General features: G+C 42.3%; 3 protein-coding genes across 3 annotated transcripts; all 3 read left to right on the top strand.

The window, feature by feature from the left end:
- The first annotated feature begins 11,169 nt into the window (after nucleotides 1-11,169).
- Nucleotides 11,170-23,816, top strand: Gabrp (gamma-aminobutyric acid type A receptor subunit pi). The gene is made up of 9 exons (XM_090320740.1): nucleotides 11,170-11,395; nucleotides 11,737-11,855; nucleotides 12,599-12,666; nucleotides 13,290-13,507; nucleotides 14,585-14,667; nucleotides 19,258-19,395; nucleotides 20,454-20,606; nucleotides 21,171-21,358; nucleotides 23,009-23,816. The coding sequence occupies exons 1-9, from the start codon at nucleotides 11,343-11,345 to the stop codon at nucleotides 23,309-23,311; spliced, it is 1,323 nt and encodes a 440-aa protein (XP_090176866.1). The 5' UTR covers nucleotides 11,170-11,342; the 3' UTR covers nucleotides 23,312-23,816.
- Nucleotides 23,817-45,392: 21,576 nt separating this feature from the next.
- Nucleotides 45,393-236,531, top strand: Ranbp17 (RAN binding protein 17). Its single transcript, XM_090321205.1, has 28 exons — nucleotides 45,393-45,461; nucleotides 51,087-51,233; nucleotides 53,498-53,588; nucleotides 55,951-56,117; nucleotides 60,388-60,453; nucleotides 62,769-62,873; nucleotides 65,403-65,568; nucleotides 67,908-67,981; nucleotides 70,344-70,463; nucleotides 73,793-73,939; nucleotides 74,509-74,681; nucleotides 76,126-76,319; nucleotides 81,673-81,778; nucleotides 85,087-85,222; nucleotides 153,809-153,882; nucleotides 155,886-155,966; nucleotides 166,536-166,599; nucleotides 166,690-166,798; nucleotides 176,197-176,300; nucleotides 181,804-181,892; nucleotides 188,799-188,906; nucleotides 191,683-191,765; nucleotides 201,043-201,257; nucleotides 203,573-203,711; nucleotides 213,597-213,763; nucleotides 233,778-233,876; nucleotides 235,300-235,427; nucleotides 236,304-236,531. The coding sequence occupies exons 1-28, from the start codon at nucleotides 45,444-45,446 to the stop codon at nucleotides 236,398-236,400; spliced, it is 3,267 nt and encodes a 1,088-aa protein (XP_090177331.1). The 5' UTR covers nucleotides 45,393-45,443; the 3' UTR covers nucleotides 236,401-236,531.
- Nucleotides 236,532-242,352: 5,821 nt separating this feature from the next.
- On the top strand, nucleotides 242,353-244,600 carry Tlx3 (T cell leukemia homeobox 3). Its single transcript, XM_090320810.1, has 3 exons — nucleotides 242,353-243,035; nucleotides 243,504-243,747; nucleotides 244,074-244,600. Exons 1-3 carry the CDS (start codon nucleotides 242,474-242,476, stop codon nucleotides 244,282-244,284), a joined length of 1,017 nt encoding a protein of 338 aa, XP_090176936.1. The 5' UTR covers nucleotides 242,353-242,473; the 3' UTR covers nucleotides 244,285-244,600.
- The last annotated feature ends 11,751 nt before the right edge of the window (nucleotides 244,601-256,351 follow it).

Raw genomic sequence — 256,351 nt, 5'->3', positions numbered from 1 at the left:
CACCAGAGATTGAGAGGGCTGCAGGGCTAGAAAACTGGGAGAAATGTGGCCCAGCAGGCCAGACCTGCCTCCTGCAGAGCTGCTGCTGAGGCGGGCGAGGAGTGGGTGAGGAAAGCTGGAGGCTGACAGGGCAATGGTCACCACCAAACCACAGTGAATAAAGAAAATGGGGCATATGTACACAACAGAGTATCATTCCATGAAGACGAACATGAGGAGGAGGAGGGGGAGGGGGAGGGGGAGGAGGAGGAGGAGGAGGGAGAAAAAAATTGTCACTAGTAGGAACAATGGCCAGAACTGGAGACGTCTGGTAAAGTAAAGCCAGACCCTGAAAGGCCAACAGAGACCTGAAGAGAAATGGGGAAACAAGGCAAAGAGGCTGGTGGAGCCGGAGAGGATCCATGTACACTGAGCCCTGTCTGAAACCCACCGCCTCATAAAACCATGTACTGTAAACCTGAAAACTGTTTGAAAACCACTGCTGGCATCGCCTGGGGTGGCTGAGAGGCCTGTGTTGACCTCCAAGCCTCTTCTCAAGAGGCGGCAGCGGCCACATGCTTCCCGGGCTCGGCTCCACGCAGGCCGGCACTGCCCTCCCTGACCCGGCTCTGGGCTGGGTCCAGACAGCGGGTTTCCTGGAGCCTCTGGAGTCAGAGGCGCCCGGGCTACAACCCACACCCTCAGGGAGGCGACTCCACCTCCCCACGCTTCTCAAGTAGAACATGGTAGCAGAGACGGGCCCTCTCCTTACCAGGTGCCCCAGCCTTCTGAACACGCGGGGAGGGGCGTGTGAAGTCTGAAGTTCACAGCCGCTCTGTGAGCCTGCTCTCCTGGAGAGACGAGGCAGCTGGCTGCCATTGGCTACAGAGCCTTCCCAGGACCAGGACCAGGACCCGTCCACCCTGACGTCCACCCACCTGAACCCCAGATAGAGCTGGCGCCAGGGAGCCCTGGGGCCAGCATTCCTGCCGTGCTGAGCAGCATCGGGGATGAATGGGGACGAGCAGAGAGACCCACTGTGGGAAGACCGAGGGACTGCAGACAGAAACATTCTCCCACACCCACAGACCGCTGAAAGGCACCTTTATCTCCCCTCCAGCACTGCGTGCGTGCACATGCGAGCACGCGCGCACGCGTGTGCCTGTGTGTGTGTGTGTGTGTGTGTGTGTGTGAGAGAGAGAGAGAGGGAGAGAGAGAGCTGTCCCTCCCTCCACGAGCTGCACCACAAGGATAATGGCAGATGTGCATTAAAGGACCGCACATCCCCCTGCCTTCAAACCCAGTCACATGCAGCCTTCCTGGGCCTCAGTTTCCTCTTTTGTAAGGTGGGCTGGCCAACAAGAGCACCTGTCAGGGAGTCACTTCACGACACCCACAGAAGAGGGCCTGGCCCACAGCAAAGGCTTGGTCCTGAGTACTAGAGGGGTGGAGATCACGACAGCAGTGATCATCACAGGAGGACGAGACCCCAGGCCACCATGACGGCAGTGACGTCATCACAGGAGGACAAGCTCCCCGGCCACCACGACGGCAGTGACGTCATCACCAGAGGATGAGATCCAGACCACCACGACGCCAGTGGCGTCATCACAGGAGGACGAGATCCAGGCCATCACGACATCAGTGACATCATCACAGAAGGATGAGACCCCAGGTCACCACTATGGTAGTGATGTCATCACAGGAGGACGAGACCCCAGGCTACCACGATGGCAGAGACGTCATCACAGGAGGATGAGATCCAGGCCACCACGAGGGCAGTGACGTCATCACAGGAGGACGAGATCCAGGCCATCACAACAGTAGTGATGTCATCACAGGAGGACGAGCTCCCAGGCCACCACGATGGCAGTGACGTCATCACAGGAGGACGAGACCCCAGGCAACCACAACAGAGGTGATATCATCACAGGAGGACAAGACCCCAGGCTACCACGATGGCAGAGACGTCATCACAGGAGGATGAGATCCAGGCCACCACGATGGCAGTGACGTCATCACAGGAGGACGAGATCCAGGCCATCACGACAGTAGTGATGTCATCACAGGAGGACGAGCTCCCAGGCCATCCCTATGGCAGTGACGTCATCATAGGAGGACAAGATCCCAGGCCATCACGACGGTAGTGATGTCATCACAGAAGGACGAGACCCCAGGCCACCACGATGGCAGTGACGTCATCACAGGAGGACGAGATCCAGGCCACCACGATGGCCACCACGACGGCCGTGACGTCGTCACAAGAGGACGAGCTCCCAGGCCATCCCTATGGCAGTGACGTCATCACAGGAGGACGAGATCCAGGCCATCACGACAGTAGTGATGTCATCACAGGAGGACGAGCTCCCAGGCCATCCCTATGGCAGTGACGTCATCACAGGAGGACGAGATCCAGGCCATCACGACAGTAGTGATGTCATCACAGGAGGACGAGATCCAGGCCACCACGATGGCCGTGATGTCATCACAGGAGGACGAGATCCAGGCCACCACGATGGCCACCACGACGGCCGTGACGTCGTCACAGGAGGACGCGGGGACCCTGGCATTCACTGCAGTTCCTGGCCCCCTCCTGGCCCCGTGTGCTGATGCCTCTGGTGGCATCTCCCGCCGCGCAGTCTGCATGGAGCACCCCTGCAGCTCTGTCCCGTGCCTCGGCCCAGCGCTCCTGCAGGTCCAGGCCCACTGCCCTGTGTGCCCGGGCCTCCAGGTGGAGCTGGACATGACCCTGCTGGTGACCTGCATGGAGAGAGGGAGGGCCAGGCGAGCATGGGGCAGGGGGAGGGGAGGGGCCATCCTGGAACAGGAAGCTGTTCCTAGGCGGTCTAGACACAGGCAGGCTTCCTCTTCCTCTGGTAAGTAGGATTTCTTCATGGAAAACCAGCAATAGCTCTTCCTGACTTTGCTGTGGTCCTCGGTGGCGACTGTGACACCCAGACCCCAGGTCACCAGGAGTTCAGCAGCGTGGCCAGAGGGCTTCCAGGCCCATCAGGGACATCCACGTGCAGACCACGCTCGCTCAGGACGGCGCCCCTGCTTCACTGCAGCCCCTCAGTGGACGACCCAGCAGCATGGTGGCAAAGGCCCAAGGGCTTGTTACAAAGGCCCAGGGCCGACCCATGACTCACCCGCCCTGCCAGGACCCCAAACACCCAAAGGCAGTGGCCTCCTCTGAGAACTAGAGATCCTAGCTATTCACAAAACCAGAGCCAGAGGATCACGGTTCAAAGCCAGGAGATGCCACCTCCAATTAACCAGCAAAATGCTAGACTGCAAGCGTGGCTCAAGTGGTAAAACACCAGCTGTGAACAAGCAAGCTAAGTAAGAACCCAAGGCCCTGAGTTCAAATTTTCTGTTCAAGCAAGAAAATGAACAGAACAAGAACAGAAAAGAAGAGGCAGAATCAGCAGAGGTGGTGGCAGAAACAAGTTGGGGGGAGGAGAGAGAAGCTTCCACCTCATGGCTGTCTTCTCTACCCCCCTGCTAGGGGAGTCACCATGACTGAGTCTGAGGCTTTTCCAAGAGCACTGTGGGTCTCTGTGGCCCTCTCGGATATCTACACACAATTCCTGCCCGTCATTTTATTTAAATTGTGTTCTGTTAGGTGGGGGGGGGGGCTTAGCTGTGTTCTAAATGACAAGGAGTGGGGGCGCCCTTGTCGCTGGGATGAACAGTTTATTCCCTGGCTCATGAGTAAATTACTGTTTATAGAGCAGACACAGGCTCTGGCCTCAAGCAGGTGTTTTCCAGAGTTTAATTACATATTAACCATAATAGTTACAAACAGGGAGAGAAACTGGAAGAGGAAAGTGTTTAATGGTGGGCCCAAGGTGGAGCCCAGGGGCCGGGCGCTCCCCAGGAATCCCACCTGCCTCCCACTCAAGAGCAGAGAGATTCCGATGGCACGCAATCATCGGAGATGGCACTGCGTGCATTTGATTTCCACAATGTTAAGAAATGCAGACACCCTGCCTCCTCGGACACAGATGTATTCTACCCATTGTTTAACAAGTTGCTATAGCCCAGCACAAACAAGTGCGAGCTCAGGCTCTGGCCAGAGGCAGGTCCCTTTCCTTAGACCAGGGACACATTGTCACAGGAATGACAGGACACCCAGTTAAACTTAAATTTCAGACAAGCATCAGACCATGCCATACTGGAACATGACTGAGAAACAATCGATGATGTATCTGAACGTCCCATCAACAACACGAGAGAGCTCTTGATGCCTTCATTAGCCAGGCTGGCCGCTCCGCAGCGTGAGGTGAGAGAGGAAAGGGAGAGTTGGTCCTCTATGAGCCTCTCCTGGCCCACAGCACGCAGCGCCGGCCTTGTGGTGGGTAGGGTAGATGGTGCAGGGGGAAGAGAAGGCAACCCCCTGTTCTGCAGCCTTCTGGTCCTGGAGGGGAGAGAGAGGGAGGGAAGGAGGGGGGGACAGAGAAAGAGAGAGAGAGAGAGAGAGAGGGCGCACCTTGGCAGCTGCTCCTCCCCTCGGCCTCCGTGAAGAAGGTCTGCGGATGAGCCTACTAGCATGGCCTCCTTTGGAGAACGCCAAGTTGGGGTCTGACCTCTCTCCTCCACCTCCCATGCCTGGCATCTTTGTGGGACGTGAAAACTGAGACGGTACGAGTCGGGAGGGGGTGACTCAGGATGTGTTCTCTCTCTCAATTTGGCAGCTTCAGAGCTGGTGTCCAGTTGCAATGGAGACAAAAAAGGAAAAAGATTTGATTACTCTAGTTTGTTTTCTACACCTGACCAGGGGCACAGCTGGACAGGAAAGCCGATACCTGAACCAAACTGGCCCAGGTTTGTACACAATACAGTGTTCAACAACCAGTGCTGGGAACTCAGGGCTTCTGGAATCTCAGCCAACTCCACAGCATGTCTTCCCCGCCCTCCACCCCCCCCCCCCCCCCAGTTCTGAGGCCTCTGGGCTGCAAGTCTGGGCTAGCATCCTGGGAAAAGCAAACAAGCCTAGAGCTCACCTAGTTCAGCATGTCTTCCTTAACCTAGGCCAGGGGAGTGGGGGGATGGCAGGGCCCCTCCTTCCTCAGACTCAAGAGCCCACCCAGACCGCTTGCTGGAGTGCTGGCCACCTGCTCAGATTTTAGGGTTCTATTCAGGCACCCCTCTTATGTGAACATCCCTGGCCTCTGCTCTCACCCACACAGTTTTTGGGCCCCAGTGTGGGCCCTGAGGCCCTCATGGCTGCCCCCGGCTCCCCGCTTCCCTGAGGCTGGCCTGGGCATGGCTTGGGTTAAAGGTGATCTCCTGAGCTCCAGCTGGCCCCAGGTATAGGGATGTGTGGGTATTCTCCAGGAGCCCGTGCTAGACAGAACAGATGATGCAGAGCCATGATCACAGCTGCCAACAATGGCTGGAAGGGTACCTGTTGGTGTGGAGGAGGGCTACACAGTTAATATTAAAAATCAGATGGGCCAAAATGATAGAACACCTGCTTAGCAAGCGAAAGACCCCGAAGTCAAACCTCAGCATTCCCCCAAAAGAAAAGGAAGAAAGAAATTCAAAGTAGGTGGGGCCAGGGGTTGAGTGCCTGCCAAGGGGAGGAGAGGGGAGAGAGCAAGGGAAACAAATAGAATGCTGCTGTTACCAGGTGTGCATGCACTTGCAGAGCTATGTACAAGGTGCCATTCTTGGCTCTGGGGACTTGTGAGGACCCTGTGGGGTCAGGGGTCTGACTTTGTGTTACAGGGTCACAGATCCACGTGACAAGACCCCCTGTCCTCAGCCCTCTGCCCAGTCTTGGAGGTCAGCAGGCCAGTGGTGGCTGAATTCAGTGAGCCCAGCGACTGGATGTCATAATGCACCTGACTCTCAACCTTCGGCCTGGGATCTGGCCGGCTCTGGTCCCACTGCCGAGGGCCTGTGTAGCTGCCCAGCTGTGCAATGATAAACAAGGCCTCGTGGAGTCCTGGGCTGGCACCCCGCAGGCCCACCTGTGCACACTGCAGCCACTGCCGTGCCCTGCCTGCCTGGTGGTCAGACACTGACTCACGCTCCCCTTTGTTTTTCCGGGACCCATTCCAGAAGGGCGTGTGGCCACGTAGAGGAGGAGGTGAGCAACCTGTGGGCCCTAAGTCAGCATAACTGAACATCCTGAAATACCAGTGACCTCTCTCATCCTGAGACCGGAGGTCACTGCTGGGACCAGGCAGCCTGGGGGCGCGGAGGTGCCAGGACTTCCTGAGTGTGGAGGGGCTGCTGGGGCCTGCGAATGCCGTTCCGTTCCGGGAAGTCCTCCGCTGATCTGGCTGGATTGACGCCATCGGAGCTGGAATGTAGCACTTCTAACGCACCTGTTCTATCAACTTCTGATCTGGTTTCCCAGGTGAGGACTTGCAGAGTTGAGTAAGTGTTATCAGTCTAGGAACAGATCCACTGATGCTGTCCCAGGAAATAAGATCAGAGTAAGCCTGGAAGATCAGATATGAGATGAGGAAGGAGACGTGCAGTGGGATAAACGGAAGATAGAGCTATCAAGGCCGTACTATGTATAAACGCCTATCTCTAAATGCCCACGAAGTAACACCTCCGTAGATGTAAATAGGAGGATTCGAGGTGGGTTCCCAAAGTGCCAACAGATGAAAATATGACCAGGGAGCAAGAACTGAGCACCCGTGCAGGCCAGGGACCCAATGTGGAAGCCATGGGCTGTGTCATGAGGCTCTGAATTCTGCAGAGACACGAGGAAGGGGTCCTCACTCCCGAGTCAAGTGAGCTGGGCTGCCAGAGGGATCAAACACCTGGAAAAGTTCTGCTGCCAGCGGCCCTGCTCCTGGTCTCTGCCCAGAAAACACCCCATCCGCCCTGGCTCTGAGCACCCTTTGTTTGGTGGGAGAACATCAACCCCATTCTGGCCGCCTGCAGTTCCCAGGTGAAAGCCAGGCCTCTCGGGGCTCACGGAGGGCATTCTCTGCCAGAGTCCACTCCCTGCCCGCCAGCACAGCCTGCTGCGTCAGACCCAGCTCTAAGGAAACCCAGAGACCCAGAGACGCTGATGTGGGGCCAAGCCACCATGTTCACAGCAGCTGTGTGAGCTCCCCCTGCCTGTCTCCTGCCTCCCACTCCCCAGTTCCAGCCAGGCTGGTGGGGTGGGGAGGGGGGGTTCTGTGCAGGAGATTCCAGGCATTGGGCCACAGCCTGAGCCCCCCATGTCCCTCTGTCTCAGGCCCTCCCTGGCCCTGTGCTCTCAGGGTGCTGGCCAAGCCTCCAGGGAGTTCCGCCCATGAGACTGGAGCCAAGAGTGAGTTTCGGGGCCACTGGCTATGAGGGAGACTGGGGAAATGATCACAATTCCTCTGTCAGGAGGCTCCCAGGCCATGATGGAAGACAGCCCTAGCCTCTGGGGTGCACCTAGAGGGTTGGTGGGGAGTCCTCCCTGGAGGGGGGGCAGGGAGGAGCAGCCACGCTGAAGAAGTTGGGCTACCCCTTCCTGGGTTGCTCTGCTGAGCCTCTCGACTCCATTCTCGCGGACTCTGAGTCTCGTTCTGAAACTTGCCAAGCTGTTAAACATGGTGCCCTCTTTCTGCCAAGCCTGAGGATACCCAGCCAGGATCAGTGCTAAGAAGTGAGCAAACTCTTGATTTCTGGCTGGGATGCCAAAGACCACAGGGGTGACGTGGCTTTTCCCCTGTCCTGGGTGCCAGCTGGAGTGGACCCTCCAAGATCACAACCTAGTATAGAGGGCAGGCTTTCCCTCCACTGGACCTCTGGAGCTGGGGCTCCCCCGTCACTGGACCCTAGGGGCTCTTCGATCTCAGGAGTATTTCCTAGCTGGGACCCTGAGCCAGGACCCTGTGTGGATGGACAACTCCTAGGCGGAGGCCCTGAGACATGAACTTAGAATGGGGAGACCACGGGATCCCAGGGCCAGGACCTGTCAGGGCCCCGCCCAGGGAGGAGCTGCCGGGCACCACCCACCTGCCCCACTGCAGCTGTTCAGCTCACGGCCTTCCCGCCTTCAGAGTGGCTGTGTGCACCCTCCAGGAGGTCAGGGCTGAGAGGAGGAGAAGCCAGAGGACCAAGAGGAGAAGGGGCTGCCTGGAAGTCCTGCTTGGACACTTCCAGCTCCTGTTCTAACCCAGCTCCAGCTGCTCCTGGTAAGAGATCTCCTCGCTGGCCCCTTGTGGGCCCATAGGGAGGGAGGAAAGGAGACCAGCATACAAGGCCTGCCCAGAGCAAGGAGGAAGGAAAGGGAGCCTTTCCCCTACGTTGGGTTTTTAAAGTGGGGAAAAAGTAAGGCTCCGGGAGATGTAATGCCACCTCAGAGTAAGAAACAACCCAAACAGAGTCTCCTCCAACCACAGCCTCAGACCAGAGCATCCTGGCACCCCTCACCTCTGTCCTGGCATCCTGCCACCACCCCACCTGTCCCGTCAGCGGGGAGGCCCACAGCTCCACTACCATGCCTTTCTTCAGCCTAATTCAGCCCCCACCCCACCTGCCCACGAGTGACTGCCTGCAAGGAATCAGCAGGGTGGGGAGGAGGCCAGGGTGTGGCTTCACAAAGCCAGCACGGTGACTGGGGGACTGGAGCGTGAGGGTAGGCCTGTACCTGCTGCAGCGCCTCTGTGCTTCAGAGACAGGGATGGAAGAGCAGGGCCCTAAGGGCAGGGACACCAGTGCCCGGGGCTGCCCGGCAGGTCTGTCCTCACTCCGGGAGGTGGCACTGGAGCTCACGGCTCCCTTTTCGGGAAGGGAACTCCCCATGGGGGAGACAGAGGCAGGAGGAGGAGGAGGAAGGGGGTAACGAACGCTTAGACAGTGTTTCTATCCCCACTGTCGGACGGGGACACTGAAGCTGCATTTAGACAGTTTAGGCTCGGGTGTCTAAGAGCAGAATCGGATCCTCATCTGCAAGTAGAGCTGCACTTCTGTGGCCTTGTGCCCAGCAGAGGCCAGAACACCAGGCAGCAGTGGTGACTAACCCCTGGTAGCTCAGGGTCTGCACTGGTGCCATCTGCAGTGACTGCGTCCCAGGAAAGGCCTGGGTTCCGACCAGGGTGGCACAGAGGAAAATCTCTAGTGACTGGCTTCTCAGCCCGTGGGCCATTAGCCCTGGCCTTGCTCATTACCGGATGCACCGTGAACAGCATCCCATCCTAGAACCTGGCTCGGGACTGGGAGTCACCCCCTCCACTGTGAGGAGCCAGGGCCTGTGTGCCTCTCCCTGGGACCAGGGGCAGAATCGGGGGTCATCCCCACTGGTTTAAGGACCCAGGACCCTCTCTCTGGGTGCAGGGCAAGGAGCAGGGACTTGCTGAACAGAGATCAAACCGTGGCCACTGAACTGCATGGTGACCTGGACCAAACCCCCCACCCCCAGATTTGTGCTTCCTCCCCTGGACCACAGCCCCCTGAGAAGGGGGTGTAATTACACACTGACGCCGCACCCAAACCCGTGCCTGGCACCTGGTTCCCAGCAGGCGTTCAGAAGACCTCGAAGCAGAGCAAGCAGAGAAGAGCCGGCAGGCTTCGGGGTCAGAGGCACCTCAGGAGAGGCTCAGGAGCCACAGCCCAGCGTCTCTCCACACAGAGGCCACAGGGCCAGCCTGTCCCGACGGCTCCCTGGCTGACGAACCAGGAGCAGCGTCCTGCTGAAGTAAGAGAACATCCACGTGCAGCCAGGGAGAGGTTGAAGAGCAAGGAGGGGGAGGGTGGAGGGGTGGGAGGGGAGGGCAGCTGAGGACAGGCTTCCCGCTCTTCATCCAAGCTCTCGAGGGCCCACCGTTCTTCATCTAGACGTCCAGCGCAGTGAGCCCTCTTCCAGACGAGAGCCTCTGCGGCCTCCCGCAGGGCCTGGCCCTTCCTCCCCAGGTAGAGCTGGTTATGCACTTGCTTGCTGGCCAGGGCTCCAGGCCTCCAGGGCCGGGAGTTTAACGGGGCCTATGACTCAAACTTGCCTCCCACCCTCTCTAGGCAGGGCCTGGGCTGAGGAAGGGCTCAGTCAACCACTCAGTGCAGGGATGGGGGTGCAGGAACCTCTTAAACTTGGTGCTGGGAGAAGGAGAAGGAGGCAGGGGGAGGCAGAAGGAACAAAGGAAGAAACACTTGAAAGAACTGCAAGAGTGTATTCATGTCTACAGCTGTCCATTACTGATTTGGTTACAGCAAGTCTTTGGAAAGTATGTAGCAGTCATACTAGGACAGGTGCTATGTAGATGTTGGTACCAGAAGGCAGGGGATGGCTAGCTTGCAGGCATTGGGAAGCATGAGGTCAGTCTGTGTGAGGGGATAGGGAAAGGTGTTGCTGATTCTGGAAGAACAGGTTGCGGGGTGACTGAGAGGATGTGGTGAGCTTTCAAGTTGGCCTCTGACCCTGGGGCAGTCTTCAGAGCAGTTCTACCCTTTGAGAGTTTTCTCCCTTACAAAACGAGAATGATTCTAACTACTTTAGAGGTACTTATCACAGCAAAGACGCACAAAATACTCAACCAAAGACACAGCCTGTCACCCTAATTTTGCTTTTTAACTTTCTCTTTATGTAGAAATACACGTTCATTTGTGGATAAAACAATAGGTACTCCTGAGGTCTGAGACTAGAGAAAAGAAATGAGGGAGAAAGTCCATCACCAGAGCTCACATGTAGAACCCTAAACTGAAATCAAAGACAGCCCAGGCAGGAAAGCACATGAGAGTCCTTCTCCAAAATAACCAGCAGAAATCCATAACTCAGGATGGAGATGTGGTAGCTCAAGTGTAGTGCATAGCCTTTAGCGGAAAAGCTAAGTGACAGTGCCTGGCCCTGAATTAAACACAGCACAAAAAATAAAAGAAGGAAGGATGGAAGAAAAAGGGGGAGGGAGAGGGAGAGGGAGAGGGAGAGAGAGAGAGAGAGAGAGAGAGAGAGAGAGAGAGAGAGAGAGAGAGAGAGAGAGAGAGAGAGGAGAAAAAGGAAAGGAAGGAGGGAAAGAAGGAAGGAAAAATGAAAGGAGGGAAGAAGGAGGATAGGAAGGAAGGACGGAAGGAAAGGGGAGGGGAGAGGAGAGGAAGGAGAGGAGGAAAGGGGGAGGGAGGAAGAGAAGGGGGAGGGAGCAAGCTGGCTTGCTGAGTAGAGCAGGAGTTAGGGTATCAGGACAGCCTCAGGACTCCCTGAGAATGCAGAGCAGGGCAGCCTGCTACGTTTACTCCTGGATCTGATGAGCCACTGTCTAATCGAGATGGATTGTCATCGGTCCTGGAGGCCGGCAGGGCCCGGGGCCCGGGTGCAGTGCTCCCTTGCTGTGGCTATGCCCCACAGAGGATCTGGACTGGGCAGGGGCGCCCAGACTGCCCCCTCGCCAGCCCCCTGTCTCCACAGGTGATTGCTTCCTCCCCGCAACATGAGCTACAGACTCCTCTTGGCCTTCATGTGCCTCCGTCTCCTCTCTCAAAGGTGAGCTCTGCTACCCCACAGGGGTCTGACAGCACATAACAAGGCCAGTCTAGTCCTTTCCTTCCCTATAACACCAGAATAATAACACGGTTTTTTTGCTATTAATTCTACTGAAAAAACATATGTGTCCAAAGTGGAGCCCCTAGGGATTTTGACATGACGCTTGGAGGTTTGTCATGCATTTTGGTAAAGAGCAAACGGGTAATGAGAAGGAGAGGCCAACTCTCAAGCTGAACTGTAGCAGATTTCTCCTTGGAAAGTCAAGGCGGGGTCCTGGGCACACAGTTCAAATCATCCACACTTGAGCAAGCACGGGTGACAAAACCCATTTTCCTTTCTAGGACGTGTGTCCGGGGGAGCCAGTTCAGCATGGAGCTCAGCAGGCGTGACAAGCTCTCCCTGCCCGGCTTTGAGAACCTCACAGCAGGGTACAACAAGTTCCTCAGGCCCAATTTTGGTGGTAGGTTATCTTGCAACCAGGACATTAATTTAAAAAGGAGAGGAGTAGGGAGCACACTGTCTCCAAGGGCCTGAGCTGCTTGGTGATTGGTGGTGGTGAGGCGGGGAGTCGGTTTCTGATATGCGGACTAATTTAAAGATTGGGAATGATGGATGGGGACCTGGGTCAGTGGGTTTTCATGCTGGAGAAAGCTTTGCTGCCCACTTCCAGGGTAAATGTGCCCTCTCCCCCACCACAGACAAGGGAAGAGTCCCTGGCAACCTGGCCCGTGAGTTAGCGCTGTGTAGCCGGGTAGAAAAATGTGTGGGGCTCAATCTCCAATTAGCCAGCAAAATGTCAGAGTGGAATGTGGTTCAACAGCAGAATACCACTGAGCAAGCACACCAAGACAGCCAGCCAGACAGACAGACAAAGAGGGAGAGAGAAAGACCCTGAATTGAAGCCCCCAATTAGCACACACATGCACACAAGATAACGGTTGGTGCTTATTCTTCATACAAAAAGGAGGTACATGATATACCAGCTTGTTCCCGAGAAGAGGAAGATAAATGAACTTTTTACATTTTTCAGTTCTGTGAGATCTAAATCTTTCTAATAAGTGATTTCTGTCCTGCTTCGTGCTTTTGCTTTCCGCTGCAGTGATGGCTGTGTGCCCACGGTAGAGCAGGGGAAAGGGCGGCTGCGGGGAGAAATGCCCTTGTCTGTGTTGCTCTGTTAGTCTTCATTTGCTTCTTCTCTCCTAGGAGCCCCGGTTCAGATAGCACTGACTCTAGACATTGCAAGCATCTCTAGCATTTCAGAGAGCAACATGGTAAGTGTTCTTCCCCTATGTGAACCAAGGCTCCCTTTCCTGTGCTCAATGGGAAAACACTTCCAAGTCACTCAAACCAGGAAGGAAGATTCCCAGCCTCCTCTGTCTGGACTGACTGAGTCCAGGCCCGCGAAGAATCTCACAGACATGTTTTCTGATGATCAGAAAACAGATTCAGAGGCCAGGAGGAAAGAATCCAGAAAACCAAGTGGGTACATTAGTGAGGGAGAAAACCTAGGTCCCACAGAGTCCTACAGAGCCAGGACAAGCTGAGGAGAGCTGTCAGCCAGAGAAGGAGACAGCTGAGGAGAGCTGTCACTCAATCCAGTGAATTCCCTAAGAGAGCACACACGTGAAAGGCCATGCTAAGGCAGTTGCCAGAAGGGCCCACTGCGCGTGGCAGTGAATCCGGGCCTCACCGTCCAGAATCCTTCAGGGAGGCCTCTCTGTTGTCTGTTCCTGCGAGCCATGCCAGTCAAGGGCCGGCTCCCGCTGGCACTGGGAGTTATTTGGGATAAGTGCCCATGACACAGCCACTCTGTTGATCTAAGAAGGGGGAGGAGCAAAGGTGACGCCTTCCCTCCCTCCCTCTGCCCATACTCCCATCCCTGGCTTTTCCTCAGGACTACACAGCCACCATCTACCTCCGCCAGCGCTGGACAGACCCGCGGCTCGTATTTGAAGGCAACAAGAGCTTCACGCTGGATGCCCGCCTCGTGGAGTTCCTCTGGGTGCCCGACACGTACATCGTGGAGTCCAAGAAGTCCTTCCTGCATGAGGTCACTGTGGGAAACAGGCTCGTCCGCCTCTTCTCCAACGGCACAGTCCTGTATGCGCTCAGGTGAGTGGTCACCTGTGTGCTCAGTCCTCTATGAGCTCAGGTGAGTAGCTACCGGAGTCCTTAGTCTTATACATGTTGGAAACTTGAGTCCAACGTGAATACGACCAGTGTTTACTCCCAAGGACAAGCCAGAGCTACCAGGCATCAGAGCATGTTCTAGGCTTTCCTCGGCAGCTCTCAGACCTCCCCAGAGCAGCCCACATCTCGGCTTCTTTCAAGAAACCTCACAGGCCTCTCCCTGGGCCCAGATCCACTCAATGCTCATGTTCTCTTTCTCCATGATCCCACAGCACATAAGTGCAGATACACACATGTTTATAAATGTGCGTGTGCGTGCGTGTGTGCACGTGTACATGCATGTGTACGTGTGCAGCTGCCTGCATTACAGCATGTGGTACAGTCCGTGGGAGATTATGAAGGACTGGAACGGCTGGCAGCGAGGCTCTGGAGTCAGGAGGCTCTGGAGTCGTCAGGAGGCTCTGGAGTCAGGAGGCTCTGGAGTCGTCAGGAGGCTCTGGAGTCAGGAGGCTCTGGAGTCGTCAGGAGGCTCTGGAGTCAGGAGGCTCTGGAGTCAGGAGGCTCTGGAGTCAGGAGGTTCTGGAGTCGTCAGGAGGCTCTGGAGTCATCAGGAGGCTCTGGAGTCAGGAGGCTCTGGAGTCAGGAGGTTCTGGAGTCAGGAGGCTCTGGAGTCAGGAGGCTCTGGAGTCGTCAGGAGGCTCTGGAGTCATCAGGAGGCTCTGGAGTCAGAAGGCTCTGGAGTCAGGAGGTTCTGGAGTCAGGAGGCTCTGGAGTCAGGAGGCTCTGGAGTCAGGAGGTTCTGGAGTCAGGAGGCTCTGCAGTCAGGAGGCTCTGGAGTCGTCAGGAGGCTCTGGAGTCAGGAGGTTCTGGAGTCAGGAGGCTCTGGAGTCGTCAGGAGGCTCTGGAGTCAGGAGGTTCTGGAGTCAGGAGGCTCTGGAGTCAGGAGGCTCTGGAGTCAGGGGCTCTGGAGTCAGGGGCTCTGGTGCTGGTCCCTTCTTTGTCCTTAGCAGATCGGTGACCTTAGGCCACTTAGCTGATGCTCAGTCTTTCTTTTCTTAGAATCACAACAACCGTTGCCTGTAACATGGACCTGTCCAAATACCCCATGGACACACAGACGTGCAAGCTGCAGCTGGAGAGCTGTGAGTACACACCCATGGCCCAGGCGGGCTCGGATCCGTGTCCTCATGTGATTTACCTGTAGCCTGAGCTGGCTCAGACCTGGGTGCTCACCTGATTTAGTTAGAGCACGCACAAGGGGACCCGGAAGGAAGCGGGGTCGCTGGGCTCAGGTGCTCGGGCAAGGGAGGTGACGCTGGGCTCAGGTGACGTGCCCTCCATACCTCGCAGCTCTTCTCTTCTGTTGGTGACTTGTGATGCGTTCAGCCCTTGGTACTTCCAGGCAGATCTGGGTTCTTCTTGAAGAAAAGTTTGTGAACAGTGCGTACTTGGGGAGGGATGATTGAGTGTTAGCGCCTTGTGGACAATCCAGTTGCAGGCATTAGAGCTCTCATGTACTCACTGCTCGCCACCCAGAGCTATGCTTTGAATTCTATAAAGCCTCAAAGCTTGTGCTATTACCATTATTTTCTAGTGCAACAATCATTGTGGTGGCTAGAAAGCCCTGATGCGCCCTGTGAGGCTGTAGAGAGGCTGGGGTGAAGGAGGGACCCCAGGTTGGAAATGCAGAATGAGGAAGTCTGGTTTGCCTTGTTCTGTGGTCCCTGCCCAGACAGCTTTAGCCTATCTACAAGAATAGCAGAAGTTCTCCTCCTGGCAACCATGGCTGCACCCACGTGCCAGGTCTGCTAACCCACTCACAGTTAGGGACGCGGCAGCTGGACAGATGCAGGGGCTGAAGCCAGGTTTGAGGGCCCTCAACCCTGCCAGAGGCACCTGGGGACTTGGCTCCAGCATCTCCTGTGCCATCAGAGCTCTGCTCTTTCCCTGACTGTGCCATGAAGTGGTTTTAAATGGCGATGTGGGGATCGTGGAAAGCTGATCGTATCTCCCTGGCAGTTTCTCTGGTGTCTGCTTCGTATCATTATCTTCCCTGAATGGGACTCACCCTGCGGCCCACACGTGTTAGAGGGAACCTCTGGTCTCCCATTCCTGTGCTGGCTCCTTTCCTTTCTGTCACTCAGGGCCACAGGCCGGCGTCTTTCCTTTGTGGAGCTCTGAGGACCATTTCTTGACTCACTCTTGTATTTCAGTTCTGCATATCTTCTCTGGGAAATCCCAGAGTCTGAGTGACTGAATGGGTCCCAGCTGAGCCCCCCTTCATCTAGCAGACAACTGAGCGACTCTGCACTGGGCACTGTGTGGCAGACAAACATGACGAGCCAGCCTTCGAGAACTCTGGTGCAGGGTGCAGACCAGGAAGGGGATGGGCAGGAAGCAAGGGCACCAGGTCCAGAGGGGAGCTGTCACCTGACATCAGAGGAGGCGGGGACTGACTGGGGACAAAGAACAGGACACAGGAATCTGTGAAGTACAAGGGCAAGAAAGAACTTAGCAAAGGTTAGAGCGGGCTGCTGGGAGCAAGGGGGCCGCCCAGGGGTGGGGCTTTCCCTACTGTGTGCCAGGCCCTGCTGCGGGTCAGGTCCTCACACACACCTAAGAAATTCCCTGAGCTAAGAGGCTCGTGGCGCGTGTCTGTAAATGTAGTTATTAGCAGGCTGAGATTGGGAAGACCATGGTTCAGGGCCAATCCAGATTTAAAAAAATCGGTGAGACTCTTTCTCCATCAGCAGCTGGGCACCGTGGTATGCCCTGTCACCACAACTGTGTTAGAAAAAAATTAGGACTGTCACATCTCGTGGTCTAGCCGTGTGCCTGAGGAGGAAATCTGGCCCTATCTGAAAAAATAACCAGCGCTTAAAATGACTGAAGGTGTGGGTCAAGCGGCAGAGAACCTATCCAGCAAGCCGAGGCCCTGGGTTCAAACCCTACTGCCACCCACACATCAACCCATCGGTTTATGTAAAGTGTACACCAGTCATGCCAGTAAGTGGGCACCTACACTGCCATGTGGGGGCTTGCTAATGCTGAGAAACCTTGGTAGGTGTCAAATGAGCTCTCGGACACTACTGGACAACCTGCGCCACGTCTTCATCAGTGGCTCTGAAGGATTCAGCAAGCTGGGGCACCGATGTCAGGACAGTGGCTCACAGACGCAGTGTGCCGAGACTCTCGTACAGTCCAGCTCCAGGGACCACACACGCCCTGAACTCGAGGACAGGCAGCGTCAGGCAAGCACGGCCACTGGGGGAGGAAGCCATTTTTCAAAAGTAGACATTTAATTAAAGACTCAGACAGATTAATTATCTTATTGATTAAATGCATGCAAAACCTTCTTGAAGCAATGCAGGCGTTCAGTGGCAGAATAAAACTTCAGGTTATCAAAGACAGGGCCGTGTGGAGGCTGCTTGGAAGGAGCGATTGCCTGCCCTGTGTTGTGCTGCGCTCACTCCAAATTCCAGGAGCAAGATTCTCCCCACCACCGCTTGCACCATCCCGGTTCCTGGCCAGCGGAGGGAGCCCCCAGTGAGGATCCACAGCAGCTGTTGGAAACCCCACGAAGGGATTTTCCCACATGCCCATCTTAGAGGAGATGATCACTGTCTGAAAGCCCTCCAGATGCCCCACATCACAGAGCAGAGAGAACCCTGCAGACGCCGGCTTCCCCAAGCTGGTGCCCGGCTCTGCTGGGTTGACCCCCAGTAACCTGGGAATAACGAAATCGGTGGGTGTGCGTTTCAGAGCCCAGGCCTCCCCTTCACCCTCCAGCCTTTGTTTCTCAAGGAAGCAGGGAAAGTCTTGTTTTGTGACATGTTTTTGGAGGTATAATCCACATTCCAGAAGACCTGTCCATCTGAGCTACAGGACTCAAAGGTTTTGGTGACCTTTCACTAACCCTCTGCCATATTGCATGTGCGAGCCTCTCACCAGTTTGCAATCTCCTCCCCTTCCAGCCAGCAGTTCCCAGACGCCATGGGCCTACTTCCTGTTCTGTGAAGTAGTCTTTCCTACAAATGGAATCCAGGCACTCTGTGGTCTTTTGCACCTGGCCTTTTCTGCTTCGCAAAGTGTTTGTAGCTTCCCACGTGTTGTGGTGTGTCTTCAGGACTCTGTGTGGTATGCCTCTGTACGTGTCACACACACCTCCATGTGTGTGTATGTGTAACACGGGTTTGCACGGATGTATGTGCATGCAATACAGACACACATGTACAAATGTAACAGTATTTGATCACCAACTGATGAACGTTTGCTTTATTGCCACATTTTGGCTAGTATGCATAGCGCTGCTGTGAACGTTTCACTGTGCTTGTCCTGGGGTCGCAACTCCAGGCCTGAGCTTTTCCACCCAAAGATCCACAGCTCCACTTCCATTTTGTTGCTGGTTGACTGGAGGTAAGAGTCTCATGGATTTTCCTGCCGAGGTTGGCTTCAAGCTGCAATAGTGATACCTCAGCTCTTGAGTAGCTGGGTTTACAGGTGTGACTCACTGGAGTCTGGCTGTGACTGGGGATATTTGTGTCCCAGTCTTTGTGTGAATAGGATTTTCTTTCTCCTGGCAGACAGGAGTAGAATTCTGGTGGCATGGTAAATTTAGTTTAGGAAGCTGTTGAAATGCTGTTTCATCCCCCGTCCTTGACGTTTCTGTGCGTCTGCATCTTCAGTGTGTGCTGGCGTTTTCATCCCAGCTGTTCTGATGAGGGTGAGATAGCATTTTATTGTGGCTTTGATTTGCATTTTCCTAATGATTGATGATGGGATGCCATTTTCCTATGCTTATTAGCTATTCACAGGTCTCCTCAAAGGATATTTTGAGGATTAATTGAGATGGTAATGCAGAAAGGCACTCAGACAGTAATTGCTCGCTAAATGATAGAGGCTGCACCTATTATCATGGTCACCCTGGCTGAATCAGAGTTTCCTGAGGTGCAGCTTTGGCTTTGTTTCTTGCCTTGCATCCTGAGAAAGCTTTGTCACTCCTCAGAATCTGAGGTTTCCTGTAGAAAGAGGGCAACACAAGCAACGCAGTTCCTCACTTCTGAGGTACACTATCTATTGAATCACACACACACACACACACACACACACACACACACACACACAGGCCATCAAGTCTGTCTCGAGTTTCAGAGTTGTAAACATCTGTCTTACATGGAAGAAATAGACATGCCTAGTATTGTGGGAATCTTACAGAGATAAGGGGCAAAAACGATGCGAATGTCTCCTGAAAGGTTGTTGTGATGCCCAGGGCCCGCCACTGAGAGGCAGCCAGGGCGGACGTGCTGGCCGACGTGCTGAATGTGGCTGGCTGACGCTCTGGGGTTGGGTTTTGCGTGTACACCGAGGTACAACATGACAGACCCTGCCTGACTTCCTACAAACAGCACCGTGCCTAGACCGCCCAGCCCGACGGGCCACTGTGTGTGCCCAGGGTACGGCTGTCGTAAGCTCTGTGTGAGGAGCGAGGAAGGCCGCCTCCGAGGCCGCTCACTGCCAGGCGTAGACATAGAGCCAGGCCTCAGAGACGGCAAATGCCCCACACAGGGACTTCATCCGCCTCGAGGAATCTTGCCGAGTTTTGCAGGGCAATGACCTTGAGCGCCCTTGAACTCAGCCATCAGGACGGCACACACGGAGTCTCCCCGCTGCCTCGTTCCAGGCCCTCTCCCTGGGCACCCACACCCTGACCAGCACTCTGTCTCGTTTGCCAGGGGGCTACGATGGAAGCGATGTGGAGTTCTCCTGGCTGAGGGGCAACGACTCCGTGCGTGGCCTGGAAAACCTGCGGCTGGCGCAGTACACCGTGCAGCGCTACTTCACCTCCGTCGCCATTTCCCAGCAGGAGACAGGTGACGCACTCACGTGGGCCCCGCCCACAGGGACCAGGAGCACTGGGATCCGGGCAGCCCTGGGTGGGGCAAGAACCGAAATGGCCCCCAACTTACCTCCAGCTTGACACCTCCTTGTGGCATCCGTGGTGCACACGAGACACTGGCTCTTGGTGCTGGTGGAAAGGACAACCAGGCACAGGACCACAGCCCTGGTACCTCAGCCCTGGTAGAGAGGAGGATTTCCTATCCACCAGTGCGGGCGTCTCATGGTTGGGGGCATTGCAGACAGACATTTTTTAAAGGGCTGGCAAACCCATCCGCAGCTGGCATTTTCTTCTCACGTCTTAGAACACTCAAGGTCACCCGTATTTTCACCCTACAAAATCACCATGTATTTTACCCAAGACTACACGGTATTAAGTATGAAACCAGGGGCCATTCCACAGCCACATAAACATTCAAAGCTAGTCTATGCCTCGAGAAAAGAGAAGAAAATAAAGTAGATGTTTCTCATTTTCTTCTTTTCCAAAATTCAATTTGTGTTACTTTTAGAATGGATGGTTGAATATACTCCATTTAAAAAGAAACAAGTTTTCAGTTGAGGCTTATGTTTTCACAGCTTACCAGTCTGGATTCTTAATGTGAATTCATACAGAAAAATGCTTTAGATTTCAGAATTATTTAATTATAGGTATCCCATCCCATCTTAGATATAAAAGTAGGCCACTATTTAACCAAATCTTGATTCTGAGAGTGTGTTTAAGATTAACTTTCAAAATCAAGGGGGTAGAACGAAAGATCTGGATTTCTAGCATGGGCTACAGGCCTTACTTGTCACACCACAACCCCTGGCATCTCCTGCCTCCGCCAAGAAGCAAAATAGCAAATGGTCTCGAGGGTCCCGTCAGACTCGGGAAGCACACATTCTTAGTTGATCTACGGTGTACCTTTCCGTTAGTGTCCTTTGACAACAGTCCCACTGTGCATTCCCCTCTGTCACCCCGACAGGCATCGCCGTGATGCTCAGCCATGGCCTGTGTGAGTAGCGGTGACTCTGTGTCTCCTTTCCCCGTCAGGTAATTACACGCGGCTGGTCTTGCAGTTTGAACTGCGGAGAAATGTTCTGTATTTCATCCTGGAAACCTACGTCCCGTCCACCTTCCTGGTGGTGCTCTCCTGGGTGTCCTTCTGGATCTCGCTGGACTCCGTTCCTGCCAGAACCTGCATTGGTAAGCGCCTGGGTGGGCAATGGTTTTACTGAGGCGGGGGTGGTTGGTCAGGCAGTAGTGAGGTTTGAACTCAGAGCCTGCACTTGCTAGACTGGTTCTCTATCACCTGAGCCATACCTCCAAGCCCTCCAACAGGCTTTTTTGGTTTGTTTGTTTCCATTTCCTGGAGCTCATCTTGATCAATATTATTTTCTGTAATCAGAGGCGATGTTTAAGAACTGGTTAACCAGTTACTCTCCCCACACCCCCATCCCCGCCCCCAGCCACGTCTGGCTTTTTGTGTATGTGGTTCTGAGGAATGGAACCCGGGGCTCCATGCATGCTAGGCAAGCACTCGACCACTGAGCCGCATGCCCAGCCCGAGGGGAAATGTTTGCAAAGCCACATTGCTTCTGTCTGTGCAGCTTAGACAGACCCCCCCCAACCCCCCCCACCGCTGCAGCCTCCAGAATGGGGCAGCTCCAGTCCCAGTCCTGACGCCACCCTGACCCCTGGGTGGAGCCAGGCAGCAGCTGGCGAGGGCCTTGGGGGGCCAGCAGGGACGTTTCCCGCCCGTGTCTCCAGGGGTGACCACCGTGCTGTCGATGACCACGCTGATGATCGGCTCCCGCACGTCTCTGCCCAGCACCAACTGCTTCATCAAGGCCATCGATGTGTACCTGGGCATCTGCTTCAGCTTCGTGTTCGGGGCCCTGCTGGAATACGCCGTGGCGCACTACAGCTCCTTACAGCAGATGGCAGCCAAAGACAGTGTAAGGGTCTGCTTGTGGGCCCTCCGTCTTCCAGGGCTGTACAGCGTGAGGGGGCCCAGCTCCACCCCGCCGCGCTCCCCTCCTTCCAGTGAGCCTCGCCCTGGAGCTGGTGGCAGCTGTTTGTAAAGGGTTCTCAGCAGAGTGTCAGTGGCTCCCACCTGCCCTCTGAGCGACTCAGGGGGCTGAGGTCTGAGGATTGCAGTCCAAAGTCGGCCAGGAAGAAAAGTCTCCAAATTAACCAGAAAGAAGCCGGAAGCTTCTTTCCGGGGCTCTGGCTCAAGTGGTAGAGCCTTGAAGGACAGTGCCCAGGACCTGAGTTCAAGCCGCAGTTCAAAATGAAGGAAGGCAGCGAGGAGGTTTCTCTTCACCAATGAGATACCAACACATTTAATTTCTTTGGCAGAAAATAACTTTTCCATATGCAATGTAAAATTTTAACTGTGAGAACCAGCATCTATAGAAAACTCCAATATCAAACCCAACATGATCAGTTGTTTGCAAATTTCAGACTACTTAATTAATATTTAATTCTTTTGGCACATTCGTCTGTGCCTAACTAGTAATTTACAAAAGACTGAAAGAAATTAAATCATAAAAGTTTTCTTGATTAGCACATTTTATCCCCTGCTAATCAAGAGAATCACAAGGAAGCAGTCCTTTTATTCAACAGTGAAAGGCCATGTCGATGATGATGATGATGATGACAGATGATAAATAGTCATCACTTATTGAGTGCTTTCATGTGCCAGACACAGTAATAAGCCTCTACTCCTCCCCAGCAAATCCAGGTTTACTAGGTTAGGGAAAGGGGCTGGAGAATGCTTGAGAGTTGGAATTGAAGACAGCAGAATTCCTTTACTCTAGTGAGGTGTGTGGTGACAGAGTCCCTGTAGAATGCCTGCTATAGTCTAACCATCAGCCAATATCTATCTCTTAGCCCATCCAACAACCCAAGCAAATGAGTACCATTATTATCCTTATTTCACATGCAAAGAGATGAGTTAACTCATCCAAGAACCTATGTCTAAAGAGAAAATAGATGGGCCAAAAATATCCAACCACACTCTTTCCTCAATTTGGCGTGTTGGAGAATGGACACGCCCTGGAGCCACAGTAGAGAGCATCACTATTCCTGTGTGTGTGGGAAAGACCTCAAGACACTACTGTCTGTGTGAGGTCTCACACCCACCTTTCTCCCCAAAACGGAGCGAAGTGTCACCAGTGTCACCGAGGCCTTTGCTAGCTTCTTCCATGTCATCTTCCCATCACTCTATGAAGTGGGTACAAACACCTAGATGCAGGCATGGAAACCAAGTTTTAAAGGGATTGAGGCATCTAGAGACTTGCCATCGTGAGCGATCTGGTCAGCTGCCGTCACAGGCTGAACGTTTGGCACTGTACTCATTGCTCTGCCGCATGCCTGGGTGGGCAGTGGCTGTCCTGCTCATGATACGTGAGTTACAGACAAGCACCTACAAACCAGAGAGCAGGCATCCATGCCCAGCTTGCCAGCCCGCGTCTCAGGCCCTCAAAGCCATTCTCCGTCCGTCACCAGGGTTGGGTGGGTAGGGTTCTCCACGTTTCCTTTTCTCCACGTTCCCTTGCTTGTTTTGCCTCCCTTGGAAGCTAACTGCACTGTCTGTGATGCAGGGGGCAGGGAAGGAGGTGGAGGAAGTCAACATCACCAGCATCATTAACAGCTCCATCTCCAGCTTCAAGCGGAAAATCAGCTTCGCCAGCACAGAGATTCCCGGCGACAATGTTGACTACAGCGACCTGACCATGAAAGCCAGTGACAAGTTCAAGATCATCTTCCGGGAGAAAATCGGCCGGCTTGCCGATTGCCTCACAATCCAAAACCCCAGCAATGTCGATCGATATTCCAAACTGCTGTTTCCTTTGCTTTTTATGCTAGCCAATGTCTTTTACTGGGCGTACTACATGTATTTTTGAGATGATGGTCAACTCTTCCCATGCTGCAGGAGGTGTGCAGAATGAGACGATGAGGTAAAGGCCACTCTAGGCCAAATGAGCAGCTAGCTCAGTCCAGTGTCCTCAAAACGACGCACACAGCACTCGGCACTGCTCGTCTTGGCCCTCCATGTGAGCCTAGCATTGCAAGGTCTTGGAACAGAACCCCCTCTCACCGCGGAAGGCCATTCCTGGAAAGCCAGGATTACTGTCCAGGGCTCTTTACCAGTGGCTCCCGAGACTGCATTTACTATCTGAGAAGTCTGGGAAGGAACCATTACAAATGCCGAGTGCCCCTTCGGTGCCAGGGGTCGTCCCCAAATCAATCACCCACGACATTCACTAAATCTCTGCCCTGCTTATGAAATACATGGTTGCCTATTTAGGGACTAATATTTTATAGTATTTGTTTTTAATTAAAATGAAATGTGACTCAAGTCAATTTATTTGCACTCACTGCTCTAACACAATGCCAAAATGAGGTTGAGTTTGTTTTTTCTTTCGTGCCTGTCCTGGGGTGAGAACTCAAGGCCTGGGCCTGTCCCTGAGCTTCTTTTGCTCGAGGATAGTGCTCTACTACTGGAGCCACAGCTCCACTTAGAGCTTTGCTTGTTTGAACGGTGGTTTATTGTAAGAGTCTCTTTGCCCGGGCTGGCTTTGAACCGTGATCCTCAGAGGTGTCAACCTCTTGAGTAGCTAGGGTTACAGGTGTGAGCCACCAGAATGAGGATCACTACCATGGAATGGTCCCTAAATTCCAACAAATCTTGTCACTGAAAAATTAAAGATAGTGGATCAATAATCTAAGACCAAACCCGTGCTCCTCAGGCGTAGTGTGTCTGCCCACACCCGAGGTCCTCTGGAGCTTTGCTCTTGCTATTTTGCTGTGACAGGCAGCACATCAGTGCTCGCCAGAGCAAATGCAGGCAGGGCTCCCGCTTACTCTCAAGTCTCGCGTGGACTGTGTGGCAAAAGGAGCCTTCGTCCCTGTGCTCCTGTGAGCACCAGAGAGGGGGGAAGCCGCAGAAGATCACAAGCAGAAATGGGGTTGTCATGCAGCAGGGAAGAACCCCTTACAGAATGAATGCGCTTTCAGCGCCTGGTGAGCGCCCTGGAGTTGGGGAGTTTGCCATCCTGGACTGAGAGCTGCCCTTGGGTGTGCCAGCTGTTCTTTTCAGGTGCTGGCCCTGAATGAACGTTCGTCTATGCATAATATATCTACTCCCACAAGTCCCATGCTGCTTCAACCAGGCTGCGTTTTTACAGCTGACCCTCAACATACAAAGAGCAGGACTGTCGTCATTTATGTGTCACACAAGGATAAAAAAAGAAAAAATGGACATGTGTGCCATCTGTCTTTTAGCTGTGTGCATATATAACTGCGTGTCATTTTCAACAGGCTTCATTTATTTATTCATTATTTGTTTAGTTGGTCATGGGTCTGGATGCTGTCCCTGAGCTCTTCAGCTCAAGGCTACCGCCCTACCCCTTGAGCCACAGCACCACTTCCCATTTTCTGGTGGTCGATTGGAGTCTCACGGTCTTCAGTGCCCAGGCTGGCTCTGAACCACGATCCTCAGATCACAGCTTCCTGTGTAGCTCGGATTATAGGTGTGAGCCGCTGCGCCTGGCTTTCTTTCTTTTTTTTTTCCAGAGAACTTTAGGTGTAGATCAGGTCTCAGTGTATTTGAGTCGAAAGCACATGTTCAGCATTGGCCCACACTTCAGAGGAGTATGCCAGCGTGGAGCAGGAAGAACGAGAGAGGACTGGAATCGCAGGGAACACCGCCAACATGGGAGGGCTTTTACACCTTGAAGTGCAAGGCTACGTAGGAAAGAGCATCAAAAGCGGCTTAGATGAGGGGTATGCTGTTCCACCATTCTCCCCAGCGCTGAGCTGAATACAAATAAACGGGCATACATGAGCTCAAGAGAAAGTCTAATTGTTTAGAAGGAATAGAATGCGCAAGCAAATAGTGAAATAGACAGGTTTTCCATCTGGAAATTTCCCATGGGAATACACCATTTTGATGTTGCCAGTCACCTGCTAAAAGCAGATGGCTCTATCCTGTCAGACGCCTGTGGGCGATTGTGTGTGCAGGACGACACCTCCAGCTGAAGAAAATTGAAGTGTCATGCAAAGCGCTGCTCACAGAATATCCCTCATGGCTCAGGAGATTAAGCTTCGAATTATGATTTATTTAGGGTACTAAAAGTGGAGTCATGTGGTTCCCAGATTTCAGTGCTGTACTGCTACCAGCCTTGACCTTCCACTCTCATTACCTGAAATTGTGTCTTTCCTGAAACAAAAGAAAGTCCATTTGGAAAAAGATAATACAACATAGGAAGTGAGTGAATAGCCACGGGTTCATCCAACGTCTCCACGACCTTGGAGGACTGCACCGGTGTCTCCACGACCTTGGAGGACTGCACCGGTGTCTCCACGACCTTGGAGGACGTGCACCGGTGTCTCCACGACCTTGGAGGACTGCACCGGTGTCTCCACGACCTTGGAGGACGTGCACCGGTGTCTCCACGACCTTGGAGGACTGCACCAGTGTCTCCACGACCTTGGAGGACTGCACCGGTGTCTCCACGACCTTGGAGGACGTGCACCGGTGTCTCCATGACCTTGGAGGACATACACTGGTGTCTCTATGATCAAAGAGTTGAGAGGCATTGGTCAAGTGGTAGAGTAGCTAGTAGGAGGCCCTGAGTTCAGACCTCTGTATTCACACACACACCCTCCATAAACAGAACTTTGTTCCTCCTCACTTAAACCTTCATTTTCACTTGGAAGTTTCATTTCCACACAGAATGTTCTTTCCACCCTCTACAGACACATGGCTAATGTACTTTGAAGCTGCAAAGGTTGCCTCCACCTCTTTTCTAGACAACTGTGTAAAAGGAAGAGAAGGTAGTTGGTGTGTAACAGGGATGGCGTGTGTTGTCCAAGCTCCAGATGCTTTTGGTGGGAAGCCAGATGAGAAGGCAGAAACCAAATGCCTTGGTGGAAAAGAAACAGCATCATGAAAACTTTATCTTTGGAGGGAGAGGATAAATACAGTGCGTCGGCCACATGGAAGGAAGGAGTCCAACTGGCTGTGATTATTGAGCATGACTAATGAATAGAGAAGACAGAAAGCGAACGTTCCCTCTGTCTCACTGAATCTTCCGCATGAGTGCCGGGAAAGAACAGTCAAATGTGTGTTGCTGACTTGACTGCAAGACAACAAGAAGGCACGAGATGACAAACGAGGGTTTCAAGATCAAGGCCAGCGTTTGTGCGGGACACCACGTCTTAAGGCCTACGAATAAACTAAAAAGCCATCCTAGGTTAGCAGGAAGTTAGGCTCACCTGCAACCAGAGTTGGGCCTCTGCAGTGGGCAGCAGAGCTCCTGGACAGCTCTTGAAGCCAAGTCTCACAGGGAATAAATACTCTGTGAGGGAGGAGGAGGGAGAAACGGGAGCTCTTTGGAGCCACACCTAAGATGAATAAATACTCTCACGTGAGACTCCTTTTTCATCCCATCTCCATAGATTCTTCCACACTGGCCCTTCTCTCTGTAGGTCAAGTTGGATCACACTGCGCCTTTTATCTTGTGGAATAAGACTCTGCTCAATCTCCAAACCATAGAAGTCTCAAAGCCAGCTGCTCAGGCTGAAGAGTTTCATAGACATATTTAACAAACAAAGCATGTGGATATATCCACATAAAATACAAAAATGTGGCATGACGGATGAATAAACAGTTGGTCTCGATGAGAAATTTCTTTTTAGAGGAAGATCTGTCCCCAATGGATTTCACTTTTCAATAAGGCGTTATTGAACCAATTCTCCAAAATATATCTCAAAGAATCAAAAAGCCCTCATTCATAAATCAAACCGTGTCTATGGAGCAAAACAAAGGAAACGGGAGGGATGACAAAGGAAAGTGATAACCACAAATATCACCAATAAAAGTTAGACTCCCGTGCTGTGGCATTTAGAGCCACAAACCTTAGAATGCAATAATAAAGTAAAATTTCAGAATGTAAAGAAGTCCCGGGAGAAATTACCCATTTAGAAGAGTATGAGATGTACCTTTTCCGGGCTGTGCATTGCTTACACCCTAACAGAACATTCTAACCCACTTCACAGTGCGACTGAGAGGCAAATGCACAGCATGGGAAATAGAAATTTGTTTTTTTATCTACTCCTGTAGTAATTTAATATAATTTATCAGTTTTTTCCCCACAAAGCATACAGTTGCATACCCATTCACATTCATCCCAAAAGACTAATCCAGCTTAATTTAGTGGAGGAACCCAGAGATGGGAGTCAAGAGACCTGGACTCTGCCATTAACTTAATCTCTATTTGCCTAGGCTTCCTAATATATCAAGTAGAACAAAACTATTCACCCTTCTTAGCTCATAGGTCTGTGAGATTGTAAAAAGAGATTAAATGAGGTCATAAATACGAAAATATTTTGGAAATGTAATGGTAATTCCTACAAATGGGTGCTAATTAATTAGATACATAATTATGCGTGCACCTCAGAAAACTGGAATGAGAGGTAGCTGAGACCTCATGAGGTGCAACCAGCTGAGGAGCCAGGATGCTCCTGATATCAGGTGCTGCACACAGCCAGGACCAGAGGCCCTTCCAGCCCTCTGCCTCCGTCCCATGACCGCTCCAAGTGAGTACCCAGGTGACAGTGTGGCCCCGCCCAGCCTGGATAGAAGCAGCCTGCAGGATGACAGCTCCCCTGTGTGACCAGACCACCCCCTGACACACACTGGTACCGGCAGTCTCCGTGGCCTGGGCCTCTGGGGCCCCCACAGCCCCCAGGCCTCCACAGCCTTTCAGTCTGCCAGCGCTGGTCAACCTCAGAACTCGACCCAGAAGCATCTATAGATTTTATTTATTTTTTTTTTTTTGCCAGTCCTAGGCTTGAGCTCAGCGCCTGAGCACTGTTCTTGGACTTTCTCAAGGCTAGAGCTCTACCACTTCAGCCTCAGCACCACTTCTGGCTTTTTTCTATGTATGTGGTACCGAGGAATCGAACCCGGGTCTTCATGCATGCTAGACAAGCACTTTAACCACTAGGCCAAACTCCCGGCCCCTATAGATTTTATTTTTATTTATTATTTATTATGACTACCAAATCAGATACATCTATCACTCTTCCTCTAAAAGGGCCCTTTTATCCCTTCTTTTTTCCCCTTTTTCCTTTCTAATTTTTGGTAGGACTTTGCTATGTAGCCCAGACTTGCATCACTCCACACGACATCCCAAGTGCCAGATTACAGACATGTAATCCCCAAAGGATTTTTGAAGCCATTAATTTTTTTTTTAGTCTAAAGGATCCAGATTTTTCACCTTTCCAACTGAAATTCCCTGCATAGGCAGGCATGAAGACTGGCATCCAGCCCACTTCAGGCTTTGTCCTGGTTGGCTGCTCCAAGAACACAGCTCAAGTGAGATGATGCTTTCCTTTGGAAAAGGTAGAGGACAGAGGCACAGGACCACTGTCCGCCCTGCACAGGAGATGACCCTACATCGCATTTATGTGTATACAATGCCTTCCATGGTCACGCACCGTTTGCATTTTTTAAAGGTAAATCGTGTGTTCAGACAAACAGTGGTAAAGGTATTTCAGATTATTTTCTGTGTGCTTACTCTACCAACCTAGAGAGTATATAAAGGACAAGCAAGTTCTGTCTTCATCAGAGAAGCTCACAGAGCTTCAACCACACCGGCTCTCGTGTGCTGATTGTTCAAAATTTTATAATGTTTCCTGAGCAGAACACAGGCATAAAATAGCTTGGATGCAGTTTTCTGGAGAGAATACTAAGAGAAATCACCACCACGCAGACATTTTCTCATTTGCAGCTTCCCTGATACTTAATTTTATTTTTACTAGTCGTGGGGCTTGAACTCAGGGCCTGGGCGCTGTCCCTGAGCCTCTTTGTGCTCAAGGCTAGTGCTCTACCACTTGAGTCACAGCGCCACTTCTGGCTGTTTCTAAGTAGTTTATTGGAGATGAATCTTATGAATTCATTGCTTGCCACTGCTGGCTTCAAACCATGATCCTCAGATCTCAGCCTCCTGAGTATCTAGGATATCAGACATGAGTCACTGACACCCAGATTCCCTCATATTTTAGTTGGACTGGATGATTTGCATTATAAAAAAGGAGGTACCCACAGTGCACCAATGCCAGACAACAGCTCAATTTATTAAGTGCCAACCATATGCCAGGTGTCTCTTGCCTTCGGCATAACTCCATAGGGCAGTGATTTGTGCCCGTGAGGAAGCAGGGACTTGTGGATGTTAAGTGGCTGGCTGCAGGCTGCAGACTGCAGGCTGTACAGGTTACAATAGGGAAGTGGCAGAGTTGGGCATGGAAAATAGGTCTGTTTGGGCTCAGGATCCTTGCTTTGTCTACTACACTACCCACGTCACTGTTTCAAGTAGCTGGAAGTTTCTAGAATCTGAGGTAAACAATTCTAGGAAGAAAATTAAAGCAAGTAATAAGGAGACCATGCCTCCTTCTCCTTCCTACCTTAGAAATGTCACTGAACTACCCAGACACACACAAGTTGATGAGAAGAAGCAGGCCAGCTCTGAGGGGAGGCTTGCAGTGCCAGCTTTCCCTGAGCCTGCTGGGGTTTGAACCCTGGGTCTCTTTTTGCCACGCCATGCCACGATTTAACACAACAGTGCTGGGAGTGCGTAACCTTGACACAGCTCCCCACACATGGTTTCATGCTCAGTAAAGTTTATCTCTTTCTATTGGAACTGGATGGGAGGTTGCAATATAAAAATCAAAGGCAGATGCTTGGTCAAAGTAAATAAATAAATAAATAAATACCCAGAACTCACAGTTTCTAGTTTAACTGGGTTTTGTTGGGTCCTAATGGCTCTCCACCTCTTGATTTAAGAGAGCCTTAAAAACAAAGAGTGACTGTGTGATTGTCAAGGGCTGGGTTTCCATTTCCAAAACCAGATGCTCTTTTTTTTTAAAGCTCAGCAAACACTAAAATCTAGTCTGACAGCCCAAAATACAACCCGTTAGCTTTCTCCTGGCACTTTAAGTAGTAAATTATTGCTGCTAAGAATGCAAAGAGTTTCTGGAATTCCTAATTAATATGTCAGTCCCTAAACCACATATCCCCCATAATGAAGTTTTAACCCTCATTTACACCATTCCCAAACTCTTATTAAAACAAAAGTGTGCCAAATAGGATTACTAAAAGAAAATAGTCAGGGAGTGTGTAGAGACAGAAGATCGCCTTCCCGTGCGCCTCCTGCTTGAGCAAATGCTCCCTTAGAAACCAGTCTTCTTGCTCATGGCTGGATCCAAGAGGATCAGCCTTCGGAGAGCACACTGCCCCCACACACAAGCCACAGCACCCTTCCACACAGCCACCTGGGGACACAGGAAGGATGGAGCCATTTGGGCAGGGAGGTGGCAGAGGGAAATGAGGCGTCTGGGTGTTCATCACACCCTGTCAACTTTGAGATTTAAAGTTAAAACCTGCCCGGGCATCACACCCGTACTCCTAGCAATTGAGTCTGAGAACTGGAGAATCACAATGCCAGCCAGCACAGGCATATACACAAGACCCCATTCCTGCTCAACCAGAGCCAGGGCTGGTGGTCTGTGCCGGCCAGCCGGCTACGGTGGGAATCATAAAATAGGAGGACCATGCTCCAGGTACAAGTCTGGGCAGGAAGAAACCACCAACACGGCTCAGGTCCGCAATCCTACTTTACTTGGAAACAGAGGTTGGTGGATTGCTGTTTGAGGCCACTGCAGGATAAAACCTCACCAGACGCCATCTCAACCAGTAGTTGAATTTGCTGCTCCTCACCTATGACCTCCAGCAACATGGGATGCAGAAGAAGGAAGGAGGGAAAAGAGGAAGGAGGGAGGGGGAAGAGGGAGTAAAGAGGAGAAGGAAGAAAGGAGGAGGGAGGGAGGAAGGAAAGGAGGGAGGGAGGAAGGAAAGGAGGGAGGGAGGAAGGAAGGAAGGAGGGAGGGAGGAAGGAAGGAAGGAAGGAAGGAAGGAAGGAAGGAAGGAAGGAAGGAAGGAAAGGAGGGAGGGAGGAAGGAAGGAAGGAGGGAGGGAGGGAGGAAGGAAGGAAGGAAGGAAGGAAGGAAGGAAGGAAGGAAGGAAGGAAGGAAGGAAAGAAGGCAGGCAGGCAGGCAGGCCTTATCTCCGAATACGTCATAGTCAGAAGCTGCTGGGACTTTACTGTGGGTTTTGGGAGAGGGAGAGGGTTGGGAACGACAGGTGTACTTCCTCTTACTGCCCCTCAAGAGTGAAGCACAGCCCTGTTCAACATTCTAACTTGTCGTTTTTAAGAGGAAAACCTTCAGCCCTCTGCCAAGCTGTCTGCCACACGTGAACCCTTCTCCCTAGTTTCTCTCCGTTTCCGCTCATGCTCTCTCCCGAGCCACGTGCCCCGTGGTGCAGGTGCCTGGGTGTCATCTTCCTCTTCCTCTTGTCTTGAGGAGAGGGGCAGGGCCTCAGGGTAGCTCTGCTCACCTCAGCACCATTCCGGGTCTCTGATGCATCTGCCCACCTTCTCAGATCCAGCACAAGGTCTTCCAGTACACTGGGAAGATGGGAAACCCCGAGGAGGCCATCGTGGCCTCAGTGCTCTGTCAGCAGACGGCTGTCCCTCACACAACCTGGGCCATCCCACAGCAGCCAAGCACGGAATTCATTAGCTCTCTCGGACCTAGGGTACCTAGGTCCTTGCTGGAGGTCAAGGAAGGTATTGGCTTCTGCGGGAGTCAGAAAGAGACCTTTTTCCCTTCTTAATTACCTTGTTGTGTGATGGAAGTGAGAAGGTGAAAGGAGAGTATGAAAAGTTGCTCTTCTTTTTCTAAAATCTGCCTGACCTGCTGAAAGCCCATGTATCTTAGGGACAGGCAACTTCCTAATGAGACTTTTTATAATAAAGCTTTCATTGCTTTGAAAAAATATTAACTTTTTTAGTTCTTCCGGGTAGATCAGACAGACCCTGCAGTTACGGTCACAATATCCTCAAGATTTAGCTTCGGAGTAATAATGGGTAAGAGCCTTCGCATTGCCACAGGCCAGAACTGTATTATTTGAAATGAAACCTCTCATAAATATCCAACTATGAAGTCACTATCTATCAGCTTCTGTTATATAAACAGGACAGGACTCAATCTCCAAGGAGCCAGCATCGGGTCTGACTCAAGGAATGGTTCAGTGTCCAGCACTGAGGGATTGGACGAGTGCTGGCTCTTCTGTCGATTCTGGGAAGCCGCGTTTGGCCCAAGTCCACATAAAGTGGCCTGATAGGGCCTGCCTCCTCCCCACAGTGCCCACTGACCCAGAGCTTAGACGTCCGTCCACTTTGAGAGCTTACGTGGGGTCCATGTATGATGTGATTAATTCTTTAGAAAGAATTGCCCACCGCTGCCGCTGCCACCACCTTTTCTGTGCCCTGTGACAGAGTCAAGCCTCCGGTGACCAGGGCCACGGCCTGTCCTTGCCTGCGGAGCCTTCTCGTGACCCTGTGGGGATCAGGGAAGCACTCTGTGAGGAACCCACCGGCACAGCGTACCACCAACAGTGGTCATTCCTGATTATCTTTCTACAGCTCCTGCTCCGAGGCCTCGAATGCAACACTCAGTGCAACGTGTGTGTGTGTGTGTGTGTGTGTGTGTGTGTGTGTGTGTGTGTGTGTGAATCCCCATTCCTTTTCTCAGACAGAAAGTTTTCTAGAAGGGAAGTGTCATGAGTCTGATTTCACAGCATCAGTCCTTACCTGGGACGGCAGTGCTGCAAGATTCCCAAAGGACTGCTCTTCCTATCCATGGAGAATCAGTAAGAAGTTAACGAGCTAGAACAGTCATGACAACAGCTACGGGAATGAAAGCTCTCTCAGCCCATCCAGTGTTCTCTGCTCACAGCTGACAGTAGGTAGCTGAAACTGCAGAAAGGAAGGCAAGGACAAGGAGGGACTGTTACAGAGGAACTTAGGAGAGCCACGGGGACCTGACTCAACTTCTCTGCATAGAAGGAGGCTTTATAGTAATCGCCATGCTTCCGTGATGTGCCAGGGAGTGTTGACATAGCTTGTCTTGCATTATTATTAAGTAATCATGTAAGAATTCTAAGCGCTAAGGGCTGTTATCAACTTCATTTTAAAGTGAGCGATGAGATTCAGGGAGGACAAATCACATGCTGCCTTCTCAGTGGCTGATGGAGGAGACAACAAACCATCCGGCTTCCAGACCGGACAAGACATGTTCATGGGCAAGCCAGGAAGAAATCCCACCAACACCTTCATCTCGGACGTCCACTCTCCCAGCCTTGGGAGGAGTTAATCTCTGTCATTCAAACCTCCCCAGCTCTGGTTGAGGAAATCCTAGCTGACTAGTTGGCTGCCACATCCGGCATCCTCGATTAGCCTTGGTGACACCTCACTGCGTGGACCCAAATCAAATAGCCTCATTGTTTTAATCTTGGTGTCTCCAATGTGGATCTCAGGGCCTGGCACTTGGTAAACTCCCAGTGTTTGTAGATGAACAGAGGAAGGAATGGGCCATGTACTCTGCTGGGTGCAGGGGATCTTTCCAGGGAACATCGCTCGTGAAACCAAAGAGCAGGTTGAAACAGTAGAGCTGCCCCAGGACAGGGTCGCTCGTTTTCCAGGGCAAGAGAGGGGAGTTGGCACCACAAGTCCCTCTGAAGCCATTGTAATGTGAAAGAAGCGGCAGCCCCCTTCACATAGATCTGTCGTACCTCCCAGATCTTTCAAACACATTTAATTCTGCACATGGAAAATAATGGCATCATTATTTAATGCGAATTGCAGTAACAGCAATAGATTGCCACAGGTCCCCTGCAGAGGATGTGCCCAGCACATCGCCTTTGCCCACACATGCGTCCAAGGTACCAGGCGTGGGGCCCATCAGAAAAAGTGTGTGGGTAACAGTGGCTATTATTATAACAGCAAAAGGGGGAAAACAAAGAAAGCCCCGGGGTTTAGGGCAATTTCACTTAAGACTAATGCATAACTTCATTTCAGTCTTGTGCAATAATCCAAAGAAATATCTGATGCACCACTGAAAGACTGCTGCCGTCCTGGGCAGACACTCATCGGTTATTATTAAGTATTGCACGGTTCAGGTCAAGATATAATATGTCTGGGAAAAACCATGGCACCTCCTTTTAATCTTGTGTAGAAAACAATTAAAGTATATAAAGCACATTATTAAAATATGTAAAATTTATAATTTAATTATAAGATTGCATAGCTTTATGATCTAATAGTTCTGCTGTATTTTGCATATTAGTGAACAATTGCTTTCTTAAAGCACACAGTAGAATCATTTACTTGATGCTGGAGAATAAGTTAATTATGGATTCCCTGTATATGACTAATGGATTTAATAATCACTTTACTGTAGAATTAACTTATACTTCCCTGTGCTTATAGCACTAATGATGATATTCATAAAAGTTATATTTCTTAAAAAAATGTAAGATTGGCACAAAAAGAGAAACCAATGTACAAGTTGGTTTTGGAGCGAGCGGTTTCAAGGAGGAGTGTGGAGCTTTCAGGTCCTCTCCTCACCCCGTCATAAATCACACACCCCTCGCCAGCCCACCCCGCCACCACCCTGCCTCCATTGGCTTTATTAAGGGAATTTATTTTCTTTAAGGGAAGACGAAATGCTTGCCAGATGCATTTAGGGAAGCTCCTGGTTTTTTTCTAACCTCCGTGGGGAGTTACAATGAGGGTTCTTCCCTCATGTGTCCTCAGTGCTCCCCAGACAACCACGATTTCTGCTGGCAGGCATGTGCTGTGTTCTCTAGTCACATGCTCGTGCTAGGATCCCCACTCACATGCATGTGCTGTGATCTCCACTAACATGCCTTTGTTATGATCTCCTCTCACACGCCTGTGCTATGATCTCCACTCACACGCCTGTGCTATGATCTCCACTCACACGCCTGTGCTATGATCTCCTCTCACACGCCTGTGCTATGATCTCCACTCACACGCCTGTGTTATGATCTCCACTCACACGCCTCTGCTATGATCTCCACTCACACGCCTGTGTTATGATCTCCTCTCACACGCCTGTGCTATGATCTCCTCTCACACACCTGTGCTATGATCTCCACTCACACGCCTGTGCTATGATCTCCTCTCACACGCCTGTGCTATGATTTCCTCTCACATGCCTGTGCTATGATCTCCACTGACATGCATGTGCTATGATCTCCTCTCACATGCCTTTGTTATGATCTCCACTCACATGCCTGTGTATGATCTTCACTCACATGCCTGTGTTATGATCTCCACTGACATGCATGTGCTATGATCTCACATGCCTATGTTATGATCTCCACTCACGTGCCTGTGTTATGATCTCCACTCACATGCCTGTGCTATGATCTCCACTGACATGCATGTGCTATGATCTCCTCTCACATGTCTGTGCTATGATCTCCACTCACACGCCTGTGCTATGATCTCCACTGACATGCATGTGTTATGATCTCCTCTCACATGCCTATGTTATGATCTCCACTCACGTGCCTGTGCTATGATCTCCACTCACATGCCTGTGCTATGATCTCCACTGACATGCATGTGTTATGATCTCCTCTCACATGCCTTTGTTATGATCTCCACTCACACTCCTGTGTTATGATCTCCACTATCTCCACTCACACGCCTGTGCTATGATCTCCACTCACACGCCTCTGCTATGATCTCCACTCACACACCTGTGTTATGATCTCCACTCACACGCCTGTGCTATGATCTCCACTCACATGCATGTGCTATGATCTCCACTGACATGCATGTGCTATGATCTCCACTCACACGCCTGTGCTATGATCTCCACTAGACACAAGTGGCATGTTATTATGGTGCCCTTGCTTCCCTGAAGAGGCCTATGTTTTGATATGTGGCACAGAGCCATTCACAAAGCACTCATACATGCTGGTTGAATCTGTATGTTCTTTCTGTGTATATGTGCTTGTGCACATGCCTGCATCGGTACCAGGCTTGAATTCAGGGCCTTGTACTCTCACTCAGCTTTTTTGCTCACAGCTGGCAATATGGCACTGCCAGCATTTTGCTGGTTAATTGGAAATAAGAGTCTCATGGAGTTTCCTACCCTCTCTGGCATTGAACTTTGAAGTTATGGTCAAGGGCACACAGTGTGCACACATTTCACCCGGGGAGTTGGGGTCAAAGGCTCATGTTGACTCAGGTGAGCCCCCCAACAAGCTCCCAAGTAAAGTCTGACACTGGGCCTCAGTCATCCTTTAAGTGGCTAGGATCCAAATTTGGGTGGATCCTTATTTAACTAACTCCTCTCTGTTTTTACCCAGCAAAATCATACCGTACTTGCATAACTTCATAATGCAGGAAACAAATGGTTAAACTCAGCAATCTCTACTTCTATAAAATAATTGTATTCTTTTTCTCTTGAAATACGGAAACTTGTTACATTTCATTTGTCTCTGCTTCTACATTTCAATGGTTTCATGATCATTTCTTTTCCACAGGCAGAAAACAAACTAAATGCACCGGACCATCACTGCTCCTCTGACGTTCCAGTATCTTTTGCTTTTCAAATCTTAAATAATACCTAAAATGTCTTGGATTTATGCACTCCATTATGCCTTACAAAGAACTTGCATGCACTTATTTCATAAAAATGAGTCATGTCTGGGGAAAGAGAGAATGATAGAATGAAAAAAGTAGATGGACTTAGAAACAAGATTCACTGGAGCACAAATCCTGGCTCTGCTAAGAATTCAATCTTGGGCAAATTATTTAGCCTCTTGGCTTGCATTTTCTTATTTGTCGAATTAGGGGTATAAACAGCTGTATCATGAGCCAGCTATTTGGGTTAAAATTGGGGTTTCAAGGTTTCAGAGGAATGTGAGCCCCAGGACAGGAGTTCCAAGGAGGCTGTGTGATGTCTCCCTCACGTCTTGTGTGTCCCTCTGATGCCATGTCATTGTCAGAGCTGCTCTTCAGGGGAGAATAGACACCAAATACTGGCTCCTTCTTTCCTGACTCCAAGTCCTTGGGATTCCTCCATAAAACCTGATGCTCTGGTAAAGTAGGCAGAGGTGTTAGACATCTACATTTCAAGTGATCAAATAAGACACGATGACAAATCTAAGAAAAATGACAGAGCTCTTAGATGAAAACAAAATCAATTCCCTCCCCGCCCCCCCCATTTCTTGAGCCTCTCTCTTCCTCCTGTTGTCTTCTCTCATCTATCATACTCAGACAGAAATCCATATGTCTAGTTTAAAGCACTGTTTCTCTGGCAGCAGCCAGGCCACTTAGCAAGAGTCTGAAGCAAGCCAATATAATGTTCTTCTCAGAGTAATTTCGGCCAAAGGTCATTGTGCCAGAGTAAGTTAATTATTCCATGAGGACTTACTTTTACTGTAATTATTGATCACCAGAAACTAATGAAAAAAAGAAGCTGCCATTTATTAAATGATTTTTTAAATCTCCCCTAGATGCATTTACATACACAACACATTTTGTCTTCACCACAATTCTACAATATGTTTCCTAGTTTTAAGGAAAAACTTGATGATCAAGTTGTTGGTGAAGTTACCCAAGGTTACCAAAGGCAGCGCCTGGATTCAAGCCACAGTTGATCACCTGTCACTTCCAGTTTAAAATGGAGCCTTAACCAAGTACAAACCCAGATCTTACCTCCCGGGCGGATCAGCATCCCCCAGTTTCTTGCTGGGTAGGTAAACCTGGCTGTTAGCATTCTGGGGGTCTGGAGGAAAATGGGTTTGAAGTCTGGCTATTCAGTATGCTGATGACTTTGATGTGACTCCTGCTACTAAAGCTTATGGCTTGGCACAACTAAGTCAGTCTTGCAGATATTAAACTTTGCTTTTGTCTTCCTCTTCCTCCCCTCTTCTCCCCATCCTCCTCCTCCTCTTCCTCTTTTCCCACCCTCTTCCTCTTCTTCCTCTTCTTCTCCTCCTCTTCTTTCTTTCTTTCTTTCTTTCTTTCTTTCTTTCTTTCTTTCTTTCTTTCTTTCTTTCTTCTTCTTCTTCTTCTTCTTCTTCTTCTTCTTCTTCTCCTCTCCCCCTCCCTCCCTCCCTCTCTCTCCCCCTCCCTCCCTCCCCCTCCCTCCCTCCCCTCCCTCCCTCCCTCTCTCTCTCTCTCTCTCTCTCTCTCTCTCTCTCTCTCTCTCTCTCTCTCTCTCTCTCTGTTCATGCCCATTTCCAGCTCCCTGACATTGGCCAAGTTCCTCCATTTTTAGTGAAATGCTCTCCTCTTCTCTTTGAGTTGTTTGCACTTTTTAAAATCCCTTCTCTCTCATTGAGTGGATGGTGAGGAGGGAATGGGAGCACATGTGAGGAAACTTGTGCCTTGTCTACTGAGAGTTCTTATATGTTATCATTGCTTAGCTGTTTCCTTAGCATCACCGAGTGTTAAATGATGACCTCGAACCTCACATGATCCTCCTGTGAATCCCGAGGGCCCAGGCTGGCCATAGGCACGCTCCAAAACATGGGGGTGGGCCATTTGTTGTACATGTTAGACTTATGGGAAGGGAGGAAAGGCGGGGGAAGGGAAGGAGGGATGGGAGGAAGCGGGGAGGCAAGGAAGAAGGAAACTCATTCCCTAAAAGAATTTTTAATCACACATGTAATAAACTTCCTACTTTGCATACTTTTTCTTCATTAATACTTCTTAGGCTTCACTATTAGGCAATATAAAACATTTCTACTTTCATACAATAACTGCCTCGGGATTTGGCTCTCCAAACCTCCCAGGAAGCAAAAATTACAATTCTACTGTCAAGAGTCTGCTTTAAACCCAAAAGCTGTCCTTATAAAAACTGCATCCCAGAAGAGCATTTGTGCATTTAAAACATCCTATTTATCTTCTCTAGAGTTGGAATCTGATGTCGATGTTGGCTTGAAAATACTGTGGTAGATTTGAAAATGCTTTGGAGGGCAAAGGAAGCAGGGCTGGGTGTTCCCTGCCTCGGGGGAACACAGCCCTGCCCCTCTGAGCCCCGGCTGCTCTCAGCACGGGGACGAGTTCACCTGTATCCCACTTTCATCATGAGCCCCAGCCGGGGTGGCCATGGCAAGTGTAATTTACAACTGTAGGCCTGGGTTTGTAAATTCCCTGTCTGGGATTGTTTGGGATCTATGTGGCGCCAACAGCTTTTAGCGAATTTCCTAGGACAATTCAATACTCAAAACAAGACACAGGAATTCAAGAATTGTTATTCCCCTGGTCAGTACAGGTGTGCGGGCCACGGTCCTGGAAGCTCAAACGGGAAAGCGGCAGCCATGAGCAAAACACCGTGCAAGAATGGAAGGCCTTGAGGTTAAGCCCCAGTGATAGAAAAAAAATGAACATGATACATAAATCAATTAGATGAATTTTTTACTTCTATGTAATAGTCAAAAACTTGCATCCTTTAAAAGAACTATATGCATATTGATTGTACACCTATATTACTCCATCAGTACACGAGATCTTTATCTTGAAAAACATAAAGTTTTCATAAGATCAAATTTTTCTTGATAGGACGAAGAAGCTAATACAGACATAGACTTCTATACTCTAAGAACAAGGAAGGAAACTAAAGCCATTGCCACAGCAACTCCCACAGAACTTTACAACCCTCTATTAATAGGATTCATTATTCAAAAAGGAGTCACTCCAGTTTCTGATAGACTTTTAAAAATGTCCTAGTACATGTTCTGTGAAGTTCTAAACTGTTTACTAAACACTTCAAAATATAGTGCTGGAGGCAAGTGTTAATGAATATAATATAAAAATACATGTCTCTGTGCATGAATCGTTTGGGGGTTGAGTGTGTATCTCAGGTATAAGTCAGTACTAATCACAAAATACTCCAAAAAGACAGGGAGAGGAAAAAAAAACCCTTTATTCTATTAGGAATTTTTAGCACCACAGGGGACATGAAGTTTGTTGTTTATGAGCTTCTTGATGTAAGTTGTACTCCCTAATATTGACAAGCAACTATTTAACACCACACTAAGCGTTGTTCTTGCTGTTGTTTTCCTGACCCAGTTTGTGCTGGTTTGGGGGTCTGAACTCAGAGCCTGGGTGCTGTCCTTTAGCTTTTCTGCTCAAGGATGGCACTTTGCTAGTTGAGGCAAAGCTCTACATCTGGCTTTTTGGTGTTTAATTGGAGGTAAGGGTCTCATGGATTTTCCTGTCTGGGCTGAGATCTGAAGATCTCCAGTAGCTACAATGGGAGGCCTGATGTCTGGCTTTTTAATCCTAAACGAGTGCCCTTAGCCAGGACACTCACAACATGACTTGAGTGTAAACTTTGAGCACTTCTGCTTCTCTAGGGCAAAAAGAAAGATTACTGTAATAGTAAATTGACTGATGGCCCACTGTGTTTTCCTTAGATTACTAATAATGAAAAAATACTTAATATCAAGAAGTAGAAGCTACGTAATATAAAATTTATAAAAGCTACCTATCTTTATAGAAGAATCATATCAGCCATGAAATAATTATACAACATCAGCTTGTTTTAATTGCTGTGTGGATTACAAGAAATAGTTTAAGAGGGCAATACGATTCACCTAGTTTGATTACATAAGGCTTATTGTTTAAACTACAGGCCATAACAAAACCAAGTCAATTTTCAAACTATTACATCATTCAAGATAATACTGAGCTATATGATAATGATATTGCCTTATTTTTCAGAAAAATTTTAGCACATCTAATTAAACATTAATTAAATATGTTCATATGCATACATTTTGAAATTTATCCTCTAAATGGATAAAAATGTGTTCCAAGACAACTGGTAAATGTCTAGGGTACTTTTATGTGCGTTTAAAAAGTAAAAACACAACACTAAAATAGAATTTTCTGTGTTTTTAGTTATATCTTGTTCCAAATGAAGCATCTGTTTTAGATTTAGTTCCATTATTGAAATGAAATTATGAAACTAGTTATAATACAAAGACCAAATGGTATAATTGGAAAATACTTTCTTTGTAGATGGACAAATCTTGTTTAAAATCTAGTCTCTGCTACTTAAGATACAATTGACCTGCGGCAAGGTACTTAACTTCTCCGAGTCCCTATATATTGGAAAATACCTACCTTGCCAGCTAGTGCCTTGAGTAAGAGTTGTACAAAGCTTAATGCATGAGAACTCAAAGCACATTTTTCTTTCTTCAGCACAGAGAAGATGTAAACCTAAAATAGTGACTGTATTTATTCCATGTATTATATATTATAAAGAATATCTTTTTACTTTTTTAATATAGTCCTTCGCTTGTTAACAGACTTTTTGCCTGTTTTGTTTTGTGCTGGTCCTGGGGTTGGAACGCTGACCGGGTGCCATCTATTTTAATCAAGACTAGTAGAAACACAACTCTGCTTCTGGCTTTTCAGTGGTTAATTGGAGATAAGTGTTTCACAGGCTTTCTTGCCCAGGCTCGTTTCAAACCATAATCTTCAATATCTCAACCTCTTGAGTAGCTGGGAGGTGTGAGGCGTGGATACTCAGCTTTGTTTAGCTGTTTTGCTTAAGGCTAGAGCTCTATCACTTGAGTCACCTCCACTTGTGTGTGTGTGTGTGTGTGTGCTGTACTGGGGCTTGAACTCTGGGCCTCAAGCTTGCTCACATGACACTTTACCACTGAGCCACATACTGCCATTCCAGCAGTATGCCATTCCATTTCAATGATTAGTGAAGATAAGATTCTCTCAGATTTGTCAGCCTAGGCAGACTTTGAATCTCAAGTCTCAGATCTCAACTTCCTGAGTAGCTACAATTATAGGTATGAGCCCCTGGTTCTGCCATGGCAATAGCTTTAATGACATAATTCACATGCTACGCAACTGACCTGTTTCTCAGTGACTTCAAGTATATTCATAGGGCTGTGCATGCATCACCACACATTGATTTTTTAGCATATTTTTATTATTCCCCAAAGAAACTTCCTCTCATTAACCCTCACTCTGTTGGCCTCCTGCCCTGCCCAGCGCTAGACAACCACTAGTGTGCATTCTGTCTCTTCAGGCCCTCATCTTCGGAACTATGAGGGTTTGGAATGGTATGAGCACCTCCCCACAAGTTCATGTAGCCCAAGTCTGATTCCAGCATGAGGGCCCTGAGAGCTGGCACAGCCTGGAAGCAGCGGGACACTGGAAAGCATGGCTATCGCTGGCACGTTGACCTCAGAATGAACAAATGCATGCGGGACTCGATGCATTCCTGTGACAGTAAGCAGCAATAGAAAGATGGAGGCTGGCTTCTCTCCACCCACAGGCTTTCTTCCTGGCAATGTGACTTTCCCATCCTGATGCCATCTGCCATGCTTGACTGAGAAAAGGGGACTCCATCAGAAGCTGAATCAATGGAGCCAGCCAACGTCGGGCTTTCAGCCTACAGGACAGTGAGCTAATACACATCTTCTCTTTATAAAGTGTGCAGCATGGGTACTGTCATAGCAGTGGAAAACAGATACATGCATGTTTCATATAGAATTGTGCAACATGTGAGTTTTTGTGACTAAACAGAGCACACATTGATCCCAATTGTCTTTTTTTCCAGAAAGACAGTAGAATGGTTTATTAGGAAAGTTGAATGGTACTTCGAAGGTGAGACAGGAACAGTACACCTGGAGGGATGAGAACTGCAGTTCGGATAGACTGACCTCAGAGGGGCTGTCAGGGGTTGATTTTTATTAAGTACAGTGGATGGCATGGAATCAAGGTGCCTCTCTGGAACTATGTCCCAAGTGGTTTGGTCATGTGCAGTGTGCCAGGTGTAGGAAGAGGTGCCATTATTAATGCATAACAATATGACTTTACTATTAATTGCCGGTAGGCAGAAATTGTAATATCAACGGAAGGAAAGTATACATCACTTTAGCTTTCTGTCTATATGCTATGTTCATGATTGTGAAACAATTTGTAACCATATTGCCAGTGGAGAAAAATTTTGGTATTGTTTCTCTGGTTTTGAACGGGATCATTAAATGATGTTCCACCTCTGATCACATAAAATATTGACATGAACTCCAGGTAATGGAAACAAGAGGTTTTCCCCTCTGTTATTGCTTTCGTTTTTGTAAAAAAAAAAAAAAGCCTAACATAAGGTGTTTGATATGTCTTGAAAACATGTGACATGTGACAGTCTATTTCATGTTTTCATGACAGACTAGAACTTCAGGTTCTCCTACAATACTTACAATGTAAAACCTGTCATACTTAGTAGCACATTCATTCTAACTGTAAGAGACAGTAGGACACCAGGTGTTGTCTCTGTTTTCACTCAAGGCTAGTACCTTAGTACTTTGAGCCCCAGCACCACTTCTGGTTTTCTGATTGTTAATTGGAGATGAGAGTCTCATGGACTTTTCAGAGTGGGCTGGCTTTGAACTACCATCCTCAGATCACAGCCTCCTGAGTAGCTAGGATTACAGGGATGAGCCAAAGAGCCCAGCTCAATATAGTTATCTATGTAACTATGTTATGTTATATATCATTGTATACAATATGTCCATTGCACAGATGACTAAAGGCATAGAAAAATTTACCAATTTCACTATATTTATCAGCTAGTAAACATGGTGACTGGCAATTGAACCTATCAAAATCATTTGACCTCAGAGTATGTTTTCAGACTCATTTTATTGTTTAAAATTCATTGAATTACAGACGTATCATCACCTTGATCTTAGAAATGACAAATCAGACCCAGAGACATTAGACAAATTTCCTAAGTTCTCAAAACTACAAGTTATTTAGAATTCCTGAAAAGAGAACTACGAAGATCAAAGATTTTTTTTCTTTTTGAAGGCTAGTTGCTATAAAGAAAGATAATTCTATAATTCCTAGGGGCTCTAATGTCCTTTCTTTAATTTTGTGATAGAAATGAATTCTTTGACATCCGTGCTAATTCTAATAGCTGCCGTGACATAATTCCATCTTAAATTTTATTAACTGACAAAAGACGAGTTAAATGCATACTTTGCTGATAGACAGTCACAGAGGGACAGCCATCACTCCAATTCACAGTGAACGCGCAGAGGAGTAGGCACTCCGCCACTTCTACGCCTGTATTGGTGACAGAGGCCTGGGAGGAGTCAGGAATTTTGAGACAGAGGCGTGAAAATGGCAGGATGGGCGTGATCAATGTTTTCTTAAGGATTAGGATGAAGATTCCTGGGCTATGAAGAGTGAAGGTGAAAACGGCCTGGTCGTAATATATCATACAGTGTCAACTGAGTTAGTCTCCCTGAAGTCGAGGCCCCGCCCCCTCCTCCCTGAGCCCCGCCCCTCCCCGGGCCCCGCCCCCGCTCTCCTCCCCGGGTCCCCCCCTCCCCGAGCCGGGCGGCCGTGCGGTCACCGGGTCTGCGGACGCGCCGCTGGGGTTTCGCCCACCCAGAGCGGAGAGGGCAGAGCGCGAGCGGCGTGGGGGAACACCCGGGCCTCCGGCCCGAGGCCTCGCGGGGCTGTCGGCGCGGCTTCGCCGACGGTTGGGCCGCACTCGGAGCTTCCGAGCGCCCGGCGGCGGCAGCGGTTGGAAGGAAAGGGGTTGAGAAGCAGTTGGGAGTCGCCGCGTCCCGAGGTCATGCCCCTGCCCGGCGCGCCGCGCAGGCCACGCCCCTCGCTCTCGCCCCGCCTCTCGCCCTCACCCCGCCCTCGTTCCGCACCAAGAACACGCCCCCGACGTGTCGCCCCGCCCCTCGTCCTCACCCCGCCCTCGTCCCGCACCCAGACCACGCCCCCGCCGCGTCGCCCCGCCCCTTGTCCTCGCCCGCCCTCGTCCCTCACCCAGACCACGCCCCGCCGCGTCGCCCCGCCCTCGTCCCGCACCAGACCACGCCCCGCCGCGTCGCCCCGCCCCTCGTCCTCGCCCGCCCCCGAGCGCGCTGGGAACACCGCTGCCCCGCGGGGCGCCTGAGGGGAGCGCGCTGCGCGGGCGGCGGACTGCGCGGGACCCGGCGGGAGGCCGGGGCTTCCGCCTCCCTCCCCGCCTCCCTCCCCGCCTCCCCGCGAGCGCCTCAGCGGCCGGCCGGCGCCGCCTCCCGGAAAGATGGCGCTGCACTTCCAGGTCAGTGCGCTCGGCGCCGCGGGGTCCGCTCTGTCGACCCCGGAGCCGGCGGGGTGCCGCGGCCCAGAGACGCAGGCCCTGGGGGGCGGCGCAGGCCGCGGGGCCGTGAGCCAGAACCCCATCCCTGGCGTCCACCCTCGGTGTCTCACGCCCGGGCCCCGCCGCGACCCCCGGCCCCGCCGCGACCCCCGGCTCCGGAGCCCCAGCCCCGGCCCCGCCGCGACCCCCGGCCCCGCTGCGACCCCATCCCCGGAGCCCCAACCCCGGCCCCGCCGCGACCCCCGGCCCCGGAGCCCCAACCCCGGCCCCACCGCGACCCCCGGTCCCGCCGCGACCCCATCCCCGGAGCCCCAACCCCGGCCCCGCCGCGACCCCATCCCCGGAGCCCCAACCCCGGCCCCTCCGCGACCCTAGGTCCCGCCGCGACCCCCGGCCCCGCCGCGACCCCATCCCCGGAGCCCCAACCCCGGCCCCTCCGCGACCCCATCCCCGGAGCCCCAACCCCGGCCCCGCCGCGACCCCCGGCCCCGGAGCCCCAACCCCGGCCCCTCCGCGACCCCAGGCCCCGCCGCGACCCCATCCCCGGAGCCCCAACCCCGGCCCCTCCGCGACCCCAGGCCCCGCCGCGACCCCATCCCCGGAGCCCCAACCCCGGCCCCTCCGCGACCCCAGGCCCCGCCGCGACCCCATCCCCGGAGCCCCAACCCCGGCCCCGCCGCGACCCCCGGCCCCGGAGCCCCAACCCCAGAGCCCCAGCCCCACCGCGACCCCCGGCCCCGCCGCGACCTCACCCCCGGAGCCCCATCTCTAGCCTGCCGCGACCCCATCCCCAGGGCCCCATCCCCGCCCCACCGCGACCCCGTCCCCGGAGCCCCATCCCTAGGGCCCCATCCCCGCCCCACCGCGACCCCGTCCCCGGAGCCCCATCCCCAGGGCCCCATCCCCGGCCCACCGCGACCCCATCCCCGGAGCCCCATCCCCAGGGCCCCATCCCCGCCCCACCGCGACCCCCGTCCCCGGAGCCCCAACCCCAGGGCCCCATCCCCGGCCCGTCGTGCGGCGCCGGCGGGAGAGGGCCCGGCTTTCTCCCCCTGCCCCGGCCTCTCGTGGCGGCCGCGCCGTGCCCGGCTGTGCGGCTCGGGACGGTGCTCGGTCTGGGCCGAGGCTGCCGGGCTGCTGGGGTGAGGGGTGGCGGGCAGGCGCGCCGGCCGGGGGCCAGGCTCCCTTCCCAGTCCACTGAGCTCCGAGCCCGGGCCGGGTCGTGGGGAGGGATGGGACGCCCTCCCGCCGTCCCGCCGAGCCGTGCCGTCCGCCGAGGGCCCCGGGGAGGCGGGGAGGCACAGCTGCTCCTTGTTCGGCTGGAGATGCCTGGAGCGCCGCGCGTCGCATTCAAGCTGCCTCCAAGCAGACTTGTGCCCTCGGGAGACCTAGCTAGCGTCCAGTGGGCCTGGGAGGGTGGTCGGGGCGGAAGAACGGCGTGAGGCCAGGGGGAAGGTCATGGAGGAAGGTGGGGCATTAGGAGAGGCCGGGGATGCTGGGGAAGGCCGTGGAGGAGGTGGGGAGAAGCGGATGTGGGGACTGGGCTCCACATTCCCCTCCTCACTCCAAGGTGCTAGAGGCTCTTTTCTTTCCAGCCAGCCCTTCGTCTCAGGTAATTAACAGCTCCATGATGTTGTAGACTAGCTAATAGGGTCACACCTCTTGACTTAAACATTTTAAGGGTTTCCGGGTCAAAATACCGTGTTTATGACCACTTTAGGCAATATGTCCTCTGGGAAGTTTTCACAAGGATCTCGCAGGGAGGATAGAAGGTTTGTAAGTAGGTAATCAGAAATTCCTAGTGTGCCTATAAATTGTAAAAAATATGGAAGTACTTTTGGAAATCATCCCAAGTCTGAGAAGCTTTCTTTACAGTTCGGTACAGTGTTGGAAAAATTACATGCTGATGCCTAGACGATTACATTGGCTTCCCAGGCATATTCTTTACTGTGCCACAAATACCTTCTACGTGTGGTATGAAAATCTGGTTGCCAGTGGCCCATGCCTGTAATCACAGCTACCCAGGAGGCAGAGATTGTAGTTTGAAGCTGGGGAAAACTAGTCCTGGATTCTGATGTGTCCAGATAAGGAGGGAGAGCAGAAGATCTGGGACTAAAGGTGCATCTTAGCTCTAGTGACAGAGCTCAGTCTTGGAGTGAAAAAGTCAAGCAAGAGCAAGAGGCTTGAAGTTTCAAGGTCCAGTCCTGGCACAAACTAAACTAAAATAAGATTTTTAAAAAGTAGGGTATGGCCAAACGAAGGTAGTTTGGGTGTCTATGGGAAAAAACAAAAAACCTCGAAGCTTGTCAGTTTGAATTCATTTTGGCATTGGCTTCACATTGTTTGCCAGTTTACTATACGAGCATTAGAAGTAGTGATAACCAGTACCTAGCACTTTAAGTGTTACATTGCTTTTTGGAGAGCTGAGCCCTAGCCCTAAGAGAATAGGTGTGTACACTTCATTTCTGCAGAGTGTGCATATAACTTTTTTTTGGGGGGGGACACAGTGAGTCTTAGAACAATTGTAACTTGGTGAAGGTGGCAGAACTAGTGTAGGCCTAGTAACTCCTAAATTCCTTGTTTTTTTTCCACTGTGTATATTCCACTGCCACTACTGAACTGGGTGGTTAATTAAAAGTTATGCCACCTGAATAAGGAGTGGAGGAGCGGAGGGAAGGAGAACTAACAAGCTGTGGACACTGGGAGAGAGTCAAGAGTCAACTTCTTGATGAAAATTAAGAGAGAATAAATAATTTAGTGGACTCATTTGAGTATTTTTGTTCTCAGGATGGTTCCAGAAAGACACTTTTTAAAAATTCTCAGTTGGGCTTCCAGATTTGATGGAGATTGGATGGAGAACTATTATTTGTTTATAGGTTATATCCCAGAGGTTGGGGATAAATGGAAGACTTCTCCCTGGGTGAAGTCAAATTCAGTCCTCAACAGGGAAGACTAGGGAGAAGCAAAAGGAGAAGATAGCATGAAGCTTGAAAATTTGCATCCTGGTCTAGACCTCTGGAACTGTTGAGACCAGATACTTGAAGTCAAAATCTATGGGAAATATATTCTTCCTTTTTTGATATTTGAGGCTGTTTGAGCTTCTCTCTGGAGTGCATTTGTGAATAGTATAAAGGTGAAGAATAGTTTTGGTTAAAAGTAGCTAAGATTAGGACTTCATCGACAGGTAGATGACTACTGAGGGTGAAGGGTAACAAAATACCAGATGGAGGATACAATGGGTGCTGGATACTTATAGACTTAGAATTGAATTTTATAGATTTAATGACTTATAATCCATTATAAAGTTGGATTTTATAGACTTTAACAACTTATATATATATGGTCTGTCAACTTCTGTTTTTTCATCTGTAAAATGAGCATATTGGAAATATGTGGATTTCAGGTGTCTTTAGTGTGAAAAATAATACTTTAGTAATGCTAAAGCACTTAAGCATTATTTGATTGATAGTAGAAAAGTTCCAGTCATCTAGGAATAAGCCTTTAGGGAGCTCAGGAAATGGTAGTAAGGAAGAAAGAGCAGCCAGTTTGGGGAAATGAGTTACTTCAAAAATGAAGGTAGTGTCTTATTAATGGCAATCAAGCTTAATTCCAGAAGGCAGAAAGATATAGAGAAGTAATTGAAAAGAGTTTTCAATTTAATTGAATTGGGAATTTTGTGGTTTATATGTTTTTATTATTAGGGATTATTTATTTTCTTGAAATGAAAGTCTTCATTTTTTATTTTAGCTTTATTGAAGTCTAATTGACACACAATAAAGTGTGTATACTTGAACTGCAGTTGAATATATACATTTGTAAAGTTGTCACTGAAATAAAATCTTGGAAATACACATAATCTCTCAGCTTTACCTGTAAGCCTGAGCCTGTGAGCCTGAGTCTGTCACCCTTCCTGGTTGCTTCCCTGTCCTTTATTCTCTCATTCTGCTGTGTTCCATGCAGCCAGGAAACAAACCCATGTCAGCTTCCTGTTACTAAAGAGCCACACAACATAGCTCTTTTTTAAAATTTGGCATCGAGTCCATGTTCGCCTGTTGATAGATACACATTTGGCAGCTGTATGTATACACACTACATAGTGCATACACAGTATGTATACAGAGTATATAATTGGTGGCTAAATTTATGACAAATTGAGGTCAAGAATTAAGTCCAGACTAATCTAGAAGATGTCAGACACAGGAAGAATTACATTATTGTGTACCAGGGTATGATAATCAAGTACTATCACTTTATATTTGATAGCTACTTCACAACAAAGGGATGTACAGTTGTTCTTGTTATGCTTACTAGTTATAAAGGTTTCTTATGTTGGTATTCACCTTGCAGAAACGTCAATAGCAAACTTTGTAAATAAATTGACATCAGGTTCAGAGGGATTGTTATATTAATCATGTTCTCACATATCAACGTATAAAACTGATGTTAATTTATTAGTATTCGTGTAGAGTCTCCAGAAAATCATATGCTAATCAGAAGTTTGATTGAATGGTTAATAATGTCTGGCTAATGCTTTTCCATCAGAATAAGGTCTGCTTCTCTAAGGTAGTTTTCTATAGTCCGCATATGTTTGTTACCATTATGGTGAAAGAAAACTTGATTTCCCTTTTACAATCTTTTGTGAGACTTCAGACCTTTAAACCTTGTACTGCAGCCTTTCCTGCCTGGGCAGGCTTTGAACCAAGATCCTCAGATCTCAGCCTCCCAAATAGCTAAGATTACAGGCATGAGCCACCGGCACCTAGTGTGTCATTCACTTTTTAAGAATAGAAGTTTGTTAAATTGATTTAATGACACTCAGAACAAAAGAGGGGTTGGAGGCATGACTCAGTTGGCAGAACATCAGCCAATGAGTAAAAGTATCAGGTACTGAGTTCTTTACCAAAAAGAAAAAGAAAAAAAAAACACAAGAAGACTATTGTGCAAATTAAACTGTATTTAAGTCAATATAAATAGGGTTATCTGCCATTTGGGTCGTTCCCCCTTAGTTCTAGCCTCACCTGGCACCTCTTCCTTGCTGTTTAATAGCCACAATGACTTTTTAAAATGACTTTTTAATTAATTATAAGTGATATTTATTACTGTTTTATGATACTGGAGGTTGAATATGGATGGGGCCTTGTGCTTACTAGGTACGCTTTCTACCACTGAACCACAATGATTTTTTTTAATGCCTTGAAATGACTAAATTTCATTTTACTGAAGGACTCTGGTTCATATTATTTTCCTTCCTTAGACTACCTTCTCATCTTTTCATGTGATTTACCCTTTTATGTTTGAACTACCCTTCCAGGTTTGAACATTTCAGTGTAAATATTGCTTTAGGTGTACCTCCTTAATTTCCTTGGATTAGGCAAGTTTCCCCCTTTATAGTCTCTTGAGAGTTCCATTAGATTACTATCAGTTTATAAGTAATTGGGAGAGTAGGCTATGTTTACTTCAGTGCCATATTCCTTAGTATTTAGCTGCAGTTCACTACGTATTGAATGAATGTATACAGGCACTCTTATTTTCCGTAGGTAATATATTTCATTCCAGTAAAATGTTTTTTTTTTTTTCCTTCTTAAGAGTTTGGCTGAATTGGAAGCATTGTGCACTCATCTCTACATAGGGTCTGATCTTACACAAAGAATAGAGGCTGAGAAAGCACTCTTAGAACTCATTGACAGCCCAGAATGTCTCAGCAAGTGTCAACTATTATTAGAACAAGGAACAGTAAGTATGTGATTATAGTGTTTAACCATGAAAGATAAGTGTTAATGAACTTTGTGTGTTAAGACTCAGTGATATTGGTAGTTTTTGCCAAGGGTCTAATGTATGTCTATAATAAAATGGTGAAATTAAAAATATAATATTCAAATATATTTTTACAATACATGTCTATTAATGAATAAAAGTTCTTTTAAGGATTAGTTGGAGTTCAGAGTGGTATTCTCTGCCACATCAGCATTGATTGCAGATGCTAATATGTTCATGCTGATCTGTAATGAAATTTTACATATTTCATCTTCGAAAATACCTTTTCAGATACATAGGTAGTGCCAAATACTAATATCAGTCCATAAGCATGTTTTTAATTAAGCACATTTATCAGTTAGAAAGCATTTGTAGAATTCTATTAAACCTTCTCTTGATACTTGCCTTTGAGCATGTCGTTACATGGCAGATTAATCATTTCCAATTGTAGATTAGGTAAAAGCTCCTTAGTTGCATAGCTAAATGGATTTTGAAATATGGAAGTTTCCTTTAAGGTTGTATCAAGGTTTGTCAGTCTGCTGGAGATGTAGTTTGGAAATTTGAAAATGTATCTGGGAATAGAGATCTTGTAATTCCTCATTTTAGCCTTAAACAGTATGGGGAATGTATAAAGCAGGTTAGCATTCTTTGTTACCAAACAGTGTTAAAAATAACTGTTGAAATGACTGCTTTGTTGCTGGTCTTTGCAGCTGCCCTATGTGTAAGTACTACGCTGTTTGCCTTTCATGAGTTTTAGGTTGAGTTCATCAAAAGAGACATTACCATATTTGCGTCCAAAGGTATTTTTACATTGAACAACAGTGGCTTGGTCTTCTTATCCAGGAACATTTTATTCTCAGCCTTCAACTTAGTTACAATATAGCTTTACATAATATGCTATTAAAGCTTTATATGATAAGCTATTAAATTGTCTAGTGGAGCAAATCAGAGTATTTAGCTGGGCGCTGGTGGCAGGAAGCTGAGATCTTGAAGATTTGTTTGGAACTAGCCTGGGCACAAAAGTCAGTATGACTTATCTACAATTGACTACCCCAAAAAAGCCAGAAATGGAGCTGTGGCTCAACTGCTAGAATGCTAGCTTTGAGCACAAAAGCTCAGGAACAGTGCCCAGGCCCTGAGTTCAAGCCCCAGGATTGGTGGACGGACACACACACACACACACACACACACACACGCACACACACAATATCAATTTTCTCTGAGTTGAAAAAAGTACTGGGTTGATACTGTCAATACATATTGTATTTTAGGATACCTATAGTGCCTTTTCAAAAGCAGCATATTATTTTGCCATTAACTAAATAGAGTGTTTAAAAAGTTGGATAGTTGAAGCCCACTTTTATCTTTCCTTGTTTTGACATGGTAGATGTAAGATTGAAAGGTACATGTCATGTCTTGTTGAAGTTCAGGATTCCTGGAGCAATAGACATTGGTGAGGGCTACCTGTGATCTGTCCTAATGAGGTAGTTCTGCCACATGTCCACGTGGCCATAAATAGTCTGTAAATGCATGAGGATATTATGTTTTAATAAACTTTGTGGATTTCATATATTTTTAGCATGCCACAAACTTGTTTTCAACTGTATAAAAAGCATTTTTAGTTCATAGAGTATGCAAAAAGCAAGCTTGATTGGATTCACAGATTTATTTATTTATTTATTTATTTTTTTGCCAAGGCCTGATCTAAAGAAAAAGAAAAGGGCTATCTTGGCAAGGAATTCTGGAGTGAGGGGTGACTGATAAGTAACTGAACTGTGTTTTGAAGGTGGTTGGTCCCACAATTTACAGAAAATTGGTGTCAGGAGAAGGTACAGTAAGGTTGTAGTCTAAAGGATCACAGAAGTCAGAATGGGAAGTCATATGCAAGGAGCAGAAGCTCAATCTCCACAACCTAATGAAGAGTAAAACCAAATCAATATGCTGACATAATGGCAGGCCAGATCATACAGACTGTATAGGTCATGGTAATAGTATTTTATTCCAACTAGGTTATAGTTGTTTATTTATCCTGATTACTTGCTGTTGTTGAGGTGAATACCTATGCCTGCTTAGACTAGTGACAATTAAGAGGGAGTATGTGTTCACATGTGGTCGTTGTGCATGTCTTTGTATATGCGTCTCAGGTAAACCACATATCTGCCAGTTTGGAAAGTTAGGAAAAGTCCTGATCGTAATACTTTACTATTCCTTTTTTTCTCAGTGGTAATCATTGTTTTTTACAGACATCCTATGCTCAGCTCCTTGCAGCAACATGTCTTTCAAAACTTGTAAGCCGAATCAGCCCTTTACCTATTGAACAGAGGATAGATATCAGTAAGTGATTTACTATACTCTGTAGCAAATAGCACTTTAAAAAATCAGCTTTTCCTTTTATATATACTGTACTCTTAGCAAGTTTATGAATTATTCCAATCTGCCTTTTTTGTTGTTACATTTTTTTATTTTTTTGCTTTAAACTCTATTGCATATTATTTTAAATTAAGTGCATTGCAAGGTAATTGATTCTGACACTTGAACTCAGGGTTTGGGTGTTGTTCTTCAGCTTTTTTTGCTCATGACTAACATTCTACTACTTGAGCTACAGGTCCATTTTCAGCTCTTTGAGTAGTTTATTGGAGAGAGTCTCAGCCCCAGCTGGCTCTGAGCAGTAATCTTCAAATCTCTGCCTCCTGGTAGCTAGGATTACAGGCATGAACCACCAATGCATGGCTGGTTTATGTCTTTTTGTTTGTCTCTGTTTCTTTTTAGTGGATCAAAATTCTGCATACTTATTATGTCTTTCTGAGCCTGACTTACTAAGTCAGATGATCACCAGACCCATTCATTTTCCTGTAGATGACCCAATTTCATTTTTCTTCCTGGCTGAATAAACACATCATTGTATATGTATACTAAATTTTCTTTATGCGTCTGTCTGGTGGTATGCACCTGTGTTGATTCCTAGCTTGACTATTGTGCCTAGTGTTGTAGTAAACATAGCATGTAGGTATCTCTGTTGTGTTCTGACTTATATTCTTTAAGGTATATGCCTGTCTGTCCATCTGTCTGTCTATCTACTACCTACCTATCTACCTATCTATGTATCTATATATTTTTTTGTTCTAGTACTTGGGCTTGAACTCAGGGCATTGATGGTTTTCTACCATTTGAGCCACAGCTCTACTTCCATTATTTTACTATTGAAATCTGTTCTATTTTACTATAATAGAATCAGACAGTAGTTCTAGTATTTTAAGGAACCTCCAGACTGACTTCCATAGTGGCAGCACTAATCCACAAATTGACGAAGTCTGTTCTTGTTAAGAGTTAAAAAATGATTTTCCTGAATGTGTTGATATATGTGATTTTTAGGCTTTACTATATTGATGATTTTAAATAGAATTCCATACTTAGTATAAATTCTACTATCATGGTGCTTATTTACTTAAAAAATGCAATTTGCAGTTGTATTGAAGGTTCTGTATTCATGAGAGGTAGTAGTCTATAATTTTCTTGTGATGTTTTTGGTCTGGGTATTAAGATAATGTTTGGAAACGGAGATATAGTTCAGTAATACAGTGCTTGCATAGACCAGCATAGTACTGGCAAGAGGCCTTGGGTTTGATTCCTCAGTTCTACTAAGTTACCTAAGTGAGACTGAAGTAGTTTATAAAGAAGTGGTGTAATTTATTACAACCCATCTGGGCCTAGTACTTTGTGTTTTGGAATATTGTTTACTATTGATCAATATTCCTTATTCAGGAATTCAAATTGTCTGTTTGACTCATTCCATTTTTAAAATGGAAAAAAACTTGAAATAGGAATACAGATGTTCTCTAACTTAACATAGATTTGAATTCGATTTTTTTTGTTTCGTTTTGTTTTTGCTTTACTCTGAGGACAAAGCAGTAAACATCCAGTGGAAAATTCACATCATAATTTGAATTTGGGTGTCTTCTTGAGCTGCTGATGTGTGCTATAATCAGTCTTTTAATGGTGCTGGAGGGAGTAAGATGCAGTTACGAATTACCCAGGGATCTGAAGGTGTTTACATAGCATTGTTTTACATAGCATTGTTTGCTGCCTGTGATATTCCTTAGACTGGGTTTTCAACCTAGGTTATTGTTAACTTAGAATACATTTATTGGAAAATACCTCATAAATTAAGGGGTAGCTAGACTTGAAACTTTAAAAAATGAATAACATTTTGGGAAAAGAGTAGAAATGATGAGCTTCCCTTATTAGTTTTTCTTTTGTGTTTATTCCCTTTGCCTTTCTCTGTGTGTTGGCCTTGCACTGGTGAGGCAGGTGCTCTACCATGGAATTACATGCCCAGCCCAAGCGACTCTTCACTGGGGTTGCATGAGTTGTCACGAAGTGATGGAAGGATTCGTCTGATGTAGGATGGCTGTGGCTGAGTGCACATGGGGTGACATGAGATTTGGGTAGATGTTTGAGGCTTGGTTCATTCGGCCTTCTTGCAGCTTTCTGCATTTACCTATCAGTTATGTAGGAACAATGACATTTATATTATACTCAGATTATCCTGGGATTTAACAAAATGCCGTGGAATAGATTTACCTTAAAACAAGTTTCATAGAACTCATTGTCAGCAAGCATGTCTCCTCTTTTTCTTCACTTGATTTTCATACTATGTTTCCAAAAGTCCAATGATCACCAAATATTTTCTTTATAGGAAACTACATTTTGAATTATGTGGCATCACAACCTAAGCTGGCTCCCTTTGTCATCCAAGCTCTTATTCAAGTTATTGCTAAAATTACTAAGTTGGGGTGGTTTGAGATTCAGAAAGACCAGTTTGTCTTCAGAGAAATTATCGCTGATGTGAAGAAATTTCTTCAGGTAAGAAGGCATTATTACATTAGTAGAGCCATCAGTACTTGCTCAGTTTTGGTTTGTTTTTTTTTTTCATATATTTATTATTGTAATTAATAGAAGGGTTACATGATATTTGCCAAATAGAAGGTGCATTAATTCACATTCATTGATACCCTTTCACATGTCTTGGTCCCCATTGCCCTCCCCCCCACCCCTCATCTTGTTTTCCCCCCTTCCCTATCCAATTTCAAATAACCAAATACAAATATATCCGATATATCAGGTAACAAAGTGAGATACTGTAACAATATGATATAACCAAGGGACAGCAAAAGAGATGAGAGATAACCTAGTACCTTAAGAACAACAATCATTCATTATATGGCTTATGTTTTTATATCCTAGAGATCCTTTCATTTAGCGTCCTACTATATGGCCTTTTGTATCAAGGTTTTGCTCTATTGCAAATCTCTGCTAGGAGAGCCCAAGGTTTCTACTGATTATGGCAAATGAGGGAAACCATTGAGCCTATGTTCCTTTGAGTCTGGCTTACTTCACTTAATATGATTTTCTCTAAGTCTTTCCATTTCCTAACAAATGGGGCAATGTCATTCTTTCTGACAGCAGCATAGAATTCCATTGTATACAAATACCACATCTTGTTGATCCACTCATCAACTGAGGGACATCTAGGTTGGTTCCATATCTTTGCTATGGTAAATAGTGCTGCAATGAACATTGTTGGGCTAGTGGATTTAGTATGTCCTTGTTTCTGGATGGTTAGGTAAATGCCAAGTAGTGGAATTGCTGGGTCATAGGGAAGCTCTAATGTTTAGCCTTTTGAGGATCTGCCATACTGCTTTCCATAGTGGTTGGACGAGTTTGCACTCCCACCAACAGTGTAGTAGTGATCCCTCCTGGCCACATCCCCTCCAGCATCTGTTGTTATTCGTTTTCCTGATCCTGGCCATTCTAACTGGAGTGAGGTGGAATCTTAGAGTTGTTTTGATTTGCATTTCTTTTATGACCAGAGATGTTGAGCATTTCTTCATGTGTCTATAGGCCATTCTTATTTCTTCTTCAGAGAAGACTCTCTTTAAGTCTTTGGCCCATTTTTTAATGGGATGATTGTTACTTTGGAGATTAGTTTTGGAGTGATTCAATTTTTTGAGTTGTTGATATATTTTAGATATGAGGCCTTTGTCGGTTGTTTGGTTGGTGAAGGTCTTCTCCCGCTCTGTTGGCTTCCTAATTAATTTACTAGCTATGTCCTTTGCCATACAAAAGCTCTGCAGTTTAATGCAGTCCCACTTATCCAGCCTTTCTCTGATTTGTTGTGTTTCTTGATTTTTATTGGGAAAGTGTCGACCTGTGCCAAGGAGGCCTAGTGTATCTCCTATTCCTTCCTGTAAAGTTTTCAGTGTGTCGGCTTTTACCTCGAGGTCTTTGATCCATTTGGAGTTAATTTTGGTTTTGAATACTGTGTATCATAGTTGCCAGGAGTATAGTAATCATCATTCACTTGGTCACTGGATCCTTTATTGTTTATTATCAATAAGTAAAAAAATCATGCTGTTCATAACTGTCACACCATTTCTAACATCAGAAGAAAAAAATTCTTTATAATGTATTGTGTAAATACAAACCATATGAGTGAATTTTATGTATTATCTGATTTAATTCTCAGTATAGCCCTGTGAAGTGATATTCATTTGGTAAGTGAGGACACTGAGTCATAAATAATTTATACAAGGACACAAAATGACGAACTAAAGCCTAATGTTAGCACTTGACAAATCTTCTATTTCTTTAATCGACTACACAATTTTCTCAAGAATCTTTTCCATCTCACTTACTGAAGTCATAGTATATACACATTTAATATTTAGAGTATTTAACTCAGGTACTTGAACTACAAAAAAGAAGGAAATAAAGAATCCCCCCTAATCCACTAAATGTGCCATCCATTTTACTTGCTGTTCTACATGGCGATCCTGTAGCTAGTCGTAAATGTGTTCTAGTTTCTTGTGTATCTCTTTCTTAGGATGATTCAGATATTTAAAGATACATGGTTTTTTCCATAGTAACACAATCCTTAATTGCAAGAAAATTATTTTAGCTGATGTACAGTTAAAGAATCAATAATCACTCCATGCCAGTGGCTGACACCTGTAATCCTAGCAAACTTAAGAGACTGAGATCTAAGGATCATATTGTTACAGTATCTTACCTTGTTATCTGATATATTGTATATATGTATTATTTGAAATAGGATTGGGAAGGGGGGAAAACAAAATGAGGGGAGGGTGTGGGGGAGGGAACTGGGGACAAAAGCATGAGAAGGGGTAGCAATGTTTGTTAAGTAATACACCTTCTATCTGGTGAATATAATGTAACTCTTCTATTAATTACAATAAAAATATATTAAAGACAAATTATCTTGAATGTTTTTAATTACAGTAGAGTTGTACATAAGTTTATTTGCACATTAGCAGCCTAATTGTTTTAAAGTTTGTTAAACCGTCAGTGGTCTGCACCATTTAGATGTCCTCCTTGTTTGTTATTGCAGTCCTGTTGATTACATACTGAATATACATTCATAAGCCTTCTGTATACATTCATGCCCAGGAGATTGTCATCCAGTGAGTGCTATTCAGGGCACTGTTCTGCAGGAGGATAAAAGAGTTTATTTTAGAGTATAGATGGCACAAGACTTGCTATGAAAAAAAATGCCAACTTAACCCCAGAGTATTTAGTGTCTTAGCTGTGTTATATTTTAGGACAAACCTTTATTTTACTTTGTACCAGTATCAAACCATCTTTATATCAAACCATCTTTATACTGCAATTGAGTTTTTAGACTGACATGAGACATGGACCAGCAGTTTGTCAGGGAGCTACACTATGAAAAATTTGTTGACTAAATGCACATGCAGGATTGATGCTCCAGTGAATCAAGAGCTCAGCCAGGATACCTATAGGGGTACCTATACAGGTCCTGAAAGGCTGGGAAGAATTAAAATGCAAAAATCTGGGTTGCTTACTCTGTTTACTTAACTCAAGTTTAATTATACCTAAAGAGCAGTGTTACTGAACTTGGGATGACTAACTATAACATGAAGACTTGGAAAGGATATCATCCATGTTCATGATTTTCTATGTTTGTACTGCATGTTACACTTTAGCACTTGCAGTGTGATTTACTATAGGACAATTTGTTTATGATGTGCATAGAAAAGCTCAACTTCGATGTAGAGAAAGATTTAAGATGAAATTGAAAACTGATTATATGTACTGTGGAGACTTAAGAAACTATATACCAGCTTGACAATTATATAATCACCCCACTATACTGTGTACTTTTGATGTCTTCATTCTAAGCACAACATGAATCTATACACATATATTGTTTAAGAAGACTGAAAAAAATGCAGCAGCTTATGTCTGTAATCCTATCTACTCAGTAGGCTGAGATCTGAATATCACAGTTCAGAGCTATCCCAGGCAGTTAAGTCGGTGAGATTATGATCTTCAGTTAACCACCAAAATTTAGAAGGAGACTATGCTCTTTAATTAACCACTAAAATCTAGAACTGGGGCTGTGGCTCAAGTGGTAGAGTGCTATCCTTGAGCAAAAAAGCTCTGGGACAGAGCCCAACCTTCCAAGTTCAAGGCTGGGATTGGACTGACAAAATCCAAAAGCAAACAACTGAAGTAATATTGCCTGATATATTCAAGTCACTCAAGCTGAATGATTTATTTGTTGGAGGTAGCTATTGTGGTAGGCTTCAGACAGATATAAAGAACTAAGAACAATTGTTTTCCCATTTTTATTTATGGTCCTTTCAACTAATAAACTCTACTAATAAACTCTTTTTTTTTTGCCAGTCCTGGGTCTGAACTCAGGGCCTGGGCACTGCCCTTGGGCTTTCTTAAGGCTAGAGCTCTACCACTTGAGTCACAGCACTATTTCTGGCTTTTTGCTATGTATGTGGTACCGAGGAATGAACTTGGGTCTTCCACCACTAGGCTAAACTCCCGGCCCATAAACTCATATTTTGAAGCTTAGTTTATTATACATCTTTGGTGCTGTAAACATTATTTTCCTCTGTGAGTCTATAAATTTTTTGTTCAAAAACTGAGCTTGAAGTTATTTTATTTGTAGAACTCATAGAGATTTTAAAAAAATGTCTTAAGAGATCTACTACTAGGTGTATGTTTTTTTAATATTTTTTTAAAGTTGGAGCCAGTCACGTACCTCCACGTTGGCTGAACGCATGTGTTTTCTCACCAGGGTACTGTGGAGCACTGCATCACAGGAGTGATAATCCTCTCCGAGCTGACTCAGGAAATGAACCTGGTACGCTTTTCCATCCACTGGGTCGTGAAGTTGCTTAGTTGGTGATGCTTCTTTGCTGCTTATGTACAATTAGATGCATTTCTGTGTGGCGTCAGGCTGTGTTCTACTCAGGTCTCTTGTGTGTGTGTCTTGTTAGTGGGATAAGTAGAGGGATGCTTCCATTGTTACCAAAAATATCAGCAGCAGTAGAATGTACTCTACAAAGAGCAGGGATTTTTGACATGACTCTTGGTGTATGGACATTTGGATCAATAACCTTTTGTCCTCGTGTATATGGTTATAACCAATCATAAGAAATAAATCATATGCAAAAGAGAAAAAAACTTTTATCACTTACAAATAAAAGGCAAGCAGCTTTATGGATATTCAGAAGGAATCATCAAAAACAGGCCTGAGGAGTAGGTATATGCTCATACCAACAAAGTTGATTCCAAGTCAAAATTAATTGGAAGAGACAAAGAAGGTTAACTCATACTAATAAAGAGAACTGTCCCTATCAAGAACACATAATAATCTTAGCATCTATACACCAAATGCCAGGGCATCCAACTTCTTTTAACAGTTTTAGAGTTAAAACATACCTAGACCCCATCACAAGGGGTCCTGTACTTACTTACATACATAGTACCTCCACACCCCCTCCCCCAGATGATGACAACTTTTAAACTCTGTGATTCACTTTATTATTATAAGACAATTCCACATAATCCCATCTTCTATTTTAGTCCACTTGACAAGCTGGCTGAGAGCATAAAGGTAGGTACAGGTGACAGTGTGTGTAGCTACTAGACTAGAAAAGTACTGTCTGTACAGCAGCAGGGGTTTTCTATCTTCAAATAGTATGCAAAGGAGTTTTTTTTCCTATTTTCAAATAGTATTCAAAGTAACATCCATTTATGTGTACAGCACATCTTGAGTTAGTGTCACCCTTTCCAAATAGCACTCTACCACTGAGATATATTCATAAAAGTAGTATAGTTTCAAACATACATTATTTTATATGACTCAATCTGTAGGCTTGTAAATTTCTAAAAATAATTTGCTAAGCTGGGCACAGTAGCTCCAGCTTAAAATCCTTGGAGGATGAAGATTTAGGGGTCATGATTTGAAGCCACTGTGGCACAAAGAAGTTGCAGAGATATCCATTTCAACTCATGGCTGGGTGCAGTGGTACATTCCTGTTAATCCAACCACTGGGAACACAATGGCTGGATGTCGTGGTGCATGTCCATCATGCCAGTGCCAAGGACAAACACAAGGAGGAGAATTGCTGCCCAGGTTAGCTTGGATATAAAGTGAAATTGTATCCCAAAAAATAACAAGACAAGTGACCAGTGGCTCACTCCTGTTATCCTAGTTGTTCAGACGGTTGAAATCGAAGGATCACGTCTTAAGTCAGCCAGGCAGAAAAGCCTGTGAAATGCATCTTCAGTTAACCACTAAAAAGCCAGAAATGGAGTTGAGGCACAATCGATAGTGTCAGCCCTTGAGAAAAAACAACAAAAACAAAACACTCAAGAATAGTGTACAGGCCTCGGTTCTAGCTCCAGCAATCGCATGGAAAAATAAAAACAACCAAGACCAAAAGAGACTAGAGGCATGGTTCAAGTGCCTGCCCACCAAGCGTTCAAAGTCCTGAATTCAATCCCTGACATTGCCAAAAGTAGAAAAATAGTTTTTAATTATAAATAGCTTTTAGTTAATGATACCAATGATCAGAAGAATGATACTATTGAATCTTTGTAACATCTGCTTTTGTTTTTTTTCCCAAATACCAGTGCACATGGCATTTTTAGAATGTTAAAAGACATAAACCAATGACATACATGGTAGACATTTAAAAAAAAAACACTTTCAGATGGAAGAATTTTTTTTGTGACTAGCTCAGCTCTCTGATTCAAGAATGCTAGAATTTAAAGAATGTTTTGCATATTTCTCATTTTACAGCTGGCATCTGAGGAATAGGAAAGTTATTACTTGTGTAATGTGAATTGGGGTGACTGTTTCCGGAGCTGATACTGTTACTTTATGATCTGTCTATCTCATACTGTCTATGAGAGTGTAATCAACTCTGCCTTTTAATTTTTGGATCAGTGTGTTCTGCAGGAAGCTCATTTAATTGAAACAGTCCAGAAACCTGTATGGTTAGCATACCTGCCTTGAGTCTGAGTAGCCATGAGTAAGTCACTTACTGGGGGGAAATTTTAGACCTGTATTTTATTCTTTAAGTCATCTTTTTTTCCATTTTCTTGCTAAGGTTTTGCTTTTCCTTTTGGTAGGTTTGGTTAAACTCACTCATCTTGTGGTCTTTTTAGGTTGATTATTCTAGACCTTCAGCAAAACACAGGAAAATAGCTACCTCATTTCGTGACACTTCTCTCAAAGACATATTAGTACTAGCATGCTCTCTTCTAAAAGAAGTAAGTTATCTAATAATTTAATTTCTGAGTTAAAGCATTTAGGAAATTTTAAAAGTTGGAAAAGAATTTAAAATTGGTTTTTCTTCCCCCAGTTCTCCCTTTAATGGAATTGGGTGTGTGTGTGTGTATATAATATATAAAGTGAAGTAAATTTGTACACATCTGTAAAAAGTTTCAAAAACTTCACTTTTACTCGTTGGACTCTGTAAGGTAAAACCCAAAGGAAATTTGATCATTTTTATGTCTTCCTACGGTCAATTCATAGTTGCAGAAAGGAATCAATTTTAATTTCTTTTTCTGCTTGCCCATATTTGATGGGGCACATGATAAACATGAAACAGCAGTAAGTTTCTCTTAGTTTCCCTAATTAAAATTTCCTATCAAAATGTATTCGTTGTTTTTCTACGTTACCTGAGTTTAGTAATGGCTTTAGGAAATAAGAATTCCTATTTGTTGCTATTGCCTTTGTAATAGGGTTCAGCATTGTATCCTGCTAAAGTTTGGTAGTTGGCTGAGTCTGTCATTTCCACAGTATGTTCCTTAAGCACTAGTCTCTGCTTGTTTCAGTTCTCTACTAAGATTATCTTCCATACTTTGGACCAGAATGTTTCAGGCTTTTAGAATTCTTTTGCATTTTAGAGTATTTGCATAGACTTTGCTAGTGGAGTTTTCCTAATCCATTAATCTAAAATCTAAACTTCAATAAAACTTTCTTGAGCATCACATGGGTTTTGGATGATATGGTTTTGGGATTATTAGGGCATTTTGAATTTTGGATTAGTGTTTTTCCACACTAAGCTTGAGACTACCATTGTTCTTAAAACTTTTCATTTAATATGGGAAAAATTCATACATAAGTAGAATTGAATAGTTGAAACCGGGAGAGAGCAAGAAAAGAGGTGACATTGTCTGAAAACATATGTACTCATTACTGGACATAACCGTACCCTCTCTGTGTATCTCATTTATAATAACAATTAAAAATGAGAAGAATAGAGTAGTTGATACCTTTGAATCACCAATCAGTTAAACAGTTTCAACTCATAGCCAAACTTGTTTAAACTATTTCCCATCTAGTTTATTTCTTCTTGTGTAAGAATTGTGCAGGGACGGGGAGAGAGTAGTACAGGAGCTTGAACTCTGGGCTCTGAACTCTTGTGTGGCTTTTTTTATTCGAGGCTGGCCCTCTAACATTGAGCCATGCCTCTACTTTGAAAAATAAATTTTGTGCTGGTACTGGGACTTGAACTCAGTTTCATGTCTTACTTAGCATTTTTGCTCAAGGCTGGCACTTTAGCCCCTGAGCCACACTTCATTTATTTCTTCTTGTAAAAATCGGTGAATTGCTCTTGGGATTCTTGGGGAATCCCATTCTTGTAACATTTCCTCATGTACTTGTAAAGGCTTGATCTTCTCTGAATGTTAGAATGGACATCATTTTGTTTTTGTTTTGCCAGTCCTGGGCTTGAGCTCAGGGCCTGAGCACTGTCCTTGGACTTTCTCAAGGCTAGCACTCTACCACTTGAGCCTCAGCACTACTTCTGGCTTTTTGCTATGTATGTGGTACCAAGGAATCGAACCTGAGTCTTTGTGCATGCTAGGCAAGCACTCTACCACTAGGCCAAACTCCCGGCTAGAATGGACATCATTTTGATGATTGGGATATATCTGCACACCCTCCTTCACTCTAAATGTCTGCTAGACTTTGTTATATAAATTGTCACAATGTGGCCGGGAGTTTGGCCTAGTGGTTAAAGTGCTTGCCTAGCATGCACGACGACCTGGGTTCGATTCTTGGTACCACGTACATAGAAAAAAGCCGGAAGTGGTGCTGAGGCTCAAGTGGTAGAGCTCTAGCCTTGAGAAAGTCCAAGGACAGTGCTCAGGCCCTGAGCCAAAGCCCAGGACTGGCAAAAAAAAAAAAAAATTGTCACAATGTTTCCTCTTACCTCTTACAATATCAGAAAATGACCTAATATATGTAGTTAAATAAAAAAAATTTTTATTTTATACAATTTTACTGCTTATTATAGAAATCTATGTAGAGTGAATAAGTTTTATTATTTTCCCCAATATTTGGAACAATATACCTTTGTAAATTTTTGACTGTTTTTATTTGAAATTGAACTATTATTTAAATTTATTTAGGTTAAGAACAGCAAGCACTTATTGTTTTTAACGTATTGTGTGAAGTTATTTCTTTTCTTTCTCTCCTTATGGTTTATCCCATGTTTTTACTACATCTGACATTGGTACCTGGTATAGTCTATATATATTTATTTGTTTATTTGATAGGATAGGGAAGGGAACGGGAAAAAAACAAGATGATTGAGAGGGGGTGGGAGGAAGAAAACTGGAGAAAAACATGGGAAGGAGTTCTAGTAATGTACCCACTACCTGATGAATGTAACTGTAACCCCTCTTTACATCATCTTGACAGTAAAATACAATTGAACGAAAAAAATAAATGTATGTAGATAAAATTCATGTTTATTCAGAATTTTTTATTTTATTTTGAACTTTTTTTAGGTGTTGGGCAAACCTTTAAATCTTCAGGATCAAAGTCAACAAAATCTGGTGATGCAGGTCTTGAAACTAGTCCTCAATTGCCTCAACTTTGACTTCATTGGCAGCTCAGCAGATGAATCTGCAGATGATCTTTGCACAGTGCAGATTCCAACATCATGGAGAACAAGTAAGAGAGAAGTTTAGTATAAGGGATGGTTAACATACAAGGATTTAGTGGTATAATTGCCCTGTATATAGTTGTCTAGTTTTATCCTAAGCTATTACAAGAAAGCTCATTAGTAAGTAGTTATTGATATCCAGGATTAAAATATTTCCAAATCCATGCCTGGCATGGTGGCTCACACCTGTAATCCTAGCTACTCAGGAGGCTTAGATCTGAGGATCAAGGTTCAAAGCCAACCCAGGCTTTATATTTCCCAATCCGCATCATAGTAACTGCTATCTTTGGATTTTGAAAAGGAAAGAGGAGACAGACTCATATGAAAGGATGCTAGAACTATTTGGAAAGCAGTTTGGGGGAGTGAAAATTGAGAGCTTTGTTTGGGAATTTGGAGATAAACAATAGGAAAGAGTCCTATGATTGGCAATGGGATATGAGCATATTTTTCAGAGTTACAAAGAGACTGAATTAGAGTAAGTAATGTAGCAAAGTAAAATTGCAGCTTCACTAGAGAAAGGATGCCAAGAAGAAAACCAAGGTAATTTGTTCCCCCACATTCTAGAAAAATGTCCTGAAGTCAGAGGGTGTGGCCAAGAAGACCATTTTCTGAAAAAAAAAAAAATCTTCTCTACCATCTCTTAAGTTGGCTTACTCCTTTCCCTACTTATACTAACCCTAAAGACATGGTTTGAAAAAGGAAGTTCACATGTTACAAATTTAAAAGTCAATTGCCAAATAAGGGCTTCAGTAGAAAAGTTGGAATAGATAGATTTTGAAATTGAGAAAGCAAAATAAAAAAGCAAGGAGATATTGAATAAAATAATATAAAAAGTTGTAAGTGAGTCTAAGATGTTGACTGTTAGATGTTCTACAAAGAGAGGACAGAGAAAATAAAAATTTGAAAAACAGTACTTAATACCTCCAAAAGTTGTCAGCACTCAAAGATATAAAGTTTTTAATTTCAAGTTCTACCAAGTACCTTGCCTAATGATTAAAAGAAAAAGCCAGGTGCTGGTGGCTCACATGTATAATCAGAGCTACTTGGCAGTCTAAGACCTGAGGATCATGGTTCAAAGCAAGCCCCGGCATGGTGTTAAGCTGGTCCCTGAGACTTCTTGCTAATAAACTACTCAGTAAAAGCTGGAAGTGGAGATCTGGCTCATTTGGTAGAGTACTAGCCTTGAGCACAAAGAGGCTCAGGCCTTTAGTTCAAACCTCAGGACTGGTTAAATAAGTAAAGACAAGCACTAAGCTTTACAGTTTTGACATTTCAAAATAAAGATAAAGGGGAAATGGCCTAATGTGCCCAGAGAAGACAAAATTAAGGCTTGGGATCAAGAATGGTGTTAGACTTCTCAGTAACATCATGGAAGATAACAGTATAATATTCTTAGCCTTCTTAGGGAAAATTATTGTCAAACTAGATGTGACTTATCAAGTGTAAGATACAATAAAGAGCTTTTTAAACATTGAAATCCTCCCCAAATTTACCTTACATGTCCCTGTCTCAAGAAGCTAGCTACCATGACAAGCCAAGAGACTTGGGAAAAGATCACTTGAGTACAAAATTACAATGAGTAAATGTCAAAATGAGTCAGTTGTATGATAAAGTTAGGATAGCCAGTTCAAAATGAAGCCTACAAGGAGTAGGAAGAATAGAAATGGTGGATTATTTAATGCTATTGATTATGTGGAAAATGTTATGAAGAACATTTTGCGAATCTGTCAGAACATGGGGGAAGAATTAGTGACATAAATATAACTAAGCACAGAGAAGATGCTGTGATTAAATACAGAAAACGTTATAAATGTGATATGATTGTATACTTTTTGGCGCAGCCATTGACATCCTTTTCATAATTATAATCTTAAACTCAGGATTGATTTAATCATGGAAGATGATCATGGAAGAAAGAAGGGATGGATTATAGTGGTGAAGGTGTGGCTCTAGGATGAGTAGTTAGGCAGATCAAGCCTCATACACTACAATAAAAACTCATCTGGTATCTAAAGTAGAATAACCAAATGAGTTAGTGGTATGAAATACTCTTTGGGAGCATGTAAATATGTTGTAAAGTACTTGGGATGGTATAGGACTTAGCTGCTTTTTATTACAAGCTTTCTAGTGCTGTTCACCTTTTGATAGTTTTTCAATTTTTAAATGGCATTTACTTCAATATAAACTGTCCTGTTTATATATAAACAGTGTGCTACTTTTTGTGTAAAAGTAGCTTGGAATTCTAATAATGGATCCTAGAGTTCTCAGTTTACATAATAATAGCTGCTTTGCCAAGATCACAGTATTCAAAGTAATGGTATTAGAAAATAATTTTTCTGTTTTTCAGTTTTTCTGGAACCAGAAACATTGGACCTCTTTTTCAATTTGTATCATTCCCTTCCACCACTACTCTCACAGTTAGTAAGTACAACTTATGTCTTGGTTCATTAAAAAGCACTTGTGGGTTTTTTTTTAAATGACTTTTTATTTATTTATTCTATTTATTTATTTATTTAAGACAGAAGCTCACTGTGTAACTCAGACTGTCCTCAAACTGATAGTCTTTTTGGGTCACCTGGGATGGCCAAATATACTTTCCTGGCTAAATACTTGTGATTTTTATCTAATGAGCTAGGGATATATATATATATATATGTGTATATATATATATATATATACACACCAAAATACCAAAATCTACCTTCTTGTAGCTCTTCTGGGATGTATATTGCTTAAGACATTTACCAGGTTTTGTTTATTTTGCCAGCAGTCCATTCCATTGTATGTGTGACACTAGACCAGTAACTGTTCTTCCTGCTAGAGCCAGGGCAATGTAGCAACCTCTTACTGTATCTTCCTTCCTAGTAATACTCATCTGGCCCATCACCAGGCATTAGCCATGTTGTCATAACCACTACTGCCTCTGCCCCAGTCCTGCCTGGCTCCAAGGCTAATGTTTGATAGGCAGCCTTCATCAGATGTTTCTGAATGAGCACCATAGGGGGATCTGCTCACTTGATTTTCTACTCAGTACTTTGTTTATTTTTAATTAAATTTCGTTGCATGCCCCCCCCCAACTTTTGTTATCCTGTTGTTATATAGAATGTTGACACTATGGGCTCCAATTTGGTGGAGTCTAAAATAGATCTGAAGGCTGGTAGTGTCAAATACCACTACTAGCAGATTAAGAAGAAAATACTTGTAAAATGGATCTAGCAGTGTTAAAAGTTTCAAAAAATAAAGTAGGAATTAAATATTGCTATTTCCTGAAAAAGTTGTCAGATTTAAAGTCAGTGGTATGATATGTTATCACTTACAAGGGAGCAGCATCTAGAGTCTAAAGTTAAACTAGGTTTCATAGAGGATTCCAGTTTTCACGTTGTGCCACATATCATGTGGTTGTTGTGGGATAAAACATAAAACCTTCATCCGCTTTATGTGATAACATTTATTTGACCTGCCCTACTGTGTGGTGCTTGTCTCATTCCTTACACTGCCTATAGAATGTTGAATACTGTCCTTACTAGGTAGACAAGGACATAGAAAGCACACCTGGAATGTAGGGTAAGTGACTACCAGGCCAACAAAAGAAATACGGCGCTGAGATTAAAACCCACATCCCCCCAAATTCCGAGTGCCTTTAATACACTAGTTGTCCCCAAGCTTGCACATCAATGTGAGATTTTCTGTTTTTCATATTTAACAATAAGGATTTGGGACTTAACTGGAGTGAGTCTAAAATGAGAGTAACCTGACTTTTGTATCTACTTGCTCTTCTTCCCACCCCACTCCCCTCAAAGTAAAAGAATCAACCTGGGAGATGGTGGTGATACCTGTTACTCTAGCTCTTCAGGAGGTTGAGAGCCGAGGATTGTGGTTCAAAGGCAACCTAGGCAGGAGCATCTGAGAGACCCTTATCTCTAATCAGCCACCAGAAAAAGTCTGCAGTAGGGCTGTGGCTCAAAGTGGTAAAGCACCAGCATGGAGGAAAAGAGCTCAGTGACAGCGCCCGTAGCCCTGAGTTCAAACCCCATGACCGAGATATTTTTTTTTTAATCAGACATTTTGTATAAAATCTCATACTTGAAACATTTAAGTCTCAACAGTTAATTTTAATTTGAAGTATCTGTAGGCAAGCAAATGTGGACACAAATCAAATCACAGAGACGCTATTTTGGCTTAAAGTTCAGTTAGAGGCCTCTCACGTTAGTAGCTATTATTAGAATTAAGAAGTTAAATTATAAAGATGGAAGGTAAAAGACCATAAGTAATCATTACAATTTTTTAAGAAAATTTTTATTCCAGCTATGCTTCCAACTGTTGCTGAAGATAATATTACATATGGGACTGACTTGATTAAGTCAGAGGTACAAGAATCCTGCCTTGCAAGAACCAAGATGTATAGTCTACAAGTACCTCTCAAATGTATTGTAGTATAAAGTTGTATTTCCTTTATAATAGAATACATAGTTCATTGGTTTGCAAACAAAATGGTGTCACAAGTAGTGGGAGCTTTCTGAAAATGGGTAGGCCTTACTCTCCTCTCCTAATCTTAAGGAAGAAGATATTGGAGGAGAATATACAGAGATAGTAAATTTAAGTAGTGGAGTGGCTTGTGTGTGGTAATAGTGATTAAGATTTAACTTTTAATACCTCTGTATTTTTAACGATTAGAATTAGCTACATTTTACAGTAGAGGGTAGTATTTGTTACATGTAACCACAGCTACATTTAAAATTGAAATAAGGCTTTTTTTGTGTGTGTGTGTATGTGTGTTTTTTAGGCACTTTCATGCTTAGTTCAGTTTGCTTCTACAAGAAGGTCTTTATTTAGCAGTCCTGAACGTGCCAAGTACCTTGGAAATTTAATTAGTGGAGTAAAAAGGATACTTGAAAACCCGCAGGTATTTATGAAGTAATACAATTAATATTTAGTACATATAAATAAGATTTCTGTTTAAGGCATATAATACACTTCATGAATTTGTTATAATTCTATAAGGTAACATTTAGTATCTAACTCTTCTTCAATAGGTCTCATTCATAAAAGTAGTAAGTAGTTTAGGAAGTGAATATTTCTGTGGCAGATTTTGTGTGTGCCTTTTGTTTTCTTTCCTGTTTTTCTTATAGGCAACTGTGAGTAGAGGTCATATCTCTTCTTATGCTGCTGCCTTTGTTTTTATTCCTCTGGTTATTGTTAAACTAATTCAAAGGCCATGCCTGCCTTCTGAACTAGGAGATTTAATATAAGTCCCAGTGTTAATGTTGAAATAAGTGGATTTAAATTATGAAATAGTGTCTTTTGCCCTCTTGTGGACAAATAAGTGTTTGTAGATTTAGAAACCGGGTTCTGCACTAACTTCAGAGAATTAATGGCAATGTTCATTTTAGAGAATAGGAAAGCCATTGTTAATGAGTGAGATGCTTGGATAAATGTTTTATTTCATGTTTTTCTTCATTTCTGTTTAAAAATATCTGCCATTACAGATTTTTTCCCATATATTTTTTATTGTAATTAATAGAAGATTTACATTACATTCGCCAGATGGAAGGGGCATTACTTCATATACATTGATACCCTTTCTCATGTCTTGGTCCCCATTTCTCTCCCCCTCACCCCCACTCTCATCTTGTTTTCCCTCCTTCCCTATCCAATTTCAAATAACCAAATATGCATATATCAGATATATCAGATAACAAAGTGAGATACTGTAACAATATGAGATAACCAAGGGACAGCAAAAGAGATGAGAGATAACCTAGCACATTAAGGACAACAATCACTCATTATATGGCTTTTGTTTCTATATCCTAGAGGTCCTTTCATTTAGTGTCATACTGTGTGGCCTTATGTATCTGGGTTTTGCTCTATTGCAAATCTCTGCTAGAAGAGTCCAAGGTTTCTATTGATTATGGCAAATGAGAGAAACCATTGAGCCTATGTTCCTTTGAGTCTGGCTTACTTCACTTAATATGATTTTTTCTAAGTCTTTCCATTTCCTTACAAATGGGGAGATGTCGTTCTTTCTGACAGCAGCATAGAATTCCATTGTGTACAAATACCACAACTTGTTGATCCACTCATCAACTGAGGGACATCTAGGTTGGTTCCATATCTTTGCTATGGTAAATAGTGCTGCAATGAATATTGTTGTGCTAGTGGATTTAGTATGCCCTTGTTTCTGGATGGTTGGGTAAATGCCAAGTAGTGGAATTGCTGGGTCATAGGGAAGCTCTATGTTTAGCCTTTTGAGGATCTGCCATACTGCTTTCCATAGTGGTTGAACGAGTTTGCACTCCCACCAACAGTGTAGTAGTGATCCCTCCTGGCCACATCCCCTCCAGCATCTGTTATTATTCGTTTTCTTGATCCTGGCCATTCTAACTGGAGTGAGGTGGAATCTTAGAGTTGTTTTGATTTGCATTTCTTTTATGACCAGAGATGTCCAGCATTTCTTCATGTGTTTGTAGGCCATTCTTATTTCTTCTTCAGAGAAGACTCTCTTTAAGTCTTTGGCCCATCTTTTGATGGGATGGTTGTTTCTTTGGAGATTAGTTTTGGATTGATTCAATTTTTTGAGCTGTTGATATATTTTAGATATGAGGCCTTTGTCCGTTGTATGATTTTTAAAGGGTAACTAATAGAGAAGTTTCTGTAAATCTCTTAGTCACTAATAATTCCTCTTGGAGGGATCAGATAATATGTTTATAATCATTCTGCAAAAAATTATGTTTACAGGTTAATTTTAGGAATCCTATGGATAATTCACTTGTTTTACTTTTCAAGTTTAGTACAGGTGTAAAATTTACTTGTTTTGCAAAGAAATAAATTGAATTTTACCAATATACTTTAAAATTTTTTACTTGTTAAACTCACTGTCATGAGCAGTATTTTGAAAAGTGTTATGTCAATGCAGTTGTTTCACTGTTGAAGTTAGTTTAATATAATTTTAGAATCACAAGCATCTATTAAAATATTTGTGATTACAATTTTTGAGTTTGGTCTTGATTAATAGATATTTCTCCTAGAGTTCCTATTAGTGAAATTTCTTAGACTCTTTAGGGTCTTAGCAGACATTTTTTAAAAATTTGATTTTTTGTCAGCTACAGTACAACTGTAGCAATTTTAACAGACCCCTGGGAGGCATATGCCTATGAGAGAGAGAGAGAGAGAGAGAGAGAGAGAGAGAGAGAGAGAGGGAACGCGCGTGCGCGAGAGAGAAAGAGGGAGAGAGAAAGAGAATGTGAGTGTGTGTGTGTGTGTGTTGTGTGTATTGCGTGTATTGCCTGGAATCAAACCTAGGGTTGGAGCTTTCAAAACAAGCACAATCTTGAGATTGATCCTCACCCATAGCCCAGTAGGCCTCTTATGGTCTTCTCTTTTTCTTAACCTTCCCCCAGACTCCCCTGTGTATCTTGAATATATTTTGTTTGACTGTCTATCCAATTAAAGACTTGAGTTAACCCAGGATTCAATGCCTGAACATAATCAATGAATTTTTAAAAAATTTGAATTGCCTCACATCTGTAATCCCAGATACTTACAAGGTAGAAGGATTATGGATCAAATCTCGTCAAAACAAGAATTTAGCAGGACTTCATATCAACAGAATATTTGAGTATGGTGTTGTATGTCTGTGGTCTGTGGTCTCAAGCATGGGAGGCATAGTTAGGAGAGCTGTCTTAAGTCAATCTAGACAAAAAACAAAACAAAACAACAACAACAACAACAAAAAACAAAGACTTAGGACCCTGTCTGAAAAAACAACCTAAAGCCAAAAAGGGCTGGAGGGTGGCTCAGGTGTCTAGAGTACCATTTACCTGGTATCATCCTAAAACAAAAAAGAAAAAAGAAAGGAACAAGTCTCTGTTATTTGTGCGCATGCTTAGGCCATTTAGATTTAATGTGTATTTTTTTTTTTTTTACAGAATTTCAGTGGTATTTCAATCTTAAATACTTTTCAAGTCTAATGTTGACTTGAAAGATACATACACATTTTTTGTGTGTGATAGGGTCCCAAACACATTTTAGTCATTGTGGAATGAAACTTCTTACTAAAACTCTGTTTTGCTATAAATAATAGATAACAATATTAAGCTTAGAAGGAACCATTCGACACAAAGTCCCATAATCCCATGAAAACTAAGTGAACTAATAAAGATAATATTTTGGAATTTTATTACCAATGTGCTGTATTGTTTTAAAAACCTTTCTTTTTGTCTCATAATTTAGGGTTTGTCTGATCCAGGTAATTATCATGAATTTTGTCGATTTTTGGCTCGTTTAAAGACAAACTATCAGCTGGGAGAATTAGTTACAGTAAAGGAGTACCCTGAAGTTATCAGATTGATTGCTAATTTTACTGTTACTAGCCTACAGGTAAGTAAAAGTAGATAACTGATGTTAAACCTATAGATAGTTTAATAAATTTCTTGGTAAGAGTTTTGAGGGTTTTTTTCTCTTTCAATATTTCCTTTAGTACCTTGTTGAAAATGGTCTTTGCAAAAGTTTTAGGTAAAAAGTTCATTGCTACATTTATAATAATAAAAAATGAAAAGCTTCTTAAATGTCTGATAATCGAAGAATGACATTAGCAGCTGTATAGTAAAATAAATGTGAAAAAGATGAATATTTTTACAGATTGTTATTACAAAATTCCTAAGTTGGGGGGATAGCTTAAAATTATTTTCTACATGACCTGAAAAACATTCTTGGAATGATCTAAAGGAAATCTTGTCACACTTTGGATAATAATCATTGTTGGGTTAGGATAGTAATGGGAGATTTTGATTTCTTTGTGCTTTTATAAATGTGCTATATTAAATGTTTAGTAGTTATATAATCAGAATAAAAGTTCATTTAAAATGAATCTAGTAATTTTGCTCTGTGATTATTTTCTGGAAAGCTGTAATGTCATTGTAAATAATATTTGCTGTGTTTCATCTTAGCATTGGGAGTTTGCTCCCAACAGCGTTCATTATTTATTAACTCTGTGGCAAAGAATGGTAGCATCAGTTCCTTTTGTAAAGTCAACTGAACCCCACTTACTAGACACTTATGCACCTGAAATCACCAAGGCCTTCATTACTTCCCGACTGGAATCTGTTGCCATAGTTGTAAGGTATTTTAACTAAATGTTTCTGCCGTATATGTGTGAGTGTGTGTGTGTTTTGTTTTACGGATCATGGGGCTTGAATTCTGCCTGGGTGCTGGCCCTGAGCTCTTCAGCTCAAGGCTACCACCCTGCCCCTGGGCCTGGACATTGTCCCTGAGCTATTCAGCTCAAGGCTACCATCCTACTTTTGAGCCAAGCCCCACTTCCTGTTTTCTAGAGATTAATTGAAGATGAGAGTCTTAGGTCCTTTTGTGCCCAGGCTGGCTTTGAACAAGTGAGGTAATGAATTATATTTCTCTCTCTTTTTTTTTTTTTTTTTTGCCAGTCCTGGGCTTGGGCTCAGGGCCTGAGCACTGTCCCTGGATTTTCTCAAGGCTAGGGCTCTACCACTTGAGCCACAGCACCACTTCTGGCTTTTTGCTGTGTATGTGGTACTGAGGAATCGAACCCAGGTCTTCGTGCATTCTAGGCAAGCACTCTACCACTAGGCCAAACTCCCAGCCCATGAATTATATTTCTTAGGGACAGAGTTATTTCTTACCTCACTCTCTCTCAGTTTTCCCTCCCATCACAACCCACAAGTTCTTCATTTCATTTTCAACATAACATCTTGGAATTTTTAAATAATGAGGCAAAATGCTAAAATTCATCCTCTTTAGAAGTACATGAGTCTATTAAATGTTTATAATTGTATATCTGCTGTCACAACCAAGGCATTGAATAGGAACATACCTCTCAGTTTTTGAATCCCTTCATAGTTAAGTCATGGATCTGGTTCAAATCTCATTGTTGAGTAATATTCCATTTGTCAGTCTTGATCAGTTTACTCATTTATGGGTAGACATTTAGGTTGCTTCTGTTTTTTTTAAACAATGTAAAAATGTGAATAAACTGCTGTATATTGTGTGTACCGTATGTATTTTGTGTATTCTGGTACTGTGGCTTGAAATTCAGGACCTGCAGCTCTCACTCAACTTTATTGTTCATGGACTCTATCTCTTATGCCATACCTCCACTCCGTCCTTTTACTAGTTAGAGATAGAGTTTAGCTGACTTTTCTGCCTGATCTGGATTTTGATCCCCTCTAGGTTTTAGTTCCTGAATAGCTAGGATCAGAGATGTGAACTACTGGTGCCTGGCCAGATGTTTTTTATAAGTATTATTTTTCATTTTTCTTGAGTAAGTACCTAAGGTATGGTGTTTGTTGGCATAGTAAGTTTACTGCAATCTTACTACATTGACAGACTGTGGAAACTCTTGAAGTTTCTTTGGTATTTACTCTGTGTTATGATTAGGCTATCTTCTTACATATTGTATTTCTTGCTTTCCAATCTATTGGGTTTTTCTTTAATCCATCATAGAATTTTATTTAGTATGAAATGTGCTTGTTGTGGATTTGAGTACATCCCATTGTAACGTTCTCTGCCAAGGCCGTTGTATGTGTTTGCAGAGATGGTTTAGATGACCCACTGGACGACACGGCTACTGTGTTCCAGCAGCTGGAGCAGCTATGCACTGTCAGCAGATGTGAATATGAGAAAACATGTACGCTTCTTGTGCAGTTATTTGACCAAAATGCACAGAATTATCAAAAACTTCTTCATTCAGCTTCTGGGATTACTGTGGACATGGCAATCCAAGAAGGTCAGTCTTACAGGACTATTATGTGAGTAATATGTTGGATAGTAATTGTATTATTAATTACTTTAATAGTCTTACTGCAAATTATTTTTGTGTATTTCCCTCAATATCTACTACCTTAGTAAGTCATTCTGTTTACCTGCTGAATGTTTTGAAAACATGGTAGTTGATTTTTAAAATTTTTTCCTTCATAAGATTCATTAATATTTCTGTATGGAATTATCAAGAAAATGTAATGATTCTTTTTTTTCATATATTTTTATTGTAATTAATACAAGGGTTACATGATATTTGCCAGATAGGAGGTGCATTAATTCACATACATTGATACCCTTTCACATGTCTTGGTACCCATTACCCTCCCCCCCACCCCCCATCTTGTTTTCCCCCCTTCCCTATCCAATTTCAAATAGCCAAATACAAATATATCCTTTATATCAGATAACAAAGTGAGATACTGTAACAATATGAGATAACCAAGGGACAGCAAAAGAGGTGAGAGATAACATAGTACATTAAGGACAACAATCATTCATTATATGGCTTTTGTTTCTATATCCTAGAGGTCCTTTCATTTGGCGTCATACTATATGGCCTTATGTATCAAGGTTTTGCTCTATTGTAAATGTAATGATTCTTGTCAACTAACTCAAGATATAACTTGTCTTTTATGTGATCATGTTTTTCTATCAGTTATTTGCAAGATCATAGCCAAATTTCAGCCAATAAAAAAAAAATTAAGACCTCCTCATAGACTAGCATGATAGGCAGCCACTACAGAGATGGAGATTGGGAGAATTGCAATTTGAGGCTATCCCAACAAAAAATTATTGAGGCCCTTCTATCTAAACACAAAGTCAATCTGAGTGAATACCTATAATGACAGTCATGTGGGAGGCATACACAGTCCAGGCCAGCTCTGACAAAAAATAAATGAGACCCTATCTGAAAAAAAATAAGAAATAAAGAAGCAAAAAAAAAAAATTAAAGGTAATGTTATTTGTAGTGTTTTCTAAGGTCAATAAGTTAAAACCTTTACAAATTTATAGAAACAATCCACCTGTTAAAATCTGCTGGTATTTTAAATTCATCTTCTGCATATGAGAGAGCTTGACTTACCTTACTTAGGCATGATTTATTATAGGTCCATTCATTTCCCTGCAAATGACATTTTTAAAAATTCTTTCTAATGGCTGTGTAAAATTCTGTTGTGTATAGGTACCACATTTTTGAGATCTGTTCATCTATTGTGGGACATTTGGCCTGTTTGTATTTCTTGGCTATGCGAACATGGATCTGCAGGTGTCTTTATCATATTCTAGATCATGATTGTCAGGATAGATGCCCAGGGGTGGTATGACTGGGTCACAGAGAAGATCTAATTTCCGGATTGCTGTCCAGAATGGATGTACTAGTTCACATTCCCTCTAACAGCACAGTAGGATTCCTTTTCCCCCACATCCCTGCCAACATTGTTGTTCAAATTCACAACGTTGGCCAATCTAACTGGGATAAGATGGAATCTCAGAGTTGTTTTGATTTGCGTTTCCTTTATGAGCAGGTATGCTAAGCATTTCCTCATATGTTTCTTTGCCACTCTCACCTCTTCTGGAGAAGTCTCCTTCTCTCCTTTGCCTATTTACTGATTGGTTTATTAATTTTGGGAGGGATATATTAGGCCTTTGTCTGATATATTGCTGGTAAAGATCTTCTTCCAGTCTACTTTCTGTCTTTCTAGTTTAGTTACTATGTTCTTAGCTGAGAAAAAAACATTTTATGACACTAAGTAGGTCTGTATTGAATAAATTACATCAAACCAGATTCTTGATTGATATGAATTGAAGCATGTTTTATAATTGGATGCACTATTTTATTTTATAATCATTCAAGCCATCTAAATTTATTTATTGATTTCTTTGTAGTGCTTTAAAAAAATTCCAACTTTTAGTGGGGCACTGGTGGTTCATGCCTGTAATTCTAGCTACTCAAGAGGCTGAGATCTGAGAATCAGAGTTCAAAGCCAGCCTGTAAGCGTCTTTTAACTCCAATTAACAACCAGAAAATCAGAAGTGCAGCAGTGTCTCAACATGGTAGAACACTAGTCTTTTTTTTTTCCAGATGACATTATTTTATTCATAGCTTGCCAAAGACAAAACAAAACAGGAAAAAAAAAACAGGAACTAATAAGAAAATACAGAATGAAGGATGAAAGGATACAAAATTCAATTGTATTTCTATATGTAAACTACTAGTCTTGAGCAAAAACTCAGGGACAGTACCACAGCCCTGAGTTCAAGGCCCATGACTGACAACAACAACAACAACAACAATAATAATAATAATAATTGAAGTTCTTCAGTATAATGCCTGAAACAGAAAAGTTTTAATAAATGTTTATTTTTACCTCTTCTAGTCAAAAGGTCAGTGAGAAATAATCTGCCTTTTAAAGATACATGTAGTGTGTTAAAAATAATTCTCTAGGCTGGGAGTTTGGCCTAGTGGTAGAGTGCTTACCTAGTATGCATGAAGACCTGGGTTCAATTCCTCATTTTACCACATACATAGATAAAAGCTGGAAGTGGTGCTGAGGCTCAAGTGGTTGAGTGCTAGCCTTGAGAAAGTCCAAGGACAGTGCTCAGGCCCTGAGCCCAAGACCAGAACTGGCAAAAAAAAAAATTCTCTATGCCTAAATTGCTCTGTTGTACACTGTGTCGTAGTACAGTTTGTTCTGGGCAGATTGAACACTTTGTGTTGAACAAAGAAAATTATATGCTCTCGTTATCTGTGCTTTAATTTAGATGCTTAATGGCTCTTAATGTTACAAAATAAGTTTATTATTATATTATGATCTCCTTTGTATTATATTGTCTTGCTCTTTCATATTTGTGGTGATATGGTCATGGTTTACAAAAACAATAATCCCTAAGAAATAGGTCATTAACAGTAGTTAACGATTACTTGTGATCCATGATAATGACTGATTTCTTTGGGATTATTACAGTTATAAACCATAATTACAGATTATTACAACAATAATTATTTCGTTAAGGAAAAATGTTCTGTACTTGAACAGCTGCTAAAACAACTGCCTTGAACATATCAGAATAAAAAAAATTATAGATACAGAATTTGATGCAGAATTCATGTTAGATTTTTTTCTAACATGAATTAGAAATTCATGTTAGATAATTTTAAATATGTATGTTTTCATGATTCTTAAACTTTGTTGATGCAATTCTGTTATTGAAGTAGATGCTTTTTCTTTTTTGTTGTATACCGAAAGTGTCCATGACATTTTAAAATATATAAATGTAGTGAAATGAATAGTATAACCAGGCATTGCTACCTTCCATAGTATGTGTACATGTGGATACAATAAGATTGCCTAAAGCTGCTACTCAGCAAATTTTCAGTATACAGTGCCATTTTATTTACTATTGTCTTTATGCTGTACATTAGATTGCTAGTGAAAGTTTGCTACCTTTGACTGACTTTTCTCCATTTTCTCCCTCTCCCTACCTCTGTAATCACAGTTATGCAATTTCTAGATATCCGGTTTTTTTTTGATTCCTCATATAAGTGAGACCATACAATAATTTTGTGTTGCCTTATGTCTCAAAATACTTTGAGTTTGTTAGGGAAATGCTCTGCCACTTAAACTACATCCAAATAAATCACCCCCCCCCTTTTTTTGTTTTACTTTTTGAATAGGGTGTGGTACTTTTGCCCAAGCTGGCTTGAAACACAGATGAATTTTATGCCTCCACATCATGGGGATTATTGGCATGCACTGGAATACCTGTCTTGTAGTAGTTGGAGGATGGGGGTCTTGCTCCCTTTCTGCTCGGGCTGGCTTTACTCCTGGATCCCCAATCTGTGCCTCCTGAGTCACTGCATACACAAGCATGGCCACATCACTGGACTTGTGGATAGTTTTTATTTTGAATGTTACTAGTTTAAAATTGTTAGTGCTCAGGGAATGGTTTAATGTTTATGAGAAAGAGTACCTCTTTAATAAGAACCAACATTGTGTTTTAGCTTGACCATCTTTTATTGTTTCTGACACTAATTCTAACTTGGTTAACTTAGTTTCCTAAGAATCAGAAAATATATGCTTTTTACCTTGTGCAATAGAAAGAAATCATTGCTTTCTAAAACAAAAAAGAGTAAACATAAACTGTTGAATAAGCTTCCTTTTAAAACTTATCATTAGAAAAATATTTTCATTTTTCATATACTATTTTTGCATGGATTACACAAAAATTTTCTTTTTAGCAAAACAAGCTAAAAGCTGAAAACTTTTAGCAAGTCTTATCTCTAGATTGAGGAATCTAGAGAAATAAAATAACAATGACTAAAACCATACCCAGCACATATCTTCATTCTTAACTCAATTTTGGTATCTCATAGTAATATTTGTGATGTTACTATTTAAAGCCTGCTATCCTGCGGCTAACTCAGTAGTCAGTGACTTGCACAGTAGAAAGCTGAGATTTTTAAAACTCACGCCTAGAAAACTAAAGAGAATAAATTCATGGTCACTATTATGCATTATGTTTAAAACAGAAGTAATTTCAGAGTGATCTGAGTAGACCCATCATGATGGCACTGACACCCAAAAGTGACGTTGGTACTGGGCCATAGCACGCCTCATTCCTCCTTACCTTTCTCGTTTATTGAAGTTTGTAGCCCAATCTGGCCTTGAACTCATTATTCTCTAGTCTTACCCTCCCAAATGCTAGGATTACAGCCATGTGCTTTCACACACTAAGCATTACATTCCGCTTTTTATTTTTAAATTTAATTTTTATTTTAAGTCTTCATGGTAGATATTTTTCTCTATTTTGCAAGTGAAATACTTAAAGAGGTAAGTAACTTGAGCAAAACGAAGTAAATTAGAGCTAGGATTCAGATGTACTTTTGACTGCTCAAAAATCTACTACTGTCGTCTCATAAGGTTACTGTATCTGACTTTGTTACCTGTATATAATGTATACACTGTATATACTCTTATTTATTTGAAATAGAGGGGGAAAACAAGATGATGACTGGGAGAGGGAGGAAGGAGGGGGGAAAAACATGAGAAGGGGTATTAAGGTTCGAGAAGTAATGTACCTCACAAATGTAACTGTAACCCCTCTATACATTATCCCGATAATAAAAGAAATAAAACAAAATCTACCACTTTCACTGTGTGAATGACACAGAGAACTTACTGAACTTTCTGCCAAGAACTGAGCTCATAATTGTGAATCACTTTTTTTGAAGAACAAATCATTTTGATAATTTGGGAGTTTTTTCCAAAGTAAACTTACCTCTCAATACTTGTTAAACCTTTTTGTCCTGTACATGTTAGGACGCCTAGCATGGCTGGTGTACTTGGTTGGTACAGTTGTAGGAGGAAGACTAACATACACCAGTACAGATGAGCATGATGCCATGGACGGAGAATTATCCTGTCGGTGAGTAGCAGTTGTGAAGTTTATAAGAAATCGCTAACTAGTTAATATCTTTGGTTATGGGGGATTAGTAGCTAAAGTATTTTGTATTGGCCTTCACAGAAAAGTATGATTTCCTTTTTTATTGTGGAGATAATCAAAGACGAGAGTCTAATTTTCAAGCCAAATCTTTAACAAATGGTAGATTCAAATATTGCATAGACATTTGTGCAAATAATATAATAAAGATGTAGGCTGCATTTTACTACTTAGATCCAATAAAGTGTATAAAATGATGTGTGTCAGCCTGATAGCAAAATTAATACAGTGGGCATAATGGCACATGCCTATGGTTCCAGCACTGGGAAGAATGAAGAGAGAGGATCCCAAGACAGGCCAGGTTAATTCTGGGCTTGACCTCTGGCCTGCCCGCTTTCCCTGAGCTTTTTTGCTCAAGGCTAGTGCTTTGTCACTTTGAGCCACAGCCCCACTTTCAGTTTTCTGAAGGTTAATTGGAGACAAGAATCTCATGGACTTAGGGGTGACCCAATGTAACAGTGATATACACATGACAATATGTTGGAAATGAACTGTACACTTGGGGGAGGGTAAATGGGAGAAAAACATGGGAGGGGTAACAATATCCAACAAGAAATATACTCACTACCCTAGGTATGTAATTGTAGCCCCTCTCTACATCACCCTGACAATAAAATTAAATTAAAAAAAACAAACAAACAGAAAAAAGATTCTCAGTGATTTTCCTGCCTGGTCTGGCTTTGAACTGTGATCCTCAGACCTCAGCTGCCTGAGTAGCTAGGATTACATGTGTGAGTCACCAATCCTGGTGAATTTCTTCTTTTATTTCTTTTATTTTTTTATTTTATTGTTGGGATAGTGTACAGAGGGGTTACAGTTACATTTATCAGGTAGTGACTATATTATTTCTTGAACATTGTTGCCCCTTCCCATGTTTTTCTTCCAGTTTCCCTACTCATCTTGTTTTTTCTTTACCTTCCCTTTTTCAAATAAACAAACATATATACATATATATGTATGTATAATATACCAGGTATCACATTCAGATCGTGTAACAACATGAGATAAAAGCTTAAGGGGAAAAGAAGAAAAAAGAAATAGCTTCACCTAGCATACTAAGAACAACAATCACAAAGATAAGCCTATTGTTTCCATATTCTGAAGTTCATTTTGCTTAGCCTCACCCTATATGGCCATGTGTACATAGCTTTAGAGCTATTGTGATCCTCTGTTAGGAGAGTCATAGATGTATACTAATTGTTAGAAATGAGGAGGTTATAAATAAACCATTGAGCCTGTGTTTCTTTAGGTCTGGCTTACTTCACTTAATATGATTTTTTCCTAATCTTTCCATTTCCTTATAAATGTCATTCTTTCCAATGGCAGCATAGCATTCAATGGTGTAAATATGCCACATCTTCATGATCTATTCATCTATAAAGGGTCATCTAGGTTGGTTCCATGTCTTAGGTATGGTGAACAATGTTGCAATGAACATGGTTGTGCTGGTAGGTTTAGTATGACCTTGTTTCTGGATATTTGGGTGAATGTCCAGGAGTGGGATTGCTGGGTCTTAGCAGAACTCTATATTTAGTCTTTTGAGGAATCTCCATACTGCTTTGAACAAGTGGTCCAAAGTGGTTGAACAAGTTTACACTCCCACCAACACTGTAGTGGTGATCCCATCTTAGCCACATCCCCACCAGCATCTATAAGGCCCAGAAACACAACAAATTGAAGAAAGTTTGGTCAAATGGGACTGCATTAAACTGCAGAGCTTCTGTATGGCAAAGGACATAGCCAGCAAGATAAATAGAGTGGGGTAAGATCATCACTTGCCATATAATAGAGAAGGGTCTTATATCTAAAATATATCTGCAGCTCAAGAAATTAAATATCTTAAACAAATCTTCAAAGAAACAACCTTTCCATTAAAAGGTAGGATAAAGTCTTAAAATAAGAGAGACTTCTCTGAAGTGGAAATAAAAATAGCCAACAGACACATGAAGAAATTCTCGACATCTCTAGTCTTAAAAGAAATGCAAATTGGGCCAGGAGTTTGGCCTACTGGTAGAATGCTTGCCTAGCATGCACAAAGACCGGGTTCAATTCCTCAGTACCACATACATAGGGGGAAAAAAAAGCTAGAAGTGTTGCTGTGGCTCAAGTGGTAGAGCACTAGCCTTGAGAAAGCCCAAGGAAAGTGCTTAGGCCCTGAGTTCAAGGCCCAAGACTGGCAAAAAAAAGAAAGAAATGCAAATCAAGCCAACTTTGAGATTTCACCTCACCCAAGTTAGAATGGCCATTATCAAGAAATCTAATAACAACAGAATTTCTTCTTTTAAAATTCAAAACTAAGTATTTTCTTACTAGGGAACCTGCAGAAGACGGCTCTTATCACCAGTGATTTGTAATTTCTCGATTAAAAAAGAAAACCTACATTTCACAAAAATAACTAAATAAAATTCAAAGCTAAGTATTTTCTTATTTGAATTAAGATTTTTGTTTAGGATATTGTCCCTAACTTTCACTTTTCCAAAAATAATTTCTCATAATAATAAGTAGAAAACATGATTTTATGATAACTAGTAATAGTATTGAGAATATTTCATTTTGTCAAGGTAATCTAGGTTAATTTTTAGGCAAAACATTTATGACTCATTATGAGTGATGTAACTTGATAAAGTTCTCGATAGTTAACTTTGAAACGTGATCCTAAATATTTATTTATATTTTTGTTTGTTTTGTCAGTTCTGGCCCTTGAACTCAAGGCCTAAGCACTGACCTTGGTCTTTCTCAAGACTTGATCTCTACCACTTGTGCCACAGTACCACTACCGGCTTCTTTTTGTGTATATGGTACTGAGGAATTGAACCCAGTTCTTCATGCATGCTAGTCAAGCACTGTACCGCTAGGCAAAACTCCCACTAAATATTCATTAATGACACATTTAGAGTCCTTACTTTTGAAGGCATTTCCTTATGGCTGAGTGAATACTGTATATTCTATGTGTTACATATGTAAAATTTGAGTAAAATAATATATGGGCATGTATAAGATACACACACACACACACACACACACACACACACACACACACACACACAGATACCTGTTTTAGAAAATGATTAGAAGTTAGAATAAATTGTAGTAAATTTCAGAGGTAGGTTTCCATCTGACTTGAAAAACATTTTCTTTATATGCTTTAAAGTAATCATGTTTCTGTGATAGATGTTTTAATGTTATTTCTCTAAGGATTTATACTTAGAAACATTGTTTTCTTTTGTGGAAAGAGTTTTTCAGCTTATATCTTTAATGGATACCAGATTGCCTCAATCTTCAAATGAGAAAATAGAACTTGCAATTCTGTGGTTCTTGGATCAGTTTCGTAAAACATACGTTGGTGATCAGCTTCAAAGAACTTCAAAGGTAGGTTTTAGTATTAAGAGATTTAGTTTTTGAAATATTATTAAAGATAAAGATGTATATGTAACAGCTGTGAACTGAATGATGTCTTGGATTTCTGCAAAAATAAATTTAATCGATCAGTTTAACTCATTCGTTTAATTGAGATTTAAAAACTAATGCAGAATTAATTTGCTTGTTTTATACTTAACATTTATCCTTTTCTTTGTGGGTTGACTGGCAGAAAAGTAGATACTTACTAAATAGGATTAAATACTTCAATGGGTTTTTGCCTTTTATATTCCAAGAATGGAAACAGCCTTTTGTTTGTTGGGGTTTTGGATACTTATGTAGTTCTCAGTTTATTGAACTGATTCCTTGGTATTTTACATGATGCTGTGATTAGGAGACTCAGATATGTACTTGACAGTTGCAGTTAAATCACCTCAGTGTGGAGAATATCTGTGATCTGATCATCTAAAGATTAGCACCAGCAAGTGTAGATGAATTCATTTTTATGCATAAGGTAGAGGTTAATGAAGGCATTTATGTGACTGTGAGTAGATATTTTGTTTTATCCTTAACGCTCTATTTTCTTGGATTCTCTATCCATGGATTCAACCAACTGTGGATGGCAAACACTCAAAAAAGAAAACTATACTTGTACAGACACATATACATACAGACTTCTTTCTTATCAGTATTATCTAAATAATGCAAGAACACATCTGTGTAGCCCTTACCGGTACTGAATGTTATAAGTAGTCTGGAGTGAAGATATGTGTAGGTTATATGTAAACTCTTCACCATTTAATCCGAAAGACTGATCCTGAGTAAAATTTGTGAGATTTTTTTTCCAACTTGTTTCAAAGACAGAAAGAAAACTTCTTTCCAAAACTTCTCTAGGAATACTCTTAACCTTGTTTGAATTTGTTTTAGTGATGATGAAGGGATACTAATTTGAAATATCCTAAAGAAGTAAGGTTTCTCCCCTCCCTCTCCACTTCCATCCTTCCCTCTGTTCCTTTTCTGTTTAAACTCAGGATCTTTTGCTACCATGGCTAGCTCTCTACTGTGCAAGCCTTTCCTCCAGCCCATCTTATGCTAGTTAATTGGAGAGGATTCTCATAGACTTTTCTGTTTGGGTTGGCCCTAAACCTTTATGCTTAGGATCTCAGCCTCCTGAGTAGCTAGAATTACAAACATTTGCCACCAGTCCCTGGCCTCATTCACCTTTTCTTTCTTTTAGGGAATTCATCTTAACCTTTATTTATGACTTTTTGATGATAATTTTATAGTAATATGAAAAATTACCTGTTCTGTTTTAAGATCATAAATTAGCCAACATTAGGCAAAATTTTTCTTTGCTTTTTAAGGACATAATATAACTTAGTGCTTCCTTTATAAAACATTGTGATTTGTTATTGTCACTTAGGATTACTATCAATAAAACATTCTTAGAATTTGGCTGCCATTATTGACATCATTGGGAAGAAAAAGAAATAGCTAGAAATACATATTTTAGGTTGTCAGTAAGACATTGTCTAAAACTAGACAACAATTACACAGCATAAAATTGATACATAATACCTCCTCCTAACTCCCAGATGTGCTTCTCAAATTATAATTGTCTTATTTACTGCACCCAAAGAACTTGTTTTGCTTTTGTAAAAGTGAATACTCTTGAAACACTGCTAATTTCATGTTCATTTGGTCTGAATTTTTAAATTAGAACACTGTAATGTGGAGTAGAAATGCCTGTACTTACTGTCTTTAAAAAGTACTCGGAGGGCCAGGAGTTTGGCCTAGTGATAGAGTGCTTGCCTAGCATGCATGAAGACCCGGATTCGATTCCTCGGTTCCACATACATAGAAAAAAGCTGAAACTGGTGCTATGGCTCAAGTAGTAGAGCTCTAACCTTGAGAAAGCCCAAGGACAGTGCTCAGGCCCTGAGTTCAAGCCCCAGGACTGGCCAAAAAAAAAAAAAAAAAACCTACTTGGAAAAAAATACAAAATATAGCTCATTGTTTTAGAGCAGTAAGAGTTGGGTTTTCAATTCTTTATTTGATACATATACACAAATAACATGTAATTTTGGGTGGAAGAAAACTATGAAAAAAACAAATTGTAGATTCATTTCTCCTTTTTGAAAAACCTTTCATATTAGGAATAAGTAGATAATATCAGCCTGGTTACTGATTCTTACATTTTTGATTCATGCAACTTACTCTTATCAGAGTATAGTCTTAAGCTGTCTTTATTTCTAGATTTCTAGGGTATTCTCTTAGTAAGTTTTTGTCACAGTGACAAAATAATTGAACAATTAGAGGAAGGTTTTACTTTGACCCATGGTTTCAGTCTGTGCTCCCTTGACCTCTCTGCGGGGCATCTGTGGTGAGACCAGACATTCCAGTAGCAGGAAGCTACAGCAGGGCAGAGCTGTTCACACATGGCCCCAGAAGCAAAGATGCACGGAGGAAGGGTGTAGGGACAAGATATGCCCAGTAACAGAATTCCTCCCCTCACCTTCTCACAGGAATGGACTCAAAATCAAAATAGGAATGATCTCAACTTCGTCTATCAGTTTCTGAATTGTTTGGTGTAATCACTCTTGCTTTCCCAGCCTTTCTCCTGCTGTTGAGTACACATGTAAAGCAGCAGATGGCATTCTCTCCCTATGATTGTTAGGTCATCCTGGGTGTTGTGTTATAGCAGTTACTATTTTATTATTCAAGTGCATCCCTACTAAACAGTAACAGTAACTTGAACTGTAATTGAAAATAACAATCCAGTGTGACACTTAGATATATTTGGTTATTATTGAAACACATCTTTTATATTTGATACATGTTTTTTTCCAAAAAGTATTTAGGAAGAACAGTCGCAAAACAACAACAACAACAACAAAAAAAAAAAACAGCCTCTTATGTATAGAGTTATCACTGTGTTTTTTTTTCTTTTTTAAGTAAGCTAGGTACCAGTGGCTCACATCTCTTAATTCTACCTGTTTAGGGGGACAAAATCTAGAGATAAGGTTCAAAGCCAGCCAGACTGAAAAACCTATAAGACTCATATCTCTAATTTAGCTGTTAACAGTAAAATGGTGTTAGGAGAGCTGTGGCTCAAGTGGTAGAGTGCTAGCCTTGAATAAAAAAATCTAAGGGACAATGTCCAGGCCCTGAATTCAAGCCTAAACAGAGGCAAAAGAAAAGAAAAGATCAATTTTAATATTTTAAGCAACAAACATATAAAATTTTAAATATTTTAATGTGCCAAATATATAATGCAGATTATAGGAAAAAGTACCTGTACCAGTTCAGATTATAATCTGAAGCTGGACTGTTAGAGACTAATGTTGAATGGCCTAAAAGAACTTTGTTTGGGCTCAGTGTTTCTAAACTTTGTAAGCTTTATTTTTGAGCTTCCCTCAGATGGTTGTATACTATAAAAATATGTCATAATCTCTTTTCGTCATAGAGTATTATTTGCTCTAGACTTTTTCTTTTCTGGTCAATGCTTATAAATCTCTGTTAATGTTTATTTCTCATGGATTTCCTCTTCAAATAGTCAAACAACATATGTAATACATATGCAATAGTATTTAGACCAAGCCCTTTAAAATTATTTCTTTATATCCCTTTGTACTTAACTCATCCTGTACAATGTGTATTAACTATAAAATATTCTATAATCAGGCTAAGTATCTTATTAGATAAATTCTTATTTCTTAAAAATACCCTATAAATAGATTTGCCAACTTATACTTGGATTTGCCAAGTTACTCTCTAAGTGCATTTAAGTGTTTATTCAAGAACATTAAGCAGCATATTAAACTAAGGGACAATGTCTGAGATGGACAAATATAAACTTAAAATATTAGCACTACTTATGATTGAAATTATGAGTAAGTTGAACAAACATAGGATGTAAGCTGGGAAAAAATAGAATTTATAAAAAGCTGATTCCTATTGCTTGTCATACCAAATTAGACTCACCATTGTTACTTAATTATATTCTGTACTTTTATATAATTGTTTGTACATATATTCATTAGGCACTCATTTTCTTATGTCAAGTACTGTGCTAGATTCAATTATTGATTGTGATTTCTTGATAATATGAATATTTACCAAGAGCATTTTTAATCTGTGTTGTTTCAAATTCATTTTAATGAATATTAAAGTATATCTAAAGTATATTAAAGTTGAGAACTAGGTAAATGGGGAAAGTAAAATTAGATATGTATATTCTCAAATTACAAATGACCTCTTCTAGATTGTTCTCTTAAGTAATTTTTTTAGAAGACAATAATTTTTTTCTAGAGATGTGTTTTCTGTGTCATATATTCCAACTTATGCTTTTTGTTGTATTTTATTATTAGGATAATGTATAGAGGGGTTACAGTCACATTTGTCAGGTAATGGGTACATTACTTCTCAAATCTTGATATCTCTTCTCATGTTTTTGTTACCCTTTCCCTCCCCCCACCGCCTCCCAATCATTTTATTAAAGCAAGTGCTGGCTCTGTTCAGACCGTGCTTTTTGTTCTGTGCTCCACATAAAGGTTTGTTCAGATGGCACTTTTGTTCTGTGCTCCCCATAACTAACTGGCTGCAAGGTGCATGTTAGGTTTTCTACTGATTACAAAGAAAACCATGTGCTTTTTAATGTTTCTGCTTATTTTATCAAACTTGCTACCTTTAGGTTATATAATGCCTCTTACCACCATGTGGCAGTAATCTAGACAAATAGAAACTTCAGTAGAAATATAATGATATATAATAGTTAATTTTTATATTCCATCCAGTACATTTTTTTCTTTCTTGTGAAAATGCCAAGTTTTTTTTTTTTTTGCTTTAACAAAGGATAAATGAGAAATCTGAATGAGGCTCTCTTACTGTCCTAATGATTAATGATCACTGAATACTTCTGAAAGATTAGCATTTTTCAGAGGTGCTAAAAAATATACTGTTTTATTTAATTATAAGAAAGTAAAGGCTCTTCACACTGACAGGTGGTGGAAATTAGCAGGCAGTTTTGAAATTGTGCTGTGCACAAGAAATTAGATCTCATTTTAATTCTGCTTTTCTCAACTAGCAAATGAGGTTAATGCCATACATATTCAGCTGATATGGATGAAGAAATTGATATAAAGTAGATCAACATAGCTACAGGGCTAGATTAATTTATAGGTAAAGAGGCAGTGATGAATGAAAGTAATGTAGTGGTGGTCACTAAACTCCTCTGCCATGAGGGATTCAATAGCGTTAGCTGCTCATTAAAGGCATTGTCGGGGTGCATCAAATAGAAATTTGAAAAGGAATAGCCAACTAACCCCTAATTATCAAAATACAGAAAATACTAATTATGCCTTAATTAGCTTTTCTTTTAATGTACTGAAATTTGTTACTTTTTGTGTGGCACAAATGGATAGTTATATCAACAATAAATAGGTTGTTTTAATAACTTTCTTTTACCTCTGGGAAAACTACACTCCAATTTTTAATATGCAATAATGCTTCTCTCTAGCCTGTAGGAGATGAAAATTATTAAGTAGCTTTATTTTTTTGAAGATTTTACAGCAGCTTTGGGAAGAATTATTTCACCATGCATCAATTACTTTTAATTGAACTGAATATTTTTCAGATTGTACCAAATGCCTCTCATTTAAGTTTAGCACTAAGAGTTTAAGAAGGCATCATAATGAGAATTGCATATAACCTCTGTCATGTATTATAATAAGATAAGGGTAATTATTTATTTTCCATTGAAGAAACCCCATGGTAGAAGTTGTAAAGGTAGTCACCTTATTTATTTCTAGTCATTGTAGAGAAATGGAGGCTATGTGTTTTCTAGAAACTGCATGTAATTCCTTTCTTTTACAGAAATAAAGAACCATCTATTTGGAATGAAGGTGCAATTTTGTAGTAAGAAGCAAGTTGGGCTCTTAGTCTCAGAAATCTGTAGGGACCTATGGGCTCTGTGGTAACTCTACTGCTCTTGGAAAATTCGTTACTTTTTTGTGAGTTTTAGTCTCCTCACTTGTCATCAGGAGTGGTTCCTGATATTATGATAATTAAGTAAAATATGGCAAGTACCTAGCAAATTTAATACAGTATAGACGGTATAAGAAGATGGACTTTAAAAAATTCCCTGCAAATTTGAAGGGGTTAAAACAATCTCTTTGAAAAAATTTGCATGGCTCTAGTCTGCAGAATATATAATTCTCAATCTGTGTTAGAGACCAAACAGTTTATTAAAGTGATTTTTTTTCTTTTAGTAGAATTCGGAAGTACTGTGTCTTAAGGCAAGTATTTACAGGGCTCGTAATATTGATAGATAATCTAAATTCATGTCTTTAAATGCCAGGAAGAACTAGGAATTAAAGCCAAGCAATAATGATGCTAAAAGCCAAAGCTCCAGAAGAAAAAAACAAGAGTATGATTTGTGCTGTCAAATTTGTAGTTAGCTCAAAAACTACATCCTCTCTTGTTTTCAGTATTTACATTTAATTTGTTCCCACCTTTCTTCTACTTTTGCTTCTCTGTAATTACCTGTGGGAATAGAGATAGTCATAAAATACCCTGAACTTTAACTAGATGTGTGACACTAACCCTCTACTTTTTTTTCCTTGTCAGTAAAATAAGTAATAATATTCATGCTCTTTTGATAGTTCTATTGTATTTTGTCAACATCTCCGCATCAGTTATATTGTGTTACTCAAAAAACACAAACAAAACAAATAAACAATTCAAATAGAAGAAAAGGGACCATCCTAAGTGTAGAAATCAAGAATGACATTTCACAGTTTGTCAACACATGAGTACTAATGTAGCCTTAAATACAAGCATTTTCCAGTCTACTCAATAGAATTATTGATGGCTAATAAATCTTTAGAGATAAATTGTAAACTATGACTAATAGAAGCATATTACTAAGTTATTCTCATCTATTTATAAACTGACTTTACAAATGGATTTGCGTCTGTGATCAGCCATATGGGAATAAGAGACAGTGCAAAAGAGAAGCTAAGATTTTCATGTTCATCAGAAGCTATGGAGTTTTGAGAGAGTAAAACCACTATATTGAAGTTTGGTCTCAAACTAAGGCTTCAGATTAGCATCATTAGTCCTTCTCCAAATGTCCTTCTCAGAAATGCACGTTATCAGCTCTGCTGCAGACTTTGAATTTGAAGATCTAAGGTTAGGCTTAGCAAGCTCTTCGGGCCCACTGAAGTTTGATACTCTCTCAACTATTTGCCAGAAGCCCTACCACCAAGCTTTTAACCAAAATGTGCGACCCTTTCTTGATCTTAATCTATGATCTAGAGAAAGAGAGCAGTGTTTTGAGAGAGCAGAGAAGAATTTGTTGGGAGTAAGTGGCAGATCATTCTCAGCATATGTGTGCCATGTGAACCATGATTGGAGTGGTCCACATGCACCCTGGGAGACAAAGGATAGCATGAGTTCCTAAGGGTAATATGAGAGGGTTTACACAAGTTGTGTTGAAGCAAAGATAAAACTGATTCCTGAAGCTAAACCATATCTGTTGGCTAGTGGACACCATGTGTTAGAATGATGTTCTTCATCCAGCTAGCTGTGTTTGGTGGAATCTCTTGAGCGATATCATGTTAATTGAGCAAGTAGTTCATGTAGACTGACTTTTGATGTCCCCCTGGCTCTGTTGAGTTATGTATTTACAAGGTGATTCCTTTTTAATTTGTGCTTCTTTCATGCTACTCACAGATTTTGTTATATTACCAACTAAATTCCTTCTGTATGTATTAGATTGAGTATATGCTTGAATAATTTTGACTTCCAAAGTTAGAATACTGTGGTGTTCAACCTTTTTATCAGCCCCCTTTTCTTTTGTGCTTTAATTCAGAGAAACCAAATGAAGCAAATTGTTCAAATCATGCCAAGAATGTCTATTTCATTTCTTTGTGGTGAGAACATTTACCATCTTCTCTTCTAGATTTTTCTGAAATATACAAGATTATTACTTATGGCTACCTAATGTGCAATAGAACACCAGAATATCTCAGTTAGCTATAATTTAGTTCCTGTTAACTAGCCTGTCCCTTGCACTGCTTTCCAGCTTTCTCAGCCTCTGATAACTACCACTCTGCTATCAACAGTGGATGGTGACAGAGGGAAATCAAGGAAACAATTCCATCTGCAATTGCTTAAAAAGAAAGGATTTAGGAATAAGCCTAACCAAGGAAACAAAATACCTCTGTAGTGAAAACCTGAAGAAAAGAAATTGGGAGCAGTGTCAGGATAATAGAACCTCCCATGTTCATGCATAGGTAAAATTGTTATCATCAAAATGGCCATTCCAAAAGTGGTTCCCAGAAATAAAGCCATATACTTACAGTCATCTTGATACTTGACAAGGAAGCCAAAAATATACATTGGAAAAAAGATCTTCAATACTCACAATTGGGAAAACTGGACATCCATATGTAGCTAACTAAACTTGGATTCATCATGCACCCATGTCAACTCAAAGTGGATCAGAGACAGCAACGTCAGACCTGACATTTTGAAATTACTGCACAATGGAGTAGGGGAAGCATTAGAATTTATAGGCATAGGCAGGAACTTTTTGAAGGGTCCCAGGGGCACAGCAAATAGGAGGGAGACTTGACAAATGGGATTGCGTCAAACTAAAAAGTTTCTGCACAGCAAAGGATATGGTTACTAAACTGGGAAGACAGCCACATAGATTGGGAGAACATCTTCACCAGCAAAACAGGCCAAGTACCCGAAATGTACAAAGAGCTTAAGAAATGAAGTCCTCCAAAAAACTATTAAACCAATCAGCGAGTGGATTCTCAGAAAAAAATAAACATGTGAGGAAATGCTCAGCATCCCTGGCCATAAAAGAAATGCAAAACAGCATTGAGATGCCATCTCATGTCAGCCAGATGGCCAACACAGAATTCAAACAACTAATCCTGGCAGGAATGTGAGAAGGGCATTCTCTTGCACTGTTGTTGGTGAGAATGTCAACTAGTACCACCACTCTAGAGGCGATTTGGAGATGGTGCAAAACTACTAAATGTAGAACTTCTCTACAGTCCAGCCATACCATCGTTGGGCATCTACCCAGAACAGTAAAAGTCAGGATATGGTAAAGCCACTTGCACATCCACATTCGTTGCTACACTATTCACAGTGATCAAGTTATGGAAATAGCTCAGATGCCCTACAATAGATGAGTGGATCAATAAAATAATGGAATTTTATTCATCCATTAGAATATGACTGATAATATTGCATATAATAATATGTATATAACATGTAATATTGAGTATATGTTGCATAGAGCAGTATGCAATAATATAATGTATCCAATATATATTATTGGTAGAGGGCTACAGTTCCTAAATCTAGATAGAATATGTTTAAGGATTTTTTTAAATATTTTTTATTGTAATTAATAAAAGGGTTACATGATATTTGCCAAATAGAAAGTGCATTAATTCACATACATTGATACCCTTTCACATGTCTTGGTACCCATTACACTCTTCCCCCCACACCCCCACCCGTCTTGGTTTTCCCCCCTTCCCTATCCAATTTCAAATAACCGAATACAAATATATCCGATATATCAGGTAACAAAGTGAGATACTGTAACAATATGATATAACCAAGGGACAGCAAAAGAGATGAGAGATAACCTAGTACCTTAAGAACAACAGTCATTCATTATATGGCTTATGTTTCTATATCCTAGAGATCCTTTCATTTAGCGTCCTACTATATGGCCTTTTGTATCAAGGTTTTGCTCTATTGCAAATCTCTGCTAGGAGAGTCCAAGGTTTCTACTGATTATGGCAAATGAGGAAAACCATTGAGCCTAAGTTCCTTTGAGTCTGGCTTATTTCACTTAATATGATTTTTTCTAAGTCTTTCCATTTCCTAACAAATGGGGCAATGTCGTTCTTTCTGACAGCAGCATAGAATTCCATTGTGTACAAATACCACAACTTGTTGATCCATTCATCAACTGAGGGACATCTAGGTTGGTTCCATATCTTTGCTATGGTGAATAGTGCTGCAATAAACATTGTTGTGCTAGTGGATTTAGTATGCCCTTGTTTCTGGATGGTTGGGTAAATGCCAAGTAGTGGAATTGCTGGGTCATAGGGGAGTTCTATGTTTAGTCTTTTGAGGCACTGCCATACTGCTTTCCATAGTGGTTGAACGAGTTTGCACTCCCACCAACAGTGTAGTAGTGATCCCTCCTGGCCACATCCCCTCCAGCATCTGTTGTTATTAGATTTCTTGATCCTAGCCATTCTAACTGGAGTGAGGTGGAATCTTAGAGTTGTTTTGATTTGCATTTCTTTTATGACCAGAGATGTTGAGCATTTCTTCATGTGTCTATAGGCCATTTTTGTTTCTTCTTCAGAGAAGACTCTCTTTAAGCCTTTGCCCATTTTTTAATGGGATGGTTGTTACTTTGGTGATTAGTTTTGGAGTGATTCAATTTTTTGAGTTGTTGATATATTTTATATATTAGGCCTTGGTCCGTTGTTTGGTTGGTGAAGATCTTCTCCCACTCTGTAGGCTTCCTAATTAATTTACTAGCTATGTCCTTTGCCATACAAAAGCTCTGTAGTTTAATGCAGTCCCACTTATCCAGCCTTTCTCTGATTTGTTGTGATTCTTGGTCTGTTTAAGGATTTTTTGCTTTCAAGCTTTAAATTTTATCCTTAGTACTGTATAATATCATTGTAAAATTCAAAACTAGAAAGATATGCCTGCTGCCATGAGAGTTTTTAAAAGGAGCAGCTGGGCACTGGTGACTCATAGATGTAACTGTAGCTTTTCAGGAGGCTGATACCTGAAGATCAAGGTTTGAAGTCAGCTTGGACAGGAAAGTCCATGAGACTCTTATCTCCAATTAACCACCAAAAAAGGTGGAAGTGGGGTTGTGGCTCAAGTGATAGAGCTCTAGGCTTGAGCAAAAACATCTCAGGAGCAGTGCCCAGACCCAGAGTTCCAGCCCCATGACCAACAACAATAATAAAAATTAACCTCTTTTAGGGAAATATGAGTTCAAATGAAATAAGTTCAAGCCCCAGGACTACATGTGCAAGTGCATGCATGCACATACATATACTTACACACACACACACACACACACACACACATACACGGAAGAAAAAAAATTTTTTTAAACCCTGGGATGTAGCACAATTGGTAAAGCATTTGCTGAATGTGTGAGGATAAGGATCCTATCTCCAGACTATAAAAAAAATATGTATGTTGAAATCCAATGAAAGTCCATGATTTGCCCAGTGTGTCATACCTAGAATGTAGCTGTTTATTTTTTGTATAATAATTTTACCTAGTTACTGCTTTCTTAGATTATTTCTTTAACACGTTTTCACAGACAGAACATATGCCAGTGTTTTCTGTGATTAAGTTTCCAAGTTTATCTCTATAATTGTAAATAAAGTTTTGATACTAGTTACTTTTTTGACTTACATTTTACAATAAAAATTAAAGTTGGGCTGGGAGTTTGGCCTAGCATGTACAAAGACTTGGGTTCGATTCCTTGGTACCACATACATAGAAAAAGTCAGAAATGGTGCTGTGGCTCATGAGGTAGGGCTCTAACTTTGAGAAAGCCCAAAAACAGTGCTCAGGCCTTGAATTCAAGCCCCAGGACTGGCAAAAAAATAATAAAGTTATAAAAATAAGTAGGCATCCTTTTCATTTGGGTAAGCTGGCTTTATTTTATACTACTAATAAAGATATATTATGTTTAAGCATTGTAATTGTCATTGAAATGCATGTCCATTAACTGAAACATTAGGCTGAGTGTATAATTACTATCTAGAGTCACTGTCTTTGTGAGACTCCATCTACAATGCTATTAATTTTAAGCAGAGTTTGTAAACTAATGTTTAAATGACAGAATTGATACCATCTTTTGTAGCCTTAAGAATTAATATTGTATATGTTCAGCTTCATTGTTTATGTACTTAGCAAAACATTGGAATTCTCATAGACTATTGAAATTGACTTGATATTTTCTAAAAATTTTTGAGAAAATTTTCTATTATGGTAAAATATACATAACTTAAAATGTACTATCTTAGCCATTTTCATTATACAGTTTGTTGGTGTTGAATAAATTCATATTACTTGCAGCTCTTAGGCCTTATTCATCTTCAGACTCTTGTGGTGTGTGTGTGTGTGTGTGTGTGTGTGTGTGTGTGTGTGTGTGTGTGTGTGTGTGTGTGTGTGTGTGTGTGTGTGTGTGTGTGTGTGTGTGTGTGTGTGTGTGTGTGGTGGGGTCTGGGCAATTACCCTAAGTTCTTTTATTCAAGTCTAGTGCCGTACTAGTTTGAGCCACTACAGTACCACTTCCAGTTTTTGAGTGGTTAATTGGGATAAGAGTCTCTTGGGGATTTTTCTGCCAGACTGGCTTCAAACTGCAATCCCCAGATCTCAGTCTCCTGAGTAGCGAGGGTGACAGGTGTGAGCCACCTGCCCCAGGCTCTCCACTGTTTTTAACTTGTTAAACGAAAGTTATTGTCGAACAATAGCTCCCAACTTGACCTCCCCATCTGCAGCAGCTTCTGACAATGAATATCTTTGTGTCTCTATGCTTTTGAATGTTCTTGGTTCTTCATGTAAGTGGAGTTATACAGTGTCCATCTTTTCTTAACTAATTTTACTTTGCAAAATGTTCATTCTATAGCATAAGCCAGAATTTCTGAGTACTTTTAAGGCTGAGTGATACTCTATTGTTTGTATGTACCACATTGTGTTCTGTATATCAGATAGATATACTTGGGTTGCTTTGATGTTTTTAGCTCTCTTGAATAATGCTAGTGTGGATATGGGTATATAAATAAAATGCCTCCTAGAAACCTTGATTTTCAGCTTTCTTTAGTATGTGCCCCAAAGTGTCATTTATTGGTCATATAGTAATTCTACATTTATTTTTAAATTTTTTACTTGTCATAATAGTTTACATGCTGATAAAATACATTGTATGTAGTATTTCAGTACATATATAGAATATGTGATGATGATATCAGGTTAATTGTTTGTCCCTCCCCTGAAATTCTATTGTCTTGTACTGAGAATATTTGAAATCTTGTCTACTGACTATGTCGATATACATGACTAGTTCTTATCAACAATAGTTATGCCCTTACCATCAAGAGACATTTTCACTGGACATGGAATTCTGATTTTGCATTTTCTTTCTTTTTAATTATATATTTCTTATCTTTAGTTGTACAAAGAGGTTGTTTTTTCTTTCTCTGAATTATTTAAGTGCCTATTCCATTGTCTCTTGGCTTTCATAGTATGTGAGAAGAAGTCTACGAAAATTCAGGAAATCTGCCCTACGAATTTAAATTGATTAAGACTGTTGCTTTATTTATTCAGTTAAGCTTTTTGTTGGTTAAGATAGGAAGATAAATTTAGACTCTATTAGTATATATCATCTCTAAAGGTCATCTCTTTTAGAAAGTAAAAAAAAAATACTCATTGAGGTACTAGAGTCTACATACATGCTTTAGGTTCAGGTGGTATAAAAAATGTGAGTAATATGACCTTTGTCTCTGTTCTTGTGAAACTTACAAGCAGAGATAAAACATTATTAGCCAAGCAAATCAAAGAGGTAATTTAAAGTAATTCATAAGCTGTAGACACCACACTATAAGATGGAAGCAGTGATTGGAGAAAATACATTCTAGATTGGTGGGGTGGCAAGAAATCTTGTTACTGTCTAATTATTACAAAACAGGAATTGTCAAACTGTGTTCTAGGTGCTGTTGTCTGTTCTGTGAATACAGTTCTGTTTGAATATAGCTTTGCTCATTCCTTGACAGCTTATCTGCAGCTGCTTAGGGAAGACTGCCAAAGTTGAACAGTAGGTTTAGAGGTATTATATGATCTTTTCAGGAAAAAAAAACTTGCGATTTCTTCAACTACAACAATGTTTTGAGCTTAGATCACCACTGAGAACTGTACTTATCAAGCTAGTTCCTCCTCCTTGGATTGTTTTGGTGAACTTTTAGCAGAGCTCAGCACAATTGGCCTCTCTTCCTCCTTGAAACCAATTCAATTCCTCCTGTTTTGATGTGCTGATTTTCCTGAGCCTGGCTTTTTTTTTTTTTTTTTTTTTTTTTTTGCCAGGCCTGGGCTTGGGTTCAGGGCCTGAGCACTGTCCCTGGATTTTTTCTCAAGGCTAGGGCTCTACCACTTGAGCCACAGCACCACTTCTGGCTTTTTGCTATGTATGTGGTACTGAGGAATCGAACCCGGGTCTTCGTGCATGCTAGGCAAGCACTCTACCATTAGGCCAAACTCCTGGCCCTTGAACCTGGCTTTTAATGTTTCAGTTTCTTGGGATTGGGCTGGGTTTTCCCCCTTAAATAATTATAATTTCATGAATTCTGGTATTTCCAATAACTATTTATTTGTTAATGACTTCTGAATATATTTCTCCATAAGCTTGTCTTCTCAACTTTAAGGTTGTGAATAAATTGCCTACTTGATATCCATTTGTCATGTTAAATTCAGTAGACTTTAAGCAGAACTCATAGCACTGCAAAAGCTACTTTTGTCTTTAGGTTTCTCCAGTGAATGATGTCTGCTGATGTTGATACCTGTATTTATAACCAGCCACTGATTATTTTGTGTGTACTTGTTTACAATGCTGTGATTTCACATTCTTAGTCCACCTTTCAGTGACGTTTATAGTTGCTTTCTCTTGGTTTACTCCTCTCTACTACTGCATCCTTCAAACTAGTATATCAAATAGCATAGCCTGAATGGTTATTTAAAAATGAAAATCAGTGGCTTCTCCTTGCTTTTAGGAGAAAGACTGAAATCTTTCCCATGATTAGTCTACTGAAGATATTCTCCTCCTTCTCTCCATCCATAGCTTAAATGACTTCATCATTTCCCTTTTATTTTTCAAATTTTCCTAAATTCTCTCTATTTTCTTTCTTTTGTAGTACTTGGGGAGATTAAATGTGGAGCCTTGCACTTGTTAAGCAACTTCTCTTCCACTTAAGCCATTTGCCTTTTAGTTTGTTTTTATATTGGGGTTTCTAGCTGAACACTGGTGGATCACACCTGTAATCCTAGCTACTGAAAAGGCTGAGATCTGAGGATCTAGGTTCAAAGTCAGCTGGAGCAGAGATTCTTATCTCCAATTATCAGCAAAGAGCCAGAAGTGGAGCTCAGTGGTAGAGTGCCAGCTTCGATCAAGAAAATGAAGAAAGAGTGTGAGATCTGAGTTTAAGCATGGGCTAGCCTCAAACTTTTACTTACGCTGTCTCTCTCTCCCGGGTGACTGAGATCAAGGTGTGTGTCATCATGCCTAGCTGAAATTCTCCCAACATTTTATGAGTGCTTTTGCATGTATTTCTTGTGCTTGGAATAATCTTTCTTCCTAGTGAATTCCTGTTCTGCTTCTCTAGGCCCTTCTGCTCCTGGGTCCTGTCCAATTTTCGGGCCTCCTGTCACATCATGTCATATTACTTTGTTCTTAGTCTTTAATACTATTTACTATTTCTGTGATTAAGGATCTCTGTAATGAATAAAGTTATTTTGCTTTCCCACAAACCTATAAATTTCATAACGGAAATGTTTCATATTTTATCCCTAGTACCAAACACTTTTTCCGGCAGTATTTATGAAATAAAATTACAAGTATAGTATGTTTTTAATTATCAGAAAAACCTGTAATTCGTAACTTGTCTTTGGGAAGTTTTTAAATTCCTTGAGAGAACCTTGGTAAAGAGTAATGATAATAGTTGTCTTCTGTGTTGCTGTAACCAGAGGATTGCTGAGAAAATATCGGCAAGCTTTAACTTTATTCCATAATTCCAACAATGTTTCTCCTTTTCTCTTAATTTGACTGAAGAATTTTAAATTAATTGCTACACTTCCAAGTTCAGATATTCATTAGCACCTCATACACATGATGATTGTAGAAATACTTGTGTTTCTTAGATTAGTAGCCCAAACCCTGAAGAAATACTGAAATTTAGTAATTTGGATTAAGTCTTTAGAAGTGCTCAGGTGTAGCTTTGCAAATAATAAATCTGGATTACAAATTAATTTAGTCTATTTGATTTTCAGTTTTCCCCTTAACTTTTTACCAGTCTTTAGCCTTTATTCAAATTAAATAATGGAATGGTTGATAGTTTCTTCACTTGTTTAGAGCATGCAGTAAAACTAGAATGGAGTTTTCTTTTTTTTTTTTTTCTTTTTTTGGTGGTCGTGGGCTTGAGCTCAGAGCCTGAGCACTGTCCTTGGACTTTCTCAAGGTTAGAGCTCTACCACTTGAGCCTCAGCACCATTTCTGGCTTTTTTCTATGTATGTGGTAACGAGGAATCGAACCCGGGTCTTCGTGCATGCTAGGAAAGCACTTTAACCACTAGGCCATACTCCCGGCCCCTAGAATGGAGTTTTCTTAAAGAATTTGTTCCTGAAATGAGTTTAAGTTAGCACCACTGTGAAAAAAATTCAGCTTCTCTTTTTTCTATGATAACTGAACGGTTCAGGATTCTGAAAAGTGCCACCACTTTTAAATGAGTGACAGAAAGAATTTGTATCTTTCAGCATTAGCAAATTCATATTTTTCATGGGCTTTTTTGTACACCGTAGTGTTGGTAAAGTACAGTGGAAATATATGTGACACCTTGCCCTTCCTGTGTGGAGACTGCAGAACATGGAGTGCTCTTGTTTTGAATTCTCTACTGTACAGCTTCTCTTCATAGAAACTCACCTACCTCCAGATCCCAAAGGCATCTGTGGGACTCTGACTTCCACCCTAGTAGCATCTTGTTACAATTAATCACGATCATACTGCTAAGCTTCCTTCATAATAATCTTATTCACACTTAGGCTTAGCTGCCAACACATATACATACCCTTCAAGATAGTTACTTTCACAAGAGAGACCGACTGCTTTATTTGCCTTTTGAACACATGAAAAAACAGTAGTTTACTAGACCTGGTAACTCTTGGTTATTTTGTTGAGTATGAAGTGAGAAATAAAATTGTGGATCTGATTTTGTTTTCATATAAATTTGTCTTCTATTAATTAGTTGATGTATTAAATTCTTATACTAGCTACTGGACTTTTGCGACTGATGTTATTCTGAGAATTTTATTAAAACATATGTATTACTTTCCCATATCATCTGATTTTTTTTGGTTACTGATTTTTTTAATAAAAATTAAGTACTATCTATGTACACAGAGCATTGAAATTCCCTTACTTAGCCATGCAGGAGAACAGTTATATTAATACTAAATTTAGAACCTAGTGCAAAAAATTTTAAGCTTAATGAATGTTTAATTTTTTTAAAAAGCCACAAAAAATAATGTTGAAGAAAGGTAAAAATAGGGCTAAATCCTAGAGCAAGTACAGATTCTGATATTTTAACAGAGGGAATCTTAAATTTTGTCACCAAACAACTTTTTTAATACTCTTGTTTTGAAACTTTAAGAAACATATTTTATACCTATGGAAAATGTGATTGGCATATGTTAGGAACATACCAAATACTGGCATTTGCAATGCTAGGTAACAAATTCTAGAAGGATGCATTCTTCTATATTATCAGAGTAGCTATAAATTAGGAAGACGGTTTAATTGTTTGGATTGTCAGTGCATTGTAGATATAACTGCCTTCCATAACTGACTCTACACATTTTTGAAAAATGTTCTGGGACTAATAATTCTTGATTATGGATCTTTTAAAGGGCCCACGACAGTGATAAGTTACAATCACCAACTTGTAATCTTCTCTCCAAAGTGATTTTAGACTTTGATATCTTGTCTCTCTACTTTTGTAGAGACTTTCTTTCTTTGCCTTGTGTACAGAAAAATGGCTAGTAGTTGATGGAGAATGTACATATCTGACCTTTTTTCCTCTCCTAAGAAAGGAGACGTTACCACTGCCACTGTACCTTTTTTCTTTTCTTTTTTGTCTTGCACAGAAGACTGACATCTTCCTGTGAAGGGCTTGTGGCAAACCTACCCAACCCGAGTTTCTTCCTCCTTGAGAAGGATCTGATCCATCATCATCTGAAGCAGGGATCACAGTAAGGGTCCCGGTGAGGGCAAGTCAGTCTATGTGCTAAGCCAGTTTCTTTCTGGTCAGGTAAGTCACACTCAGGCATGATCTCACTTAGCATCAGTCAGCTCTAGGTTTTTTTGTTTGTTTTTGTTTTGTTTTTTAAATTTTCGGGTCCTCCAATCAGAATTATTCTGCCCATTTATTCTACAATCCATCTAGACTGTTAGTGATTTATTACATCATTTAAAAATTCTCTTGGGTGTATAATGTGATCCTTGTCCAAATGTTTGCTCATCTTAAATTTCTTAAGTTTTTCAAATGTGAGAGTTAAGTCTTAAGAGTGGTAAGAAAAAGACAAATTGAAACAGATCAGTGTTTTCTTTTCATTTTAATAGGTTTTGACTGTGTTTTTAGAGGGCCTGAAACCAGAAATAGATTTAGAATATTAAGGCTTGGCACTTATACCCGTGGTTACCATGAAAATATTTGTTGTTTGTCATAGATTCTTTCATTTAATGTCAACATAATTAGCTCTATATCCAACTCCCTTACAGTAGTTACAAGAAAAACCTTAGGATTGCTTCTCAGGAAAATGGTCTTGGCCAACTGAAATCTGCTTTTGTACCGTGATTAGTTACCTCCTAACTAAGGAGGTGAATTAGTTCTGTTGTTATGAGGCTATTTTCTGGATGACTTAATTTATTTAAAATAATTTTAATTTGGAGGAAAAAAATCTACCTTTGATTCTAGTGTCCATTGTCTCCTTAAAAATGTGCTTGTCTATCATGTGTGCCTTGTTTTATGAGTGATCATGTAGGTGCCATAGCAGATTAGTTGTCAGTCTTACAAAATAAAACTATTTCATGCTGGTGACGTTGTATACATCTGATTGTGAAGAAAACAGAAATGCTATTCTAATATGCCTTGTCTCTGCCATTTGTCAGCACAGACATAGGAACCAGTTGAACTTTTATTTCCTCCTCTTAGATAACTCTACAGATGATTCTGGAGCTAAGGACTGAAGTTAGCATGCTTTAGTAAGTTTGCTATAGTAAGCAGTGACTTCTAGTCACTGGGAAGAAGAATTGTCCTATTCTGGAATTTTGCCAACCATAAAGCTAAATGGGTCATATCACCCTTCACTATTGGCTTCCTGAGGTTTATTGTCATACTTCATAGAAAGAGCACTTTCTTGATTGAAAGTCATTTTCTTGTTTCCCTTTTGTAGTACTTGGGTTTGAACCCAGGGCTTTGTGCTTTGGAGATAAACACTCTATCACTTGATCAAATCCTTTGTCTTCATTTTTCTTTGGTTTTGCTTTTGAGAGCCCTGCCTCTTTTTGTGTGAGCTGGCATTAAACTCTTAATCCTTCTGCTGCCATATCCAGAGTAGCTGGGATTACAGGGATATGCCACTGCCCCTGGTTCAAACCTTGATTGGCCCTGGTGCCCTCATCCTGGGGATGAACCCTGCTTCATACTTGCTGCAGCACCCTCTCCAGCACTTGAACAGCATCCAAGCCCTTTGAGAGGTGATTTCTAAGACATTCTTATTTGGAATCATCTGATATTTTAACACAGAAACCTAAATAAAGTAATTGTTTACTTGATTCTGTGTCATGTTAACACACTAACAAATTTAGTATGGACTTAGGTGTAGATTTTGGGTAGACACAAGCCCCTATTTCTCCTCACTTTTTTAAAAATGCAATATGTGTAAAATGGAACATACTTATTATGTATTAAAATTTTTCCATTGATATTTCTCTTCAACAGAAAGGATATTTACTTAACTCTGCTTCAGATTCTAGTAGACAGTTATTTCCCACTAGAGCATAACTATTTTAAGATGGTTAGATGTCTATACATGTGTGGCATGAGTATGTAAACATGTCCTAACCCAATCATGTGAATATATAAAGTAATTTAAATGTTTACAGTCTGAATCATATTATTAAACCAGGCACATCTCACGTTCCACAAGCTTAGAAGCAGCAGAGATTTCCAGTGGAGCCCTTGGACTTATCTAATTGGCTACATTGCTGAGGAATTATAATTTTGTCAAGATGAGCAAACTATGAGTGAAATCTGAAAGTTATATTTAACTTGACTTTGGAGGTATTAGACTTGTCTTTAGAGTATCAGTTTTAAAATCGTTTTCACTATTCTGTTTCCTTTTCTTTTTCTTTTTGGCATCAATCCTGTGACTTAAACTCAAAGCCTGTGTGCTGCCCCTGAGCCTTCTTTGCTGAAGGCTAGCACTCTACCACTTGAGCCACAGCTCCACTTCTGGCTTTTTGGTGGTTAATTGGGGATCAGAGTCTCATGGACTTTCCTACTGGTATGATGTCGTCGTGATTCTTAGCTCTCAGCCTCCTGAGCAGCTGATGGCAGGTGTGAACCAGTGGTACCTAGACTGTTCCCTTACTTCTTAACTTCTATAACCAATATGTTTTTTGGGGGGGGTGTAAATTAGCATGTGTAAACTTGGATACCTTCATATTTATAGTATGGAATCATTGCTGTATTAGTTTCAATAAATAAATGAATAAAAGTTTGGAGACTTCAGAGATCAGTTTTAGTTATGTGTGGTTGTGTGTGACTACAGTCCTCGGAGGGGTCTCTGGAAGGTGAGGTGGCATGAGTTCAAGACACTGGCTAAAAAAAGAGAAGAAAAGAAAAGTAGTTTTCAATCTTTAAAACATCCGAATGGAATGAGCTGTGTATTAACTGTGTAGATTTACCTGTAATAGAGTTTCCATTCTGTGCCACTTAATACATTTCAAACAGCTGCAAGTATAGTAAGAGACATGCTATCTTATTTTGCATTGCTATAAACTAAATTAGACAAATTTGCTAAGAACAATAGTTAATGGATAAATTCTGACATCAAATATTGACTATGAGACTCCTAATTTTCCTTTTCTAGTATTAGGGCATGCCACTGACATAACATAGCCCTGAAATTACCATTTTAGTAAAATATGCTGTATTGGCAATAAATATAGCCTAGTGCCAGATATTATGGAGATGACATTCTGAGGGGTCTTTTCTTCATTTATCCTTCCCTATTATGATTTAATTGCATTGCTATATTAAGCCTTTAATAAATGTTAAGATCACGCCTTAGATTCTTTCTGTACTTTGTAAGATTTTTTTTTAAAGGACCAGTGAAAGTCATTTCTTGGGAAAAGGTTTCTTAATGGACTTTAGATGCCAAAAAGATCCTGCTGTCACTCTTGAGTAGTGGCCACATACAATTGAGTAGGAGTACTCTACCTTGTTTTTTTTGGGGGGGGCAGTGTCTGCCTGTAGTTCTGTCTGCCATACCTTCACATCATTGCTTGGGGTCATCTGATGGCTGTTTCACAGTCTCACATTAGTAATTACAGAATATTTCAAAAAGGTTGTACTTGCTGCATAAAATGTATTTGTGATTGCTAAAATGTTACATGGCTTGGAACAACTAAATTTAGATGACTTTAAAACTGTATATTGTTCAAATATGCTGCTTCAAACAAACAAACAGATTTACTTTCAGTTCTGAAAATATTCAGAAGGATTTGTTATCTCTTGCAGACCTTTTCTGCAAACTACTAATGGGATGAACACAATATATCACTTTTATAATAGTGAGCTATTAAAGGCAAGCATAAAGCAGTCTGAAGCCCATAAGTGCTGCCAACAGCTCCTGCTTTAATGAATTCCCTTTTAGATGTCCATTAAATGCTCGTGGCAAATGTACTCATAATGGAAATGGCAAATCTAAATGGGTAGATATGAATAATCCATGGAGTTTAAATTCTGTTTATGATCATCTTCACATTTAGTTTTCAAGACAACGCAGTTTAGTTTTCATTACAGTTTGGAATAAAGAGGACAGGGAGTAATTGATTGCTTCAAGCAGATTAAAATCAATGGTTTTCTTTTCAAAGAACCAGTTCAATGCAGTAATTCCAACTTCAAACATTGATTTAGGGTACTCAACACAAAATGTTTGTGCTGTATGAACTTTTATATAGAAAGACTAATATTAATTTTATTTCCCTATATATCTCTATAGAAAAATAGAGAGGGTGTTAGTAGCATGTGCATGACTTAATAGTGATCTATATTAAGTCCTTCTGATATTATTGCAGTCATATAATGAATCAATGAGATTCCCGTCATCATTGTAATACTGTTTGTAACCCATTAGTACAGAGAAATTATAGCCCATCATACATCATTACTGTGATTGAGGCTTTATTACCATATTCTCAAATTGCTTGCTTGCTATAAAACTAAATAGACACAAGACAACTATAGGTGGAGTGTAGACTATGCATTATTGTGCTACAGTAATAAGGGATTATTATGCCATAATGGAGTGAAACTTATGAGGAAAACAGAGCTGGCAGTAATAGAAAACGGGAGACTCTACATTTGTTTTTATTACTTCAAAGGTCAAATATATTTGTTATGCTCAAGTTATTGTTGGTGTATTACATGAATCACAGCCTCCTCATGTTTGCTAAAGGTTCTTTTTTTCCCTTTCTAATTACGTCCTTTCAGAGTCTGAGGTTTAGTACACTTCAGGTGCTCGGGACTGAGCTTGGGTGTACATTTGCCCTTTGTGAGGTTAGACATTTCACTGCTGCCAGAAACAGACATTAGCAATGTGAATGCGTTCGTGTTCTTTTAGTTCTCTAGTAGAAATAAAGTATGAGTATAGCAGTATTTTAAGTGATGAAGAGAAAGAAATCTGAAACAATGCCTGGATCTCTATTTTAAGATTTGATGTTTGGGGGAGGGAATCAGGAGGGAGGGAAAGTGAGAGAAGACCGAGGGAGGGGTAGCAACAAGAAATGCACTCATTACCATACTTATATAACTGTAACCCCTCTGTACATCGCCCTTACAATAATTTTTTTTAAAACTTGATGTTTCAAAGAAGAGAATACAAGAAATGCTGCATCAGTGTTAAAGAACCTGCCACCCCATCAGGTTAATGTTAGCTAGACCATTCATGTTTATCCACTTCCTGTTGAGTCTTCTCCATGATCACTGAGAACAGCATTATTTGAACAGCAGAAAGAAAGTGCAATACTCTTGACATTTAAAATAAGGTAATTTCATGGGCTCAAGGCTCTGCCGAGTTGCTCTCTGCCTCACTGTAATTTGGCACCTTGAGAAATTTAAGCATGAAATAATAATATGAGAGTTTTAAAAACAAAAACTAGCATAAAATATTTTTGTGTTTATAAAGTACTTTACAAATACATTCTTAGCCAAACTAATAGTAACCACCTGCAAAATTAGAAAAGGCAATAATATCCAAAAAAAGAACATCTTATTCCCAGGACCTAGTTCCTTTACAAGCTTCTCTGCTCTTACACATACCGTGTTACCATGCCCTCTTTCTTTGTAAAATAAAGCCTTTTTAATTTTTTTTTAGTTTGTAACACAGTAGTAGTAGTTGTGGAAAACATAAACGCTTGTCGGGGATATTTGAATGATGAAGGGCAGTGCTTCAGAGTTGGCCAAGAGGACAAGGCCTAAGAGCTGCATCAGCACCTCCATCTCACACACTCTAAAATTATGGAGCCGCAAAAGCCTTTATTAAACAATGTAGTCCCTTGCTTACTGAGTAGACGATTTCACACTTGAATGTTTTTGTGATTTTTTTCTTGGACCATTCTGTTACTTCCTTGTAGCACCTTTCATGTTGAAAACAGGAAGCAAAGCAAAGCAAGCTGTAATAGAAATAACAGAGAGGTCATGTTTGGAGAAAGTTTGTTTTCTAAAATCATCTGAATTTTTACATATATCAACATGTTTTTTGGAAAAAAATATGAATAAAATTTTTTAAAGCAGTGTAGTTGGACAAGTAGTAATAAATGAGTAGCTTAAAAGCAACAATAAACAAAAAGAAAATAAGCTACTAACAAAAACAAAGTGAGATGTAGGTTATAGAGAGTGTTGGATGGCATTTTATGTGGACTATTTACATAATATATTTTCTGATGAGATAACGCTTAAGCATAAATCTGCATAAGGTACAGGACAGAACATAATAACTGCATGTGGAAAGAAAGATGGGGAAAAGGAATGAGGGAGAAAGGATAGGGAGAGAAGAAAATCCCAGAAACAGTGAATAAAAAGGTTCTAAAACAAAAGCATGTGTGATTTTTTTTTTTTGCAAACTAGTAAAGCCACTGTGGCTCAGCAAAGTAGGTAAGGATTGGTCAGGGATGGGGGGGAGAGTAAATTTTAAATCGTACATTAAACCAGACACCAGTGGTTTATGCCTGTAATCCTAACTGTTCAGGGGGATAAGAACTGAGGATTGCAGTTTGAAGCCATCCTGGGCAGGAAAGTCCATGAGACTCTTACCTCCAATAAAACCCTCTTGGCTCAAGTGGTAGAGCTGGGCCTGGGCACAAAATTAAGGGACAGTGTCTGGGACTCAAGTTCAAGACCCAGCACCAACACACACAAAGGAATTAAAATTTGTAATTTTTAAGATGTAGGGTGAATTTAATAGCGTCAAAAAGATTTTTGGTTTCAGATTTTTAAAAATGTTTCTAATAGCTTTCTGAAAATGCCAAGCATGACCTGTTTTTTTTCCCCAACAGTTAAGTATATTTTTTACATATTAACTATCATGCATCCTTTCTGATCTAGAGTTTTGTGTTTAATACACTGGCAAAATATCTAGAAGTATTAGTCATGAACTCTCCTATGGACTTGCAAAACTTATATAATAGGCCCTTCTTATTCATGAGTTCATTACATGCCTAGTTGAACAAGTAAGGTCGAAGGAAAAGTTTTAGATTTCTTGAGAGGTGGCTGAAGTTGGCAGTGCCATGGGAAAAATGGATCAAACCTCTGCAATTCACTGCTGAGCACTTTGCATCCTGAGCACACATAGTTTTAAGAACTATATACATTGGGATGCTAAGGGTATATTTTAATTGGCAAATGTTTTATCTTTAGTGCTGCCATAAATAGGTTTTCAGTTTATTTCCAAGACCTTATAAAGTAGTCTATAGCTTCCTTTATTATGTTTATAGTTATTTTGTTTGTTTTTATTATTTTATTTATTGTGAAGTTTAGGGGAAGTCAGATTGTGTAAAAGGAGCCCTTCAATTGGAAAACCTTTGAGATGGTAGACAGCCCACACATGGCAAGCAGCTGCTGAGGCCGGGGAGTTCTTCCCAGCTGCAGCCCGAATTAGTTATGTTACTGTGCAGCGAATATACTCCCAGACTGAGGCCTTCAGGGACACCGGTGCCTTACTCCAAGAATATGGAAGCGGCTTATCTGAATTAGTTCAGTGGAAAGTGATACCATATTTTTGTCAGGAAAAAAAGTTTACGGTTTAAATTTGTACTTTGCAGAGTATATCTGTGGTGTTTCTTAAAAAGATATCATGATTTGTTTAAAATAAGTGATAAAAATGTACTTAGCATGAGTTGGGCATGGTGGCTCATGCCAGTAATCCTAGCTGCTCAGAGGCTGAGATCTGAGGATCATGGTTCAAAGCCAGCCCGAGCACTAAAGTCTGTGAGATTCTTGTCTCCAATTAACTACTAGAAAACTGGAAGTGGTACTGTGGTTCAAAAGGTAGGGTGGTAGCCTTGAGCTTAAGAGCTCAGAGACATTGACCAGGCCCAGACACCCCCCCCCCCAAAAAGTATGTACTTAACGTGCACAAAAGTGTCAGGGAAAAAGTTGTAGATTTTTACTGCTCTCCTGTATTTAATGTCAAGTGACTGGCTAGTCAGTCAGAACATCTACAGATGTTCTGTAGATAACCTACAGAATAGTAATATTTGAAGAAACTATGTAAAGTGAAGTTTTCCTTTAAAAACGAAACTTAGGGTCACTCCTTTTTACCTAAAATATTTTATTGTGAGGATTCCAGGAATATACATATGATAGGATAATGATTTTCCATTGATTTACAACTCATGACACTGTTCATTCAAGTGAAACCTTACGGAAGCAAACCGCTCTGTAATGGGCATGAGAATGTGAGTGGTAGGCAGCCAGAGGTCCCCACCCCTGTTTCCTCTGATTACTTCTCCATGACCTCCGAGGTACCTACCTGTCCTGCATCTGCAGCCTCTAGGTACAAAGACATGGGCAGTGTTTTGAGAACTAAGGACATATGCTGTGACTTGTCATTTATAGGCCAAGTACTATTCATTTGGCAATTGGAAGAGACTGCTTCAGTGTCAGTATTAGCTAGCCCACAGTTAACCATTACAGTTGTCCAACAAAATATCTTTATTGCATATAAAAGTTGTTATTAGTCATACTTATTTACTCAACATTGATAATTGAGTTGTGTAACATTAAGTCCAGGGAGAGAGAGGAGGGAGGGAGAAGGGGGGAGAGGGAGAGAGAGGGAAGGACGGAAGAAGAGAGAGAACACCAAATCAAAGAACTATTTGAGGAATTCTTTTATGTTGAATTCTTAGTTTAGTTTGTTACCAGTTTTAGTTTTTAAAGCTTATTTCCTCTTGTGATAATTCTGTATTAAGCCATTTCAAAAATTTATGATTTGTATTTACTTGATATTAGACTTTATATAGTTTATGCCTTGTTTACAGAGGTAAAGAGAATTCTAAATTTATTCATAATGAAGGTATTAGGGAATCTGTCAATAAATTTACTGTTATAATTGAATCATATGATATCTAAGTTGTTGATAATATGATCTGCTCGTTAAACAACAGTGTCTGGAGAAAAATGATGGATTAATTGACTGATGGCTAAAGTTTCCTTCAAATATAATGGTTTACCCAGTTTGATTTGATTTGTGTAAAATAACTTTCTCTAATAAACAATTTGCTCAGAGGCAATAGAAGAAATGAATGGTTATCAAACCAAACTTAATTAGTCTATGCTAGATTGATATTACTTGGGGAGTCTTCGTTTTAATTGTGGAGTGCTGGATACAGAGAGTTTGGTTCATTATTTTTTCCTGTATAAACACTATTGTGTAACTACCTATGGAATAATAACATGCGAATTCATTTTAATAAATGCTTGTAAAGTGAATTAGCTAATTATACTAGGCTAAAAATGATTCCTTTAATTATTTTGGATATTTAACTGGTACTTCAATTTTATTATTGTTTGTCTGTAAATGTGATTTGTATTAGCTCTGCCAAACTAATTATAATGTATAACCTAACAATTCAAACAGTTTTGCAATGCTATAATGTTCTCCTGCCTTGTGCAAGAGAACCATTATTTGCATGAAGATAAAGACTTGACACATATTCAGACCAAAACAATTATACATAAGTGTAAAAAGAGAAGATAAAAATCCCTCAGTATCCAATTTAGTGCTTTGCATAATCATATGCACAAGAAAAATGAACATGCCATTCAGGAAGAGGTAAGATTAGTGACTTATTAGTTTATCTTAAGACACGGCATAGCAAAAGAGATTTGATTAGTTCTTATTTTACAATCTAGAAAGAAGAGATTACTTCATGATCTTAATATGGAGAAAAGAAATGTATCCTATTAATAAATCATTATTGATGTCAAAAAATAATATGCTTCTTAATCATTTTTAATTAGTATTAGACTGTCTATGGTTGTTTTTGAATCAGAAATGCATGAGAACAAAATTTGTTTTGTAAAAATAGTAATATCTTAACTTAGTCTTTCTGGGGGGAAAAGCAAAAGTGCCTTGCTGAGAAGATGTAACTGAAACCATTCTTACTGTTTAAATTAACCTATTATAAATTTTACCCTTTTGGTATACAGTTGTGGATTTTGACTGAAATATATGTTCTTTTAAATTTTATTTTATTGTCAAGGTGATGTATAGAGGGGTTACTGTTACATTTGTAAGGTAGTGAATGTTTTGAACATTGTCACCCCTTCCCATATTTGAAATATATATTCTTGAGACCACTGCCATAACCACAATAAAGAAAACTTCTCTTTCCTTAAAACCTTCCTCTGCTGCACTGCCCTCCATCTGTCCTAAACCTGGCAACCACTACTTCTCAGAATAATTGTACTTCTTTCTAGAATGAAGCAGAAATAGAATCATAATATAGTTTGACCTTAGAATTGTCATCTTCCATTCATCATGCCTTTGAGATTCATTCATGTTTTTACAACATAGTTTTCTGCCTCTCCAAAAAATTTAATTTAGCAAAATTAATATCAGCTTTTTTGAGTTAATATGAGAGATGCTTTCAGACAAACTCTATCCTAGCTAGCTAGACCTTGACTTTTATTTTACCAGCTCTCACACATTTGTACATAACTTTTCTTAGATGAGATGTCACTGTGTTGCCCAAGCTGGCCCTGATTTCTGCTCCTCCTTCCTTGGAGTACAGGCATATGCCGCCACACTGGGCCGTTCTTTGCTTTTAATGGCTGCATTGTACTTGTCTGGATGTTCTTTATTTGTCTGTAGAAGATGCTTACATGTTTAAAAACTAACGTTTAGTGCCACAGTAGTCAAGTTGGCGCATGTATGTTCTACAAGTCTATCTGCTCTACACATCCAGGAAATGAAACTGCTGGCTTGAAATTGTATGGATTACAAGTCTTATTCCAGAACGATTATACCAATCGTTCTTATTACGTTGTCTTTTGTGATCCTTGTAGATCAAGTATTGAAATGTTTTACTTCTGTTTCAATTTGTATTTCATGAAATGTGAGAGCATTTCTCCAACTCAATCTGTATTTCAATACAATCTTAATTTTTATAATCCCAGCAGAGTTCTTAATTCCTTTGGCTTGGTTTTTGATCATTTTAATCACATTATAAGACATCTCAGGCTTCTAATTTGCATTTTCTTAATGAGTAGTGATGTTGAATAATTCTTCATACACTTAATTGTCTAACATAAGTCCTCTGAAAAAGTGTCCAAGTTTTTCCTCTGTTTTTAAAAGGTCATTTGTTTTCTTGGTATTGAATTGTGAAAATACCTCAATAGTTTTTACCAGATACAGAATTTGCTTTCTACTAGCGTCTGTCATGATTTCTACATGCAATGCCATATCTTACCCATGAATCTGTTTACTGTTGCGTTAACAATACCCGGCGATCAGGAACAACTTCCCGTGTCTTCCTCACTTGAGCTCTCTTTTACTCTTTCGTAGTTCTTTTTTCCTCCTATATTACTTACTGCTTTCTTGGTGGCTATCTCTTAGTCTTCACTTCTGCATTTTTTTTTGTCTGAATCCACCTCTCTGGAATCTCTGCCCACTTGGAGCTTCTGCTTCTCTTCTGTCTTACTTAACTTTTCTTCTCTGCACTGTTTTCCTCTCTGTCTGTGTTGCTGCTTGCTTGGTAGACCAGTTGATATCCACAGAGGTGACTGTAGTCATTTCTAAGTCCTCGATTGTGCTCATCAGAGTTATTTTCTTCTGGAAGTAGGGATAGCAGCCGTTGTGAAATATAAATTAATGTAATCAGCAAATTTCAAATGCTCAGTTTGAGTTTTTACATAAATGCCAGTTTAACCATTAACTCCAGAAAATTCCTTGCTTTCTAATTATATACAATAGTTTTATCTAATTATATACATTAGTTACATTTTATTTTAGTCCTATCGTTAAATATATAGTTTTAAGTAAATAGCTATATAGTTATATATCTGTATCATACTATAATATATGCTACATATACACAATATACTATATATATACAATATATCTATATAGTATATGCAATACATATGCTGGTGCTTTCTTATGTGAGCTACAGCTCTACTTCCAGCTATTGCTGGTTAATTGGGTGTAAGAATCTCATGGACTTCCCCGCCCAATCTGGCTTCGAACTGCAGCCCTCAGATCTCAGCTTCCTGGGCAAACAGAATTACAGGTGTGAAGAGGTTGGTTAGTTTGGATTCTGGGCAGTTGCACCACCTACACCCACCCTTCTAGCTTTAAAGAAAGACCATACCAAGTTTGTAAGAAAAAAAAAAGCTTCTGGGCTCATGCTAATGATTTGGAGTGACACATGTATTTCTTTTTTTTTTCAGATATTTTTATTGTAATTAATAGAAGGGTTACATGATATTTGCCAGATAGAAGGTGCATTAATTCACATACATTGATACCCTTTCACATATCTTGGTCCCCATGGACACATGTATTTCTATCCCTTCCTTTTGCCATCTCTCTCCCTCCTTCCCCCTTTCTTTTCTCCTCCCTCCCTCTCCCTTTCCTCTTTCTTCCTCCTTTATCTCTCTCCTTCCCTCCCTCTCTCTCCTTCCTTGCTTTCTTCCCTCTCTTTCTTGCTCCTTGTCTCCCTCCCCAACCCCCCTTCACATATGAATCCAGACTGGGCTTCTAATACCAAAATAGAGAGTGACAGAGAAGATGCCTGGGGGGCAGGGGTGAAAAAGTGTCCTAACTTGACACCAAACCTTCTCATGTCTGCAGTGCACCTGTAATCTGTAATGGTCACCTCAGCCCTTTTTTGTGTGTGTGTGAACTGTTTACATGTCTGACTTCTTGTTTGGATTTTACTTGGTGATTTGATATGAATTTTTAATGTAAAAGCACTTAGCATCAGGAGTTTGACATTTTGTCTGACCTTAATCACCAGGAGGATCATGAGAGGTTTATTCAGTGGGAAGGGAACTGTTACAGCTCTGACAGAAATGATGGGAAATAAGTAAACAGCCTTTTAAATCTTCACCAGAAATCAATAGGGTTTAAAGATGATAGACGTTGGTGTTTTTGCTGCTTAAGGACTTCAACCTTTTACGGGAAAATATCTTCTCAATGTGTCAGCAATTTTTTCAATACATGTAGTGATCTCTGCTGGAAAATAGACCATTCTGCATAGAACACTCCATTATTATTGTTAGGAAAAAAACTTATGAGTGGCTAGCCATGTTAATGCAGAGCTTTTTGGGTCATTTTTATATGAAAAAAAAAGAGGGCCGTATCTTCCGATTTTATTCTTAAGTGTAATTTATATGTCCTTCTTCAACAGAATATAACAGTTTTTGTTGGTTGAGAACTATTTGTACTGAGCATTGACTGTGTGATGTGCTAAGGTATCCATTTTGTAGATGCTATAGGTGAGGCCCAGAGACCCTGTCTTTGACTGAACATAATAGAACCTGTATGTAAAATTCCAGAACATCCAACTTTGTGGTCTGTGCTTTTACTGTTCTCCACGCTGTAGCTCTGAGACCAAGAGCTCAGTAGGAGTTCTCACCCTGCTCTGTTCCTTAAGCAGTCATTTCTCTTACTGTCCATCTTTCCTTTTCCTTAGCCAGTAAAATGAACTTAAATGATAGATCTCCACATAGTTTAATAAAAGAAAAAGAGCTGTACCATAGTCATTGAGTAAAGGAACGTGAGCTGAAACCTGCTTGTCTATATACGCTTCAGATTTGGGGTTTTTTTTTGAATGATTTATGAGATTGATAGAGCATTTTGCAGTAAATTCACAGTGAACTACATTCAGATGGAATTTTTAGGAGTTCACAAAACATGTCATACAGTGTCCTTTATTTCAAGGTATATACAATTGTGGATTTCAATGGAAAAAAACTATTCTGTACTATAAATACATTTAACATGGCAATGTTGTTGTTGGAAGAGCAGTTGACTTTCTAGCTGTTTTATGTAATGCATACATTCTACTTTACAGTATTTTACTCTTTGAGAAAGTAAGACTTATTTTGTGATTTTGAAATATTCTTTGTATTTTATACTAAGGATATCAAATCAGTTTTGTCACAATTTTGACTGTAATTCATAGAGCATGCAGTAGTAAATAACTCTCACATAAAACTTGGTTTTATGTGAGTTGAGGCTTTAGTTAACTGGGAAACCAGTTTGCCTTAAGATAGCTTAAAGATGCTGAATGCAAGTCATGCCGAGTGAACTCTGTAGCCTGCTCTGTTAGAAGTCTTGACCAGTGACTTTACTTACATTCTCCATTTCTATACTTAAAGCTGAAATAAACTAAATGTTCTGAGAATCTTTGTAACTCTGAAGTTGAGTATCTCTTCAGCGTTAAAATACATTTGAAAATTGCACTTAACAATTCCTAATGTTCCTAAATATTCCTCCCTTGGTCCTCTAGGGGAGTTTCAGCAAGTCTTTTTTTCTAATATTCATTGATTACCTTGGAATTGATGATAATTCAGATTATGTGGAGGATCTAAAAGTACTTGGCCAAATTAATCTGTGACTATGTAGGCCAATATTATTGTATTGCAACAAAAATATTCCCAATTTGTGACTCATAGTCTATATGTCACATTTACTTGTATTATAAATAGTCTTTTTATGATAATGTCAAAATAATAACCTAAGATTTGCTGACACTTACCCCAGCCATTAAACCAGATAGGAGTGTCTGCCTCCAGTTATCTGTGTGGCCTTATCCACTTAGACCTGATTTCTATAATGAGAGCTGGCACCAGATTGTTGGTATAGTTCTGTTTTGCTGGAGAAATTCTCAAACAAGGAGAGCTTGACAGTATTTGTCATCTTTGTTTATTTTTCCTAAGAGGTTTCTATATCAGAATGACCTCATTCTCAAGTCTGTAGCTCTGAGGGTCTGGGAGCCCTGCCGTTGTGGGCCCACAGTCGTGTGGAAGCTGGCCTTGCACTCTGGTGAGCATGTCTGACATCCTCACTTTTGATCTCAACCTAAGTTCAGTCCTTGGCAAGTTGTAAACTTCCAGTAATGTTTAATTGGTTTGGATTTCACTTGATGGAAAGTACTCCTCTCTGCATAATGATTGTGCTTCTGTGCAGTGAAAGACAGTTGTTAAAGTCAGCTTCCAGCTAGGTGCTGGAGCCTAATTACTCGGGGTTTCAGTTCATTGCCAGCTCTAGACACAAGAATTCACTAGACTCCAATTCCAAAAGAATCAGCAAAGAGCCCAGCTGAAACTGTTGCTCCAGTGGTAAAAATGTCAGCCAAGACCTAGCTACTCAGGTTGAAATCTGAGTCAACAGTCCAGGTGGGAAAGTTTGTGAGAGTCTTGTGCCCAATTAAATACCTTCAAAAGCCATAAGTGGAGCTGGGGCTTAAGTGGTAGAGTGCTAGCCTTGAACATAAAAGCTCAGGGACAGTGCCAGACCCCAAGTTCAAGCCCCAAGACTGGCACAAATGGAGAGGGGGAAGGGAGGGAGGGAGAAAGAGTGTTGAGGATGAAATAGGCTCCTTTGTTAAATACAGCTTGAAAACCTGTTCAGTTGATTTTCCATTTCCCTCTGCTATCTTGCATCCGTTGGTAAACCAAAGCATACCTATTCTTGGCCACAAACTACAGGTGACCTACACTCGTGTTAGACAGAGTCTTCCTGTGCTGGGTATGAGCTTTTGTTTTAGGTAGGTTAGCCTTCCAAGTTTCAGATTGTCTTTAAATGGGAAAGATAACACTAGTTGAGAATTCGATGCTTCTGTGTAAAGTGTGATTGTCACCCGTTAAACTACCATTACCATCTTGGATATAGCACTTTCTTTTCCCAGTAGTCCCCTAAATCAAAGAGAAATATTTGGGATATAATCACAGGGCGTGTGTTTTGATAAATGATGGTCATATGTTATATACTGTAAATTAAATAGAAGCTTTGCTTATTATAAGCATGTTATTCTTTTCAACTACAACTTTTGGAAAGGTTTTTGTAACTAAAAGTTTGCCTCTATTTTATAGTAGTCTCTTTAGAAATTAGCCTAAGAAGCCAGGATTCACTATCTGGCAGACAACTGCAGGGTTGAGAGTAATATTGAAGACTATAATTAAGAGTCATTGTAGGAAAGAAAAAGAAAAGAGTCATTATAGGGGCCAAAAGGGTAGCCTAGTTGTAGAGTGCTCACCTAGCATATATGAAGCCTGGGGTTTGATTCTTCAGTACTGTATACACAGAAAAGCTGAAGTGGTGTTCTGCTCAAGTGATAGAGCACTAGCCTTGAGAAAACTCAAGGACAGTGCCCAGGCCCTAAGTTTAAGTCCCAGGACTAGGGGGGAAAAAGAACCACCATTATAGATTCTTAGATTTCTTTGTGTTTTACCTCTTCATCATTCACATGTCTGCTTTGTGTTTGAAGTGACCAGCGGTGGCACAAGTGCATGCATACATTGTTTTATGTGTTAATAAGTTGGGGAAGCAATTTGTTGAGCATGTATAATTTCCTTCCTAGAGAAAGTGGCTGAGTGCTAGCCTACAATTGGAAAATCATCCATATTTTAAGCAACTACCTTTGTGAAATATCATAACCATGATGTCTGCTCTGGGCCATAAAAGCCAGGTAAGGTTGGCCAACTAGTTGAGATAGCAGAGGAAAGAGTTGAATTTTTCTACTTTGAGAAAATAGCATATGGAGAACTATAAGGTGGGAATGACTGTGAAAATATTAATAGTAAAAGCAGTGAGATTTTTCTTGCTGTAACCTATTTGTGCCACCAATTAGGGAAGCCATTTTATAGGGAAGAAAGCTAGTGAGTTCAGCGATGGAAAATGATTACAATAGTATTCGCTAAACTAAGCATTCCGTTGAGTTTGTCCTTCAATTTTAGTAAATACTGTTGGGCCTAAAATCCATTTGGGCATAGATTAGTTTTTATTGTTAGTCCTTTGTAATTTGGAAAAACAGTTTCATATTCCTCGTGTGGTTCTCAGTATTTATTGTACAATATAATCACATGGGGAGGTTTTTTTTTTTTAATTCTCTTATGGATTTCCTGCAAAATACTCCCATGGAAATTTTTTAGATGTTAGGTTAGGGAAGAGACAATACACAATTGGCAAAATATTGCTAATCATTGACGGTTGGCAGTAGAATCCCAATATGTTTACATAAATTTGAGTACTTAATGAAAAATTAGAAGTGAAATCAGAGAAAGTCTTTCTGAACCCTAAACCAGAAAATCAGAAATTTTCAGGGTGGAACCCAAGGATCATAAGTTCGTTTAAAGTTCAGTGTGATTGAGTGTGTGACATAGTTGGACATTTCTGCTGTAATTATTATTCTTATTTCATAAAGAGGGCTTGGAAAAGCAAAGTGGGTTAAAAGACCACAAAGATAGTGAAGAATACACACAGCCAATAGTTGCCAGCCTGATAGCTTAGTGCTCACCCTGTGACCTCTCCTTCTCCTCTGAGCACCACTAAAGGCTGTGGCTCAGTGTCACATGATTTCTAGACTGTGCTATATTGAAAATATCTTATTCCTTACAACTCTGTTCAACCTCAAACTGTCAGTAAGTGCTTGATATAAGCCACAAGGTTTCCTAAGTCATCTGTATTTGTGGGTAGGTGATCATAATTCAGTCTGCCTTTTTGTTGTTATCGTGACCTGTAAATGAGACAACATGGTTATATATGCTGCACACATCATAATACTTTCTCTTAAGGTCGCTATAAATTGGAAGGATCACAGTTGGAGGTCAGCCCAGGCAAAAGTTAACAAGACTCTGTCTCAACCAGCAAACCAGGCATGGTGATGTACATCTGTATTCCCAGCTAGTAGAGGCCTAGTTAAGCAGATCATGATCCAAAGCTGTCCTCAGATAAAAGCATTGAAAATTATCTAACCATGTAGGACTTATAGTATGGCTCAAGTGACAGAGTGCCTGTAGCAAACACATGAACCTGAATTCAAACTCTAGTAACATTAAAAAAAAAAAAAGAGGAGGAGGAGAGTGAAAAAAAGCAAGCAGTCAAGACAAGTATGTTGATATTTGTCTGATGCCCTGTGTACTTGGGCGGTAAACCTACATTCATAGTAAAGATTTGGGTGACAGGTGATAGCCCTTGTCATCACTCTGGTCTCATCTTAACTTCCCTGGGCATTGTTAATTCATAACATAGTTTGAATTGACTTACTGTTATTGATTCCTGTATTCATTAAAATGAAAAGAGAAATCTAGCCTTTGCAAGGGAAATAGGGCTTTCTCATAGAATGAAAAGACGGGATATAAACTGTGGGAATGACAGCTAAATTGACATGGTGAAGGTTAATGCTGGCTCCCTACCTTGGTACTGGAGGCCCATCACTTGTCAGCTGGTTCCTGCAGTACATGCAGTACGTCTTCATTAGGAAGGCCTGTCGCAGACAGGCTCAGGTTTCCAGAGGAGCTGTGGCCAGGCCATGATTAACCTTCTGAACTTGGAATTGTAATAGAATGTACTATTGGCTTAGGTTATCAATTATGGTCAGAGTCAATTGATACTCAAAGGAGACTTATTGGTGATGGATATAATATACTCATTTTCCCATTGTGGTAATTAAAAAATAAAGAGGACATGGCAAAGTATTCTAGTTTTTACTTCTGGAAAGAGAAAACTTTGTAAGGAAGACACTACATCAAACAGTTATACAAGTAGCAGAGTTTTTCTTGTTAGAGGGAGGAGTGTCTGGATTTCTTTAAATTTACTTCATACAAAGCAGTACAGCTCAGGGATTAGAATTGCGTGATGTAACTATGAGAAGACTTAGCACATCAACATAATAGCACAGTTTAAAGACTAAAGTTCAGGTAAAATTGTGTGGTTGTTACATTCTTTGTGTATATGTCTTATACTCTCTTATCCAATATTTTGTTCAAATGAACAGTACCAGAAAAATGGCTACCAGAATTTCACTCAGTACAATAAACATTAATTAAATAAAACCAAAAAAATAATTGCTGGTCCAAATGAAAGAAATTCTGCTATCATAATGTATCTTAAATTTATCATCACAATTTAAAGAAAACTACCACTTAAACTATTTCTGCTTAATACATGTTAATTTTATTCTAGTTTTAGGAATAATTTTTACAAAAATTAAATGTTAATATAGAAGTTATTCTAGAAAAAATTCAGCTTAGGGTTCTTGAGAATTGTTTAGTTTTGGTTTTTGAGGCAGTTGTCAAGTAGTCGGAGCTCATTTTAAACTTACAATTCCCCTGCCTCACCTCCAGCATGTGGGGATTACAACAGTGAACTGCCCCACCCACACACAGCTTGAGTGTATTTGCAAGCATGTGTGTATGTGGGTGTGTTGTTGGATATTATCCTTTTAAATTATTTATGCATAGAAAGAGAATTGTGTACAGATATGTTTATGGTAATACTTTTTATAATAGTGATAAATTGAGAACAACATACAAGAGTAAGGCCTTAGTTGAGTGTGTTGTGTTTGTTGTTGGAAAAAAGATAGCCATTAACACAATGATACAACATAGCTTTAGTAATATAAGGAAACAGTTATATTAAGTTTTTAAAATAAAAATAGACTATGTGGGCTGGGAGTTTAGCCTAGTGGTAGAGTGTTTTCCTACCTTGTACAAAGACCTGGGTTCAATTCCTTGGTATTACATACATAGAAAAAATGCCAGAAATGGTGCTGTGGCTCAAGTGGTAGAGCTCCAGCCTTGAGAAAACCCAAAGACAGTGCCTAGGCCCTGAGTCCAAGGCCCGGGACTGGCAAAAAAAAAAATAGGCGATGAAAGGGAATGCATTAAATTTTGAGGAGGAGTTGCTACCTTGACCTATTAAGATGCCTTTATTATATGTATGTATTTGTATGTATGTATATAAATTTTATTTAAATAAACTCTAATGAAACTTGTCACTACTATTATCAGAAAGTTTTAATTTAAAATTAATTCCTTGGGCCGGAGTTTGGCCTACTGGTAGAGTGCTTGCCTAGTATGAATGAAGACTCAGGTTCGATTCCTCGGTACCACATTCATCGAAAAGCCAGAAGTGGTCCTGTGGCTCAAGTGGCGGAGCTCTAACCTTGAGGAAAGCCCAAGGGCAATGCTCAGGCCCTGAGTTCAGTCCCCAGGACTGACAAACACAAAAATTAATTCCTCATTTCTAAAGCAATGATTTTCTAACCTGTTCCCCACTAACATGACATGACATGGCATAATGTAACATATCACATATATATGGCTTGACTGCCTGGTTCACCACTGTTACTTGTCCTCTCTGTGTGACTTTGCACAAATGTTTACACTTCCTTTGGTAGGTGGTGGTTTTATGCTTGCCACACAAGCACTCTTAACAGGAGCAGCACTTCCAATCCTTTTTTGTTTTACTTGTTTTTCAGGCAGAGTCTCCCATTTTTGCTGTGACCTGGTTCCAGCTGTGATCCTTTTCCTTACAGCTTCTATGGGCTGAAGTCACAGGCATGCAGTGTACACCTTTCTTGTTGATAAAGATAGGGTCTCATGAGTTTTTGCTCCAGTTGGCTTCAAATTGCCATCTTCCTCATCTCTGCCTCCTGAGCAGCTGGGATTTCAGGTGTCAGTACACACCTGGCCTATTCATATCTCCTTATGCTTCATTTTTCTAGTCTGTAAAATGGGGGAAATAAAGCACCTACCATAAAGAGTTGATATAAAAATTAAATTAGATAACAGTATAGAGTTTTTAAAACCAAACTCAGGTAGCAGGGAGATTCTCCTCCTACTCACCCTATACTCCAGCCTTTGCCTGCCCCTCCACCATTTACTTTCATCTCAAACTACAGAGCACCATCTAGGGGCCACGGGAGGTGATGGCACTATTCCCATGCCATGGTGTGCAAGCTGCAGCTCTCTCAGACCTCTTCCTTTCATTTCCAAAGCATGTGTCATGGTGCTAAGTTATCCGCTAGTCACCAGAGTGAGTGGCCAATCCAATCTCAATTCTGTAAAATTATGCAAAATATAAATTAGCATGAGTCTATAGAAACCCCTCCCCCATGGTAGTCGAAGAAAGTGTGCAAGTTTAGATGTGATATATGAGGAGCTATAGTGTCTGCCATTGAGCGTGTAGCCCAAGCTTTCTTCAGGTTGATCCTCAGACCTTGAAGGATTTTTCTATTATAATTCACAAAGTTAAAATTATTGAGACATGGTAGCAATCAGAAATTAATCTTATAGCTCGAGATGATATGGATGGAATTAGGTAGATTTCAAAAAGAGGTTAAAATTCTGTTAAAATAATGAAAACAGTTTGTTCACCATAGAGGAAGACACATGAACATTAAATAACTATGCGGTATTGGTGTTCTTGTAAAAAGTAAAATCACAGTCAGTAGTTTGTATATAATTCAGGAAAGAATTTCCCCCTCAAGTTAACTAGTATGTATTCTGTGTTCACTATTGTAGAGTTGTATCATTGTTGGCTTCAAAATGTGAACTGTACTCTGCATAAAAACATAAAAATTCTTGAAACGTGCTTCTTTCCCATTACTTGCCACCCAAGAAACCCCAGAAATAGTCATTGAGCACCATTTTTTTTCTCTCAGAATGACCACAAGAAAAACTACAACAGGCTAAAAGAAAGTGTCATTTATTTTCTTTGGAAACTGTGCTTTTATTTCTATGAATATGCAATAATATTTTCTCCTTTATCTTACATTTGTAAAATATACTCAAATGACATTCCTTTAAGAATACTTTATATCTTAAATATATCATGCTTTTTAGTTAAGAACCACTTAGAAAGTAGATACCTCTTCAAGAAGACTTAGCTTTGTATAATTATATTACCAGTTACATCATGAAGTTCTCATTGGGACATTTTATTTATACTGGTAATACTGTGTACATATTTTTATTAACACAGTTCTTTTGAAAAATATATTGTTTCAAATATTCATAGACTGTTGTCTCCAAAATGCTTTTGCTGACAGCACTAATGACAAAGGTGTGAATTTTTCACACCCTTGATTCAGATATTATTAGCATTTAGTAACCTTTGATCAAATTATCACGCTCATCTGGGTACTGGGAGTTCACACATATAATCCTGACTACTCTGGAGGCTGAGATCGGAGGAGTGAGGTTTGAAGCCAGGCTGAGCAGAAAAGTTCCTAAGACTCTTATCTCCGATTAACTACCAGATAAAGCTAGAGGTGGAGCTGTAGCTCAAGTAGTACGGTGATAGCCTTGAGCAAAAGAAGCTCAAGATCAGCACCCAAGCCCTCAGTTGAAGACCCAGGACTGGCACAGAGAGAAAGAGACAGACAGACAGACATTAAACTCTTAAGATTCTCAGCTTTCTCTTAAAGTTCTAGTAGAGTTTTACTCACATGGCTGTTGTTAAGACTAAAGGAGATTTATGCCATGAGCACTCAAAATATTTTTCCCTATAAGATTTAAATTTTTCTTTAAAAATAATACTGCTTCTTAAAAGTTACTAGGCATTGGAAATGGTTCATATTTGTATCAGCAACTATTATTTTTCCCAAAACCCAAGAATAGCTTCCAAATAATGACATCAGTACTTGTTAATTTATCTAGCTCACTGCTGCCATATCATGCAGCCTGGGAAAAATGTGCTGCTTATGCAGTGGGTTCATTCAGATGGTTTATGAATTAAAAGCAAGGGCCTATCATATTCTAAGATCCAGTAGTTCATTATTGCAAAACAAAGTATCCATTTATTAGGCAAGGATTGCCTACAGTGTCTGCAAGAGTAAACAGACCTACTCATAAGAATAAGTGTTGCCTTCAAATTTGTACTGAAGTATGCTGAAAAACATGTATACTATAGCTGTGATAATGAGCAGTACAGGAGAGAGAGGTGATTTATGATACCTGCTTCTGACAGCTCTAGTGCAGAGATTCCCAGGGTATCTGATCATGGCATTAGCATGCTGACAGCTCAGCATTTAGAACATTATGGTAATTTATCCTGCCTATGCTGTCACCTGCACTGTCAGAGTTTCTTTTTAATGATGGTATAACTATTTTGTTTGTTTGTACTGCATTCTTTTCATTTGGCTAATGCTTTCTCATTAGATTGAACCTAGTAAATGAGAGTAATTAAGTGCTTCCTATAGCTCAGATGCAATGATTAAGTTGCAGAGCTGCTACTGATTATGTTTTGTCATTTATCTCTATTAATCTGAGAATAATCCAAATGATAAACACATGTAATCTTTTGCTAATGTTCAATAGGTGAAATTTATAGTTCCTCAATGAGGCCAAGCAGTAAATATATAATCATATATAAATAGTAAGTTATTATATGTGGACCTGCATTAAATAAACATATAGGTTACAACTAAAATTAATTTTTAAAAAATAGTTTTAATAAATCTAGAATCACAAGTAGAATTTTTTTAACCTCCTATATTTGAAGTTCCTTTAATTGTTCTACTAGGAGTTTTCAATTCTTTCCATAAACTTGGATTTTCTAAAATATAATAATTCATAATTCTAGAAGAAGAACACTTTAACTCAGTTGCTAATCATCCAGTTAAGTAGCTTCTTAAATTTCTGTGGTCATGTCAAACTAATAGGTGCATTTTTTTTTGCAATTAGAAGGCCGAATATGCTAAATTTTTTGTTTTAAGTCATCATTACATAAAGATGTGTTCCTCTTTGGTCAATACTTATAAAATTATAGTTCTACCAAATTTTCAAATATACTAAGGGAAAAAAGGATTCTTTTTAGATTACATTTTGTAACACGTTTTATAAATGCTTTTAAGAATAATAAAATCTCTCAGTTTATCAGAGTCTATTTACTAACATTACCTAGAATTTTTTATTCGTGTTCAGATGATAAGAAAATTGAAAAAAGAACCTACTCTATTGTAATTATTAAACTCACTTGAAAATATGCTTTATTTAGTACATATATTGTCCTTGGCTACAAAGTAATTATAAAAATTGGGTAAAGAGGAAGTTCTCTTTTTTTTCTTCTGTTGACCAGTGCTTAGAAGCAATTTAAAATAGTATATATTGGATTCTTTGGTCGTTTCTCCCGGGTGGGTTGGGAAGAAGTCAACACTGAGGCAGTTGCTTCTGGGCTGTTTCCATGTCATGTGCCTGGTAAATGAAACACAAGGAACCTCGCCAAACTACATGACTAATGGCAACCTCTAGTGCCGCCTGCAATCAAAGATTAATTTGTTTTATCAAGTTTAAAGAATACCGGGTGATAAATCATGTCAAAAAGAAATGATTAGTCAAAGGCTGATGTTCTTTTCTACATGAGAGGACAGGTGCTACGAGGCATGCACTTGCCATATACAGTTAATTTTTTCTTCTTACATTTATGTTCATCTTAATTTTTTTTTGTCTTTTCTTTTTTGGCACTGAGGATCGAACCCAGGACGTTGCACTTCCTAGGCAAGCGCTTTGCCACTGAGCTGCATCCCAGCCCTCATCTTAATTTTTATTTAGTTGGTACCTGAATCAAATAATTTTTCTAGTATCACAACCGAAAGCCTGCAGTATTATAGTATTGTAGATTCAAAGTAATATTTTCTCTTTAATTATATTGAATATTCCTGTAAGAGTGTCATTAGTAATTTTTAAGAAATGAGTTAGCTAATGCCAAATAAAGTAGAATAATATTTTCTCAATGTCACATTAACCAAGATTAGTGGCGCATCTATATATGTGATAGGTGTGAATGTGTGTTTATATTTATGTAATAAGTTCATTTTCTTACATCTCTCCACCTTTACCTTTTTTTTTCTTTTTCTTTTTCTTTTCTTTTTTTTTGTGGGTTGTAGGACTTGAACTCTGGGCCTAAGCATTATTCCTGAGCTCTTCAGCCCAAGGCTACCACCCTACCCCTTGAGCTACAACACCACTTCTAGTTTTCTGGTGGTTAGTTGGAAATAAGAGTGTCATGGACTTAAGTGCCAGGGCTGGCTTTGAACTGTGATCCTCAGATCTCAGCTTCCTGAGTGGCTAGGATTACAGGTGTGAGCCATCGCACCCGCTGGCTTTATCCCTATCTTTTTTTTTTTTTAGGAGAGTAAGAGAGGCTGAAGTTTCTATCTAGTTCTGTTTTACAAAAAATTTATTTTTAAAAAAAAGGAGGTGGTCTTTTATGCTTTCAACAACAGCAAATGCATTTTGAACAGTATCCAAAATCAGTCTTGTGCATAGAATTCTTTTTAAAAATGATACTCAGGAAATCATTCCAACAGAATTCTTAGACATTGTAGCCCTGTGAAACAGAGCTTTATGAAATGTTTTTGGTTTATAAAAGTAGGTATTACTTCCTAGTCTAAGTTTTCTCAGTTCATTCCGCCTTTGGTGGCTACTTTGAACTTAGAAAATTAGCTACTTTTCATCTGATGTGCAGAATTAAGTAAAAATTTATCATAGACTTGAGAAACTGCAAAGTTGTGTTGCTGGATCAGTTGTAAGAAATAGTATTCCTGATGTTACTAATTTCTTTATTTTATGGTCAGTCGTGGGTCTTGAACTCGGCATAGGCACCATCCCTGACTTCTTCAGCTCAAAGTTGGTGCTCTACCACTTGAGCCACAGCAAGATATTTTAAAAGTTCCATTTTTGGTATCAGTGCATCCTTACAAGAGAGCATTTTGTCAGCATGGCTAGGATTTAAGATTTCTTTTAAGCTACATAGGAATTCAACTTGTCTGTATTTACCTATGTTTTCAGATGAAAGTATTTGCTGTGGTCTGTTTCTTTTTTCAAAACCACACAACGGGGTGATGATGATAGGGTTGCTCCCGTTTGGAAGACTGCTTGAGCCATACACATTCATACCCATTCTGACAGAAACTAGATGTGTTGACAGTTTGCACAGTGAATTGCTGCACTACAGACTGCATAGTGGAGTGAAAATAGACTTCTAATTGAAGACTGATAGTTTCTCTTTAAGGTCTTCCTCCTGTGTCTGTGTAAATGACAACTGTGTTCAGCTTCAGGGACGCTCAAAGTGTAAACCCACTACATTTCTTAGTGAGCCCTACATGAAGCCACCTAGGAGAAATTTGGCACTAGGATACACTTATATTAATTTGTTAAAAGTGTCTATTTTTGCTAAGTACATAAACTGTAAAATATATTTTCCTTTCCAGTTGGGCACCATCATCCTCTCATTATAATAAATTATCAGTGAAAATAGCTAGTTGAGCATGTTGCCAAAGTCTAAACAGAAGTCTGTGGTTTTGTTTGGTTTGGCTGGTGGATCTATGGAAAAGCCCCTGTCTTTCAATGGATTGGCATTCACTGGAGAAGGAACTATAGTCTGCTTCAAAGGCAGTCCTGTGTCCTGTGGTCCTTAGAACATTTACATGAAGCAAGTATTGAGCCAGTTCTAGAGATGAGGAAACCAAGCCTTGGAATACGTGATTGTTGATAATAGCTTGGACACATGAAGATTGATATTATGAGTATGTACATTTTCTTTCGAGGCATATGTAATACCAGTTCTTTAAAGATGTTTCAACATTTTGTCTTCACTTTAAATAAATGGCAATATTTTATACCTATAATTAAGGATTATAGGACTACTTGCCTTGATATGGACAAAAGTAGGATAAATAACCAATTATTGTTCCAAAGTATATATCGTAGTGATCCCAGATTTGATTCACTCACCAAATAACCCATTATTGGGAAATAAGAGTTCTGGATGGAAGATTTTTTCCATAAAGAACAATGGGATTTTCTACTTAATCTTTCTTGTACATGTTACTTTGAAATACTGAATACCATCAAAGGATCATCAGATATTATAACTAAAAGAGGTCATAAAATATATAATCTAATGGTTTTCCAGCTTGGTCTATGGTTTGGGGTAAGGGAGAGAAAGAGTTTGGCAGGAAATAGTAACCATTTGCATTAATAGGTTTCTCACTGATCTCCCAAATAAGAATTCACTTAGAGAAAATAATTTCATATCTTTACATTTTTGTACTATACTATTTCATGATTTTATATATGCCAATTTAAGGTCCAAGAAAAGAAATGACCTTTCCAAAGTAATTTTATTTTGGACTAGGATTTTTAGATGCACTAGGTTAAATTTGAGTATTTGCTGTATCCCAGCCATTCTGTTCATAGTGTTTTTAGGCTACTAAAAGGTGGGTAAAGAGATCATTGCTAGCACTGAATAACAAAGGAAATTGCCATACCCCCCCCAAAAAAAATCTAGAGAAGCATTCTGTAAGAACTTGCATTTGAACTAGATCTTAAAGATGGGGATTACTTTGTCAGGTTGCAAAGATGATTAGTCCCAGCTGAGGGGATATTAGACACCACAAAAGAAAAAAAAAAAAGCTTTGGTGGTGTGAGAACATGAGCTGATTAGCCCGCACTAGTGAGTTGTGGGACATAGCTCTGGGAAAAGACTAAGGCAAGCCAAGGATAGGTGCTTACTCTAGTTGAGAAGGAATACTAATTTTCAGCAAGATGAGGGAAAGTGGTTTCATTTGTGAGGAACAGAATGTCTCTGAAGAGAGAAATGATTGATTATATGTACATGTATATGTATATATATATATGCATATGTGTCATGTGCAGCCTAGTCTTGTGCCGGTAAAGGGGTTAAAAAGAAACTACAGGTTGCCCTGCAGCAACCTTGCCTCTTTCACTTATTTCTATCAGTAAATGGTACCCACGTTGCCCTCCCCATTGGCAATAAGTATCTATTGTATCATTTTGTTTTGTCTAGGTGTTTTTGTCCTCTGTAATGTTGCTTGCCACAACAGAGCATAGATCAGATTTGGAGGACCTTTTAAAACGGAGTGTTTGACTCTCTGTGAAATCCCTCTTTGTGTTGTGCTTCACTTGAAATGACATTATGACTTAGTGTGAGACGGGATAATTTGTCGTTTCTTTTGTCATCCTCTTTGGATGTCACAGACCATGGAGTACACTGCACTAGCTCAGAGTCACTCAGAGTGGGAAGGACACATGGTTTTTATATTGTTATTTCTCTTGAGTATTCTTGCTTGTGATGGATTTTAGCTCCAGGCATAAAGATGTGTGGAGAATCAGCCTGCTGAGAGAGCATTTTATGTTTCACTTGGCTGTTCTGTGACTAAATACAGTATTAAATGATTTGTGTGGTGCTTGCATGATATTAAATTGAAAGGGCTATTGTTCTATCAAAAAGGGTTTTAGCATAAACTGTGAAAGCTAGACATTAAGTATCAGGATTTCTGTTTGTAAAGCCAAGATTTCTTAGCTTGACTTACTTTAGTTAGTAACAGTAGCAGTGGCTCATAAAAAATCAAAGGCTTTGTTTTTTCTCAACTCCAAAATCAAAATCTTTTGGGACCATTTTCCATTGTGCTGTGAACTCAGCCAGTATTCTTGATAAGCCAGCATCTTACCATCTTGCCTTCATAGCCCTACCATAATCTGCCTGTGCTTTAAAATAAAATCTCCTTCACCGTGTTACCTTTCTCTAGTGAAACACAGAAGAGGAGCAGAAAGTTTTATTATGAAATCATAGCAATAGTTCATATTCTGAGACCCCAAAATAGCTCGTTTCCTGCCTCTGTAACTTTTCTCAGTAGCCCTTTTTAGGAACTTCGGCACTTTTTTACTTTTATTTTGTGTTTTGTTCGTGATTATAGTTGACCTCAGAACCGCATGCTTGCTTGGCCTGCTCTCTACCACTTGAACCACACCTCCAGCCTGATTACCATGGCTCATTTTTGAGACAGGGCTCACTTCTGCATGGGTACCTGGTCTGTAGTCTGTCTGCTTTAGCCTCCTACTGTCTCTGAGATCACAGGCATGCTCTGGCAGGTTCTGCCTAACCCTACTGAGATGGAGTTTTGAGACCTCTTCTGGCTAGGCTTCAGTCCTCCCAGCTCAACCTCTCATGTAGCTTGGGACGGCAAGCCCATGTCATGTGTACTCAGCTGTGGGTTGAGAAGAGGTCTCGTGAATGTTAGTGCCTGGGTTTGTTTCAAAGACCCATCCATCAAGACTCATACTCCTAACCACCTGTGCTAGGTGGGATGGTCTGATGCTAGCAAAAATACATGAGTGTGCATGCATGTGTACATATGTGTGTGTGTGTGTGTGTGTGTGTGTGTGTGTGTTGGTACTGGGGCTTGAACTTGGAGCCTCATGCTCTCATTTACCTTTTTCCATTTAAGGCTCGCCTTCTACCACTGGAGCTACAGCTTCAGTGGATTTTGCTGGTTAATTGGTGACAAGTCTCTCAGATTTGCGTGCTAGGGCTGGCTTCAGACCTCAGCCTCCTGAGTTGCTACATTTGTAAGCATGAGCCACTAGCACTTGGTGGAAATGCCATTTTATTAGAGCAATAGAGAAACATTGCATAATAAGCAAGAACCAATAATGCAGCTTCAGGAAGTCTTATGCTAAAGGTTGCTTTGTGACAGTAATAAAATTTTAAGTGGGAATAAGCTTGAAATACATGCCATGTCTGTTTCCCTGAAAGTCTCTGAGACTTTTAGGAATAGGCCCTATACCTTCTTCCTCAAAAATTGTATTTCCATGCAGCTGCGAAGTACCTTTCTTTTCTTTAAAAAACTAACCAAAAATGGCAGGGGAAAAAACACAGTTGCCTTAATTATTTAATTTGTAAAGTGTCCTTGTAGGTACCCACATGAAAGCTTTTTCAGAGAAACTCCATGTTGTAGATAATGGATCCCAGGAGGAAGAATAAACATGTATTAGTCACCTATAAATAGCTATACCAAACATTCCATATTTTTCCTATTCCTTGTAAGAATTGCATGAAATCCTGCCAATCACTGTGGTACAGAAATGTGTCCAAGCTTTCTTCTGTCTTACTGTTTACCTCAGGCACTGGAGTGGGGTGAGAAAGCAGTTATTTCGGGTTAGATAAAGACCAAGGTGTTGTGACATGCACAAAACAGCTGAAAGAAGACACAAATGACACATGGTATGCTCAGAAGACTTGGTATGTGTGGGAAAGATTGAAAAGCAACAAAAAATTAATACCTATGGAAGGAATGTCACTCGTGACGTTCTGGGTGTCAGTACTCTACTGGTGCTTTACACATGGGTTTAAGCGTCACCATAGTCATTCATAAATGCTTGTGTCTTCTCAGAATAAAGTAACTCTGACTGTGGGCTATAACTACCTAGGTACAAGCTCTCTAGCTCTTTGTGCTGATTTTACCTCTGTAAAGATCACCTAATCTCCCATGGCCTTTCTGTGCCTTCTCCTTCCTAATTTGACATCTACCAGAATCTCCTCTTGGCATGTTTGACCCCTTTTGGAGAGGTCTTGGATCTTAAAACTCTTGTCATTGAAGTTTGGGTTAACACTCATTTTTCACAAGTGCCCACTAAAGTACCAAGTAGTTTTAAACACACACACACACACACACACACACACACACACACACACACACACACACCAAGGTTTTCCCCCAAAATCCCAAACTACAGAGGCCTAAGACATAAAACTGGTTAATTTTGAGAAACACTAAAATAATAATAGTAATTATTTTCCAGAAATAGTTATAACTTTTTTTTACTGGCAGTGCGTACTGATAAGGGAATCTGAACTGGACAATCAAAGGACTCTTTGCTATCTAGGTTTCCCCATCAGTGACTGTTGAAGTTCCCAGCCTTCTGTTGAATTATGTCATAATCTCCTTAGAAATCTCTGGTCTGTTCAGAGGCCCAACAGAAGTGTATAGTGTTGAGACATAATGTGTCCTTTGCTTCTGCATTTGTAAGCAGATACTGATTGCTCTCTTTCTGTTTCTAGAAGCTAATTTATAGTAATGTATACTTTTATTGAACAATGTAGAGTTTAATCTGAAGACATGGCTTAAGCTTTGAGCTAGTTTTCATCTGTCTGCATAAATGTTTTCTTTGAGTTAGACTTTAATGTCCTCTTATTGTGCTCTTTTAAAAATAAGTAAGGAGTGTGTCTTAATTGTGAAGAAAGAGAACAATTTCTACATATCTCCATTTAAAATGGTGAGAGAATCCTGCAGTGAAGAAATGCCATTTTAAACGAGTGGCTGTCTCCTCAGTAAGCTCTGGGCTTGCAGGTTAGGAGTCTCCATTCTCATCGTGTGTGTGTGTGTGTGTGCCTCTGATGTGTGTCAGTGAGCAGATGTGGGGTGGCAGGGAAGGCAAGCCCGATGTGGGACTCAGAACCAGCAGTGCTGGCAACTGGCAAATGCTTCTGTTTTGCTGGGCACCTGCTTTTTTTTGCATTCAGAGTGTCCAAACCATCTGCTTTTTACTCTTCCTACCTACTGTTGTCCTTGGTGAGTTTTAGAAACATTTCAGTGTTTCATATTAATCCATACACTCAAGTTTGGGGGGGGGGAATGATTCCTGTGAGAATTGTTACTTTTAAATTTAGGTAAAGTATATCGTGTGTTATTCAGTTAAATGTTTTTCTCCCTTCCGAGTGCTTATTCTCAGGCATTAAGTTGCTTAATAGATATTTGACCATAGTGTAGTATACAAGCATCAGATGCATAGTGATGGATTATAAATCATGCTCTGCATATTTATTCTTTTTTTAAAAGCACTGCAATTTAATTGTTTTCTAGACACATAACTTTTCTTCTGAATATAACACATGTGTAGTAGTTCTAAAATACCTATTGAAAACAGTTACTATACTAGACATTTTTCCCACATTAATAGAACTCTGTCTGTAGCACAAGGAGGTAGGTATTATTTTCCTAATCCTTCAGGTGAGGAAAATTGAGTCTCAGGGAAGTTGAGAAATTTGTTCAGGTTCTCATTTAAGACTGAAGATTAGAACTTTGGTTTCTGTGCCTCTTCTACACTGGTTTTCCAAAGTTTTATCACATTCAGAAGATAACAAGTGTGCAGCAGAAAATGTCTACCCTCAGGAATCAAGAAAAGGTATGTTTTTCTTAGTTGATGCATACCTAATTAATTGGCTCAGCAAAGTTCCTGACTCCTTTGATAATCTATGAACATTTTACTTTCTTCTTTCATCTTTGAAAACTATAGCACTTGGTTTTTGCTTCTTTTGCTTTGAAAGGTTTTTTAAAAGCTTTAAAACACATGGTTTCAGAGACAACAAGGGGTGCAAGTGGCAGCACCCGGCCTCCCTGGCTCTGGCCCAACTATAGAGAAAAACTGAAGTAGCACTTTGGTCCTAGGCCTTCTCGATGACTTCCACATTAATCCTGTATGGTTTTTCATACTATAGCTTCACCTACCATCTGATTTTAGTTCCCACAACTTCCGTCTGTCAGACTCTCAGCATCTTCCACTTGGATTATGTAGCTCCTTGTACCTATAACAGATGATCCCTGTTCTTAAATTTTCTATTCAAGTATGCATACTGACAGTCCTTAGTATTTGGAGAATATCTGTGAAACCTTAGGTAAATAATAATGACCATGCTAGCATTCATTTGTTGAACACATGCCAGACACTGTAACAAGTGTTTTAAATCCATATTTTGTAAGCCTTAAAACAGTCTTATAATGAAGGTGTTATTAACTCTCAAATCTACAAGAAAATAATTGAATTACAAGTATACAGATGGGAAGTGTCCTGCACAAAGTTTGATCTTTGCTTTCTCAATGAACTTCAGTTCCAGAGCTTGCTCTTGGAGTGTTTTGTACTTTTTTTATTCTTGAGAAAAAAATGTGTGCAAATGTGTATGTGCATATGTGTCAGTATAACTGTTCTATGCTAGATCACAAAGTACTTTTAAAATTGATTAGGTTGAGTGAAGTAGAAAAAATTTATGGTTACAAAAATAAATTTTCTGATTCTAGTTATTTTTCTGAAATAGATGATATTGACTAGCACAGTGTCTTACTAGGCGACTGTGTTGGAACTGGCCAACACTGGTTGGAACTAGTTCAATTTTTTAAGGATTATAGATCCAAAAAAGGTCATTATGTTGGCTATAACAATATTATTTTCTATTAGATCAGTAACAAACATTTTAACATTATAAGAATATTGGAAATATATTTCATTATCTGGGGTATTCTCACCAAAAGAACACCATGTTGACTCAGAGAGGGAAAGCCGTGCCGTTACTGACTGTCAGGGAACTCGCGGCCAGCAAGCGCCACAAGTGACAGTGGAACTGTGTGAGCATGTAGGAAATATCTACAAGAAAGCCAGAGGATGATTTCCAGGCCACCAGGGTTTCCTTTGGTGGTACTTTTCTGTGTAACTTAAGCATATAAGATAGTACCAAAAGTTGTATGTGGAAGCATAGAGAAGAGTTCTGCTTTGTGATTTCTTCTTTCCCATTCACAATTACAAATCCTAATGCCAGTTTGATTCACATTGCTTACCAAATTCACAAAGTTGACAACAGACTGAATAGTTTATGTCTTCTATGAAGATAATTAGTTTAATAATTGAATTCTCTTACCTAACTCACTTGGCACCAACAAGTACCACCTACTGCTTCCACTTGGTTAGAGGAGAGCTAACTATAATTCAAGGTTATTTTCTATGCATTAAATGAAATAGCACCCAATAGAGGGTTTAATTTGGATTTATTCTACCAGTTAGTATAAGTGAATACATTGTTTCCCTAGTAGCTAAGAAGCAACATTGTAAAACAGAGAAAACTGTAAGTATCAATGTTCAAGAAGTTATGTACTCACTAATTGACAAATGTAACTATAACCTCTCTATACATTACCCAGACAATAAAATACCATTTAAAAAAAGTGGAGGGAGGTGGAAAAAAGTCGCTATTTGGTTAACAACAAGACATCTAGCCATTATTTTGATTTTCTCATCTAAAATATAAAGTTAATGAGACCTACTCACCTGCTTTGAATGCATGTTCCTCATAGTCCAAGAGGAAGAATACAATGACAGACCTTTCCACATATATTGTGTGTGTGTGTGTGTGTGTGTGTGTGTGTGTGTGTGTGTGTGTGTTCATATTCCAGTACTAGGGCTTGAACTCAAGGCCTGGATACTTTCTCTGCACCATTGTACTCAAGGCTAGAGTTATACCACTTGAGCCACAGTATCACTTCTAGCTTTCTAGTGATTGACTGGAGATAAGAGTCTCACAGGTTTTCCCTGACTGGGCTAGCTTTGAACTGCAATCCTCATATCTCAGCCTCATTAGTAGCTAGGATAACAGGTATGAGCTACAGGCACCCAGCTGTATTAAAATGTAAAACAATTTTATGAGTAAGATATAGAAAAGAAAGCCAGGCAGGTGCAATGGCTCACATCTGCAATCCTAGCTACTCCAGAGGCTGAGATCTGAGGATCTCGATTCAAAGCCAGCTCGGTCACTAAAGACTGTGAGACTCTTATCTGCAATTAACCACTGGAAAAGGAGAAGGCCCTGTGGCTCAAGGGGTAGGGCTATAGTCTTGAGCTGAAGAGCTCAGGGACAGCATCAGGCCCAGAGTTCAAGCCCCATTGACAAAATGTGTGTGTGTGTGTGTGTGTGTGTGTGTGTGTGTGTGTAGCGAGAGAGGGGGGGGAGAGAAGGAGAGAAGAGAGATGCAAATCACAGAGAAAATTCAACTTTTTTCTTGGTTTTTAACTGATAAGCATTGTCATTACTTGAAACAATAAAATGATAAATAATCATGATTTCAGCAAGCATGAATACTTACCATAAAAAAAGAAAAAACAAGAAATAAGCCATAATTTCCCTTCCATATATAGAAATGTTATAAAACATTATTATTTATTGTGGCTGCGATTTCTCTAATGAAATACTTATCTCATTGTAATCTTCAAAAACATCTCTTACAAATTCCTATTTATTAATTATGGTAATCAAATTGATCTCCAAATAAAGGGAGAACAAAGCTGTTCTGAGTGGAGAAATGGAGTGCTACAAAATACAATTTTTTATGTTTTTATCTAGTAGATTATTGTAGTAAAGATGAAATGGAACAAAGTTGTTTGTGCTTTGAAAAATGGAAGCATTGTTCATCATGCATAATTGAACAAAGTTGAAATTTTGTAGGTATGAAGCAAAAAGCCACAGCTATGATGGCTATTACAGGAAATGGAGGAAATTAATAATAAAAGGCAACACATTACCTCATAAATATGTTCTGACCTTGATTAATTTAACAACTTAATCCTGGAATTGGAGTACAGATTTTCCAGAACTCATCTGTGCATTACTAGCCAGAAAAGCAAAATAAACAACTTATTCCCATAACATAAGGTTTTAACAGCAGTTCTTGTGGGTATGTAAATATAATATTTGGGGGCGGAAAAACACAATTATGACAGCAAAACATGTTTAACGTGAATGTTTTTTTAAAAACATGACTAAATTCCTATGTTTTCCCAAAGAGATATAGATGGAGAGAGAGAGAGAGAGAGAGAGAGAGAGAGAGAGAGAGAGAGAGAGAGAGAGAGAGAGAGAGAGAGAGAGAGAGATTAAGAAACAGAACTGGGGTATTTCACCTTACATCCTATAATCTTGACTTTTATAATTTGTTTAAGGAGCTATGATGATTTTTTTCAATGACTCTATGATAGTAGGAACATAAATTAGTTCGTAATTGTCAGTAATTGAATAAAATTTAAATTGATCCTATTAGAAATAGTTAAATTCCATTTTTGGCATCTGAAATAATTTATCAAAACATTTTCAAGTGAATTTTAGAAGAACTTTAGAAAATGGTGCATAGCTTTTTGTTTGAACAGCCTTTGTTTTATGTTGGACATTCGTGAATCACTTTATTGTTTTTCTAGACAGCTATTTGGTAAAAGTCGGTAATTTGCCAAAATAGTTAATAGTACATAAATACAGACATTTCATGTGATGTACCATGTAAATGTAAACCTTTGTAGTTACATGTTTTTGTAGCAAGAGAATTGTTTTAAAAGGCATGTAATTTATTAGCTATCGGTAGCTTCTTTATTGCCTTGCCGCGCTGCAGTAATAAATAAAAGAAAGTGAACTGATTTTACAAATGGCACACAAGGTGCACATTTTGTGGGGAAAAAAGTCTTTTTTTAAAGAATTGGCATTAAATCCTTTTTTTGTGATGACAAAGAGGCTAAGAGTGCAAACTGTATTTTCTGTTTATCAAAAACAGTCTTTTTTTTCTCCGGGGCATTTTTTCCTATGATCATCAAGGGATTTCAAAAGCAATAAAGTGTGGAATCATTGTTCGACTTGAACAGTATTAAAACTTAGGTTTTAATTTCAGTGAAGTAATAAGATTTGAACCTGTCTCACATTACAGCACTGTAAGGCATTTAGCAATTGTATTTTAAAGGAGGTTTTTAAAATGCAGCTCACTTGTAAGCTTACTGTCTGTCAGTAATTAATAGTTTTTCTTCAGTATAGGCAGTTGTGATCAGACCAAGAAATATCTGAGTTTTTAGTAACACGTTATGGTGTATATGAGTCTTTATTTCTAATTAACCTGAATATCTAATAATTTTCAGTTTGCTTCCAAGGCTGCTTTTTTTTAAAAAAAAAAAAAGAGAGAAAGAGTAACATTTAAAGCTGCAGTGTATCTTTGGGCCTCAAAAATATGAATGTGCATGTATATTTCAGTAAGTTTGACATACATCCAGATTACATATCAGTTGACTTGTACATTAACCAAGAATTTTATTTTTCAATATCATTTACCAGGTTTTGGATGTTACATTATTTATATATGTAAAATATGTTGACAGATAAGGTACTATATGTAAAACCAAACCCAAATTAACAATTTGCATTGTTCTGTATTCAATGTCGAAAGTCACCTGTATGTGTACAAAAAAAAAGACTTTAAAATATGGGCACTTGTTTTAAGTCACTGTGGCAATATGCTTGGTGATGAAAGATTGTATTTACCATTTTGAATTGCTATTGAAAATAATTGCCTCTACAAAAGGAAACATCTGTATGATAGCGCATGGTTAGAGCTGCCATCAATTTTTAACATTCGAGGGTTGAGCTATGACCTTTTATGATGACTGTGAACAGTAACTGCCTCCATTAGCCATAAGTTTTGTTTCTTTATTTTAGTAGATAGCCTAGACTGTAAATATTGGAGAATCTAAAATAAATCAACTTATTATCCTAAGGATACAAAATGTAAGAGCTATTTGTGGTGGGAACCTTTGACAGATAGTTTGGATGAGGCAGATGATTGCCTGCCTAGCGTATCTGGTCTCCGTGGCTGTGCCTGCAGGCAGTTCAGTGCTGTGGTTGTATATTGATGTCAGGGTTAGTACTGAGTGGCTAGCAGTGACAGATGTCTATAATTACAGGCAATGCTTCCAGTATTTCTGAAAAGCCAGCCTATGTTGAACAATTATCTTATTTCTGCCTTGCCAAAGAGCATGTTCCAATTGCTAGTATTAGCAGTGGTGAATACAGAGCTTCATCTGCTGCCTTGGGACAAATGTGGAGAAAGCACTTGGTTATAAAGCATATAAATGCAAAACATTTTTCACCATTTTAAATTAGTTAAGTTCAATGTTTTCTTAATTTTTATCTCCCTATAATGTTTCTGTTGAAGGAGTCTTGAAATATAAAAATACATTTGGCATGCTTGCTGGGATTTTGTTTTCCCCTAGGCCTGCGCGGCTCCCAGTGCCGGTACCCCTTGCTTCACGAAATAAGTGCGTTTAAGCAAGTTGGCTTTAAAACAAGTTTCTCTAATGTGAATTCTATTTGCTGATTGATTTCCATTTATAAAAACAAAAAACTGGAAATATGTTTCCATGAAAAATCGCTCACACCCAGTAAGCTCAATTGGAAACTTTTTAATTGGGAAGTTGTGAAGTGATACATAATTCAGAACTCAGAAATATACCACACACCTTAGTGTATTGGTGGCTTGACGCTTGCTCAGACTTGCATTCTTAAATTTTAAACTCAGCTCATTCCCCTCTTTAGTTTTCTAGCCAGTTAGCATCTTTTCACACCTCCAAGTTGTCTGACCACCTCTTTCTATGCTGCCCGTGGTCCATTTTGCTGACTTATTGGCACTTGCAGCTGTCTACTTTTATCTGACATGGACTGTGCCACCCCTGCCACAAAGCACAGCTCATACATGATACTCTTCAATCTTCTGAATGTTTAAAGTATTATGTAGTAAAAATTATCTATGCTGTACATTCAAATTCTATATTTTCCTGCAACATACTATGGAAAAACGCATAAGAAAATTTGTTTCTCTTCAACCTTCATCAAAACCTGTATTGGTTTTCTACTTTTGTTCAGACCTTTACTGAATTGGATTATCTTTTACTTTTTTCTCATCTAGTCTTCTAACAGTCATCTATTTCATAGATGTGATTATCTTTATTTTACAGAATATGAACAGAATTTCAGAGAAGTGAAACCCTGCTTAGTAATAGACCCTGGGTTTCAAAGGAAACATCCTACTCTAAGCCCACTTTGCTTATATCAAATTGCTATGTATTGTTTAGGCATGAGTTCAGGCATGATTAGCTTTCAGAAAATGATGATTAGTAATACTGTATCACAAGTTTTACCCCTGTATTCTTTCCCAAGGATAAAACTTATTTTTGCAGCTACAGATTGGGCTTCATGTCTTAGTAGTCACATGGCACAAGAGGACTAAGCTAGATCCTAGATTGGTTACATAACCCATGCTAGAGTAAGAGGACTGACTCAGAATACATAGTCTTACTTTTGGAGAACAGTAAAGACATCTCCTGGCAGCCCACCACATCAAATCTTCATCAGTTAAAGGGCTACAACGATGACTTGCTAGAACCCCTGACATGCTAGAACCCCTTGTCTGTCTGGATTTAGTAAAACTAAAATAATTTAGTAAAAGTTTAACTTTAAAACTTAAGACAGTCGCCAGTAGCTCAGGCCTGTAATCCTAGCTACTCAGGAGGAGCTATCCCAGGCAGGAAAATTTGTGAAACTTGTATCTCCAGTTAACACCACCACCACCCCTGCCCATACATATACAAAGCAAGTACTGGAGTTGTGGCTCAAGTACTACAGCATTAGCTTTGAACACAAAAGCTCAGGGACAACACCCAGGCCCTGAGTTCAAGTCCACTTTAAAAGGGAAAAAACAACAACAAAAATCCTTTGAAAATTGGATTGGCTCACTGATCTGAATTGGGAAAGCTTTGATAGTTTATTGGACATGAAAATGTAAATCAACAGCTTACTGAGTAAACTGAAAACTTGGAGTGGAGATGGAGCAAGAAAGTGAGCTGACTCATAAAATGAGGATGAGGAAGATTGAATGACGCGGATGAACCCTTGAGGTAGACACCACCAGCTGCCACATGCTGCTGCTTCGGCTTCCTTTGTCATCGCCTTTCCTGTTTCTTTGAAGTACTGAAAGACTTGACCTACTCCACAAAAACATGTCATTATGCTCCCTTCACTGAACTCTCTCCCCTCTAGGCATTCTTATTTGAGAATTAACATGTCAGTTTAGAACTTGTATCCATTTCTAGCAATTTAATCCGAAAAGAGGCACTGTGATCTTGGTATGTGCCAGTAATAACAGTAGCTGACATTTCGGGAACCCATGGTCCCCTGTACAGAGACCTTGTAAATTAAAATAGCACCATAAATAAACATCCAAATTTTACTATTTAAGAAACTAAGATTTAGAGGGTTACAGCTTACTCAAAATTACTAAATGGTGGGATTCCACTAAGTCTTGAACTTCACAGTCTATCCCCAATGATTTGACTAGATTAAGGACTAATTTGTGATAAAGAGTACTTACTGGGGGTAGGGGTATACTGGGTCTTGCCCTTAGGACGGTGTGCTTTCACTTAGCCTTTTCATTCACAGCTGCACTTCACCAGTGAGCCAGACCTCTGGTTCTGGCTTTTTGCTAGTTACTTAGAGATAATCTGGGACTAATCTGGTTGAGCGGGCTTTGAAACAAGATCCTCATATTTCAGCTTCCTGAGTGCTAGGATTGTGGGTATGAGTCACTAGTATCTAGCTAAAGAATACTCTTTGCTTTCCTGTTGTTTATAGCCGACAAATGAGGAAACTTGAGAATGTAAATAAATGAAATCACCAAAACTACATAATTCATTCACTAAGTAAAAATCCTTCATTAAGTGGAAGTTTTCTGTGCTAGGCTTGAATGTAGCTGTGTCATTCAGCCTCACATGAAACTAGGCAAGGTAGTTCAAGCCTGCAATTTCAACTATTTAGGAACTGCAGAGATAGAGAAATTGTGATTCGAGGCCCTCACAGGCATCAGGTTCAAAAGCTTCCATCTGAATGTCTGGGTACAGTGGCCATGTGTGTTATCCCTGCAGCACAGGGAACCACAGTGATTGGGCACAGTGGTGTGTGCACCTGTCATCCCCAGCAGCTCGGAGAAGCACAACTCTAAGGAGCACAGCCCAAGCTAGCTCAGCATCAGAGGAGACCCTGCTTCCAAAATAATGAAGGGGAGAGGGGAGGCTAAAGCATGGCTAAGGTGTTTATTGGCATGCCTGCTCATTAGCAAGTATGAGACCCTAACTACCATCTGCTGTACTACCATCTCCCATACTGTCCGAAACAAATAAGCTTTACTTATATGGCTCTACAATACAGACGGTATCTTTCTAGTTCAAATTACCTAAAAATAAGAGCAGTAACTTTGCTCTTTTTCCACTTAACTAAGAGAAAAAATATGCTTCCCGAGCAACTGTGTATTGCCTTGATGTATCATTTGGGCTTCTATATACATACATTGCCAATGTATTTAAAGGAATTAGTGGACCATCATCGAATGAACTATGGGCTGCATCTGGCGGAAATTCAAAGTTTTTGTGAATTAAGCAAACTTTTTGTGAATAATCTCTCACTTATGAGAGAAATGGAATGGTACAAAGATTTTCAGTAAAATTTAAGCAGATAATGAAAAGTAGACAACATAAGTAGTCAAATATGAATGAATAGATTTACACCTCATTCCTTGGGACATTATTTCTCCCTTCTTTTTTGTGGTGGTGGTGGTGGTGGTGGTCATGGGGCTTGAAATCTGGGCCTGGGCGCTGTCCCAGAGCTCTTCAGCTCAAGGCTACTGCCTTAACCCTTGAGCCACAGTGCCAGTTCCCGTTTTCTGGTGGTTAATTGAGATAAGAGTCTCACAGACTTTAGTGCCCAGGCTGGCTTTGAACTGCGATCCTCAGATCTCAGGATAAAAGGCATGAGCCACCGTACCTGGCTATTTCTCCATTCTTTAGAACGTAGTTTCCTTGGGAGTTTTTGTTTGTTTTGCTTTGTGTTGTAGAAGTGTAACTTACCTCTTACAAGGAAAATACAGCGGATATTTTAGATGTAGGAAATGAGACATGGCTTCACAACAGCACTGTAGAAAGATAAATAGAATTATATTTATAGGAAACATCTGAACAAAATTAAAAAGTTAAAAGTAGAGATAGGGTCATAGAGAGACTGTCTTAACACCCACTGTCACTACAGTTTGGGGTGTTTCCCAGAGAGTTTGAATTAGATTGAGTGGTAAGCAACTCAGTATGACTCTGTATGACAACAGAAGTGAATTTATTAAAAATGTGCTTTTGTCCATCAGAAGGTGACTTATGTCATTAGCTCTACTAGCCACATTTGTATGTGCAAAGTGATTCATAGAAAGTAGCAAGATTGAGGTATTAAAAAAAATAGCCCTGCCAAATAGTATTTATACTTTTTTATGATGGGGGGTTATGGGTCCTTTTTTTTTTGCTAGTCCTGGGGCTTGAAGTCAGGGTCTGGTCCCTGTCCTTGGGCTTTCTTTTTTTTTTTCATATATTTTTAATTGTAATTAATAGAAGGGTTACATGATATTTGCCAGATAGAAGGTGCATTAATTCACATACATTGATACCCTTTCACATGTCTTGATCCCCATTTCCCTGCCCCCCACCCCCACCCCTCATCATAAAGCTAGTGTTCTGCCACTTGAGCCACAGCACCACTTCCGATTTTTTTTTTCAGTGTATGTACCAAGGAATAGAACCCAGGGCTTCGTGTATGCTAGGCAAGCACTCTACCACTAGGTCACACTCCCAGCCCTTTATGAGTACTCTTGAGTAATAGGTTTCTTGCATAATAAATACCTATTGCACTCCATCTAATCATATCCAGAGTTTGAGTACTCAGGCCTCGCCTTGTCTCATGGGCGCCAGAGGAAGACTCAAGGATATTTTAGGCCTCAGTCACAAAAACCCTGAGCCACTTTTTCTCTGCATCTGAGACTGGGAAGGTCTCCTGCTCTTCTCTTATCCCTGCCTTCAGGTGGCAGGTCCCTAAACTCTGTGCTTTTTAGGTTATACGCCCGAGGAGTGATGTATCCAGAGGTCCAGAGAAGGCTTGGAAAATAGTTAAGGTGAGTGGAGCTGCTGGGATCACTAGTCTTTATGCTTGTCTCTCATCCCTGATGCAGGCACATGCATGCAGGAATCAGGACGAGTGCAGGGGTTCATTGTCTCTAGTCTCACTTGCGTATATTATGTAACCCTAGAATGTGCATGTTTTATGCCACATGTTTGGCAGTCAACACTGGAAAGACATGAAAACAGCCTAAGCTTCTTCATGGTAGCTAATTCTGAACAGTTACTCATACTTGGAAAGACAAAAAATTATTTAGCCACTTTGAGTAATATTTATTGTCAAACAAGTTAGAACATAACTATCCCTTGTACCAGAAGAAAGATGTCTCATCCAACACTTTGGTGAAACAGGGGAAATTAAAGTTAATGAAATATTTGTTCCCTAGTTTCCCACCTCTGTCACCACCCCTCACAATCCTGATTCAGCGTCAACATTTTTACTCAAAAAGTAATAATCCTGCTGTCCTGTGAAGTGTGCATTGTAAAAACTACTAATATTAATTTAAAAACCTGAAATGTCCCCTTCCAGTTAGTCTCAAAACCCTCTAGTGGTCAGGCCTTTTCCCAGTAGTCTGTGCTTTTGCCATAGTTAACAACTTTTTCAGTGGGCTTCAGAGATCATTACTATGGCTTTATCTACAGAAGACTAGTTTAACAGAAGCTTGGCCCCAGACGTGGAAGGAATTGGCAGCCGGCAGGAAGGAGCAAAGCTGTGTCAAGACAAATGTACACTCTCGATCTTCTCTGGTTGGCTTTCAGCTGGTTGCACCACAGGAGTCTTTCTATGGGCTGTGTGTCCTGTGACCAATAACTGGTGGCCTCAACCCGGGTCCCTCTTGGCTGATGAAGGCCTGTCGGGAGGCATTAGGTTCATGCTGGTGAAGATCCTTAGTCAGTGGCTCCCTGAAGGAAAATAAGGCAAACAGCCAGATCCTATTGAACAGGTGGTAGTTAGACCTTAGATCTGGGCTCTGGGCTGGGAGGGAAAGAATCTCTCAAAATTACCGGTCTTGCCGATTTCCTACTATATCCATATCTCTCTTACTAATCAGAGATGATCAAAAATCTGTCTCAGAACTGTCTCTGGCAGCTCCAGGAACCTTTAACTTTTCCACCTTCTGTAGAAGCCTGGATTGGGGCCCAAGTCAGGAATGGAAACCCCACTGGGTGCAAGCAAAAGAGGAAGCATGTTCTTAGCCATGCATCAGTGGAGGCCCCTACTGGGAAAGGGGATTATCACAAGCAGCAGGCAGCCCTGCACCCCAGCCTGCTGAGTTCATGCTTTGTGCCACAGGATGTGGAGCGAGGGAAATGTGAGGCCAAAGTGGTCACTCCAAGTTTTCTTATACAATAGCTTATTCAAGCAGATTGGGAATGCCTCTTAAGAGATTTGTTAGGTACATGTCTTTTTAGCAAGATGGCCACCACAGATGGTGGGTTCAGATACTGTAACTGAAATTAAAATGTAACATTCATACTGATTTTACACTTCCTTTCATACATTGTTTTGTATTCCACTGAATGACAAGAGCTGATCACCCACCTTTTCCACTTTATTTCCAACATAATCATGGTTTTAAAATAAAGTTCCATGAAAAGCTTTTTTTTTTTTACAGACAAGATGATGAATTTCATCAAAATACATTAGTAGAAGATATGGAAAAATTAGTCACCCAGTATTAATATGGATCCATTCAGTATCACTGTCTATTTAATGTGCAGTGATGAGGCTTGTAGCATTTCTTGTCTTGTTGTAAAGTGATGTTAATTGAAATGATCCTCTAATCTGCTTCAAATATTAATGAAAGAGTTAATATCCTTAACTTCCAACTGGTTTAAAGCTAAGTCATTAAATGATCTATTTCTTTTTCTTCCCTTTTTTCCCTCTCTGCTACCAGCATCCTTCACTTTGATGAGATCTTTCTTGTAGAGGGTATTGAATTGACCTCAAGGGTACTTGAAGTCCAAGACAAATATGAAAATTGTTCTCTTCATAAAAAAAAAATGATGCCTCAGTTTTAAATTCTCTTCCTAAGGAATATTAATGCTTTCATTTCATTTTGTCCTTCTTAGTGACAGATTTTGCTTTTCCAAATTACAGTTTAAAAAATAAAACCTTAATTGGTATGTCATTTCAGTAGATTGAAACAGCAGGTTAACATTTATAACAATTTGAAGCCTGGCACTGGTGTGACTCATGCTTGTAATTCTATCTAATCAGGAGGCTGAGATCTGAGGACTGAGTTTTGTTTTTGATTTTGTTTTTGGCCAGTCCTGGGCTTGGGCTCAGGGCCAGAGCCCTTGGGCTTTCTTGAGGCTAGTGCTCTACCCCTTGAGCTTCAACACCACTTCCAGCTTTTTTCTATGTATGTGGTACCGAGGAATTGAACCCGGGTCTTCGTGCATGCTAGGCAAGCACTCTACCACTAGGCCAAACTCCTGGCCCTTGGACGGAGTTTTGAAGTCAAGAAAGTCCTTGAGACTCCTAACTTCACCTAACCACCAAAAAGCCAGAAATGGAGCTGTGGCTCAAGTGATTGAGTACTACTAGATTTGAGCACAAAGGCTCAGGGACAGCGCCCAAACCCTGAATTCAAGCCCCAGAACCAGTACCAAAAAAAACCCCATAACTATCTGGGTCAGGAGTAGATATCAGTTTTGTATTAGAATATATCAGTTCAGGGAAAATATGACATGTGGTAGCAAAACACTCTGGTTGATTTCCACAGCACTGCTCTCCTTCGCATCGAGTGTGCTCGAGCTCTCCATCTTCAACATTTATACTATGCCCAAGGGTATTAACTCACTGTAATTTTCTGAAAATTCATTATCCAAAATCTTAATTCATTATAGCATTCTTTATGAAAACCTATAGACCAATGTTTCTCTTATTTTCCTATTTGCACAGAATGAGAGATTCATTGTTCTTTTTAATTTGTTTCATGTGGTGCTTTTGAGTACACTTCATAGAGGGTTGTTATTGAATTTCTGTGACTGTCATTATATATCCATACAACCTTTAGGAACTAATATTCTGGGTTTCCCCAGTTCTGTAATCTACTTCAGATTTAAGAATTGATATAATTAGTGTCTTCTGAGTTATGCCCAGAATGTTAGAAACAGTGTTGCAGGCATCCAAGATCAAGGATCAGTACTGGAAAAAGAAAGCAGTTTTTTAAATTATCATAGTATATATTTTTGTTCCTTATTAAATTAAATTTACAACTAAATATCTTTTTGCTATTTTATATATTTTTGCCTTTTTTAGTTTTTTTTAAAAATCTGGTCCCATTCAGAAGTGTATACAAGATCACTGAATCTTGTTATTGGGCGAGTTCAGTAGAGAATGTAGTGTGAGTCATCGAAACATTGTGTGCATTTCCAAATTGTCCTTTCTGGCATTTAAAATTTGTAAAATGTAAAGGGATAAGAAAACAAACATCAAAATATTATTTTTAAGAGACCTGTCTTCTGTAGTGTGTGGTAATGATAATTTCTTGTATTTCTAACAGTTTCTCAGAGAGACAGGTAACTGATTAAAGTAGGTACTTTTTCTACTTTTTAAGTCAACTGTCACGAAAGACATAGAATTAGGGTTTTTCATCACGAAATTTTGAAGGGGTTGTTTTATACTTCCAACATGAACTATTTCAGAATTCATGAGAATTTCAAGGTTTTGTGTTGATGGTTATCTTTATTATGTGAAAGTCTTGGAGAACTGCACTTTCTTACCTTTCTGCTGTTTTTTTATATAAAAGATCATGTCTTGAAAAGGCATTCGTTGGCAGTTTGAGCACCTGCTGTAAAGAAGGTAAATGAAAGGAAGGAGGAATAGCAAAAGAAGCAGCATTAGTGAAGAAAGAGCCAAGTGCCAGGCTCTGTGTTAGGGTCAACATTTGATTTCCAAAAAGCCCTTCGGGACCATCCTTCCCTCTTGTACTGACAAGGAAGCCAAGATTCAGTCTTTCTAGTTAGCCTTTCGAGTTAGTAGCTGATTCAGATATCTTTGGGACTAGGGCCTATATTTGTTAAGTTTATCAAGGCAGGAGCATTTGTCACCCATGAACGTATGCAGACGAAGTGGAGAAACATATATTCAGAATTGTAGTTTATTGTGTTCATGATAGGAAAGTGTGGTGACAGACCTCCTTGCAACAATTAGTGCGGGGTGGCCTCATGGGAGGGTAGTCTTCTTACATGTTCCACGTGTGGCAGGAGTTTCTCTAGAAATGTGGAAGCGTTCAAACCACACCTTCCTAAATCCCTGATGCTTGCTAGTACTCTCTTCTTCCGAGTCAGACCTTGAACAGGCTATTTCAAAACAAAACAAAACATACTTTTACAGGTTTCCTTTTTATTAAAAAATTATTACAAATGATGAAATTGGTCAAAATGTACATTTCAGTGTCACTTTTTTATTCATTTTATTCAGTTGAGATTTTTTTTTAAAAGGCACTATCTCTGCCATTTGAGACACCTCCAGTCCAGCATTTTGCTGGTCAATTGAACATGGAATCTCACAGATTTTTCTGCCTGGGCTGGCTTTGAACTTAGGTCTTCCAGCTTGCAGCCTGTTAAGCAGCAAGGATTATAGGTGTGAATCACTGCCACCTGACTAACCTTATTTTCTTGGAGAATGACAGAGAATTTGAGGAAGGGTCTTGCTGGTTAGTTCATGGCCTCAAACTTGTCATCCTCCTGCCTCTGCCTCTTGAGCACAAAGAGTAGAGGCACATACCACCACACCTGGCTTTAGTCTTTTTTTTTTTCCTTACATTTGTGCTTGTTTCTCATTATGATTGAATTATTGTAATAGATTCTGAAATAAAAGATAAGGGTGTGTGGGCCAGGAGTTTGGCCTAATGATAGAGTGCCTGCCCAGCATGCACGAAGACCCGGGTTCGATTCCTTGGTACCACATATACATAGAAAAAGCCAGAAATGGTGCTGAGGCTCAAGTGGTAGAGCTCTAGCCTTGAGGAGCCCCAAGGACAGTGGTCAAGCCCTGAGTTCAAGGCCCAGAACTGGCAAAAAAAAAAAAAAAGATAAGGGTGTGAACTGAGGGAAAGGTTTTTTTTTCCTCTTCTTGCATTTCTATGCTAACGTAAGCTCTTTAAAAGAAATATAGTTATAGAACTTATTCTTGCAATCATAAAAAATTACTTTTGGGAAAGTTGAAAATTAAATATATTAAAATTATTTTCTATAGAATATTTTAATTATCTTGTGTTTTATGATAAAATAACTTTGTAGATATTTCTTCACTGAGAAAGTTACCTCCCATCCCCAAATTATCTGTGTCTATGTCATAATTAAATTCCAAATGTTATAAGACATTTTCATATTCTACATGTTCTCAGAACTACAAGGTGCTTTGGAAAATGTGAGTCTTTTAAAAGAAATGCTGTAATCATACATTGATTTTAAATGACCCTGTCACACGTGAAAACAAATCAGATTGTTGCTCTTAATGAGCTTTTCAATTTACTATTCAGTAGATCAGATAAGTGGATTTCAGAGGTAATGATCCTGTTTAGTACTCAAGCTTGACTGTCAGATCCTTCTAGTGGAGAGAGATCCCTAAGGACAAAAGCATTGACACAGTTGTAGATGGGATAATGGGAATCAAAGCTAATGGATGATAAAAGGAATGGTGCAAGTTACAAGGATAATTGTGGATTAAAGCACTGCCATGTGTCAATGTTGACTTTTTTTCTAGTGTATTACTGGTTCAAATATGATGCTTTGAGAAACTGTTTTGACAGCAGAACACAACAAACCTGCCTGCCTAGCTTCCTCTTGTCTTACATGCCAAGTTTTCCTACATCAGGAAAACATTTCCTGGTAGGAACTATCCATTTACAAAACACTCAACTTGTGAATGTTTTAAATGGTAAAAGTAAAATCAAATTTTATTAGTGTTCCATAATTTAAGTTGCTACAGTTTTGGAATAAAATCTGGATTAATTCTGAATATTGCCATTAAAAAGTAACATGAAGCCTCAAATATGTAAATTTTGGTTTTACTAAAGTACAGTGTAGCCATTATATGATCCAAAACAAACATTGGCCAGAAAAATAACGACAAAAAAGACAGAAAAGATACAATTAACAATAAAAATAAGATAGGCTATGGTCATGTCCTTCCTAAAGACCATTGTGTTGAACATGAAGTCATGGCTGATTTTATTTATCTTTAAGCATCATCCTGTTTACCTCAGGGAGAGTTCATTCACTGAGTCCTAGGTTAAGAATGTTCATTCATGCTTTCACCTTTGTGCCTATAATTTATAATGGCAGTCAGAGTTAGGAGCACATGCAATTTCTACCCCTCCAATTCTAGACTTGAGAGTACTGCACCCCTGCAGAAAAGCAGATGATGGGGTCAAGGCCCCGTCGTTGCCTCATTTTACACACTCATGCAATTTGAAAGTCTTCGCTCACAAGGGTGATACTAAAGATCAAAGATAGCTGTAATACTCTATAACTGGATGATCCCAGATTCAAATAACAATTCAGGCTTTTCTCTGCAATGCTTATCTTTTTCTCTTGCAATCTATGGTTTTCATCTCTTGTCCATGAAATCTAATTATGCTTAGCAAAAAAAAAATAGCAGTAGTGTAATATTCTCATTATTGAACATACCAGTGGTATTCACTTAATCAACATTGTCTTAAGTATGAGACCTGGAGAATAAGACCCAGTAACAATCCACAAAGAACTGGTGGAGGCTTGAAGAAATGGGCCCCAAACAGTGCCAAAAGTACCATGGCTGTGGGAGGAATCCGATGAGGAAACAAAGGAACCTGCAGCCCCACCCTCCTGGGAGGGCTTGCAGGTCTTCTAAGAAAGGACTTGTGAATGGGGATTAGGTAAGAGAAGGAAGAAGGCTGAATCTGCAAAAGGAAGAGCGCATGACAGACCTCAGTAATCCTTCAGTGCTGGGTTGTGGCGTGAAGTTGAGGGCAATGTTGGAAGATGAAGTGTGAGGAGTCAAATTGTGAAACATTTTATATGGCACAAATCACATCAAGATCAGCTTCTCCAATTGACCCAACTTGGTTACTTCTACCCACCAGAGATTTGGACAGCAGTGAACTAAGAGCAAAGTTCTCTTTCTATATCTTTTTCTTCCTTCAGCTGTCTTTGTACTACAGTTTGTGGTCACTGAGGACTAGTGCTAACTAACTTCCCTAGCTCTCCTGTTGTATCCCATATGACCTAATTTCGGACAAACCATGTCTGTGTCATCATCAGAATATCCTTTCTGGATGGCTTGGTAGTTAGCAGAGGAGGCAATAGGATATTACATCTGTTTTCTACCTTTGAATTGCCACCCCCAGTTCCCAGCCCTTTATCCCTCTCTCACACCCTACCAGCCTGATGAAGAGGCATCAGGACAGTCCAGTTGAAAGCCTGGTAACACAAGCTTCTGACCTGAATGCTGTTTAATATCTAGTGCAAGGTTTCTGCAGTGAACAGCTTCCCTCCGCTGTGTGATCTATAGCTCTAGATGGTGCCTCAGTATCACCATTATCACCTGTTGGTGCTTAAATAGGGAAATGAGAAGATGAGAGTAGAAACTAAATATCAAGCTGGTGCTTAAACAGGGAAAAAAGATGAGAGGAGAAACTAAGTGGCCATACTTAGTATATAAACAGATCAGAAGGAGGTGAGAACACAGTCACCAGGAGAACACGAATCACCAAAGAGAAATCCCACACAGCTGGTGTCTGGCAGGGCAAACCTGGGATCACAGGGGAGCTTCAGGGAGTATGGAGGTGTTAACACATTCTCAGCATTGCCAGGCTGTTAGGGATGCTCTTTGTCTGCCTGTGTTATTTTCCTACTTGAAGTGGCGTGTGTGTTTCTAAGGTCAATGTCCCTTGCATTGCTGCACCCCAAATACTGCAACCTGCACCTCCCTAATTGGAAGCTTGATGCTTTTAAGAAAATCCCTGAGCTTGGGATTTCAGTTTCAGCACTGAAAGTAAGACATACAAGTAAATAGGGAGTATAAAGAGAGAGTATATACAGAGTAAACTCTACATACCCTGTAATCGAGAGAATACTTGAAAATTTCTTTAAGTTATTCAATTATTGTTTTAGAATCTCTAGTTTTCAACTGCCTTCTATAATCTCGAGTTAGTTGCTGTTATGCTAGGATCTAAGGGAAAGAGTTTCTTTTTTTAATGTTTTAAATTTTGGAGCCTTTTGTTGAGGCATTCTGCCTTTTAGCCCTTTGCACACCTATTCCAACGTCTTCAAGAAAGAGGTAGTTTACCACTGAGGGAAAGAAATTATGTCATCTAATAAGAATAAAATGAGTATGTGGGTATGTTTGTATGTGTAAGCCAGAAAGGGTGCTTTTTGAAAGGAAAAGTTAATTTTAAAATTACAAATTTGTTTAATAATCCTTTATTAACTCTCAGCACTCCCTAATTCAGTGTGGATACAACAGTGTCTTATACTTGTTTTATTTGATGTTTTGGAAGGATACATTAAGGATTAAGCTTTTAACAGTGACATTTTTCCTTGAAGGTATATGCCCGTATGTCAGAAGTCTTAGGAATAACTGATGACAACCATGTTTTAGAAACATTCATGACAAAAATGTAAGTTACTGTTTTGGTTTCTAAATTCACTTGTATTTAAAATCTTAATAGATCATGATACTATACTTGAATCTTTTTATAGATGTTACTTGTGTATGTGTGCGTGCGTGTGTGTGTGTGTGTGTGTGTGTGTGTGTGTGTGTGTGTGTGTGTGTGCGTGCCAATCTTGGAGCTTGAACTCAGGGCTTGGGCATGGTCCCTGAGCTTTTTTACTCAGGGCTACTGATTTAAACCACAGCAATACTTCCAACTTTTTGGTTGTTAATTGGAGATAAGATTCTTATGGACTTTCCTTCCCCGGCTAGCAATCCTCAAATCTCAGCCTCCTGAGTAGCTAAGATTATAGGTAAGAGACATTGGCACTCAACCCAGATATTACTTTTCAATAAAGCTTTAAATTTTCATTTTAATTCTTAGAGTATGTGTTAAGATGCCCATATTAAATCAGGACATGGTTTAAAACAAATAGTGACCCCTTGAATCAGTTGGACAGCTTCCTCCCTCCTTCTCCTTCCCCCCCCCACCCCCTGCAGTTAAAAGAGAACACTTCATTTTAGAAGGCAACTGAAGAACTTATTGAAAAAATAGAATCAGGAGCCAGGAGTTTGGCCTAGTGGTTGAGTGCTTGCCTAGCATGCACGAAGACCCGGGTTCGATTCCTCGGTACCACATACATAGAAAAAAAAAAGCCAGACCACATACATAGAAAAAAAAAGCCAGAAGTGGTGCTGAGGCTCAAGTGGTAGAGCTCTAGCCTTGAGAAAGTCCAAGGACAGTGCTCAGGCCCTGAGCTCAAGCCCAGGACTGGCAAAAAAAAAAAAAATAGAGTCATGAATTTAATTTTTTTTTTTGTCAGATATAGGGCTTGAACTCAGCTCCTGGATATTGTCCTGAGCTGTTTTGTTGAAAGATAATTCTCTACTTCTTTGAGCCACAGCTCCACTTCCAGTCTTTTGGTGGTTAATTAGTGAAAAGAATCTCATAGACTTAGACTGGCTTTGATCCATGTGCTCAGTTCTCGGCCTCCTGAGTAGCTGGGATTACAGATGTAAGCCATCATGCCCAGCTCATGATTTCTTTTAAGACAGAACACTTTTTAGTTTCAACAGGAAGCCATGCTATTCATGGAAATTCTCCTTGAATTGTCCTTAAAATATTAGCAAGCGCTGGCTCATGCCTGTAATCCTAGTTACTTTGGAGGCTGAGATCTGAGGATCAAGGTTCAAAGCAAGCATAGGCACAAAAGGACCTGAGACTCTTATCTCTAATTAACCTCTAGAAAATGGGAGGTGGGGCTTGACTCATGGGTAGAATGGTAGCCTTAAGCTGAAAAGCTCAGGGATAACACACACCCAGACCCAGGGGTAGGGCAGTAGCCTTGAGCTGAAGAGCTCAGGGACAGCACCCAGGCCGTGATCAAGCCCAATGGCGCACAAAAAAAAAAAAAAGGAATTAACGGAGTTCTAATCATAAACATGCCTTTATATATTTTATATATTTAGCTTAAATTTGCATGCCTCTAGTTGTCACCCCACTATCTATGTTTAACAGATAGGTAGCCCTGTCTTGCTTGAAGACAGCAAAGGTACTTTAAACAGTCCTCATCACAAGGACTGAGTCCTGGAGTCACAATGTGATCATTCATTTTGGGGGATTTTTGGCAGTAAACATTAGCTTCTATTTGACTTCCCTTTCAGCTCTTGCCTTTATTATCTAATATTTGTCCTGGTTACAAACAATGTTCCTTGGGAAAAGATTTTTAACTTACAAAACTAAATTTACACAATTACCTACCATTTGGAGAGCAGTGTTGATTATGGATTGATTATGCAAAAAAAGCTAAATGTGCTACAGAAGAATTTTTAAGTGTTCTATTAGAAGTTGAGCCTGCTTTTCATTTTATGATTTAGGTCATCTAAATTTACATAAATGTGTAAGTTTCTGTGATTCTCCCTGTATAGGCAAATGTTACATATAATATAAATTTTTTATTTTATATTTAGTGTTACAAATCTTAAATACTGGGGAAGATGTGAGCCTGTAATTTCCAGGACTCTTCAGTTCCTAAATGACCTTTCTGTTGGATATCCTTTTCACTGTGTAACGATACTGTATATTAACAACTGGTAACCAAGTTCTAATAACCAGGTATTTTCCTTATTTATGCTTTTGTAGTTTTTTTAAGATGACAGACCTGTTCATTTAGCCTTACATATCATTGCATATTTTTGAAATTTTATAATAGCTGTCACACTATGAAGCATTTTTGAGCCATAATTGAATTTACATAGCTGTTTGTTTTGTTTATATTCACCTAGATTAACAGTGAAATCCTTGATAGTGCATAACTATCAGAAATTCTTTTTCTTTAAGAAAGTATATAGCCAGTTTTTAAAAGGTCTGAATGTTTTGTAGAATGTTTTTAAAATATAATAAACATTGTATTCCAAACAGCAAATATATGTTACATATGATATTATATATTTTATGCATTATATATAATTCTAAAGTTGAAAAGAAAATCCTTTTCATGAGATGAGGGGCACAAAGGAGTAGAAGGAAGAAAATGATAGGCTTTTTGATCACATTTATTAATAGTGTCACCAAACCAACATTCTGTATACTCTCAAGATTTCCTGTTACATATTAAGTGTTTGTATTTCTTCATCAAGCATATTCCTAAAACCAGACCTTATCCATCTTTCTTACTAGATTATACTTGGTAGATATCATTTTTATATTTCTACCAATGAGAAAGAACTGCGTAAGTCATCTTTTATACATTAGCTATCAAACATAGAGGTGTTATAAAAACTAAATGTTGTTTTAGTTAACCATTAGCAGTAGCTGATATTTTAATATAAGGCAAAATTCTGAAAATGGGGTGGCTTTGGACAGAAACCTGATGTAGGTTCATTCCAGGAATGTGTTTGTATTCGTTAAGTTTAAAACTGTGTTCCTTGGAAAACCATAAAAGATTTCCAAAGTATTAGACACCCACTTTTGTGGTGGAATTTAATATGCAACTTTTTATTGGAAAATAATCGTCCTTGTCTGGCGAAATCCACCATGCAATATTTCTGTTAGTAGGTATAATGCAATAAAGACAGGGAGGGCTATTTATCACTACAAATTTTGAGGATTTCAGGATTCTTTTTATTATTTTAATATATTTCTTTGATATTAAATCAGAAAAATGATAAATTACACCTGTCCAGGCTGTTTTTCCTTTTTACTGGAAAATGATGTACAACCCAATTCCAGTGGTCATTTTGGCTTTTTAAGATATGTATTTTTTCTTATTAAAAAAAGAACTCAACCTGTATTTTTTTCTAACAATAATGCTGAAATACTCTTTATTTCTAACATATGAAGTGGTTTATAAGTACTTCCTAGTATTGCAAACTCCGGCCTTTTCACAATGAATTACTTTGAGAACGTATTATCTTAGAAAGAAACCTTGGTTATTTTATAGTGCATATCTATTGTTTAGATTTACTCTATTTTTGAGTTGAAATTGATATTTAATGTAAAATTAATTTGATTTGTATTTTAGTATAATTTACATAATGCATAATTTATTTGTATCTGCTATTTAATGTCCTTTTCTACTCATACTTTAATCCAAATAATATAACCCTTTATTTTATAAACTGTTTTTCCTTTTGAATACTTCAAGTTAATAAAAAATCTTATTTTCAGAAAAGTTATTAGATAGAGGTTAAAAGGCTCTAACGTTTTAAACCAACAGATATGAATGATTTGGCATAGGTGCATTTATATTTTTAACAATTATTTCAGGTTTGCATATTTAGAAATACATATTAGCTCAATTTGATTTCAGTGCTCAGTTATTTGAATTATAAATCATTATGTCCCTTCTAGCTGGTCATTCATGAAATATCTTTGAGTTCATTTACATAATGAAATATGTGAGTGGTGTATCTATTTCAGTGCAGTTGCTGCTTACCTAATACATGTTTTGTTGATTTCAATCAATTTCCTTGCGATGTATTTTTTAATCTTGATTTTGAAGCAGTATGTTACTTCTCTGTTAAAAATAAGATGACATTCTCCAGCAATGAGAAGTTAATTGAGATTAAAAATGAATCATCTTATTGGCCTTAGTTAATGGAAATCTTGTTTTGTTTTGTTTTTGCCAGTCCTGGAGCTTGAACTCAGGGCCTGGGTGCACTGTCCCTGAGCTTCTCTGTGCTCAAAACTAGTGCTCTACCACTTGACCCACAGCATTTCTTCTGGCTTTTTTGAGTAGCAGCTTACTGAGATAAGAATTTCACAGACTTGCCTGCCTGGACTGGCATTGAACTGCAGTCCTCAGATCTCAGCCTCCTGAGTAGTTGAGGGTAGCATGAGCCACCAGCACCTGGCTGAAAATCCATTTCTATGTTAATAATCAAGACATTTTCATTTAAAATTTTAGTAGCAAAAACCATGCTATATTAGAATGTTGGAATGCTCCATGTTGCTTTATAGTGCATATCTTCAGATACATTTGGTTTGGGTTTTTGTTTGTTTTTCTTCTAACCTGCTTCAGGTTAGAGCTACACCCAAAGCTAGTCTCTCTGTTTTGGTGCTCTTTTATCTGACTGGAAATTGAAATTGCAAACATCCTTTTCAGGAATTGCTAAGAAGCCTTTAGCCATCCTAAAGCAGGAGGGTCTCAAGTTTTAGTGTGAATCAGAAAGTGATTAAGAGACACCTTGTTAAGCCCCTCTTTTCCTCCCCCCCTCCTCCCCGCCTTCAGCCACTGCTCTGAGAGAACCACTGCTGAAGGCTGAGTCTGCATCGTCTCAGGTGATATGGTCTGAGGAACAGACTCTGACAAGTGCCTTTAGGTAAATAAAAAAAGAAAACAGGAAAAGTGAGGTACTTCCCTGAGACACTTTCTTGTTGGATTTGGCAGCATTCTGATCAGGCAGACTTGTCAGATTGGAGTCAGATTTGTCTCATTCCCTGGACAGTAGTGTGGAGACTTAGAGGCTACCACGTCACTTCAGATGACCCTGGAGTTGCTGCTTGCTATGTTTCAGCCTTCCCTATTGCTCAAACTACTGTAATTTTAAAATTACAGTAGGCTGGGAGCGTGGCCTAGTAGTAGAGTGCTTGCCTGGCATGTATGAAGCCCTGGATTGGATTCTTTGGTGCTACATATATAGAAAAATCCAGAAGTGGTGCTGTGGCTGAAGTGGCAAAGCATGAGCCTTGAGCAAAAGTGCTGAAGGACAGTACCCAGATCCTGAGTTCAAGCCCCAGGACTGGCAAAAAAATAAAAAATTTAAAAAGCAGTGACCTTTTTGTTAGGAATGTTGTATTTTCCCATCAGATTGATTGCATAATATATATATATATACTACATACGTGTGTATATATATATATATACACACATATACATTACAATTAAAGAATATGTTTGAGGTGAGGCACTGGTAGCCCATGCCTATAATCCTAGCTACTCAAGAAGTTGAGATCTGAGATCACCGTTCAGAGTCAGCCTGGGCAAGAAAGTCTGTGAGACTTTCTTCAATTAACCAGAAAACTGGAAGTGGTATTGTGGCTCAACCTGGGAAAGCACTAGCCTTGAGCAGATAAGCTCAGAGACTGCCATGAGTTCAAGCCCCATCACTGACAAAAAAATACATTTTTTAAATTTTATTGTCAGGGGAATTACAGTTACATGCTTCAGGGAGTGGGTGCATTACTTCTTGCATGTTGATACCCCTTCTCATATTTTTGTCCCCTTTTCTCTTCCCCCACCCCCTCCCAATCATCTTGTTTTCCCCTTTCCCTTCCCTATTTCAAATAAACAAATAAATGTATTCAATATACCAGGTAACAAAGTCATATAGAGTAAAAATATGAGATTAATCAAAGGGAAGAGAAATAATATAGTACGTTAAGAACAACATTCACCTTGAGAGAGCTTGTTTGGAGCTTCTAGCAGGGGAGCGCAGCTACTCATATACCCTTGACCGAAGACCGGTCCTCCTCTATGGGGGATGGTCGTCCTCTTCGACCAAGCGCGCAGCTCAAAAAATTGAATCACTCCAAAACGAATCCCCAAAGTAACAACCATCCCATTAAAAAATGGGCCAAAGACTTAAAGAGAGTCTTCTCTGAAGAAGAAACAAAAATGGCCTATAGACACATGAAGAAATGCTCAACATCTCTGGTCATAAAAGAAATGCAAATCAAAACAACTCTAAGATTCCACCTCACTCCAGTTAGAATGGGCAGGATCAGGAAAACGAATAACAACAGATGCTGGAGGGGATGTGGCCAGGAGGGATCACTACTACACTGTTGGTGGGAGTGCAAACTCGTTCAACCACTATGGAAAGCAGTATGGCAGTGCCTCAAAAGACTAAACATAGAACTCCCCTATGACCCAGCAATTCCACTACTTGGCATTTACCCAGCCATCCAGAAACAAGGACATACTAAACCCACTAGCACAACAATGTTCATTGCAGCACTATTCACCATAGCAAAGATATGGAACCAGCCTAGATGTCCCTCAGTTGATGAGTGGATCAACAAGATGTGGTATTTGTACACAATGGAATTCTATGCTGCTGTCAGAAAGAATGACATCTCCCCATTTGTAAGGAAATGGAAAGACTTAGAAAAAAATCATATTAAGTGAAGTAAGCCAGACTCAAAGGAACTTAGGCTCAATGGTTTCCCTCATCTGTCATAATCAGTAGAAACCTTGGGCTCTACTAGCAGAGATTCGCAATAGAGCAAAACCTTGATACATAAGGCCATATAGTATGACGCTATATGAAAGGATCTCTAGGATACAGAAACATAAGCCATATAATGAATGATTGTTGTTCTTAATGTACTAGGTTATCTCTCATCTCTTTTGCTGTCCCTTGGTTATCTCATATTGTTACAGTATCTCACTTTGTTATCTGATATAAAGGATATATTTGTATTTGGCTATTTGAAATTGGATAGGGAAGGGGGAAAAACAAGATGGGGGGTGGGGGGGAGGGTAATGGGGACCAAGACATGTGAAAGGGTATCAATGTATGTGAATTAATGCACCTTCTATCTGACAAATATCATGTAACCCTTTTATTAATTACAATAAAAATATTTTAAAAGTTTATATTTTTCTAAAGAATAATGCTGTAGTTGGGAGTTTCAAATAAATTTTATCAGCAATAAAATTTCAGGGAAACAAAGGAAGAATTTTAATAAATATCTTAATTCAAAAGAGTCTTATAGGTGGATACATTTTCATGAATGGTATTTAGTTTTAATAGTTCTAATGTAATTTATATGATTACTTAAATATTGGGCTTTTATATATATTTAAATTTTTAAGAAACACGAATTCAGAGTTTGAGCTAATAGTTGTCTTGTCATCTTAGAATTCTGAATGTATTTCAGCATCTTTCCATGGTTCAAGAGCTATCCTTTTCAAGAGCTATTTCCAGAAAGATTAAAATGATTTCTTTTTCTCTATGTACAAACTTACCAAGAGCAATAGAGGATTTCACAGTAATTTTGTTAATGTAAGAGGAACTTTAAAGTTTGAGATGAGGCTTTCTGCTGTCTCTAAGTCCTTGTAGATCCCAAAGTGGATATTGAAAATTTCTCAAGGCTAGAGCTCTACCACTTGCGCCTCAGCACCACTTTTGGCTTTTTTTCTATATACGTGGTACCGAGGAATCAAACCCAGGTCCGGGCCCACTGTTAGAATGCTAATTGAAAAAGACTCCAGGATATTGAAACAAAAGCCATACAATGAATGATTGTTGTCCTTAATGTACTATGTTATCTCTCATCTCTTTTGCTGTCCCTTGGTTATCTCATATTGTTACAGTATCTCAATTTGTTATCTGATATATTGGATTTATTTGCATTTGGTTATTTGAAATTGGATAGGGAATGGGGGAGAACCAAGAGGGGGGGAGGGTAATGAGGACCAAGACATGTGAAAGGGTATCAATATATGTGAATTAATGCACCTTCTATCTGGCAAATATCATGTAACCCTTTTATTAATTACAATAAAAAAAGCAAACAAAAAATAAAGTCAATCTCTATTGAGTTAAAACAAAAAAAGAACAACATTCACAAAGATAAACCTCTTGTTTCCATATCCTAGAGTTTATTTTGTTTAGTCTCTCATCCCATATGACCATATGTACATATCTTCTGAGCTATTGTGCTCCTCTGCTGGGTGAGTCCTAGATGTGGATTAAATTATTACAAATGAGGGAAACCATGGAGTCTGTGTTCCTTGGTTCTGGCTTACCTCACTTAATATGAGTCTTTTCATTTCTTTACGAATGGGGCGATGTCATTCTTTTGTGATGGCAGCATAGATTTCCATTGTGTATAAGTACCACATCTTCTTGATCCAATCATCTACTGAGGGTCATGTGAGTTGGTTTCATAACTTAACTATGGTGAATAATGCTGCAGTGAACATTGTTGTGCTAGTAAGTTTAGTATGCCTTTGTTTCTGGACATTTGGGAAAATGCCAAGGAGTGGGATTGCTGGGTCATAGGGGAGCTCTATGTTTAGTCTTTTGAGGAATCACCATACTGCTTTCCAGAGTGATTGAATGAGTTTACACTCCCACCAACAGTGTAGTAGTGATCCCTCCTGGCCACATCCCCTCCAGCATCTGTTCTTGGTAATGGCCATTCTAACTGGAGTGAGATGGGATCTGAGAGTTGTTTTGATTTGCATTTCTTTTATGGCCAGAGATGTTGAGCATTTCTTCGTGTGTCTATAGGTCATTCTTATTTTCTCTTCAGTCTCTCTTTAATCTTTTAACCTACCTTTTAATGGGATGTTGTTTCTTTGAGGATTTGTTTTTGAGAAATTCAATTTTTCAATCTGTAGATATATTTTAGATACGAGGCTCTTGTCTATTGTATGCCTAGTGAAGATCTTCTCCCACTCTGTGGACTTTCTATTTAACTTGCTAGCTATGTCCTTTGCCATGCAGAAGCTCTGCAGTTTATTGCAGTCCCATTGGTCCAAACTTTTTTAAATTTGTTTAAACATATACATTTGAGTCAGGCACCAGTAGTTCTTACCTGTAATCCTAGCTATGCAGAAGGCAGAGATCATAGGATCACACTTTTTGAAACCAGCCTAGGTAGGAAATTCCATGGCATTGACATTGTAATACGGTTAGTTTAAGGGGGCCCCTTTAATTCATAGTTAAATAGCTACAGCTAGGGAACAGGCCATTATGTACAGAACATTTTTGCGTGTTTTTAGTGGTAATTGGGAATAAGAGTCCTACAGACTCACAGCCTCCTAAGTATTTAGAATTACAAGCATTTGCCACTAGCACCTAGCCAAAACATGTTTAAAGTACTACGTAATGTGCACGACCAGACATCATTGCCATGTCTTTAACCTTAGCTACCACTTTCTGAACGTGATAGGAGAGAGGAAAGAGTAGAGGATAAGAAATAAAGCAAAGATGTATAGAACCATGAAAGATGGGAGTAAAATTGTGTATGTTACAGCAATTGCTTGGTAATAAACAATAGCAAGTCTGGGTTTTTTTTAATAATATTATGGTACATTTTAGATGCCATCTTATCTCTCTCAAAAGTTGATTCACTTCCACTTGTTATATAGACCAAAGTAAAATTAAGTCCCTTATAAGTACTTGACTTACTAAGTTGCCATAACTCATTTCCTGGCACCATTCAGCCACAATTTGTGCTTTATGTTTGGACCAAGAAAATGTCTTTCACTTTCCCCTTCTTATGTGGCACTAAATCACTACACGTGTCATTCTTTCTCCTTTAATACCTACAACTCAGCTAAGTTTCTTTCAGATTTTCAGATCTTAGTAAAGACTTTGTAAAGCTATCCTGAAATACTTGTAACCCTTAGTCCTTGAGTGCTTACTTTATAGTAACACCTTGCATTCTTTTTCTCTTCTCTTCTCAATGTTCATGAGCACTGTGTTCTTTTCGATAGATCTTAAGTGTGAATGTACTATAGTATGTTTAGTCAAACATTGGATGTAAATTGGATGTAAATCTTGACTACATTTTTTTCATGTGTGACCTTTACTGAATCCTTTTACTTTTCAGGACTCCTAACACTGTTGCTGTTATTGCAGCTATTTGCTGTGCTTATTGCTATGAGCCACAGGCCATAATTTCATCCAATGCTCCCACCCAGTTCAAATGGTACAATTTATGAGAATCCTAGTCTCGTAGAGAAGAATAAAAGTTAAAGATCATAACTGGATCCATTTGCCTTTTCTTTTTAACATTACTGATCTTAAGGCCATACTGGCTTTGAACTGAATTCTTATAAAGAAATGTAAATATTCAGATGAATTCTCAATCTCTCCTTTATTGAAAAATTTTTTTAAAAAACCTTAATTGCTTCTTTCTTTAGAATGTAATTAAAAGGCAGTGAATCTGGCCTTGGTACAAACTGCACAGATGCAGTTCTGCAGAAAATGTGTATTTGGCAGACAAGATTCTTCCTGTGAATGTTGCGTTTATTGCTTCCATAAATATTCTATTGTCAAAACATGACTTGCTGTTTATTAACATCACTGACAAGAAGATTCCTGTTAATGGCAGTATTTATATTACCCATAAACCCTGTCACTTTTAACTTAGCAATTTTAAGAGAGAATTGTATTTGGTAATTACTTAAGATATTTTGAAGTTTATTGATCCCTACCTCTGTTTAACTGAATGAAGTTTGAATGGCAGCCCTTCTTCCCAATGATTGATGATTATGAAAAATCATCAGTCGTGCATCTTTAGATGCAGGAGAAAACTTACTGCCTGTTCTTGTTGTCCTTTAACCTGCCAAAAAGACTCCATGCCTGTGTGCCTGCCAGAACAGTGCAGTTAAGAACGTGCGTGCATGTGTGCATGCCATCCCTACCCTTAGAAAGTGTAGGTGCGTGAACACAATTACTGTGTACTGTATAACGGTCACATTTCATGATTTACATCTAGGCCACACTATTTGTGTTTTGGGAAATCATTTATTTCTTGTGTTGTATTTTGTTTTGTTTCCTCATCTGAAAGATAGAAGTAATGCTACCTATCTCAATAGACATTACAGCTAGTACTAGTTTTGTGAGTTCTTTGCATCTTATTTTCTCTGACTTGGAATTGGCAAAGACTTTTGTGATCCTCCAAACAGTGCTGTAAGACTCTTGGACTAGGCTTCCTTCTCGGTTGTTGGAAGGTGTCAGTGTGTTACTCAGACTGATCCAACCGACTAAACTGTGTACAGCATTCCTGACTCAGGTACCACTGGGTTTCTTACTCTTTGACATCAATACTTGCCGCCTAAAATTGAGTACCACTCTACAAAGGCAATTTACATATGTATTTTTTGGAGATAATAAGAAGGGAAGGAGCCATTTTTGTGTCACAACATGACTGGAGCCACGGAACATTTTCACAACTTTTTTAAAAAGTACATGGGTCATTATAGAGGGAGGGAACAAGATACCCTAGCTGTAGTAGAAAACACAAGAGTGTGCTACAAAAAGGAGAAGTGATGGCGTACTAGAAATTATCTGGGCCTTGTAGCTTTGTGGGTAATTTCTCAACTTTATTCTCTTTCTCAGTTTAACTACTCAGAAATCAATCTTAGTGCCAATAAGCCAAGTCAGCCATTTCTGTGTCATCTTGGGCAAGCCATTTAGTTTCTCTTGAGCTTCTGTTTCCATATCTACAGAATAGCAATAATAAATAATGTTTAACCATATGACTGTAAAAATTGGGTGAACTAATATTTTTAAAAAGCCGATAGCTTAGGCATTTAAGAAATATTCTTTTTTTAAGTTTTATTGTAAAGGTTATATGCAGAGGGATTAGAGTTGCATAGTTAAGGTAATGAGTCTTTTTGAACCCTTTTTTACCCATCCTTCCCCCTCCCAAAGTAGAAAGTCTTCAAACTATACTATATCCTGTCCTCATAACTATATTTGGATCTTAGATTTCTGCTGAGTTAGTTTGTTTCGCACACACGCGCGCTTGTGTGTGTGTGTGTGTGTGTGTGTGTGTGTGTGTGTGTGGTATTGGGGTTTGAACTTAAGGCCTCTGGCATACTTTCCCTTGAGCCATGCCCCAGACCTCTTTTTGCCATCATTTTTTAGATAGTCTTAAGCCCCTACTGCATACCCATATCTAATCATGGACCATCATCCTCTGATTGACACCTCCTGCAGGTGTACACTACCATTCCTGGCCCTCACTGTTGCTTAAAATTGAACAATTGTCTTTAAGAATCACCTTTTATAATTATTTTACTATGGAATAACATTAAGTAAAAAGAAATTCCTGGGTTAAATCCAAAGAGTAGAGAGGGTCAGTTTTAATTTTCCACTTTCAAGACTTTAATAGTAAAAGAGTTCTTGTCTTAATTATAAAATCCATTCTTTTCTATAACTAGAATATGTATAAGATGGAAAAGTAATTGCACTAGTTAATAATGTATTATCATTCTTAACAGAATAGAAGACACTTCTACAGAAAACTGTTGGAAATAATAATTATTCTTCATAAATAGAAACTGATGCCATTGTAGTTCAGTGTTATTTTGTGATTTATTATATATTAATAAGACAACTTATTTTCTTAGATTCCTTAACTTCTATTACCTATATTCTTCTAAAAAAACTTGTGAAAATAGATGCTGTGAAATTCATGCTAAAAAACCACACGGTAAGTGTTAATTGTTAATGAATGACCAGAATGTTTTGGATAGTTTAGGTCAACCATTAGTAATTTTGGATGCTCTTTTGCTTTTGTTAGAGTGAACACTTCCCCTTTCTTGGTATCAGTGACAGTTACAGTCTCAGTGACTTCAGGTGCCGAACAACCTTCTACACAGCCCTCACTCGTCTTCTGATGGTAGATCTAGGTAAGGTGACGAATCTAAGCTCAATAAGGGAGCAGCTTGTATAAATAAAGGAGCAGAATACCAGTTGGTAGAGCTTTTAACTTAGAATTTGCTGCCTTAGTTTTCTGTAGCTTTCTAAATTTTGAGAGTTCACTAGTTAGTATCAAGACAAATCTTTGCACTTCGGAGGTAAATGTCATTTCAAATAGTATTTGCCTTGATTCTGTATTTCAGCATTTATTTTCCATCTGTCCTTTGACCCACTGATTTTAATTTCTGAATCTAGAAACAGTCTTAAACACAAAAGAGCTTCATAGGGTATTTTAAATAGAGAAAAAAAAAAACAAGTGATTTTGATATCCGCTAGCAACATTATAGCATATGTACTTAATGGAACTGTCTGTGGTGATTAAAAATAGTGATTTGGGGCTTTGGAGCTGTAGAACACTTGCCTAGCATACACAAGGACCTGGATTCTATACCCAGCACCTGGGTGGGGTGAGGATGATTTTAAGACAGTACAGTATATGATCGTTGCTGTTATACTATGCAGGGCAAAGAAGAGATGTTAACCTGGGCAAATGGAGTGATTTATGTATATTAGAGAGAAAGACATCAAAAGACTCAAGGAGTTTTGTTAACAAGGGCTAAGTAGCTGGTGTAGACATTGTGGAAAATAGTATAGAAGTCCTTTAAAGATTAAAAATAGGACAAAGGAAGTGAAGTTGGTCTGTAAAAGAAACATCTACACTCCTGTGTTCATTGAAGAACTGTTTTAAAACAGCCAAGAGTGGGATCAACCTCAGTATCTTAGAGGATGAATGGATAAAGAAAATGTGGTAGCATAGTCACACAGAATTGCTATACAACCATTGAAAAACTGAGGAAATCCTGCCATTTGAACACGATGGATAAACCTGGAGGTCATCATGTAAAAGGGAACTAGGCCAGACAGAAATATAAATTCACATAAACTAACCCATAGGATTTAGAACGGTTGACCTCATTAGAATTAGAGGAGAATGGTAGTTAACAAGAGGAAGAGAAGTTGAGGGAGGTGATGATGTCAATATAAGCATTGAAGTAGTAAGGAACCTATTGTAAGGTGGTAGGTAGTTACAATATATTACGCTCTTGAAAATGCATATGTTAATGATAATGCTGGGTTTTGTCTTTCACAGTGTTGCACATGTGAAGTACATAACAATTGTCAGTTAAAATAATAACTTTTGTTTTGGGGTAACAGTAGCTTTGGACACTGTAGATCATTTTCCTCATTCTAATTAATTGAAGTTTTGTGTAATGTATTACTTTTATAATGCTAAGATAGCATTGCATAGTGTTTGAATCATGTGGAGTTCCTCTGACTTCTTTAGTAGTGCCGGTGGTCAGCCCTAGCATCTTGTACATGTTAGGCGAGCAGTCTACATCTAAGCTGCTTCTTAACCCCTAGCCCAACACTGAACTTGCCAGTCTCATTAAAAGCTTATCACTTCGTGGAAGTGGCACTGTGACTCAAGTAATAGAGTGCTGGCGTTGAGCTGAAATGTTCAGGGAACAGCACCTAGAGTTCAAGCCCCACAAAGGAAAAAAAATGATCATTTCTTTGTTGTAAAATCTTTGAAAATCTTTTCTTCTAAAAGGCTTTTGTGTTTGCTCATTTGTTTGATACTGTAAGAGTTAAACTCAAAACCTGAATTGTTCTAGGCTGGTGGTCTGCCGCTGGAGCCACGCCCCCCGGCCCTTTTTGCTGTGGCTATTTTTAAGATAAGATCTCCTAGTTCCCTCCAGGCTGGACCTTGATTCTCATGCCTATGGCTCCTGTGTTCGTTGAAAGTGGGAGCCACCAAACTCTGCCCCTTATAGAATTTTTGGGGACGTATTTATAATATCTATACAAATGGCACATTAAAACTTCTTACTCCTTTCTGACTATAACTAAATAACCACTGGTCAATTTTTTCCTCTCCCTTTCCCCCTGTTCCTTTTTTTGTGTCAGTACCAGGACTTGAACTGAGAGCTTCACACTTTCACTTTACTTGAACTCAAAGTTCACAATCTCACTTAACTTTCGAGACATGCTTGCAGCCTGCCTTTTTGCTAGTTAATTAGAGATGGAATCTCACAGACGTTTTGGCCTGGCTAGCTCTGAACCTGCCATCCTCTAGGTCTTAGCCTACTGAGTAGCTGAGGATTAAAGGCATGAGCCACCAGTGCTGTTCTCAGCCTCTGGAATGACCATTCTAGCCTCAACTTCTTTGAGATAATATTTTTTTCAGATTTTATATGGGAGTAAGGTAATATTCCTCTTTTTGTGCCTGCTTGATTTCACTTAACATAATAACTTTGAGTTCCATCTCCCTTGTCACAGATGACAGAACTTCATTCTTTTATAGCTTACGTACCAAATTTTTTGCTTATGTACCATATTCTTTTAATCTGTTCATCAGTTGATGGAGACATAGGTTGCTTCTATTTGTTGGCTGCTTAGTGCAGCAGTGAATGTGGGAGTGCAGATGTCTCTTTGATAGACTGACTTCATTTCCTTTGGGTATGTTCAGTAGAATCACTGGGTCACATAGATATGCTAATTCTCACAGCCTCCAATTTACAAGAGTTCCCTTATCTCCACATCCTCACCCATGTTTGGTCTTTTTCTTCTGGATAATAGCCATTTTATAAGGGTTTATCGTGGATCGTTGTGGTTTTGATTTGTTTCATATACCTGTTGACCATTTATATGTCTTCTTCTGAAAAATAACCATTTAAGTCTGCTACCCATATTTTAAAATCAGGTTCTGATTTTTGGTTGTGTTATTCTTGAGGTTGTTTGTTTGTTTGTTTGTTTCCATCACCATTATTCTTGAATTTTTAAAAGCTCCTTTGTGGATATCAACCTTTTTTCAGAAAAAAAAAATGCCCTGTAGATATTTTCTCCTGTTCTTACAGGTTTCTGTGCATTGGGTTAATCGCATACAAGCTTTTTATCTGAAATAACCCAATTTACCTACTTTTTTTTAATTCTTGAGATCTTGTAACTTGTCTGGTTTTAGTTTTTTTAGTGTTTTCTTTTTTGTGTGAAAAGCTGAAGTTGAGAATGGCCACAAGTCCACAGGGTCTAGGGATGGCACCAAGCCTTTCTGAGGCCACATCACTTTTTTTTTTTTTTTGGCCAGTCCTTGGCTTGAACTCAGGGCCTGAGCACTGTCCTTGGACTTTCTCAAGGCTAGAGCTCTACCACTTGAGCCTCAGCACCACTTCCAGCTTTTTTCTATGTATGTGGTACCGAGGAATCGAACCCGGGTCTTCATGCATGCTAGGCAAGCACTTTAACCACTAGGCCAAACTCCCGGCCCCGCCACATCACTTCTTATATTTGAATACTGCAGGCTAGATCAGCCAGCTGTAGACACACAAAAGAGGTCCATCAGCAATAGCAGCGTCTTCAGAGAATATAAAATTCGGATTCCTTTTCTTTCTCTTGCAATATATTGATTGATCTTTAAGCATGATTATAGAAAAAGAAGCTAACTTTACTTTTCACCTAAATGAACGACAGTAGCCCTTGAAATGTGAAAGTGACTAAACCCTTCATTCTCCACACACATTATTTTCATGTACTTTCAAGAAATGAATCTCCAGAAACGCAGCAGTTAAAAGTTGTGAGGAATGCAGCTGAAATGAGTAAGAGCTTAGTGGGGTTGATTTCTAAGGAAAGATTAAAAGAACCATGCATGTATAACTTGGCTAAGTGACAACTGGGGCTGGAGGCAAAGAGAATTGTCTATAAATATTTGAAGAGTTTATACCAGGCATGCAAAACCCAATTGTGTGCTACCTTAGGCAAATGGGAGATCTGAAAGACAACTTCTCATGCTGCCCACTATCCTCTTTTACCTCCTGACGGCTGCTTTGGCACAAAGGGGAACAACTCCAGACTGTCACTGTCCCTGACATCCAGTAAGCAAGCATATTCCATGCTAGTTACCTCTGAGATCAGAGTAGGAGTCAGGCATGCTGGGCCTTGGCCTCAAGGGGCTTGAAATCCTATACAGATTTCACTTCGTTCCCAATCTTTAAAAATTCTCTTATATTGATCCTGTTACACAGAGTGAAAGACGTGGAGAGACCAAAGTTAATGACAAATATGTCCAGTAGTTACAGGATTTTGTTTAAACTCCTTTAAAATGTAAGTTGATATTTTTGTTCAAAACAATTTTTTTGAAAAAAGGTAAATACGTCATTGCTGCAGTTTTTAGATGCCCTGAGTGAAACAGAGGTAGACTGTACACAGAAGGTTCGTAGTATAAATAGCTATATGAGAACCATAGGTGTAAAATTTTAAACTATAACACCTACCCTCCTGGGACTTTATTCTGCTTGAAAAGAAACTCCTTATCAATGGGGTTTGTTTTTTATGTCTTTTTGGTTTGGGTCCTGGGGATCAAACCCAGGAGGTTGCACTTGTTAGGCAAGCACTTTACCACTGAGCTACATCCCAACCCAGTGTTTACTTTTTAAAATAATTAAATGTAGGCCAGGAGTGTGGCCTAGTGGTAAGAATGCTTGTCTAGCATGCATGAAGCACTAGGTTTGATTCCTTGGTGCCATATACACAGAAAAAGGCAGAAGTGGTGCTGTGGTTCAAGTGGTAGAACACTAGCCTTGAGGAAAGCTCAAGGACTAATCAAAAAGAGAGAGAGAGAGAGAGAATAAAAAAAAAAACTAACCAACCTGTGGTTGCAAAAGCACTGGATGTGATTCTTGGGTTGAAATATAAAGTATATTATAATTGAATCCTATGAAATAAATTGAACATTTTTTGTATATCATCTGTGCACATAGAAGTAATTAGAAAAGGGAACAAAATTGGGTGTCACATTAATTGGTATTTACTTTGAAAAGCATTTTGGTTTCTCTTCAATAATTTGTACTTTGTATGAATTTAATTAGAGGCTGTATGCCCCAGGTTGTATTTCACATGAAAATTGGGAATTTTTGGCAATAAAGTTGTACTGTTTTATCAAACTGCTTTAGCTAGAGAAAATGATCACTTGTATGAGGACAAAATTGAAAGCATTTGATCATGAAAGTGATGATATCTCAGAGCATAAAAATTTCTAGCTCTCACCTTTTTTTTTTTTTTTTTTTTTTTTGCCAGTCCTGGGTTTGAGCTCAGGGCCTGAGCACTGTCCTTGGACTTTCTCAAGGCTAGAGCTCTACCACTTGAGCTTCGGCACCACTTCCGGCTTTTTCTATATATGTGGTACAAAGAAATCAAACCCAGGTCTTCGTGCATGCTAAGCAAACACTTTAACCACTAGGCCAAACTCCCGGCCTCTATACATTATTTTTGAAATACCCCCAAAATGAATGAAATAACTCCCTCACATACCTGTTGCCAACCATGTGCTTGTGGTTGTGAGCCTTTGCAAGGTTCCTTTAAAACTCTCTGGGTTACTTTAAATTTAACTTTGTCGACCTAATAAACTAAAAAGAAAGAGATTTCCCATGCCAGTAAATGTAGAAGTCCAGGGAGCTGTCCATTGTGAAGTACCTGAATAAATAAAAACCTTGTGTGCTGTTTAATTTGAATGGAGGTGAATTCATCTGACAAATGTTGGAAAGGGAAAGTGTAGAAAGGAACCATTCATTGGTAGCCAGTGAAGTTTTGCTGTTTACAAAGGTGGCATCGGTGGCATCACTGGCAGTTGCCTTTCGGTGGACACCATGCTTGCTCTTGAGATACCCAGAGAAGCATGCAGGTAGAATTCCATGCATGAACACAATTTTAAATCACTAAAAGAATACTGGTATGAAAATGACGCTTAAGGATGGTGAAAAACAATTCAGTCTTTAGGAGTGAGGGTAACAATATCCAAATGCTTTTGTGACTTGTAACAGGTAATTAGGATTTGAAGATATTGCTAGCTTAAATTTGAGAAATTTTATATAACAAGCTAATAATTTGAATAAAAAGGAGTGTTCTAGAAATAACTACTGAAGTTATAATTAAAATACACAAAAAGGAAATTTTCCTTTTTTCATTACTAATACCAACATTTGTTTACAGCGTTAGTTTGCAGACCACTTTTCTGAACATCACCGTGTGTATCCCAGGTTTCATTAAGTAGGTTCCTCGGCTCAGAGGCTGTCTTGCCCACAGTTAATCATACAACTTCATCTACTTCTGTCCAACTGTTCCTTCACCTTTTGCCTTCTCTGTCAATTAGGAAGTGTAATTTTATCTTCCCTTTTATTTTAACTGTTTGGACCAAGTGATTGATTTGGGGCTTAGAGGCAATAAGAGGAAAAAAGAGAGGATTATTTTCTAAAATTCTGTGAAATAAGTACCTTCCATTTTATTATCTGTCTTATATAGAGATATATTACAGTTTGATGGTTGGTGACAGTCTGAGGTAATTTTAAAAATTTGTTCTTATGTATAACAATTGGGCAAAGCAAATTGAAAATTGGCAGGGGAGGGATGTGGTCAGAAGATTTCACCTGTGTCCATGGCTTGGCAGAGACTGTTGGGAAGACTTGGCAGGCAGGGAGAATGGGTGTGTGGACAGTGTATAAAAGTGGGCAGTAAGAGGTAAAAAAGCATCTGGAAATACTTAGAATCTATAATGAGATAATTAAGACTAATTAGCTAGCCCTGTAGGCAGAAAGCAACCCATTAAGTCCAGATCCAGTTTTAATAACTTACCTGGTTTTGATGGTAGAGTCCAGAGCACCCTAGGAAATGAGATGCTTCCGGGTGAAATTTTTAGGGTAAATTTCTTAAAGAGAGCAGCAATACTCTTCACCAGGAATTAGGTTTTTCTTCTAGGAATTAAGCCGGTGAAATTTCAAAGAGCCTCACTTTTCTCACCTATCTGTCTTTTGGGGTGCCGCTGAAGTAATAGGGCACTTGCCCTGTGTTCAATTCATAGTAGCAGAACCAAAAAAAAAAGCCCCATTGTTCAGTCTCTTCCATATATCTTTATATTATTTAGAGTAATTCCCCACACAAAGCAAGTATTTGGTAAACAGTAAGAAACATTTATTTAAAGTCAGAATTTCTGACTACCACTGAGTCCTCTAACAGAGGCATGTTCAAGGCTGTTAATACATCAAATTGTGCCCTTGATATCTAGGGCTATTATTTCCCTGTAGAAGAAAGCACTGACAACACTTCTGACATACTGAAATACCCTGGCCAGCCTGCAGCCACAGGTCATTTCAGAGGTAGATGGAACTCATCCATTTAGTGGGAGCTGGAGACTGGAAGCTAGAGTAGAGACCAGGTTTGGCCCTCAATTCAAAGGAGCAGTTGAGCACTTTCTCCAGTCTTTAACCAGAAGCACTTCATAAGTGCTCTCCTAAGGAAGCCGTGGGTACAACTGGGGTGGGGACCTAGACATAACAGAGTATGCACTCCTTGAGATCCCCCATTGCCTGGATTTATATTTATTCTGGTTAAACATGTTTACCTTGGAAACGCAAAGGTTTGTTGAAAAAGCTTTGTTCCCAAAGGAAAGTGTACTGGGCCAGCAATCTGTGGTCACACTTTAACAAAAGTGCTGTCATTTATGAAGTATCAGCGAGGGGAGTTACAGATAGTTTGTCATCACACAGCTAGGTTTGGGAAGTAAATATTAGTTTCCTAGTTACAAATGAGTACAACTAGGCTTAGGTGCCAGGAAAACTAGTGGTAGGAGTCATGGCTCAGGCTCAGACAGACAGACCTCCTGACTTGAGTGCACTTTCTTCAGTACCTTTCTCAAACTGCAGTGATGGTTGAGATTGTTGATGGGAAGGACCACATTTAGAAAACATTTGTCATAGCAGAGTACGATAATGCTTTACATATATGTATATATATATATAGTCATATATATTTTAAGCCATATATATATATATTTTAAGCCCTCTTGAGTCATGAGTTTGATAACACATGGAAAATAAGTATTTCCAAAACAAAAGTTTTGGATTCCTATACATACATTACACATTTACCAAGATACAGAAAAACTTTAGTCAGTCCATTATTGGCAGTTTTGTTCAAATCACTGCATGATCTGCTGAATGTAGCCTGCCTTTAATTTTTAGGAAAACATGCCTTCTCAGAAGCTAGGAGGACACAAAATTAATATGCTTGATTTAAGTAATAAAGTGATTCTTTTAGATTTGTTGAAAGGCAACATGTTGGTAGCAGAAGTTGAGTGGTATAATAGGGAAAGGGTGGGTTGAATAAAGATAGCATTGAACTCTCTACCCAGTGAGCATTTATGAGGTCTTCTTGGAGCCATGTACCGGCGGGTGCCAAGCCTACTGTATTTTACATCTATAGTGTTTGATACTGTGATAGTGGGATTTGTGTGTGTGTGTGTGTGTGTGTGTGTGTGTGTGTGTGTAGAGAGAGAGAGAGAGAGAGAGAGACAGAGAGATAGAGAGACAGAGAGACAGAGAAAGAGAAGTGTGCGAGGAATTAAAACAAAAGCTTTGCTTGTTAGGCTTTGTTCATAATGAAAAGGAAATGTAGTGGATAGATAAAATCCATTGACACATGGAGACCCTATCCTTTTGGGCATATGAAACTTTCTTTGCCATCTACAAAGTCTTCTGAAAGGAAACATGCCACATGGTTCAGGCAGAAAGAGTTTATTGAGGGGAGAGCAAACCAAGGGCCCACACAAAATGGAGGCAGGCAGAGTCAGAGAGGAAGGAAAAGGAGAAAAAGAAGAGGCAACTCATGTTGAGCCAGATTATATGGGGAAAAGCTGGAAGCCAGGACCACAGGGAATGTAGAAGTGATTTCAGAGCCTGGGAAACCTTTCACTCTGTGGGGGAAACCTGACCAGGGTGCTTCAGGAAATGACCTCCGTGGATGAGGAGGTGACCTCAGAGTCTGGGGCCCTTTGCTGACTCATAGTCAGGTGATTGACAGTCAGGTGACTACTGGTTTCAGGCAGGTGAGAAGGAAGTGGGTAGGGGGTGTTCTCTTAGGGGAAGACCTATGTAATAAATTAGTTTTAAAAAGAACATAACTAAAAGAATACTGAGAACTCGGAGTCATAGCCTTGGCACCTGAAGATGGCGGGGGAAGGGGGGGAGGAAGACCCTTGTCTCTAAGGCTTTGACAATGACCTTCCTAGAGGCATCGGGGAAGTTCTGTGGGCCCCAGAGGCTAAAGGGCTGAGATGCCTGGGGCAGGATTCAAGAAAATGGCTGGTAAGTAATTTTACTATTTCAAAAAAGAAATAGAGAAGGCAAAACAGCAGAATATTTAATGAGCCGAGGTACACATGGATGTGAATACAGGCTGGTGTCATGTTGGGGACTTTTCTAAGCTGGAACAAAGCACTCAGGGTTGAGGTTAATGTATGGTAATGCATGTTAAACCATTTGTGACCCTTTTATTTCTCTGATAGGTGAAGATGAGGATGAATTTGAGAATTTCATGCTGCCTCTTACAATCTCTTTTGAAACAGTGTTACAAATATTCAATAACAGCTTTAAACAAGAAGATGTAAAGGTGGGTTTATGTCCGGTGAGGAAAGATGATTTTGTCTTTTGTGGGTTCCAAGAAAGAGCGTGTGTACGAGTGCAGGCATGCTCTGAACCTCCTTAGGCTTACCTGCAGTCCCACCCCCTGTGTGTCCAGACTCCTTTCCAGGGAGCCCGGTTCAACTTTCTAATACAAATGGACTTAAAGTTAGTCATCTCATGATTAGATGCATGCCTCCTGTGCACCCCTCAGAAGACACTTTGTGAATGGCTCCTAGAACACACCTTTGTGCATCTGCTCACTTGTCTACCCGATACTGGATGTTTCAATATATCCGAGTGGAAAAATGCACAAAGACACAACATGCTTCAACACTACATCTCTAAATGTTTTTAAACAAGAGTTTATATAAATCAAGACTTTATTAAATGGCTGGGCATATATGTGCAAATAGGAGCTGGTCTTGAAGTATTGCATTCGTAACTGAACGAAGTGATTAGGATAACTGATAGCTAAATAAGGTTTTTATGTGCCTGTGGGAGCCATATTAGGATTGATTTGACAAGTCAGTTCAGCTGTGGCAACAGTCATAATATCTAAGACAACATTATGTTTTATTAGTAAAATCCTTAAGTATAGCAAGCTGTTTGTGACAAAGCAGCCCTATTTTAACATGGGGGATGGAAACCACAGCTCTGCTATGTAGAAATAGTATCTCCTGGACTTACAATGTATCTGGGCTGTATTAAATAGATTGACACTGATTATCATCTTTTAAAGAATAACAAATGCACTCCAGAGAATCCAGGCACCTTTGATGATGATGCTTGAGCCATACTCTGTTATTTGGAATATGTTGAAATATTAACTGTCTTTTGCATGACTCTTCTTTTCTGTCACCAAAAATAAAACAGTAAGAAGCCAAATGGAAAAATGATGGCTTTTGATGATATCTATGTAATTTTCCTGAAAGTATAATTCTCCATATGCTATAAATTTTAAAGTTTCTAAATGACTGTTTAACAGAGTGCCATGATTGGGAAAAGATACAACTAGAAGAGGAGCTTGCATATTTTCTTTGTGTTTGCTGTATTGCTGAATTTATGGCCACAATTTCCACTTAGGCTAACTATATTTTTAGATGCTTTGCAAATAAATCTACTGTCCAGTAAAATTGGCTTTAAGGTAACTATTGCCATCCTTATCAAGCTGAAGCTGTGAGGTTAAAAAAATACCATCTTTGTAAAAATTACATTTATCTCATTTGAAGATATCATTATATGCTAAGCCTGTTTTGATATAATCCCATCTAGTTTGATAGAAACCATCTTCCTAGAATCTTTTTTAATGGCGTTCCAGTGATATATCCCTAAACCAGCAAGTTCTTAACGACCCTGGAAAGTGACTGCTTGATTACACTTTAACGGTATTTGCAAATAAAATCACAAGTAATTAAGGGAAATCTCCAGGCTTTTGAGCAAGTTTGATGCATGATAACTGCCTGATTCAGCTTCATCTAGAGTAATGCTGTGTAGGCAACAGCTACTGAGATCAATAGCAACGTAATGATAGTGGCAGAATTAAGTGAGTAACCTGAGAACTGTGCCTCAGAATGCATGCAGCTGCCACGAACCAAGGCCACACAGTGCACTCCGTGCTTCCGTCCTAAATGTTCATCAAAAGACGCCCTGCAGGAAAATGGAGTTAGATGCTCTTTATTGCTGATCGTGTCTCTTGCCACATTTATCAGGGAAATTGGATTAGCAGTTGGCAGCTGCAGGTAGACAAGATTCTGCAGTGATTAAATATGCAGCTTGGCTGCATTTGTTGTGACAGACCTTTAGTAAATTCTACTGTAAGCACCATCTGTCTAATTTGTATAAAGAAAACTTGGTGCTTTAAGCTACCAGTAAAGAACTAAATCTGTTGCTTTATCATAAACAAAACTTTTGCACTAAATGCTTTTAAGTGTAATTTATTAGGTTAAGACTATTTTTCTATCATGATGAGTAAATAATACATGCAAAGTGCTTTCAGGTACTTCATTTTGCAACTGCTAGAGATAAAAACAGTCCAGTTTTGTTCTTCAATAAAGTACTTAGTATTCCAATCCACAGGAGGTGATTCTGTTAAAATATCTCTATGAAAATGCTGCCAGACTGCCAAATTCATTTAATTTACAATCCTTACCAGAATCTTCTAACTCCCTATTTATAGATATCTTTCAAATGCAGATTTCAGGAGGAACTTAAACATTGAGGACCTACGTTGCCAAACTAAAATATAGTTGTGAGGGAAGGAAATGCTGCAAAATGATTAAATTTATAGCCTTGTTTTCTCACTTAGTCCTAATAAAATTGAAGAGAATGTTGAATTTCTGTCTGAGGTCTTTCTTTCTAAAAAGTGAAGGGGAAAAGAAAGAAAGCACTGTGACAAATCCTGGCCCTGGAGGGCTATCTCAAAATGTATTTTCTCCCTGTAATTTTATCCATAGTAAAATGTCGTGCAGTACTCCCTTGAGCCATGCAGCATTTTTGATTTGGCCATGACGTCATTGGTTGCAAGGAAAATGAAATGAATGAAAACTTCTCAGAGGAAGAGGAGCAGTTAAATAGGACCTTGCTATCTTTAGTCCCTTCGTAAAAACCCAACAATGTTAAATTATTTAAAATCCTTGATTTTCAGCATGCGCACATTAAAAGTTTTCGCACTAAGTGCCAAATGTTGCAAACAGCACTTTAACAGAATGATTTTGCTTTGATCCCTGTAGCAGTTCCTGAATAATTTATCACAGGTTATTGCCTTAATTCTGGAGAGGGATAGAGCAATAAAGGCAGATGAAAACACTCCAGTCGAAACACCTTGGGGCCTGCTCATTCCTCTGACACGGCTCTTTTGTTGGAACTATTTAGAGGTTATTAAGATGTGTCTCCAGAATTAAGAGTATGCTGTAAGGATGAAGACAGCCATCTTAATTCTAAAGACAAAGCACAATGACCCTTCACCTTCTTTTTCTTTGTTGTTATTATATAGTAGAATTATGAGGATAATATTATAGCTGCCCCCAGTAGTGCCACTACAGTAAAGGGTCTGTCAGACTTTCCATTAGAAACCCTGTTTTGGGGGTCAGAGTGGAAGGAGCAGTCTTTCAGCTGTTTCCCAGCCCATCCGTCTCATACTTGGCACACAGACAACTGTTCACCATGCAGCGTCCTGAAGCTCTCAGCAGTTTCTCCACAAACTATCCAAAAAAGAGTTTACAGTAGATCATCAGACTACCCCACTCAGCAAATGCAGCAAAATACAAGGCCTACTTTGTTCAAATCAGTGACTGGTCAGTCTGGTTCCTTCTCCTCTAGGGCTTAATCAGATCACCTCTGGATCCCAGGTTATTTAGTAGCCTCGCTGAGCTCCTGTTTAAGAATTTCCTTGTTTCATACCAGCACTGACGTTAAAATATACTCTTTTAGTGCTGTATGTGTATCTGTCTAGATTATTACAGCACTTGACCAAGACATGAGAAAGGGTATCAATGTATGTGAAGTAATGCACCTTCTATCTGGCGAATATAATGTAACCCTTCTATTAATTGCAATAAAAATATATAAAAGTATAAAAATATAAGAAATCTGTTTCTTATTTTCATTAACACTGCACTTTCGGTTCAGCTGAATCTATATAAAACTTGTATTTGGTTGTTTTACACTTTCTCTGCTCTGTAGCAACATTTCCTTAAATAAAACAACAATAAAGATTCTAGGGCCCATTTAAATGCATTTAAAAAACTATGGATTTAAGTCAATTATAGCACTTCCACTAACTTGATATCTTTAAGAAAGAAAAACTAATCAAATAAAAATTGATATTTTATATAATAGTGATTTTAAAATACAAAAGCCTATTATGTTAGGCACAAAGCAAAATCCATATTTTTACTGATTGATATAGAGTTGGGTGGTAGGTTATCTTATATGTTATGTGAAAACTTAAAATTATTGGAAGAGTATTCTTTAACTATTAAATGTATGTAGTAAGACCAAAACAAAAAGATCACCTTAACAAATGGCAAAAACAAGTGTAGATTTCATAGGATTGTATAGATTGCAGCCACTGTAATAATTGAAAAAGGCTGCTTTAAAGGTTCTCTTTTTGTTTTGGAATCTACAAGAAATGTGGAACACTGAGAATGAAAAGAAGAGTTCCAGGTTGTGAGGTGGGGGGGGGGGGGGGAAAAGAACTAGGTATCATGAAGTGATTGACAGAAAATAGAGTAAGTCATTTTAAAAAGCAGAAACAAAATTTTAGTGTTTTCAGATTCAGAACCATCACTAGAAATTGTTGGGCAGTAGAAATGGAATATTCTTACAAAAGACTTCCAGTTATGGTGAGTCATTTTTTAGGTAGAATGGAATTCTCTGTCAGTTAAGCTATTTGCTACTTTGAAATGCTGGTTAGCCATTAAGGTGAGGATCAGGACTCACTGCCTCCTTCATGATGACTTAAACTACTTCCTGGAGAGGTTTTGTATTACCAAAGTGTGAGGAGACAAAAATCTGATAAAAAGTTCAGAGACCATTTTGTGGCAAGACATTATATTCAGAAATTACAGTAGCATACACAAATTATCCCACCCCTTGTTCTGCAGGTACGTTTGTGTTCTTTGTTCTGACATCCTAGCATCTGTTCATGGGTTTTCTTTCTCTCTTCTCAAGCATCATCCTAAGGACAGCTTAATTACAAGTCCAGACTATAAGTCATATCTCTTCCATTCAAATCAAGAGGGATTTCTTTTTTCCCTTTTACAGGCCACTTACTGTGCATGAATCAGGCTCTTGGTAGGCATTTTTACTCACAGTCTTATTCCACTAGTCCTGTATGACAAGGCATTATTAGCCCCTTTTATCAGGGAGAAAACTAAAGACTGAGAAACTGCACCACCACTAAGTTACATAAAGCTGGGGTTCAAATTCAGGCTTTAAAACTGAACACCGAACTTCCTTAACATCTTTTTTTGTCTAAAGAATATAACTTATTTTGAGCATCCCCTAGTACCAATAAATCACCTAGCCAGTTTTATTTTGTCCTCCTTTTTTTAAAACAGCCATTAGAAAAATGTAAATGAAGCACATTTCCAGGACAAACTAAAATTGTGTAGTGGGACTGATCTTATACAAGCCAATGCTATTAAGATTAGCTGTTATTAAATAATGTCAACGCCATGCATATTTATTTTGTAAAATTATTCTTTTTTCTGATTTGGCAGGATTCAGAAACAGAAGGTATTAAGAATGTAAATGGTCATAAGCCACTGGCATTATGAGTTCAATATATAAGAACAAAGTGGAGTTGGTCAGCAGATTGATGGCCTGTTTGTTTAAAGAGTCTTTGGTTTTTCTGTAGAAAAGGATCTGAGCGAGACATTTTAGCTAATGAATCAAAATCAGATATGTGGTCATTATTGCCTGATTATTACTCCATCTGCTCTGCGCTAACGTGAAAATCAATTACTGTGTCTCTTTCCCACTGACAGCGTATGTTGATCGGGCTGGCAAGAGATCTTCGAGGGATTGCCTTTGCACTAAACACAAAGACCAGCTACACCATGCTGTTTGACTGGATGTATCCTTATTACACTGTGACAATACCAGCTCTGTGCACAGAGGGATGCCAAGCCCCTCACTTTCGTTTAATAGTGTGGCACAGTAGGGAAGAGGAAACAAAGCTAAATGAACTAATGTGTAATCAGCTAAAAATTACAACACAGAAGCAGCAGTGCAGATAACTGAGCACAGCGCATGGAGACCCAGCTCAGAGAGGTCACTTTTTTGGTGTCATTAAATATTGACAACTTAAAAATCACTTCCTCCAAATGTTTGTTTACGTTGGAGTTGCAGGAATAATCTTGCTAACATCTTTACCTCGGGATCAGTGAATCCCACAGTTTGGCATTTTTGAGGCTGTTTGAACCTCTGCTCTATCTCAGCAGAGCTAAAGAGGGAACTTTTATCTCTGAAGCGTAACTCCTTTTACTCCGGTCTTTCATTATGATGAAAACATTAATAGACGTGAAAGAGGAGAAAATGAATGGCTGGCAGTTTTCTCTATGTAAAATTTGAATTTACTATGATCAAGCCTTAATACAGAAAAAAAAAAAATCTCCACAGACAACCTTACCATGAAAGAATAGAAAGAGCATGGACCTCAATGCAAGATAGACCTGGCTTGAAATCCAGCTCTTCATTTACTGTGCCGGTCTCAGAAAGTCATTCTGCCTCTCTGAGACTGTTTTGACATCTAAAAAAAGGCAACAATGCAGGTCCTGTGTGCTGTGATCAAGACATACATGCTGCCTTCTGAGCCTTAGCACATGCGCAGTAGTCGGAAGCACTTGCTGACACTTAATAGTCATATTAGAACCATTATTAGTTAATAAAAAGAAGTAATCACTTATATAAGTGGTTATATTTTATATTTTTATAAGTGGTTTATATTTTATATGAATATAAAATGGTTTCATGCCTTTTATGAAATAATTTATGTGAAGCCATCAGAGCCCATAAGAAAAAGTCTAGTTTACTTTTTATATTGCATTGCATCCTAATTTACTTTTTAAATTACATATTTTTCACTTAGTTCATTCAAGCCTTTCTTATCCAAACTTCCATCATAAATTGCAAAAGAAATTTCACAAAGGCAGTCAATCTCCAACTACTGGACCATGATCGTAGCCTAGGACATCAGGGAATAAGATGTGTTTGAGGGAGCACTCTGCACATTGTTAAGCACTTTAAACATTAATCAGAATGCTGACAAAGTTTAGCTAAACTTTAGTTGTTATTAAAACCTGCCTTATCAAATTTATATCTAGGTTTAGGTGAAAGATTTTTCCACGTCAATGAGAAATCAAATGCGTGCTTTGTATAAGCATATAATGTACATGCACAGAGATATTGTAAGTTTTAACATGTAAAGTTTTACAACCCCTAACTGCTAAAACAAATAGCTCCCAAAGTCAAAACCTTTCATGTGTTTGGAAAAAATCTTAAGAATTTTAGTTTTGATAGTACTTTTGAAAATAAGCCACAGTTTTGCCTGTCCAACAATATTTTCCTCTTTTTTTTTTTTCAGTTTTTGTTATCCTGTTGTTGGTTTGTTTTTGTTGTTGTTATTGTTTGTTTGTTTTCTTTTCTCGGCAGAACAGGGTTTGATCTTAAGGGACTCAAGCTTTCTAGGCAAGTGCTCTACCTCTTGAGCCAGGCTCCTAGAGTCAAGGTCAGAAACGTCTCCCTCATTGTCGAAGAATAAAATCTCTTCTCTATACCTTGGCTCTCTATCTATAGTCTTAGTTCCTTTTTGAGATATGATACTTTTGTCCAGCAGATGGCAGAAAATAGCAGATGTAAAATCTTGGGATTTAACTGTTTTCGTTTTGAACTAGAAACCGTTCTCCATCTGACCATTGATGTTGAAGTTATTAAGGTCAGGATTGGAGGGTGAAGTGTCAGTGTTGCAGCAAACTGGACTAGATTGCCAAATGCAGCAGTTTGATACTAGTCCTGCTTATAATAATTGAGTTTCAGTGGCAAATCAGCTTCCTTGGGAAAAAGCCAAAGGCCTTTCATAATTGTATTGACAACAAAATGAATATGATAAATGGTGTTCATTCAGTTGAGACAAGATTTATAGTTTTCCTTTGGGCAAAGGATGAAGAGCAAATATTTATAATAATAGTAAAATTTGTTTAAAAGTTACATTATTTGATAATTCAGAAGGCTTTATTAAAATATTTCGAAATACTTTAAGCAGTTTCAGGTGACAAAGTATAGATTCTTCCCAAAGTATTCAAGTAATGCAAAAATGAATTTAAGTATATTATAAAAAAAATAGACATGGATATGAAAGTCATTTATTCTTCCTGGAAAATTGATATGTCACATCATCAGTGATGGTTCCTACATTACTGCTGGGGAAAGTTTATCTGCCTTTCATCCACATAAATATGTGTTCTTTAATTTGTCACACAACCTAGCATGCAGAAGAGCCATTCCTGTAAGAGCACATGTCATCTTAAAGTCAAAATGCATTTTATTTATGGTGGTTATCTGATAAACTGGAATTTTAGAGCTTTGCTATTTAATTCATAAACATTCTTATGAACACTTGACTGCATTAACAGCTACACAAACTACATTGCTTATCATGTCCAAAATCAAATTGCCTGAAACTACCCAACAACCATCTTGATAAATTGTTTCTATGACTAGAGAATTCAAGGAGAATCATTGATATATTTTTTGCCCTTATAGTGAGAACATAACAATAAGACATCTTAACCTTATAGTTCGTTTAATCACAGTATTTAAAGTTTTCCCAGATCATACTTAGACTAAAATATTTTTTAAGTCCAAAAAAATGCAAAACAGAGGGTGCATGTGACATCATTTCCCATACTCGGTGTTTTACATAATCGCAATAGGCGCTTTCAGCTCACAGTGTCTCAGTCAGACAGCCAATCCTATCAGTGCACACACACATCTTACAAAAGCAGGGCAAGCGAATGAGATGTGCAGAAGAGCACAAACTTTGGAATAGGACAGAGTGTAGTCCTGGTTTTACCACTGTACCACCTGGGGGTCTTGGTTAAGTTACTTTATGTCTCCAAATCACACTCTTTCATAAAATAGAACTAGTAGTATCACGTGTCACGGTTGCCAGTGGTGGGGTGATTCTGGCCTTCTCTAAAGATCCTTGTACAGTGTCTACACAAAGTAAAAATCCTCCACTACTGCTCTTAACCTTCCTCCTAGAGAAGGAGGCAAAAGGATCCCCCTCGCTCACTGACTCACCGAAATGGACAGCCATAGCCCAGGATGCCAGGTTTCTCAGGGATCTAGATTACTGAGCCATAAACCCTGTACCGAGAATGAGCCTCTAGTTCAGTAGAATCTCATCAGCATCAGTGACTTATAACATATAGAAGTTGTATATAAGATAAAGAGATGCCTTTACCAAGAATCTTGCCAAATAAGAGTGGAAGACACAAACCTTCAGTTGGCTGATCACTTCTGTAGGGAGCTAATAGTGAGTGGATAGCTCCTCAGAAATACCACATACTTTGTGGCTGGAAACAGGTTGCCTGGAACCCTGGAATATCAAGCTAAAGAATCTAGCTGCATGTTCCATAGCCATTGTAAAGACTTTGGATTAGGCTTGAATTAACCAACAAAATTAGACATACTTCGAGAAGTATGTAATTGGTGATATCTTAGACAAACAGATACAGGATTAAAAAGTTACCCTGTGAGTCACCATAGATCACTTTTTGAGTGTCTATCCTGTTCAGGCACAAGGAATACAGGCCTAAATACAAGAGCAAATGTCATACTATTAATACTTTTGACTTCTCATGGATCTTTAGAATTCATTAGAAGGACCTGGGTAGAAGTGATTATATCCATGCCTCTTCTGCCTGTGGACTCATTCTCACCTCCCTTCCATATACACATGCACTCTTACAAGGCCACTGGAAAATGAAGCTCCTGAATAGGTTTTGATTTCTCACCCTGTAATCTGAGCCTGACACTCCCACTCTGAAGCCCTTTCTTCACCTCCCTGCTTAGTAGACCTATACTCTGCTTTCCAATAATCACTCATTTTCGCTGTGGCAGTCACCTCTGTCAAAGGCATATTAGAATTGTCACCGCTCTCATTGCACAAAGAACAAGGAGCATCCCCTCATGTCCCCTGGCCTTGTCCCGTTGTGAGTGTTGTGGGCTCTGAAAAATATGATGGCCCTTATGCCTCTAGAGTACTTTGCGAAGATGTGGGTCTCTAGTGCTCTTTGATTCTGAGATGTGGATCTTTGTTTCCCAGTGCTTTCCTAATAATGACCCCAGGTTTTATGTTTAGGAGAGTTTTTTTTAGAACTCAGTATTTCTTATGCAACTTCCACCCGGATAAAGTATTTGTTCCCTAAGAATAAGAGCTGTATCGTGCTTAACTCTAGTTCCCTGGTCCCTGACTCTGTAAATAGAACAGCATTTCTGCCATTGGTCAAAAACAACAGCTTTTGTGGTATGTCAAAAAATGCAAACAGGCTGGGCATGGGTGGCTCGTGCCTGTAATCCTAGCCTGAGCAGGAAAGTCCACGAAACTCTGATGTCCAGTTAACCCCAAAAAAACAGAAGTAAAGCTGCAGCTCAAGTAGTAAAGAATTAGCTAGCCCTGAGAAAAAGGACTCAGGGATAGTCCCTAGGCCATGAGTTCAAGCCCCAGGACTGGCACATGTGTGCATGCACGCGCTCTCTGTCTCTGTCTCTCTCTGTCTCTCTCTGTCTGTGTGTGTGTGTCTCTCTCTCTCTCTCTCTCTCTCTCTCTCTCTCTCTCTCTCTCTCTCTCTCACACACACACACACACACACACACACACACACAACACACACACACTTGCTCGCTCAAAAAAGAAAAGGGCAGGGGGTGGAAAATGAAAAACAGTTGTTACTTTGCAGTGGCTAACATTAAGTTAATAACCAAGTTCTCTCATTTTACTTTTATCATTTTTATCCAGCTGGCACCTCACTGCACATACACTCGCTGCCTCTGTCTCCTGCTTTCTTTTCCTTTGTAGCACTTTCTAATACACACATATATATGGTCTGTTAGAATCCAAATCCTCTGAGGGCCAGACTTTTCCTGTTTTGTTCACTTAGTTTCTGGAAACTATAAAATAATACTTGTTGCAGAGTAGGACTTAATAAATTGTTATGGGAATCATTTCAATGTAAATACAGTGTTAGCATAGTTTGTCCCATAGAGGAAATTATTACTGTGTGTACTTTTAGGTGACATACTTGAAGGACTTATTTTCATTGAACATTATACCAACGGTTATTCTAGTTTAACATGCTTTTTGTCATTTACAGGTCATCAAATTTCTAACAACAAATATTTATTGAAGTCTACTTTTAGCTAAGTTTATACATACAAGAAATATCTAGTGTCTTATAAAGCTTATAATGGAGGGGGGAGTCCTGACAGTCGTAGCACAGATGTGCATACCCACGTGCAGGCTCTACTTCCAATCTAAGGAGGTTGGAGAAGGCAGGTGGAAGGCAGAGAGGGAATTCCCATAATTGACAGCTATACTGAAATCTGAGGGACAAATCAACATTCATCGAGGGATGGCTGTCTAGTGGGACAGGCTGACAGTTTCAGCAACCAGTTCTGATTCTCTTTGTAAGAGTGCTCACTGAACATAGATGAGAACGAGATTAATGCCTTTTGACAAAAATGGAGAAAACATCCCAGAGGAGGTGAAACTTGAGCTGGATCTTGAAAGATGAGAACTATGCTGGGCAGAAGGAAGCACTGTGTAGTGGAATGGAGACAAGAGTTAGCATTGGATGATCAGGGTGTTATGAAGGACCAGACTGTAGGTAGAGCAGAGGTGGTGAGTGATAAGGCTGTAGGTAGGCAAGAGCCAGATCATAAAGGATTGGTATACCAGGCTCAGGAACTCCAAAATCATTCTAATGGGGGAAAATATATATATACATATACTTGTATACATGGATGTAGCTATATGTATATACCATTTCTCCACAATTACAGGATCAACATTCAGTGGTTTAGTTCAGCACTGTAATTTGCAGCAATGAGTACACTGGGAAACATCAGAAATACTGCTTTTATGTGTTGTACTTTTGGTGAGGAGCAGCCAGGTATGGGCCAGTGGAGTCAAGTAGAGGTATCCATCACATAGACTTGCCCGTGGCATATACTCCTTGATGTTAATGAGTGTGTTTGGAAATTCATTCCTACATGTACATGAGGTGACCCTTTAGCAACCGTGATCTTGAACAAATTACCAGGTACCCAGAATAATACCCCAGATGTTTCTTGGAGCTATAGTGCAACCACAGCAGGGACTTCTACAACTTTTTTAAAAAATTTAAAATGAAACAGAGATAGGTACTCTGAAAAACGATTACTATTTTTTCTGATACACACACATTTAATTTAATGGTAAAAGTATTTTCTCAGTGTAGTGCCTAAGGAAAACCTGATAGTGACTCAAATTAATTTTTATTCCTCATTAACTGAATATATTCTTATTTTCCTTTACTATAACATTAAGTATAATTCTTTTAAAATGTGTTACTTACAGGGTACTTTAAAAGTATACCTTTCATTTATACATGTCAAGAATAAAACTATTACTTAGGGATGTTTTGCATTTAATGGCAAGTTGTAATTTCCCCTCCTACCTATCCCACAAAAGTATATCTGTTAAGTTAGAATGATTTATAAAATTACTGTTATATACTAAATAGAACAAATGTGAATGTCCTTCTTTTATTTTTAAGTAGTGTTAATTTTTTAGGAATGGTATTCTCTTGATATTTAAATACTTATATAATTTTTTAGTACCAGAGATTGACCCCAGGCCGTTGTACACACAAGGCAAGACTTCTAGCCTACACTTCTAGCCTTTGACCATTAAGTTCTTTAACAGGGTTTATTAAAGGTACCCAACATATCTTCCAATTCTTCAGAGAGCTATTGAACAGTGGTATGGAGAACCAGCATGTACAACACCTATCTTGAAACTTATGGCAGAACTGATGCAGAACAGGTAAGCAGTAAGATCAGCATGGGGTGGAGAAATGGAAGAACAAATCTCCACAGGTGGTATTTCTGCCTGGTAGGGTTTTTGTTATTATTTTTGCCAGTCCTGGGGCTTGAACTCTGTGCCTAGGAATTGTCCTTGAGCTTTTGTGCTCAAGGCTAAAGCTCTACTACTTGAGCCACAGCTCCACTTCCAACTTTTTATGGTCAGAGATAGATAAGAGTCTCATAGACTTTCCTGCTCAGGCCGGCTTTGAACCACGGTCCTCAAATCTCAAGCTCCTGAGTTGCTAGGATTAGAGGCATGAGCCTCCCAATTTGCCTGGTGTTTTTATACTCAAGGCTTAACAAGCAAGAGTCCAAACCTCATGTGATGAGTGAAAACAATGGAGAAATAAGGATGAAAAAAGAAAGAAAAATAGAGATCGAGGTACATATGGGGAATTTGGGAGACAAAATTCAAAGGCTACATCACCATTAATTAAAACATTTGGGTCCAAGCTGAGTGTGGCTGTCTCCGGCCTATAAACCTAGCTACTACTGAAGCTGACATCACTGACTAAATAAATAAATAACCAACCAAAGTACCAGGCAGCAGTGGCTCACACCTGTAATCCTAACTACTTGGGCATCTGAGGTCTAAAAGGATCAAAGTCTGAAACCAAACAGGCAAAGAAAGTGTGAAACTCCATGTCCAGCTAACCAGGAAAATACTGACTATAGGCACAGTTCTGATGGTAGAGGCAGCCATGAGCTAGAAAACCAAGAGCACAAAGCAGAGTCTGAGCCTTGGTACCAGCACCAAAAATCAATCCAGCAAAAAACAGGACTGGAGTCATGATTCGTTGCAGTGGGCCTTATAGCAAACATGAAGCTCGTGCGGTTAAACCCAATAATGCCAAGAAACAAAAGTATTCAGTCATAAACTAGAAGGGCATATTTGTTTAGTCGTGTAAAAATGTGGCTAAAAGGACGATGCTAGTGATGTCTGAGTAGAGATGCTTCACCTTATATGAAAAGGAGACCGAGTCCAGGAGCAGATCATGGAGCCATGGTTGTTGCTCAGGAGCTCTGGAAATGGTACTTGCTCTTCTTTTTCCATGCCAAGATACACTCAGTGTTCATCGAAATAGCAGCCATAAGACTTCTCAGAAATTGCCAGCTTAACCTTACCATTTATATAAACCAACAGAGAATCAGCTACTGTGCATCAATATTAACAAAAGTACAGCCAAAAGAGAGAAGCTGCATCAAGCTAATTGTGTTTACCTCTTTAAAATATGTCATTGTTGTTAGGGCTCAGCACCAAATTATCTGTCACTGAGCTGTCTTATTCCATTAATGCCTCTGTGTACCCTGTGTTAGAAAGAAAAGACCCAGGCAGGAGTGTAGGCTCAGGCTCCAACTTGCCCATCACCTACATAACATACACTTTTACTGTTAAACAAGAGGTGAAAAGACTTGACCATGAACTGAATTACTCTTTTGAAGCTCTTGGTTCTTTAGTAAAACTCTAAATAGATTCCTTAAATATTTGAGTAAGATTAACTTAGCACTTCATATTAGAAATGTTACTTTTTTAGCCCATATTTAATCAGATAATTGATACAAGTTCTAATTCTAAAGGGAAAAAGTCATTGTCTTGTATATTGTAAAGCATTTTTTACATTGTAGGCAGAAAATTTATATCTATTCCAGGAAACTTTGTTATCTTAGAAATGACTATTTCTCAAATATAATGCAACTTCTCTGCCCATTTCCTTTCTTTAACCAGTTGCATTCCTGGTAACAGTTATACAAACTATATTGCAATTGTAATCAATACAGGTATCAAGTGTTAACATCTTTAAAATGTTGTCATTAGTTAATACTAAAGTGTTTTGAAAAGCAATAATTCATTCTGTTTTGCAAAACCACTTCAGCAATGTCTGCTTGTTGAGATATATGTACATATAGAGAGAGAAAAAAAAGAGAGAGGGAAAGAAAGATCATATTGGGGGTTTGGGGGGGCTAATGTTTTTTAAAGTGCCACTAAAAGGACAGTGCAGGGCCTGGCAGCATGGTTTGTCAATCCTTTATTCTGTTCACACTGCTCCCCTACTTGTTAGGAATAGAAAAAAAATAGCATTTTTCTCTTTACTTAAACTGTGTGCAACAGAAACTGTAATCTGTAAGGTAAATTAATGTGTTGGAAATATACCTAAAGTATGAGAAGACTCAATATGCACTCGTACTGTATTAAGGGTGTCTGCATATTCTGTCACTTTGGAATTTGGCTTAAAATGTATATGACACTCTGGGTGATAATCAAAATACAAACCCCTCCATGTGAGTATCTATAGAAACTCATGTAGTGCCCACATTAACTCTTTTCCTACTATCCACCAACCACTTTGCATGAAAGGAGTAAAAAATTTGTTATATAATGTCAGGGTATTATTTTGAATCAACCCATAATAACTTCTTAATATCTTTATAGTAAGAAAAGTACTGTAACCATTTTATCGACAGTTGTTGATGGAGTGGTACTTTAAAGGCTAATTCGAGCTGGGTGCCAGTGGCTCACCCCTGTAATCCTAGCTATCAAAATCCTAGAGATCACAATTTTGCCCAAGTCATAGAGGGCCAGCCTTGAGCACAAGGAGCTCATTGCTCAGGCCCAGAGATCAAGCCCCAGAACCAGCAAGTAAATAAATACATCTGACAAATGAAAATGCTAGACATTTTAAACCTATATCTGATTACTTTGTATGCATAGTCTAACTTTTTACTATATATCTTAGATCCCAGCGTTTGAATTTTGATGTATCATCTCCTAATGGAATTCTTCTCTTCAGAGAAGCAAGTAAAATGATTTGCACCTATGGTGAGTACCCCTTTTTATATCTGTATTTGCACTATAAGTTTGAAGAAAGATGGTGTTTTGTTTTTTAGACCTTTTTACCTGTTTTGATAATGTAGATGATATGTAAGAGGGTAGGCAGGTAGCTATGTGATTGACTTCAGAAGTAAGCTCTTCATTTTGAACTAAAAGTTTGGTAGCTCCCACTTTTAATTAGCTAGTATATTCCCCCTTTAATATCAGATCATTTCTCATCCACTCCATTGAAGCTTGAGGTAGGTGTTATTTCCTGCCTCTACTTGGGTAGCTTGATTAGCCTCCATGGTTTCAGTTACTTGTTAAACACGGCAAATAATACATTCCTCCTATCTGGTTGTGAGGATTCTACAAGATACTGCATAGCTGTAAATTCATTCAACTTGAATTTCATTCAATATCCATCTGTCCATATTCCTTACTGCCTTTTGGGGGTTGCCATTGGAAGATATGCCTTGGATGTTAATGAAGAAGCAGTATTGGGTAAAGCTTGGTGCCTTTTATCCTGAAGGGGAAATCAGAGTTCCAACGGTGCTACTAGTGAGCTTAATACCTGCACTCTGAGTAATAGACATCTCTGTCCTTTCACCACTGATCCCTAGACTGGTTTCCATTAATCAAGCTAATTTGTCTGTCTTTGCCTTCTCTAATATTTAGTGCCTGTGTTTTTCCCTCTGGAGAGTCTTAGCAGACTCACTGGAGGGCAATGGCATGGTCACTCCCAGGACCCTGAAAGATGAGGGAAAGGACTGAGAAAGCATGGCAGAGCCCACATTCTTTATGTCTTTGGTAGGCCAAGGTGAAGAAAAGGGAAACCTATGGAGAGAAGAAGCCAGAACATTCTGTGATCCCTCTGTCCCCATGCTCACTTGGTTTCCTCTCTGCTCTGCCCTCCCAGGTGGTGAAGTAAAGAGGGCAGCATCATTGTCTAATGCACCTGATTTATTGTACATTTTGTAGAATACCTCTACCTTGCTGCTCTATGAGACTGGCAGAAAAATACTAGTTTTGATATGCTGTTTTATTTATCTACATTCTGTCATGATGTACTTTGATGTAAGTTTTTAATTTTGCTTCAGCTCTCAGCTGCTCTTGCCGTTACAGCTCAGGGTCAGCAATGAGGTTAGCCACAGTAGCACAAAACAATTTCCTGTTTGTACAGCCCAGGTAACATTTGGATGAGGATTAAATTTTACCACATTTTCTACTAGCCCAAGCCTATTATTTCTAATGAGTTTTAAATTGCTTCAGGAACGTGTATTTCAAAACTTAGTGCTATGATCCGTTCAGCCCGAGCAACTTAATAAAAGAAATTTCTTTCTTAAATTTTTGGTTAAAATGTTGCATGCAGTGTAATAAATGTTATTACTTTGGAAACCTACTTCTCAGTTTTAAGAACTGAATGTTTCTTAGGCTCAATTTCCATTTGTCTAATCTTTTCTTCCCTTTGCCTCTGGGTCCTGGTGTCTTTAGTGACATCTGTTGGTTGAGGAGCACACAGAAGGGAGATGGCAGTCACTTTCCTATGGGTGGCCAAAGTGCAACTAACTGCTTTTATTCCTCCCCTAGGTACCTGTTTTAAAGGGCTCAGTGTGTAAAAGGCCAGACTTTAAAATGGATAGACGAACTATGAGTGTTCACTGTACTTAAGAACTTACATCCTTGCTAGGGTACCATAAAGACATTGCACACTCACGTTCATCGCTGCACTATTCACAATAGGCAAGTTATGGAAACAGCCCAGATCCCCTACAGTAGATGAGTGGATCCAAAAAGTGTGGAATTTCCCACAGCAGTTAGAAAGAATAATATGCCACTTGCAGAGAAATGGTTGCACCTAGAATAGATCATGTTCAGTGAGGTAAGCCAAGCTCAGTGACACAAACTGCACATGTTTTTTTGTTGTTGTTTTGTTTTGTTTTTTGTTTTTTGTTTTCTTGTGGGTCATGGGGTTTGAACTGGGGCCTGGGCATTGTCCCTGAGCTCTTTAGCTCAAGGCTATCACCCTGTCCTTGAGCCAAGCCCCACTTCCCATTTTCTAGAGGGTAATTGGAGATAAGAGTCTCAGGTCCTTTTGTGCCCAAACTGGCTTTGAACCTCGATCCTCAGATCTCAGCCTCCTGAGTAGCTAGGACGACAGGTGTGAGCCACCGTGCCCAGCAAACTGCACATGTTTTATATGTGAAAGCTAGATTTAAAATACCCCAGGACATAATAAATTATATAGGACTCTAGTATTACACAGAGTGAGTCCAAAAGAGGATATTCTTAGTAGAGGAACACAAAGGCACAATGCCTATGTGCCTCTGATCATACGAAATGATATTTATCAAAATGAACTCCAGGAAATGGAGACAAGAAATTTCTTTCTTTGTTGCTGTTTGCACAATTGTCTTTCTTTGGGAGGACAAAAAAGGACACAATATTAGGGGGACAAAGAGTGAACTAATGTACCACAGTGGTACTCACTGGACACTGTGATGAAAATGAACTAGACAACTTGTAGGTGGAGATGGGAGGGAAACGGTGGGTGAGAGTGAGGGAAGGGTGACATGATCCAAGAAGAAATGTACACTTTACCTAACTCATGTCACTGTCACCCCTCTGTGTATATCACCTTTATAATAACAATTTTTAAAATTAAGAAAAAGAAGAATTTACATCTTTTAAACAGTATATGCACCAAGAACATTTAAGGCACAATGTATCACAAGGAGATTGAGTTTATGATGTTCTACACAAGCCATTGTTACTTTTGTGACCCCATAACTGACCAGTGTTTTGCATAGCAGATTTTGCAGAGGTCTGTGAACAGGCACAGAGGCTCTAAAGAAAAAGGGGCAGGGGACCCTTCTGACACTGTGACTAGAAACAGCTAGCTACCTACTTGCTAGTTGTGTTTGTGAAAGTTGCCACTGGTTGAGAAAAAAAATCTTAAAAAGCATGAAAATTATTGGATATGTACCACTAAAGGCATTGTGAAAGTAGGGTCTCATGAACATGCATTTACAGTAAAATGCTTATAAAAGACAGATAGGAGTGCACCAGTTTAAGTTTAGACCAGTTAAGTTTAAGTAAAGGCTTAAACAAGGCTCTACAGTAAGTGTAAACAGACTCTCCAAGAGCCATGGATGTGTGTTCTTCAATCTTACCAAACAAAACTGGTTGGAGACTTAACAAAGTCGCAAAGAGTAAAACTGAGGAAAGTCCTGTGGAGGCAGCGGAACAATCCACACCTCTCAAATCCCCAACTCAACAACAGGTCACTTTCAAAAGCAAGGCCTTGAGAACCATTCTAGGTGAGTCAGCAATGTCCTGGGCACAGAGATCCCCTCTCAGGTGTCAAAGTAACCCTTGCACACAGGCCAGAAATGCTAATGGAGTCCAGCTTCATTGTTCATTGAAAGTTTCAAAAACTGGTGAGATAAAAAGACACAAGGGAAAAAAATAAAAAACAAAATCATACAGATTGTTCCCTGATCATCTAGAGCAAGCAGACCTGGATCTAAAATCCAATACCACAAATAGAGGCGGAGAAGCACACTGAACACAGAGACAAACTGTTAGAAATGACATTTTTAAAGGAAATGGCATTTCTTTTGAATATATACAGACCAAGAGTACTGACATGGTAGAACTATTTTTAATTTTGTTTGAAACCTCTAACTGGTTTTCATGATGGCTTTACCATCAGCAATGTGTAAAGAGCTTATGTTTTCTTTCTGCCATTGCCAAAATTTGTTATCTTTTTGTTGTCGATATTGTTGTTGTCGTTGTTGTGGGTTCATTCTTCTGCTCTCATTTGGCTTACTTACAGCTGTCACTCTACCACTTGAACTACACATCTAGTCCAGCTTTTTGCTAGTTACATGGAGGTGCAGTCTCCCAGATTTTTTTTTCTTGCCCAGACTAGGTTCAAGCTGAGAGTCTGCAAGTCTCAGACTCCTGAGTAACTAGAATTATAGGTCTGAGCCACTGTTGCCCAGATGTCTTGATTTTTTGATAGCCGCTATCCCAAAGGGAGTAAACATTGATGAATTTGAACTGCATTTCTCTGATAACTAATGATATTGAGCACTTTTTCATATGTCTGTTGGCCATTTTATATCTCTTTTAAAGGAATATAGTAAAGTCTTTTCTCTATTTCCTTTTTTTTTGAGTGTACTTTATTTTTATAAAGATGATGCACAGAGAGATTACTCTTTTTTTACTTTTATTCTTTATTTTTTATATATTTTTATTGTAATTAATAAAAGAGTTACATGATATTTGCCAGATAGAAGGTGCATTAATTCACATATATTGATACCCTTTCACATGTCTTGGTCCCCATTACCTTCCCCTCCCCCCATCTTAGTTTTCCCCCCTTCCCTGTCCAATTTCAAATAACCAAATACAAATAAATCCAATATATCAGATAACAAAGTGAGATACTGTAACAATATGAGATAGCCAAGGGACAGCAAAAGAGATGAGAGATAACATAGTACATTAAGAACAACAATCATTCAATTATATGGCTTTTGATTCTATATCCTGGAGTCTTTTCAATTAGCTTCATACTATATGGCCTTATGTATCAAGGTTTTGCTCTATTGCAGATCTCTACTAGTAGAGCCCAAAGAGAGATTACTCTTACATGAGTCAGGTAATAAGTACATTTCCTTTTTTGTTTGTCAGTCCTGGGACTTGAACTCAGGGCCTGAGCACTGTCCTTGGACTTTCTCAAGGCTAGAGCTCTACCACTTGAGCCACAGCACCACTTCCAGCTTATTCTGTGTATGTGTACCAAGGATTCTTTGTACATGCTAGGCACACTACTACTAGGCCAAACTCCCAGCCCCTTTTTAAATCAGGTTTTTCCCCACTATTGAGTTATGAGAGCTCTTTATAAATTTTGGATATTAACTTATCAGATTTTTAGTTTGCAAATATTTTCCTCAGTCCATATGCTTGTATTTTACTTTATTTCTTTTGCTGTGCCAAAACTTTCTGTTTCAATGTATTCCCATTTATTTTTGTCTGTAGCCTAAGCTTTTAGTGTGTTATCTAAGAAAACATTGCCAGAGCCAATGTTTCCTCTGGGTAGCATTCTAGGAGTTAGAACTTCTTGTCTCATACTTAGGGTTTTATTTTTGGTTTTATATGTCAATTACTCTTTGTGCATATGGTATGAGTCCAGTTTGCTTATTCATTATTTCTTTCTTTCATGTGTGGAAAGCTAACTTTCCTAGCACCATTTATTGAAGAGATTTTCTTTACTCACTGTGTATTCCTGTTGTCCTTGTCAGAAAGTAGCTGACTATAATATGTGCTAGGATTTATTATTTTTTTGCCAGTCCTGGGCTTGAACTCAGGGCCTGAGCACTGTCCTTGGACTTTCTCAAGGCTAGTCCTCTACCACTTGAGCCACAGCACCATTTCTGGCTTTTTTCTCTGTATGTGGTACTGAGGAATCAAACCCAGGTCTTCGTGCATGCTAGGCAAGCACTCCACCACTTGGCCAAACTCCCAGCCCCTGGGATTTATTTTTGTACCACCAATCTATATGTCTGTTTTTATGCTAGTGCCATAGTACTTTAGTTTGTTAATATAATTTTTACTGTTTTATTCATTGTCATAATGATTTGTGTTTTGACATTTTCATACATGATCATATTTACTTCCTATCACACTCTTTTTCCCCTCCCTTGCCAGGCACCTAAAATACACTTCAACTTTTGTATCTTTATTCCTAACCTACAGTCTGCATATGAAAGAAATCATGTAGTATTTGTCCTTGTGAAGCTTGTTTGTTTTGCTTTAAATGATGGTTTCTAATTCAGTCATTTTTCTGCAAATAACATAATTTTAGTTTTTGTTGTTTTTTTTTAGTTGTCGGGGAAATGTATAGAGGGGTTACAGTTACATTCACCGGGTGATAGGTGCATTACTTCTCACACATTGATACCCCTTTTGTTGTTGTTGTTGTTGCTGTTATTGTTGTTGTTGTTTGCCAGTCCTGGGGCATGAACTCTGGGCCTGGATGCTGTCCCTTAACTCTTCTGCTCAAGGCTAGCATTCTACCACTTTGAGCCAAGAAAGTACAATTGAATAGGGCAATTAATAAAGATGAATTAGAATGAAAAAGTGATTGCTTGGCCAAGCTTTTTTTGTGTGTCCTTAACAGCCTCCCATGGAATGTCAAGACACTTAAGTACAATATGACAGAGTTTCCTATTGCAAACTTACTAATCATTCTGTCATAAGGTCATAATAGTATGCCTCTTATTGTTTTAATTGTTAATTAACTAATTGTTTTAATTAACAATATCTAATACAATTTATGAAATAGGAAGCATGCACAATATTTAATTTTTTATTATATTTTTTATTGTAATTAGTAAAAGGGTTACATGATATTTGCCAGATAGAAGGTGCATTAATTCACATACATTGATACCCTTTCACATGTCTTGGTACCCGTTTCCCTCCCCCCCCACACCCCCCACCCGTCTTGGTTTTCCCCCCTTCCCTATCAAATTTCAAATATCCAAATACAAATAAGTTCAATATATCAGATAACAAAGTGAGATACTATACCAATATGAGATAACCAAGGGACAGCAAAGGAGATGAGAGACAACATAGTACATTAAGGACAACAATCATTCATTATATGGCTTTTGTTTCAGTATCCTGGAGGTCCTTTCAATTAGCTTCACATTATATGTCCTTATGTATCAAGATTTTGCTCTATTGCAAATCTCTGCTAGTAGAGCCCAAGGTTTCTACTGATTATGACAAATGAGGGAAACCATTGAGCCTAAGTTCCTTTGAGTCTGGCTTACTTCACTTAATATGATTTTTTTCTAAGTCTTTCCATTTCCTAACAAATGGGGCGATGTCATGCATGCACAATATTTAATCTGGCAGTAAAAGTTGTGATCTTAGCCAGGCATGATAGTTCACACCTGTCATTCCCTACTCTGAGGATCTGAGGATCATGGTTTGAAGCCAGCCAGGGCAGAAAAGTCCCCCGGAGACTCGGTTACTTCTAGTGAACCACCAGAAACTAAGTTGTGATCTTAACCTTCTTGATGATAGATTATCCAGTCCATTACAATCATATTTTCCCATTACAGTTCTTGGTCTTCCTATTTAATATTTATTCCACACACATACATACACACAAGGCAAAATGTGTGACCCATCTTCTTTTAGCTCTTCCAATAGCATATATACAATGCTTTTCTTTTGGGGGAGATATCTATTTTAGTTTAAATTGATTTTCAGGCAGACGCAGTACCCTACTTTCTTAAACCTCTGTGCAGAAGCATTTTATTTACCCAGAATGCACTTCATTCCTTTCATCTATTCCCATACCATCTTTACTCTTCACTGATAACATTCGTCACATTGCATGGAATTATTTATTTACAATTCTGTTTCTTCAACAAAAGTGAATTCTCAACACACACACTTTCATTCATTAGTTTTTCCCAGCACCTCATGCAAAGTAACTGTTAGATACACTGTCATATTAGAGTAAATCTTTATAGAACTACTACTGTATCTCTAAGGTAATTTAGGATGAGATCATGAAAAAGGGTATAGCATGTAGTGCCAAGTAAATTCCAAAGTACACTTCACCCTTCCAGAGAACAGATGTGTAAATCATAGACAAAGTCATGTGACCTTTTAGAGCTGTGCAAAGGAAAGCATAGACACGTAGAGGAGTCCTCCCTGGACTGGCCAGCCCTGTGTTTCATGCTCTGCTTGAAGCTTTGTTTCTTCTTAATTTCTAAGTATGCCTGCGCTTTCTATGATAAGCTCTTAGGATTCAAACACAGTGGTACTCAAAGCATTATGATATTTCTGTGATAGAAAGTTTGTTTTAGGAATTATGCCTTGTAAAGATGAGGATATATATCTAAAGGGGAGAGGTGGACATAGAGGGAAAATCTCTGTTCAGCCCTTCTGAGTTAATGCTGTGGATGGATATGTTGGAGGCTGCAGGGAAATCTAAGTGAATGGATCTGTAGGAGTGAGATCATCAACTTACAGGGACTGAGAAGGGACTGGTATCATAGCTCAGAATCTGAGCTCCTGCCAATCATTTGATGGTAGACTTTGGGGTTCTTAGCCAGGCCAGTGGATTTAGACCTAGCAGAGAAGATCAAGAATAAGCTTGAACTAGCAGTCTATGTACATCTTCTTTCTCACTGCCTCTACTCATAGCTCTCAAGGAAGTCATAGTAGCTATTTTACTCCTGCCTTTCAAATCTCACAGATCTCCCCTTGGCCAGTTCAGCCCACAGTCATATAAGGAAATGGGTCTTAGGCAGTTGACATACAGTTCACTTGTAAGTTGTATAAACTGAATTTAGATTCGATTCCCGAAGAGTGCTCACTTGAAGAGGAAAAGGCGTAGCTAAGAAACAGTATGACTTTTTTATTCTTTAATATTGCCTAATAACATGCCTTCTTGCACACATTTCAGAGACCAAAATTGTTCATTGTAAATGCTGACCAATACAGAGTCTAGGTGAATATACTAAACATTTCTTTGTTTTTTGATCATCAACATAGAATTTAGCTTGAGGTTTTTTTGAAGAAAGACTTAGGAAGAAAACAGAAGTAATGCTTATTTTGCACTATGCCAAGAACTTTTCTGTGAGGCTTCCAAAAAAGAAATGACTCAGCCATCACTGGTGGTTCACAGCTGTCACTCTAGCTTCTCAGGAGGCTGAGATCCAAGGACCATGGTTCGAAGCCAGCCTGGGCAGGAAAGTCCATGAGACTCTTATCTCCAGTTAAACACCAAAAAAGCTGGACATGGAGCTCAAGGGGTAGAGTGCTAGTCTTGAGCCAAAGAAATTCAGAGACAATTCTAAGTATAAACCTCTGGACCAGAACACACACACACAAAAGTAACTCAAGATCAAGTTCATATATAAAAGTTGAAATTTTACCCAGAATTTATAGTAATTTATGTCCTAATCAGGTAACAAACATTTGTCTCTGGCTTAGTTATTTCCCCCACCTTTTTAAGTTTTTATTGAAGCGATAACATCTGCATTAAATGCATAAACTAATATTAAATTTAACTTGATTTTTATTTCTACTTATTAATGTAATCATCACCCAGATTGGTTCAGTTTGGAACAACGTTGGAAAAGTCAACCTTAACAGCAAAGTGAAAAAGTCAAGCAATATGCCTCATAACTGCTTTGAATGACATTGACTTATGTCACTTTGTCTTTCTGCTTTTACCCTAAAACAGGTAATCAGATCCTGTCCCTGGGGAGCCTCTCAAAAGATCGGATTTATCCAATGAAACTCAAGGGCATCTCCATCTGCTATTCAGCCCTCAAATCTGCCTTATGTGGAAATTATGTCAGCTTTGGCGTCTTCAAGCTGTATGGGGACAACCATTTTGACAATGTACTTCAGGCCTTTGTCAAAATGCTGCTGTCAGTGTCCCACAGTGACTTGCTAGTAAGCAATCGTGTGCCACGGGAGTCTTTGTATGAAATGCGAAGTAACACCACCACAGGCCTGGCATCGTTACAGTGAAGCCTGGGGAGTTCACGTAACTCCAAACATGTTATGTTTAAGACCGCATTCTGCTCTAACTTAGTGAATTGGTACAACTATAGTGACTCTGTTTGTACACCAAGTGTGGAGAGTGGGGGGAGCAGCTACCACCACCTCTGGCAAGCTGGCCATCCAGAGTGCTCCAGGCTCTGCATGGAGAGGAAATGTGATCTGTAATTTCAACTAATTACTGACAGTTCTATTCCTAATTCAAAAAAAAGGCCTGCATTTCCTGGAAACACAAGAAACACAGGATTGCTGCAGGATTCCCTTTCTGGGGATTTCCCTTTCTGGCTTTGTCTTCTGTTACATTTCTGGCATGCTGGCCAGAGTGTCCAACTTGAGATTGAGTGACCAGTGTCTAGACTGCCACTTGCCATCATTTACCTGCCATTCATTGCTGCCCTGTTTTTCTAGACTCACCATTGCAGTGACTGTGATCCCAAGGCCCCTTTGCTTTTCTGTCCTCTAGATTCTGTGATTGATGGTAGTGTCTTCAGGCTCTGTTGCCTTTTTAAAACACTTAAGTGCTTATTTGAAATGAAAAATTTCAGGTTCCTTTAGTGGCCTGTTTATCAGACTTTTAAAAAATTGCACAGCAGTTAATGTTGTTCTTAATATGCCTCAGTAATTATTTAAATCACAGCCCAGTTCAGCCTCAGGTTAGCCCACACTGTCCCACCTGCTCCTGCCCCAAGCTCACAGGTATGGTCGGGGGCCTTTGAGAAATGCTCCATGACCTTCTACTAGACTGGCTCATCTTCTTCCTCCCAAACTAATCATAGTGAAACCACATCCCAAGCCAGAGCTGGTAAGCCTGCTTCAAGTAGAAGGGAATGCTCTTCAAGAGCTATGGCTGCATAATGCAGGTTTCAAAGTGGAAACCTAAGTCAGATCAGCCATTTGAAGCTGACCGAGAAAACGTTTCTATTCCAAGATTATTTCTCAGTTTATTCTTTCCAATACTGGGGATAGAGCCCAGGGCTTAGTTAGTACATGCGAGGCAAATGTTTTACCACTTGAGCTATGCCAGTGATCCTCTCTAATCCCTTTTTATTTAATAGTCAAGCAAATCTCCAATTCAGTAATTCTCAAAACTGAAGGTACCAAAGATTGTCTGCTTACCACACATATTAGAAATGCTCACTCTAGGGGCAGGGAGTTTGGTCTAGTGGTTAAAGTGCTTGCCTAGCATGCACGAAGACCTGGGTTCGATTCCTTGGTACCACATACATAGACAAAAGCCGGAAATGGTGCTGAGGCTCAAGTGGTAGAGTGCTAGCCTTGAGAAAGTCCAAGGACAGGGCTCAGGCCCTGAGCTCAAGCCCAGGACTGGCAAAAAAAAAAAAAAGAAAGAAATGCTCACTCTAAAAGCTTTTCATTTAGTAAGACTGAAAGAAACTAAGAGGTGTCCTCCCCTTCCCCCTTCCCCGCCCAGTGACACTGGGATTCTGAGCTCTGGGCTACAAACTTGCCAAGCTATGCTCACAAGCATTTTTGTTTTTCAGGTTTTGTGTTTTTTTGTCCAAGTAGGGTCTGATATTTTTGTCTGATGTTGACCTCTGACAGTGATCCTCCTACTACAGCCTCTCACATAGCTAGAGTGACCATTTCATCATCGATATACTCAACAGAAAGTCCAAGCACCCAGATAATTATTGAGGAAGTAGTATTAGCATCAGCTTAAGAATATTGCATTGTCTTATATGTTTTATAATAGATATTTTTATATTGGTTTGAGTATATTTAAGATTTGCCTGGTATCTTTCTCAATATAGTAAATATTAAGCCATTTACATGATAATGATTTGATTAGCAGGATTTGCATTATATAATAATAATAAGCAGACCATTATGCCAAATCCTATTACAACAGCAAATTTCTTTGTTACTAAAATAAGGAAGACTGTCTGCTTGCTATTATTAAGCATTATTCAGTGTTAAAGTATTCTAGTTCAGAAAAAATAATTTACAGTCTTATAAAGATCATATCTCAAGGATTATATTAGCATTTAAGTGTTAGCCATATAGGGTAAGATTCAAATGACCTACTATGGTATACTATAGCTTCAAATGCAGGTTTCTAGAAATGTTGCGATTCCTATCAGGACCTCTTTCAACTCTGAATTGGAATTAGTCATTTGTGTTATTTGTTGACTTTGTGGTTAAGTGTACAATTTCCAATCATATAAGTGGCCTTCTTCTTCCTGTCATAGCAATATCGGAAGCTGAGCCAGTCTTACTATCCACTCCTAGAGTGTCTCACCCAGGACCACATGGGCTTCATCACCAACTTGGAGGCTCCTGTGCTCCTGTACGTCCTCACATCTATCTCCGAGGGACTCACCACTCTTGGTAAGGAAAATGGGATGGGCACATTTTGTTCATGGGAAAAATTTGATTATGATCTCTTTCTTGTATATTAAGAACTCAGTCCAGGCCAGGAGTTTGCCCTAGTGGTAGAGTGCTTGCCTAGTATACACAAAAACCCATACAAAGAAAAAGCTGGAAGTGGTGCTGTGACTCAAGTGGTAGGACTCTAGCCTTGAAAAAGCCCAAGGAGGCTGGGAGTTTGGCCTAGTGGTAGAGTGCTTGCCTAAGATACACGAAGACCCTGGTTTGATTCCTCGGTACCACATACATAGAAAAAAGCCAGAAGAAGTGCTATGGCTCAAGTGGTAGAGTTCTAGCCTTGAGAAAGCCCAAGGACAGTGCTCAGGCCCTGAGGTCAAGGCCCAGGACTGGGGGAAAAAAAAAGAAAAAGCCCAAGGACAGTGCTTAGGCCCTAAGTTCGAAGCCCCAGGACTGGCACCAAAAAAAAGAAAAAAAAAAAAACCTAAGAACTAAGTCCAACAAAGGAAACAGAGATATTATGGAATCAAACTGAAGGATTAGTTTACTACTAATTTCAAGTAGAAAATGCATTTTTTTCATACTCTGATATTTGTTTTTCATAAACTTTATTGAGGTATAACTTAACTATAATAACATTCTCTGGTTTTGTTTTAAGACACCACTTCAAAGAGTCTTAACAAATGTGGACATACTCAAGAACTATCCAAACCAATGTACAGAATACTCCTATCACCATGCAAAGCAGCGTATGGCCCTTCAGATCAGTCCCTTATCCCCACTTCCAGTACCAAAACACTTTTCTCTTTCAAGAATTTCCTGTATGTATACCCATACAAATAAGGAAATGGTTTGTGTCTGGCTTCTTTCATTTCTCATAATATCCTTGAGATCGCTCTGTGCTGGTTTATCTATCAATCAATTTGTCCTTCTTGTTGCTGAGTATTACTCCATTGTCTGAATGTACACATGCCAGCTGTGGACATTAGGCATTTCTATTATTTGATACTTTGAACATAGCTGCTATGAACAATTCTTTTTTTGTTGTTGGGGTAATATATAAAGGGGTTACAGGTAATAGGTGCATTACTTCTCATACATTGATACCCCTTCTCAGGTTTTTGTCCCCATTTTCTCCCCTTGCCCCCTCCCAATCATTTTGTTTTCCCCCCTTCCGTTTCCTATTTCAAATAAACAAACATATACACAGTATACCAGGTAACAAAATCAGATACAGTAACATGAAGAACAGCAATCACACAAGATAAAGCTCTTGTACAAGTCTTTATGTGACCATTTTTTCCCCTTGGTTCTACTCACCTCATGGCACCTCAGGATTAGAGAGAACAAGAGAAAGGGGCTGCTTCCTCCAAGCAAAGGTGCACTCCCTAACAGCACCGTAGTATGAGCTCCCACTGTGGTAGACCCTAACAGCACAGTAGTATGAGCTCCCACTGTGGTAGACCCTAACAGCACAGTAGTATGAGCCCCACTGTGGAAGATCCTTCATTGTATATATATATATATTTCGTAAAATTTTCAGCTTTGGTATGTCTGAAGATAATTTTTTCCTTTTTTCTTGAATGTATTAGTATTTTAACTGTGAAAGGGGTTTTACTGTGATATTTCTATTCAGGAATATATGCTAATCAAATTTTTTTGAGAAGTATATCTGTTCTGTTTATTTGCTCATTTATTAATTGGATTATAGATTCACTGAGAGTTTAGTTTTTTGAGCTTCCTGTATATTTTTGTTATCAATCCCTTATCAAGGTATAGGTGGCAAAGATTCTTCTCCCATTCTGTAGATTGCTGAACTACTAGAGTTCTAGTTAGAAGTTACTGCCTGTGCTAGTAAGTTCTGGTATTTTCTTATTCTTTCCTGTAATGGTTTCAGAGTTTCTTGTCTTTGTTTCATTTTGAGTAGCTTTAAAAGCTGTAACCCAAATTCAGTCGTCCTTTTTCTAGATATTTTAATCTAACCTGCTATTAATCCTAAATACATTTTTAAATTTCAGACTTTATATTTGTATTCTCTAGAAACCCCTTTTGTGGGAAGGAATGTGAGTGTATGTTATAGAAGAAATGTAACTGGGACTGGCCCTGAATTCCTCGGCTCAAGCATCCTCTTGCCTCAGCCTCTCAAGATAACTGAGGCACCAGTCATGCACAGCAGTCTTTTTTCATACCTTTGTCTCTTTTCTCCATATTAAGTTCATTTTTTCTTTAACTTTAAGCATAGTTATAAAGTTTATAACTTTTTTGTTGTTTTGTTTTTTTGTTTTTTTAATATATTTTTTATTGTAATTAATAGAAGGGTTACATGATATTTGCAAGATAAATGGTGCCTTAATTCCCACACATTGATACCCTTTCACATGTCATGGTCCCCATTTCATTTCAGAATCTGTTCTATGCATTAATATTTTCTATGGGTCATATTTTTTTCATATTTAATGCCTTGTGATTTTTAATAGGTGCCAGATATTGGCAATTCTGTTTTGTCTGATGTTAGATTTTGAGTTTTGATGACCAGGCAGCAGTGGCTCACACCTGTAATCCTAGATACTCAGGAGGCTGAAATCTGAGGACTGCTGTTCAAAACCAGCCTAGTCATGAAAGTCCATGAGACTCTTATCTCCAATAAAATACTCAGTAAAAGCTAGACATAGCCATGTGGCTCAAGTGATAGAGCACTAGCATTGGGGAAAAGAAATTCAGGGACAATGCCTACGCCCTGAGTTCAAGCGCCCGGACTGGCAAAACAAAACACACAAAAAAAAAATACATAAGATTTTTGGATGTTCTTTCAGTTTAGTAACTTTTGGGTCAATTCGACTTACTAGGATGGTCTCCATTATAGAGTAATTAAGCCCTACTACTAAGTTGCAACCCCGGTAAGGACACACCAGCATGCTCTTTGTACATTGCAGCTTTTTAGCTTTGGGGAGGTTTTTTGTTTTGTTTTGTTTTTTTCTCACGCTTGAACTGTTTCAGCAAACACTAGAAAGGGTTCCCTTGCAGAAATCCATAAACTTCTCTTCTGTACTTCCACGTGCCAGGACTCTGAACCACAAGCTGTAGCTGCCTCACCTGCTTTGATCCCCTTGCATTTCTTTTCAGCTCACTTGGCTTTATTTGGGTTTTTCCTCCCCGGCCTGCAGCCTGAAAACGGCTTGGTCAGTGAGCTGCTCAGTTGTGGGTATTGTCTCATTTAGTTCCCTCTTCTCTCATTTAATAGGCCTGTACTACTTGTTGTGCAATAATTGAAAACTGTTGTTTCATATATTTTGTCCTGTTTGCTAGTTGTTTATGGCAGGAGGGCAAATTCTCATAGCAGCTAATCCTTCATGGAAAGAAGCAGAAGTCTTGTCTTTTATTATTACAGCTTAGTTTGACATTGTTTTTCTCTCAGATCTGGTAATACTGTAGATTTTGAATTAGTTGTAGGTAGCTATGTTTTTCTCAAACTATGGTCATGGTCAGGCTTAGAATCTGCATTTCAACAAGACTTTCAAAGTCTTGACAAAACACCCACCTGTTAAGTGTATCGACAGTGGACACACAGAGCCTGACTTCGCCATTGGTGTTTTCATGTCCACTTATTTCACCCTCAATCCATGTCATTGCCAAACGTGAGTGCTTGAGGTTTCTGAAAGTGTTGTTTGTTCCTTCTTCCTGTTGGACTACATGCTCCCAAAGGTTGGAGCAGAATTCCCTGCTCTGGGGGTAGAGTGCACACTCACTGAATATTTATTGAATGAATTAATTGGGTAACATTTTTTTTCCTTTTGTCAGTTGAGGGGCTTGAACTCTCACAGACTTTTTAGTGCCTGGGCTGGCTTTGAACCACAATCCTCAGATCTCAGCCTCCTGAGTAGCTACGATTACAGGTGTGAGCCACCATACCCGGCTTGGGTAGCATTATTTTCATTACACAGATGAATAAGCTGTGGCTCAGAAAGTGAAGTAGTGTACCTGACTCCGTAGTCTTTCCCATTCTTCTTCAGCCCACCTCCCAGCTTTAACCACTAGAGGCCTAGAATAAAGTCTTCTTTGCCCTCAGCCTCTTATGCTGCACATTGGCATCATAAGCTGTGGACAAGTCTGGCGAGAAAACATCGTCCTTCGCCTTCAGTAACATTGCACTGATTTTGTTGGAGCTGCGTGTGATTTTAGTTTCACTATTGAGGGCCTCAGCAGAGGAAATGGGAATCAGTGATGGATGAGTGTGCCTAAAGGCTGAGTATGTCTTTAAAATATAATTAATTAGAATTGATGGCATTTTTAATTTCAAGCTATTTTTTATCACCCATCCACCCACATCCCACTTTTTCATACATAGAGACCGGATATGAAGCTTAAAAATGCTTCTCTTAGGGTTCACAACACCTTTATTCAGTAATCACCAGGTGTGCACATCCTGTGTGCTCTACTGAAGATGACAAGATAGATAAGGCACTGCCCACAGAAAAGCTTGATTTGCAGTGCAAGAGATAAGCAGTAAGTGAAGGACAAACAGACTTGAATTAGAAGGCAACAAACTGTGGCAAGTGCAGAGCACGCGATTGGAGTGGGGCAGCGATGAAGAGCAGCAGGACCATTTCCAGGGACACCTGAGGGGAGGGTTGGCAGCACAAGTGTAGAAGAGCTGGGGCTGGAGCAGGCAGGGATGCTCGAGGGCAGAGTGCTTCCTTGTCAAGGAATGGGAAGGGCAGGCAAAGAGTTGAACCCACTAGCACCTGCCCAGTCTTTCTCCCTTGAAATTCATTATTAATGTATGTAAACAATAAACATATGAACCTATCCTGAACATATTCTTATTTGTCTACTCTTTATACTGGATTGGAACTCAGGGCTTCATGCTTTCTGGGCAAGCATTCTTCCACTTGTGCCTCTCTACCAGCCCTCTCTGTTCTGGGGTATTGTTGTTGTTTTTCCTAGTCCTGGGGCTTGAACTCAGGGCCTGGACGCACTGTCCTTGGGCTTTGTCAAGGCTAGTGCTCTACCACTTGAGCCATGGCACCACTTCCCCATCTGTCTCTGTCTCTGTCTGTCTGTCTGCCTTTCTCTCTCTCTCTGTCTCTCTCTCTCTCTCTGTCTCTCTCTCTCTCTTTCTTTACTTTCTTAGTAGGTCATGGGACTTGAACTGTGGGGCCTGGGCACTGTCCCTGAGCTCTCCAGCTCAAGACTACCACCCTACCCTATGGCTATAGCACCACTTCCAGTTTTCTGGTGGTTAATTGGAGATAGTTTCACAGAGTTTTGTACCCAGGCTGGCTTTGAACAGTGATCCTCAGATCTCAGCCTCCTGAGTAGTTAGGATTACAGGAATGAGCCACCGGCACCCAGCCTTCCTGCTTTTTCTATGTAGGTGGTACAGAGGAATCAAACCCAGGACTTGGTGCATGCTAGGCAAGCACTGTGCCACGCTTCCAGCCCTGATCTGGTGATTTTTGAAATAGGGTCTTGCTTTATGCCTGGCTATGTCCCCTATGTGTGCCTTCCCTATAACATGGTCTGATGGACACGTCCCATTATCCCCAGCCGTGGATCAAGATGGGGTCTCATGAACTGGTTGGCCCCAACCAAGGATCTCCAATCCCCACCTTCCAAATAGGCAACAGCCTTAAATGACCACACGTGGCTTGCTTTGGTTATTTCTATGATAGGGTTTTCCTTTTTTGTCTGGACTACCATCCTCTTACTTAGGTCTCTTGCTGTGGCTGTTGTAATAGGCATATACCACTGTGCCAGCTTTTTCCCCATTGAGTTGGGGATCCCATGAACACTTTTTCCTATTGCAATGGGGGTCTCCTGAACATTTTTCCTGCTGATGTGGTCTCATGAACTTTTTTCCCCCACTGGCCACAAGCTCTGATCCTCTCAGTTTCAGCTTTCCAAATAGGATTTCTGGTATAGTTATACACCTGGTTTGAACACACCATGTGAGAGAAAAACATTGAAGAAATAATTGTAGAACTTACATTTTGTAATTAGTTCTGCCCACCACAAATAATGTTAAAGAGAAAAGAGATTTTTTAACTCTTTTATTTTTGTAATTTTATTGTTATTAAGGTGTTGTACAGAGGGATTACCAATTCATAAGTCAGGTAATGAGAACCTTTCTTTTTGAAAACATTATCACCCCTTCCTTTCCTTTCCCCCAGTTTTTCCCTCCTATTCCTACCTACAAGTTACACAGGTTTTCCCATACAGAGTATACTGAATAGCACAATTGCATTTGTTCAGAGAAAGATCTTTGAATAGACTGTCAAGCTTGGTATTTAAAGGGATTGAAATTGCCAGGAAAGCAGTCTAGAAGTGAAAAGGAAAACCTCTCTGTATATCAGGCACTACAAGCTTTACAGAGTATATCTCATTAATGTCTCACACCATGTACAAAAAGTAGAGAGTATATAGTATATTTTACACAATGCATTCAAACCTCAGTGAAGTCAAACATCTTAAGTAATATAGATTAAACCTATGCCCATCTATTTCTAATACTATGGCTCTCAAATAGAACTTTTGTCTCTGAAATTGCCTTTTAAACTATTTTTTCCAAAACCTTCATCCTTTTGCTGTGGCTAGAAGTTCTGAGCTGAAGCAAATTTCAGCTCAGCTCATTATCATTCTTCCTGACTCTCAGTTAAGCAACTCTTTCCTACACAGTTAACTTTTCAGCACAGCTTTCTGTGATGGCTCTTTGCAAGCAGGAGGGCTATTAATGATGCATGTGTTTCCTGTGGAGACCAATTGCCAAATAAGAGTGCGTGGTTGGTTTCAGACAAGTTGCTAGAGAGAATAGTGCCTAATAGACTTTAAAAAATTATTTCCAGGACTGGAGGCATAGCTTAGCAGTAGACTGCTTTCCTCACAAGTGCAAGGCCCTGAGTTCAAAACCCTGTATCAAAAAAATCCAAATTTGTCTGAATTATGGGAGATACCCTTTTTTACAAAAAAAAATGTTAAGACGTGGTGCTTTACACCTACAATCCTAGCTCTCTCCGTCAGGAGTCTGAGCTTCAAAGCAAGCCAAAGCAAAAATGTCCACAAAGCTCTTGTCTCTTAAGTAACCAAGAAAATGGAGACAAGTCTCAAGTAGTAGAAGAGCAGCTGAATGAACAAGCTAAGCAAGTGTGAGGCCCTGAATTCTTATCTTGGAAACAAAGGGTGGAAAAAAAAAAACATTAAAAACCAACAACTAGTGCCACATCCAAAGCTCTATGATATCCACACACCCTTTTATCAGAACAGTCCCATGGTTTGGATCTCATAGGATAGCTTGGCCTGCAGTTTAAGAAAAACCACACCACGACCAACAAAAAAGAAAAAAGGGGGAAAAAAAAACAGTTACATGTAGTCTTTATCACTTTTTTTTTAAGGTCAGAGACTGGAACTGGAACTCAGTATCTGACACTCTAGCTCATGGCTAGTGTTCCACCCGCAGAGCCACGCCTCACACCATCCTTAGCGTTATTCATTGTTTTTTTGTTTGTTTATTTGTTTTTATCAAATTCCCTTGATCGTTATGATTCTACATACTTAAATCTATCTAGAAATAGTTTTTATCTTTTTCAAAGCCCCTAACCATAAATCAGCCATAATGGAGGCTCCTCTTGCTTTTATTGTAAGGAGGTTGTGCTCTAGCCATGGTGTCTAAAGTGTTTACCTGGCTTTTCCACAGCTGACTCAGTGGAATGAAACCTTTTAATGCAGCCTGCATGCCATGTATAGTCACCAAATCCATGTAAAGTCCATATGATTGTATGATTGATAGCACAGTGCTCTTCATTTGTGAGGATGACCACATCTATCTCCTGCTTGCCCTTGTAGATGTTAAGGTACTTAATACGTTTACTATTATAACAGGTACTTCAAATGGAGAAATGTGAAAGAAAAAGAAAACAAACCAACTCAACAAATCTACATGTGACTCATAGGCCTGGGTCTGCCTGTGAGTCAGGCCCCGATTCTGTAACCAGTGCTTTTTCTACAGAGCAACCCCAATTAGTGGGAAAAGAAGAAGTCAACCAGTTGAGTCACCAAATTTCCATAATTTTATGAGGAAGAAAACAAGACCTTCTTTTAAAAACTTTATAGTTTTACCATTTTCCAAAACTATTCATGTCTGTCTCTTAAACCTTTATTCAATCTCTTTCCCTTACATTCCTATTCTAATTACTATTCTCCTGTCTGTTTCAGAACTTTCCCCTAAACTTCCTTTTTTATTTTCCTTAGACATATGTGTGTCTGAGAATCTCAAATATAAACAAGATGATAAGAAACTATTCTTTTACAAAATCCATTGTCTGTTACCTCCAAACCCCAAGCTCCCATCTCCTATGTGGAAGAAAGTCCTGCTTAGGGAGAAATGTCAGGAGACCAGGAGCCAGGAGGGGTGAGGAAATGAAGGCAGTGTTAGAAATGTTCTTCCTCCCACAAAATCCAACATGTGTTCTGAGGAACAACCCATCAACATGGCCTGTGGAAAAGGAAATGGCCAGGGGGTGGGGGAGGGAGGGAAATGGGGACCAAGACATGTGAAAGGGTATCAATGTATGTGAATTAATGCACCTTCTATCTGGCAAATATCATGTAACCCTTTTACTAATTACAATAAAAAAAAAAGAAAAGGAAATGGCCAATCAGAATCCTAAGTAGGCCTTTCCCAACCACTTATATAGGCACAGTGGCGGCAGCAGATGCCCATTGCTTCTCTTAGTAGTGTACTTTGCTTCTCCATTCATTTTGGTAAATTCTTTTTACAGTCTGAGACTAGCAAATCTACATTCTCCTTCTCCCCCCCCCCCCCCCCCCGCTAGTCCTGGGAACTGAACTCAGAGTCTGAGTACTGAAGCTATTAGATTAGTCATTTATAATCATTTTTCTTACTAATAAGAAACCTGTGTTACATGCCATCATTTGCCAAAAGGCATGGGTAGCATCATGCTATGAGTTGAGATTAGGAAGTTTGAATAAACTACATAATCCGTGAGTTTTCATTTTCATCTGTCTTGTTCAGTGCTGTGGATGACACCCAGGACTTGTTCATGCTACACATACACTGTATCTTAGCCCTTAGTTTTTACATATTAAAATGAAAACAATATATAATATACAAAATAGTTGTTATATGTGAATGAGATGGTAGTTTGGGGGTGCAAAGGAGATAATAAATAGGCTTGTTCTGTCACACCAATTACATACTCAGAAGAGCTTCAGTAATACCATGATTGACTTTGAAATTAAACATAAACATCTCCGCTCACTCTTGGATGCCCTCAGGTAAGGCCCCAGTGGACTTTGTTGGCCTTCAGTCATAGGATTCTCCTATAAGTTCTCTCTCCTTCAAGCCAAAATTTATGTGTCTTTTCTGTGCTAGTGCACATGGTACACACTAGGTTTAGAGAAACAAGGCAAACATCTATTTCCAAGGAACTTAGAGCTTGATGTAATGACTGAAAATCAGATAGGTTTTTTTGTTTGTTTGGTTGGTTTTTGGTCAGTACGTTGGTTGTGGGGCTCAAACACTGGGCGTGGGCACTGTCCTTGAACTCTTCAGCTCAAGGCTACCACCCTACCCCTGTGCCTGGGCATTGACCCTGAGCTCTTCAGCTCATGGCTACTGCCCTAACACTTTCGCCACAGTGCCACTTCCAGATTTCTAGTGGTTAATTGGAGATAGGAGTCTCATGGTCTTTAGGCCTAGTCTTTGGTGCCCAGGCTGGCTTTGAGCCACAGTCCTCAAATCTTAGCCTCCTGAGTAGCTAAGATTACAGGCGTGAGCCACCATGCCCAGCCAGATAGGCTTAAAAAAAATTGTAATGAAATGAAGCAAACATTTTACCAGTACAAATGAATTCTTTCTTACTGTTCATACAGATACAGTTGTCTCCTCCAGCTGCTGTACCAGTTTAGACTACATCGTCACTTACCTCTTCAAGCACATTGCCAAAGAAGGCAAGAAGACACTTCGATGCCGAGAGGCTGTGCAAGCTGGTCAGAGACTATTACATTTTATGCAGCAAAATCCAGATGTCCTTCAGCAGGTAACCTAGCTTTAAAATATTTCCCACGGGCCAGCTTGTTCCCTGGACTTCCCTTCTTTTGCTGCCAAGGCCCTTTACAGTTACTCTGTAGATTCTTTCCCTGAACGCTGGTGGTACACTATCTCAGGACCCCAGCCTCAAGGTACCTCCATGACACTCAGCTCACCTGGGGAAACAGAACCCACAGTAAGGCTGGTTCTCCAGAGGTCTGAAAACACTTACCCAGAGCCTCTGAAAAATCCATCTTCAGTCCGCCCAACAGTATTATATTGGGACGCTACCAAGAGACAGTCACCTAGTGGTTGCTGGGGCAACTTGCTGAGAACCACTCATGCACCATTGTATAGCATTCTTGCCAATTCCAGATTAGGAATTACACTTCAAGCACATTAGATAATATTCCCAAGAGCGTTTCATTAACAAGCACCTATTTTCCTTTTCAACTGTACTGCCTAATTGGCTAACATGGGTTTGGTCTAAGTTTTAAATGACAAATTTTAAATTGCAAGTTATAGTTAACAACATGCATTTTAAAATGAATATATAGGATATAGTCTATAAGTTTCAATCTCAAGTAGATGTGGGGGGGGGAGGGGGAAACAGAATCAAAGGTTGGAGAGACTGGAAGCAGCCCCAGAGTGTGTGGGAGGATAAGACCGTATCCCCAACACTTGTAAGCCTAGCTGCATGGCGGGGAGGTACAGGAAGGTTTCAGTCAGAGGCCAGATCCCAGGCAAAGCACAAGACTACCAGAAAAGCTAAAGCAAAACATGCTAGGGGTGTGGCTCAAGTGGCAGAGCACCTACCTAGCAAGCATGAGACCCTATACATAAAAAAAAAAGAAAGAATAGACATGCCTAGAATATTCCAGTGAGAGTAAGGCCTTTTTTTTGTAGATATGCCATTGCTGATAATTCTTTTTTTTTTTAATTTTATTTATTTTTTTTAATTTTTTTATTGTAATTAGTAAAAGGGTTACATGATATTTGCCAGATAGAAGGTGCATTAATTCACATACATTGATACCCTTTCACATGTCTTGGTACCCATTTCCTCCCCCCCACAACCCCCACCTGTCTTGGTTTTCCCCCTTCCCTATCACATTTCAAATATCCAAATACAAATAAATTCAATATATCAGATAACAAAGTGAGATACTATACCAATATGAGATACCCAAGGGACACATCGCTGATAATTCTATATCCACTGAATTTAGAAAAAAAAATGTCATACTGTTTTCAGTTTTCTTTTTACTCCTTTTCTTCCCCCTCCCCCCCGCCCCTTATTTTGTTAGTCATGGTACTTAAACTCAGGGCCTGGGTGCTGTCCCTGAGCTCTTCTGCTCAAGGCTAGAGCTCTACCATTTGAGCCACTGCACCACGTCCAGGTTTCTGGTGGTGCATTGGAGGTGAGAGTCTCCTGGACTTTCCTGCCTGGGCTGGCTTTGAACCATGGTCCTCAGATCCCAGCCTCCTGAGTAGCTGGAATTACAGGCGTGAGCCACCAGCGCCAGATTATATCCATACTAAATTTATGATTTTTAATCTATGATTACACGTAATCTGCTACCTTGTCATTAGTTACCATGTAAGTCACCTGTAATCATCAAAAAATATGGCTCAACTTAAAAATCAATGATAAAATAGAGTAAAACCACCATGATAGCATAATATTTAAATTAAATTTAAATATTTAAACTTCAATGGAAATTGATATTCAAGTGAAATTATGTAAACTATCTGTGGAGAATTTTCACCTGACCAGTTATTTTCTGTGTATGGATTGGGCCGGGGTGCAATGGATGTTTTCAGTAATAGCCAGGGGCTGTAGATTGCAACTGCTTGGTTTGACCTGAACTGTCACAACAGGTTGTGGTGGAGCAAGGGGAGAGAATTTCCTGAGAATCTGGCAAATCCATGGTTATTTATTTCCTTTAGTAAGTACATGTCCTACGTCAGCACTGAGCACATAAACACTATGACAGACTAAAGAAAATCAATATTTGTGGATTATCCAGAACTCAGACCCAGCCCTCTGTACACTGTGCGCCGCCCCCCTTCCCCCCCTGCCAAAAGACAGCTCTACAGCCAAGTTACTCATCCCAGCATGCAGCCCTAATCACTGTGGTGTCCCATCACCTTTAGCAGAAAGTTTTAGCCAAAATTGATCATCTATAAGTGTGGAAAATGGCTCTACATGAGAGTATCAAGTGTGTCTTTATTCAGGACCACATTGCATTTGCTGGCTTAAATAATTTCTCTGTGTTAATAATAGGTGGTAATCTTTCACTTTATAGTATATGACTAAGATGTGATATATCTTTATTAACAATGGAATACATTCTATTTATTTGGATTGTAGGCTTTCAGAAACATTTTAAATATTGATGACTGGTCCCTGGTAGTCAGCATACATACAATTTTCATTTGCACCGGTTTCTATCATCTTGAGTGCCTCTGATGTCAACTATTGGGTATGGTAATACCTGACATCATCTCCTCAGGTCACTGACAACTTTGACCTCTATTCTTATGCACAGTGTCTGTCGTCTCAAAAGCTCTTTTGAATTGATTTGAAATTTTGACTCTTCCCTTTATGAGGCACTAAAATTGATAATTATTCAGATGGGAACTGAGTGCTGAGTGAAAAATCAATTCCACCCGCTCTCTGCTGCGTATAAAATTACTTCTGAGTCGGCTGGACTGAACGGATGGCCAGAGTAAAAGCAGCATGCTGGAGCGGTGGGAAGAATTAGCTGGACAGAACTAATAGCCTGAAGGGATAGACGTGGAAAAGAGGGAGTGGGCCAGTTGGGGGTTATTATGAGCGGAGATGGGTCCCCCTGATCATCTGTTTACATCGGCTTTCTAAGACCTTATAAATCAGCCTTGAAGAGCAGCAGAACCTAAGATTCCCCCTTACCAGAGGGACTTTGTATTAGATTATTCCCATTTTCACACTCAGATGAAAAGTGAGTCATTGGTTACTCATTGATTGCCCATTAAATGCTGGGGATGATTTGACTATCACAGAAGGTAATAAACAAGGTGACTGCTTCTAAACTTGAGGTTTTAGTTTTCAGGGCATCTGTGTCAGTTAAGTAATGCCTAACCCTGTTAAAAGGAATGGGTTACAAATCGCTTAACAGTGCTGAGAAACTAGACCCTAATGACTAATTGTGCTTGGAGTTTAGAGAGGGCTTGTCAGCTCTTTAAACTAAACTGATGCAATGATACTGCAATTATTTACTAGTTTGAACTGTTTTTCCCCCAACCTGGGCCTATTTTGTTGAAAGCTTAATTGCATCAAGAGTGTCAGCTCTAAACTGCAGAAGTTACTTCCTCAGGTTCCACAGTACAGGCTGCATGGACTTGACAGAGTTTCAACCTCCCTGCAGGCTTCTCTATTTGTATGCAGCAGTCAGAATGAAATTTTAAGTGCCTGAAGTCAACCTGAAAATACTTATTATGACCACCTTACATGGCTTGAAATCATTGTCTTAAAAAATACATTCTTCGGGGCCGGGAGTTTGGCCTAGTGGTAGAGTGCTTGCCTAGCATGCACGAAGACCCGGGTTCGATTCCTCGGCACCACATACTTAAAAAAAGCCAGAAGTGGTGCTGAGGCTCAAGTGGTAGAGCTCTAGCCTTGAGAAAAATCCAAGGACAGTGCTCAGGCCCTGAGCTCAAGCCCAGGACTGGCAAAAAGAAATAAAAATAAATAAATATATATATATATATATATATATATATATATATATATATCCTGTTCAAGTTGGCCATGCTTTACATACAAGCCTAACTTTTTTTTTTTGCCAGTCCTGGGCTTAAGCTCAGGGCCTGAGGACTCTCACAAGCATAACTTTGAAACTAGTGACCTTTAGTTCTGAGGAGCGTAATAGAAATGAAAAGTATTGCCTACCCTTCGCTGCTTAGACTGAACAGCTGAGGAAAACTCAGTTCACATAAATTGGGGGAAGGATTCACAAAGTGTTTTATATCACTAGACGAATAAGCTAAAAAAATTAAAAACTAAGCAATGATAACTTTGGTAGAATTACTAATTGCTCCTAATTAATAGTAGATGAGACACTGATCTGCAACCGTAATGTGGAAGTTAACACTTAGAAGTGAACTTGGCATCATCATTGGTTGTGTTAAGTAGTTGCATCTATAACCATAGAGAAGCATTCACTAGGTGACGTGTGTCACAGATGTGCCCATTAGAAGGACACTTCACAGACATGTCTGGCTCTGAAACGATAAGGATGGGACATTGATGTTGAATGCTTCTTCAGCTAGGAACATCAAAGAAAGCTAGTTGTCAGGCTAGCAGTTCAGCCTAGTGGTAGAGTGCTTGCCTAGCATGCACGAAGACAGGGTTCAGTTTCTCGGTACCACATACATAGAAAAAAGCTTAAAGTGCTTCTGTGGCTCATGTGGTAGCCATGAGAAAAGCCCAAGGACAGTCAGTGCTCAGGCCCTGCGTTCAAGCCAGGACTGGCAAAAAAAAAAAGAAAGAAGGAAGGAAGGAAGGAAGGAAGGAAGGAAGGAAGGATCTAGTTGCCCCAGAAAGAGTACCATTAATTGTTCTCTTATGCAGTTAACTTAATAACAAAGTATTTTAGCAATTTTATTCTCTCATTTCTAAACATGTTGCATAGAAGAATTAAAGCAGGTTTAAATTTTTTTTTATTTTTATATATCTTTTTGCTCCAGTCAGCTGTAATAAAGTACCTGAAAAGTTCTAATTGTGATTTTATTTCTCCCCCTTGCTTCTTTTTTATTTCATTGTTATTTCATTGTCATTGTTGTTTGATAACATGGAATTTAACTACAAATTGCGACTAGCTGTCAAAAGCTGTAAGTATCCTGCTTCAGAGGAGATGTAAGCTAACACAAGCATTCGCCCTTTTCCTCAGTCAGTCAGTCAATCAATGAAAATTGCTTTTGTATAGTGCTCTTCGTGACATGCCTCCCAAAGTGAATTACAGCAAAAGGGAAATCATCTGCTCTTTTTTTTTCATTTCTGTATTTATACTGAAACGATATTGCTCAACATTTTGACACACTATACAAGACATCTTTCATACTTCAGATTCCATTCCGTGACATTAAGTAGAGAAAGTGCCGTTGCATTTGTAACTGAGTTTGAAACTTTGGCCTGCAGAACTTCAGCAAGGTTGTCATAGATGCGACAGAACATTGTGGCATCTCTCATCCTCCTAAAAAATTAATTAGCCAGACTTTCTGGTGTGAAGAAGACCATTTCTAGAGACCCTTTCATAAACTCTTGCTCTCCATATAACCAGCTAGCCCAAAGCTGGTTTACTTACAACTTTATTGTTAAATGGATAACAGTAGATTTGTAACAAAATCAAGCTGAAAGAACATCATGAGTTGATCAGAGAACCGAAAGTGAAACTCAGATTTCCTGACAGAAGTGTGCTTCACACATGCTGCTGTGACCTTGGCCTTCCTCACAGCAATCTATGTCCCTCTCTTGTGGTATTTCTAGGGGGAAAAAATGGAATCAGCAGCACTCAGGTACTTACTGTGTGCATGCACAAACGTGTTTGTTGCATTTGTATTACCAGACACATCACCAAACGTCTGTAAAGATTTTATATGACCACCATCATTTTTTCAGATATAGAAATTGAGGCAGAAAAAAAATAGGTAACTTTCCACCCTGTCTGTTTGACTCTACTTGCCTAACCACAAAAAGCTATCTACTTTTCTCATTGTGCTCAGTGGCTTTTAATCCAAGGAAGTGTACATGTTGTAAGCACTTAAAATACAGGACGCCAGGCATCCAGTCAGGGCACCTTAAGATGGAGTAGTTTAGAGTAATAACCTCTCTCCCTGTACAGGCTGGACGGAGTAGCAGTGAACCAAAGAGGCACGGTAGTGAGGAGGGGGGGTTCTGTGCACTCTGTGACCAGGCATGGAGTTTATAAAGCATCTTTGAGAAGATCAAAGTCCAACTGGACAACATCTCACAGTCGTCTTCCATGCCTCTCAGGCAGCTTTTGATTTCTCTAGGCAGCTGGGTAGTGATGGTAGAGAAACATGAGGTTGACCTGTGAACCCCACACCCCACACCGCTCTCCACCCCTGACTCATCAGTGCTCACCACTTCTCCTGTAATGGTACCTACCAGACTCAGCCGAGTCTGGCCCCTTTCAGCCACCTTCCACCTTTCCTAATCTCCACCAACTAAGATGGCTTCAGGCCAAACAGAATGAGCTAAATGGGAAAAAAAAAAAAAAACCTTGACACAGCTCCAGTTGATGTTGTCTTACAAGAAAATAAGATGGATGGATTCTTGCCAGATGTATTGAAATTTCTGTCCTAAAGAGAAACCAAAAATTCACATTTTTAAATGTGGTCCACCAGTTGAAAATTCAAAACAAAACAAAAAGCATAGAAACAGTTGGCAGGTCATCAAGTCTGGCTGTTGGCTTTCTACCTTTCTACCTCTGTATTATGTAACCTTAAGGAATTTCCACACATGGCCCCCTCCATGTCTGGCCACAATTTTCCAGGTAGCCTAGTGCACCGGAATCATCTCCCTCAGATAGTTTGAAACGTGGGTTTTTCGGTTGCTATTTGAGAGCAGCTATTTTTGCCTCTCTGAAATTTTTAGAAATTTATTTTTCTTTTACTAAAGGCTCTATTGAAGATTAAGGAGGAGGCGGCATTGAAGATTAAGGGGAGGCGGCATCTGATTACATTTGTGTTTGCAAGTACTGGAGGGATGCAGTGAAACCCAAGTCTCACTTCTCAATATTTTGTGGCTTTTAGATATTTTAGATAACCAGGTTTGATTTAGGCAAAAATAACTTCATTTGTGTGTGTGTGTGTGTGTGTGTGTGTGTGTGTGTGTGTGTGTGGCTATGTGTGTGTGAATATGGGCACAATCCAATTACTAAGGATGAAATCAGAATAAAACAGCAAGGCATAAAATTCCAAAAGAGAATAAACCTCTTAAGGAAAAAAAGTGTGACTACTACCCTTAAGTATTAGTTAAGTTAGAAATTTAGTGTTTTTAATTTTAATAATAGAAAAACTCTTAATTTTGTTGATATGGCATTCTGTGATATTATGAAATTATTTGTTCATCTTTAGAAGTAGGTATGCAAGCCTAAGCTGTTTGTTACTACCCACATTTTTTGCCATTTTTTAATTTAATTTTTGTTATAGACATTTTCTGGATGACTAGTTCAACTGTAACAAAACTGGTATTTTTAAAAGAGATTAAAACAGAATTGTCTTTCTGACATAGAAATCTCTGAGTTAGTGCTGTGACTGTCGTCATCTATTGTAGAGTGCCTTATGCTCTTTGTCCAGGATCCCCTGCATCTTGGTAGTTTTTAAAATGTCCATTCCCCAGCAGAGATTGACACCTTGCCATATTCTGTAAGTATCTGAGAAGTAGTCCCTGCAAAAAATTTTCAGAAGTACAATCTGCAGGCAGAAACTGTAGCTATCAGACATATTTATCAACTACTATGTAATGAGCCAAACGGAACTGCCACAGTTACACACACCGTTATATGCTATAGAATAAAGAAGTGCTGCAAATACTGTTGTAAATGGTTAACAGAATGAGAGAGCCCTCCCTCCCCACCCTACCAGGACGTGTGTTTTCTACCTCTAAGCACAGTTTAAGGATGTAATCCATTGATAGCATAACTTGCCTTATTAATTGAAACGGATGGAATCCACCAGATGTAGCCCAAACCAGCAGAGAGTTGGGTGACTAAGCAACAGCAAAGACACCATATTGAGCGAGCCAGAATCCAGTCTCCAAGTCATTTATTTCAGCCAGTGACAATACATTTAAACTCCTGTGCCTCAGCAGTGATTGATGGTTTAATATCATATATAATTTTTTTAATGAAGGAAAACCATTTAAATATGTTGCCATTTGCACTGGTATTCTCCTATGTACATAACTGCATTTAATCATTACGGGGATTGTTTTTATACTTGTGTAATTTGTATCTTAGAAATAACTGTCAAAGCCATCTCATGCTGTTGCTGGAAATGGTAGAGTGTGCTTTATCCTTGCGTAGATTCAGTCTTCCCTGCACTCACTGCCACCGCATAGGAATTCCATGTTTACTTTTCTGAGAATGAGAAATTAACCACAACGTGGTTTTAGTTCCCATTTTCTGAGGCTCTGATATTTAAGTGCCTTAGTTTTTGCACCAGTGTATGATATGAAGAGTTTGATTTTAAGACTTTTAATATTAAAATACATAATAAAATTTTATTATCTAATTACAAGAGGGCTTAGCCTCTTATTAAAGTTGCTAAATCAGGCCTAGATTAGCATTATAATGGCACGGTTTGACACAGAATACTCAAAAGTCAAGTTCCTGGGAAAGGAGGAGGTTTTGTTGTTATTTGGAGTGGAGGGGCTCTCATCCCTACCCATCACAGAAAACAGCAAGGATGAAATGCTTGTATGGAAACAAACAAGGAGCAATTTGGGATGCTAGAGAAAGAGTGGAGGTGTCACCCAGGATGGTACCCTTAGGCAAGGCAGCTGGTGTCTGTAGCCTTTTGTTTATCTGCTCCTGGTTTGTGTAGCCTTTAGGCCGGCACCAGAAACAATCACTCCTACAGGGTCAGCTGCTGGTCAGAAGCAAAGTAAGAAAAGATTTTGCCTCCAAATGCAGTAGCTATAATTTCTGTACAGCTGGCACCTGCTACTGGTGCACAGCATGAAGGTGAAAGGTCAAAGAGGCAGTTGTTCCAAACTCAAGAATGGCTTAAAGGGACTTGTAGATTAATCTGCTTTATTAACTTCTGTATATTAGATAACTATTGCTGTGAATGACAGTACATCTTTTTGAGTAAGTCGAATCTCTTTCTCTTTTAAATTAGCTTTTGAGTAATGAATATTAAATAGAAAGCATTTCAGAGGTAATTAAATGAAAACAGAATGATGTCATTTTACAATTATATTTGTATGTTTATAAAATAGGAAGATTATAATGTTTTCCAAGGAATGAAAAAAAATCTCTTCATAAGTAAGAGTTTGTAATAAGTCACATATTCATTAGCCTTTGTCATTAAACTAAAAAGTATTCTGTAGTTTGTGTCTTAGCATGAAGTCACTGGGTGCCAGTGGCTTGATTTGGCATTCCCAGGGGCCCCAAACGTTTTCTTTATGAATTAAAGTGACTGCAATCTGTCATCCTGCCTTTATCTACAGTTTAGCACAGTCAGCCTTGCGATTAGTCTACTACAAATGTTCTCCAGATAGCCCAAGTTGAAAAACGTGAACAACAGCCATATCTTTTCTTTCATCCTCGTGTAAGTAGATAAAGAGCATTTCATGAGGATTAAAAAAAAAAAGCACAGTTTTCTACAGACAAAGCCCAGGCTTTCTCGCCCATGTGGGGAAAATAACAAGCAGTTTGATTTTTAGCCTCTCCATTAGTAGTTATTGGCACATATGACTGTCTTTGTAAATTAAGAGTTGAAAATTTCAGTAAATGTATGAACTTCTGCAAAAAAAAAAGGGAAGGAAGAAAGAAAAAAAGGTATTACAGTAAATTTCCATAAATTCAGTACCAACATTAGTTCTGGAAATGTTTTTAACATAAGTGTTCAAAAGAAGTGTTTTGTTCTTTAAGAAGTCTAAAAAATGAAACACTGCAGAGGACATCTCTTTTTATGCTACTATAGCACAAAGGGTAGAATTACTTAGGGCCTTACTTGCACTACCAAATTTGACACCAGTGCAGTCTCTGTACTCTGAGCAGCGTTTTCATGATGGTGACAGTGACACCTAAGGTACACCCCCACACACCCCCATATCTCATACCTGAGCCAGCCAGGAATCACCAGAAGGATCCTAAATTTATTAGGACTTGCTTCCTGAGCAGAGCAAATTAAAAATGCTTCCTCATCCTCCCACTGCAGAGTTGAAGAGCATTTGTACCACCACCTTCTTGAAGATATTTACTTTGCTACCATCCTGCCTATAAATAAGTAGCATATATATATAGTGTGTGTGTGTGTGGATGCGCATATATATATATATATATATATATATATATATATATACATGTGTATATACCTAAGAGTCTATACTCTTCCTTTTTGTTTTGTTTTTCCAGTCCCGGGCTTTGAACTCATGAGCACTGTCCTTGGGTTTTCCTCAAGGCCTATGCTCTACCACTTGAGCCACAGCACCACTTGTGGCTTTTCTATGTATGTGGTACCAAGGAATTGAACCCCCATCTTTGTGCATGCTAGGCAAGCACTCTACCACTAGGCCAAACTCCCGGCTCCTTCATGCTTCCTTTTGCAGGATGATTTGTGATGGAATCTCCTGAATCGCTCTGAACTGCGGAGGTCTGCGTCATCCCTGTGCATGTCCTTGCCTTGCCTGACATTCTTCCTGTAATAAGACTCTCAGAATCCCATTCCAGAGTGGGGGATGAGGAAGGGTTAGGGTCTGGATTTGATTCTTGACCCAAAATTGACTTTTACTCTATTATTCCTTCCATATATTTCAGGTACCACCATGGCATGGCAGGAGTGCATTCCAGAACCTCTATTGACTCTAGTGTAGTCAACATGGATTCTTCCACTTGAGGGTATAAGTACATAACAGCAACCATATGTGAGGGATACACAGGGATTCACAGTTGAGCAAGTGTCCAGTTGCACAGCCATGATCCATGGATGAAATTCAGTGCAGGCAGAGTAGAGGTGTGGGGACAGGAAGGTAAACTGCCACCGGTGACAGTAATACAAAATATGAGGCCTAAACAGAAAGCACTAAGGGCACAAGGCAAGCTACCAGAAAGAAACTCCACAGTAAGACTTGCGTTAATGCTTATGTGGGATGGCTTGATATGGCATCTCCTTTTAGGTGGACATGGAAGCTCCCTTCAGGGAACCAACAGCGTCAATTAGAGATAAGTGCATTCAGGGTTGTTTCTCCCAGACCTTTAAGATTAGAAGGAAGCTACTTGATGGGTGGGCACTTGAGCTCCATGGAGGCTGCCTTTACTCAGCTCTGCACCCCTAATCCTTGGCGCACAGTAGGAGGTCAGTGTTGCTTTGAGCAGTGGACAAGCACGAGAAACAAAAAGGATAGGAAGTCACATGCCAAAACACACCTGTCATCCTAGCTGCTCCGGAGCCTGTGAGTTGAGGATCATGGTTCAAAGCCAGCCCTGGCAGGAAAGTTGATGAGACTCATCTCTAATTAACCGCCAAAAAGCATAAGTAGAGCTGTGGCGCAAGTGGTAGAGCACTAGCCTTGAGCAAAAAAAGCCAGGGGATAGCACCTAGAACCTGAAAAAAATGAAGGGATGGAGGAAGAAGGGAAGAAAGGAAAGAGCTGGTAGCAGGAGTATAGGTCCCTAGTGCACCCTACTACTGGTGCACCGTAGTAGAGAGTACAGGCGTATATTACAAGTGTGAGTGTGGTAATACCAGGAGCTAATTACAGGAGCAGGGCTGCTTTGGCATGGGTGCCACAGAGGGAGGGCGCCTCTCCTCCCCCACCCACCCAGTTATTCCCCTTGGCCTCCTGCAGTAGAGAGACTGAAAACAACTTGACAGAAATCTGGAAGAAAGTAACTCAGGTGATTTAGGAGAATGGAAGGGCTGGCTTATGGAGCCAGATTAAAGAAGCTAAATATGTATAGCTTGCCTAAGTGACAACTAAATGGGGCATTTGATAAGTCTATAAATACTTGGAAGACGTAAATGCCAAGGAGGGAAGGGAATCACTTAGCATGGCACAATGGAGTATTGGCATAATGGGATGATATTAAGGAAGGGAAAGTGAAGGTTGAACATCAATAAAAAGCTTCCTGACAAGGAGCAGTGTACCTGACAGGGGACACTATTAGGTTATGTGCTGTGGGCCAGGGGAAGTAATGTCCGTACAGCATTGGAGCCAGCAAGGCAAGAGCTGACCAAGGCACAGGAGCCAAACAGGTGACCTTCTGTGCTTGTGGCCACCCAGTTCCAGAACAGGGACATCACTGCTTCTCAGGAAAAATGAGATGGCCCAGATCTGGCCCTGTGCAGAATGGTGACACAGCCTTCCATACCACACCGCTGCCAGGGAGTTTCCATTCACCTCCAGCAGCCCTTGTTTTCTGCAGGGCATCTCCACACTCACCAGCGCTGGGCCCTTCAGCAGCCCCTGCCTGTCTAACCAGCCTCATCCCCCCACCAGCCTCCCCCTCGTGCCTCTGTGGGCCATAGAACTGCCCCTGGCTCCCCAGCCCTTTACCCTCACTTGACCTTCCCTGTCAGTCTTTTGGTTTTTAGTTTGGAGTCATGTTCTGTAGCCAGACCTTGAGGCAGGGACTCTCTAGCCCTTGGTTGGGCTGCCTATCTTTGAGTTCAGGTCTTCACACAGAAGCAACCTGCGCTGTGGCCGTCCTGTTCCAAGCTTCCCTGAGTGTGGCTGGGGGTGCAGATACACCACACAGCACCCACCTGCTGTGCTTCCTCATAGTGGACTAACAGGTATGAGCCACCACAGCCAGCCACTGGCTCAGATGGAGGCTCTCAAAGGTTCATTCCCCTAAGATGGCCTTGAATTGCAACCCTAGCTTCCGGAGCATCTGAGTTACAGGCTGAGCCACTGTGCCTGGCAGCCCTGTCTTACTTTCTACATCAGATCAAGTTGTCACCTTTTCTCTGAAGTCTTACCTGTCTGTCTGCTTTCTCACCCACCCCCAAAAAAAAGTTGGCCTCCACTGGCTTCTGTTTTGGACACGTACCACAGCACTGTCACTGCTTCTATACTGTGGTTCTTGTCCCCACCTCCTCCACTGTGAGCTCTCTGAAGGTGAGTTCCCAGGGTCTGCCACTGAGCCTGGCCAGTGCGTGCAGTCAATGAGTGTTTGTGTAAATGCAGGCATAGGATTTGCTCAGTATTTGTGGTCTGTGTCAGTCCTCAGTCCCCTGTGTAAGCGTAGGGGGAAAGAACTTTCCGACTGCACTCCCTTGAGTTCACTTTCCAGCCTCTTATCCAGGACCACCTGTGCCATCCAGTCGTAAGCAAGAACCCTAAAATCCACTGTATGTGCATGAAAACGGTAGACTTCGAACAAAAAAAAGGTTTTGAGGGGCCTTATCAACCTCACATGAGAAGATCTTGACTACAAGTAAAATAATCTTCTTGGATTATGGAGAATTTTGGGGGCCCACCAGGAAATTAGGAAGAGTGCAGTCCTATGTATGAGTAGCAGTGAAGCTTTCTTCCATCTGCTGTAGGGATGACATTTGTTGTAAAGCACAGTATTGTGCTGTGCTTTGAGCACACTGCACCATTGTGCATACACCATCCTGTTGTTAGATGCACTCATTAGGAATTGTAGTGGTGACTGTTCCCTGGTTTTGAATGACCTGAGTTACAGCTGACTTTGTCACTGAATATTTAATGTACACACATGCTCGTGGTCATTGCCGTCCTGTGCATGCATGTACTTGGACTCAAGTTTACATTGCTGCTGCTTCCCAGCATTCACGGCGGAAGCACCAGCACCTCTCCACACCCTGCGCCATTGCTGGAGGCCTCAGAACCCATGGATGATCTTGAACTTGACCATGTTCTTGAAGTTCTGGACGCACCTGCAGTCTCACTGTTTAATCATCTGTCTTAGAGAGCTGGCACTGACCTGGAAGAAATGGTCCAGAATTCTGGCCATACCTCAAGGCCTTTATGGTTTCTCTGGTGAGCCTTTGCAGCAGTAGCTAATGTTTACCTGGCCTCTATAATTTCCGGTCTCCAGAACCTTTTCAGTTACTGTTTTAAATGGCAGACCTCACCATCTCACTTCCTCTTTAAAATCCTTCGAAGGCTGCTCGATGTCTTGGACCAAATTCATCTCTGTATTTATGCTTCTTGTTGAAGACATAAGAGGCCTTATGGACTCAGCCCAATCTTCTCTTCGCCATCAGTTCTACCACCGCTGCCCCAGAATCACGTCCACCCCCACGCCCCCAGCAGAAGCTATGTTCTTGAAACAGTTCAGCCAGACCCAGCCTCCTGGGCCCTTTCTGAGTTCATTGCTCTGTTCCCCTTCTTTCCTGGGTAAGGCTTTAGGTATCCTTTAAGGACTCAGCTGTCACCTGTTCTGTGCAGATCGCCTGGTCTTTTTAGACAGAGTCACAACATCTGTGGCTTTGCTAGTCTCTCTCAGTGTATTTGCTAGTTTGGGGATGCCCAGAGGCTGGTATAGGCCATTAAAGATTCTGCATATTCAAGCAGTACTGGGAACTAGAAATAAGTGTCGCTTAAATGAGAAGACAGTGGCTTTGGAGTGAAAGCTATTTCATGACATTCATATTTCTCCAACACCCCTACCTACAGGGTGTTTTTGGCAGTACTTAATTTTGACATCAAGTTAGAAAATGTTCAGCTTGATCTAGCAAGGTAAAACAAAGGAGTTTCCCAAGTAGTGCTGCGTGGAAAGCCCCATAGCCCTCAGTCCTCCAGGCCTCCTGGTTTTATTTTAATGCAGCACACCACCTTATGAGATCTGCAGCCACTTGGACTATGATTTATGATTTGTAAAAAGTTCCAAATGGATAATGAAGATTTAGGAATGAGCCTCACAGAGTAGTGTCGTCCATTCTGTCACTGGTGTTGTCCCGTACATCTCTGCCACTGAAATGAATTATTTATCCTAATTTATTCCAGCCCCGGAAAATAAAACTGTTTTCATTATGACGTGTAATGCAACATCCTAGCGCGCACACACACACACACACACACACACACACACAGTACTCTCAATTAGTTAATTCTGAAGCTTCATTCTAACTTTGTCTTCTCATAACCTAGGAAAGTAACAAACTTACTAACATGAATGTTTTGAGAGCTAGGGATAAAAGTAATGAAAAGAACAGCAGAACTGGACTGTGTTTTTCCTTAGATCTTACATTGGATCGAACCGTTTTCCGATATTCCAGGCAACTCATCACTTAGAGCAAAGCCCATCCTCTAACTTTTCCTGAGGAGGGTGGAAAAGGCACTGTTGGCCCCTGGGTGAAGTGGGCAGTGCCAGTGGCTAGCACTGGTAGCCCGCTGAGAGTGTGGGTCCTGTGATGCTTTAGAGTAAGAAGCGGGTTTTCTTTCCATCTAGTATTAAAGCAAGACCGACTTGCTCTAATAGGTAGGCAGAGCTCATAAATGATTCCAGGTTGATTGTGGTCTTGTTTTTTTCATTTGTTTGCTGGTCCTTGGGTTTGAACTCAGGACCTGGGCTCTGTCCCTGAGCCTGTCTGTGCTCAAGGCTAGTGCTCTGCCACTTGAGCCACAGCACCACTTCTGTGTATATGGTACTGAGGAGTCAAACCCAGGACTTCATGGCAAGCACTCTACCACCAAGCCACATTCCCAGCCCTTCTTGTTTCTTTAAAAAAGTAGATCACCTCATCTTAAATTTCATTAGATATCTTTTATTTAAAATGCTAAATACTGCTATTGGGGGCTGCAAAAGCGTAAGCATGTAGAAATGTGTAAATAGATGCGGCTGTTTTAAATTGCGACATAACCTACATGGTGGAGCTTGGTTGATAAAGGCAGGAATGTAAAATGAAGTATGGACTGATTTGTCATTCCGTTCATCTCTCACAACCTCACCCTGTGTCACATAGGTAGATAGCAAATGAAGAGAACAATTGATTCCTTTTCCCCAAAGATGATGAGTATCTAATTTGCCAGGGATCACATTTCTATGTCTGCTGTGCTGGAGGCCTCAGGACAGCACTTGGTAAAGGCAAATGGGCTTCTCCCCTCCCCCAGCAGGACTCCAGCTCCCAGCGCTCAACTCCAGCCTGGGCGGGTCCGGGGCGTGCTGTGGGGGGGGCAGAGGACTTCTGTGCTGTCACTGGCCAGGCGAAGATGCAGTGTAGGTTTTGATCATGTTTATTGTTAATGCCAGCCCTCCCCCTCTTCCTGGTCTTCTGAAGGACGTTACCTGCGCTAAAGGGTACCTGAGACCCCATGGCAGCTCCTGCCGCTGTGACGTGCTTGGACCGAGGCACAGATCAGTTTGCCTCCCACACTGGTTCACGGATGTCGGCCCCCGCCCCTCTGTGCAGTGATGACCCCCTAGCCTGCCACACCTGTCCCTTTTCCCTCGGCCATATCACTCCAGACACAGCTGCCTTACCCTTAGCCTGTCACTCTTCCCTGGTCTTCTAACCTCTCCTTCCCATCCTCAGGCCGTCCTCCCTACCACCTTGTCGACAAGGTGGGTTTCTCCAACCCCAGCCCCACTTTTCCATCTCTGGGAGACCAGGCACAAAATTGCAGTCCAACCGAACACCATGTAACTGTGAGCAGAGAGGCTGGCATGGCAGAGAAGAGCTGGATTCTCTGAGCCCTGCAGGGCCAAGACAAGTATTGTTGCTTGAAGCTCCGTTTTCTCTCTGAGACAGAGGAGTAGGAGGAAATGGTTTAGAATTTTTGCTTTATGAGATAGTTTTGCTACATCATTCAGTACATTTAAGTGTTAACAATGGGAAGTCTTGGCTTTATATGGTGTATTATAACTCAGAGGAAATTAGTTTGATTTACTGATTTCTGTAGTGTTGACTTAAATTACTGTGTACGTGGTACAGTCTTGGTGGGAGGAAAATCATTATTTTTTTATAAAAATGTTCAATGGGCCATTTTCCAGAGACAATCTATTAATTAAGTCTCCTGTTGTTCTCAGCCTTGAGAGTCTGAAACTACGTTAATGAAATCTATAAACAGTTTGGATGGTTGACAGGAAGGTGGGTCTGCTGAGAACGCTCGAGGACCCACGGCCCTGGGTTCTCATCTCAGAACTCGCATCCGGGAAATGAGGAGGACGAGCGGGGCCCCAGGGAAGGGGGAGAGGGAGCCCTATCAGGACAGCCTCTGACCCCTCCCCAGGCCTCACCAACAGCTGCCGGTGGGATGAGGCCCTAGACAGCCCTGTCCACAGCACCTGATCATGCAGTCCCTCGAGCACGCTCATGGAGAAGTAGGAGGTAACGCCGCATCCCAGGGTTGCGGCATCTCCACGCCTGATGGCTGCTGTCGTTAGAAGGGAGTGAAACTCAGGCAGGCGACCCACTCTGAGCTGAAGCTCCCCACACGGGCCGTTGGTGCGGCCTCAGACAGGCTCAGCTGCTCCTCGGAGCTGTTTGTCGTAGGAAAAGCAGTGGCTGTGCACACAAAAGAATACAATCTTGGAAATGAACTGTAGACAGGTAGATGTTTAATCACAGGAGCCATAGATGGAGGCCGGGACTTGGTTGGGCTTTCTCTTCAATGTCCTTGTAGTGTTACAGCTCTTGACACAGTCAGAACCTGTGCCGACTCCCACGGAAAAGCATTCAGCAGACGCCACAGTCCTGTCATTGCACTTCAGAGACCTAGAGCAGGACACGGCTGAGCCAAGAACACGTGGTGACTGCCTTTCTTGGCAGATACTGGAAAGGGAAGAAAACTTTGCTCTGTGCTTGAAGAATGGTGCAAGCTGCAGAAGGGGCAGAAGGACTGCACACTGTTGCTTTGCTTGGTTCTCCTGGCCACGTATGCAATAATTTTGTTTTCTGTAAAAGATTACAACTTGGGCCAGGAGTTTGGCCTAGCAGTAGAGTGCTTGCCTAGCATGCACAAAGACCGGGGTTCAATTCCTCAGTACCACATACATAGAAAAAAAAAGCCAGAAGTGGTGCTGAAGCTCAAGTGGTAGAGCTGTAGCTTTGAGAAAGCCCAAGGACAGTGCTCAGGCCCTGAGTTCCAGCCCCAGGACTGGCACAAAAAAAATAATAACTTTTCAGAATAGCAGAATCAGTGTCATTCAAAATCTGTGCTCATGCATGTGCTGGACTGTTTCCTTCATTAGGTAACTTTTGAACTTTAAATCTAATGAAAGCCTAGGTACTTGAGAAGGGACCACCGTTTGGTTGATCTGTCCAATCAAGACATGAGCTAGGATACTTCCTTGAGCCTCGGCGCTCCGTGTGCTCAGCCAGGGTGGGGCCTGAAGGGGCACGCATGCAAATGCATACTGCGTGGGGAGCACAGCACAGGACACGCCTGGTGCGTGAAGGGAAGTCACCCTGTGAGGGCACACGTCACACTGCGTGTGATGGGGTTGAGGCCCAGAGCTTGCCCAGCAGCACAGGTAAAGTGGCAGGACCAGGTCTGAAGCATGTGCCTGGCATGTCATGTTGGTTTATCTTCGTTGAATGGAATTGCCTGCAAACCTGTGGCAGCATCTGTAAGAAGGAAGGGGAGGGAGGGAGCGCAGTGTGCGCCTGGCTTCGGCCAGTTTCTTAGGATGAGGCACTGGGTGGCCAGCGCGTGGCAGACTTGAAGTGGAGCTGGGCGCTCCAGCTCACACCGCCATACTCACCAAGTAGGACAGTGTCGGGTGACAGTGAAGGCTAGGAGTGGCGGATGTGCCAAGGGCACTCTCCTCTCACTCCCCTTGCAGAGCACCTCCCACTGAGCCCTCGTCTGCCCACCCAGGACCCTGCACTCCGGCACCCTACTGCAGACTTCGGGAAAGCCATGCTGCAGACAGCTGCCATGTCAGCGCCGTGTAAGCAGAGGCTCGCGTCCCCATCTTTTCAGAAAAGTAACACATTTTTTAAAAAAACATCCATTTTAGCCAACTTTATTTTTAGAAACACACTTTATTCAAGCATCCCCTTACTTATTACAGACATAAATACATGCATTCAGACAAATGAATACACGAGAGGACCATAGAAAGTAATTGGCACATCACTTCAGGATGCTTTGTCAGTTACTGGAGGAATTTGTGCCTCTAACTTTAATCTTCTCCATTAAAATCTCCATTCTGCCTTCAGACTGTGAAGCCTGTAATATTTCAGGCTGTCTCCGTGGATCTGTTGGTTTCTCTTGTCAGTTTAATTGGTGGCTCTCTGACTTTGGGTGGCTCACTAGTCAGTCATACGTGGCAGCGCATGAGCAGAAGCTGTTCTGCTTCCAGGGCAAAAAAAAAAAAAAAAAGACCCGGCCTCCCAGAGCCTGGGCCGGCAACAGGTATGGAGCTGGAAGGTCTCCAGCACCGGTCTGGGCCCAGTGGAGTGTGTCCACCTCATGTCCAGCACACACTCTCTGCATCACCTCACACACGCCGTCCCATTTGATCTTCCTTGAGGTAGGCTGCATGTCCTTCTGGAGTGCTGCCACAGGTGGGACACAGATGTCCTCTCTGGACAATCAGATTGCCAGACGTGCCAGAGGACGTGGCACGGTGCTGAAGCTGAGCCGAAGCTGTGTTCGTGGTGGTCTCTGCCGCGTGCCTGCTTCACTTACTCTGCCCTCCCTTGGAGAAAAGGCTTTGGCGGCCGTGGGAAACGAGGTGTGAGCAGCAGAGCCTCCACATAGCACCTTATGCCTGGCCTGGTGGTGAGCAGCAGAGCCTCCACATAGCACCTTATGCCTGGCCCGGTTCACAGCCTCGCCCAGGGCTCACGCTTCCCAGCCTGGTCTTCCAGCCTGGCGTTGGCTTCTCACCGCTGGCTCTGCTGGCTCCTCTCACAGCACTCCTTACAAAGTCCATTCCGTGGGCTGCCACCCTCCGTGTTTGCTTTTTCTTCCACTCAGAGCACACACATGTTCAGTTCTTTAAGCATTATCTACTTGGGAGGTTTCCCTGACTCCAGGAACCCAGGGGCGTCTGCCCTTCCCCTGTATGCCCACTGCTTCCTCTTCCTTCACCTCAGAGGGGTTTCGGAGCTCCTCCTATCTCCCCCATACCCAAGGGGAGATGTGGGGGAGCAGTGGTGAGTGAGGAATGAGCCCCATCCATCTGGCCCTGAGAAGGGCTGTGCCTTCCACGACTGGGTCCACGGGTTCCTGGTGCCCTAGCCTAGAGGAAGGCACGATACAAAGGCAGAGAGTGGCCCGTGCCTCCCAGCCAGGCCGCCCGCGGGCTGACGGGAGGGTTGAGGGCGCCCAGCGAGGCCCGCCATCACGTGAGTCTCTCTTGTAGATGATGTCGGTCCTCTTGAACACCATCGTCTTTGAAGACTGCCGGAACCAGTGGTCCGTGTCGCGGCCTCTCCTGGGGCTGATCCTGCTCAACGAGAAGGTACGCGTGACCTTCCTGGGGGAGGTGACCCCAGGCAGCTGAGCACAGCGGCTGAGCTGGAGCCGGGGCCTTGACAGCCCGGGGAAGCCATCTTCCCAGAAGGCTTCAGCTCTTCTTCATTGCAGAGGCCTGGTGACCCCTCTCTGGTGCGTGGCTTGCTCGGCAGTGTCTGAAGGCCTCCTCCCTTGTTCCCTCATTTTGTATCTGTCCTGAGGGTGGGAGCCGGTGCCCTCAGCTGGGGAAGCGAGGGTCTAGCCTCGACAGGCTACTGTCTAACCCGGCCTCCTGCCTGGACGCCCCGCAGTCTGCGGGGACAGTGCATTACTGCTTGGGAGAATGAATTGTCTATACAATGAGACGGTACTGGGGGAAAGACGGTGAGATGAGAGGCAGCAGCATACATTAAAATTCAAACTAAAACCCCAGCCTTGGAAAGAAACTAATAGAAGAAGAAAATATATCAAAAAGAGAAGAGCTGTCTCATCATTCACCTGTGCTGAAGGATCCAATTTTAGCCACATTCAATAGCACTGTCATTCATCTTCCCTTGGTGTTATTGTGATTTAAATCCAAGCTCTATAAAAGAGAGCAGTTCTTTTAAAATGATTGAGAGGGAATAAGGGCAAATTCGGTGTTTAGAAAAGGCTTATGACATCACAATATTATACTTTACTGATGGAGGCAATATTTCATGGTTTAGGATGAAAAACTAATAATTTTCTATTTGGTGTGAGTCACTGCATCATTATAAAAGGGAAAAATAAGTAGTTTTGTACATTCCCAATCTTGTTCAGAAAGGCACTGCAGTTTAAGTGTAATGACTCTGATATATGGTATTTAAGTATTAGTCTGACTACATATTAATTATGTGTGTTTTTTGATGCAAGCTGTTTTAATGTATGATGGAAATTAAATACCATGCTGCTTGGGCCTGGAAGAATAAACATATGACTGTCAAAAGGTTGCCTTCCGGGTGAAATTAGGCTGCCTGAATGATTAGGAAACCTGCATGCAACAAGCCTTGCACTTCTAGAAAAGCCCAGGGACCCCGGCCCAGAAGGGGCTGCCAGGTCGTGGCTGGCCAAGCAGGACAGACACTTTCCTTAGCACCTGCACTTTCTTAGGGCCTCCTCATAGCAAACCTGGACTAAGAGGTGGGACACACTAAGTCCAGGAAGGAGGAGGAGGTGGGGGGGGGAGACTGGTACCCCTTTTCCCTTAAGCCACCCGGTGTTCCCTGGGCAGCTTTGTTCTCCTCTGTCTTGGCAGACGGTGGGGGTGGAGGGTCCTCTTTGGGCCTTTCTGTGCTAGTAGAGAGGAGACTGAGGAAGACCAGGGCCCAGTTCCCCACTGGCGGGGGAGCCCTGAGCGGGCCGGCTGCTCCCCACAGCCTCCTTACCCTGACTCTGTTGTCTCCTTGCAGTATTTCGGTGAAGTACGGGCGAGTCTGATCAGCAGCCAGCCCCTCCCCAAGCAAGAGGTGCTGGCCCAGTGCTTCCGCAGCCTGATGGAGGGCGTGGAGCAGAGCCTGTGTGTCAAGAACAGAGACAGGTGAGCCCAGCCCAGGACTCGGGAGCCGGCGTCCCCGGCTCTCCTTGAGGCCGTGGCACCCACCTGCGGAGGTGGCCTTTCTGTGGTGCCTGTGACCCCAGCCCTGCTGCGCTTGCATGCAGTAGGGACTACTGCCCATCCACTTCCTTCCAAGCAGAGTGCTTGGCACACACAGGCATGCCGAGATGGACGGCCTGGCCTTGGCCCAGACACCGCTTATCACCAGAGGAGAGAGGCCCCCTGTGCTGCGGAAAATGAGGAAAGGACCCCGTACTTGAGTAGGCCGGGCCTTCGGGGCAAGGTCAGTTGTGCCCCTGCCGCTAGGCGGTGGCCGAAAGGTGGTTAGCATCTAAGCTCAGTCTCCTCAGCAGCGGCATGGAGTTGAACCCTGGACAGACCGTACCACATCACATCTCTTGGTGCGGCAGGGTTCAGGCCCTGCACCAGCCTGGGTTGGTAGTGCGAGGCCCACTCAGCAGAGGTGTTTGATTTCACTGTGAAGATCCTCTGTCATGCAGAAGAAGGGGCCGCCTGTGAAGCCTGACAGGCATCTGGGAGGGGAGGGCAGCCCTGGGGCCCCGGGGCTGCTCTAGTGAGGCAAGGAGGCCTGGGTGGCACCTGGGGACCCGCGCGCATGAGGGCTCTGCTTCTCTTTATCCTTTTCCATCTATGTAGAGTTTTGGCCCTTTTTTTAAAAAATGTTTTAAATGGCCATGAAATGCACCCATCTCCAACGTGACTGCAGGGAGGGGGACATTCCTGCTGGCTACAGAGCACACAGATGCCCTATGGGGAGCCAGGAGCCGGCTTCTCCTCAAGGTCCTGAGCGTCATGGTGGCCCAGCCAGGCTCCATTTCCTGCTTCTTCTTTTCACAGGTTCACCCAGAACCTGTCTGTCTTCAGAAGAGATGTGGCAGAGACCCTGCGCAGCGATGGCCGCCCAGAGCCCTGCGGCCCGGACATGATGAGCTGACCAGCACGGGCCACGCACCGCACCGAGGCTCGAAAGAGGCCCCGACACGGTGCTGGCTAACGGGGAATCTATTTTTCAAGACAGACAAATCCCTACCTTTTTTTTTTTAAATATATATATATAAGTCTGGCCTAATTATAAGAATTTGTAATCGTGCACAAGCCATGTAAGTTCAGTCTTTGTTCTGGAAAATCAAAATGTGTTTTCAGTCTTTCCATCAAGATCTTTTTCTTGATTCTCGTAAAAGGCGTAGAAATAAATTTAACCAAAGAAGAGCATGAGCCGGGGCTGCACCTGGGCATCCTGGGTATCGGTTCTCATCAGCCCTGTGGACTTGCTGGGTCCCCGATAGCCACAGATACACTTGAACCTGAGGAGTTAGTAGATTGCTTTGGTCTGGAAGAAGCCATGGAAGGGGCTCTGGGCTGGGGGCATTCAGAGTGGGCCTCCCCGAGACCACACATAGGTCTCTCAGCCTCAACAGCCTCTGATAAAATTGAGAGACAGTAACACAGTTAAGTGATTTGCAAACAATATTTGCTTTGCACTAGCATAAATCTAGAACGGCATCCATCTGCAAGATGAAGCTGCACAGAGGCTTCCTGGGGCCTGGGCCCCACCCCACTTCTGGCTCCATTTAGTTTTTAAGGAGAACCAAACATAATAAGATAGAACACTGGAAGCAGTTCTGCATTCTTGAACCAAACAGCTCCAGGTGCTGCAGGTGAAGTTTCTAGAGTCTCTGGAGGCGGAAGTCATTGCTCCATGAAAATTCGTTCTACTCCTGGGGCGGTGACTTTTTCCACGCCCAGAGCAGTGAGAAGGCATCCCAGTCTGCTTCTGACACACAAATGGCTTGTGCTTTGTTTCTGATAGGCCATGAAAGGGTGGGCCTTACTGTGTGAGCTCCTCTCTTGACTAGTGTGTCTCCATCCTTTCCTTGAGAGTTGACTCATCCAGTGTTTATCTAAAAAGTGCTGTCTTCTGTGGGTAAAAGGAACACCAAAACTATGGCACACGGCGGCCTGGCCTCCCCGTGCTTTCCTAGAAGCACTCCCGGGGCCTTGCTCACATCCCATTAGAGCCTGGACACTCATCCCAAGAACGTCAGAGAAGGTAGCCCCCACCCTGGCACCATTCTCTACAAATGTCTAGTATCTGAAAGCCCTGTGTTGTTTGCATTAAAATGTTCACAAGAAAATGACAGTGGCCTGGCTTCTCTTTGCCTCCCTACCAGAGGTCACGGTGGGCGGTGGGGAGGCCTGGCTGCTCAGGAAGGCTCCAGGAGAGGGGGCCTTGGAGCCTGCTCAGAGAATGCCAGTCATGGCCCAGCCCCCCACCCGCCCTTCCACACACAGCCCCCCCACCACCACCACCCCGTCTCCACCACACCATGTTCACAGGTGACACAGCCACGGCAGCTGAATCTGAGGACTGCGGGCTTGGGACCTTGGTGCCGTGGGTGGGTTTGAGCACTGGCTCCTCCTCCTCCTCCTGAACTTTATAAAATCATTCCTGAGACTTTTTAATGTTTTATTGAGGTGCAAGTTTACGATGACAGCAAACCTTTCCAACTACAGCAGAAGTAACCTGCCTCCATGGCATATTAAAAAATAATGTTGGTGTTGGTTTTTACGTCCAGTAGTTGGGACTGCTGATAAGAGTGCTTCCTTGACAAGATTCTTTTTGAGGTTTACAGAAAGCGTAATAAAATATGTAAGTTACATTTCCACAAACAAAAGCTATAACATAAGTTATTTATAAGCGTGAGATACAAACAGTATCACAATAAATAAACCATAAAGCTACCTGCAGCATCCATCTTAATGTAATTTGCCCAACAAAACTGTTGAGACGAAGTCAAATTCGGTGGAGAGATCTGTCAGGGAGGAAAATCTTACAGCACAAAATGGGGGTTGGCTGTTGTGGGGGAGGGTGGGACTAGGTGGGAGCCCCCCAAAAGGCCTCTGCTGGTGCTGGCACACCCCACGTACCCTGCCCTCACCGCTGCCTCCACTGCCTGCTGGAGCAAACACACTCCTCCCTTCCCTGCCTACCGCAGTGTCCCGCCAAGCAGAGCCCTCAGAGCCTGGGCCTGGGTCTGACACCACTCACTCTCTGTACACCCCCCCCCTCACAGATGTCAGGAACGGAGGGGAAGGCTGGGCCCCAGGGCAAGGCTGGGCCCCTTCAGCTTATCTCTCTCCCTTCCCCTCCCCCCTTCTCTTTATGTCTCTTTTTTGCCAGTCCTGGGGCTTGAACTCAGGGCCTGAGCACTGTCCTTGGGCTTTCTCAAGGCTGGAACTCTACCACTTGAGCCACCATGCCACTTATAGCTTTTTTCTGTGTATGTGGTACCAAGGAATTGAACCCGGGTCTTCATACACTCTACCAGTAGGGCACACTCCTGGCTCCAGCCCCTGATGTTTTTGAAAACAGCCAGTACCCAGAAGCCAATGTGGATGCAAGGGCAGAGGGGAGGGAAGGAAGGGGAGGGGAGTGACCCATCCTCCGGATGCCCTGAAAGATGTGAGAGCCATCCTTCCCGTGAGAGGGCAGGGCAGGAAGAAAAGGTCAAACCACCCATGAACCACGAAACTTCCCAGGCCTCCTTCCCGTTCCCATGTCCTTGTCCTTGCTGCCTTGTGCAGTTTAATACTGCCAACTCTTCCTGGCCCTACAGTGGACCCAGCCCAGGACTCGCAGTCCAGCGCTAGCCACACCCTTCTGCCTGAGAAGAACTCCCAGGTCCCCACCACAGCAGCCTCACCCCTGCGTCTGGGGTTCTTGGAGCAGCCCATCCCCACTTGGCACTGTCCACAGCCAGGGTAGAAGGGGCCGGAGGGGAGGGGAAGGAGGCTGTGTACTCTAGACGGGCCTGTGTTCAACAAGAGCTCCAACTCCTACCTGCCGATTGCACCAGCCAACCTGGAACCAGCCGACCTGGAAGCCTTGTGTCCTGGGTGGGGTCTGAGCGGCTCATCTGGGATCTTCCTCCTCCAGCTGACCCCTGTGAGAGATGCGATGAAGAGCTGCTCTGCATTGTCCCCCTGTCAGATAAAGAAGCAGGCTCCAGCGTGGGGAGCTGGTCCAGGAAACTCAAGTCGCTACTCAGCAAATGAAAATTTCCCAGTGAATGAACGAAGGGGCAAAGTTGGGTTACGACTTTTTCCACCATGGGATTCTGAAGGCCCATAAGTCTCCAAGGTGGAGTAAATGGCTCAGGACTGGCTGTGGGCGAGACACACGGGGGCGGGGGGGGGGGGGCTAATGCCTGTGTCTTTTCCTGTGGAAGTAGGCCGTTATATTTCATCAATCTTTCAGATAGAATCGCTAGCTGACCCAAATATACTTTAGGACCTGATTCAATCTCTGCCCCATTATACAGACAGGGAAACAATCCTAAGTTACACCAGCAGTCAATGACAGAGGAGACCTGGAGGATGGGGGCTCCTCCGGCTCATGGACCAGTCAGAACTTGGAGCCCCTACCTCAGCCGGAAAGCCCAGCCTGTGCCCAGACCTCCCCACCAAGGCTCCCACCAGCCCCGCCTAGAGATGTGCTCAGGTTAGAATCGGGATCCCCACTCGGTCAAAGCCCCCACAGTCTGTCTTCTCAGAATGTGCATTTCCTAGGCTTCTCAGGTACCAAGGGGCGGCAAATATTTACCATCTGAGAAACTGCAAACACACATTAGAACATCTGAAACCCACCAGTGCTCACAGAATGTATGGCCTTAAATTTAAAAAGAAAAAAAAGAAATAAGAAAAATTGACCAAACGAATTAAATTTTCACCCTAAGAGAGAAGGAATTAATTTGTCAAAACAAAGCATTCATGGAAGAGATGACACAAAGCAGAAGATAATGAAATCAAGGACATCTGAAGACCAATAAAACCGATAAACCTTTGGCAAGTGTGATGGAGACCTCGGGCATAAAGGAACGAGCTGGGCAAGAGACAAGGGGACCGAGTACCAAGAGCTGCCCGGGTCCTCCCCAGGGCCCCTCACACACGCGAACACTCGGACACGGTGGACACGATTCTCGGGGCCGCCTGGACAGCGTGGGGGACGCGGGGTGGCAGCCCAGTTTCTTCTTCCCAGAGCCCAGGCCGGCATCCGCGGTTGGTGTTTTCGAGGTGTCGCAGCAAAGCTAGGAACCGGGAGCCCGGGAGGGAGGGAAGGGAGAGGGGCGCCTCCGGGCAGGGCGCTGTGCTCACCCCCCGCCCAGGTGACCCAAGCTGGCGCGTGTGTCCCGACGCCTCTGCCAGACCAGGAAACCGAGGCACGGAGAGGGCAGGAGGAGCTGCCTCCCAGCCGGCGAGGCCGCGCCGCCGGCCCTGCCCCTGCCCTGGCCCGGCTCAGGCTTTGTCTTGTTCTCCAAGCCTGGCCATTCGGGCCCAGGGCGTCGGAGCCGCGGGCGGGCGAGGAGGCCGGCGAGGGCCGGCTCTGGACGGAGGGGGCCGCCCGAGCCTCGGCGGGGACCGCGCCGCGCGCCCTGCCCGGCGCGCCCTGCCCGGCGCGCCCTGCCCGGCGCGCACGGCCGCTCCAGGCCCCGGCCGCACCTCGGCCGCCGGAGTCACCGTTACGTAACCGAGTTTCTCCGGGCACCTCCGCGCCGGTTCCCTCGCCGCCACGCCGCCACTGCCCTCTCCGAGGTATCGAGGAGGAAAGCGGCCCCGGCCCCGGCGAGGGCCCCGGCCCCGGACACAGCCCTTCGCCGCGGCCACCGCTCCCACGCGACACCGCGGTCCTGCCGGGGCGCCAGCTGCCCCGGGGCCCGGCAAACCCAAAGACAAAGACTCTCAGCCCCTCCTTCCCCGCGCTCGGCCCCCCCACACCCCTTCCTCCTCCGGAGACCGAGCTCTGCCCACCGACCTACCGGGACGACGACGAGGGGTCGCGGGCGAGCGGGGACCCGGCCGGGCGCCCCACCGCCGAGGCTCGCCCCGGCCCGGCCCCGCCGCGGCCCCCACTCCACCGAGCACCCAGAACGACCCCGGGGAGGCCGGGCGGGCCCGCGGGCTGGAGCCGGGCTCCGGGTCGGAACGCGCCCCAGCGCGCCCGCCCGCACGTCGGGGCGAGGGAGCCGGGGCCGGGCCGGGCCGGGGCGGCTGGCAGCGGGCTCGGCAGCCGAGGACCGGGGCGCCGGCCGAGACGAAACGACCGCGCGGCCCGGCGGCCTCGCGCGGACGGCCCCGGGCCCCGGCAGGACGCGGACGGGCGGGGGGAGGCGTTGACCGCAGAAGTCCGGTCGTTCGCTGCCAGCCACAAACAAACACACGAAAACATAAAAGGGCCGCTCCGCCTCCGCCCTGGCACGCGGGGGCCTCGCACGCGTCCTCGCGGCCTCGCGGCCTCGCGCGGCCCCGGCCCCACCGATGCTCCACGGAAGCCGGGTCCGCGCCGCCCCGGGGGCCGCCGGGCCCCTCGGCCCGCGCGGGGGAGCGGCTCCCGCGCGGCCCGGACGCCGCGGCGTCTTCTCCCCAGGCGGGTCGCCGCCGCCTTCGCGCGCAGCGCCCCGCGCCCCGCCGGCCCGCGCGCGCCGCGCCCCCGCGCACCTCTCCGGCGGCTGCGGCCCGGGCCGGACGTCCGCGACGCTCCCGCAGCTTCCGCAGCCCCGTCGCCGAGCCGAAGCTTCACGCGGCTTGGGGTTTGCTCAGAAGGAGGAAAAAAATTAAAATAAGAAAATTGGGCGGACGCCGGGCGGGCCCCGCGGCGGAGCCGGGCGGGCGGGCGGGCGGCGGGCGGGCGGCGCCGGCGGGAGGGCCCCGCCCGGGGCGCGCGGGCGCGGGGAGCGTCTGCTAATTGCAGCTTCGTTAGCTTTCGGGTTCGAGAGGCTGCGGTTCGGGCGCTAATATCCGCCGCCCATTATCCCGGCTAATAAATTTGACCTATTGTTCGTTTGTTAAAATGATGTCACCTTGGAACAGTCCCTAAGCTCCTATTTCCATGAATTAGGCCTTTATTGAAAGCCGGGAGCCAATGGGAGGAGAGAGGCTTGTTGATCGCAGCCAATGGCTGTGGCGGGAGAGGAATTAGCAGCGGAAACTCCAGGTTCGGTTCAAGAAAGATGACACAGAGCCTGTCGGGCCCGCGCACTCTTGGCAAAGTTTCAGTGCGACCAGAGGCGCCGGGCGCTCCATGGCCGCGCCGTGACGGGGACCCAGCCGCCTCCCCGCCCAGCGCAGCCCAGCCCTTCCGCCCGCCCAGGATGGAGGCGCCCGCCAGCGCGCAGACCCCGCACCCGCACGAGCCCATCAGCTTCGGCATCGACCAGATCCTCAACAGCCCGGACCAGGACAGCGCGCCCGCCCCGCGGGGCCCCGACGGCGCCAGCTACCTGGGCGGGCCCCCCGGGGGGCGCCCGGGCGCCGCGTACCCGTCCCTGCCCGCCTCCTTCGCCGGCCTCGGCGCGCCCTTCGAGGACGCGGGGTCCTACAGCGTCAACCTCAGCCTGGCGCCCGCCGGGGTGATCCGGGTGCCCGCGCACAGGCCGCTGCCGGGGGCCGTGCCGCCGCCCCTGCCCAGCGCGCTGCCTGCCATGCCCTCCGTGCCCGCCGTCTCCAGCCTGGGCGGCCTCAATTTCCCCTGGATGGAGAGCAGTCGCCGCTTCGTCAAAGACCGCTTCACAGGTGAGCCGGCGCCAGGCCTCGCTCAGCCCCCGGCCGGGGAGGGGGGGGCCGGGGCGCCGCACCCTGGGCGCCCCACGCCGGGACGCGGAGCCCGAGGCCCGAGCGCGGCCCAGGCCTGCGCGCCAGGCCCCGGGGCCCGCGGAGGAGGGGCGGCCACGGGAGGGTGGTGGGGACTCACCCACGCCCTGGGGAGGGGTGGGGAGGGGAGAGGGGAGGGGAGGGGAGGGGAGGGGGCGTCCTCGGGGAGGAGGGGGAGGGAGGGGGAGGGAGGAGGGACGGGGAGAAGGGAGGGAGCGAGCGAGCGGCCCGGCTGTCTGGCTCTGCGGGCCCGCGGGAGGCCCGAGCTGTGGCGGTGGCCGTGGCCGTGGCGGTGGCCGTGGCGGTGGCGGTGGCCGTGGCCGTGGCGGCGGTGGCCGTGGCCGTGGCGGAGCGTGGCGGGGCTTCACGCGGCCTCGTGTGTCCCCGCAGCGGCCGCCGCGCTGACGCCCTTCACGGTGACCCGGCGCATCGGCCACCCCTACCAGAACCGGACGCCGCCCAAGCGCAAGAAGCCGCGCACGTCCTTCTCCCGGGTGCAGATCTGCGAGCTGGAGAAGCGTTTCCACCGCCAGAAGTACCTGGCCTCGGCCGAGAGGGCGGCGCTCGCCAAGTCCCTCAAAATGACGGACGCGCAGGTCAAGACCTGGTTCCAAAACCGGAGGACCAAGTGGCGGTGAGCGAGGCCGGCCCGGCTCTGCGCCCGCGCCCGAGCTCCCCGCCCCGGCTCCCGGCCGGCTCCCCGCGCCCCGCTCCTCCCGGCGCCCGCGCTGCGCCCCGCGCCGCGCCTCCATCCCCGGCCCTCGGGCTGGGCCGCGCCTCCTCTGGGCCCCGAGCTCGGGCGCGGGCGCACACACGCGAGGGACCCCCGCGCACGACACGCGCGCGCGCCGCGAGGCCCGGTCGGGATCGGATCCCCCCCATCCCTCCCAACCCGCCCGGGGCGAAGCGCTGTTGGCGCGGCCGGCGCGGCCTCCGCCGTGACCCGCTGTCCCCCCGCAGGCGGCAGACGGCGGAGGAGCGCGAGGCGGAGCGGCAGCAGGCCAGCCGGCTCATGCTGCAGCTGCAACACGACGCCTTCCAGAAGAGCCTCAACGACTCCATCCAGCCCGACCCGCTCTGCCTGCACAACTCCTCGCTCTTCGCCCTGCAGAACCTGCAGCCCTGGGAGGAGGACAGTGCCAAGGTCCCCGCCGTCACCTCGCTGGTGTGAGCCGGGGCCCCGCTCGCCGCCGGCCGCCCAGCGGGCCCGGGCCGGCTCCGCGCGGCCGCACAATCCGAGCCCCCGCCCGCCCGCCCGCCGCGGCCCGCCCGGCCCGGCCCGCCAAGAAAGCGCCTTACGTCCCCGCCCGCGCCCCGCGCCGGGCGCCTGTATCATACTTTGTACTTTCGCCCAAACCTGTAAATAATAAAAAGTTTTGGCTTTTTCCCCCCCTTTAGAGACGGCCACCTGCTTCCCCCGCGGCGGCCGGAGGAGGGGCGGCCGGGGGCGCCGGGCCGCGGCTGCGGGGCTCGCGCCTCTCCTTTTCTGTTCCTTTTATTTAAGTCGTTTTATTTAATAAAAAAAGTTAGCTATTTCACTTAACGCCGCTTTTATTTCGTTTTCGTTCCCACCACGCTCGGCGACCTCCCCAGCGCAGCCGGCGGCGAAGTGCAGGGCGCGGCCGCGTCTCCGCGTCTCCTCGTCCGTCCGCGCGCGAGCCCCGGCGCCGGCGGTGCAGGTCAGTGCGCGCCGGCCGGGGGGCCGGGCCCGGGGTCCCCGCGGGCTGGGGCGCCAGGTGAGGCGTGACGTCACGAGACGTCACGGCGGGGGGCGGGGACTCCCGAACCCCGGGTTCGCGCGGCGCGGGCCCCGAGCGCGGCCGCCCCGTCCTCCGCCGGCCGCCCGGCCGCCCCGGCCCCCGGCCCCGGACTTTCCGGGTTCTCGGAAGGCGCCCTCGCACCCTCCGCGCGTGGCGGCGGTCTCCGTTTCCACGCGTCCTGCGCGCGCTCCGCGTCTCGCCGTTCTTCCCGGTTCTCCCGCGGTTCCTCTCCCGGCCTCGGGCTCCCCCTCGCCCGCCTGCTCTTCCTTCGTCTGGCGCTCCCTTCTCTCGTTTTCCGGAAGCTCCCTGGCCTTTCTCCCCCCCTCCCCCGTCTCCGTCTCCCTTTCCCTTCCCTCTCCTCCTCCCCGCTCCAGGCCCGGCACTCCGGGGGACCTGGCCCGGGAGCCTTCGCCGCACGCGGGCTGCGGACCGGCGGCCGCCAGGCAGCGAGCGCCGGCCGCCCGGGCCTGCACCGAGGCCCCGCGCCCGGGGAAGCGCGCGCCCTGCCCCGCCGCCTCCCCGAGGGCGCGGCCTCCGGACGGGAGGGAGCTGGGGCCCGCGGCGGCCGGGCGGGCTGTGTCTGTGTGATGTGTATGGTATGTGTATCTGTGTGTGGTGTGTGTGGTATGGTGTGTGTGTGTGTTGTGTCTATGTGATGTGTACGGTATGTGTGGTATGGTGTGGTGTGTGTGTGTGGTATGCGTGTGGTATGATGTGTGTGGTGTGTCTGTGGTATGGCATGTGTGTATGATATGGCATGTTGTGTGTGGTGTGTGTGTGGTGTGTGTGTCTATATGATATGTACGGTATGTGTGGTGTGTGTGTGGTGTGCCTGTCTGTGGTATGGCCTGTGTGTATGATGGGGCATGGTGTGTGTGGTATGATGTGTGTGGTGTATGTGTGGTGTGTGTGTCTACGTGATATGTACGGTATGTGTGGTATGGTATGGTGTGTGTGGTGTGTCCGTGGTATGGCATGTGTGTGGTATGGCCTGTGTGTATGATATGGCATGGTGTGTAATGCTTGGTGTGTCTCCCGTCCTGCCCGTCTGGTGGCTCAGCCACCCCTATTCGGGGCCTGGGGGGACTGTGAGCTCCCCGCTTGCGTCCCTCTGAATCACCGGTGCCGTTTCCAGACGTCCCGGGTGACCGGCGGTGGGGCTGGGGCACTGCTGTGGCGCTGGTTTCCTTCATCCTCCGTCCTGCAGCGTGGTCGGGCTCTGAGCGCTTAGAAACACCGAGGCGCGTGGAGCCGGGTGGGCCAGGCGAGTGGTGGAGTTGGGGTCCAGGGCACACAGCGCCTTTGAGGCAGGGCGCTGGGCTCCCGGCCACTCCCACCCATGTCGCCCAGAGCGAGAGCAGGGACGGCGCCTGGCCCCTGGGGGTGTCAGGCCACGCGCCCTGGACGCACGGGGAACGACGGCAGAATTCGCAGGGCCAGGGCCGACTCGCTCCGAGGACGCAGCGCTCCAGGAAGGAGAGGAGGAGGGGGAGGCGGTGGGGTGGTCCACACTGAGGGAGGGAGCAGCGGAACACCCGGGACCCTGGAGGACGCAGACTTGGCCTCGCTGTCCCCGGGCTGCGTCCCTCAAGCCAGACGTGGTCCTGCTGGGGGGACCCGGGACGGCCGGCTCGAGCCCACTGGTCTGCGGGTTCCGCCCAGCTTGAGCGCTGGAGGAAAGGCCCTGGCTGTGACTTCCAGGCTCCACCCGTCCTTGGGCGCAGCTCCACTCTTCCCGGGTGCTCCACGAGTGGGGAGCCTGGGACTTGGGGCCCCATGAGGGCCCAGCCCCCACAAGCCCCGGGGAAAGAGCTCCGACGAGTCTAGGGGCCGCCATCTGCTTCCAGAGCCTCGTTAGACGCTGGCTGGAGCCGCAGGCTTCCAACGGTGGGCCTGGCAGGGCTGCACCCCTGCACCCCTCAGCCACTGAGGCGCCCAGCCTGTTTGCAGACCGAAACCAGAGGCTCAGAAAAGTTCAGAAATTAGCCGTAGACCACTCAGGTACGCGGCCGGTCTGCCCCTCCCTCCCTCTCCCCTCCCGTCCCCCCTCCGCATTCCCTCCTTCCCTCTTCCCTCCCCTTCTCCCTCCTCCTTTCCCAGGGCTCGAAGCCAGGCAGATGGTGGAGCTAAGGGTGGGCAGGGCGCCTGGGGCCCTCGTACGACCGACTGGACCGTGAGCTCCAGGACGCCCAGCGCCTCGGCGTCTTTGCCACCCGGAGAGGTGGGGAGCTGTCACCTCGGCTCCGCCCAGCAGCTAGTGGCCTGCTGCCCCCTGGGGCGCATCAGCCCCCCCAAGACGGGCCGCCCGCCCGGGGCCACAGCTGAGCCAGTGAGGCTGGAAGCCCCGGGGCCGCGGGCTCCCCGCTCCCAGGAAGCCAGGCCTCCAGGCTCCAGCCCCAGGCAGGCCGCGCGGGGGGCACGCCTGCCCCTGGCACCGCGGGTGTCCCGGGAGCCCGGCCCGCCTCGCCGCGCCCCCGCACGGCCGCCCTGGGGAGCCTCTGGCCCGGGCCGGGCGGCGGCCTCCGGCCTGGGCGCGGCGTCCCCTCGGCTCCCCGCCCTCCCCGCGGGCCCGGCGCGGCGCCTGGGTTTCTGACACTGTGACTGGAGTCGTTGGTTCTTCCAGAGAAAGTAAAAGTTCTCAAAACCACAGCAGATCCCGCACAAAACGAGAAGCAGCGCTCGACCCGGTCGGACACGGACCGAGCGGAAAGCCCGCGGGGACGGGGCCCACGCAGAGGGGCAGCGCGGGGCGCGTCCGCCGACCCGGCCCGGCTGCTGGGCCCCGGGCCTCCGCTCCTCGGCGGGAAACGAACGCGGGGCCGGCCGGGGCTCCGGGCCGGGGGCCGGGGAGCGCGGGACGCGCCCGGGCTCTGCTCGCTTCCCGTCGTGCTCTCCCCACTCCCCCACGCCGAGCCGGGGCGCGGGGCGTGGGGCGCGGGGCCGGGGGGTGGAGAGGCCACATCCTCGGGCCAGCGGACCCCGGCGGGCTGGGCCGGGCCGGTGGATCCGCAGGCCCTCGGGGACGTGGTGAGCCCTGCGGTCGGGCGCGGGCCGGGGGCCCAGGGCCCCTCACCCTGTCCCCCTCTCAGGCCCGATCCGGACTCGGGGTGACTGGCCGGCAGGCTCCGGCCAGGCCGCCCAGCCCAGGGTCCCCCGCAGGCGGAGGCGCGGGCGCAGCTGTGAGGCTGAGCAGGGGGCAGAAGGCGGACCCGCCCGGGGACGGAGGGAGCGCCTGGGGCAGGGTGGGCTTTGTTAAGGCACCAGTTTCCAGTTCCTTTGTTGGGGGGCGCGGCTGGGCCCCTCCGAGCCTGGACACTGGCTGTGGTCCTTCTCTCGGGTCCGAGAACCCCAGAGCCAGGCCACCTGGGCCCCGGGTGGCCCCTGGCCTCGGGTGCCTCGGCAGTGTGTGAGGACGCCCCTGCCCCCTGTGGAACCCCTGGGAGAGACCAGGGCGTCTGCTTGCAGAGGAGGAGAGGGGCTCTGGGGAGGCGCGCGAGTGCCAGGCTGTCATGCAGTGCCTGGGGACTCGCTCTCCGGCCCCTGCAAACCCTCTGCTGCCCAGGCCCGGGCCCTTGAATCCTTGAAAGGCGTCTTCTGGAGGCTGTGTGAGCCCCACGACCTGGGTGGGCTTTGAACTTGTTATGGCTGTCAGTAAAGGACCGCACCTGGCACCCAAGTGATGCCAGCTGGGAGGGAGCAGAGGTGGGAGTTGAACCTAGTGTGGTCAAGTCCAGAGGGCAGGTCTGCCCGGGCCGCAGAGGAGGCTTTCTGAGCACCGCTGTGGATAGAGCTCCAGCCAGCTGCCCGAGACTCGAGGCTGAGAACTCAGCCAAGGCAGGAAAGCTCCAACGAATCACCAAAAAGCCAGAGTGGGGCTGTGGCTCAACTGGTAGAACGCCAGCCTTGGGTACTAAAGCTCAGGGTCAGCGCCCAGGCCTCAGGACTGGTGTGCGCATGTGTGTGTGTGTGTGTGTGTGTGTGTGTGTGTGTGTGCACATATTTGCCCTTTGCAGCCTCAGTTTCCTTCTTTTCATTACACACTGCAGATGCTCGGTGCATGTTTATTAAATAATAACCATAATATTAAATAACAGCAGTGACATTAAGCAGTATTAATAACACACCTACTGTGGGCAGGCACCACATACATTTAACTCCGAGAGCAAGCCTGGAAAGTGAGCCCCGATGGAGGAGGTTGGAGACATTCAGCAACTTCCCGGGCTGCGTGGTAGAGCCCTGGCCACTCTGCCCCCCAGGAGAACCACCTAATTTGTGCTGGCAGCCTCCCATGCGCGCTGCTCCCCCTCGGTCCTCAGTCATCTCAGAAAACTCGAAGACACGAACACTAAGCCCGGGCAACACTACAGGGGCACAGCCTGGTGGCCAACCCCGCTACCTTGCAGGTCCCCGCCAAGCTGGGTGCTGTGTAGACGGCCAAAGCCCTCACCCAGGCAACCTCCATATACTGGGCTCTCTCTGAGGGAGGGGTGTCCCTGGTGTTTAGGGAGAAGATGATGAAGAGACTGGGAGACTGGGCAGAAGACCTGCGGGCTGCCCCCTGGCTGCAGGTGACAGCTCCCCAGCCTGTGTCCCCTCTCCTCCCACCCACTCCTCCCACCTCCGGATGGGGCAGCCTCCCCTGAAGTCCCCAGGCCGTGTTCAAAAGCAGAGGGGCAGACTGAGATACTCAGCTGCACTAAGTGGTGGAGATGATTGGAACTGATCTGTTCTGTATGTCCATCAAGTGCTGGAGCAGAAAAGCCACAGACCTTGAACCTGGAGCTATGGAGTCCTGGAGGCCAGAGTCTGGGCTGGTGACTGGGATTTCTCCATGAAGCTGTGGGGGCCGGGCACCTGCCACGGTGCTATCCAGGCAAGCCTCGCCTGAGGCTGAGCAGCGGCAGTGCTCACTGGGCCCCCACGGAACCCTGCACCCTGTGGCCCATGGTGCAAGGTCAGAACTCGAGGTGGCTGCCCAGTAGGTCAGGACAGAGGTCGAAACCCAAGGCGTTCCTGCAGGACCGCTGCCGGCCTCCCTGGAAGAGGAAGTTGAACCTGCACTGTAATAGTTTAAAAGCGATTTGTCACTGGCAACAATTTACAGAAATATATTTTCTGTTGCAGCCTCTCCCAACCGCCGGGATTTATGGCTTCGTCTCCCAGATTTGAAAGCGCACCCGCATGCTGCAGCAAATGGGAAAATGTATGAACAATTTGTGGAGTTTTTTTTTTTATCAAGTTTCTCCAAATATGTAAACTCTGAAAGTGCCTTATTCTTTTTAAACGATCATTCATTTGTCTCCAGACTCTATCTTTCGGCACAATTTATTATTCTCTATTTCAAAAAACTTAAATGCATTTTGCATATTAGCACGTAACTCTTATTCCTGTCTCCTCAGTTGTGGAACGGCTGGATTGCTTTTATAAAGAAAAAAATGGCTAATAAAATTGGCCTCAGCACCAGTGCTCTGCAATTCTTATGAACAGTAAAGTGGTACTTACCGTCATTGATGTTAAAAGCTATTTCTAAATTATGGTGCCATTTATTATCTCTAGTGTCCAAAGTAAGTTTAAATGATGCTTATAATTCATGTTTTACCAAATTTCCTTTCCCCCCCGAGGATACCTCTGATTAACTTATGCACATTAAAGCGCTTTTTAAATTCTTCTTTTATTGCCATTATGCTCTGAAAATCTCAGCGATTCTCAAAAATGGGTAATAAACTTGAGATAAAATGCTGCAGTTTTAGATCAATGCTGACATATCACTGTGGTGATTTCTACAGAGCTAAAGTGATAATGCTTCATATTTACGGAATATATACTAGGTTATTACTACAGTATTACCATTTTGTTCTAAGATGAAATGAGTAATTCACCAATTTATTAAACAGTTACATTTAAGTATTGCTTAGGACATTACCACTCCAATCTGTTTACTTAGCTTGAAGAGTTACCATTAAGATACCCTGTTTATTTAGGTAAAATTTGTAATCATCATGCCTTCCATTAACCAACTTATTTTTCTGCAAGGCTAATTGTCTGGAAATGAGTTTCTTCTTATTTACTGTGCTACTTTCTGCTTAGCTGGCTAAAAACGTCACCCCTGCAAGAAGTGCTAGGGAAATTAATAATACATACAGAGAACAGTTTTAATTAGTATAATACCAAATGTTAATAAAAGATTTATGACACCGATAGAAAGTTCTAGCAGAAGAGATCCTAAGGGCTCTGGGCTCCATTTGTCACGAGAGCCCAGTAGTGGCCTCACCCTCGGTGGCAGGCAGGATTGGGGTGACTCTTAGGCCTGCAGGAGCCCCCGGGGCGCAGACCAGAAGCTAAATAGAGAGCCTGAGGTGGAGCCGGAGGCTTGGGGCGTGGGCTCCAGCTACGGAACGTGGAGGCAGAGGCTCCACGTGGGCTGGCACAGGCCTGGTGGCTTCTGGGAGCCATGTGGGCTTTGGACACGGCTGGGCATAGGGCTTTGAGAAAGGAAGCTGGTCACGGAGAAAGAGCAGGCGAGCGCCTGGGGAAGGGCCAGCCACTGTGGTCCACACGCGTTTCCACTGTCCGGGAGGCCGAGACAGGGAGGAGGCGAAGTCCCAGAGGCCCAGGCTCTGTGGCTGTCTGCATCAGGAGTGGGGAGGACTGGAAGGCAGGTGTGTGGAGCCCTCACCCCACTGTTCCCTCACCCCCCAGGCAGCACCTAGGGGAGAAGCCAGCAACCCTGGGTTCCTCTGCCCATTCACCTACCATGGTAACCAAGGGGGCCTAGACTAGCCAGGGGAGTGGGCTGCTTTATACCAAACCTCCCCATCTGTTGTCTGTCTGTCCATCTGTACTGAACCCAAGCTGTCCTGCTGGACAGGCAGGTGTCTGTGACCTGAGCCAGGCCCAGAGCCTCGCAGGCCTCTCGAGTGTCTCCACTGTGTGACCCTCTGGGGATGGGGCCAAGCAGCACCTTCTTTAGAGTCCAGTGCCAGCACACAGTAGGTTGTCTTACAAGATTTAAGGATAAAAGAGAGAGAGAAAGAGGGAGGGAGAGAGGGAGACAGAGAGACAGAGACAGAGACAGACAGAGAAAAAGAAAGAGGGAGGGAGACAGAGAGAGAGAGAGAGAGAGACAGAGAGAGAGAGAGAGAGAGAGAGAGAGAGAGAGAGAGAGAGAGAGAGAGAGAGAGAGAGAGAAAGAGAGAGAGGTGAAAAAGCAGGAATGAATGTAGTTTTAGCTGGCAAACTTAACAGGAAAAATACTGACACCGTACAAATATATTGTGTTGTGTTGCAGGAAATCACCGGCGCTGGGGCCACAGAGCCACACAGGTCTGGGGTGATTACTGTTGCCATTTTTCCAGCCCTGGGGTCAGCTCTCGGGAGCAGTGGGAGCCTTGCGCACAGTGAGCCAGTCCTTTTTTAGCACATGTAATAAAAACTGACCAAGCCAGTCACTTTCCTACCATTCCATCCAATTCAGGAAATGCCATATCATCAGGCACTTGAAGGCTGATGGCTCTTTTATCCTACCTGTGATTAAAGGAGAGGGGAAAAAAACCTAGCAAAAGTTCGTGGGCAGAAGTTTGTCAGGACAAGTGACAAAGCAGTGCCGGCCACTTCTAGAAAGAAGCAATGTCTGATCACAGGGCCACCCTGGGACAGGGTCAGGAGCGATGCCAGCCCCCCGCCCTCCAGGACTCCAGGGGGAAAGAGGGTGCTTCAGCAAGTGAGTACACGCCCTGTGGAGAGGGCGGGCGATGGACTATCACAAAGACACAGAAAGGATGCTACGGCATGCGGGCCTTGACCCAGACCACGGGTAAGACTCCATTTACAAGGCAGGTCTGAGCCAGTAAAGTGGCCTCCAGCAGACGAGGGGAGGAGGTGCCGGGGATAAGCTGCTGAGGGTGAGGTGTGATTTGGAGGTGACGAGAAGGCAGCCACATGGAGGAGTCTAATACAGCACTGAGCCAAGGCGGAATGCCTGTGCTGAACTCTTTAAACCCCATCATCACAGGAAATATGAATTTTACCTCCTTTAAAAAAGTCTTCCTAGAGAAAGAACAGCTTCAGTGGTCATCTTAGCAATGGCCAAAAGAGCCAAACATAGCTAAGAGCTCTGTGTCCACTGTTTCGAGGTGTATCACCACGTCAGCTGCACTTTGGTAGCTGTCAAAACAACGCCCATGTTTCCTAAATACCCATGCACAGACCAAGGTCTGCTAAGGGCTGCCTCAGGGTCACAGCTGAGGAAAGAGGCTGTGGGAAGAGGCTGTTGCTTCTTACCGTATCATTTGCAAAAAGCAACAAAAAAGTGTTGAGACTTTTTGCCTCAGTAAGACAAGAAGAATGAGCTACTTCTCTGCCTGAGCCATTCTGGGCTTTGTCCCTGCTGGTTTCTGTGCTGGGCTACAACCCAGCATCCCGAATGCTAGGCCAGGCCAGGCCAGGCCAGGCCAGGGCCCTACTAAATCTCAAACTCTGTCCATCTCTCTATATGCTGTTTTGTTTTTTGTTGTTTTTTTTGGCCAGTCCTGGGGCTTGAAATCAGTGTCTGTGCACTGTCCTTGAGCTTTCTCAAGGCTAGCAGTTCTACCACTTGAGCTACAGCACCACTGCCAGCTTTTTCTGTGTATGTGGTACCTACGAATCAAGCCCAGTTCTTTGTGTATGCGAGTTGAGCACTAGGCCAAACTCCGGGCAGTGACAGACATTTTTATGGCTTTGTGGTACTGGGATTGAACCCAGTGCTTCACACAGGCTAGGCAAGGAGCTTCTAGCTGAGACATGCCTCCAACTTTTGCTCGGTTGATTACATAGAGCACTTTTATTCTCTTTTTAAGATTTTTACAAAAAACGTCCTGCAACATGAGGCCAGGAGTTTGGCCTAGGGGTAGAGTGCTTGCCTACCATGCACAAAGACCCAGGTTCAATTCCTCAATACCGCATATATAGGGAAAAGGCCGGAAGTGGTGCTGAGGCTCAAGTGGTAGAGCTCCAGCCTTGAGAAAGCCCAAGGACAGGGCCCAGGCCCTGAATACAAGCCCAGGACTGGCAAAAACAAATCCTGCAACACTCTTACAGGACATCGTGGTCTGCCTCGTCTTGAGGTTCATCTGAGGGCCAGCACAGGTCTTCAGGAGCTGAAGGAAGCCCTAACCTCTGCACTGGGTAAAGGTTTTCATATGGGCAACCTTTCCCTTTTTCCTGTGTATGTGGGACTGAGGAATTGAACCCAGGGCTTCATGCACGCTAGGTGAGCTCTCTACCATTAGGCCACACTCCCAGCCCAAGGCCCTGTTCTTAAGACTAGAAGAATAGTGTCAAAGACGGGGGTGGGGGGGTGGGGAGGTGTCCATGTCCTGATGTGTGGGGGAGGGTCTGAGTAAGATACTTAAGGCAGAAGAGAGCCTATGTTTCTCCCTTGTTTTCACGGTGTTATTTTCTGAGATCTGAATAATTAATAAGGGGCCCTTTGCCATAATTAAGATGGATGCCGCCACACGTTAGCACTGATGGCTTCCAGTAATGAGCGAATTCAGAGCCTCAGTAAGCACTGTCCAGCCTTACTCAACATACTGGCGTGAGATTTGGGAGGGACCACATAGGAGTGAGTGGACACCAGAACTGTGCAAGGGAGGAGAGGGGACAGTTGTGCTACAGCAGTGGGTTCCTGCCACCTAATCACTTTCTTGTGTGTGGTTCCAGCGTCCATGGTTTCCGTGACTCCCGGTATCTGTCTAAAACATCAAATGGAGAAATCCAAGAATAAAGTTTCATGAGCTTCACGCTGTGCCGCTTCGCAGAGCGGCCTGATTCCATCCTGAGTGGTGAGCCAGCCTGTGTGCGGGCGGCTGGCCGTCCACGAGACCTGCTGGCTCGGGGCTGTCCTGATGTGCCAGTGCCCTTGCGTTTGATTGATAATGAAATGGCAAGGCTGCTGCTGCTGCTGCTGCTGCTGCTGCTGCTGCTGCGGAGCGCATTTGTTTAAGGTCAGTGCTCTACCACTTCCAGTACTCCGGAGATAAGAGTCTCACAGACTTCCCTGCCCAGGCTGGCTTTGAACTACAGTCCTCAGGTCTCAGCCTCCTGAGGAGCTAGGATGACAGGCGTGAGTGAGCCTCTGGGCTCTGGGCCTCTTTCATTTGACCAATATGGCGCTGACTCTTTCTTTTGCTTGACAGTGGCCCCCAGGTGCCAACGGGCAGGTGCAGATGCAGGGCAGGTGGGCTCAGTGGGAAACAGCTCAGGGAAAGCAGTGCAGGAATTTCCCATGGAGGGCTTGGCTATTCACAGTTCCCAGCATGGCTGTGGTTTGGAGAGGGAGTCATGTGGGTGAGGGACACTGGTGTACGGGGTACGGGGGTACTGCCATCCGGGCACTTGCTTACCCCCCAAATGTGTGCTTCTTTCGTACATTCCAAACATTTAGTACTTAAAAACGGCGAGCAAGCAACTGGACTGAACAGCAGCCCAAAGGCCCTGCTGCGAGTGCAGTGACCAGGACACGGCGCCAGCAGCGCTCTCTTCTGGAGGAGCCAGGGCATTAAATTCACACTTCCCCAGGGGACCAGCACAGGGTCTCCAGACATGGAGCCAGCAGCGCCCCCTCCTTGAGGAGCGAAGGAAAACCTCTTCCTTCCTCTTGATGGGGCTGTGTCTGCTGTGTTTTGAACACGCGGACACAAATGCACACTGACTCTTCCCCCCACGGCTGCGGCTGCCCGGACGCACGGAGATGAAGTCTAAGCTTGGCTATACGGTACATGCTTTTCTGTCCTTTGTACCCAACTTTCCACGTTCTTGGCTCCAGCTTTTCTATTTATAATGTAAGTTAGATTGATTGTATTGCTTATGAGCTGAGCAAAGATTTAGGATTTCCAAGGTGTTGTTCTGTTGTTCCTTGTGTTTTCTGGTCCCTATCTCCTCCTCTCCTCCAGTCAACATGACCAGGTGGCATCCAGCTGCCTGGGGAAAGGATGTCACTGCTGAAAGATGAGAAAAATATTTTGTGCTTCAGAGCCTGAGCCCCGGGGACTAAAGGTCAAGTGAAGGATTGGGAAGGGGAGTGAAAGCCAGGCCAGTGGAACCTTCCAGCTGGAAAGGAAGGGAAAGTTGGGGAGGGCAGACCGCGTGGACTGGGCATCTGTCCGGGGGAGACAGAGCCCTGCCTCTCACTCGAAGCCCAGGAGGACCCCAGAAATGGCCATGCTCACACAGCGCTGAGAGCCCTGCTCTCCGTGCACAATGGAGAAACATCTTCCCGGGCCTCCCACCAGAGCAACCCAGGAACCGCCCCCGGAAGCCCAGTGGGCTTGGCGAGGTTGGCATCTCCATGCCTGTCCACCCGAGGGCCCCAGCGCTCATCAGGGCCACAAACACCTCGCTGGACACAAGGTGGAGCTAACAGGAGGGTAGAGGGACTGACACTGGCACTGGCATGGCGGCCACAATCATGGGGTCCTTTTGGTGTTTGGAGCTGAT

This window comes from Megascapheus bottae, chromosome 29, assembly GCF_031878675.1.
Source record: "Megascapheus bottae isolate mThoBot1 chromosome 29, mThoBot2.hap1, whole genome shotgun sequence".
NCBI classification, from domain to species: domain Eukaryota; kingdom Metazoa; phylum Chordata; class Mammalia; order Rodentia; family Geomyidae; genus Megascapheus; species Megascapheus bottae.
Note: the sequence above shows the minus strand (reverse complement) of the source record. Positions and strands in the feature narration are given on the sequence as shown.

What these genes read in the sequence shown, in the direction of transcription:
- Gabrp (XM_090320740.1), top strand. Translation starts at nt 11,343, where the DNA reads ATGAGCTACAGACTCCTCTTGGCCTTCATGTGCCTCCGTCTCCTCTCT. An exon ending in ACAGTCCTGTATGCGCTCAG is followed by an intron (nt 13,508 to 14,584) that starts GTGAGTGGTCAC and finishes TTCTTTTCTTAG; the next exon opens with AATCACAACAACCGTTGCCT. An exon ending in TCCTGCCAGAACCTGCATTG is followed by an intron (nt 20,607 to 21,170) that starts GTAAGCGCCTGG and finishes CCGTGTCTCCAG; the next exon opens with GGGTGACCACCGTGCTGTCG.
- Ranbp17 (XM_090321205.1), top strand. An exon ending in TCTTCTGATGGTAGATCTAG is followed by an intron (nt 166,799 to 176,196) that starts GTAAGGTGACGA and finishes TTTCTCTGATAG; the next exon opens with GTGAAGATGAGGATGAATTT. An exon ending in ATCCAGATGTCCTTCAGCAG is followed by an intron (nt 213,764 to 233,777) that starts GTAACCTAGCTT and finishes TCTCTCTTGTAG; the next exon opens with ATGATGTCGGTCCTCTTGAA.
- Tlx3 (XM_090320810.1), top strand. Translation starts at nt 242,474, where the DNA reads ATGACACAGAGCCTGTCGGGCCCGCGCACTCTTGGCAAAGTTTCAGTG. An exon ending in CGTCAAAGACCGCTTCACAG is followed by an intron (nt 243,036 to 243,503) that starts GTGAGCCGGCGC and finishes GTGTCCCCGCAG; the next exon opens with CGGCCGCCGCGCTGACGCCC. An exon ending in AACCGGAGGACCAAGTGGCG is followed by an intron (nt 243,748 to 244,073) that starts GTGAGCGAGGCC and finishes GTCCCCCCGCAG; the next exon opens with GCGGCAGACGGCGGAGGAGC.